General features: G+C 50.3%; 65 protein-coding genes across 65 annotated transcripts; 35 read left to right on the top strand and 30 right to left on the bottom strand.

Moving 5' to 3' along the window:
• Positions 1 to 6,542: 6,542 nt before the first annotated feature.
• Positions 6,543 to 8,377, top strand: KD926_007677 (Zn(II)2Cys6 transcription factor; the record flags this gene model as incomplete). Its single annotated transcript, XM_053100553.1, has 3 exons — positions 6,543 to 6,941; positions 6,992 to 7,417; positions 7,472 to 8,377. 3 exons carry the CDS (start codon positions 6,543 to 6,545, stop codon positions 8,375 to 8,377), a joined length of 1,731 nt encoding a protein of 576 aa, XP_052955850.1.
• A 626-nt stretch (positions 8,378 to 9,003) lies between these two features.
• KD926_007676 (NAD(P)/FAD-dependent oxidoreductase) lies at positions 9,004 to 10,397 on the top strand (the record flags this gene model as incomplete). Its single annotated transcript, XM_053100552.1, has 3 exons — positions 9,004 to 9,648; positions 9,711 to 10,146; positions 10,258 to 10,397. The coding sequence occupies 3 exons, from the start codon at positions 9,004 to 9,006 to the stop codon at positions 10,395 to 10,397; spliced, it is 1,221 nt and encodes a 406-aa protein (XP_052955849.1).
• A 3,023-nt stretch (positions 10,398 to 13,420) lies between these two features.
• On the top strand, positions 13,421 to 14,871 carry KD926_007675 (putative cytochrome P450; the record flags this gene model as incomplete). The annotated part of the gene is made up of 2 exons (XM_053100551.1): positions 13,421 to 13,529; positions 13,592 to 14,871. The coding sequence occupies 2 exons, from the start codon at positions 13,421 to 13,423 to the stop codon at positions 14,869 to 14,871; spliced, it is 1,389 nt and encodes a 462-aa protein (XP_052955848.1).
• A 796-nt stretch (positions 14,872 to 15,667) lies between these two features.
• Positions 15,668 to 20,413, bottom strand: KD926_007674 (MCT family MFS transporter; the record flags this gene model as incomplete). Its single annotated transcript, XM_053100550.1, has 7 exons — positions 15,668 to 16,026; positions 16,445 to 16,901; positions 16,950 to 17,406; positions 17,790 to 17,935; positions 18,773 to 19,671; positions 19,933 to 20,025; positions 20,092 to 20,413. 7 exons carry the CDS (start codon positions 20,411 to 20,413, stop codon positions 15,668 to 15,670), a joined length of 2,733 nt encoding a protein of 910 aa, XP_052955847.1.
• Positions 20,414 to 22,037: 1,624 nt separating this feature from the next.
• On the top strand, positions 22,038 to 23,643 carry KD926_007673 (RCC1-like domain-containing protein; the record flags this gene model as incomplete). Its single annotated transcript, XM_053100549.1, has 2 exons — positions 22,038 to 22,748; positions 22,801 to 23,643. The coding sequence occupies 2 exons, from the start codon at positions 22,038 to 22,040 to the stop codon at positions 23,641 to 23,643; spliced, it is 1,554 nt and encodes a 517-aa protein (XP_052955846.1).
• A 2,793-nt stretch (positions 23,644 to 26,436) lies between these two features.
• On the top strand, positions 26,437 to 27,916 carry KD926_007672 (uncharacterized protein; the record flags this gene model as incomplete). The annotated part of the gene is made up of 2 exons (XM_053100548.1): positions 26,437 to 27,403; positions 27,486 to 27,916. The coding sequence occupies 2 exons, from the start codon at positions 26,437 to 26,439 to the stop codon at positions 27,914 to 27,916; spliced, it is 1,398 nt and encodes a 465-aa protein (XP_052955845.1).
• A 1,606-nt stretch (positions 27,917 to 29,522) lies between these two features.
• KD926_007671 (uncharacterized protein) lies at positions 29,523 to 30,911 on the top strand (the record flags this gene model as incomplete). Its single annotated transcript, XM_053100547.1, has 1 exon — positions 29,523 to 30,911. The coding sequence occupies one exon, from the start codon at positions 29,523 to 29,525 to the stop codon at positions 30,909 to 30,911; it is 1,389 nt and encodes a 462-aa protein (XP_052955844.1).
• Positions 30,912 to 31,050: 139 nt separating this feature from the next.
• Positions 31,051 to 32,635, bottom strand: KD926_007670 (uncharacterized protein; the record flags this gene model as incomplete). The annotated part of the gene is made up of 2 exons (XM_053100545.1): positions 31,051 to 32,118; positions 32,471 to 32,635. 2 exons carry the CDS (start codon positions 32,633 to 32,635, stop codon positions 31,051 to 31,053), a joined length of 1,233 nt encoding a protein of 410 aa, XP_052955843.1.
• A 3,834-nt stretch (positions 32,636 to 36,469) lies between these two features.
• On the bottom strand, positions 36,470 to 37,378 carry KD926_007669 (SDR family NAD(P)-dependent oxidoreductase; the record flags this gene model as incomplete). The annotated part of the gene is made up of 1 exon (XM_053100544.1): positions 36,470 to 37,378. One exon carries the CDS (start codon positions 37,376 to 37,378, stop codon positions 36,470 to 36,472), a length of 909 nt encoding a protein of 302 aa, XP_052955842.1.
• A 1,388-nt stretch (positions 37,379 to 38,766) lies between these two features.
• Positions 38,767 to 39,551, top strand: KD926_007668 (uncharacterized protein; the record flags this gene model as incomplete). The annotated part of the gene is made up of 2 exons (XM_053100543.1): positions 38,767 to 38,814; positions 38,883 to 39,551. 2 exons carry the CDS (start codon positions 38,767 to 38,769, stop codon positions 39,549 to 39,551), a joined length of 717 nt encoding a protein of 238 aa, XP_052955841.1.
• Positions 39,552 to 39,749: 198 nt separating this feature from the next.
• Positions 39,750 to 42,942, bottom strand: KD926_007667 (L30e-like protein; the record flags this gene model as incomplete). The annotated part of the gene is made up of 3 exons (XM_053100542.1): positions 39,750 to 40,454; positions 41,664 to 42,031; positions 42,240 to 42,942. 3 exons carry the CDS (start codon positions 42,940 to 42,942, stop codon positions 39,750 to 39,752), a joined length of 1,776 nt encoding a protein of 591 aa, XP_052955840.1.
• An 89-nt stretch (positions 42,943 to 43,031) lies between these two features.
• KD926_007666 (coiled-coil domain-containing protein MAD1) lies at positions 43,032 to 45,342 on the top strand (the record flags this gene model as incomplete). The annotated part of the gene is made up of 3 exons (XM_053100541.1): positions 43,032 to 43,158; positions 43,219 to 43,370; positions 43,432 to 45,342. 3 exons carry the CDS (start codon positions 43,032 to 43,034, stop codon positions 45,340 to 45,342), a joined length of 2,190 nt encoding a protein of 729 aa, XP_052955839.1.
• A 1,025-nt stretch (positions 45,343 to 46,367) lies between these two features.
• On the bottom strand, positions 46,368 to 49,500 carry KD926_007665 (uncharacterized protein; the record flags this gene model as incomplete). The annotated part of the gene is made up of 8 exons (XM_053100540.1): positions 46,368 to 47,522; positions 47,577 to 47,682; positions 47,738 to 47,820; positions 47,872 to 48,281; positions 48,345 to 49,009; positions 49,087 to 49,172; positions 49,243 to 49,335; positions 49,465 to 49,500. The coding sequence occupies 8 exons, from the start codon at positions 49,498 to 49,500 to the stop codon at positions 46,368 to 46,370; spliced, it is 2,634 nt and encodes an 877-aa protein (XP_052955838.1).
• A 346-nt stretch (positions 49,501 to 49,846) lies between these two features.
• Positions 49,847 to 51,317, top strand: KD926_007664 (putative cell division protein kinase (Ctk1); the record flags this gene model as incomplete). The annotated part of the gene is made up of 5 exons (XM_053100539.1): positions 49,847 to 49,908; positions 50,006 to 50,108; positions 50,165 to 50,992; positions 51,065 to 51,220; positions 51,285 to 51,317. 5 exons carry the CDS (start codon positions 49,847 to 49,849, stop codon positions 51,315 to 51,317), a joined length of 1,182 nt encoding a protein of 393 aa, XP_052955837.1.
• Positions 51,318 to 54,442: 3,125 nt separating this feature from the next.
• Positions 54,443 to 56,533, top strand: KD926_007663 (SH3 domain protein; the record flags this gene model as incomplete). The annotated part of the gene is made up of 1 exon (XM_053100538.1): positions 54,443 to 56,533. The coding sequence occupies one exon, from the start codon at positions 54,443 to 54,445 to the stop codon at positions 56,531 to 56,533; it is 2,091 nt and encodes a 696-aa protein (XP_052955836.1).
• A 1,320-nt stretch (positions 56,534 to 57,853) lies between these two features.
• Positions 57,854 to 60,260, bottom strand: KD926_007662 (OPT family oligopeptide transporter; the record flags this gene model as incomplete). The annotated part of the gene is made up of 2 exons (XM_053100537.1): positions 57,854 to 59,401; positions 59,454 to 60,260. The coding sequence occupies 2 exons, from the start codon at positions 60,258 to 60,260 to the stop codon at positions 57,854 to 57,856; spliced, it is 2,355 nt and encodes a 784-aa protein (XP_052955835.1).
• Positions 60,261 to 61,895: 1,635 nt separating this feature from the next.
• KD926_007661 (D-isomer specific 2-hydroxyacid dehydrogenase family protein) lies at positions 61,896 to 62,988 on the bottom strand (the record flags this gene model as incomplete). The annotated part of the gene is made up of 2 exons (XM_053100536.1): positions 61,896 to 62,404; positions 62,487 to 62,988. 2 exons carry the CDS (start codon positions 62,986 to 62,988, stop codon positions 61,896 to 61,898), a joined length of 1,011 nt encoding a protein of 336 aa, XP_052955834.1.
• Positions 62,989 to 64,166: 1,178 nt separating this feature from the next.
• ccpA lies at positions 64,167 to 64,665 on the top strand (the record flags this gene model as incomplete). The annotated part of the gene is made up of 2 exons (XM_053100533.1): positions 64,167 to 64,181; positions 64,267 to 64,665. 2 exons carry the CDS (start codon positions 64,167 to 64,169, stop codon positions 64,663 to 64,665), a joined length of 414 nt encoding a protein of 137 aa, XP_052955833.1.
• A 1,319-nt stretch (positions 64,666 to 65,984) lies between these two features.
• Positions 65,985 to 66,790, top strand: KD926_007659 (uncharacterized protein; the record flags this gene model as incomplete). The annotated part of the gene is made up of 2 exons (XM_053100532.1): positions 65,985 to 65,999; positions 66,059 to 66,790. The coding sequence occupies 2 exons, from the start codon at positions 65,985 to 65,987 to the stop codon at positions 66,788 to 66,790; spliced, it is 747 nt and encodes a 248-aa protein (XP_052955832.1).
• Positions 66,791 to 67,140: 350 nt separating this feature from the next.
• Positions 67,141 to 75,415, bottom strand: KD926_007658 (regulator of (H+)-ATPase in vacuolar membrane; the record flags this gene model as incomplete). The annotated part of the gene is made up of 9 exons (XM_053100531.1): positions 67,141 to 67,641; positions 67,699 to 67,949; positions 68,015 to 68,261; positions 68,319 to 68,762; positions 68,812 to 71,091; positions 71,209 to 71,397; positions 71,491 to 71,614; positions 72,128 to 75,260; positions 75,352 to 75,415. The coding sequence occupies 9 exons, from the start codon at positions 75,413 to 75,415 to the stop codon at positions 67,141 to 67,143; spliced, it is 7,233 nt and encodes a 2,410-aa protein (XP_052955831.1).
• A 984-nt stretch (positions 75,416 to 76,399) lies between these two features.
• Positions 76,400 to 79,751, bottom strand: KD926_007657 (isoleucine--tRNA ligase ILS1; the record flags this gene model as incomplete). The annotated part of the gene is made up of 2 exons (XM_053100530.1): positions 76,400 to 79,204; positions 79,323 to 79,751. 2 exons carry the CDS (start codon positions 79,749 to 79,751, stop codon positions 76,400 to 76,402), a joined length of 3,234 nt encoding a protein of 1,077 aa, XP_052955830.1.
• A 559-nt stretch (positions 79,752 to 80,310) lies between these two features.
• Positions 80,311 to 84,134, bottom strand: KD926_007656 (putative intracellular protein transport protein (UsoA); the record flags this gene model as incomplete). The annotated part of the gene is made up of 6 exons (XM_053100529.1): positions 80,311 to 80,388; positions 80,446 to 82,917; positions 82,970 to 83,433; positions 83,505 to 83,700; positions 83,750 to 83,800; positions 83,859 to 84,134. The coding sequence occupies 6 exons, from the start codon at positions 84,132 to 84,134 to the stop codon at positions 80,311 to 80,313; spliced, it is 3,537 nt and encodes a 1,178-aa protein (XP_052955829.1).
• Positions 84,135 to 84,736: 602 nt separating this feature from the next.
• Positions 84,737 to 88,086, top strand: rat1 (5'->3' exoribonculease Dhp1; the record flags this gene model as incomplete). Its single annotated transcript, XM_053100528.1, has 5 exons — positions 84,737 to 85,043; positions 85,113 to 85,390; positions 85,442 to 85,567; positions 85,633 to 87,413; positions 87,489 to 88,086. The coding sequence occupies 5 exons, from the start codon at positions 84,737 to 84,739 to the stop codon at positions 88,084 to 88,086; spliced, it is 3,090 nt and encodes a 1,029-aa protein (XP_052955828.1).
• A 965-nt stretch (positions 88,087 to 89,051) lies between these two features.
• Positions 89,052 to 93,876, top strand: KD926_007654 (pentafunctional protein ARO1; the record flags this gene model as incomplete). The annotated part of the gene is made up of 2 exons (XM_053100527.1): positions 89,052 to 93,728; positions 93,808 to 93,876. The coding sequence occupies 2 exons, from the start codon at positions 89,052 to 89,054 to the stop codon at positions 93,874 to 93,876; spliced, it is 4,746 nt and encodes a 1,581-aa protein (XP_052955827.1).
• Positions 93,877 to 101,713: 7,837 nt separating this feature from the next.
• Positions 101,714 to 103,945, top strand: KD926_007653 (stress-regulated transcription factor RPN4; the record flags this gene model as incomplete). Its single annotated transcript, XM_053100526.1, has 1 exon — positions 101,714 to 103,945. The coding sequence occupies one exon, from the start codon at positions 101,714 to 101,716 to the stop codon at positions 103,943 to 103,945; it is 2,232 nt and encodes a 743-aa protein (XP_052955826.1).
• A 4,449-nt stretch (positions 103,946 to 108,394) lies between these two features.
• Positions 108,395 to 109,937, bottom strand: KD926_007652 (DNA glycosylase; the record flags this gene model as incomplete). The annotated part of the gene is made up of 2 exons (XM_053100525.1): positions 108,395 to 108,678; positions 109,544 to 109,937. 2 exons carry the CDS (start codon positions 109,935 to 109,937, stop codon positions 108,395 to 108,397), a joined length of 678 nt encoding a protein of 225 aa, XP_052955825.1.
• A 1,058-nt stretch (positions 109,938 to 110,995) lies between these two features.
• On the top strand, positions 110,996 to 112,381 carry KD926_007651 (SDR family oxidoreductase; the record flags this gene model as incomplete). The annotated part of the gene is made up of 4 exons (XM_053100524.1): positions 110,996 to 111,111; positions 111,175 to 111,454; positions 111,564 to 111,753; positions 111,807 to 112,381. 4 exons carry the CDS (start codon positions 110,996 to 110,998, stop codon positions 112,379 to 112,381), a joined length of 1,161 nt encoding a protein of 386 aa, XP_052955824.1.
• Positions 112,382 to 114,348: 1,967 nt separating this feature from the next.
• KD926_007650 (histone H4) lies at positions 114,349 to 114,817 on the bottom strand (the record flags this gene model as incomplete). The annotated part of the gene is made up of 3 exons (XM_053100522.1): positions 114,349 to 114,374; positions 114,430 to 114,705; positions 114,808 to 114,817. The coding sequence occupies 3 exons, from the start codon at positions 114,815 to 114,817 to the stop codon at positions 114,349 to 114,351; spliced, it is 312 nt and encodes a 103-aa protein (XP_052955823.1).
• An 822-nt stretch (positions 114,818 to 115,639) lies between these two features.
• Positions 115,640 to 116,229, top strand: hhtA (histone H3; the record flags this gene model as incomplete). The annotated part of the gene is made up of 3 exons (XM_053100521.1): positions 115,640 to 115,664; positions 115,784 to 115,891; positions 115,952 to 116,229. The coding sequence occupies 3 exons, from the start codon at positions 115,640 to 115,642 to the stop codon at positions 116,227 to 116,229; spliced, it is 411 nt and encodes a 136-aa protein (XP_052955822.1).
• Positions 116,230 to 120,387: 4,158 nt separating this feature from the next.
• On the top strand, positions 120,388 to 122,327 carry KD926_007648 (MFS transporter; the record flags this gene model as incomplete). The annotated part of the gene is made up of 3 exons (XM_053100520.1): positions 120,388 to 120,748; positions 120,807 to 121,061; positions 121,126 to 122,327. The coding sequence occupies 3 exons, from the start codon at positions 120,388 to 120,390 to the stop codon at positions 122,325 to 122,327; spliced, it is 1,818 nt and encodes a 605-aa protein (XP_052955821.1).
• A 674-nt stretch (positions 122,328 to 123,001) lies between these two features.
• KD926_007647 (Mpv17/PMP22 family protein) lies at positions 123,002 to 123,978 on the top strand (the record flags this gene model as incomplete). The annotated part of the gene is made up of 2 exons (XM_053100519.1): positions 123,002 to 123,507; positions 123,567 to 123,978. 2 exons carry the CDS (start codon positions 123,002 to 123,004, stop codon positions 123,976 to 123,978), a joined length of 918 nt encoding a protein of 305 aa, XP_052955820.1.
• A 381-nt stretch (positions 123,979 to 124,359) lies between these two features.
• KD926_007646 (exonuclease V) lies at positions 124,360 to 126,527 on the top strand (the record flags this gene model as incomplete). The annotated part of the gene is made up of 2 exons (XM_053100518.1): positions 124,360 to 124,774; positions 124,954 to 126,527. 2 exons carry the CDS (start codon positions 124,360 to 124,362, stop codon positions 126,525 to 126,527), a joined length of 1,989 nt encoding a protein of 662 aa, XP_052955819.1.
• Positions 126,528 to 126,693: 166 nt separating this feature from the next.
• Positions 126,694 to 128,275, bottom strand: KD926_007645 (heme-dependent oxidative N-demethylase family protein; the record flags this gene model as incomplete). The annotated part of the gene is made up of 5 exons (XM_053100517.1): positions 126,694 to 127,456; positions 127,608 to 127,731; positions 127,797 to 127,849; positions 127,908 to 128,010; positions 128,092 to 128,275. 5 exons carry the CDS (start codon positions 128,273 to 128,275, stop codon positions 126,694 to 126,696), a joined length of 1,227 nt encoding a protein of 408 aa, XP_052955818.1.
• Positions 128,276 to 128,630: 355 nt separating this feature from the next.
• Positions 128,631 to 130,596, bottom strand: KD926_007644 (dolichyl-P-Man:Man(6)GlcNAc(2)-PP-dolichol alpha-1,2-mannosyltransferase; the record flags this gene model as incomplete). Its single annotated transcript, XM_053100516.1, has 4 exons — positions 128,631 to 128,888; positions 128,941 to 129,735; positions 129,790 to 130,462; positions 130,523 to 130,596. The coding sequence occupies 4 exons, from the start codon at positions 130,594 to 130,596 to the stop codon at positions 128,631 to 128,633; spliced, it is 1,800 nt and encodes a 599-aa protein (XP_052955817.1).
• A 256-nt stretch (positions 130,597 to 130,852) lies between these two features.
• On the top strand, positions 130,853 to 132,922 carry KD926_007643 (RNA-binding snoRNP assembly protein NAF1; the record flags this gene model as incomplete). Its single annotated transcript, XM_053100515.1, has 1 exon — positions 130,853 to 132,922. The coding sequence occupies one exon, from the start codon at positions 130,853 to 130,855 to the stop codon at positions 132,920 to 132,922; it is 2,070 nt and encodes a 689-aa protein (XP_052955816.1).
• Positions 132,923 to 133,218: 296 nt separating this feature from the next.
• KD926_007642 (U4/U6-U5 snRNP complex subunit PRP3) lies at positions 133,219 to 134,985 on the bottom strand (the record flags this gene model as incomplete). Its single annotated transcript, XM_053100514.1, has 1 exon — positions 133,219 to 134,985. The coding sequence occupies one exon, from the start codon at positions 134,983 to 134,985 to the stop codon at positions 133,219 to 133,221; it is 1,767 nt and encodes a 588-aa protein (XP_052955815.1).
• A 368-nt stretch (positions 134,986 to 135,353) lies between these two features.
• On the top strand, positions 135,354 to 140,626 carry KD926_007641 (DNA-directed RNA polymerase I core subunit RPA190; the record flags this gene model as incomplete). Its single annotated transcript, XM_053100513.1, has 4 exons — positions 135,354 to 135,538; positions 135,632 to 136,117; positions 136,194 to 138,969; positions 139,031 to 140,626. 4 exons carry the CDS (start codon positions 135,354 to 135,356, stop codon positions 140,624 to 140,626), a joined length of 5,043 nt encoding a protein of 1,680 aa, XP_052955814.1.
• A 550-nt stretch (positions 140,627 to 141,176) lies between these two features.
• KD926_007640 (TFIIH/NER complex ATP-dependent 5'-3' DNA helicase subunit RAD3) lies at positions 141,177 to 143,867 on the bottom strand (the record flags this gene model as incomplete). The annotated part of the gene is made up of 4 exons (XM_053100511.1): positions 141,177 to 142,973; positions 143,034 to 143,150; positions 143,208 to 143,664; positions 143,746 to 143,867. The coding sequence occupies 4 exons, from the start codon at positions 143,865 to 143,867 to the stop codon at positions 141,177 to 141,179; spliced, it is 2,493 nt and encodes an 830-aa protein (XP_052955813.1).
• A 262-nt stretch (positions 143,868 to 144,129) lies between these two features.
• KD926_007639 (ubiquitin-protein ligase RKR1) lies at positions 144,130 to 150,941 on the top strand (the record flags this gene model as incomplete). Its single annotated transcript, XM_053100510.1, has 10 exons — positions 144,130 to 144,429; positions 144,496 to 144,839; positions 145,085 to 146,686; positions 146,737 to 147,560; positions 147,608 to 148,024; positions 148,074 to 148,447; positions 148,506 to 148,805; positions 148,861 to 149,304; positions 149,503 to 149,842; positions 149,926 to 150,941. The coding sequence occupies 10 exons, from the start codon at positions 144,130 to 144,132 to the stop codon at positions 150,939 to 150,941; spliced, it is 5,961 nt and encodes a 1,986-aa protein (XP_052955812.1).
• Positions 150,942 to 152,124: 1,183 nt separating this feature from the next.
• KD926_007638 (SUN domain-containing protein) lies at positions 152,125 to 153,752 on the top strand (the record flags this gene model as incomplete). The annotated part of the gene is made up of 3 exons (XM_053100509.1): positions 152,125 to 152,457; positions 152,509 to 152,744; positions 152,801 to 153,752. The coding sequence occupies 3 exons, from the start codon at positions 152,125 to 152,127 to the stop codon at positions 153,750 to 153,752; spliced, it is 1,521 nt and encodes a 506-aa protein (XP_052955811.1).
• Positions 153,753 to 154,753: 1,001 nt separating this feature from the next.
• On the bottom strand, positions 154,754 to 158,048 carry KD926_007637 (uncharacterized protein; the record flags this gene model as incomplete). The annotated part of the gene is made up of 6 exons (XM_053100508.1): positions 154,754 to 155,212; positions 155,289 to 155,461; positions 155,710 to 156,399; positions 156,754 to 157,366; positions 157,415 to 157,555; positions 157,617 to 158,048. The coding sequence occupies 6 exons, from the start codon at positions 158,046 to 158,048 to the stop codon at positions 154,754 to 154,756; spliced, it is 2,508 nt and encodes an 835-aa protein (XP_052955810.1).
• A 791-nt stretch (positions 158,049 to 158,839) lies between these two features.
• On the top strand, positions 158,840 to 159,668 carry KD926_007636 (cysteine hydrolase family protein; the record flags this gene model as incomplete). The annotated part of the gene is made up of 4 exons (XM_053100507.1): positions 158,840 to 159,186; positions 159,261 to 159,380; positions 159,448 to 159,468; positions 159,539 to 159,668. The coding sequence occupies 4 exons, from the start codon at positions 158,840 to 158,842 to the stop codon at positions 159,666 to 159,668; spliced, it is 618 nt and encodes a 205-aa protein (XP_052955809.1).
• A 580-nt stretch (positions 159,669 to 160,248) lies between these two features.
• Positions 160,249 to 161,325, bottom strand: KD926_007635 (uncharacterized protein; the record flags this gene model as incomplete). The annotated part of the gene is made up of 4 exons (XM_053100506.1): positions 160,249 to 160,575; positions 160,646 to 160,766; positions 160,823 to 161,208; positions 161,263 to 161,325. 4 exons carry the CDS (start codon positions 161,323 to 161,325, stop codon positions 160,249 to 160,251), a joined length of 897 nt encoding a protein of 298 aa, XP_052955808.1.
• Positions 161,326 to 162,274: 949 nt separating this feature from the next.
• KD926_007634 (alkene reductase) lies at positions 162,275 to 163,817 on the bottom strand (the record flags this gene model as incomplete). Its single annotated transcript, XM_053100505.1, has 5 exons — positions 162,275 to 162,934; positions 162,986 to 163,204; positions 163,262 to 163,324; positions 163,459 to 163,512; positions 163,605 to 163,817. The coding sequence occupies 5 exons, from the start codon at positions 163,815 to 163,817 to the stop codon at positions 162,275 to 162,277; spliced, it is 1,209 nt and encodes a 402-aa protein (XP_052955807.1).
• A 590-nt stretch (positions 163,818 to 164,407) lies between these two features.
• KD926_007633 (NmrA/HSCARG family protein) lies at positions 164,408 to 168,750 on the top strand (the record flags this gene model as incomplete). Its single annotated transcript, XM_053100504.1, has 14 exons — positions 164,408 to 164,452; positions 164,514 to 165,053; positions 165,131 to 165,212; positions 165,272 to 165,528; positions 165,579 to 165,646; positions 166,616 to 166,700; positions 167,080 to 167,321; positions 167,380 to 167,479; positions 167,528 to 167,602; positions 167,660 to 167,670; positions 167,966 to 168,186; positions 168,243 to 168,435; positions 168,500 to 168,660; positions 168,728 to 168,750. The coding sequence occupies 14 exons, from the start codon at positions 164,408 to 164,410 to the stop codon at positions 168,748 to 168,750; spliced, it is 2,103 nt and encodes a 700-aa protein (XP_052955806.1).
• A 1,319-nt stretch (positions 168,751 to 170,069) lies between these two features.
• On the bottom strand, positions 170,070 to 171,653 carry KD926_007632 (uncharacterized protein; the record flags this gene model as incomplete). Its single annotated transcript, XM_053100503.1, has 5 exons — positions 170,070 to 170,468; positions 170,537 to 170,663; positions 170,787 to 171,006; positions 171,068 to 171,203; positions 171,330 to 171,653. 5 exons carry the CDS (start codon positions 171,651 to 171,653, stop codon positions 170,070 to 170,072), a joined length of 1,206 nt encoding a protein of 401 aa, XP_052955805.1.
• Positions 171,654 to 172,516: 863 nt separating this feature from the next.
• KD926_007631 (DUF292 domain protein) lies at positions 172,517 to 173,917 on the top strand (the record flags this gene model as incomplete). The annotated part of the gene is made up of 2 exons (XM_053100502.1): positions 172,517 to 172,537; positions 172,688 to 173,917. 2 exons carry the CDS (start codon positions 172,517 to 172,519, stop codon positions 173,915 to 173,917), a joined length of 1,251 nt encoding a protein of 416 aa, XP_052955804.1.
• A 247-nt stretch (positions 173,918 to 174,164) lies between these two features.
• Positions 174,165 to 174,836, bottom strand: KD926_007630 (uncharacterized protein; the record flags this gene model as incomplete). The annotated part of the gene is made up of 2 exons (XM_053100500.1): positions 174,165 to 174,646; positions 174,752 to 174,836. 2 exons carry the CDS (start codon positions 174,834 to 174,836, stop codon positions 174,165 to 174,167), a joined length of 567 nt encoding a protein of 188 aa, XP_052955803.1.
• Positions 174,837 to 175,785: 949 nt separating this feature from the next.
• On the bottom strand, positions 175,786 to 177,991 carry KD926_007629 (putative MFS transporter; the record flags this gene model as incomplete). Its single annotated transcript, XM_053100499.1, has 4 exons — positions 175,786 to 176,446; positions 176,499 to 176,797; positions 176,861 to 177,042; positions 177,103 to 177,991. 4 exons carry the CDS (start codon positions 177,989 to 177,991, stop codon positions 175,786 to 175,788), a joined length of 2,031 nt encoding a protein of 676 aa, XP_052955802.1.
• Positions 177,992 to 179,043: 1,052 nt separating this feature from the next.
• Positions 179,044 to 181,408, bottom strand: KD926_007628 (arylsulfotransferase family protein; the record flags this gene model as incomplete). Its single annotated transcript, XM_053100498.1, has 4 exons — positions 179,044 to 179,315; positions 179,484 to 180,993; positions 181,053 to 181,181; positions 181,283 to 181,408. 4 exons carry the CDS (start codon positions 181,406 to 181,408, stop codon positions 179,044 to 179,046), a joined length of 2,037 nt encoding a protein of 678 aa, XP_052955801.1.
• A 2,704-nt stretch (positions 181,409 to 184,112) lies between these two features.
• On the bottom strand, positions 184,113 to 185,081 carry KD926_007627 (sulfotransferase family protein; the record flags this gene model as incomplete). Its single annotated transcript, XM_053100497.1, has 3 exons — positions 184,113 to 184,548; positions 184,607 to 184,710; positions 184,764 to 185,081. 3 exons carry the CDS (start codon positions 185,079 to 185,081, stop codon positions 184,113 to 184,115), a joined length of 858 nt encoding a protein of 285 aa, XP_052955800.1.
• A 3,285-nt stretch (positions 185,082 to 188,366) lies between these two features.
• On the bottom strand, positions 188,367 to 189,192 carry KD926_007626 (AP-2 complex subunit sigma; the record flags this gene model as incomplete). Its single annotated transcript, XM_053100496.1, has 5 exons — positions 188,367 to 188,468; positions 188,609 to 188,839; positions 188,965 to 188,994; positions 189,057 to 189,096; positions 189,158 to 189,192. 5 exons carry the CDS (start codon positions 189,190 to 189,192, stop codon positions 188,367 to 188,369), a joined length of 438 nt encoding a protein of 145 aa, XP_052955799.1.
• A 504-nt stretch (positions 189,193 to 189,696) lies between these two features.
• KD926_007625 (uncharacterized protein) lies at positions 189,697 to 190,394 on the top strand (the record flags this gene model as incomplete). Its single annotated transcript, XM_053100495.1, has 2 exons — positions 189,697 to 190,278; positions 190,356 to 190,394. 2 exons carry the CDS (start codon positions 189,697 to 189,699, stop codon positions 190,392 to 190,394), a joined length of 621 nt encoding a protein of 206 aa, XP_052955798.1.
• Positions 190,395 to 190,559: 165 nt separating this feature from the next.
• dph5 (diphthine synthase) lies at positions 190,560 to 191,571 on the bottom strand (the record flags this gene model as incomplete). The annotated part of the gene is made up of 3 exons (XM_053100494.1): positions 190,560 to 191,160; positions 191,231 to 191,355; positions 191,437 to 191,571. The coding sequence occupies 3 exons, from the start codon at positions 191,569 to 191,571 to the stop codon at positions 190,560 to 190,562; spliced, it is 861 nt and encodes a 286-aa protein (XP_052955797.1).
• A 732-nt stretch (positions 191,572 to 192,303) lies between these two features.
• KD926_007623 (transcriptional regulator SPT3) lies at positions 192,304 to 193,673 on the top strand (the record flags this gene model as incomplete). Its single annotated transcript, XM_053100493.1, has 3 exons — positions 192,304 to 192,717; positions 192,774 to 193,616; positions 193,668 to 193,673. The coding sequence occupies 3 exons, from the start codon at positions 192,304 to 192,306 to the stop codon at positions 193,671 to 193,673; spliced, it is 1,263 nt and encodes a 420-aa protein (XP_052955796.1).
• A 271-nt stretch (positions 193,674 to 193,944) lies between these two features.
• Positions 193,945 to 194,691, bottom strand: KD926_007622 (blue light-inducible protein Bli-3; the record flags this gene model as incomplete). Its single annotated transcript, XM_053100492.1, has 3 exons — positions 193,945 to 193,967; positions 194,038 to 194,446; positions 194,509 to 194,691. The coding sequence occupies 3 exons, from the start codon at positions 194,689 to 194,691 to the stop codon at positions 193,945 to 193,947; spliced, it is 615 nt and encodes a 204-aa protein (XP_052955795.1).
• A 1,280-nt stretch (positions 194,692 to 195,971) lies between these two features.
• On the top strand, positions 195,972 to 197,027 carry KD926_007621 (uncharacterized protein; the record flags this gene model as incomplete). Its single annotated transcript, XM_053100491.1, has 3 exons — positions 195,972 to 196,332; positions 196,386 to 196,964; positions 197,023 to 197,027. 3 exons carry the CDS (start codon positions 195,972 to 195,974, stop codon positions 197,025 to 197,027), a joined length of 945 nt encoding a protein of 314 aa, XP_052955794.1.
• A 305-nt stretch (positions 197,028 to 197,332) lies between these two features.
• KD926_007620 (arginase) lies at positions 197,333 to 197,992 on the bottom strand (the record flags this gene model as incomplete). The annotated part of the gene is made up of 1 exon (XM_053100489.1): positions 197,333 to 197,992. The coding sequence occupies one exon, from the start codon at positions 197,990 to 197,992 to the stop codon at positions 197,333 to 197,335; it is 660 nt and encodes a 219-aa protein (XP_052955793.1).
• A 1,402-nt stretch (positions 197,993 to 199,394) lies between these two features.
• On the top strand, positions 199,395 to 201,234 carry KD926_007619 (uncharacterized protein; the record flags this gene model as incomplete). Its single annotated transcript, XM_053100488.1, has 4 exons — positions 199,395 to 200,028; positions 200,342 to 200,772; positions 200,830 to 200,945; positions 201,021 to 201,234. The coding sequence occupies 4 exons, from the start codon at positions 199,395 to 199,397 to the stop codon at positions 201,232 to 201,234; spliced, it is 1,395 nt and encodes a 464-aa protein (XP_052955792.1).
• A 310-nt stretch (positions 201,235 to 201,544) lies between these two features.
• KD926_007618 (putative carboxylesterase hlo) lies at positions 201,545 to 204,454 on the bottom strand (the record flags this gene model as incomplete). The annotated part of the gene is made up of 3 exons (XM_053100487.1): positions 201,545 to 202,562; positions 202,617 to 203,195; positions 204,042 to 204,454. 3 exons carry the CDS (start codon positions 204,452 to 204,454, stop codon positions 201,545 to 201,547), a joined length of 2,010 nt encoding a protein of 669 aa, XP_052955791.1.
• Positions 204,455 to 206,581: 2,127 nt separating this feature from the next.
• On the top strand, positions 206,582 to 207,559 carry KD926_007617 (NAD(P)-binding protein; the record flags this gene model as incomplete). Its single annotated transcript, XM_053100486.1, has 1 exon — positions 206,582 to 207,559. One exon carries the CDS (start codon positions 206,582 to 206,584, stop codon positions 207,557 to 207,559), a length of 978 nt encoding a protein of 325 aa, XP_052955790.1.
• Positions 207,560 to 209,734: 2,175 nt separating this feature from the next.
• KD926_007616 (tetratricopeptide repeat protein) lies at positions 209,735 to 210,295 on the top strand (the record flags this gene model as incomplete). Its single annotated transcript, XM_053100485.1, has 1 exon — positions 209,735 to 210,295. One exon carries the CDS (start codon positions 209,735 to 209,737, stop codon positions 210,293 to 210,295), a length of 561 nt encoding a protein of 186 aa, XP_052955789.1.
• Positions 210,296 to 211,497: 1,202 nt separating this feature from the next.
• On the top strand, positions 211,498 to 212,394 carry KD926_007615 (DUF1115 domain protein; the record flags this gene model as incomplete). Its single annotated transcript, XM_053100484.1, has 1 exon — positions 211,498 to 212,394. One exon carries the CDS (start codon positions 211,498 to 211,500, stop codon positions 212,392 to 212,394), a length of 897 nt encoding a protein of 298 aa, XP_052955788.1.
• A 1,544-nt stretch (positions 212,395 to 213,938) lies between these two features.
• On the top strand, positions 213,939 to 214,776 carry KD926_007614 (MFS general substrate transporter; the record flags this gene model as incomplete). The annotated part of the gene is made up of 2 exons (XM_053100483.1): positions 213,939 to 214,065; positions 214,154 to 214,776. 2 exons carry the CDS (start codon positions 213,939 to 213,941, stop codon positions 214,774 to 214,776), a joined length of 750 nt encoding a protein of 249 aa, XP_052955787.1.
• Positions 214,777 to 215,237: 461 nt separating this feature from the next.
• On the bottom strand, positions 215,238 to 219,956 carry KD926_007613 (serine/threonine-protein phosphatase 6 regulatory ankyrin repeat subunit A; the record flags this gene model as incomplete). Its single annotated transcript, XM_053100482.1, has 5 exons — positions 215,238 to 215,644; positions 215,720 to 216,459; positions 217,006 to 217,429; positions 218,754 to 219,028; positions 219,553 to 219,956. 5 exons carry the CDS (start codon positions 219,954 to 219,956, stop codon positions 215,238 to 215,240), a joined length of 2,250 nt encoding a protein of 749 aa, XP_052955786.1.
• Positions 219,957 to 220,473: the final 517 nt, after the last annotated feature.

Below are 220,473 nucleotides of genomic sequence, written 5' to 3'. Positions count from 1 at the left end.
CGAGCCCCTAGGGCTATGACAGACCGTGTGTCGTCGGCCTGAGGCTAGGCCTCAGGCCCTTATCAGTTCCTAGGGCTATTCCCTCGTTTTAATTACATTCTGTTCCTTTTCCTCGTCCCATATCGCCTTCTTGCGCAGGGCCTTTGAGCATGTTTGCTCTCCTTGGGATTCTAGCAGGGTGGGTGACGCCTAGGTGTGATCAGGCCACCCTTCCTGTTAGCCTTCTCCGGTCCGTTCAGCTTCCTCTAGAGTTTCTAGGCCTCTTTCATTGTCTCTCTCTGCTCTGTGGTGGTCCTTCTGGTGTTGTTCTCCAGAAAGAGCCACACCTGTATTAGCTATGAAGTCCAGTAGGGCTTTAGTAGCTTTAGGCTCCTTGAAGAGCCTGCTTTCTGGGTAGGTTTCTTGTACGGAAGGTCTCGCCATTCCCGCTCTATCTAGAGCTGTATATAGTACCTCTCGTTCTCGTCGCCATTGTCTGCAGCTGACCAGTATATGAGAAACTGTCTCCCTAGGAGCTTGGCAATTTTGGCAGGTTGCTCTTTCCCGAGATTTTATGCGGCATAGATATGATCCGATAGCTGCATGTCCTACCTTCATCTGAAAATATCGGCTAGCTAGGCCCTTAGTGGCTGTTGCCGTTACAGGATCCAATTGCCAGCCTCTTCCAGATTTATAGGTTCTCTGTGTCGATTGTGATCTCCTGTTAAGACTATTCTCTAGCCAGTGTTGTCTGTTTGTTCTTAACTGTCAACCGTATGTGACCGCTAGTCACATAGGAGACCTTCCTATTCCGAATATCGGTATTGGTAACTACCGATTCCCGAAGATTATGCAGATTTTTCTGTCATTTCCATGGTTCAAAAGTTATATCTCTTCTAGTTGCCTTTTTCAGGCTAGATTGCTTATTAATTTTTCATGTATTTAAACTACCGTGTGCAGCTAGATTGAAAGAATCAGACCTTCATTATTCGATATTCCTATGGGTAACATTACTAGCAATTACGCCTAGAGAAACGGCCAACAGTTATGAGCCCGGTCCTCTATTAACCTTCTATTTGATAATTTTCCTCTGAAGCTATCACGTTATCTAGACGTTGAATTGCTGAATCATCGAACGAAAATTCTGATATGTTGGAACGCCACTCCGCCGCGAAGGTCTCAGTCACCTTGAGAACAAGGGATGACTGGCAGAGTTGGATTGAAGACATAAAATCGATTGCCTTATTAGGCAAAGTATGGGGATATATTAATCCTAGCAAGGCAGAGGCTAAGCTAGAACAAATCCCTAAGGAACTGCAGATTCCTACAGATACAGTAATATCTGCAGAAATCAAGGTATTTAAGATCAAATATAACCGATACTAACGAATTGAACGTAGAGTTGCTGCAATCAGCGAAACTATCTACAATTCAATAAATGTTTTACTGAAGCACTTTTATATCAACAACCGGGAGTTACCGTACAAGGTTTTAAATGCTTTAAAAAAGCAATTTGCTCCCAATGACGATAAGCTCAAGATGATAGCTATTCGACGTTATCAGCGAGCTAGATCGACGCTAATTAAACAGTTAAATCCTGAAAATTGACTTACCGAATTCGAAAGCGCTTATTATGGAATGAAATACCATGATCTTTCCGAAACGCAGGATATGTATATAATCAGAGACTTCCTAGGTACAGTTATAAAAACATCAAAAGAATAGGTTATGATCAGACGAAACCTATTGCACCAGCCAGAATATAAGAGCCAGACGATTACAGATACGATAGCGGCTTACCGAGAGTATCTATCAGATGAGATACTCTATCAAGATACCAGTCTAAATGTTGCATTCGTTACCAATCTAACGTTTTAAGGAACCGGGATTCCGGATCAGTTAAATTAATCAAATCAATCGAACCAGTTAAATACAACAAAATTTGTGCCGAATTGCGCATGTAGTAAGAAACACTTCTTCAAAGAATGTCTATACGTGATTAAATTATTGCGAAAGGCAGATTTTGTGGAAGATCCAGAAATTAGAGCAAAATTCGATAATATCCTGAGGACCTCGGGTAAAAGAAACAACATATTAAAGAAGGCAATAGAACTGAATAAGCAAATTAAAGAGGAATATATTATAGCTGCTATACCGGTAAAATTCTCTGCAACGGAGATTTCGCTAAAGGATAGTTTTATCCTAGATTCGGGTGCCTCAGTGCATATTTGCAATAACAAAGCAAGGTTCAAACAATTAAAGCAGAAATTAGAGAGCTATTTACGTGCTAGTAACACTACCGTACCAATTGAGGGTACTGGAGTAGTTAAAATATTATCAAACTGCAAAGGAACCGAGAATGTTTTGATATCTCTGCATGAGGTTACCTATATACCAGATTTTTATACTAATATCGTTTCAGCAAGTCGCATGAAGCGGGCAGGCTATATATAGGACTTTACGAGAGATAAAGTATTGAAAAACAGCAGAAAAATCTTTAGGCTTGCAGAATATCAAGGACTTTAGGTCATAAAGCAAAACAGAAAAAATCAGAATTCTGAATTAACCAATAAGAATACTTATTCAGTAAGATTAAATCCCTATGTTAAGCACTCCGCTAAACCTTTGAAATTAGCAGGAAATGCAGATAGGTGGCACAAGCGATACAGTTACCTAAATTATAAAGCTATTCGATATCTGCCGAAAGCTGTTAAGAGTATTCAAATCGATAATTTTGAAGCACCTAAGGACTGCGAAACATGCAGATATTCAAACGCTCTACGTTAGATTTCTCGAAGACCAGCAACCCGAGCAATTCGACCATTTGAGAGAGTTCATTTTGACCTTATCGAATATAATTTGGCATGGAACGGAGACCGTTGGTATACGCATTTTTATAACGAATTTACCTATATGCATTTTGCATATACGCATTCAAAGAAAAATGATTGTGTAAATGCTGCAATGCATCTAGTCTCTTTAATTGAATGCCAGTTCAAAATAAAAGTGCATTTTTACAAGTCGAATAATGAGCAGACCCTTAAAAAAGATTTTTGTACTTTTATTAACTTGGAAAGTATTATCTATAAGATATCTGTAGTTGTAATACCCGAGCAGAACGGCCCTGCAGAATGCTCAAGAGATATTTTAATCTCGCGAGTAAGGCATATAACGATCGAGACAAGATTACCGCTTGATATGTAGCCAGTTTCAGTGAACGCAACGGCATATATACTAAATCGAATGCCGATAAAGACATTAGAATGAAGAATGCCGTTCGAGAAGGCTACCGGGAAACGTCCGAATATAACAAACCTATATACGTTTGGCTGCAGAGCCTACGTACGAGATCAGTTATTGAATCAGAAAAACAAAACACTAAAAACGAAATCGCGAGCGCTAGGGAGTTACTTAGTCGGATATAAAACCTTAAACATATAGCTTATCTGGATCCCAAACAAGCAACGAATCGAAGCAGCGAGAGATGTTATATTTAATAAATCAAAGCTTTATGATCCGAATTAACCATTCTTGGAGGATAAGATTGCGGAAGAATCGCCATTTCCACCAATTGAAATGACCGAAATCAACTGACATAATGAATGGGAACCGTTAGAGGTTAGAGATAAAGTTGAAATGATACCCGAGAGGGTAGCCAATAATTCTGCCGTAGAGAGCGGTCAGATTTCAGCTAATCAAAATGCTCAGAGCTGTTAGAATAAGGTTAGGTTACCTGGCCAAGTCCTACAGCCTTATTTTATCCCGGAATCAATTCCAGCTTCAATGCCAGGATCATAGGATTTCGACACTATAACAAACCGAACAGATCAGATAGATCATGCAGGTCAAACAGAACAGACAGATCGAATAGATTCACTAAGCCAGTGATTACTTCAATCGCTCGAAGAAACTACGCAAGCAGCTACGGAAGGAGATATTGATCGCGATATTATTCCGACGCCAGTATTACGCTCAGGGAATAGAATTCAGGAATCTTAACCTTTTGAAGCAGCTGTACAGCCAATCAAAAGACGAAATCGAGAAGGATTAGATCAATTATTAATTATTGAAAACAAACGTGAACGTCGACCAAATCGAGATTCGAACTATAAATATAGAAGCTTTGTACAAGCTATCAAATTGCTTAAAGTATCAGAAAATGCTCTTTACGCAACATTTACTGCAGTCTTAAATAGATAAATTTATCGATCTGAATTACTTTTACTACCGCGAAATTGGAACGAATTGCTTAAGCATCTATTGAAAGATGATTTTATCCTTGCTGCAAGCAAGGAACATGTAGGATTAAAGCAGAAAGATACCTTTAAGGTTATTAATATCAGTGAAGCTGCAGATTACGAGATTCTGCCAGTTATATAGGTATTTACCTATAAATTCGACGAAAATGGTAACTATCTTAAGGCTAAGGCACGAATTTGTGTACAAGGAAATCTTCAAGCACAATCAATAGAGGAAAATCGTGCAGGGACAGCTTCTGCGAGAATCTTCAGAACTTTAATAGCTTTAGTTACTGCATTTGATCTTGATACAGACTAAAAAGATGCCGTTAATGCATTCTTAAATGCTTTTTTGGATCAGGTGGTATATACAAGGATACCAAAAGGATTCAAACAATCAGGAAAGATCTGGAAGGTCTTAAGAGCACTATATGGCCTTCGAAAATTACCTCGACTATGGCAGAAAGAGCTATCCGCAATACTTCAAGAATATGGACTTAAATCTATCCCTGAGAAAGAGTGTCTCTTTATAAGTGCCAACTTACTAGTCCTTTTTTACGTAGATGATATTATTATTATCAATCAGCCTACTCCAGAAGCCCGCGCAGAAGCAAAACGATTCAAAATTGCCCTAGCGGCTCGCTATGAGCTAAAACATATGGGAGAAATTGCATGATTTCTAAACATTTGAGTTATTCGAGATCGACCGAATAAGAAGCTATAGCTTTGCCAAGATGCTTACATAGAGCAAATAGCTGCGAGATTTTACCTTAACGACTTGACTAGATGGCCTGAAACGCCTCTACGTACGAATATCGAACTACTTCCCAATGAAGAGCAAGTTATACCAGGTTGAATCCATAAATATCAGCAGAAAACTGGTTCCGCTCTATTTCTAACCATTATTATTAGGCCTGATGCAGCCCTAGCAGTCAACGAACTATCGAGATTTTCAAAGAACCCTTCGCCAAGTCATATAGAGGCAATTAATCGAGTTATTGCTTATCTCTATGATACCCGCTATCTAGCACTTGAGTTTAGCGCCAGCGAGCATGCAGACGAAATCTATATCGCTGCAAGTGATACTTCATTTGCTAATAATAAAGATAGGAAGAGTACTGAAGGATATCTCTGCAAACTATTTAGAGATCCAATTGAATAGAAATCAAGCAAACAACGCGCAGTCACTACGTTAACTACTGAAACAGAATATGTGACACTTGCAGAAGCTGCTAAAGCAACATATTAATGGTATAGAGTCTTTAAATCATTAAAGTTTGATCCAGATCATTCGTTTGCTATCTATTGTAACAACAGACAGACTATTAATCTGCTTACCAAGGATACTGTCTAACGGAACAAGTTACGCCATATTAATATTAACAGATTATAACTTCGACAAGAGGTTCAAGAAGGGAGACTTCAAGTCAAATAGATTTTTACTAATCAGATGACTGCAGATGGGTTCACGAAGGCTCTCTCAGTTCAAAAATACCGAGAATTTGTGAAAATGCTCAATTTGGTTAACATCAAGGATCTTATTTATAACTAAATGGGTATATGTAGCGTTCAATTTCAACATTAACCGCTGAGAGGGTATGTCAACCGTATGTAACCGCTAGTTACATAAGAGACCTTCCTATTCCGAATATCGGTATTAGTAACTACCGATTCCTGAAGATTATGTAGATTTTTCTGTCATTTCTATAGTTCAAAAGTTATATTTCTTCTAGTTGCCTTTTTTAGGCTAGATTGCTTATTAATTTTTCATGTATTTAAACCACCGTGTGCAGCTAGATTGAAAGAATCAGACCTTCATTATTCGATATTCCTATGGGTAACATTACTAGCAATTACGCCTAGAGAAACGGCCAACATTAACGCCTCTGTACGGGTTCTGCGAGTAAATGGCGCGGAATTGAGCCTTTGAGGGCCATCGGGCTAGGTAGGTAGCGGCTTTTGCAATCACACATAATTGAGGATTCTAGAGTAATCTAATAATCTTAAAAATGTCTATTAGCACTTTAGTACTAGATAAAAGCCAGAGATCAATTAATCCCGAGTCCTGACACTGCACCAACTGTATATCCCCGTACCGGGATTGCCATCCTGATCAATCCGGCTGACTAAAAGCTCCGCCACCAACGCGCCTGGCTTTGTCCCCTCAAGCTTACACTTAGCTTCACCCTCAAATGCCGAACATGTCCATGCGGACATATTATTACTGACCCCTCTAGCCCCAACACACACTCTTTGCAACGATCCACATACATTGCACCGCTAGAACTCTATCGAACCCGCCGATAGATTCTCCAACCAGTCACCATGAAAGCTCTACTCCGCAATAAGCAGGGCTGTTGGACGTGTCGCCTGCGTAAGAAGAAATGCGACGAGGGCCGGCCCTACTGCTCGACTTGTGATTCGCTTTCCATCCCATGCTACGGATATGGCCCCAAGCCCGAGTGGATGGATCACGGCGACCAGGAGCGCGCCGTCGCCAATGACCTCAAGCAAACGGTCAAGCGCACGTCCCGGCGCAAGGTTCCGGCGGTGTTCCCGAGGCGATCTGGTGCGGTCGCTAATATCGCGCCGAAGCCGTTGGATGGCTCGGGGGAGAGTTCCTCATCTAGTCCTGCCTCCAATGGCACACACGTCGTGAATCCTCCCTCGGATAATGGCTCTCCGCAGGGCGAGGCAGCTCACGTGCTATTAAATGCATTGGATGTAAGTGTGACATTCAGTATATTGTAAACTCTCTGATATGTTTTTCATAGAGCTCTCCGGCGTCCCAGGCTGCGCAGGACGAATCTATAGCAGATTCTATATTCCCATCATCGGCGACCGAGTCGGTTCTGTTGATGCATTTCCTAGACAATGTGTTCCCACTACAGCATCCGATGTACAAACCCAGCCCATTTGAGGGAGGACGAGGCTGGTTACTGGCTCTACTACTTCGGACCAAACCTCTATATCATGCCACTCTCGCGGTCAGTTCTTACCATCGCCGGAAGATGGTATTTAACGTCCACCACCCGTGTCAAGTGGCTGGTTTAGTGGAGCAGGAGAAGCATCTAGAGATCTGTTTGAAGGAGTTTCAACAGGCATTGAAAGCTGCTAGTCTGTCTCTGCAGATGCTGTCTCCGGATAAAAGTAAGGGGTTGGGTATGGCAGCCTCGGTCGTCCAGCTGGTGTTCTTTGAGGTATTTTTTCTTTACTTTTTACAAGTTGTGAGATTCTACTGACCATCTGCAAAGTTATTCACGGGACAAGGGAATGTATGGAAGGTCCATCTCCGCGCAGCGACGAATATGGTCTCAGCGGCCCATGGCCACCACTTCAGTTGTTTTGGTATGGAGGGAAAGTCCAGGCATATTTTAGACGACGACCTTCCTCTACCGGAAGGGGAGCCTGTAGTGACAGAACAGGTTGTCTCGTTCAGATTTCTGACGGGCACGATACTTTGGCTAGACATCCTGTCTTCTATCACGGCAGGCACCGCACCGGAGTTGCTGTCCTGCCATGCTACTGTGATCGGACCGGATGCGCAGATCCAATTAGAGGGTATCACGGGCTGTAAAAACTGGGCCATGCTTCAGATCGGTCGCATTTCTGCGCTGTATGCGCATAAAATGCAGGCCTTGCAGCATGGCAATGCTATGTGCTCGGAATTTGAGCAGACTATCGGCGATATCCAGCGGGAGATCCAGTGTGGCCTGGCCCAAGGAGGCTTGGAAGGGTTCAGTCTTTCAGACGGGACCTCGAAGATGTTCAGTGCGATCTTGGACCCGTGCACGCTCGTTACCCACGTGTTCGCTTGCATGGCATCGGTTTACCTCCATCTTGTCACGCACGATTTTCATGCACTGGATCTATTAGATCCGACGATTTCAGAGGCCATGCGGATCCTCCAGACCCAGGTCCCACCCAATGTGTTACCCAGTTTAGTCGCGCCGCTGTATGTAATCGGCACCGTCGCCCGACCAGGAGACGAGCAGTTCTTTCAGAGCGTTTTCTCGTCGCCGATATTGCTGGATCCGTTGCTGGAGCATCGAGGAAAGGTCTTACCCATTCTGGAAGAGATTTGGAGGAAAAGAAGGGCCCCCCTTAGCCTCACGTGGGCAAGCACTCTGGAACTAACCCACAACCTTCTGCTTCATTGAGTCTTGTGTAACCGTCGATCGGCCCAAATTGGGCATCATAGAGAATCAGGGGTTCCAAGACATCACGAAATTCCTAGAAATGGGCTGACAAATGGATTGAAAGGGGTGAATAACTAAACATTTCATAATGTCCTGAGTAATATTCCAGTTCCGTTCTTGGGGTAGAAGAATGATTTATCATCGCCACCTATTGTTGCCAAGCGCACATCAATTGCGCCAGCGTGCTTGTCCTTGACACTATCGACCACCAGGCTGTCAACTATTGGGCACGAGCGCGTTTCGCAGCGCCATTAGTGGTGAAACAAGGACTCGGGGCAAGAGTTCTGTGGATGCAGGAAGACTTTTCGGCGCCTCTCGTTGTTTTCGGATTCCTTAGGTTCAGGTCTCGGCGCTCCGGCCTGTCATTGGTTTATGACAGCGGCAGATGTGTGCGCGCTCAGACCGCTGATTGGCTGCAACCAGCGTCACGGGCTGTGATTGGTGCCCGATCCTTCAGGCTGCCACTTTTAGCCTCAGGCACTGCGGATCTAGATAGGCCGATAGGCCATTTGTTTTGTTTGACAGGACTTATAACTGACTTCCTCTCCTGACGTTTGTCACCCTTCATCTCTCCTGCCGTCTTCATCATGGTATATATTCTCCGTCTCCTCGCCGGCGTCGTGCAACAAGGCCTCACTACTGTTTTTCACTTTCTCACTATCAACTATTTCGCTGAGCTTCCTCCTCCACCGGGACCAATGAAGAAGATAGTGATCCTGGGTGGCTCCTTCGCGGGAATCAGCACTGCCCATCGCATTCTCAAGAAGTCTGCAAAAACCGGTCCAGTCAAGATCACTCTCGTATCGCCAAACACTCACTTCTACTGGAACGTCGCCGCCCCGCGAGCGATCCTCCCCGGTCAAATCGACGACGAGAAGGTGTTCCTGCCTATCGTGGAGGGGTTCAAACAGTATAAGGATAGCGAATATGAGATCATTACCGGGCGCGCCCAGAGCCTTGACTTTGAAACCAAGACGGTCGAGATCATAAACGAATCCGGCGAGCGAACACTCGATTACGACTACCTGATTCTTGCGACTGGGTCGCGCACTGTCGGCGAAATCCCGTTTAAAACTCTCGACACCACCGAGAATACCAAAGAGGCTCTGCACGACTACCAAGAACAAGTGAAGAAGGCCAAGACGATCGTTATCGGCGGTGCCGGACCCACGGGCGTCGAAACGGCTGGTGAGTTGGCGTTCGAGTATGGGAAACAAAAGCGAACCATCCTGGTATACTCCCCTCTCTCCCAACACACAATCACGTCCTTCGCTAACTCTAGCAAACATTTCAGATCACACCCGCCACTCGAGTTCTCGACTCCGCCATCCCCAGCGTCTCCAAAGTCGCAAGCGACATCCTTCATAAACTCACTGTCGAAGTGAAACTCTCCACGAAAGTCACCTCATCATCACCCACTTCCTCCGGTCAGCTCGAACTCACCCTCTCATCCGGCGAAAAGATCCTCACGGACATGTACATCCCTACCTACGGCGTGGTGCCGAACAGCTCCTACATCCCCGCCTCATACCTTGACGACAAGGGTTTCGTGAAAGTGGATCAGCAGTTCCGCGTGAGCGGACAATCCAACGTCTTTGCCATTGGGGATGTGTCGAATCTCGAACCCCCGCAGCTCATGTTCGTCGATAAGCAGTCAACTCATCTGGCGAAGAATATCGTCCTGGTGCTGGGTGGGAAGCAGTCGGTGGAGTACAAATTGGGTCCGAAGGGTATGTCCCTCATCTTTAATTCAATTCCTCGCCTTGTCTACCCATCACATCCTCTGCATCTTGAAAGTTCCCTGATTTAAAGGACTGATCAACTAATATAATGTACCATAGGCCTCGGTCTTCAAATCGGCCGCAAAACAGGGACCGGACACTTGGGGAACTTCAAGATTCCAGGCTTCCTGGTACACATGCTGCGCAAGAACTTGTTCTTGGATAAGGTGGCGCCGCTAGTTGATGGGTCTGCCTTTTAATCGTGTTCTTCTTCCTAGGATTTCTTTTTGGCGTCAGTATTGATACCTTTTTTCGTTCAATTTCATTTTACAATGTGGGTCGCTTGTTAGACCTAGCTCGCTGTTTAGTTCATTGAAAGGGAGGAGAGACAGGGGAGATAGATTAATAATATTAATCAACGTTCAGATCACCGGCTCTGTTGTTAATCTCTCACTCTTCGATATAAGTAGATTGAGCATTCAATATTCGCTAATATCTGCAATAAGTCCTCAAGACTTTTTGATCAGCCAGCTAGCCAACAAGGTTTCCACTCGAAAAGCCCGCAAAGAAAGCTTTCTGGAGTTTGCTACAAATACCTTGCACGCTACATCTAAATCTCCGGAGCTCAATCTAACAGATTCAGTCGGGTTCAGTACATGCTTGATGGCTATTCCGACTATCCAACAGCTTCCAGCCTTACTCCCATTGCTCAATACATTATCCACCACCAGAACTTCAGAATTGGTCTAGGACTTCCGATTGTTCACCTCCTTAATCCTCATATTGCCGACCTCCATTGGCATCAGTCGCATGAGAATCAAATCGTAGTATTGTGCGGTAAAATCGGCCGTTATGCTGGACGAGGTCGCCCGTCCCGGCAGTTTTTCACCAGTTCAAGAGATCCTCCGGGCTCTTGTCGATCTTGATAACCCCCGATGGCCTTTTTGGTCCCTTATATCGCTCGATCGCAGTCCTCCATTGAACGAGCTAACGCATTTGATGAAAATCTTTGGAGTTGGATTTTAAAGTGCATATAAATAAAACTCATTTATTTGCAAGCGTGAGGGATCTATAGTTACTGTCTACATAAGAACCAAGGACTTCAATGAATCGAAAGGTTCAAAATTCTGCAAATAAAATCTGTCCAGCTCTAACATGACACTAGGAGGGGTATTCAAGAAACAGGAATCCACGCCATATCAAATATCAAGCTAAAAGAAGAGACCCGGTATCAAAGCAAGGATACCGGTCTGGGTATAAGCAAACATCTATCTGATAATTCCTCGGTAGTCTAGATTCCACACATCCAGTATCTCTGCGAGGTCTCCCATAATCCTTTTTCACCGTTTGAGCTCGTCTTTAGCAGCGGAGCCCATGGCACCGGAAGAGAGCCAGCGCCGGTGTAATGAATGGAGAACATTCTGTGAAGATATTAATTATCTCCCGGCAGCAGAATAATCAAAGTAGAATATTAGAAGGCATGATACCTTGGAAAGAAACTTGGATCTCTGGTCTTGGTGGTTGAATGAATTAAAGCGTAGTTTGGTATTAGTGTGAAGAAGTTTGGGAGATTGTTTGACTCTACTCTTATATAGCCAATAAAAACCTAATAATGTCATAGTATTGAGCCCATCAGGAGGAGGATGATCGCCTATAACCCAGGGTTCAACTTGAACGCGGCATGGGGATTTACAATACCTTCATACTGGCAACACCTAATCCAGAGCTAAAGCAGCGAGTAGCTTCTTGTACACTATCTCTTTAATTGCCAAAAAGTACGGCCTAGGCTACATACATCATTACGATCTTTTCGTGTTCCCCTTTACTAAAGAGGGAAATGCACAAGATTTTCCAGTCCATGGATCGAATAAATTTAGATTTCCGGTAAGTCTCCCATCCACATGTTCCTAGACATGGTATAAGGACAATATTAAATATATGAATATCCCTAACCAAAATAGGGGACGCACACAATATATCCAAGAAGAAAAATAAATAAACTTAACGATGTCTCAAGTGACTACTTGATTGTCCTCATTATGATCATCCACCGACATGTTCATACCAATCGCTGCACGTATGATATATGATATCTCGTAGGAGGTGCCGATGCAGATGACATCATAATTAACCAAGGGAGGGTAGCCCCGCTGGGAGGCAGCTGGCATGTGTCGTTATCTTCTAATAACAACGATTCTATTGGAGAGAAGGATGCTTTCAGTGCGGAGTCCTCTGCCAGGCCAGCGCATGAGACATGTCTGGGGGGGAAGGAGATACGAACAAGTCTGTGTAGGGGCCTGGGGCTCTCTTGCGGTCTGCTCTGTGCTTTTCGAGACTTTGGCTGTGCTGTCCCGCTACTGCTTTGGGGTCCTCTCTGGTTCTCGAGAGCATTAACTGCAATTAAGAAGATACACTCCGTGAGAATGGCGGTCACGGGCGGCTTATCTAATCTTGGTTCTTTCCTTGAGGCACAGTGCACTCATTTCCTTCTCCTCTCGAAGCCGACTTCAGAGTTGATGGGTTTCGATTCCATTAATTCCATCATCGAGCCAAAGCGTCATATCCCCTCTCGATCGGCTAATCTTCCTTCCCTGAAGATTACGGCAAGCCCACCTTGACAACTCCACTCACTGGGGACGCCATCTTCAGCCATCGGTGGGGTGTTGATTCTCGTCCTCGAATTAAATTCCACTGGCCAGCCCGGATCAATCAAAATCAAAACATTTCACCGCCAGGCCCCCCTTTTTCCCTTTCACACCCAAGTCGCGACTCGCGATGCTGACAATCGATCCACTCTGAATGGCATTGGTCAGGCCCACCGCAAGCAAGGAAGCTCCCACTCTCCAGATGAACCATGATCTGTGCGATGATCGGAGCCTCCTTTGGGACCAGTGAGAGTCACCAAGTGGATCCCCCAAGGGAGCCAGATGGCCCGACTATCGAAATGATCATCGCTTGAATCGGCGCGATTCAGCTGAGCCGAGATCTGCAGCCACAAAGGGAGCGCCCTTAGCACAAATCAAAATTGTTGCGGAGCTGATGGGTGGTTGCACGGGCAAGAGAAATGGGGATTCATGCATGACGAAAGACAACTAGCAGCAAGCAGCAAGCAGCAGCATGTTGCTGATGTGGGAATTTAAATTTGTCTGGTCTCGCTGTTTGCTCTCCGTCTTTTTCCCTTGATCCCTCTTTCCCTTCCCCCTTTCTCTCTTGGTTCCTTTCGTTGCTTACGGCTTTGATTTAACTTTGCTCTGATTTGTCTTTTTATCCTGCCCCGAGCATTATGCCGACCCCGATTCCCAAACCCAAAGGTCTGCCCATCCTAGGCAACCTTTTTGATCTCGATGGCAACAACCCTTGGGGCTCGTTCAATAAATTGTCGACCAATTATCGTAAGTCATTCGGTGATGGATCCCCCTCCCGTCGGATGGCTAAATCCTTGTTCTCTCGTTAGGTCCCATCTTCAAAATCACCATCCTTGGTAAAGACATTGTCTTCGTGACGGGCGCTGCCCTGCTGGAGGAGATCTGTGACGAGAAGCGCTTCCAAAAATGTGTGAACGGCCCGATTGTCGAGATTCGCGCTGCTGTTCATGACAGTCTTTTCACCGCGTTCCATGATGAGGAGAGTTGGGGGATTGCGCACCGAATCATGGCCCCGCTCGTCTCGCCGGAGGCTGTCGCCAACGTCTTCTCGGGCATGCAGGAGACGTCCAAGGATCTGGTCAAGAAATGGACCGCCAACCCTCGACAGCGCATCAACGTGACAAACGATTTGGACCGTGTGAACCATGCGGCTAATATGCTCTGCTTCTTCGACCAACGAGTACATTGCATGGAAGGCACGGAACCATCTCTCATCAAGGCCATGGATAGCGCCACGAGGGAGTCGATGAAGCGTGTCGCCCGCCCGAAGTTCCTCACCTGGCTCTTCCACCAGAGCAAGTGGGACAACGACATCAAGACTATGCGCGATTACTGCGCCAGCATCGTCGCGACCCGGCAAGAGAACCCCACCGATAAAAAGGACATGCTCTACGCCCTGCTGCACGGCAAGGATGCCCAGACCGGCAAATCCCTGACGGAGAGCCAGGTCCTGGATGAAATCATCAACATCTTCATCGGCAGCGCCACCGCCCCCAACCTCATCGCCTTCACCATGTACTACCTGATGAAGAACCCAGACGAAATCACCAAGGCTCGCGAGGAGATCGACAACGTCGTCGGCGGGCCCTCCGGCGAGCTCCAACACGAACACCTCGCCCGCTTGCCCTACTGCGAAGCCATTCTGCGCGAGTCTTTCCGTCTCTCCGGCGTCGCTCCAGGGTTCAACATCGAACCCCTCCCCACTGGCGAAGGTCCCGTATTCCTCGCCGGCGGTGAATACGAAGTTCCCCGCAAACAACCCCTCATCGCCATCCTATCCGCCGTGAACCGCGACCCCGCCGTCTTCGAGAACCCCGAGGCCTTCAAGCCCGAGCGCATGTTTGGCGAGAAATACGAGCGGCTGCCGGCAGGCGTGAAGAAAGGTTTCGGCAACGGCAAGCGCCAGTGCTTCGGCACCCAGTACGCCTGGGAATGGTCGTTCATGGCTCTCGTCACCATCCTGAAGGACGTGGAGTTCGAGTTTGCCGACACCGAGTATACCATGGCGAACGGCGGCATCAACTACAACGGGGCGTTCAGTGTGAGGCCGCAGGAATTCTTCGCCGTGACGGGACCAAGGGCTGGCTAGACGAATAGGTACCGTTTACTTATTCGGACTGGGGATATGTAAAACCTGCGTTATATTATACCTGTTATTGACATGAGATATGGGATACCTAAACTGTAACGGATTTGTTATTTTTGTGTTAGTTATCAGAGCCTTGTCTGCCTAATTGATTTTATCATCTATAAAATATTATTCTCCCTTTAAACAAACCAATCCTTTAAACCAGCCTGCCAAGACTTCAAAGTCATTTGGGAAGCTATCCACACCGTAGTGTATTCATCCCTCTGTCATCCACCAAGATTTCAAAAGAAAACAGAAACATTCGTCAACGAAAGAATAGCCCAAGCACTGGAGTTTGAATGGCTATGATTGTGTAATCTGCGAAGGAATTACACCTGCGGTGTTGGTGAAAATTTCGTTGGCGTTCTCGACTAGGTTTCTTTTCCTGACTCGCGGCTTGGAATTCATGTTCTTCTCGTTCGGTGCTCGCTTCACCGCATGGGGACACAAACTCGCCGATGGTCAGGAGCAATCTTGTCTACCAAGCTCTGGACACCGAAGAATTCGCCAAAGTCAAAGCTGCCACCGGCAATGGAAAGCATTTTATCCTCAAACGATCCGGAAAGATTCTATGGTAGTCCGGACAGCCTTGTTTTTCAGTATCCAGCCGTTCATTCTGCCGATGACTAGACGGAACTGAACACCATCAGAAAGCTTTCGTAAAGACTTAAAGCAGAACTCAGATTAGAGTAAGTGAGTATGCGGTGTTTGGTGGCCAGATTCAGATTGGAAAAGGAATTGATTGCATATCGGAGATTCATGCACTCTGCTGATTCGCGTCAAAGCATCCTCCTGTCACCGCGCGGATTTCACTGCATATACTGAATAAACCCTTTACTGAGAAGGGCTGGCTCTTCTTAATGAATTGGAATAGCTGCCACACCTCAATATCGTTCTCTTTCTTTCCAGACACGTAAAGTCCTTTGAGATTCTCGGCGAAGGCGATCTCCATGCCACTCAGTTTTGAGATATTTGAGAGAATGCCGTGAGGTTTAATTGAAAAGTATCCCGCGCTACCGTTATGTAAAGCCCAGGTCTTGGTGAGCCGAGAGTGAGGAACCAGTTCCTCATCCTGAGAGGGACCAAGAGCCAAGAGGGTTTCCGATACTAGTATTGCTAGATAATAACGGATGTAATTAGCGCGCGAGACTTAACAGGAGCATCGCCGCTGGGAAGGATCAGTGGCATACTAGTTACATTTTGAAACAAAACGAATTCCCGTGTCGACCAAAATCTCTGATAATAAAGGAGCAATACCAGGATCGTGTTCTTCCGCCCAACCTTTTTCACGAGCTCATTTATGGTGACAAGTAAGTCATTGTGGATGTCGGTTTTTAATCCATCAAGGCTGCTTTCAACGATGAAGAAATAGTGGATAGTTGGTCAGAGAGGAAAAAAATAGGAAGTCGGAACGAAATGAAGAAAAGGACAGGTACGTAGATACCCGTAGCTTCTTTATCCAGCGTAGTCTATTCGGTAAGATCTCAGAAGTGAGGGATATCTGTATACCATTTCATTCACCAAATAGACGGACCAAAGTCTGCCTTGGCTGAATCCCATAGCCCGGCTGCGTACATAGTTTGCTCATACATATTATCCTCAGTCCACTCAGAGGAGCCATCTGTGTTAGCTGGCAGACGAAGTGTATGTATTTCCCCCGAAACCCCTTTATCACGCCAGCATCCGAATATGTAATTCTGTCCTCCGCGACTGAATGTTTGGTAGTTTTTCAACGGCGGCTCCCACTCAGAAACTTTGATATGTAGCTCTATGAGCGGTGGCACTGGGGATATAGCAGCGTCATTTGTGGCCTCCTTCTGATCTGAGACCCAATTAAATATCTGCTCAGCTATGGATGTATTAATCCATGGACCGAGGCGCCCAATGAGCCTTTGATAGTGAGATTGAGTAAAGGGGATTTTGAAAGGCTTATTGAGCTCCAGGTATTTAAGACTTGCGAAAGAGGCTATACTGCTGGGGACTTTGTAAGGCTTTGACGATTAGTATTGATTCTTGCGAAATTGCGGGGCTGCATTTACTAGATTGAACTCAAAGTAGAGGTCGATACCTAGTCTCTCGACAAGAGGGAACTCGAGAGATAAGGCTTTTAGTTCTTCGGGAGTAAATAAACTTTGAAAATCCTGGGAGAACCCAGGGAGTCGTATATTCCTGGTCCGCCGAAATCGAAGCTGGCGGATATGGTGGCCGTGATGAACTGCGACCGAGCGAAGAAACTCTTTTGAAAGGTCATAGGCCGTGAAGGCCCGCAGCTCCGTGATCTGGTGGAAAAAACCATCAGGAATCGTGAGCATTGGAGGGTTGGAAAGAGGATCCGTGGCCACAGGTACCCGCACCGCAAAAGATTTCAAACTCGAAACGCAGCCAGAAATATGAGCGATCAATCTGTTCGTATCGGGGATACCGTCCAAGCTCAAATAATGTAAGTCCAGACTCTGAAGCCATTCTGCCCACTCGGCCGCTTGCTCGTTGGTGAAGCTAAAGTTTGTGATCGAAAGGGTTTGGAGGGCGGTAATATGCTTCCACGAGGCAGGTCGAATATGGGCTTCACGCCATCAACCTTACGACGACGAAAGTTTAATATTAGCCGCTTCAGGCAAGGAAATGATGTGATAACATCTCCAACTGCGTTGACATCTTACTGGCGAGCCGACAAGGAAGTATAGGTTATACTGAGGGATATGATGTAGGGCGCGCCTTTGATTAAATCATGGCCGAGAAGCTCATCCGACCTGCCTTCGTAGTAAAATCGCGGAGTTGACTTTCTGGCTTTGAGAATTTTGAATAGATCTCGGGGGAAAGGGATTCCCCGCCATCTGCCTGCGTTAGAATAAGGAATCATCTGGCTGTCCGAACAGTACCTGATAATCTCCAAATTGTGTAGATTCTTCACTAGGCGGTAGACTGCATCATCATACTCAGTCTCGTATGAGAACGTATCGGATAGGATGAGGATTCGAACGTAAGAGCATATCTTCATGTCCTGCTCAAGGAGCGTAAATAGTTTCTGATCATCAGGGCATCGCCAGCAAAAGATGCGAAGAGTCCTGAATAACCCAGGCGATACAATGCGACGAAAATAGCGACACGATATATTTAGCGAGGGAAGTGACTCCCAGGAGTCCCAGCGAAGCTTTCATACCAAGCACGACATTCAGTAACGCCGTATAATTGCGAGATGACAGTGGAGAGAACTTACATATTCGAGTACAAGGCTCCATATTTCAACAGGGAGTAGCCCTACAAGGACATGGCTCTTTTCTGGATCCATAGACTGGGATGAATTTTGATGTGAAGATAGGTTAGGCTGAGATGGCAAGATGCAGGCAAGACTTGGGTCGCGTGAGGTTTCGCGGGGTTATCTGGCATGCAAAGCTTCAACAAGCACTGGTCAAAATAGAGACAGTAGTCCGGGGACCCTATTTTTGCCTCTGACTCAGGAGCCCAGTGGGGCTATATCGCCTGGTTGTTGTAGTTTGGAGTGAGGGCGAGAGCCTGAGAAGCAAAGCGGCATGCAACGGAGAAAAGGCGGGTGACTTGACAGACAATCTCACTTCTTGCCTACGCTCATTCCGAGGGACTAACTAGCTGTGTTTAGGGCTTACGACTCTAACTCTGTGAAGGCAGTCTAAAAATAAAGAAATTGGATTCACGAGCGCTAATTAATCGGTTATATGGGCGTTTATCTCACTAGCTGTTCTGAACCCAGGCGAACCCCCATTGAGAACTGACATTCGGGCATAGTGTATTTCCCTTTCTCTTTATTTCTTTCTTGCTTTCTTTTCCTCAATCTATCATCTACTTCGTTCTTCCGTCAGAATACACGAGTAATGCTCCAACCCACGCTGATGATTTTAGTGACGACCAAGAGCACAGTCGACGTGGCATACGCAGCTCCACAGAACATCACCAGACCCGAATAATCAGTTTCCTCTCCCGACTTCCCAGGGTTCTGCGCTCCCAGAATCTCCCCGGCAATCGGGATGGACACCAAAATCGCCAGGCCGAAGATCGCCGTCGTCGTTCCATATCGTTTGCCATAATCCTCGGTCCGCGAGATCTGCGCGATACACACCGGCGACAAACCCACTGCCGGACTGCTCCAGAACCCAAAAAACGCCGCAAAGGTCACAATCGCCGCGGTATCCTCTCCCGCTTTCATCCACAACGCAAGGACCAAGAGCATGCTCACACTGCCAGTGACGATCATGACGTTGTAGCGACCCCAGTGGTCAGCTACCAGGCCCGGAATGACTCGTCCAAGGATCAGTGTGGCGCTGAAGATGGACATGAGATTGTATGACAGGGAGCCGGTGACCCCATGAGAGGAAGCGTAGGAGGGAAGATAAGTGATCACGACCATCATACCCACCTCTGCGAAGCTGACCGCTACAGAGGCCACTGTGAAGACTGGTTCCCGGAGACATCGCAAATCCATCGTGCTACCGGACTTCTTGTTGGGAGGAAGTCGGGTTCGAACAAGGACCAGGCCGACGGCGAAGAAGAGAATGGAGATAAATCCAAGAACTCGTATCGTCCACGGAAACCCGATCTTTTTGAGAAGCTCCCCCATCAACGCAGAAAAAAGGATACTTCCGATACCACCGGAGGTAGTCGCTATCCCTGTGGCGAGTCCTCGGCGCTTCAGATACCAGTGGTTGATCGATCCGAGACTTGGGGTTAAGATGGCTGACGAGGAAAGCCCACCCAGGATACTAAAGCCAAGTATGAATTGGTAATACTCTTGGTGTTGTCAGCCTACTTTGTCTCAAGTTTGTGTCTTTGTGTATTTTGTGCATGTTGATCAGTCGATTTCGAGATACTCAAAGCCCTGAGAGCTGCGACTTGCTGAGATACACAGGAAACATTCTGCATATGGGGCAATTTGGGACATTCCGTCTGCTATTCAATTTCCGCATGTTGGGCTATTGTGTATACTATTGTGTATCTTGTGCAGTGGGGCTTTTGGGGGGTTGGGGGGCGTTGGGGCATATAGACCAGTACCTTCTGAGACGCTCAAAGCCATTATAGCTGCGCACATGCCGACACATCCCGGAACAAATGTATACTTCAGTCCGTAGGAGTCAAATATTGGTCCTGCCGGTAATCATTAGATGCTTGGCCCGGAGAGTTGTAGCGAACGGATTGGATTGGCATTCGCACCTACTTGGATACCGCCGAGCCAAAACAGACAGTTGTATAGGCTGAAAATCCACGACACCGAGGCCGTGGAGCGATCCTTCAATTGGTTGTCTTCTAACCATTCTTGCAAGATTCCGGTGATATTCATTATCGCAAAGGTGGGAAAAAGCGCACACCACACGCCAAACACCACCAGCCATGCGTGTTTTCCTCCATCGGGATAGTCCGATAAGTCCTCGGCATATTCAATCGGCTCATCAATTGTCCCAAGTTCATAGTTCGGTCCCCGCGCATGCTCAGACACCGTTGATACCGTGACCTGGGTGCCACTGGTTGAATGCATAGTGATAAATAGGCAAAATTGTAATAACAAAGTGTGCGGGAAATGATTCTCAATGGGGTCCAGGGGAGGAGGTTTATCATAAAATTTCCCTGGCGGAGGAAGTAAAAGAATGGGCCAAAGAAAGATGGACAATAGTCCCTGGCCGATCACTAAGCTATTGCTGTTTACCTGCTCAATTGAATGCCGGCATCCCTTGCGCCGATCGGATCTGCTTGATGTACTTACATACATTCCAGTTCTCCTATATTACGCAGCCCTGTTTCAAATCTAGAAAGAATTTTGTGAAACTAGACGGAGCCAATGCTCGACGCAGCGGGTCTGACTCCGTACAACCGCAGCTTCTCTATGCCTACGTTGTGGGAAGGCATTCGATGATGGGAACTGATACATGTCGATCATTGGCAATATCACATTACAATGTCACATTGGAACTGACGGGCAAAACATAATTGTTCTGACATCCCTATTAGAAGTCAGACTTAGAAAAAGCAACGAAGGGAGAAATGTAGGGGATGCTTATTTCAACCAACTCTACCAATGCCGAACTATCGATATCACACAGCCTTGCTTTTTCCCCTTCCTATAGCACCCTCCGGTCTTTCCCGTGTACCCATGAGACTGATACAGAGATGCTTGGTTGCTTTCGCCTTATTCTCCGTCTCCTGTCGTCCGGTCGATATTCTGCGGTGCTTCTAAAGTAAGAAACAAAGGAGCATTTCTGCAGAGCCATCTACTAGTGGATAATCAACTGCCTCCGACATGGAAACGCCGCAGAAGTCTGCATAGTCACTCTGCGGCCAGTCCCAACAAATCAAACTTCTGTGGGTCAAGGATCTTTTAATATCACGGTGAATACTGCGAGTACATGTGCGCAAGGCGCAGCTGGGATCATGCAATCTTTCGGGGACCTTCATAGAAACAGGTGACAATTATCTTAGACATATCACGATTTGGAAATTAAGGAAGTTAGTACTCTGGTGTGTACTGTACATTATATTCACTGCTTTTAACGAATTGTACGAAGTATGGCGGAAGATTGAGTTCACTTCGCTTTTCTGTACCTCTCGTGTGATTCATTTGGATGTCAAATGAATCCAGACAAAGATATGAGATTATTCTACTGATGTATATATACTTGTGTCCGGCAGAGGCCTATCAAGTTCTAAGTCTATCTTCTAGATACTTCAAGACCAAAATCAAATGAGAATTCGATAGTTTAATGGGGACACCGGTTTCCGCAAATCTGGAAGGCCTATGATTCACTGTAGATCACCCGTGTTTGGGATATCTCCGTCATAATTGAGCATTTCGAAGTGAAGTGAAGAGTAAAGCCTCAAGAGGTGTTGCACATATCATTCACTGCGCAAGTGTGGTAAGATTCATTGTTGAGTCTTTTGCCTGTCAGGTGATCTCTGACGTGGGCTCCTTCTCTTTGTTTTCCTTCCCTGACAACTGCCCTCTTCCTTTCTTACTCTCTCACCTTCTTCCACAATCACAACACAAAGCATTTCCATCACTGCAAACATCTTTGTCTTTGTGAAAACTGCCCTTTTTAAAACCCCAAACTCAAACTCTCTTCAAAAACAAACCTTTTCCCTATCAACCATCTCCACCCACCATCAACATGGCGAGACGCGCCTCACTGCGCAAGAAAAGCGCCCCCAACCCTCCACCAGCCCCCAAATCCACCACCAAAAACGCCGCGATTGGCCGAAAGAGAAAGGCTCCAGCGGGAGCGGCGCCCGCCTCTGAAACCTCTGCAAGGGGCCCGAAGCGCCAGAAAGATCAGTTCCCGCATGATCTCATCGGCGTAGATCCGACTGAGCTGAGCTGTCTGACTAATGGTGATACAGCGTCTTCTACCATTTTCAACGTCGTGCCTTCCCAGAAGCTCGACGTCTATGCCTGTGGAACCAACTGCTACGGCGAGCTTGGACTCGGCAACCTGTGGCGCAAGTCTGAGTTCGCGCGTCCAATTTTGAACGGCAACCTGGCTGCCGAGACTGTCGGTGTCGTTCAGCTCACTGTCGGGGGGATCCACTCGGCAGCTTTGACTTGTGATAACAAAATTTTGACTTGGGGAGTGAACGATGATGCCACTCTTGGAAGAGATACCAAGGATGATGCAAAGGATGAAGTCATGGTTGAAGCAAAGCCTGAAGACAGCGACAGCGACGATGATGATGTTACTTTGAACATGAAAGAGGCTACCCCCCTTCCCGTTGATTCTTCCCTCTTTCCGAAGGGAACTATCTTTGCGCAGCTTTCTGCGACAGACAGTGCTACCTATGCCCTGACCACCGACGGCTTGGTGTATGGATGGGGCACATTCAGAGTACGTATCGCGCCCTTTTAGTGAGAAATTGGCATACTAACTGAAAATACAGGGCATCAACGGAGAGATCGGATTCTCATCCTACAACCAGTCCAAGCAGGTGACTCCCCTTTTGATCCCGGGGCTGAAGAACGTCACCAAGCTCGCCGCAGGAGCGCAGCACATGTTGGCCTTGACCTCAGCCGGCACTGTGTACAGCTGGGGCTGCAACGAACAGTACCAGCTCGGACGCCGCCGAACCGGTCGTTCGCGTGACGTCCACCCTCTTATCCCCGACCAGTGCGCCTTGCCTGCCGGCGCAGTCGACATCGGTGCCGGTATGTACCACTCCTTCGCTGTCCACAAGACCGGCGCCGTCTACGGCTGGGGCTCCAACAACTTCGGCCAGGTCGGCATCGCGTCCAACGCCGGCGAAAATGACGCCATCATACCCTATCCCACCCGCGTCAAGAGTCTCGCCAAAACTCCCAAGATCGTCCAGATCCACGGCGGCAAGGACCACAGCATCGCTGTCGATCAGAAAGGCCGGTGCTTGACCTGGGGTCGCATTGAGAACAAGGCCCTGGGATACAACCCCGAAATCCTCTCGGAGGACAAGATCATCTATGATTCTCGCGATAGACCTCGCATCTCTGTGCAGCCGCAGGCTATCCCCACTTGGGAAAACATCGTCTACGCCACCGCCGGCACCGATCACTCTTTTGCGATTTCCGCGGACGGAAACGCTTACTCTTGGGGCTTCAATGCCCAGTGCCAGGCTGGAAAACCATCGTCTACCGATGAAATAATCTTACCTACACTTCTTGACGGCAAGCATATTGCCGGCAAGAAGTTGGTCTCCGCCTCGGCGGGAGGCCAGTTCAGTGTTGTGCTCGGAGAACATGTCAGCGAATGAGTTTATGAGGAACCCATGAGACGAAGAAACGGTTATGGTCAGCGAATGAGTTTTTGAAAAATCTGTTATTGTAAGAGTCCACTGTTGGTCGGCGCTTTTGTTTTTGGATTTGTTGTTCTTGTTTGTCTTGTTTTTTTTTTTTTTTTCTCTTTTCTTTTTTCCTCTTGTTTCTCTCTCCTTTTTTCCTTGAACGTGTACAGAGTAAAGGGGTGTACATATCCTTAGAATGAGAAAAGTCCAGTCAACAGTCTCTTTCGACGTGTAGAGCGAGCTCATGGGGTTGTCAGTCATATGAGTCAGAAAATAGAGTATTTTAAGCTAAGGGCAAGACATTCGAATCCGCTCCACCTGATCTTAGCGTGCAGAACAACTGCCTATGGAGTAGTTGAGGGGTTGTTTTTGCATTTTACTCGATCCTGCGATGCACTTGTCTCACCATTCTTGACCGGTGCTGGAAAAGGAACGAGGATTGACAACGGAGGTGCCTAACAAACCACTCCGTCTGAGACATCTATCTAATAGAGTTCTAGCAGACTACGGAGTAGGTAATAGTATAAATATTTCACCCAGTACGGAGTACTTGCCTCAGCAATCAGCACCGAATTGAAGATTGAAGACGGAAGTAACATCATACGGACCACCCAATGTGCGACATGTCTTAAGTCTGGATCCATAATTCATTATCTATTGACCTAGTTTACGGAGTAACTGCCTACTAAGCAGGTGTATCTATAGTTAATGTGAACGGGATTGAACTGAGTAGGGAGGGAGTTCAGGCCTCGTCAGCTGGCTGCACTAGGTAGGCGGTTATTGGCGCCACAGTTTACATACCTACAGGACTCCGTGCATTCTGCATCGGAAGCCGTTTATGACAGCTCTAGATTCCGACCTTCTTTGTTTCTCCTTTCAGGGGAGGGAGTGCCAGCGGTTTTTCTTTCTCTCTGCGAACTGGTCGGGTTTCCTTCCTTTTTTGGTCTACTTGATTTGAGTTACTACTGTAGGTGCAAGTATGTATGAAGAACTGTGGCTGGATGTGAAACGAGAATCGAACGGGCGGGAAATGCAACCTCGGGCTCAAAGTATATACCGAGAAAGAAGCAAGAGTGGATGGAAACTGGAATGTGGTGGAGTTTAACTGTCAAGCTAGTTCATCCATCCGGTCGGGGCGAAACTGGCAGTTGACAGTTGATAGCAGTGTTGTGTAACCAGGACATTTATATTCATCGCAGGTGGAAATATGATTTCAATTTGGGAGTTCCTCAAGGATTACAGGGCGGTGGCTGTGTGTGCAGGTGTCCGAACTAAGGATTGAAGACGAAGAGACTAGACCTGATTCAGGGGCGACGGTCACGGGATGAGGCCATTTGCGGACAAAGAAGAGTTTGGATCCTTTGATCTTTTGATCTGAGCAACCCACGAATGTAACGCTGCCGGCTGCATCGACAAAGCTTGTTTCTTTCTACGGAGTAGTTCTCTTTCTTTCCTTTTTCACTGCTGCCTAGTCCTCTCATTAATCATGATTCATTAGGCAGAATTAACCGAGCGAGCGTCCCATCCAGTTCACCAGAGTCCAGTTCGTTCTCACCAAGAAGCCAGCCGCCGAAAGTTCAGCGAGATTTCTCCAAGAGGAAAAGAATCTGAATCCTTGGTCACTCTTGACGGGGGGACAAATCAATTGCGTGGACCCTGAGAACGCGGCTGCAAATCATTCTTAAAAAAAGAAGACCAACTCTTGGCAGGTGGGTCGAGCGAAAACACTTAGCGCTTGGCCCCCCAATCTTTACGTCAAGGGCCGATGATCTTGGGGCGCGGATTCGAGGGGGAAAACTTGGAAGACACTGTGCGAGAGACATTGTTGGTTTGGTCACAAATCACAAGAGTGAGGAAGAAACTCCCTGGTCTGACAATCTGACAACAGACCAGGATAGTATTCCGTCAGTTCAGACGGAAGGATTCAGTTTCCGACCGGGGGACCCTTGTTTCAGGACTCGGGTACCTGGCGCCGGTTAGCATGGCGTCTATTTCGCCTGCCAACGCTTGATTCCTGGGATATTTGGGGATGCGGGCATAGAACTGGTGTATATTGTGTGTGCGAGAAGTAGGATGACGATAAAAATGAAGGTGAATAGGATCAGGCGAACAATTGATTGCCTCCTCTCCCGACCGATCAGGCAGGATCTACCGCGATCAGACCGGGCAACGCGTTAATATTCAGATCATCGGGGAAAACCTGGCAGTTCAAATTGGACCCTTTGAAGGTGGGACTGCAGGCCCGTCCAGGAGTGGCTGAGCCTGAAGAGGGCTAAAAGGGATGGGATTGGAGATGGGATTGGAGATGGCCATCTCCCTAGAACCATAATGACAGAGAGACTGGAAACCAGAAAATAGAATCGGAATCAAAGCCAGTTAAATGAGGTGAGAAGAATGGAAGGAACCGAATTAACACGACCGAGGCGGGAAATTGCGCCGCGCCAACACTTAATTTGAGTTTGGCGGTACACCAAAGCTTGAACGGCGGTAGGACGTTTCAGTTTCACTCTCCTTTGCGCAGTTGATCGCCGCGCCATTGCAGCCCCAGGCAGGCACCCCTGACCGTTTGAAGCCGGTCTGGTCTGCGATAGCTCTTAGCTACCGTCCCCACCCTTGTGTGCCACTCGCTCTCTTTCCCCTCCTTTCTTTTCCTTTTTTTCTTTCTCTCTCTCTCTTCTCTTCTTTCCCCTCCTTTCCTTTCCAACCTACGATGCAATCAATCCCCTTCCGGATTGACGTGCCCTCGGCCCTCCTTTCTGCTTCATGGCGCTCCCCAGCTGCTCTCGTTGGCGCCTGCGACAAGGTTACTTCCTGTACCTCTTCTACGTCATCGGTATCCTCAGCACGTTTTGCATCGTTGCCATCTGGTATGGCGTCAATTCCGATCGCGACTACATCCATCCCCTCTTGACTCAACTCATCCCCGCCGGCCACTGCGCGTGCCAAACCTCGACCACCTTCCAATGCTCCAGCTGTCTCTCCTGCTCGCAGCCCACGGCACTACCTCAACCCCCGTCATCCCTCTGGGAATTCCAAGTCGTTCGCGATGGTAACAACGAATCCCTGGATCGCAACCAATGCCAGGCCGCATTCCCCGGCCTGTTCGAGGACACCGCCCGCGCCGTGAGATACTGGCGATCGCACGGCGCGCTGTCGACCGAGGAGTTGGACCTGATTCGACTCGAATGGGGCATGGCACGGGCCTTCATCCACCGCGGCGAATTACATGTGGTGGCCGCGCGTGCCAAAGCGGAGGATCATCGGCGCAAAATCCTCGCCGTCCTGAGTTCCATCCATCGCGCGCTGGTCGCCGACGCCGATCGTGCCACGCGCCCGGACATCGAGTTCGTCTTCTCCGTTGAGGACAAGGTTGACGACGTCACCGACTCGGAGAACCCGGTCTGGGTGCTGGCGCGCTCCGCCTCCGAGGAGGCTGTTTGGCTGATGCCTGACTTCGGCTACTGGGCGTGGGAGAATATCCAGAACTCGATTGGACCGTTTGACCAGGTCGTGGAGCGCGTCAAGCGAGCCGACCTCTCGTGGCCCGAAAAGAAGCGCCAGCTGGTGTGGCGTGGAAAACCCAGTTTTGCCCCCAAGTTGCGTCGCGCCCTGATGGAGGCGGCGCGGGATAAGCCGTGGGGCGACGTCAAGCAGGTGGACTGGGACGACCGCACCAACATCCTGCGTATGGAAGATCATTGCCAATATATGTTCATAGCGCATGTAGAAGGTACGTTCCACCCTTCCCCTCTCCTCACGCCCAGCTTCAGCAAAACCGGGAAATTGTACTGACCGCATCTACCATAACACAGGTCGCTCATATTCCGGTTCTCTCAAATATCGCCAAGCCTGCAACTCGGTTATCGTGGCCCACAAACTGCAATACATTCAGCACCACCACTATCTGCTCGTTCCCGACGGCCCCAACCAAAATTACGTCGAAGTGGAGCGCGACTTTAGCGACTTGTCCGACAAGATGAGTCCGCTCTTGAACGACTCCAGCCGGGCCGAACGCATCGCCGCCAACAGCGTGCGCACCTTTCGCGACCGATATTTGACCAAGGCCGCCGAGGCCTGCTACTGGCGCAGCCTCTTCGACGGGTACTCCAGCGTCTGGAACAGCACCGTGCCCGTGTGGTCGGGGATCTACCAACGCGAACGGGGGCTACGATACGAGTCGTTCATTCTGCTGGATAGCCACATGATGTTCGAATTTAAAGCCACGGGTGGTCACACACCTTGAACGAATTACCTTACTGCATTACACATTACATCTAAGTGAACTAATCATATGGACGGAGGGAGACAACATCATCATGCATAGTACCGGAGTTGGAGTTGGGAGTCTAAGCGCATATCTACACGGGACAGGTGTACAAAGCTCTTGCATACCCTTTGCTTTTATTTTATTTTATTTTTTATTTTTTTTCTTTTGGACGGTCTGTTATTTCCCTGGAGATACCTGATGAGCGTGGTTTTCTTTCGCTGTTATTTCATCCCTCTTGACCGCCATCTACCTGTCCGTATCTTTGTACGGAAAGGATTGTCCGTATACCTACCGCTTGATCGCATACTTTTTGCGAGAAATATATACATCTGAGATCTATACCAATTTAATCTTATCTACACGTAGACCCAAAATTTATACTGTTTAGGGATTACCCCGCAAACAGCAATAACATGGTAACCGTGGATGAGTACCTCCACGTCATATGACTCGGGCGGATTTAGTTTCCGTAGACCTGGCCGGTTCCTACTCCCGATTCAACACCTTGGAGCATCGCCTCCATCCATCCGGCTTTCTAGTGATTGCTCGATCTAAACAATTTCATCCGGGCTTCGTACTCTTCTTTTCGGGTTCTTCATATCGCTTATTCTGTCTATATCTCATTCGCAGACACTGTCGCCTCTACGGAACCGCCATTCACCATAAAAGACTCAAAGCACAAAACCCGCGAGCACATCATTAGCTACATCCCAGTTCTTCTCAATGACTGTGCATCGAAAATTGCTGATTCGACATCAATTCGAATACTCGGCGATATTTCGAACTCCATTCTTGATTCCGAAGATTATCAAGTGTCTATATCTCCATTTGTCTCAACGATCCAGGATTGTCTTCGCGAGCATCAGCCCGACAAGCCGACCCGCTTTCTTGCCGTGAACATATATCCTGGAAAGCACTCTTATTTCGTAGTCGACTATGACTACGCAACCGCCCATGAGAATACAACACCAATCCCCGTCTACGTGCTTCGCCTATCGAAGAGAACGCACAATGTACAGGAAAGAGACTCTAGATCAAACAATTGCCCGAGAACTTGCAGCAATGCACAACGGCCATGGCCAGAGCCCTCTGCCTTTGGTTAACGATTATAATAATAATATTCTTCGATACCCCAACCCTCGCAGTCTTCAGCGTTGATGCCTTTCTTTACTCTCTTTCTTTATTTCCTCATCTTTCCTCTCAAACGTTTCTTTCTCCACACGATCCATGAGGACAGAAACAAACTTTTCTCTTAGGCTAGAATAAAAGAAGGTGTGGTTTTTTAATTCTGGATCTCGCACCTCCGATTAGGAATACGTATGTTCTAAGTAATTAGTCTATTCCAGCAAATTAGTGATTGGGCAACTAGGTATCGCATTCCCATTTGGGAATACGAAGTCCCAATTTAGTTAGGCGAGTTCCCCATCTCGGCGATCGACGCCGATAGCGAACGACTACTAGTTTGTATTTAAAGAGCCTGTAGTTTTCGCATCTTCTCATTCATGGAGGAATTTCTCCCACACCCTATATCTCCATCTCACTCTGTTCATCGATCCATCCAGACACAAATCTGCTCGACGCAATGGCATTCCCTGTGGAACTCGACATCTTGGGACAGCACCCTATGCTCAGATTGATGTACACAAATCTAAGCTATATCTTCCGTTTAAATGAGAGTCCACATGATTCTGCCACGGAACCTGTCATCCAGACCCTCACCACCGGCCTACAGTGTTTTTCTGAATACTTCCCATGGATAGCTGGACAGGTTGCAGGCACGAGGGCTGGGGAAGGCGGCTCCGAAGTTCCCAAAATCATACCGTTCGAAGAGACACCTATACTTCAGAGAGTATATCGGCCAGAATTTACGATTCATGCCTTTAGAGAGGCAAATTGGTCTATGCGAATGCTCGATCCAGACGTGTTTGCACCGCGCCTGATTCCTCTCGGCCAGGCTCCCAGCCCATCTGATCCGGCGCCGGTATTCCTCCTACGGGTAACATTCATCACAGGCGCTGTCGTGGTTACATTTGCGGCAAACCATAGCGCCATGGATATGACGGGACAGACTACAATGATACGACTATTGAGTAAGGCTTGCCATGGTATCGCATTCACAGAAGAAGAGCTGCGTCTGGGAAACAGGAAAATGGATGTCGACCTTGGTTTACTGGGGAACAAAGATGATCAGGAACTCAGAGCAGAGATATCCTGTCAACTCAGCAGAAAGATAGATCTCCAGACAGCCGATCCAGCCACCTCGACGCCAAACCCTGGAGATGATGGTTCTAGCGAGCCGGCGAAGGTTACTTGGGCATATTTTCAGGCAGTTCCGTCGTCTCTGGCGAACCTCAAAATGAAAACGACAGAATCAGTCCCTAATTCCCATTTCGTGTCGACAGACGACGTTCTTACTGCATTGATCTGGCAAGCAATCTCTCGTGCGCGCAGCTCTCATCTCCACGTTTCCACGAGGTTGTTATTGGCAAGAGCAGTGGATGTGAGGAAGGCGATGGGCGTCGCAGACATGTACCCGGGCATGATGCAGAACATGGCATTCAATAACATGACTGTCGAGGAGGTCTTAGACATGTCTCTTGGCACAATCGCGACTAGATTGCGAGACAAGTTGGGCATTTACGACCTTGGACATGCGATGCGAGTGATAATGACGTTGATGAACCGCCACCCGCACGAGTCACCTATTCTGAAGTATCTCAAGCCATCTCACGATGTCATGATCACTTCCTGGGCGAAGATGGACTGTTATAGCGATACCTTCAATCTGGGGTTGGGAGGGCCGGAGAATGTGCTACGCCCGCGTTTACCGCCTATAGGAGAAGGATGGGTAAACTTGATGCCGAAGTCGGAAGAAAGGGGGATTTTGTTTGGAGTTTGTTTGAAGGAGACAGACATGAACTTGTTGAGGGCTGACGAACAATTTGGGGAATATGTGCATTATATCGACTGATCTCGGATAGCTAGCTTGGCTTATATTCGTATTTCAAAGAATGTTGTGCTGTGATATGAGGCTGGTGTAGATTAGGAACCGAGCCACACCATCGGAAATAATTTCCGATGCGCCTGTACAAAGAACCAAGCAAACAATCCTAGATGTACAGACAGAAATTGACGCCACGACAATTAAGTTCTTTTATGATCAGCTCCTCCATCAAGCAGCTCCTGCCATGTGCCCACCAGCATCTGTTTGATGGCAGAAGCCGGCCCACCGCTTGATAAAACTGAAGGATAACAACGAGAGCTCGCGAGTCTTCTTCGAAAATTAACTTGGCAAATGGTCCACAGCAGAGAATTGGAAATCCAAACAAAAGCTGCTCAATGTCCGATTGCCGCGCTACACCCGAGTACCCCCCCGCATTTGATGTGGACGTCGTAAGAGATGCACAGCACAAGAGAGGCGACAAACGACGTATGATGTATGTAAACAATGAGCGAGGTGAGTTCGAAGGCACAATTGTCGTACCTCGGGAGTCTTCCGAGGAATACTTGATACAAATCCTTGTGACGACATCTTTCACATGCATCAATATTCTTTCATCATGGATTTCCGATACTGAAGCCGACGGGGGTTGGGGGCATTCTTTATGCGATGGAGTTTCCTTTTCCAAGCCAGAAAGGAATCCCCAAGCACCGAATGTAGGTCCATTATTGGCTATTACGGGAGTCCCTAAGTTCGAAGGCTGGTCGGGTATATCTCCCAAAATTTCTATGAATGGCTCCACGAAATGCTCTGGGTCCACACCACGTTGCCTTAGAGCTTCCTCGATATAGAGCCTTGGGTGGTGAAATATCATCTCTGTAAAAATGCTTCCTTTGTCGATGAAGATGGGAATAGCCTGAAACCATAGTTGAACAATGCACGGGCTAAGAAAGAATAGCTGGTCCTGGCTGATGTTGAGTTTCACTGTGGGGTGGGCATTTGGCGAAGTATCCAGGAAGCCAAGGTCAAACCAGGATATGTAGTTAATCAAAAGCGCCGTTCCCATGAGTGCCTCGCAGTTTTCTTCTGTGAGGGGATGCGATAAGCTTTTGCGAAAGAGGTTAATTGCTCGGGACATCAGCTGCGTTGAATAGCGCGCATATTTAGCGCTCTCCGGCTTAAGAGTTGTGAGGTGCATAGCGGCAATGCATAGAATAGCGGACATAATAGACTGGTCCTATATTGAGTAAGCGAAGGCGCAATTTATCTGAAAAGGGAAGGCGGGTATACATCAAAAGAGCGTTGCATAATACCTGGCCAGACTTGTGGAAACAAGAGGGTCGACCGGGTTTCCTTGTCCCAGTGATAGAATAGCTCCAAATGCAGCAGGCTAATCTGAGGATGAAGATCTACTTCGAGATATGGGCTTGGTTTGGAGAGAACCGGGGCAACGATACGACCATAGGGAGAAGATTGACATTGAATATTGCGTTTGACGCATCTGGAGCACGGGAGGCTCTCATCACACTGAAAAATGAGCCTAAATTTTCAGAGACAGATGATGGAAGAGCAAAGGTATCGAGACGTACCTTGACTTTCCGAAGTTTGCATGCGATACAACCTCGCCTACTCTTGGTGTGGGCGCGCTTCTTGCGCGGCTCATTCGTATTTCCGATGGTGTGTATTCTGGGGAATTCGCCCACCGTGGAGGGTAGCAGAATCGTATTTGTAAAGGAGGCGGGGATTGAGGTCATGGCGTTTGAAGGGCTGGCGAATGAACATGGGAGGATAGAAGCAAACCTTTCTCTTGGGCATGAAGAATCTCGCACCTCCGATTAGGAATACGCATGTTCTAAATACCTAAATCTGTTCCAGCAAAGTGGCGACTAGGCAACTACCGCATTCCCATTTGGGAATACGGAGTCCCAATTCAGTTAGGCGAGTTCCAGATGATGAGCCAAGGTCGGTGGATCGATACAAACGACTTTTTGCAGATCCTGCATTCATTCGTTACCACCTTTACGTGTGAAGTCGGCAGGTATCTTATGCAAAAATTACAAAAATCTAGACTTCTTATCTTACCTTCATCCCGGCCCCCTCGCGCTTCTCATCCTTTCCGGTGTCTCCGAGACTTATATCTGCTCAATATGCAACCCGATGAGCTTCCATATAGTGGCTGTTGTCACTGCGGTTTATTCAAATACATCGCGTTAACCTCAATGCCATCAGAGACCGCAAGTCCTGCCTTAGTTTCGCCTTCGCAGCCCCACTTCTACAAATGCAATTGTTCGATGTGTCACAAATCGAGTTTTTTTTCATATGCGTCTGCCAGATGCCGCCAATCAATCTTTTATCCTTTCGCTGCTTGATACAGATGTTCTTGTTAAGTACCAATGCAATAAACGGCTGGTAAACTGGCTCTTTTGTCCCAGGTGTGGTGTTCGATGCATGGGTGCCGCAGCACGTTGGAAGAAAGACTATATGGACCTGACAGCCCTCGGGTCGGCGTCATCGAGCTCATTTGGAACGGGCACAGCAACTGCTGGCCAAACTACGGGTAACGGGCTCTCTGTCTGGCGAATAGAGCCGGACGGTTATAGAGAAAACGAGACTGGGTATTTGACTGTGAATGCGCTCACAATCGACCAAGACCAGCCTCATGGGCTGAATCTCGATTTACGCAAACTTGCTGATCTGAAGAGGCTAGAGTATTTGGATTGCAAGGACCGAAAATCAGTTCTCAGATATGATTATCAGCAGGATGGAGGTGCTTGGTAAGGACCAGCCGAACTGTTATCTAGAAAACAAGATTTATGCTGTATACCCTCCATAGTGGGGCCCCCACACTGCGGAGTGTACGGAGTAAAATAATAGACAGAAAGGAATTCAGGGTGTCCACGGAAGACGTTGCGAGTTCATAGAAGGCACTATATGCCTATAAAAGACGTCGTGTACGCATAGAATAAATGGTACGCTCTAATTAAGTTGCGGGATTATCTGTCTCACACCTGTTCCACAACGTCCGATTTTAACCGAAAAATAGATGTGGCGGTCGATGATTCCGTTACCCTGACTCAAATCTTGACAAAGATCGGTTCATTAAGCATTCCAGTACGGCGTGCAACATTCCTTTGAACATTGCCCTGTTTCCAGCTTTTGCCGTTTCCCAGATCTCTGGAGGAATTCATCCATCAGATACACTGACAAGCAAGCTTGACAAATCACGCTTCAAGTTCTGGGCCGCTTCAAAACATCTGTATTCCTTCTGATGCAAATCTATCGCTTCTGGACTTGGCAAGGAAAATGGACACGAGCCGGAAAATCCGAGTGCTTCCCAGTCTTTCGAGGTCTCAATAAGCTCATACCGAAAAGCAACTGCGCCATCTTTCCATGTTCTGTGGCAGTACCTAAAAGGTCGAAATAGGCCCTCGTTCATCAACCGAGGGTGAGCGAGCCTCGGGGTAAGAAATTGAGTACAAATTTCGTAGGCTTTTGTACATAAATCGTCGTCATCTACCCTTTGAGCAGATGATCCCGAAGATGAACAAGTCGCGAAGTCCGGATTCTCATCTGCATACCAGAAGGCTGGTTTTATGCTGGATGATTGCCAATCAATGACACCGGTTATTATTGAAGGATCATCATCTGAAACAAATATGTTTCTTTTATGTAGATCGGGATGAAACAAGGTCGGCACAGCTGCATCATGCACCCCGCTATCTGTAGAAATTGCATTTAGAACCGTTCGACCATTTTCGAGAAGCTCCAAATGAGTTTGAACCGAGCCATGATAAAATGGCCTATTTGAGAGCTGAGAATCTCTTGGTGGGATTCTTGACAGGTCTGCGTCGACAAGGCCGTCAGCAAATGCGCTTATCGTTAACCCTGTATCTCAAGTCTTAGCCCTCATCTTCTCAAGTATTAATGTTAGAACGTACTCACACGGGCCATGATTGGGAATCCCATGCTTGTAATAGCTGCGGTCTCCGCAGTTCCAGTACCTTGTTCCGCAGTGGGGTCCAAGGCAAAAGTCGCCTTGTATTGGCAGTGTGGAGAAAGATCCCAACAACGAAGTAGAAAAATATAAGCTTCCATAGGCCGGAAAGTCGATGTCGGCGACCTCTTTAAGCTTTCTGTAGATGGCGTCTATACATTTAACTTTCTGATCTCCTGACATATAGGACCATTTCTGGTGTAGCTGAATACCGGCCACATGCTCCATGACGATGTATTCACTTCCAACACAGTTCATCGCATCGTCGCTCCAGTCAAGAATTTTAGGTATCAAAATAATAGTATTTCGTTGTACTATATTCGTCCAGGGTGAAAATTAACACCCTGTTGCAACCACCTTCTTTTTTTCTGCAATTCTTGATACATTTTGCTCCATCGAATAAGCCTAATATCTTCCGGCAGAGTTCGTCAAAGTCGAAGTCAATCCGGCGTAAATGGCGTTCACGATTGTCGTTCCGGAGCAATCGACCACTTGTGTATGATTGAGGATCAACCCTTAGAATCATATCATTATAAACAAACGTACACTACACAATCATCGATCGGGCTTACCGTGTACCGTTGCTTGGTCCATTGCACGCCCCGAGAAAAACTGCACGCGGCCGAGTTTGGAGAAGGGGGTTTCGGAAGTGATGTTGCGAATGACGGAAGGTCGAATGTAACAAGGCGGTTGAGGATAAAAGTCAATGGTAAAGTCACTCGTGATATCCAGGATGCCTTTGTGTGGCTCTGGGCTCATCGTGTGGAAGGATTGGAGTGCAGTGATGCTTCTTAAATCGTTTGCTGTTTAGGCTTGACGTTTGCCAAGACCGGACCGACGAATGTCACAGTACGTAGTTAACTACTTGTCGCCGCGTATATACACTAGAAAAACCCTTACTACTAAGGGTTGACCCTTTTTAGTGTAGCGGTATTTTTCTGCCACACTACTGTTAGGGTGGCCTTGTCCACTTCAGGTTTAGTAGTCAGCTGTAGTAGCCCCAAGACAGTCCCCACACCGCTCTATATTAGGAGCCCTCTCACGACTATCCGTACCTGATGGCAGCCGACGCTCTCGCTATTGAGTAAGGATAACTACATAATCTATTAGCTAGCGAGTAATTACGACCCTTCTCTCATTACCCGCATATAGACAGAACGTATAGTAACGAGACGAAAATCGGAAGATGAAAGATCTCATTTACACCCCTAGTCTTCCCACATTATTCCAGCTTCTGCTTGCCCTTTTGCACCAACTCGTTCACCACCCGGTTATATTCCGCGGTTTTGTCCTCAGTCGTGGTGGCACCATGGCTTGGGGTTACAAAATTTGTTCCAGCAGGATGAATGGTGAGCATTTAGATCTCGCTCGAGAGTAGCATATGTTTAAAGACTCCATAGGCTTCCTCGGGTAATAGAAGCACTTTGAACCCAAAAATTTCATGTGCAATGATATGTATGGCTCACAGGCTTGATCAGTTTGTTAAATAAACATTTGTACTGTAGCTTCCAGGTGTTTAGTCGGATGGAAAATATTCCTTGCCAGTACCGCTCTGTAAACAGAGTGCCGCAAGGCCTAGGGATCACGAGTGAGCTCAGAACAACATCTTAAGTTTGAGCTTGTCCAGTTTAACGATCTCGTCTTTCATCTCCACAAGCTCCTTCATGTCCCATGGGCAGCTCACGTATCTCCCGCCCAGCCACTCTCGGCGCTCAGCTGCTAACCACGCAATCGTATCACCTGCAATCTCTGGCCGATCAGGGAATAAGTCTCTGACCTGCTCCGGCATGTCCTCAGAAATCTTTGTTTTAATCGCACCGGGATTCACACAAAAAGCCAAAAGCCCTTTATCGCCGTACTCTAACTGTAAAGATTCTGTCCATCTCAATATCGCAAGCTTTGAGCTTCGATAACTTCCGCCTCCTGGGCGGGCGGTCAGAGCTCCTGAGGAAGATACATTGATCATTATGCATAAACCATCAGCATTGGCACAAGTCGACAGTTGCATAGGGAGGAATATGCGTGACATGTTGAAGAGTCCATGAACATTGACTTCCCATGTCCTCCAATACACATCCGGATCTGAGTCGAGGATTGGCTTGTAGGGTTCCATATGGGCCGCGTTGTTAATGACAATGTCTAGGCGGCCATCAAAGACTCGCGCCACGATGTCATGCATTGCTTGAACACTTTCTTGGCTTGCAATATCAACAGTGCAGCTTAGCACCACAGGTTCGGGGCGACCGGCTAGCGTTGCCACCAACTTCAACTTCTCAGCAAGGTCGGCCGATACGCCGTGGAGGTCTGCTATCGCTATCGCAGCGGCCCCCGCACGCGCAAAAGCTGTGGCCGTGGCATACCCTACTCCGTCCTCCCAAGCAGCACCCGTGATCAGAACATGTTTTCCGGCAAGGTCCAGCCTTAAGGGAGAAATATAGTCGTATGTTGTAGAATGACGGGTCGTTGTGAAACGGCCACCAGAGAAATCTTTGATCGCAGACATTGTGTAGTAGCAGGAGACCGTAATGCCACAAAGGTTAGGGACGGAAAAGAAAGGGAAGCGCTACAGACACACCCCCCTCCGCTCCTGACACACCCCCACGTGACTAGGTGCCTTAACGTAATTCCTAGGCGAGTGGGCCACACTACCGAGCGGGCCACCACTGTATTCCATATAAAATGGCAACTTTTTATGCTCTAATATCTCAACGACAAGTAGGTTCAGAGGTATAGTGTAAATTATTTAAGGTATATATACTTTTAGGATAACAAATATTTCTTGTTTTTTATTATATAGTCTTATATTTAGCTTCTAATTCTAGAATGTTATATAATACCAAAAATACAGCTGTTTTTTATGTTACCTAAAGATCTACTTAGTTTGGTGGGCTGAAACTTGAGATAGTTAATATAGACTATATTAATAGACTATACATTTGACCCTATACCTCTGAACCTACTTGTCGTTGAGATATTAGAGCATAAAAAGTTGCCATTTTATATGGAATACAGAGGTGGCCCGCTCGGTAGTGTGGCCCACTCGGTGGTGAAATACGTTAACTAAGTTAACTAACTAGTTAACGAGTTGTGCACTGAGCACGTGACCAAGCCATTTTAGGTCTTCATCCCGTCAAAATAGAGTTGTCTCTGCCATCACTTCAGCCCAAAATCCAACTATGAGCCCAGACCACCGACAATTCACATGCTTCAGGTTTGTCGGGCATATCGAATTGCGTACAAGAGCCAGCTCCTGCACAATGATCGAGACGACAAGATAATCCATATTTGCCCTTGGATGACTGGGAATGACGTCAATCCTTCCCTGTATCTGCAATCCTGCACCCGGGTACCAACGATGATGGCAACAAACCGAGAATCATAACGCAATTGAGCATACCGTGGGAGACCCGAATTTCATAATCCGGATGAGGTAACAGCGGCGGATTTAGGGTTGAACAGGCCTCTATGATGTTGGCGATCGTCAATCTTCGGTGGTGCAGCCCCTCAGATCAGATTCTGGAACGCAGAGTCCCTGGAAGAAAGTGGACTCAACTTTCTTGTCTCAGGCCAATCTGTGCCACCAAGGGGTTCTCGAAGGCCTGGGAATCGCGTTTCGTTGACGTACCAAATGCTGGTCACTGCAGGTCACTGCGATATGGGTGGTTCTGGGAACGGTGGACTGGCGCCGTCAGCATGACATCACCTAGTGTGTTGCAGCGTCGAAAAGTCGTCGACAGCGACATTGCAAAGCTATATAGCTATGCCATTGCACCGAGAATTCCAATCTGTTTCAAGTCATTCTACATCAATCCTCGGGACTCCTAATCCTATATCAACCGCAAATCTTTCATCCTAATACCTTTTCTCCAAACCACCAAACTCTATATCAAAATGGATCTTCAAGGACAGCCCATCCCCCGCGGTCCTACCACCACTAAGGTATGTTGCCAAAAGGCATCTGGCTTCCCAGCAAATTAGGTTTTTTGAGATTACTAACATGATTCCAGGTCACTACCGACCCCGAGGCTTATCGCAACCCCATCCACGAATCGGCTGGACCGGTTCCCGGTGACTCTCTTGCCGCCGAGTCTGCCACCAAGGGCGGTGCCTTCTCTGAGAACCGCAATGCTCAGCCTGATGCTGCCGGCTCGCGGGCCGCCAACACTTCCGGCGCCACTGAGCTGCCTTCCGCCCATGTCGGCGCTGCCCGTGAGAACCTAGAGCGCCAGGAGAAGTACCCCGAGGCCCTGGGTGGCCAGGGCGACTTCCCCGGCCCTCACATGCCTAAGTCTGGCTACGTTGGTGGCCCTACCGGCGCCAAGCAGGAACTTGGCATCGGACAGACCCAGGCCAGCGGCAGTGGCTACAGTCAGTACAACGGTGGCCAGGCCCCCACTTACGCAGCCGATGTTACCGGCCAGTATGCTGACGCTGCTCAATACGGCAAGGCCAAGCCTAAGGGTGTAAACATCTCTGAGGGCGGCTTCGACCAGAACCAGCCCAACGCCAGCTTCACTACCGACATTGGCTCCGAGAACGACCCTGGCCGTGCTGCCGAGCACAAGTTCCAGCGTTATGCTGCCGAGAGCGGTCCCGATGCCGCTGGTGGTCCTCGCCAGAAGAATGTTGACAACCAGACTCCTTGGGAGCACCTGCAGGCCGACCAGCGTGCTTAAATGGAGTTCGTTTGTTTTTTTTTGACGATTATGGGTTTACGAAGCTTTTGAGCGGGTTCTCATTGAATGTTTCTTTTTACTTTCAAGCCTCTCGGATGCAGAACATGTATTATATATGAATATCAACATTTTTAAAATATCTTCACCTTCCTTGATACCATCGTAGCGTTTCACAGAAGATATCTCCCTCCGGATACTTCACATCTTCTTCAACATTTTATACCTATCTCCCTCATCCTCCTGGTCTTGCCCATCCCCATCCTCATCATCATCCACCGGCACCGCCTCGATAACCACCTCATCCAAAACCCCCCCTCCATCAAACAAGACCGTCTCATGATGTATTCCCCAGCCAGCAACACCACCACCACCAAAACGTCCCTGTCTTTGCCTCCTTCCCTTCATCACTACCCTCCTCCAACAAACCCCCACACACTCAACCACCCCCATCGCCACGACCGCTAACCACGACATAGTGAACAAGATCGCCACAGGCGCCCATACCCGATCCGTGCGTCGTAGATGTCGCATCAAGGCGTAGATTGTCGAGGGTCGGCTTTGGGTGAGGTCAGGTGTAGGCGTGTCCTTCGCTCCCTCCTGGTTCTTTTTGTTAGGGAGCCATCCGGAGGATTTGATAGTTGAGTGTTGTTGGATTTGAGGGGAGGTGGGCGAGGAGGATGGACATCCTTCTTCTTTTTCTTGTTGGAGGTGGCGGGCGTGGTTGATGAATATGCCGTATTTGGGTACCACTTTTGGTTGTTGGTGTTGTGTGGTAGGGGGGTTAGGTTTGGGGTTTGGGTTTGGGTTGGTGAGGAAGGATGGCGAGATGAAGTGAGAGGAGTGAGTATTGGGATGCTGATGTTGATTGGGATTGGGATTGTTGTTGGTGTTGGTGATGTGGATCTGTGAGGGAGAGAGGGTTAGTATATTCACGCCATTGGTATAGTTTAGATATAGGGATTTTGATTCTGGAGAAGGTCGAACCTTTTGAAACTTTCCATGATTCCTGAATGTAGGATTCGATGATGATGAGAATGATGATGTCCACAACGAACTCGCATCTTGAGGTTGTTTCCCAGAAGCAGGAGTAACAGGCGTCCCTTGTACAAGACACACCGACCCGACGAAGAGATACATCGAATAATAAAGAAGTAACATGACGGGCACCTTTTTTTGCGACTGATTTGGGACCCCTTTTTATCTTGCTCAGTCGTGAGGAGTTGAGCTCGAGATGGCACCAGACTCAAATTCAACTACTGACCGAGATATGTATGTATGTTTGCTTTCTTCGGGGAGGATGGCGTTGAAGGACGTATTTATACCACCTCCTGTGTGTACATACTATCCGTACATGTGTTTTTTACACCGTAGAAGCCAAATCACAATGCGCCCAAGCTGTAGGATGAATCTGACATGAGTTGAATGACGTCCAATCTCCTTGCGTGAAATGACATTTTCGTATTCTGCGTCCTGGTGGTGCAGATCAATGGAATGGTTCGTGGTGGATCGTCGATTATTCCTGCATCCCTTGCTGCGGCTACTTGGAGTACTATTGATCGTTATACATGGAGGTGTACATGTAGGTATCAGGATAGGGCCGGATGCTGGGTAATGGATGTGGTCTTGCGCTATCAGGGAACTATATCTACTTTAATTAAGGTCCTGATCTTTCAATAGGGGAAGGGGGAGGGCGGATATAGATCCAGACTGGGCAGATGCGCAGGGGCCCAGTTGTCAGAATAAATCGTGCGCCCAAATCCCTACGTTCGCGTCCTGTCGACAATCCACAATTGACGTCCGTCTACGTAGAATGGAATCCAATGAACTTGATGGTTTAAATTCCACACTTTCCTGCCTGTTTTTTCGTACACCGATGTGAGAACGCCAAATTTTGCAACGGACATATCATAAAAGATCAACCCATGAACACGTCCCAAAGGCCCGAAACCCCTCGAAGACATGTCCTGTCTTGTCAGACAACACGAAGTGGAACTGTACAGCCATACCAAGACAAGAAAAGCAAAACAAGAGGGGGAAAAAACAAAGACCTTGAAATTAAAGATAAAGAAACAATCGCGGACCCTAAAAAGTCCGACACTCTTAAACACCAACCCGCTTGGCCTCCTTCTGGGCGAGTTTGGCCAATTCCTCATACACGCTGCTGAAGTCCTCATCATCGTCCTCGTCCTTCTTCTTGCCCTTGGCGGCCGACTTGGGCACGACCATGGTAACACTGGTGGGACGCTTGGTGGCCGCCGAGTTACCGAGCTCAGCTCGGGATGTGACGAAGACGTAGGGGATTCCGTGGTCCTCACAGAGCACGGGAATGTGAGAGATGACGTCCATGGGCGAGATGTCGGCGGCGAGGATGACGACGCCGTTGGGGATAGAGACGGGGGCGTTGGGGGCAGGGACGGGCGATTTGCGGAGGGCCTTGACGACTTCCTTGACACCTCGCTTGAGGCACTTGTTGGCGGCGGCTGTTGGAGGAAGTAATGAGTTAGTATATGTTGAGTTTTGAAGCTAGTTTTGATCTCTGATAAAGGTGGAACGATGGAATGAAAAATCGAGTGTGACGGAAGGGAGCTTCCATCGATACTCTCGACGGAAGTAACGCAGATAAAAGAGACGAATGCGCTTGTCCTCTCCAAGTGGAGCTTTAGGTAGAGAGAGAGGGGAAAAGCTTACCCTTCTTGACACTCTTCAGCACCTTCTTCGCCGACTTGTCTTCGACGAGAGGGCTGGCGAACGGAACGACGGCGCCAACGGGACGAACGTCAATGTCCATCTCAGCCTTAACGACGCCCTCGACGGGAGCATCTTCGACGGCCTGGTCAATGCCTTCCAGAACCTTGGTGGTGAGTTCCTGCTCAACGGCGTCGGCGAGCGCGGTCTTGTCCTTCTTTTCCTTCTTGTCCTTCTTGCCGGCCTTGTGGACACCGTCCTTCTCCGAGCGCTTCTCCTTCTTCTCGCGCTTGTCCTTCTTCTCAGACTTGTCCTTGCCCATCTTGACTGCTGGTCTCACGGCGAGAGGAATTGATCGGGGTGGAGAGCGAGGGGGGTGTGGAGGGCGAGTAGAGGTTGTCGTCGGAGTCTCGTCGAAAAACCCGCAAAATTTCGAAATCTTCAAAATTTTGGCGCTAGTCCCGATCAGGGCGACCTTCGACCGCGGGCGGTGAAAGGTCGCTGACTCAGCCGTTGCCCAGCCGTTTTGAGCTTCGCCGGAAAACAAAGCAGAGGCGCATCTCCATTGCTGCTGCTTGTTGCATCCCGTTCTTCCTTGTCTGCGGTTGCTGGGCTTGGATATCTCTGGGAAGGAGTGCTGGCGTATTTTTACCCCTTCTCGTCGGTATTTATGAGCTTTTTCCCCATCAAAGGTTGCGGACTTCATTCATGGTGTTGTATGGCTAGTTATGCTGCAAGGTAGGCTTCTCTCTCCAATTCGGCTGTATCAGGATCGCAGCAACTAACTCGCATCAGATGAACTCGAGTAGGAATTCTCGTCTATCTTTCGGGTCGCACCCCGGGGACTCGCCTCTGTCGATTCCCAGAGCCCCGAGTATCCTGCGACAGTCCACCCGTCGTCCCCCTCAACCTCCAGCGCACGGTAAGCTCATGCCACGCGCTCAAGTGCCAGTCGTTTCGCGAAATTGACATATCCTATTAGATACGGAGAAAGATGAGCTGCGGGTGCAGTGCAGTACCTTCAAATACGAATTGGAGAACATCAAGCAAGAGAGAGATCTCATGGTGTTGCGCCATGAAAAGGAGCTGCGGGATCTACAATCAAAGCGAGATGCGGACTTTCGAAAAGCTCAGGTTTGTCCATATCAGCTGATACGTTGAGCCGACGATAGACTGATGACTTTTGCTGTAAAAGGCTGCGGATACCTCCAGCCATCGGGCCAACCACAAGTACGAATCGCTCGCGAAGGAAATGAAGGAGTATCAAGAACAGGCGCTCAACGATAAAGTCAGCCTGGAGCGGAAGATCAGAACGCTTCAGGACCAGAACCAAAGTCTCCAGGAAGATGTCGAAGATAACAAAGCGCAATCGCTTGACCACGAGAGACAATACAAGTATCAGCTCAACGAACTCGAAACAATTCGGTCCTCTCTTCAGAAAACCGTCGAAGAATTACAGAACGATCTCCAGAATGTGAGGAACGAAATGCAATCTACACAAGAACGGCTCCGTGAGAGAGATGCCGAATTCGTCAACTTGGAAACCGAGAATATCCGCTTGAAAGCCGAGGGGAGCGATGCAGAGACCCTGGCCGTTCTTAAAAGGGAGCTCTCAGAGCAGGTCAACCATATCAGGAACCTGGAAACGTCAAATCGCGACCAAACGGCGGAGTTGCGGCAACTTCGTAAATCCCACAAGAACGTTGAGGTTGTCGAAGAACAGAAGAAATCGCTGGAAAACCAATTGCAGTTGATGAAGGGGTTGGAATCAGAACTGGGAACTTTGCAAATTCAGAAGCAACTCCTAGAGGATGAGAGGAATTCCTGGGCCAGCCTTTTACAGGACAGCGATCAGTCCGAAGAGTTTAAATCCCCAGAAGATGTTGCGAAGGCTTTGCTACGAGAACGCCTCGAAAAAGCCTCGTTAGTTGACAAACTAGGTAGCATCGAGGCACAATTCTTGGAGAAGGATGAGACGATCAAAGGCTTAGAAACCGAGAGGTCCAACTTGCGACAGGAGCTTGAAAAGCTTCGAAACGCAGGAGCTGCCCCCGGGGGCGCGATGGCGGACAGTCGGGTCAAGGCCCGACTTGAACGTCAGCGAACACTCGCTGTGAAGGAAGTGGAGTATCTTCGTGAGCAGTTGAAAACTTTCGATGCGGAGGAAGCGACCATGAACGAGCAGAGTCAATTTGATGAGCAGAAATCCGAACAAATCGCCAATCTCCAGAAACTTATCGACCAATATAGGAAGGAGTTGGAGCAGGCCCATGAGGAGCTCTTCAAACGAGAATCGGTTCCGCAAGAAGATGCGCAACCGCGCGGCATCAAACGCCCACTTTCCCCTGCTGAAAGCGAGGCCGAGAACGAGCGCGTCTCAGCCCTCTCTCGCAAGAACCGAACCCTTCAAGAATCGCTGTCCAAATCCGAGCAAGCGGCCGCCCTACTACGTAAAGAGTTTGAGGCCGCCAGATCCCAACTCAAGTCTCTCAAAGCCAAGTCTCGCACGCGCGTTCTCGAGCTGCGCGACAACCCCACGGCAGAGGCCGAAAAGATCAAGCTCTCCACCCTGGCCACGCTCAAGGCGGAAAACCAGGATCTGCTCGCTCAGCTGCGCGGTGGCCAGGGAGATGCCAACGTCGTCCCAATCAGCACCCTGGAAAGCATGAAGCTTGAGATCCAAGACATGGAGCGCACGGTCGCCGACAAAGAAAAGCGTATGCGCCGCCTGAAGGAAATTTGGACCGCCAAATCCTCCGAGTTCCGCGAAGCCGTTGCCTCCCTGCTCGGCTATAAGCTCGACTTCCTTCCGAACGGCCGCGTCCGCGTGACCTCCATGTTCCATCTGTCGCCGGCCTACCGACACGGTGATGGCTCTGCGGACTCCGCCGGACCGGGCAGCATGGGCAATGGCGAGGAAAACTCCATCATCTTCGACGGTGAAAACGGAACGATGAAGATCTCTGGTGGGCCCAACAGTCTCTTCGCCATGGAGATCAAACCCCTGATCAAATTCTGGGTCGAGGAACGCAAAGACATCCCGTGCTTCCTTGCTGCCATGACGTTGGATTTCTTTGATAAGACCACACGGGCTGCACGCATGTGATCTCATTCACCTTCTCTTTCTTCCTTTTTTTTGGTCTCAATATCTTCTTGTGTAAAATAATATACAGATAGGATTTTCCCCTGTGTGGTCCCATTCTTTGGGCTATTGTTATGGATTACGATTCCCCGGCGCAGGCAGGATTGTGCCATGTTCCATTTCCCTTGCATCTATTTTACCTTTCCTTTTTCCCTTATTTAGTTTCCTTCTACTTTGTGTATTTGTCCCGTCGCTCTATTCACTCCACAGACGGCAGTGTAACATTGATTATGTGCATTCATGTAGTCACCAATCATAGCTTAGCTCATGTGGGAAAGGGAAACTTTTACGAAGTGGCTCGTTCCATTTCTCCCTGGTCAATTTGATAATGAAGTGATGCATTTGTTAAATTTGGTACGCTACCGATCTATCATTTTCGTAGTGTGCTGAGAGGACAAAAAAAAAAAAAAGACAAAGACAACGAACGACATAATTCAGAAACAAAGTAGAATTTGTGACATCAAATCACGCACACACAAAAGGGTGAAAATAGAATACACCAACAATCCGAGGTATACAATAACGCAGGAAGCCTGTTAACAGACAGACAAAACGTATTTACAAAACATCGGTTGTCATACGAGCTGAGCTGGTTCGATCGGAAAGAAACAGGAAGGAATGCGAGATTATGGGACCAAGGACAGACACAGAAGAACTTTGCACAAGAAGAGAAGAATCAATCAACTAGGGGAATAAGATAAGACAAGAACCAAAAAAAAAAAAAAAAATACAGCAAAATTAACAGAAGAGTAGACAGGAAATGCGCCGTTACAAACAGATGGAACTAATTTATGTACTGGAGTAGTTCGGGGATAATGTTGGCTGGCTATGGGATCGCTGAGTCAACTTTTTTGGAAGAGCAAGACGTTCCAAGAAAGAAGAGAAGTAGGCAACAAGCCGGTAGGAGGGCATTGTATCGAATGTTGCCATTAAACGCTCTGTGGGTATTGAGATTGCATTGGATTGCATTGGTGAAACGGATCTCCACATTAAGACGACACATACTTGCCTCCGACCAGCTTGCGGGCTGTCGGCACCTCGTTCCACGTCAATGACTCAGTATCGGCAGCCGGTGCAGAATCCTCGTCTGCGAAAGGATCCGGCGCAGCCTCTCCACCTGGAGACGCAGCGCTGATTCCCAGGCGCGAGCCGGCATGGGTCGAGCGAATCTCAAACTTGGCCTCAACCTTGCCCTTGCGCGGCCAACTGTTTGCCGTTGAAAACCGGACCAGGAGCTTGCCATCAGAATTGGGCTTGACCTCTAATTCGGGCAACTTCCAGGTCACCGCGGAATGCTTGCGACGGAAAGATGCACCCGTGTTGGGGTACATGACGGCATTGGTTGCATGGACTACTTCGCGACCTTCCTCCGGGGTGGTATCGAGGTTCACCGTCAGAACTAAGTTTTTGAGCACCAGTGATTCGGTCGGTATCGATGAAGCGAAAGAAGGATTGATCGAGTAGAACACGATCACGCTAGCTTGATATTCCTCCATGTTCCAAGCCGGTTTGAAGATGACCGGACAGTAGGCGGAAGTGTCCGAGGGATCAATGTGGAGCTGGTATTTGAAGGCCACCGATGGCGAGGACCGAGCTATGTTAGAGAAAGAGATAGTGTATTGACCCCTCTTCTCCTCGGATTGATCTTTGTCCTTCTCTTCGCTCACAAAGTGGGGGTTAGCGGCGACCTTTTCTAGCACCTGGAAATTCTCCAGACGAACAAGGCTGTTATCGGACGATACATCCGGGGCCGGATTGTAAGCCAGTGCAAGCTCTCCAACGACGAAAGACTTAGTCACCGCACCATCGGAGAACCACGCATTGACGGTTTCGATGATGGAAGCGTTCAAGCCAGGCTCGTGTAGTTCCGGGTGAGTTACCGGGCCAGACGTGCTGTGCAAGGTATGTCCCGAGCGAACAGAGGTCGTATCAGAGAGTGTGTGCTCATCAGTGGCATTACTGGGGGAAAGCGCATGCCTCGGCGGCATTGACGGTGAGGTCGGGGTCGGTCCGTTCGCCCCCGATGGAGTAACTGGGAGTTCGTTGCTCGGTGGAGGGTTGGGGATGAAGACGGTGTTACGAACATCGCGCCGACCGCGCAAAGTGCCGGCATTTCGCCTAATGCCTCCACTTTGTTGGGCCCGCTGTAGAGCATGTAAGTACACCATTGAAGAGAGGTTGCTTCCGGAAACACTCACAATTCTTAGCTGGCTAGCCATGTCATCCATGGCTTGCTTCGCTTGGTCCTCATCCTCGAATATCGGCTGGTCTCGAATGGTGAGGTTCATTCCTGATTCTTCAATACTGCGGATATCATTAGTGATCGTGTCATTATCAAGGGTCTTAGAGATTCAATTACCCCATAGCCTCTCTTTGGGCTCTTGTGATTTCATCAATGGTTTGCGGTCGCTCGGTAAATCCTTCCGAGTCTACTCGCGGCTCCTACTTGAAATCAGTTCACTATTCTAGATGTTTGTCCACAAAAAGTCTTACCTCATTGATGGTCGCACTCGTCAGACCCGTGTCTGCAGTAATTTCTGGAGCAGTCCCGTTTGCCGTTCCAGGCGCCGACTGAGGCTCCGGGCTAGAGGGACCTGGGCCGGCACCGTCGCGGTCACTAGGTTCACTAGCGGTACGAGCAGCATCACGCGTTTCGCGCGGGCTTTCCTGTGTAGTCAAAGCCGTGGCCGGGCGATCCGCTGTCGATGGAGGTGACTCGGGAATCTGCGTGTCACGAGCAGAATCTCCTCGCATGAAAGAAGCGAAGGGGCTGCGATGCTTTTTCTCCCCAAAGAATGGTCCACCGGATGGCTGCACCATGCTCTTACGTCGGTTCATAACAGTTCCTAGTCGCTTGAGGCCGCCGAGGGGCGTATTATGACGAGGTTCTGGGGCTGGTAGGGCTCAAAGAGTTAGCTCAGTGTCGCGAGAGAGACAGGTGAATCAGTAGGCACATAGCTACGTACCAGTAGGAGCCCTGGCCGGGGCCGGCGCAGCGGACGTCTCGGAGCGTTGACTGGCCGCATCATCGGGAATGCGCGGCAGAGGCGGCAGAGGCGCGGCCGGAGGAGGCGACGCAGCTTGCTCTCTAGATTGCTCCCTCGTTTGCTCTCTCGGAATAACCGGTCGTCCACCATTCATCTTTGCAGCGAAGGTCTTAATCTCATCTGCTGTTTCAACGTTCAAGAGCACATTCAAACAGCTCTCGGCCGCCTGACGACAACGTTCGACCTGGTCCGTCTCGTGGGTCTCAAGCTGAGTTAGAACGTCTCGTAGGTGGTTCAGTCGGCTTTCGTCCGCGGCTTGAAGCTGTTCGAACACAAAAGGTGCCCTCGAGTCCCATTGCTGACGAACTTCCTCTGCTGCGGCAATGGCACCTGCCAGTTTATCCGCGCCTTTCGGGCCCTTTTCCCTTGCTTTATCCACCTTCTTTGAGGAAGCTTCCAAGTTTTTCGCAAGCCCCGCGATATCATTCTGGATACCTGGCATCGAAGCCAGTTCCCGGTTCTTCGTGTTGAATTCCTTCAGGGGACGTTCCACGTCGTCTTCAATCTTCTGCGCAAAGACCTCGTGCGAAGAAGCCACTATCTCGGCGGCGTTGATGATACGTTGCCATGGTATTTGGAAGATGCTGGTTTACGCAATGGCGTCACTGTTAGCGACACGGTGTTCCCAAGCCAGGGACTAGCTAGAGCGACTCATTCATACCCCAGTGCAGCGCCGTTATCCAGCTGTGGCCTCGTCGCAAGTTTCCGTAGGCCTTGGGCATACGCCTCTTCGACACGACGACGTTCCTGAAGTAAACGTTGCAATTAGATCGTGAAGAGCTACGAGCAATTGGAAGAGGGGGGTGGGAAGTCATACCTGTAGCCAATCCGCAATATCCGTATTGACTCGGTTGATGATGCGAACGCGATCGTTTAACACGTTTGTAGCTTGGCTGGGCTGCAAAGAGGCCTGGAAAGGAAGATCACGATGATGTCATTAAAACATATTCAGGTGGTATAAATATGGAATTGTCAGGTCGACGAATTGACCGATTGCTATCGAGGGTGGAGATGGGGGGTTAATTGGGTCGGGGCCTACCAGCAAGGCTGGATACTCCTGCCGTGAGAGGTCCATTGCTCAATACTCATAGATCACAGCTGCGGAAAGAAGGGCTGGGGAGGCGCATAATAAGGTAGACAGGCAACGAGAGAGGGGGGATGGAGGAGCGGCGGGGATTGTGGGCAGAGAAACGAGCGATTGCGACGGGGAGGTCGGAGTAGTGACGGAAGATGGTGGATGATGGCTGATGACGATGCCCCCGTTGCAACCCCGGAAGAACTTGCCCCGAGCCGCCGGTGTCACATGGCCCACCTCGAGTATTTATGGAGTATTCACTGGCTGTTTATCTTCCACGGAGTAGCTTAATTCTCTACAATTGCCTCCTTGGTACACACAACTACGCTTGGCTGAATTCCAAATAATGGCGTCGGATTGGAAAAAAGCATTGGGCTTCACCGATCGCCTGACAGCCATCCAATCTCTGTAAGTATCGCATGCGTCGAAGAATATTTCTACGAGCGCCCACCCCGTCCCATTGCCTGATGTATCCGATTATTCCCATCCTTATGGCCTTTTACAGGACCATTGCCTACCAGGATGTGTCGTCATCAGATGCTTTTGCGGAGGCACAATCCCAGGCCAAGAAATTCGAGAGCGAGACTTATGAGCGGGCCACCTCCAAGGTGCGAAGCTAGATTCCAATGCCCGCAAGCCCACATTCTCACGACGTAATGCGTAGGAAGAATATGAACAACTCTGTCAGCAGGCAATTGATGCCGCCGAGTCTGAGTCAGTAGCTCCCGGGATTGGTGGGCCCGATCCAGGGCATAATGAACTCGACGAGGAATCTTTGGGCGTTGGTGAGACCATCGGGCCATATCGGGCCTGTACGCACCATTTCGATGGACTTCATTCCACCATATATAAGTCAAGACGCGAGGATGGGGCCCTAGTGGCCGTCAAGGTGACCGTGCCTCACCTCTTGACGGCACCTCACGACGCTCAGCGTGAGATCGAACTTCTGCGAGAGGCTGCCAATGTTCATATAATCCCTTTGATAGAGACTTTGAAGCTCGAGGGAGGGAGACTCGTTCTGTTGTTCCCCTTTGTGAGATATGACTTCGAGCAGCTGCTCCGCCGAGGGATGGTTACGGCCGGTCAAACGAGGTCCCATTTGCGCGATATGTTCAACGCGTTGGCACACGTACATGAATTGGGGATACTACACCGCGACATAAAGCCGTCCAATATTTTGATGGATTCGCCCGATGGACCGGCCTACCTCGCTGACTTTGGCATTGCCTGGAAAGAAGGACAGAAGTCTTCCGAGCCGGCCGACCAGAAGCTCACGGATGTTGGGACCACCTGCTACCGACCTCCGGAGATACTGTTCGGCTTCAAGGAGTATGGGACTGCTCTTGATCTTTGGGCAGCCGGATGTGTCGTTGCAGAGGCAGTATCCGTCGGGCACAAGCAGTTGTTTGACTCGGGGCCCCTGGGGAGCGATCTCTCCCTCATTCAGTCTATCTTTACAACTCTGGGCACTCCAGACCAAGATACTTGGCCGGTACGTGATGAAATAGCGGCACACATTCCGCGACGCCAATCAGTCCGGGTTATGCTGACATAAAGGGCACAGGAGACTCAGAAGCTTCCCGACTGGGACAAAGTCCAATTCTATAAATATCCAGCCCAGGCATGGGACAGCATTCTCAAAGGGGCTTCTTCGAAAGGCCGTGACCTTGTGAGCCAATTAGTGCGTTACGAAAGTAGCCAACGTATACCTGCCACCGAGGTAAGTCGGAGGACTGTGTACTGATCCAGGGCCGGAGGAGCAAAATGCATGCTAACATTGGCAGGCTCTGAAACACCCCTATTTTTCGGCCGCATAATTAATAATGCCTTCGGTTGAAGCATTGTTCATGTGAACAATGCCGACCACAAATGAGAACAATCAATTTTCTCCTACACTCCGTATTCCACGGTAGTATGGATCACTTACTGTATTCAGTTTAGTGAGCGGGCATCACATTTAATCATCTGGAGTCGGTTAGATGGTTGAGGGTCCACCGGCCTCCACCGGTCGTTTCAGTCGTCCGACGGTTGGAAATAGTGGAGAACGGTGGTGAGCCCTGTCGGTGACAGACAACTGGGGCGCAGTCGAGCTACCTACTAGTTCGTCTTACGCCTTGAAGATGATGGCCATCCAATTGAATGTGATTAGCACCAACATGAGGATGCAGCGTTCCAATAGAGTCCAAAATGTCACAATTTGGCGTCGTTGCTGTCTGGCCTCCTGAGACTCCGACTGCATCAACAAGATCTTGGGCCTTTCGCGATCGAGCAAAATCCAGAGTATCTTCAACCACGCTCACTTTTCTGACGTTGTAGCAAAATACCTATTATTCTTTGTTAGTACGATCTTGAAAGCTTAGACTTCTATCTGCATTGGAAATTGATTGGCTGTGTCATTATAACTACTAAGCATTAAGCCCTGCGCCCTCTTCATACTTGCCAGGTAACCCTCTCTGTATTCTTGTAAAAGATCGACACACGTACCCTAAGTCGAGAAGAAAGCCATCACTACTCTCCATTCGGCCAACCGAAAGATACGACTTTGGAAGACTTTCATGGTTCGGAATACGAAGTGAAGGCGATAGCCACAGAGTAGGTGGTTCATTCGCAAACCCTATTATATTGACACCATGCAATTGATCTGCATGAATAGGAAGCCGGGGACTCAAGTCCAAACCGGCTATCCTCTCTTGAGATTGCTCGGTATCGACATGTTTGACGATCGCGATGGTCGAATTTTCAGCAGCCTAATAAGAGCTGAATGAAGACCTTGTCGGTTTCATGTCTGGTGGAACAGCGCCGGGGTTCCAAGTTGCTTTATGGTTCCGACATCCTGGTTGGCATCGCTGAACCCACGATTGCGACGCCAGTTTCTGACCCCGTCTCAAGTTCGAAAGTAAATTTCAAGACCCTGTTTCGCCCCATGGCTGCTACACACCAACGCCTCGATCATAACCACGGGGTATTGTGGACCCATGATTATTGTGGCATGGCGTGATCGCCTCACTCCATATTGACATTTGTGGACGGCAGCGTTGACACCCCTGGAACACTGAGGAACGAGGGGTTTTCGACCACCAAAAAAAAAGTCTTGCAGACGGGTATAAACGAGTATACCAAACTCTGAAGAGCGGGACTTTGGACCAATTTCATGCGAAGATGGATGAGATTTGCTGTAGATTAATGAAGAGGTAACTTATTACCCCGACCCCCTTGCCGGCGCTTGCAGGAGTCTGTGTAGTTCTCGACTTGACGCAGCTAAGCCCCATCGATCAGTGCCTTTTCTGCGAACCCTGACTGGCGTGGCAACCATGACTCGTTATTTGTTTTCTTCTGCAATCAGCCGCAGCCCGATCCCGTTACCAGGAGGGTGTCTGGTAGTTAGTTAGCCCTCAAGCTGCAACGACGAAAAATGCCGACGGAATAGAAGTGAGGGTGGGCCATTGATGAAAATAATTGAAACAATTGTTGTGTGAAGACAGACTGTTTTGCACTCTTCTGTTGACAATCGTGATGATCGTAGGGTGTTCTCGGTAGATCATGCGATGATGTCAACATTCATGGTGTGAGTCGAGGTGGGCCAATCGCCAGGTTAGGAGGTCCCATATTTGAGCCCTGTAGACCTGTGAACCCATCCGGAGAAGAAATGGGTCGAAATTCGAATGTTGGTACACCGCATACAATGGTTAAAGAGAATAACTGGTGCACCGGGCAGGTGCTGGCATCGCGGTGTGAGAGGAGATTTAGTCTGAGGGGGCTGCTTGAAGGGAGAGAGAGAGTACTGTAGTAGGTATCCATCTAGTGATCTAGTCACTAAGTAGTAAGTGTTCCGGCACGCCTCCAAGGGGCCCGACAAGGTTGACTCGCCTCGGTGGCTGAAATGAGAGCCAAGAGTTGGCGAGACGGGACGCAGATGAAGAGAAAAAAAAAAGGCGCCAGTCCAGGCCGAGTTAGACCGAGTCATCATATGAATTGTAATCTGCACAAGCTGCACGTGTGTGCACAGGAACAACGGGATTCTCAAAAACTCGACGAGAAAAAACAGGAAAAGGGGCCGATGGAGCACCCCCATACTTTGACTTTGGAGCATACATATTACATCAATACCAGGGACTGGCCGAGGCGGGTGTGCCGGATGGCTCGTGTTACCCTGGGTGCGCTGCAACCGTCACAAAACCAGGCACCGTAACTAGGGCAGACCAATCGGGGCCCCAGACCGCCCACGAACAGCGGGGCCGGTGCGACCATCTCTGCCACGTTGGGTTAGCGCTGTATGGTGTCTACCCGAGCGTACTGTGTGCTCATTGGCCAGCAGCCCCTCAGCGGAGGGCTCAGGCTCCATTGATCTCATCTCGTTTACGGGTCCGTAATTACCGGTATGGCTGCCTCGTGCTCCTCTTCGCTTCTCTCTCTCCCCTTCGCTTTCGCTTCTTTTTTTCTTTTTCCCTTTCTTCATCTCAGCCTCGACAGATATCACGCTCGATCTGGTGATCTTTCTTTCTTTCTTCCCAATTCCCGGGAGCTCGGGCTCCTTCCTTTCGTTTCTTGCGCGGCCTGGACGCTCGTGGTCATTCTTTTGAACGACTTGGCCGGCCTCTCCAGCCTGGTCCAACTATACCGCATACTTTCCATTCTTTGCCAGCCCACATTCCTTGACGACGCGCCTAGGTACCCTCTTGCGCTCCGGAACGCGAAGCCATTAAACACCCCTGGGCATCTTCGTGCAAGCTCTTTTTGCTTTCTTTCTTGTTTGGGGTTTTTTTTCCTGTCTTCAACCTTCTTTCTACGACTTTCGTTAACCAATCCACTGGCAATTCTCCCGGGTTCTTTTCGACAACCCCGCCGGCATCTCCACGACTGATTCCTGACCATATATGTTCCTGTAACCCGTCTCTCTTTAACGCGCGACTAAGCTCAATTGCCCTTTTGGCAGCTAGCGACCATGGTACACGGACATGCGCATCACAAACATGGCGACGTTCCCCAGAAACGAAGCCCCGACGACGGTGTCACCGTCGTTTACGTGACGGCCCCAGCTGATTTCGACGGCCCCGTCGCGGGTTACGTGACCGGCGAAAAGCCTGCCGCCACGAAAGCCAACGTTGGTGTAGGAGCGCCCGTAGGAGCGACGAGGGCGGCAACCAAGGACGACGATGATGACAAGCCGACGAAGACCGCGGAGGCAGAGACGAAGAAGACGGCCGAGGTAGAGACTCAGAAAACGGCAGAGCCCAACACGCAAAAGACTGTCAAGGAGGAACCGAAAACCACCGAGGAAAAGACGCAACCGACTGCGACTCGCAACACCAAGCCGCAGACCACCCAGGTGCAGGAGACTCATACGCAGCAACAGCCAACTCGAGTATCTGCCACCCAGGAGGAGAAGACGACCGCCGTTCAAACAACGTTGTCAACCTCCACGTCTTCCAAATCGCCTTTGTCCGGCACTGGCCTGGAGAACGCGGCCGCCACCAATTCATCTTCGCTGGACAAGTCGACCGCCTCGCCCTCCGCCGTGGCCGCGAGTTCGGGTGGTATGTCGGACGGCGCAAAGGCGGGTATCGCCATCGGTGTCATCTTGGCCGTCGGCCTGGTTGCTGGTCTGATCTTCTTTTGCCTGCGCAAGAAGAAGCGGGGCGAGAAACTGGACGATGCGGCATCCGAAAACGAAAAGGTCTTCGTATCCAACGACGTTGTACCCCCAGGACCTCCGCCTAAGATCGAACCCGTGGCTCCATCCAATCCCCCGCAGCTCAACGTCCGACCCGTCACCCAATTCGCTCCTGATCTTACCCCTAGTAACAGTATTGCGGCTCTCTCTGTTGGCGGTGTCGAAGACAGTCTCACGCCCGCTGCTGCTGCTGCCGCCGCCGCACCGCGTAATCTAACCGGAGACAGCTCGCCTCACACTCCAACGTCGAGTTCTGGCAGCAACACGAACCCTTTCAATGACCCTGTCAATCCCTTTGCTGGCCAGGCTGAGGCCTCCTCTCCGGCCAACGCGGCACACTCGGTCAGTCCATCTGCCGCTTCCGCCGCGACCCCTGCCGGCTCCGAGGCAGCTTCTCCGGCGGATGGGGCTCCTCCGTCGGCCGTCGGGGCTGCGGGTGTCGCGTCGGCCGCGGCGGTCGGTGCCGTTGCAGGTGCCGCAGCGTCTTCATCCTCAGAGGGATCCGGCAAGGACCTGCCTGACCGTCCCGGAACTGCAGCATCTCAAACCCCTTCGGACTTTAGTCGGACTGCAGCCAGCCCAGATAGCGCAGTTGCCGCCGTTCCGGCATTCGGGCCTGCGGGACACGCTCCGGCTCCGTCCAACGTGCATCGCGTGCAGATGGATTTCAATCCCTCGATGGAAGATGAGCTGGAACTTCATGCCGGCCAGCTCGTGAGGCTCTTGCACGAGTATGACGACGGGTGGGCTCTTTGCGTCCAACTCGACCGTTCCCAGCAGGGAGTGGCCCCGCGCTCCTGTCTCTCTTCTCGCCCCGTGAAACCTCGTTCCCGGCCACCCCCCGGAGCAGGACCCGGCCCTCGGGGTCCCCCGATGATGGCACCCAACGGCCCTGTCCCAGGACCTCAGCCGACCCGTTTCTATCCCCAGGATGGTCGGTCCATGTCCCCAGTCTCCTCCCGTCCCATGTCGCCCGCCCAACGTCCCATGTCCCCGGCTCATCCCGGCTATGCCGGACCTCCCCAGCCACGCCCGCATGGGCAGCGGCCTATGTCCCCCGCCCAGTTTCCCCTCGTTCCCCGGTCTTACTCGCCGGGACCGGGACAGCGCCCCGCGCCGCCTCGCTCGATGAGTCCCGGACCCTACGGACCGCCCGGTATGCAAAGGCCGGACATGCCGGCGGCGCAGCGACAACGCAGCAACAGTGCGGGCGGACCGATTCCACGCACGACCGCGTCTCCGGGACCGAGTCCTCTTGCGGCCCCCATGCCTCCCCCCACCGGTGCTCTCCCCGCCCTTCCCACCGCAGCTCTGACGTCCGTCGAGAAGCCCAGTCCAGACCATGAGGCTCAGCCCCAGTAGAATCTACGATTGTTGATGCTAAATGGGACAAAAATTGATTGATACCGGGAACAAATGGATTGCCATCGCCGCTGGACGGTACGAACTTGATATGATATTATACACGTCTGCGATGAATGGCTCATTCCTGCTTTTTCCATGTCAATCTCATTCACCGGTTCCGCCCTATCTTCTTTCTTCTCTTGTTTTATTCATCATGTTCTGATTTTGGGGGGCCTATCAAATGGTCCTCTCCTTTTTACTTATTTTCTTCTCTCTTGTCAGCAGCAGCGCCAATAAACGGGGAAACCACATCATCCTTGGATCCGTTGGATATCGATATACCCCTACTGCTGAATTTGCTCTGCCGTGTTCACACTGGCAGGTTATACCCACGATTTTTGTAAGATTTACTGAAACATGAAATCTCATGTCTTTTGAGTATTGATATATTCTTTTACGACTCCCATTTACCCTCTTCTTCTTTCCTTTCTTCTCTTTCCGTGCTTCTTCTGAGATCTATCTCGACACTTTGGATCACAAAATCATTCTTCATCGATACTCTCATGGCTTCAATTCCTCTTTTTGCCATCTACCTCAAGCCAACCAACCTCAGGATATTCAGAAAGGTGGTAAAGTGCAAGAAGCCCACGAGAATGAAGGAAAGACCAATATCAAGATGAGAAGAACCCGGAAAGATCACTTTTTATTCTATTTATTTATTTTTTTTTTTTTACTACTTGCTTGATGAATCTGTTTTGGTCTTTGGACGCCTGTTTCTTTGTCTGGTCTGCTCTGTGCAACTGTGTCTGCTTGTATCAAATTTCTTGGTCAAGGAAGCGTGTGCGTTTCTATGTATAGTATATGTAGGAGCACGTGGGTGGATGTTACCTTTTATTAGATTAGATGAAAAATTGACAAAAAATATTCATATATCTTATAAAATAAAGACACTTCAAATACATCGCTCCCTCGCTCTCTTGTCTATTAAGTAGGTGCTCTGCAGTGCCATATCCAGGGGGTCATCGTCGTGATCAACAAATAAAGACGGTCTTATCAATTGCCTGAGGTGCATGTATATGTATCTACCTATGTACTGTATAGACCTAGACAAAGCTTAGAACTTAGACGCTTCAATTAGAATCAAATGGATAGTAAAAATTCGCTAATACAGGCAGGATTGAGTATTCATCTACCCTCGCTTTTATGTTCAAAACCAAGTAAACCAAATACCAACCGAGCAACAATCGTGACAACAAGGTCGTTTCAAATGGCTTAAACGATAGCATATGCAGACAATAAATCAACCAATAAACCAAAATGATGTGGTCCAATGCGTCTTTACAGGTGGGGTACTCTTGCGCTGGCAAGAAGGAGATTAACGATACTAATGATCCCTTCTCCCAAGATCAACCCCGACGCTAGGACCACGACGGTGGAGGACGCAACGTCGGCGTCCTTGGGCTGTTCGGATGGCCGTCTGGTGCCGGGGCCGTCGGGAGTCTCGTCGTCGTCGCCGTCAGCAGCCCGTTGAGTCGGAGGTGCGAGCTCAGAAGATTCGGTGCCCTTGGCGTGACGTCGAGACCACCACCAGGCAATTGCGCCGCCGATGGCTCGGGCGAGAGTGAACGATGGAACGTTGAATATGCCGACGGCGACGGCGATGCCTCCGGGGACCCATGCGCGCCAGGGAGCGGTGACGCCGCGTTGGCCGCCGTTCGCGATAGGAGAGGCGGCGACGATGCGGACGATGGTGACGGCAACGAAAGCTATGCCGGCCAGCAAGGATGCTTGCCAGGCCATGGGGGGTAGGCCCTGGCCGGTGACGAGGCGGGCCGTGAAGATCCAGACGTACGCGGTAGGAGTCTGGAACATGGGGCCCGGCACCTCGTAGACATTCACGTACATCTTGTAAACGGCGGTGGAAAGCACAGCGCCCACTACACTGCCGATCATTTGGCCGTAGAACTGGGCCTTGGGGCTGGCGCCGAGTAGATGTCCCGTCTTCAAATCCTGCATCATGTCGCCGGCCTGCAGCGCACCGGATTCGGAGACCGCACCCGCAAGGAGGTTCGTAACGAGTGCCGTCCGCCGTGAAAAGTGCGAGGCCGGGGTCGCGAGGGAGAACAGTAGTTGGGTCAGTTTACTGATCCCCGAGACTGGGTTCAGATCGGTCTCGCCGAGAGCGCGAACACCCATGATCGAAAGCAGGACAGCAAGCAATGTGGCAAGGCTGGAAAGCAGCGGAGACATAACATCCCCGAAGACAAAGTGCATGCAGACAACATTGAGGATCAATGTAAGGGGAAGCAAGATGATGACGGTTCGTGTGGAAATGAGTTGGGAAGGGGGTGCATCCTCGTCATCATCATTAGCGTCGCTACGTCTCCCAGTAGACAATGCGGACTGACTTTGAATAAATGAAGGCTCCTCGGAGATCGGGCTCAAATTCGAATAACTGACATAAGGATGGCGAACTGAGGTGGCCGGCGTTTTTGACGCGACCCAACGGCCAATGTCGCTCGAGAGTAATTTCGCCGTTAGGGTGGGCGCGCGTGCAATGAGAGGCTTGAGGACCAGCCAGCCTAGACTAACAATAGAGTCCGCGAGCATAATGGCCAAGGAGACCCAGACAATCCATGCTTTGCTCCCATCCTCCCAGCTATCAACCGGTCCAGGGGCCCAGCCGCGGGCTTTCGCCAGAGGAGAAAGAACACCCCAGCCTAGCACAGCGCCAAAGAGCATGTGCATACACGTTGAAGGGCCCATGATAATACCTTGTCCAACATAGGCCGGAGACGGGTTGAGGGTCCACAGCCAATTTTGGGCGAGAGTAAGCCCAAAGATGGGAATATCACGCACTTGCGGGACAAAATAAGAGAACAGCGTCTGCAAATGTTAGCGGTCAATCTTTGGAGGTGCCTGAACAGTTGAGACCCACGTAAACACCAGAAATAGCGAAAGCTCCGACGAGTAGGCGCATCTTTGATCTCCAATCCTTTTTCTCGTCGCTTTGATCTTCGGGATCATCCTGTTTCAGCAGTGTCCCAACCTCGTCAGAATCCCGCGAAACCAGCGGTTCTTCCTCCTCGTCTCGTTGGGGTCTCTCGGATCGGCGGGAGCCAGTCTTCGTTTTCTCCTCACTCTGGCCATTTCCGTGGAGAACTCTCAGCATCAGTGCAGAGGCCGTTCCGCTCGGAAACTTGAGTTTCTCTCGGACAATCACCTCTTTCCGCAGTGGAACGGCAAAGACAACACCAAACAAACACACGCCCAAACTCCAAAGGACCAGCTTCCCAAAGTTTAATTTTAATGGTCCTCCCTCTCCCGTACCTCCATCACCAGACGGACCATCCTCTCCGTCCCTCAACAGGAATTCCAACGCGGGTATCACACCGACGAACCCACAACCCAACGGCATTGTCCCGACCGCGCCTGCCACCGTTTGAATGAGGACGTTTTCGATAGGAGTGAATGGATACGACAAGTATTTGGACAGGACTTTGAAGACGGAGAATCCGATCAGCGCAGATGGCATGGCCATTGTACTGATCCATCCTGTCTGCAAACCGAAGTAGGTGTTGGAGAAAGTGATCAGGGCACCGATGATCAGGCCTACTAGGAGAGACCGCGGGGTAAAGCTCTGCGGCGCGGGGGCTGATAGCGAGAATCCGCCATCGTTGCAATCGGATTCCGGTCGATGTCGTTCATCGGAGGATCTCAAAGAAGACCTATCTGTGGGGTCCATGTTTGAGGAATGAGGGCCACTGGCGGCATTTCCCGGCATGTTGATAGACTGGTAATTCATCGGACCTTCAGCAACACGGCGATTCTTCTCAACCCTGCATCCCAGGAACAGCTACCAGACAAGAGCTTTGGAGAGGCGGATTTCAGGGTGCCATGATTCTAGAGAAAGCGAGATTGAACGGCAGTGGGCGCAAGGAGATGCAGGAGAAGGAGTTGGAGTCAAACGACGGCGATCAACCCCAGCCGCATTACTAAGCCACGATAACTAACTAACTAAAAAAGTTAACTAACTAACACTTAACTAGTTAACTAACTACCTAGTTAACAAGATAAGCTCGGTGACGTAATCAATCGCGTCTGTTTGTTTTGTTTGTTTTGTCTGCTTTGGATCTACGGAGTACCCTCTTCGTCTGTTGAACACCAGATGGACTTCATCCTTCATCCTTCATCTTCGGTCCGTGGGAGCCTTCAATTACCCTTGGTAGCCCAGGTGCTATTTAGAATAATAAGAATGTATACCCAAGATGGCCTCATCTCCGCAGAGTTTCTTCCAAGTTACCACGCCTTGTAATCAAGGATTAGTACCAGTCTTTGCTAAACCATCAAGACGTGGATTTTACAGCGTTAAACAAACAGTCCACCATGAAAAAGACGGAATTGAAGATATCGCCTCTCTTTCAGAGACGGTGTTTGCTTCCTTGAAGAGATACCAAACACTTGGAAAGGATACAGATCGTCTTGACACTCTGGAGCAGCTGGGCCACTTGACTAGAGCGTTAAGGAAACCGGCTGACACCGTATACCAGCTCTTTTTGTCGGTGGGATTTCATTATAGCACCATACTCTTCCAATTCCTGACTAATCGTTTCTGAACACTAGTTAAGCCTACAATCCTCATGGCCATCAAAATTGCCTACGATATTGGAGTCTTTGAAGTGCTCACTAAGACAACATCGTTTGTTACAAGTAGTGAGATCGCTGCCTAGAAACAAGTGGACAAACTTCTTCTTGGTAGGGTATGGGATACCTTGTTGCTCGCCATGACTTCTCAACTCACCCTCGATAGAGCGGATAATGCGAGCCGTCGTCATAGGCGGCTTCGCAGGCGAACATGGCCCTGGTCAATATTTTCCAACGTAGCTATCGAAACAGATGACTCTAAAAACATATAGTAGAACTCCAGAATGCCTGTATGTTAAAATTCAAGCCACCAAACCATGATTCGCATTTGCCTATCTGTTTGACTCCTAGGTTTACGGATTTTCTGACTACGATCCATAACACCCCGATGTTTCTAAAAGAAAACCACTACCAGAACCCACTCGATCCTTCCAATGCGCACTCGGTCGATGTGAACGGAGCTCCTGGAGTCAAACGGACTTACCATTAATATGATCTGGACTCCGATGGAAGACGGGCTAAGCGTGATTGAAGCCGAAATAGCCGATGATGCACCGATGAATGGGAGCGTATAAGAGTTCTTCTGCTGGTTGCAATCGGGACTGAAGGCTGTGATGATTCTTGTTCCAAGAGTTATGGGTCAAAAGGGTTTCTCCTTTGGAATTTTTTCTGGGTTGTGTTTCATAAAATTGGATAAATCATTTCTATATTCGTTCATTTCACTCTATACAACTCTCTACAGAACCACATTGCAGCGTGCCCCGGAGACCCATCCTTCGAGGGCCTCTTTGAGCATTCGCGACTGGTTATCCACCGTCTTCTGAGCCAACCAAGCCAGATGCGGCGTTACCAGCAGATTAAGATTCTGAGTGTCTGGCCTCAACAGTGGAGAATTATTGGGCCCTGCCGGTTCCTCGCTGAAGACATCAGTGGCTGCTCCTGCGATCTGGCCTTCCTTGAGGGCTTTGACAAGAGCTTCTTCGTTAACAACTCCTCCGCGAGAAACATTGATGATCAACGTGCGGTGTGACATGGCTCCTAGTTCTTCTGTCGATATAAGATCCCGAGTCGACTCGGTCAGTGGAACTGCGAGAAAGATCACGGTGCTTTGCTTGATCACCGTTTCGAAAGAGGTTCTTTCTATGCCACCGACTCCATTTACCGAGGTATGATTGCCGGGATCTTTGCGCCCTGAGATCAAAACTTTCATGCCCAGGCCTCGTGCCAGCTCGGCAAGCCTTTTCCCTGCTTTCTGTCAGAATCACCGGGGACAAACTTCACAGGCGTGGTAAATGATGCAAAGAGATATGTGTACGAAGTTACTTACCCACAGTTCCGTTACCGATTAGACCCACCACCTCCTCCTGACACGTCAATGGCGGCGCCCCGTCGCGATCCAGAGCCTGATACATGAGCGTCGACTGTTGAGGCCATTGCCCATCGCGCGTCAACGAATGCAAAGGCAGCATTTTGCGCCTCGTGGCGAAATACATCCCAATCGCATGTTCCGATACGGCTTCGAAATTCGCCGACGGACAATTGCTCACAGCAATGCCCCTTTTTTTGCACGCCTCGAGGTCTAAGCAGTCGGTCCCCGTGGCCACGACGACAATTAATTTGAGATGTGGCGTTACCTCCGGGGACAGCGAAATCGCATTGATGTGAAGTCTCGAGAAGGCCAGGATCGTGGCGTCGTGGATGCGCGCGTTGAGATCAGCGGGCGAAGTTTGGGGATAGATCGCCTGGGTGTAGGTATTGGGGGCCGCGAGTTCATACTCGGGAACGTCGATGAAATCGGCCTGAAGGTATACGATGTGATGGTTCGTCATGACGAATTCTGTGCGATCGGATTGTTGGTCTTTGAGAATTGGATCGGAAGATGCGACCAGCGAGTGCTTTAAATCGAAGCGACCGTTATCGATCTACTTCTCCAAACAACTCCACATCCCCCACGCCTTTTGAACGACAGCAGTGGGTCTGTCATCATTCGCCGCGAATCGATGGTCAGAACGAGTCTACTCTCCCTCTCTTGCGGTCTTACATGCAGCCCGGATCGCATCGTTGCAAGTTCATTGGAGCTGGGCCTTGTTGCTATCTGACGCCTCAATTGACCACCTTCGCCACATTTGTAGCTTCGTGTTAATTTGCTTAGGACTGCAATTCGTTGGAGCAGTACCTTCTGGCTCGCTTAAAGTTTCACTTGAACATATTTTTGCCAGGGTCTGGTGAGTTTAATTCATGCCATGTCGAAGCTACTGCCATTTTCATAGGCCCGACAAAACACTCCTGACAGCGGTCTTTCCTTTAATAGTCAAGTGCAATGCATATCCAGATAATGAATAGACATCAAATACCCCCAAGCCCTCCGACTCGCCTGGAACCCGCTTAGCAAGAAAAAGATCGGGGCGAGTGGATATCCAGGGAGATGTCTCCGGTCCCTGTTTTAATGAGAGAGGCTGGTCCTTAATTCCCCGGAATTCACCAAAGCATTTCAGGAACAAGGTCACCATTGAAGCAATGAGGGCGAGAGCATCCCAAACGCCCCGTGTTGGGCCTTTCGGGGAAAAGGATTCCAGAGCGCGTGCCCTCCTTGCATACGGCATCGCATGCCCCTTGGTCGCACATCTACTCCGTACGAGCCAGACGAGTCAACCGCCAAGGCCAAATTGGTACCTGGATACTCATTTGCCGATCAATTCCTGATTGTTTTTGCAAGCTCTCGGCCTCACATTCCAGTATCACCCGCCCATTGTTGCCAAAATTGAGGATGCCTCAGATGCGCTCCTACATTCCATGCGCCGCGGAGCTGTTGATCTGGGGCACGCGAAAGGCATTGAGTCGAGAAACGCGTCGATGGGCTCCATAGCCCGGACATAAAAGGCTCGCGCCATCGGTGCGTTGAGTAGCGTTTGACTCTTTCCTCTCAGCAACCACATCCACTCAGCAACCACTCCCGACCTTTACGAGCCCGGCCAAAAGACCTCCATTCCTTAATTCACTCATCAACATGCGTTTCACCAGCGTGAGTTCCTCCAGTTCCTCCCTTTCTTTCAGTCTCGCCATCCTCGACAAGACAAGAAGATCGTTCGCAAACTAACCATCCCCAGCTCATCGCCACTGCTCTGGCCCTCGCTCCTTCAGCCGTGTACAGCTACGGCGTGTTCACCGCACACTTGAGTGAACATGAGGGCTGCCACCCCGGCGACTGGCCCAACGGGCCCCTGGACAAGCCCGAGGCCACGGCCCTGACGCCAGACACCTGTACCAAGGTGTCCACGAAACACAGCTTCGCGATTGACGCGTACTCGCTCTCCGTCGAAGCCATCACCAAGGATGCCACATGGGACTGCCACGGTGTGGGCATCTTCAGCAACGACGAGTGTGTCGGCTACCCTGACATGATCGTGCCCATCCACCCTAAAGACCACCACATTCAGACTCCGTGCTTCTCGGATGTGCACTACGAGCGACACCTCTCGATCAAGCTTTACTGTGAAAAGGATTAGAGGATCTTGTTACCAGGGGCTGGAGTTGGGAGGAGGGATGCTGTAATGGGTGGGGAGGTGGTTGCGAGATTGTATTCATACCATGTTTCTTAATTTCTACATCTTTATTTTACGATACTATGTTTTGGAAATCATACTCTATTTTGTTATGAACATGTCTTTATCGTGTGTCCAAGTATAAACCTTAGAACAAGTCAATGACATTAAACCACCATGGTCGGTATACTCCCAGTGCCAGGAAGGAGTTATTCAACATATATGGGAGAACTATGGAGCAAAGTTTTCATTCGTGTCCCTCCCCTCCGCTGTCTATATTGAGCGTAGTAAGGGATTCTTATGTATTTTTTTTCTCAATTTTCCCCATAGGTCTTTATACCTATGCTAAGGTCACAATCTGGAAACGGTACACAGTATAGAATTGTGATATCTTTGGAAGTTCTACATGAGGGCGTAAGGGCGTATCGCCTGTATCTATAGTCTGGTCACTCTAGCGTGGCCCTGCAATAAATGGGAGCCGAAATAGAGGATAATGGAATGACACAGAATAAATCATCATGAACAGACAAGCTCTCTGCCGAGCTACAATCCCTCAGCACCGGAAATAATTCTAGGTAGTCTGAGCAATCAAGCCCCAAGCCCCCAAACAACCCAAAAAGCCTCACATACCAGACCCTTCACCAAGCTTTGCCCCAAATACCTAACCACCAAACAACACGCCCCAGACCATACAAAACGAAAGAAACACCACCCCAAAAGCGCCATCTTCCATAGAAAGATTTAAAAAAACGCCCAAAAATTCACCACCCGACGCGCCCACCCAGTCCTCCAAAGCCATCACGGTCGCCACGTCCTCAACAATCACCACACACGAACATCCAACGCGACATCTCTACTTAATATGGTGCCTCTGGAATGCCATGGCTGTCGATCGTTACCGCCGCCCGCCTAGCCCAAGAATGTCGGCTCTGGGTGCTAGGTGACGATCAGCTTCTTTTTTGGAAGCTTCGCGGTTTGTATAGCGGATTAGGGGATTCTTGCTTGGGGATGGGTGGATGGGGAAGGGAGATTGAGAAGTCTTAGGAAATTAATTGGATGGCTGGTTATGGTGTATAAATATGGGATGATGGTCTCTGAGTTGTATACCAATTCAACTTTATCGACATATTCAACACACTACTCGCCTGTTCTTTCCTTCTTGTCTTGTCTTTCCGACTGACTTGATTCTTGATATCGTGCATATTCCGTTGAATTCATCTTCATATCATCCTCCACATACAAACACAACCAACACCAGAAATTCCATCAACACCGGTCCCAAAATGCTTCAACCAAAGGTACACTACCACCCTCAATACTACACCCAACCAAACCACCCAACTAACAAACCCACCAGCAACTCCTCTCTCTCTCAATCCTGCTCCCCCTCGCCGCCTCCGCCCCAGCAGCAGCAGCATCCGACCTCCAATTCCACACAACGGCGCTCCTAACGGCAACCTTCTCCCCAAACTGTCCCGCGGACACCGACGACCGCAGCAACAGCGCCCTCCAGTACGACCCCTCACCCAGCCTCTCGTTCTCCCACGACAGTAAATCCCAAAGTCTTGACTTCACGCCGCACCTCGATATCAGCAGCACCGCGCCGCTTCGACCAGGCGCGTGCGTCGGTCTCCCCGTGCCCCTCGAGTACTCGTCCCTGCTTGTGGATCATCTCTCTGTGTCGGCGAGTATTCAGCATACGCATCCTCGTCCTTTGAGGGGGGCGAAGGCCAAGAAGAGGGAAGGGAAGGAGCAGTGCAAGATTACGGTTCATGAGTTGCCTGGGTGTGAACAGGAACCAATCCTGGATGTGGAGATTGATGAGGGGGAGAGGAGCGTGGAGAGTGGGTGTGTCAGGAGGAAGTTTTTGGCGTTTGAGTTGGTGTGGGCGAAGTTGAGTTGTGAATTTGAGGAGGACGAGGACGATGATGAAGACGATGAGGATGACGATGACAGCGATGATGAAGATGATGAGAAGCCCTGGACGAACGACAAGCATGGGGGTTTGGCGAACTCGACTGTGCCGGCGACGAATTCGACGGGCAGGTTGAGTGTAGGGAAGAGGAGGACGAAGTTGCCGATCTTCTAGAGCAGGGATTTGGGGGTTTGAATGTTTGATTGGGGGGGGAAATTCAGGTTTATTGGATCTCGGTTTTTGGGACCTTGCTTGTGCTTGTGCTTGGTTTGATGTTATATTTGAATGTCCTTGAGCAGTTGAAAAGTATACCGAACTTGATCAATTAATTAATAAGAATCAATCAATCAATCAATCAATTGGCCTCTCCATGATCAGATGCTCGTAGTATACAGCTAACTATATGCAATATAAAACCACCTAGATAGAAAGAACATGGTCAACTGAACAAAGAGCACGAGAGAAAAAAAAAAAATTTTCAAAACAGCCTGCCTTGAGAGAACATGCTCGCAATCTCAATCCGCCTAAAATCCAAAACTGTCGAGAAGCGAGTTGGCATCGGGTTCGTGGAAAGTCGTCGGAGGTGGCTTGGGCTTCGGTTTCTGCGGACTTTCTGGAGCCTGCGTGAGCCCGGGCTTGATGGGCATGTCCGCCACCACAAGGCTGCTTCGTCGGCGAAGCATCTTGCGGTAATCCACTGCGTTCTCCTGCAGGTCCAGCGCACTTTGCTTGGGTGCCGGGGGAGTGGGCTCGCCCAAGAACTCCCAATGGCGGACGAGATCAAGGGCGAGAAGGTCACATCCCATGCGGTCGTAGAGGCGAGCGTTGCGCAGAATGAACTCCCACTCGGACCGAGCAGAGACTTTGGACGCGCCTTTGAGGGTTTGAAGCGTTTTGTCTCGGAGTTGGGTATATAACACCACCAACGCGGGATCGTTAGAAAGGTATGATTTCGCTTGCAAGGGAATCAATCCGGGGCTGCCGGGAGAGGCAGGCGTTGAAGGGAGAAGAGCCTCAACGGGTGACTGGTTTTTTTCTCATTAGTCTGGTGCTCCTCACAGCACAAAGGTCCGGAATCTTACAATAAGCGAACGCACGGCCATATCCCGACGACCGAGCATCCAGAAAGCCCACGAGGCCATCCATCGGTTTCCGTCCGAAGCAGCTTCGGGAAGCACTCGCTCTTCCAGGATCTCTTTCAGGACGGGCCCGTCGTCACCTTCGTAGGCGCGTATGATCGCTATGGCGAGCTGCAGATCGCCAACCTGGTTGATACAGACCTGAGCTGCATCACGCAGGTGGTCTGCAAGAAGGAACCACGCGGCGGCATATTCTAAAGCAAGTGTTAGACCAGACCAGGAAGACCAACAAACAGTTGAAGTTAATAGCACGACCTACCAAACCTTCGTTTGCCTAGTAAAGCGTACGCGTTCTTCAAAGCCGACGTCTTCCATCGAGGGTCCTGGAAATCGTTCGCCAGCAGCCGCTGCGTAGCGCCTTGTTCTCGGTTCCAAGAAGCCATGCGCCAGAGACCTTGAAGAATGTTCTTCTTCTTCAGTGCGAGGTAGAACAGCGAACAGTTGATGGGGTTCTTCTCTTCCGTTTTCGTATATTCATTGCGAGCTACAATTTCGAGTTGTGTGCGCTAGTCATCAAGTCAGATCATGAATTCAAGCTGCAGGGGATTTCCAAAACTTCTTACAATGGCTGTAGGGTCCGACAACCACATGAAAATCCCGCTTTCTCTGGCCGATTTCCAGAGGACCTTGCCGCCAAACTGTCTGGACACAAGGTCGAGAAGAATATCCTGGCTGCCGCTATGGAAAGCCCAGACAATTTCTCGCCATGATACCGTGCCCTTGTTGGCGACACCCTGCGTCCTGCGCAGCATGTGCTGCCGGAAAAATAGTAAAAAGCGCGCGGCATTATCATCCATGGAACGCCGGTGCTTTTCGACCGTGGCTACGCACTCAATGGTGTCTGCCAGGCGGAACTGCTCCTGACTGGTAAGCTGCGGCAGAGCATACCGAACCAGGTTTTCATTAAGCAACGTTGCGGTATTCTCATCAATGACCGAGGCTTCATCCTCTAGACTGAGGTCCGCATATGCGGAGTGTAGCTCCTTCGATGATGCATTCTGCGGTGTCTGCGCTAATGTTAGCGGTTGTCCTCAACCCTCCGGCATCCCTACTCACATCATGTTCCCGGTAGAAATTCTCCAGAGGCATTTCTAGGAAACTGTCAATACCATCGCCTTCCGTGTAGAACTTCAGTTTTCGGTGAAGGTTCAATAAGATAGAATGTACAAGGTTGCTCTTTCCGCTGAGAATACATTGTGCCAGAAACTGGGGGTGAAAAACCGGCAGAGGACCATTCAAGCGGCTCACCACCTCGAACAAATCGACTGAGGAGAGGCCCCGTGAAGGTATACGGAGCTGGATTACCACTCGATCGGAGACATCAATGTCGTTGTCGTACACAAATAGTTGATTTCCTGCCCCGATCACCAGATGGCCATTGCTGAGCCAGCATGAATCGCCGATTGGATGGGGTGTGAGATCCCGTATCCAAATCTCTCGTATTTGAGTCCAGGACGGTCGCGCGTCCAGGTAGTCGTAGCGAAGCTGTGATAGCAGCACGACCTTATGGGGGAAACCCACGGCAAGAACGGACTGCATATCGGGGGTAGAAGTCCAGTCAAGATCCCGAATGACATCCTGGGAGGAGAAATGCTCCTCGAACTCTAGCTGGGCGCCATTCGTGTCCCAGATGGTCAGGCGAGTGCGATCTTCGTCTACAAGCGCGGCTTTCCTGATGGAGCTTCCACTAGCAAGAGACGGGTTTGCAATCCCTGTTTCAACCGTCGATGTAAGCAGCCAATCGACTTGCTTCTTTTGCTTGTCAACCTTGGCAGTCCAAGTGTGAAGAACACCAGTGCTGGTGTATGACAGCGCAATGTCCGGTGAGAAAAGATCAAAAAAACCGGATCGCTCGGCCTTTGGACCTGCTGGGTCGACAGGCAAAATATAAGATACATCCTCGTTGAGCCCCAAATCAAAGTTACAGAACTTTCTCAGAGAGCTTTGGGGATCGTGCGTGTCGCCGTTCACTTGCGATTTCGAGGTAGGAAGTCGAATTTCCCAAGCGATTCCTTTCATGTCCGCTCCGATTGTTGCGATATACACTACGTCGGAGCCGTTCTGCGCGGCGGGAATCGAGAGAACACAAAGCGGTTTGCTAGAGAGCTCGAATGCCGATGACGCCAGTTTCTCGGCGTGGAAGGAGCGAATGTCCCAGACCGAGATCCCCTTATGATGGAGATTCACCAAGAAATCTCCGTCTTCGAGCACGCAGCTGCGATGGATGTGCTCGTCTGAAAACAACGAGCTCCGGCGGACAAGGGTCGATCCACTCTCCCTCCGCTTCTGCCGCCAGATCATAGCTTTGTTGTCATCGGTGCGCGAAACAAGAGTGTTTCCGATTGCATTGCGGACAATCTTCTTAATCGATCCATTGTGTCCAGTCCAGGATGATTTCTTGCTCACGCGATTTTTGCGCGGAGCCGGATCAAATAATACATCCACATGGGAGTCAAACCACTCAATCCGACCGTCAAAGTGATGAACAAGCACGGATATTGAGTCGCTTGAAGGTACGCTCTGGAAGGCACACATCTGGACATAATCCTCTTCCGCAGAAAGCCCGTTCATAAACGAGAAATCCAAGCCTTCCACGTGGAGGATGTTGAAGCTTTCCAAATCCGACTTGACTTTGGACCCTACGTCTTCCAAAGCCCACGCAGACATATGACCCTCTCCATCGATCACCACGCAGATCTCCGGGCTCTTGTTTGCGACCTCAATGATGTGCTCCAGCGCGTGGTTCCCCTTGTTCCCTGTACTTCGCTGCACTGCACGTTCGGTAGCGACACAAAAGTCCCGACTATCAACCACGAATCCATAGCGACGGACCGGCCCCTTCTCATCCGTTGCGTGTCGCGGTTGAACCGAAACCCCCATGTCAATCTGGGTCCATAGCTGTAATGCAGACGGAGCATGGTGGTCCACAGCCGCCCATACCCTGATCTTGTTGTCCGCGCACCACGTATAGAACGCATTATCCATAGATTGTTCTCGATGATACGGTTTGCGCCAATGCATTCCCGTCACAACCGCAGGATGCGGCAGATATGACACCTCGAAGCGGACATCGTAAGCCCCAAACGAAAGCCTCCGCCACACCTTGACCAGTCGGTCGTAATGACCCGTCGTCACGACAAGGGTCGCGTCGGGCGAGAATTGCGCAAATTTGGCCGGTGTCGCCAGTTTCTGCTTCCACACCTCGCGCGGCGTGTCATTCAGGAACCAAAGCGTGAGGTGGGAATTCCCGAGGAGCAACTCGTCGGGAGAGCCCCACGATAGCGTACGGATCGGTTCGTCGTCATCGTCGGAGCGAAAGGTATGAACGAGAGACCACTAGAGTATATATATCCCTCATCAGCACCGTTGTTCTCCAGTCTCGACCCGCGATTCGGTCTTTCCCGCAGATCATTATCCCATCCCCTTTCTAAGTCCCATGGAAGACACACGGACCTTTAGCGTTTCGTCCAGGATTCCATACGGCTGATAAATGAAGACATCGCGTCCCCCACACACTGCAACCTTGCCGGAAGTCTCATCGATCGTCACTGCCTCCAGGGCGTCGGTGTCGTCAACGTAGATTGTTTGGAGGAGCTTGTGCGGGCCGCCGAGGATAACCAGCGCATGGCCGGAAATGTACACCTGGATGGAACAGAAGGTACCGGGTTAGCCATGTCGGAAATAGACGATACTGGCGAGAAAAAGACGGAAATAATTGTTGGAAAACAACCATACCACGACGCGAAGACCATCCCACAGCGCGGTGCTGAAAGACTGGAGCTTCGTCGGGGGTCTCCCCGGCAGTACCGCTCGCATAGAGACGGTGGTTTCTGGTCGCTGACGTCGGACGCTGGCTGCGCTAAAGATGGTGTTACACCATTGCCAGGCACAGAGAAATAAAACAGGCGAAACAAAAGATTAATGTAGCAAAAAGCGAATGGAAAGAATCGGCTGCGCCACGAGTGACGTGGGAGTTCAGGAGTGCGAATCTTTGAGTTGGGGAAGTTCGGAGGTGTTCAGATTGATTACGTTGTGGCCGCCGCGCCGCCTTCCGTCGTGACTGCGGCATGCGATCATCGGCCCCCGGACTAAGAAATAAGAATATAGATTGCAGGATTAAGAATAACGTCTTATATACACAAGAAGGTCATGACTGGGATAACAGAACAGAACATAAACACCAGTTTACACTGCTGCAGAATACAGGTCGTTGGAACAACGCGAAAGGGTATCACAATACGCCCATCCCAAGTCTAAAGCTAGAAGATACAGAATGGCATTCACACGTGTCGAAAATATTAAAATATGTCACATCCGTCGTCCGGACGATCTCCTACCGTCCGTGGGTGATTCCGGTTCCTCGTCGACGAACCGGACGCTGGTCGCTAGGGAGCTGGCCCGGCCGTTGCGAGGTCGTTTGCTCGAGGCGGTCTTGGGGACCGCTGAATTCGTCCTGGCACGTAGGAGTCGACTCGCAAACGGCGTCTGCAACGGGGTGGCAGGCGTGGTGGACACCTGGGCTAGTACCCTTGCGCGCGCAGCCCGCTTCGAGGGAGAAGTCATATAGTTGGGAGTAGCCAACGGGTTGGGAGAAGGAGCCGGAGAGCCGCCGACAAAGTCACCGAGCTTGAACGGTGTCTCAGACTGGTACCAAGGATCGAATATTGCTTGATCTGTTCGACCGGCTCCGTCAAAGGTTTTTGAAGGGCTCATAAGGGGCCCAGGAGAATCGCGAGCTTCGATATTCAATCGGGTCTTATCAAGCCAGTGACGGAACATACCTCTTGAATGTCTCCTTAGACTTCGCTCTCTCATGGCGCCCGCAGTCTCGACAGAGCTCTTAATCTGGAAAACGCGCAGGCTGAGCTTCCGAAGATGGACGTTGGCCTGGGCCAGGACATGCAGGTGATACACGCTATCCGCCTGTTCTCCTAGGCGATGCCATTCTATCAGGACCTCAGCTAACCGTATCAAATGATTGTAGGCGATGCGTCGGAAATAGTAGGTGTCGGCACTTGCTGTATCCTTTATTTGTTTCTGACTTTTCTCGTGCCACTGGCCTAAAAACCCAGATGCCAGCTTCAACGACTTTCTTCGGCTGAATTGCAGGGCCTGCTGCTCCAAGTCAGAAACATGCTGGGCTTTGATACTCCATGAATTCAAGACTCTGGAAGCGAGGTTGATCTTGATCTTTCTTCGGGTTTGCGCGTAGGCATCTTGTCGGCGCCGCTTTGCAGCTTCCACCGTTGCTACTCGCCACTTTTTCAGCGCCCTTGTTGAACCGAAATAGAATTGTGCATCGCGGGCCCATCCGTCAAGCTTCGCTACGTTGTCAAGCTTCGATCGCCATGCCACGAGTGACTCCTGCGCCAACCGGGGTGCGTAAAACTCAACTGCAACGACGTCACGCTGATGTTGGAGGGAGAGCTGGTTGCGCCACAAGGTAAATTTTGACCGGAGAAGGTCTTCGTTTCGATGGTCCTCGTGTCGTTCTGCTTTGTCGAGTAGTCGAGAGTACGTCCTTCGCACGTTGGTAACGAATGTGGAAAATACATCGCGTGTTATCCGTTGCTCTCGAATGCGCTGCATTAGCCGGTACCGTTCCGCCAGTATCCATTTGTACATGGTTTCCATCTTTAGACGTTCCTCGATTCGCGCACTAAGAGCCTGGCATCGGAGCAGATCATTCCACGAAGTCCACGAATTGCGCACGAGTCTTTGTCGATTCATTTCCCTTGCTTGTGTTACCATCTGGGCTCGTTTCACCCATTGTCCGAAAGCCGTTTTAACGATGCGATTGTCAACCATGCCCGCAACACGAGACGCGGCTGGAGCAAGTTGACACTGGGTCCTCCATTCCCCCAAACTATCTTCCAAAAGCTGCCGGCGCTCTCGGGAGACTGTTTCCTGCTGGCCAGCGGCGATGGCCTTTGATCGCTGAGCCCAAGTTTGCCATGTCAAAGCGAGCGCGTTGTGTTTATTCTTCAGCTCAATCTCATGAATTCGCTCTCTGTTGTTTCGAAATTTCCGTAACCAGTATAACAGCGACCGCCTCTTTAAACAGTTATCGTACCACTGCGGAGCTCGCCGTTCGCAGAAACACCAAAACCATTGCCAATAAACATTATGCGTAGATTGTTGGTTACACCTTACCACTGCCTTTTGCTCTGCCTCTTTGACCTGATGAAGTTTCTTCTTCCAAACATTGAAGGGCCTTCGCAATGCGAACCTCTGCGCCTTGAGTTCGTTGACCGCGGTTATATCTCGCCACGCATTAAAGTATTTAACACCGAGAACATGTTGTCGCACCGCGGACGTCCTCGCAATTTCTTCGGAAGACACTTGAGCCCAATGGGTGAAAGCTTTGGTCATGAGATAGAGGTCCCTAGCCCTTCCAGCACGCTCTTCTATATGCTTGAAGAACATTTCCGTCCGCTCTACTTGGCGCTTTCTCTGAATAATCGTGTGCCACGTATCGAAAGCCTGGCGAACAAGAGTAAGACGGTCTCGATTGACAGCAACCACTTCCATATTTTGATGGCTCTGTCGCGTCTGGATCGCCTTTTTCAGCCATTGGGTGATGATGCGGCGATTGATGGCTCTCTGACGGTACATATTGAATGTCGATGCATCTCGTAGTAGATCTGATAGTGACGGCCGATATAGCATCTCGAGCGGAACCTCGGGTCGGCCAACGGTCTCACTTGGGTCATCCGAGGCCGATGACTCTTCCACATCTTCATCGGAATCCCTTGGGCTCGGCGAGCGCCGCCGACGTCGTGATTGTGAGACTTCTGCGATTCTCTTTGAGCGGTCTTCGTCAACTGCAGACCTAGCTTCGACACCATTAGAGGGTGGCTTTTGATTCTTTTCCGGGTCCAAGAGATCTATCCTGCTCATCAAGCGACGTCCCACATCAATAAACTGTGCCATCAGTTGGGTTCTATCTGGGGAATTCGGTTGTTTCTTGGTCCCCGCGTTTCTTGGTGGTGATTGCCGGGGTTCTATGAAAGCAGGCTTCTCCAGAGGTAGACGAGATAGCGACGAGCGCGAGCTTGGCCGATTGAGCAGGCTCCGTTGCGTGGGGTCGTCGCCAACATCATACATCGAATTGAATGAAGCTCGTCTTCGTTGAACTGTTTGCGTGGTGTCATCCCTAGGCGTATTGTCGCGGTCCACTCTCGCTCGGAGTCGACCATCCACCACCGGCGCGCTATCTTCATAAGTTTCGTTTTCTTCATCATTATCATCATTACCCCCGCCGAATTCTATTACTATTCCGTTCTGTTCCAGCAGATTCTCAAACTTGTCAAAAAGCGTATCGCCTACGATGTTCTTCTTGCCCATCTTGAGCAAGAATCGCATGCAAGCATAGCCCGGGTCCGCGTCCACGCCATGTTCTGCAATGACCTCGTCGTACGCTTGGAAGAGAACTCTGAAAGGAAGGCGCTCGACTTCCGGGCTCCGCTCGGCGCGGGTGATAACCTGAAAGAGAAGGCCGACATCTATGGAACAGGCATTGTTAGTCTCCTGCTGGTAGCCCTGGAGGGACAAAGTTCAGGGGACATAAGCAATGTAAACAGCGCGATCACACACCTTCGTCAGAAAGCGATGGGTCTTCGTAGGACAGAGGTCTACGCTGACGGGAAACGGGAGGCATCGAAATATCCACGACCTAAGGCGTGTTTTTCGCAAGTAGGTCATGGAGGCGGGAAAGGAAATCAACCATTGCGAGGCGAAGCGCGGGCGGCAAGTCGCAAAAGTGGAAGCGTGCGATTCCTCCGGGCCGCGATTCCAGGAGCGAATTCAAAGACGCAAATCGATAGCAGCGCAGGAAACAATGGTCGGAGCAGCCTCGATGGATTTGTTTTGCTCGTGTCGCGCCGGACCAAAGACAGCATCGGCATGTGCGGGTCAGGTGATGTGCTTAGGTAACACCGCCGGGGGAGGCCATTTCTGAGCGTCGTAGTATTGCATCACTTCCTACTCCGTTGGAGCGATCAATCAGCGTGAAAATGGCGTCGACACGAACGAGACCGATTGAAAAATTCGCAAAGGCCACCTCGAAGTGCTCTACCGAGGTATGCTCCGTTCTCCACTGACCTGCCTTGCTTCAGAGGATGCATGCTGACTTGACTTCCAGGCGGCTGCATATGGCAACTGCATTGTTGCCGACTACAAATCGGTGCATAAAGACATGTGTGCTAAAGAGTTCATGAAGCTGAAAGACTGTTTCCTGGTAAGGGATTGTAATATGTGGTTGCGTGTCCGGGTTTCATGCTAATCAAGACTTGCTTGCTCAGGCTGCGGCGAAGAAGGGTTAAAAAAAGGTGGAACGGGCAGATGCATGTATACCTATTGAAACTCTGGAGTCAAGTCGGTTGTATCGGTCAGGTGCCTCGGTGATTTCTTTCTTTCTTTTTCACCTCTATTTCCCTTTTATTTTCTTCCTCTTTAAACGTACTTTGATTCAAGAACCTGCAACAGGTAGTACTACATAATTACGATGCAATGATAAGGTCATAGAAGATGATAAGCTCTAGATTTTATAGATGTAATGCTTTCTCTTGAGAAATGTATAAGAAAATGAAAATGGCAAAAAAAGAACTATTTCACGTCGCACATTCAAACATAAACCGAAAGTCTAAAGCTTAAGCAGCTTCAACAAAAACGTCGCTTTTTGAACTTCCTGCTCTTCCTGCATGATCACGCGGTCATCATCACCGCCGGGGGCCTTGCCGTCAACGGGCGTTTGTCGGTCGAGCGGTCTACGCAGAACCTTCTCAATAGCGCCAGACTGCGAGTCAAAAGCATCGTTGAGACCGATGTTCTCAGGGTCCGAAAGAACCGTGTAAGCCATGACCACGTCATCGGTGGGGACCAGACCAGCCTTCTTACGAAGACGCTGCACACGGTTGATGATCTCGCGGCCCAATCCTTGATGCGCCAATTCCGGGTAAAGGTTGACATCCAGGATAGTCATAACGTCCACATCGTTGTTAGGCTCCATGCCCTGGGAGGATGGGTCTTCCTTGATACCGCGCTTCACCACCAGGTCACCCTCGAAAAGCTCAATGCCGTCAACGACAATCTTCTTGTCGGCCACGTACTTCTTAACGTCCTCACTAGTGAAAGAGGGGAGCGCCTTCTTAACCTTCTGGACGTCCTTCTTCAGTTTCTTTCCAAGAGTAGGCCAGTCAGCAGTAACACTGTACTGGACGTTGTACTTCTCCTCATCTGTAGACAAGACTACTTCAAGAACGTTCAGTTCCTCAAGTATATAGCCCTCGAGGGATTTGACGTCGTCCAGATACTGCTGGTCCTGGTGGATCACAACGAGGGACTTCAGAGGAGTCTTCAATCCGACCATGCGACGCTCTCGGGAGGTACGTCCCATCTCAATAACTCTCTGCATCCGGGACACTCTCCGCTCGACAACCTCGTCGAAGAGCTCCTCACGCACCTCGGGGAAAGGAAGGAAGTGGACACTTCGGCTATCTTCGCCGCGGAGCGCTTCAGGGATGTGGGGAAGGAGTCGCAGGTAGATGGTATCGGTGATGAAAGGTGTGAAAGGTGCGAGCCCTCTGACCAGGGTGTAAAGAACTTCGAACAAGGTGTTCAAGGCGTGCAGGGTATCGTTAACGCCGTTCTCACCCTTGAGACGTCTCCGGTTGAACCGGATGTACCAGTTGGTGGTGTTCTCGATAAGTCCAAGCAGGCGAGGAACGACAGTGTACAGGCGATAGCCTGCCATCTCCTCATTCACAAACTTGAGAAGACTTTGGCAACTTGCCAGGATCCAGCGATCCATAACATTAGTGTTCGTGGCCTCCGCCTTGGGGTCGAACTCGTAGTCGATGTTCTCGGTCTTCTTAAGAAGGGCGACCTGGCCTTCGAAGAATTTGTAGCTGTTCCACAGAGGAAGAAGAACCTTGGCAACCACCTCCTTGACACCCGTTTCCTTGAAACGGAGGGGCTCTGCGCGGACGACGGGAGAGTTGATCAAATACAGTCGAAGAGCATCCGAGCCATACCGATCCATGATCAAAGAGGGATCGGGGTAGTTCTTCAATCTCTTGGACATCTTCTTTCCATCCTCAGCAAGGACAATTCCGTTGACGACACAGTTCTTGAACGGCAATTTGCCAAAGAGATGGGTACCCAGGACAGTCAAAGTGTAGAACCATCCACGGGTCTGGTCCAGTCCCTCAGCGATGAAGTCACCGGGGAAGCTCTGCTCAAATTGCTCCTTGTTTTCGAAGGGGTAGTGTTGCGAGGCGTACGGCATGCTACCCGATTCGAACCAGCAATCAAAAACTTCAGGAACACGACGAAGTTCGCCCTTGCCCTGCTTGCTCGGGATGGTGATGTTGTCCACCTTGTCACGGTGAAGGTCGGTGAGCTCGCCTTGGTAGCCGCTCAGTTCCTTGAGCTGCTCAGCGCTGCCAACAGCCACAACCTCCTTGAAATCGTCACTAACCCACAGAGGGAGCGGGGTACCCCAGAATCTGTTTCTAGAGACGTTCCAGTCTCGGGCGTTTTGAATCCAGCTGGCGAACCGCTTCTCCTTGACGAAAGAGGGCACCCAGTGAGAGCCCTCAATGCCCTCGAGCATTTGGGGGATGATCTGAGGGATCTTGATGAACCAGGCAGGGACGGCCCGGTAGATCAACGGGGTATCCGAACGCCAACAGAATGGGTAACTGTGAGTGATCTGGCTATCAACGATCAGGCGGCCAGTTCCCTTCAAGTGCTTAATGATGGCTTTGTCGGCAGCCTTGACATGCTGACCGGCGAAATCCCGGACCTCGGCCGTGTAAATACCACGTTCATCGACGGGGTTAGGAGGATTACGCTTCTCGTCGATAACGCCGGACTCCATGGCGACCCTGTAATCGTCCTCACCAAAGGCAGGGGACTGGTGGACAACACCAGTACCGTCATCAGCCGTGACGTATTCGGCATTCAAGACGCGGAACCCGTAGTCCTTAAATTCCTCATAGAAGTAGTCGAAGAGAGGAACGTACTTCCAGTCCTTCATCGCCGATCCCTTAAGCCGATCAACGATCTTGAACTTGGCCTTCTTGGGGTCCTTGTAGAGGGTCCGGAGCAGCGATTCAAGGAGGATGTAATGCTTTCCAGAAGCTTCATCAAGGATCTTGACGTATTCGAAGTTGGGATTGACCGAGAGACCGGTGTTCGAAGGGAGTGTCCAAGGAGTGGTGGTCCATGCGAGCAAGCAAGTCTCGGGGTCGTTCACCAAGGGAAAAGATACGACAACTGCAGGATCTTGCACATCCTTGTAATTTTGTTGGGCTTCAAAGTTGGAGAGAGGGGTGTTGAGAGCGGTGGAGTAGGGCATGACACGGTATCCTCTATAGACAAGGTCCTTATCAAACAATTGCTTGAAAACCCACCAAACGGACTCCATGAACTCCGTGTTCATAGTCTATGCAGATGGAGAAGATGTATTTTAGCATATGTTCAAACATCGTGGAACCGAGGGGGAGGTATCTCTTGGCCGGTGCCAACCACAACATAAATAAGGAACGGGAGGGGAAACCAACCTTGTAGTCATTGTCGAAATCAATCCAACGACCCAGTCTATCGATAGTCTCACGCCATTCCGAAGCATATCTCATGACAATGGCGCGGCACTCCTCGTTGTATTTTTCAATTCCGAGTTTTTCAACGGCCTCCAGACCCGACATGCCCAACTTCTTGTCGATCTCATATTCAATGGGCACACCGTGGGTATCCCAACCGAATCGACGTTCGACATAGTGGCCCTTCATAGACCAATATCTGGGGATAATATCCTTGATAGTGGAGGCCAGCAAGTGACCATAGTGAGGCATGCCGGTCGCGAACGGAGGGCCATCGTAGAAGGTATAAGGTTTGCGGCCCTGAGAAAGCTCAACCTGCCTTCTGAAGGCATTGATCTCCCTCCACCTGGTGAGGATGTTCACCTCCTCGGCAGGGAAATCGATAGACATGACGGGCGGGGGAGCTGTCGTCAAACTGCACTCGTTGGCGATCTTCAAAGAAGGGAGAGAATCGCGGGGTAGATAAAAAAGAAATCGGCAAGTGAGTCACCCCGCGCCGGACTGCCCACTTGGTCGCTGCGCCGTCCCGTAGCAGTCCACGCCCTTTCGACCGCCACAGGGCGTAAGGCGCATGCTCTCATACTTCCTTACTCCCAATGGAATGTGGTTACGGCAGGTTGGATTGTTACAATTGTGAGGCAGAGGTGAAAGACCACAAATATCATCCCTACGTGGACTTCAATGAAGTAAGACTAGTCATAATCGTCCTGGTTTGGTTGTATGTCAGAAGCAACAAAGGCAGATAGAAGTAGATCCTATCCGGCGATGCAGGAAGGAGTAAATAGTGCCTGAGATTAATGAGAATGTCTATGAATAGAACAAAGGAGCTTGCCTCAGCTGACCATAAGTCTCGAATCAGGAATCTCTGCATGAGAGTAAATAATAATTCTAAGTCAATCGAAATCAAAGATGTATGTATATTCAAGAGAACTAATCAAATTCGTCCACGCTAATCTTCATCCTCATCCTCATCCTCGTCGTCGTCGTCTTCATCCGAGACTTCCTGTCCGAGATCCTTGAGGCGTTTCTAGTAAATGAGGTTAGCCAACGGTATATGTTGTCGCGCGTATTCGGGCTAACTCACCTTATCATCACTTCTCTTAGTCTCCAGGTCACCAAATACAATAAGTAGATCCTCAAGTTCAGTCTGTGCTGCATTGCGGGCTTCTTCCTTTTCTTTAGCTTCCGATTTGGCTTTCTCGAGGGCATTTTGGGCCTCTTTGAGTGTCTCGGCAGATTTACGTGCATCGTCTTCGGTCTTCTTTGCTTTCTTTTCTGCCTCTTCCGCCCGTTTCTCTAAAGCAGAGATCTTGGAGGAGTAGTCGTCATGCACAGCTTGTGTATCCTGTGTAGAAGCCTTCTTGGCTGCGTCAAGTTCGGACAGCAATAACTCATTTGTAGACTTGAGACCTGCGATCTCGGACTCATTCTCCTTTTTGATAGCATCAAGCTCTTTTTGCAAGGACTCGTTCCGAGACTTGAGGTCCGCAGCTCCACTCTCATGCTGTTGCTTCCCAGAGTCAAGCTCCGATTGCAAAGACTTGTTTTTAGACTGGAGATCCGAAAGCTGCGCATCATACTGCTGTTTCCCAGAGTCAAGCTCTGATTGTAACGATTTGTTTTTAGACTGGAGGTCCGTGAGCTGAGCATCGTACTTCTTTTCCCCAGAATCAAGCTCTGATTGTAAAGATTCGTTCTTAGATTGAAGATCCGCAAGCTGCGCGTCGTATTGCTGTTTTCCAGAATCAACAATCGATTGCAGCGATTCATTCGTAGATTTGAGCTCCGTGACCTGGGTTTCATATTGTTGTTTTACTGAGTCAAGCTCGGTCTGGAGAGAGGTATTTGTCGATTTAAGCTCTGCAAGCTCGGTTTCATGCTGCTGTTTAGCCGAATCAACCTCTGTCTGCAAACTCTGTATCTTCTCATTCAGGTTCGAGACTTCAGCCGTGTGTTGCTTGTTGTTCTCGTCAATGTTGGATTCGAGCAGTTGAATCGTTTCATTTAAGTCCGATATTTCAGCGGCATGTCGCTCCTTCAGTTTGCTGGCATCAGACATCAGTCTTTCAATGGTTGTCTTGAGATCAGCCACCTCGCCCGAATATTGGTCCCCGGCGCGCGTGAATTCCGATTCTAGTGATCGGATCCGTTTCTGTAACTCGGCAACTTCGGCCTCGTGGTGTTCTTTCATCTTCTGACTTTTCCTTTCATGTTCATTCGAGGCAACCCTGAGTTGATTGTCAATTGCGCGGAGCTGATCGCCATGTTGTCTCATGAGCTCATTCATCTCCCGCTGATGCTCTTGCTTCAATGCTGACAGCTCCTGTTCGTGATTCCTCTGCAGTGAATCGTTAATTTGTTTGATCTTGGAAGCCTCCATCGTGCTCGTCTCTTTGGATTTCCTGTGATCAAGCTGTTCATGCTCCAGTTTATTTTGCAAAGCAATAAGGTCGGATTCTAGCTTTTGTATCGATTGGGTCCGGTCCTCAAGCTCCCCCTTGAGAGAATCGACCAGTTCACGCGAAACCCCTCTCTCAACGCCGTTGGTGATAACTGAAACCTCAAGGCCAGGCTCACGGTCAATTGAGCGAGTCAGACGGCCAAAATTGTCTTTGCAAAAGTCAATGAACGTGCGATCGAAATAGATCTCGAGAAGGCCTCCTTCGAGTTGTCCGGCCACTGTCTGTGGTAGGACTTCAAAGTCGCGAACCGCGGGAGACTCCCTAAATCGCGTGATCTTATCGATAAACTGGTCTCGCCCTAACTGCTCGATCAACAGCTTGTGCAATGTTTGCCGAGGAATCGGGGAGTCTTTCGATGAGAACTCATAGATAATTCCGAGCAAAACGGTGCAAAGGCCGGTCAAAAGTACGTATGGAGCCCCGCGATGTTTGATTTCTTGTAGCAAAGTTTGGATGCTACTCCCTTCTCCAAGGAAGTCATTCACGGCATCAGGCTCCTCAAAGAGCCACCCACAGAGCAACATGAGATACCCAAGAGTGATTCGTTCGTCATCCCCCCTTTGTATGCCAGTGATCAGGTTGCCAACTATGGTCTGAATGCAGGTGATGACTTCTTCGCCACTTTCGGCATCACCCTCCGTTACCTCCATAGCAATCGCCTTGGCTTCGGCATTTTCAAACAGCAGATGGAACATCAGAACAGAAGCCATCCACGTCTGATACGGATCGGCATTGCCTCGGAGTTCTGGCGGGGTAAGCAAGACAGACAAGATGTTAGGAATCTCATCCTGCCCGCTGACATGCCCATCGATGGCTCTTCGCAGAACATGAACGCGAATTCCAGTGTGGTGGGTGAAAAATGCTTTGACGCATTCACAGGCGGCAAGACGTGCGTCGAGAAGTTGAATAGTGGCAGGCTCGAGTGTGAGTTTGAGCAGAGCCTCCATCACATTGATGCGTTGGAATTCTTTGCCCGCTGCATCGCCGTTCACAGCGCCCTCGGTCGGTTTGACGCCCCAGAAGACCTCCACGTCGCCGAACCTTTCTTGCAGAGGTGGGTTTCCTCTGATCAGATCCGCAATGGTAGCCAGCGCCTATAAGCAATCAGCATTGAATCTCCAAGCCATAAGAGCCTGTCCCACAAACCTTAGACGTGACATTGACGCTGAATCTTTGGCTAAAAGCAGCACTTAACGCTTGCTCCATCACACCGTTATTCCAGAATGCCATTTGGTTGGCCGGTGTATTGATTCCACCGCGAACTAAAAACAGTTGAATTATAACCAGCAAGCCCCAGATATTCTTATCGCGATGAGCGAGCGTCCACTGGGGAGCAGGTTCACCAGAGTTCTGTTCTTGGTTCACGTCGGCGAGAAGCTTCGCTACTCTCTTGACGCAGCCCGTTTCCCTGAAGTATGACTGGTTGGAGATGTTGAGTCTTAGGAGATTGGCGAGCAAAGAGAGACAGTCTTCGACGACTTCCGATCCATGCGTCAAGGCACCCTCGGTTTCGATGAGGGAGAATACAAGATCGAATGCATTCTCGAATGCGACAAGCTTCTGGAATTCCTCGGATGCCGGGGTAAGCGCGATGAGGAGCAACAAGGCTTCTGTAAATCCACGACAATTGTCAGCGAATCTATTGTCGTGAAGACCTCTTATATCCGCACGAGTATCATACCATTCCGGACTGGTTCTCGAGCATCACCCAAAGCAGTGACGAGCCTCGGGATTCCCAGCGGTGCCGTCAATATACATTCCTGCGTTCTCTCCGGTCGCGCGCTCGAGATCTGGAACATCAATTGCAAGGAATATAGGCGAGAGTAGAATTCTCTGGTATCGAGTAGGTCGAGGAGGGCGGTGATGTTGTCTTGTCGCTTTCGCCCCGTTAGCGAGGCCAGTATTTCATATGCGGAGGAAGCATACCTGCGTGAACTCGTCGGCCAGCCAAAGAGCAATCTCATCAGAGGCTTCGGGCTAGACAATCCAAATCAGTACAAACTGTCCATGTAGTTAGCGATCGAAAGCAACTAACACTATTCTCATCCGGCGAAAACAGGTTCAACAAGGTCTCCAGGACCACCTTAATCGTGTCCACATCTTCTCGGTCATTTGTAAGACCGCTAATCAACGGTCGCAGCGCACCAGAGGCGACGGAGGCAGGATAGAGCTTCGCGAAGCTCCTCAGTCCCTGGATAGCTGCCCGACGGTCTTCCAACAGTGTAGCACTCTGCAGTCTACTGCTCAGAGTATTGATCGTATCCGTGGCGGTTTGTTTGGCCGGGGCCTGCGATTCGAGTATGCGAAACATTGCGACCGGTAGCTCGTAGTATCATGGTCACCGCTGGCGGCGGACGTAGCAATTTATAAACATCGGACAGGCTCCAGCCAGAAACAGAAAACCAAAATGCAACGCTCCAATGCTGAGTTGTTCAGTTGCGGAGCAGCTGCGATGCAGAGGACTCGGCATGTCAGAACAACAATAATAATAATTAGGTGGTGTCTCCGACGGAAATGCCAAGCAGCCGCTAAGGCGGAACCGCGACAAAGCAGAGAGCCGAAAACCCCGTTTATCTATCCGGGTCATTCATCCATTCATTCAACGGGCCCTGAAGAAACTTCCAGGTCTCGCTGTTTGACCCGCCCTCCAGTCAAAGAATAAAGGGCTTTGATACCTGCAATTTCCCTTGTCCTCAGTCTCCTCGGGATAGGTTTCTTTCTTTATCAACCCTCTTCCTTGCTCATCGTAAAGCTCGGTGCAATTTGCGATTCTTAAGTCAGGCGGTCCAGGAAAACTATTCGATGGAACGCATCGCCAACTGCATTTAGAATATCAGAGTTTATTTGCGCCCTTGAGATTTTAGTCATTACCATCTTGATAATCTCTTCACTTACTCGCCTTATTGTATCATCATGGGTGTCCCAGCGCTGTTCCGATGGCTCTCCAACAAGTACCCCAAGATCATCTCGCCGGTGATCGAGGAGCGTCCTTACGAGGTCAATGGGGAAGAAGTTCCGGTTGATACGACCCGTCCCAACCCCAATGGAGACGAAATGGATAATCTCTACCTGGATATGAACGGTATCGTCCACCCGTGTACCCATCCGGAGGGAAAGCCCCCGCCGGCGAACGAGCAGGAGATGATGCTGGAGATTTTCAACTATACCGATCGCGTGGTGAACATGGTTCGTCCCAGGAAGCTGCTGATGATCGCCGTTGGTATGTTATAGCTCTTTGATTATTTTTTACTACGAGCGATTACTGACCGGAGGTCCCGAACTTCTTTAGATGGCGTGGCACCGCGAGCCAAGATGAACCAACAGCGCGCACGACGTTTCCGCTCTGCCCAGGAGGCTAGAGAAAACGACGAGAAGAAGGAGGAGTTCCGAAAGATGCTGGCGAAGAAGAGTGGTAACAAGGCCGATCAGGATATTCAGGAAGAAGTCATTGAGAAGACTTGGGATAGCAACGTGATTACTCCGGGTACTCCGTTCATGGACATTCTTGCTGCTGCGCTGCGCTACTGGATTTCGTATAAGCTCAACACTGATCCGGCTTGGGAAAAGGTTTGACACCCAACTCGTGGTTTCTGATGTTCTCCGTTCTGACTTGCGCAGCTCAAAATCATCATTTCCGATGCGACCGTCCCAGGAGAGGGAGAGCATAAGATCATGGAATTCGTTCGATCGCAGCGAGCGTCGCCGGAGCACGACCCCAATACTCGTCATGTCATCTACGGTTTGGTATGTGGTGAGAGGAAAGAAATTGATTCGTTGAGATACACTGCTGACATTAAATGGTTCTTTAGGATGCCGATTTGATCATGCTGGGACTTGCGACACATGAACCCTATTTCCGAGTTCTCCGAGAAGATGTGTTCTTCCAAGAATCAAAGGCACGGACCTGTAGGCTATGTGGTCAACCCGGCCACAAGGCAGAGGAATGCAGAGGCCAAGCCAAGGAGAAGAACGGTGAATTCGATGAAAAGGGCAAGGGTTCCTCGCTCAAGCCATTCATCTGGCTTAACGTCTCCATCCTGCGGGAATACCTTGCTGTCGAGCTCTGGGTTCCCGGGCAGCCATTCGCTTTCGATTTGGAGCGGGCCTTGGACGACTGGGTGTTTATGTGTTTTTTCGTAGGAAACGATTTCCTTCCGCACTTACCATCGCTAGACATTCGTGAGAATGGTATCGATACCCTCATTGCGATCTGGCGCGACAATATCCCCGCCATGGGTGGATATCTAACGCAAGATGGACATGTGGACTTCAAAAGGGCCCAGCTCATTTTGCAGGGTCTAGCCAAGCAGGAGGACGCCATTTTCCGTCGACGGAGACAAGTCGAGGAGAGAAAGGCTGCGAATGAGAGAAGACGCAAGCAAGAGGACAAGGCTCGAGAGGAGCGTGCCAGCAAGCGAAGGAGAAGTTCGCCCAGCTATGATACGTACGAGCCCGCCGCACCCGCGAGCAACCGAGCTCGCGGTGGTGGCGACAATGCCGCGCCCTCCTCGATGCCGATGGAGCTCATCACTCCCGGACGAGGACATTTATCTAAAGAGTCCAGAGAGTTGACCCACAGCATGGTGGTTAATCGCGGCAATGTCTACAGGGCCAATATGGCCAACAAAAGCGCCGCCGCCGTCCTCAAAGATAAGCTCATGAAAGGTTCGCAAGGCGACCAAGACTCTGAGGAGCCTACAGCCGAGAGCGAGGAGCCATCGGGCGATCAACCGGAGCAGACCTCGCCCTCCGTTCTCGGAAAAAGAAAGGCAGAGGGAGAAGAAAACGGAGGCAGCGCTCAGAACAACGAGTCGAAACCCCAACAGGATGACAATGATATGCCCCCCGACAACGTGCGTCTTTGGGAGGAAGGATATGCCGACCGATACTACGAGCAAAAATTCGGCGTCGACCCAGCCGACAAAGAGTTCCGACACAAGGTCGCCCGCGCATATGCGGAAGGTCTCGCCTGGGTTCTATTATATTATTTCCAGGGGTGTCCCTCGTGGACCTGGTATTATCCTTACCATTACGCGCCATTTGCTGCAGACTTCGTGGACATTGGTGACATGGAACTATCATTCGACAAAGGCACCCCGTTCAAGCCATTTGAACAGCTGATGGGTGTCCTCCCGGCCTCTTCTAACCACGCTATCCCCGAAATTTTCCACGACCTAATGAGCGACCCGAAGAGTGAGATCATTGACTTCTACCCGGAGGATTTCCCGCTGGATCTGAACGGCAAGAAATTTGCCTGGCAGGGAGTCGTTTTGCTGCCGTTCATTGACGAGAAGCGACTCTTGACTGCCATGGAAAAGAAATACCCTTTTCTTTCAGACGAGGAGAAACTTCGCAATGCCATGGGTAAGGAGGTGTTGTTGATCTCGGATAGTCACCCATTGTATCAAGATCTGGTCGCCAATTTCTACTCCAAGAAGCAAGGTGCCCCCGAGGTCAAATTGAACCAGCGTGTGAGTGAAGGATTGGCCGGCAAGGTGGAACGCAACGACACGTATATTCCACACAGCTCTTTGGTATCGACGCTCGAACAATATGGCATGCCGAGCTTGGATGAAGACCGCTCTTTGACGTAAGTTGATCATTTCCCCCTCCCCCCCATACTGATTAATTCTTGATCCAATTGGTTAATATCCGATGCATACAGGGTCAACTACGAGATCCCCAAGTCTTCCCACATCCACAAATCCATGCTGTTGCGCGGCGTTAAATTCCCCGAGCCGGCTTTGGACTACGGCGACATCATGGCCGTCAAGAACAAAGCGCAGAACTCCGGTCGGTCGTTTGGAGGAGCTCCGTTCCGTGGCGGCGGAGGTCGCGGCGGTCGCGGCGGTCGTGGTGGTCACGGTGGTCACGGTGGTCACGACGGTCACATCAACTACGCCAGCCAGGAGCGTCCCAACCCCTTCGCGGCGCATTTGGATCCCAACTTTAAGCCCGCCGGCAACAATGCACCTTCAGGCTGGGTTCCTCCGCAGCCCGGATCCACGGGATACTCCCGAGGACCGCCCCCTCCTCCCCGTGGAGGCATGCAGGGTTACTCTGATGGTCGTCAGCAGTACCAAAACCGCGGCCCCTATGGCGGACCGCCTCCCCGACAGAACTACGGACGAGACGATTACTATGGCCAGGGCCAGCCGCAGGGATCCAACTGGCGCGGCCGGGGCGGAGGATATTCCCGAGGAGGTCACTCAGGTCGGGATTCCTATGGATCGAGAAATCAGGGTGGATACGGGCGCTACTAGAAGGGAAAGGTGTGGGTTTGTTAGATCTATAGTTTGTTTCCGATGTCGATCTGTTTCTTGGATCGTGCGTGTTTTGCCGAAGTCAATTTTTGTTTATTTTTCTTTTTTCTTTTCTCTGTGTTTTGTTTTTCTTGGTTCTCCTTTTCTTCTGTGATTCTTTACCTCCTGCTTCGGGAATTGAGCAGCAAGATGACATGTCATATACTACTTGGGATGGGAGTTTGCGCGTTGTCCTTTTGGCTTCGTTACTTTGGGTGTGATGGTTCTACGAGGAGGAAGTTTGTATGAAAAGAAAAGGAATGCTACGACGCCCGGGGATGTACCGGCTAATCCATACTATCTTTTTCCTGCGGACTACCTGGAAACTAGTAAAGTAAATCTCTAACATGAGAGTTCAGACCTCACCGACTGGAATCAATTCTGTATTCACAAATAAATCGGTGGATCACCGGCAGAGGCACGGCCAATGCCGAGGCGACATCGGAGCGGGCAAAAAGTGAGTCAATCGAGGAAATGAACTTCTCCGGTGGATCTTTTCCCTCTTCACCACCACTCTGCCTTTCCCTAACCGAGCAATCATCGTCAGTTCCATTCCCATCGTGCTCGGGTCTGCTCCTTTCTCGCCGCCCCTGTTACCAATTGCCAATTGAATGACTTGAATTCCCCCTTGCGGTCGTGTTCATCATTCCCCTTTGGGCTCAGCTGAGAAAGCCCCGCTCCAGTTTTCTCTCCGACGCCAACTCTCTCCTCCAACTTTCTTTCTTTCCTTATTCTTTCCTGGATTTCTCTCCTGTGTCGTCTCGTATTCGAGTCTGTACTCGCTATTGAGACGCTTTGGACGAACTCCTGGGGTACTGTTTGCTACCAGTCACAGCATGAATTAACTTGAGACTGGTTATTCCTCCCATAGTTGCGAATCGCCCGTCTCCCTTGCTTGTCGTTTACCACCCCTCCTCCATTCGATCATGACCGAACCCACGAAGATTAGCATTCTGGGTCGGGAGAGCATCGTCTCGGATTTCGGTCTTTGGCGTAACTACGTCGCTAAGGATCTGGTCCGGGACTGCCCCTCGACCACCTACGTTCTTATCACCGACACGAATATCGGTTCGATCTATACCCCCTCCTTCCAGAAGACCTTCGAAGATGCCACCGCCCACCTCGCGTCGTCGCCTCGCCTACTGGTGTACCATGCACCCCCGGGTGAGGTCTCCAAGTCCCGACAGACCAAAGCCGACATTGAGGATTGGATGTTGAGCCAGAGCCCCCCGTGTGGTCGCGATACGGTGGTGATTGCGCTAGGCGGAGGAGTCATCGGAGACCTGACTGGTTTCGTCGCCGCGACCTACATGCGTGGAGTCCGGTATGTTCAGGTTCCGACGACGCTTCTGGCCATGGTAGACTCCTCCATCGGAGGAAAGACCGCCATTGACACTCCGTTGGGCAAGAACCTTATCGGTGCCATCTGGCAGCCCACCAAGATCTACATTGACCTGGAATTCCTCGAGACCCTCCCCGTGCGGGAGTTCATCAACGGTATGGCGGAGGTCATCAAGACCGCTGCCATCTCGAGTGAAGAAGAATTCGCTGCTCTGGAAGAGCATGCCGACACCATCCTGACGGCTGTTCGTCGTCAGGTGAACCCCGGTCAGCACCGGTTTGAGGGCATTGAGGATATCCTCAAGGCCAGAATCCTGGCCTCTGCCCGCCACAAGGCCTACGTTGTCTCCGCGGACGAGCGTGAGGGTGGCTTGCGAAACCTTCTCAACTGGGGTCACTCCATCGGTCACGCCATTGAGGCGATCCTGACTCCTCAGATCCTCCATGGAGAATGTGTCGCGATCGGCATGGTCAAAGAGGCCGAGCTCGCCCGCCATCTCGGACTCCTCAAGGGCGTTGCTGTTTCCCGTATTGTCAAGTGCATTTCTGCTTACGGCCTGCCTACCTCCTTGAAGGATTCGCGGATCAGAAAGATGACCGCCGGAAAGCACTGCCCCGTGGACCAGCTGCTGTTCAACATGGCTCTCGACAAGAAGAACGACGGCCCCAAGAAGAAGATCGTGCTCCTGTCGGCCATCGGCCGCACCTACGAGCCAAGGGCCAGCGTCGTCCCCAACGAGGACATCAGCGTGGTGCTTGCCCCCAGCATCGAGGTTCAGCCCGGTGTCGCCGCCGAGTCGAACGTTACCTGCGCTCCCCCGGGATCAAAGAGTATCTCCAACCGAGCTCTGGTCCTGGCCGCTCTTGGGTCGGGTACCTGCCGCGTCAAGAACCTGTTGCATTCGGATGACACCGAGGTCATGTTGAACGCCTTGGAGAAACTTGGCGCCGCCACCTTCTCCTGGGAAGAGGAGGGTGAAGTGCTCGTTGTGAACGGCAAGGGTGGAAACATTCAAGCGCACCCTTCGCCTCTTTACCTTGGCAATGCCGGCACTGCGTCGCGTTTCCTCACTACCGTCGCGACCCTCGCGACCCCAAGCACCGTGGACTCCAGCGTCCTTACCGGTAACAACCGTATGAAGCAGCGGCCGATCGGTGATTTGGTTGATGCTCTGACCACGAACGGTGCATCCATTGAATACGTCGAGAAGAAGGGCAGTCTCCCTCTCAATATCACTGCCTCCGGCGGATTTGCCGGTGGTCAAATCAACCTCGCCGCCAAGGTGTCTTCGCAATATGTTTCCTCGCTGTTGATGTGTGCTCCCTACGCCAAGGAGCCCGTTACTTTGAAGCTGGTGGGCGGAAAGCCCATCTCGCAACCGTACATTGACATGACCACGGCGATGATGAGATCCTTCGGCATCGATGTGAAGAAGTCCACTACGGAGGAACACACTTACCACATCCCTCAGGGTCGCTATGTCAACCCTGCTGAGTATGTCGTCGAGAGCGACGCCAGCTCTGCAACCTACCCCTTAGCCATTGCCGCTATCACCGGCACCACTTGCACCGTCCCGAACATTGGATCGAAATCCCTTCAGGGCGATGCTCGCTTTGCTGTTGATGTTCTGGGCCCCATGGGATGCTCCGTCAAGCAGACCGATACCTCGACTACCGTCGTTGGTCCGGCGAACGGTCAACTGCGACCTCTCACCAATGTGGACATGGAGCCGATGACCGATGCGTTCCTGACTGCATCCGTGCTTGCCGCTGTGGCCCGTGGCGATGGTGACAACCACACCACTCGCATCTACGGAATTGCCAACCAGCGTGTGAAGGAGTGCAACCGAATCAAGGCCATGAAGGACGAGCTTGCCAAATTCGGCGTTGTCTGCCGGGAGCACGATGACGGCCTTGAGATCGATGGCATTGACCGCAAGACTCTTCGCCAGCCAGCCGGTGGTATCTACTGCTACGATGACCACCGTGTCGCCTTCAGCTTCAGCGTTTTGTCGCTTGTGACCCCTCAGTCGACTCTGATCTTGGAGAAGGAGTGTGTCGGCAAGACGTGGCCTGGCTGGTGGGATACTCTCAGACAGATGTTCTCCGTCCGTCTGGAGGGTAAAGAGCTGGCGGAGGACGAGTCTTCTGTCCTCACCCGTGCTGAGAAGAGCAGCGCCTCCGTGTTCCTCATCGGCATGCGGGGCGCTGGCAAGAGCACCACCGGACACTGGGTTGCGAAGACACTGAACCGGACTTTCGTCGACCTTGACACCGAACTCGAGCAAAATGAGGGCAAGACTATTCCCGACATCATCAAGGAGCGCGGCTGGCAAGGTTTCCGCGATGCCGAGCTTAACCTCCTGCAGCGCACTGTGAAGGAGCGTTCAACCGGCTACGTCTTCGCTTGCGGCGGAGGCGTGGTTGAAATGCCCGAAGCCAGAAAGCTGCTCGTTGATTACCACAAGACCAAGGGAAATGTTATGCTCATCATGCGCGATATCAAGAAGGTCATGGATTTCCTTTCGATCGACAAGACCCGCCCAGCCTATGTTGAGGACATGATGGGTGTCTGGCTACGACGAAAGCCGTGGTTCCAGGAATGCAGCAATATCCAATACTACGGCCAGCAAGTGAGCTCGGGCGGTCTGGCTCGGGCATTCGAGGATTTCAGCCGATTCGTAAAGGTCGTCACCGGACAGACGGACAACCTCAGCATCATCCGACGCAAGCCTCAGTCTTTCTTCGTTTCTTTGACGCTGCCTGACCTTCGGCAAGCCAGTGACATCCTGGGAGAAGCGTGCGTGGGATCTGATGCGGTGGAACTACGAGTCGATCTGTTGAAGGACCCCGCTTCGGACAGTGAAATTCCCTCTGTGGACTACGTGGCAGAACAAATGTCGTTCCTGCGCAGTCGCGTTTCGCTTCCTCTAATCTTCACCATCCGAACCAAGAGCCAAGGTGGCCGTTTCCCTGACGATGCTCACGAGGCGGCGATGGATCTGTACCGACTTGCCGTGCGGTCTGGCAGCGAGTTCGTCGACCTGGAAATCGCTTTCCCCGATGACATGCTCCGTGCTGTCACGGAGATCAAGGGCCATTCGAAGATCATTGCCTCCCACCACGACCCCAAGGGCGAGCTGTCGTGGGCCAACATGTCCTGGATGAAGTACTACAACCGGGCGCTTGAGTACGGCGATGTGATCAAGCTCGTGGGAATTGCCAAGGATCTGGATGACAACGCGGCGCTCCGGAAGTTCAAGAACTGGGCCGAGGAGGCTCACGATGTCCCAGTCATCGCCATCAACATGGGCGATAACGGACAGCTCAGCCGCATCCTGAACGGCTTCATGACCCCCGTGTCCCACCCCAGCCTTCCGTTCAAGGCTGCGCCGGGTCAGCTCTCTGCTAGCGAGATCCGCCGGGGATTGTCCCTGATGGGTGAGATCAAGCAGAAGAAGTTTACCATCTTCGGCAGCCCCGTGTCAGCCTCGCGCTCGCCTGCCCTCCACAACACCCTCTTCGGACAGGCCGGTCTGCCCCACGAGTACAGCCGTTCGGAGACGACCAACGCCCAGGATGCGAAGGAGTTCATTCGCTCCCCCGATTTCGGCGGTGCCTCGGTCACGATTCCGCTGAAACTGGACATCATGCCCCTGTTGGATGAGGTGGCCCAGGAAGCCGAGATCATCGGAGCGGTGAACACCATTGTTCCCGTGAGTCAGGGCACCGATGCCCCGGCGCGCTTGGTGGGTTACAATACCGACTGGCAGGGAATGATCCTCTCCCTGCGCAACGCCGGTGTTTACGGAGCCAGCGGTGACGCCAGCGCTGTCGTCGTCGGCGGTGGTGGAACCGCCCGCGCGGCCATCTTTGCCCTCCACAGCATGGGATACTCCCCCATCTACGTCGTCGGACGGTCCGCCGGCAAGCTGGAGAGCATGGTTTCGACCTTCCCCACGAGCTACAACATCCGCATTGTGGGACCCGAGGAGAAGATCGATTCGGTCCCCAGCGTGGCCATCGGCACCATCCCCGCCGATCGTCCCATTGATCCCGCCATGCGCGAGACGCTCTGCCACATGTTCGAGCGCGCGCAGGAGGCCGATGCGGAGATCGTCAAGACCGGGGACAAGGCCCCGCGGGTACTTCTGGAGATGGCCTACAAGCCGGCAGTAACCGCCTTGATGCAGCTGGCCTCTGATGCGGGATGGCAAACCATTCCCGGTCTGGAGGTCCTGGTCGGACAGGGATGGTACCAGGTAAGAACCGACACCCTCCCCAATCTGGGGTCGACGTCGACTACGATAAGCGAGCAATGAGCACTAACTTGGGATCTAGTTCAAACACTGGACTGGCATTTCGCCCCTCTACGAAGATGCCCGGGCGGCTGTCATCGGCTCCGAGTAATTGGAAAGGCTTGGTTTGGAGGCTCAGCTATATGATGCCGGGCTTTAATTCAACACAAAGCGCCAAGGATGAGAACATTTCGGTCATTCGGGTTTCGCACCCCAGTCTTTCAGCTTTAATCTAAAATCAATTTATTATTCCACTTCATATCTATGGATCGCCTTGGATTACCCCAGGAACAGGATCGCGATGGAGTCACTGGCGTGACTCGCGTAGGCTCACGGCAACAGTCACGAGACCCGATCAGTCACGCTGCCTCCCAACCCATGGGACGCTAACTAGTAAGTATGAGTCGATGGATCCATCTCATTCTGACTACCTATCTGTAGTCTATAGTATGCAGTCTGCAGTCCGTACTCCTAGTCCGTAGTCCGTGAGATGGCACGGAGTCAGAAAATAGTCTGTACCACTCCGTATGGTAGGTATCGAGTCGGTACGGCCTGTATCGCCGGTGTAGACAGACACAGAGTCGCTAGGTAGCTAGCGAACCACCGGAACCGAGTCAGGTGAGACCTGACTCCCAACGCTATCACATATCACGACTCACGATTCCGAAGCGATGGTCTGGTTATCGCGAGGAAGGAATCTAAGAATAGAATCCCCCGACCGCGAATGTTTCACATGACCAAGGCATGTGACCTCCGACCGTCTCATCGCATCGCATCACTTCGCTTCGAGATCAATTCTCAATATCAACTCAATCCCATGGAGAAAACAATTCAGGCAGAGAAATAAATTTGAAATTTTTGATAACCAACTAACTAGCCTCACCAGGATTCTTGATATGTCGAGATTAATGTTCTGGACTCCGACCGGCCAAAGTCCATCAGATCCAGGCCCTCGGCGGGCAGTGCAGACGCTTGAAGCGAGTAGCGACCGAGAGTCCAGAACGCCTGAACCCCGTCAGCGTAGGTGCTTACGCTGCAGGACATGCATTAACTACTGGTCAAGTCCTACGGAGTACCTGCCATTTGATCCGTAGGGAATTCCGAGTTCTAGATCTAGTTCTTAGTCTTGTCGTGTGTTGGATTTTAGAGGGGGGGGGGGAGGGAAATTTTTTTTCAATCTAGATCCTAACAGGAATGCAAGTTGCAGTGCAGATCGCATCTTGGACTACCTGAGTATGAGAATCTGGATCAGTCCATGGATGATAGATTCCATGTTGGGTAAGAATTTCGAGGTAAGAAAAAAAAAAAAAGAAGCGGATGGGGTGGGTGGGATCAAAGGATTGATTGATTCATGATTGTCAGTTGTGATTTGATGCTCAGTCATGGATGGGATGGATGATCATGGAGAATGGAGACCCTCTCTTCCCTCCCCCCCCCAATTCAGGTCTCCACTGCGCGCGTATCTGATGGAGTGACATTTGGCCAATGCCCGCGCAGACCACACAGATTTCCATACCTATTGGCTATAATCATATTGCATGGGATATTCAGTTTCCTTTCAGAGGAAGCATTATGGAGTCCACCTACGTACGCAGCACGGCATCTCCAGATCATTCCATTCGCAGCAACACTCCTCCGGCGATATCATATGAAACCTCTTTCCGACTTCGACACGCAATTTACTATTAATAAACTCATCCAGCCTACAGTCCAGTCCACACACGCCGTTGTGGTAGTCGTAAAACAACCCCATACCGAGGGACTCGTAAGTGATACACACCAGAAACAACCCATGTCTCAACCGCTCATCATTTCGAGCCAAATTTATGTGCTCAGTAAGCGACGGTGTTTAACAGTCCCACAATCAACACAAACAAGAAGACACTAAAGCAGGAAAAAGTGAGACACATCTTGTCCTCGTGGCACGCAAACTCAGACTAAAACTCCAACGGCCGCCCGACCGGTCGCTCGGTCGCGAACCGATCATGACTACTAGATTACAATATTCAGCCCTGGAAGGAGTGCCGGCTCATGGTTGGGCAGAAATGGAAATCAAAACCAAAATAAACGCAGAAATTTCTGAAATCCCCCTCTAGTCCCTCACTAGTTCAAACTTGCAGGGTAGCCAACCCGACCTAACACGCGGGAGGGCAACTCGGCTCTGATAGCCGGGGGAGTGTGGCTGAGTCCGTCAGTCTGGCACTTTGCGCCGATCTTGTTGATCGACCGGGCCGAGGGAGAAAAACAAAAAAGCAAAGAAAAATTGAGAACGACCCAGCCTGCGACCTGTTTTTGGTTTTTGGCTTTGTTTTTTTGGGGCGGACTCGAGTCAGGACTTGATTTGGTCTGCGGGGAGCAGGCCGAAATAGTGGGCATGACAGGTATCGATATCAATATCAATATTCAATATCGATCAGTGTCAACCATTCACTCTCTCAGTTTCGGGCAATATCCAAAACACTTCTATGTACTCTGTAGCTGGTATATCTCGCATTTACTATTGGCTATTTGGCACTGTCCTCCGACCGGATAAAAAGTTCCGGGATGCTCTACTCCGTTCCTACTAGAGTACCTAGCACATCCTGACTAGGGAGTATGTACTCCGAGGGAGTAGGGCAGAGACATCCCAGCTGAACGGTCGCATTGAACGGGGCAAAGCAGGACAGGGCAGGGCAGAGCAGGACTGTCCCAGCTGAAGGTAGTAAATCCTACGGTAGTGTCGTAGATGTTTCCCAAAGTCGACTAGCGATAGGATCTAAACGACCATAGAGATCCCTACAGTGCACGGAGAGAGAGATACGGAGTACGACTACGGATACACGGACTCGAACGGAGTAAGTGACAAACAAATCAAGGCCGATAGGATCAGACGAGCAGTGAAGAATTTTCCTAGTCGCCAGGACCTGCACGACTCCTTCCTGAAAGCAGGATAGTCCCGACATCTGGCGATATCCGGACAAGGGAGAGAGAGACTGAGAATGATGGATTGATGCGTCCATCATGCATCCCAACAGAAATTTCTCGAGACGCACAGACAGCACTATCCCCGAAGTGGCTAGAGCATCGAAAACGACCCAAAATTAGAAGGCTTCTAGAAAAAGTCTACGCGCGGAACCGCCGATGCCAAGGCGTTGGAGCGATTTCACCCTACAGGATGTGATTCGACGCGGGTTTTCTTTTTTAAAAATTTAACCCTACAACTAAAATCGTCGTACTGCATATACAACTGTACAATTTCTGTATTGTACGTAATTACGAAGATACTCAATTCCGGCATCCCTGCCGTACAGCCGTCGTAATGCACATCATCTCCCAATTCCCTAAATCGACCTACCCAAACAGGCCGCATCACAGAATTAAAAAAAGAAAACATGTTATTTTTGAACCTCGGAATTACCCTCCCAGGCCAAAAGCCAAGCCAAAAATACACCCACCCACACACCTACCCTTGCTTGAAGGATCCACTTTCTTCTTGCATTTTACTTTTTTCGATTCCCTCCTTCATGAACTGCTCAACTGCCTGCTGCAGACGCAGTGTTGCTACACAAGGTGTGGCTGTGCCCCCCGCCTCACCAATCAGACCCCTCCACGCCCTCGTCGCCCTACCAGTCTAACAGTCTAACCCGGTCTTGCATGAAGCCATGAAAAAGCCATGAAGACGCTAGAAGAATTTTCTGCCCTTCCAAGGCTTCCATGCATAACGCCATACGCCATACACCCATGTTTATTTTTTTCTCGGTCGCTGGACATGTGGCAGGGCGCGTGGGATTTTGTTCCCCGTGCGACTGCAACGCCGTTTAAGGTGCTTATCGGTTTTCTTTTAAGCCCTGCTAATTAACTACACGGTAGGATTTGATGTTGTATGGATGGATGGTCCCCGTAGTTACTTTGTCTTTCTAATTGAATGCTACGTCGACTTCGATTGAAAATATTTTAATAATAATAAGAATAATAATAATAACAATAGTGTAATAATCAACACCAAAAATAAAATACTCTTTTCGTTTCCCTCCGCAGTAGAACACTAATACATACCATACCACAAACCTACTCAAGTAAAACCCGTCCTCACTTTTCAGCCTTGTTTTACTTTTTTTAACCCAGAGTCTCAACTCCAGTTGAATCTCGGTACTCGAAACCCGAGGGATCGGAATCTCTAGCATGGATCGAACCTAAAAAAAAGTCATGATGTAGTGTAACCCCTACTTACTACTCTGGACCTTACAACAAAGAAAAGACAAAAAGAAAGTATTCGCATCCGATCTAACCCAATCTTAAACCCAATGGGCTCACAAAAGCACGATACCTACTACCTTCCACCACCAACACCAGCACCGACATAATGATCGTAACTGTATCGGTGCCAATGATCTCATGTAAATAAGCTATGCGTGGCTTTTTTTGTGTTTAATGTTTAATGTTTGGTGTCCTCGGGAGGATCAAACTTGGAAATCCGAAGATCTGTACCAGTTCCCATCTGGAGTTGGATTTCCACTCAACTCTAGTATGTACCATTATCGGCCCCGCACGCGAGAGTACAAGACAAGACATGAAAGAAAGTCAATGAATGACATTGACCATCTGAAAACCCACAGATCGACCAGATCAAACTCTCCTAGATACCGGGATGAGAAGAACAAGGCTAGTTTAGATAGTGGCTTTAGAGCCAAATTCAATCTATCAATCCCTTTCATTCCCTGGTCTTGTATTGGAATGGAGGCCTGTCTATCCGTCTGTCCGTCCGTCCTCCCCAAGCGATCATCTCGAGTGGTTACGCGCACGACTGCGCAACATGGGAGCCACGAAGCATGGCGTCCTGCGAGCTTATTGAATCAAGAAAGAAAGAAAAACATGGGCAAAGTAAGACGAGAACCATGCATTAGCACCGGCTGAATGGAACGAATCATCATCTCTATCTCTATTCCCTCGTTTGGCGGATGCAGGCTAGTACGGGGTACAGTGTAGCGTCGTAGGGTGGAAGTTGAAGTCCGGGGCAAATGGCTGGAAAAAGTCGCCACTCGATTCAGCTGTCGTCTCTTTTGAAATGATGCGCAGTGGGCCCGGGCTGAGACAGGTAGAAATAATCCGGGGCTGGGGATTGGCTGTGTGTTTTTTAACTGCCCAGACACGGACTGGGGATTGAGGCTGTAAGTGGGGATTCTGCCTTGGTCGTGAGTCTTGATCCTTGACTCCGTACATTGCATTGGCCGATGGGGGTATGTTGTACAGTATAACGAATCATCAGCTGTCATTGAGCATGCCCTGCCTACCTGTCGTCTTGCATTACTCCATCTGTCGCACTATTATCTCCAGGGCCAAGGCAGTGGCCATTTGGAAAATGTTCCGGCTTAGAAGATGGGGAATACACGTTGACTCGGTCAGAACTAATTGAACTGCTATTTTCTTCTATCCTATTCTAACCAGTCTACTGGGTCCTGACTGACTCATTTGCATGTGAAAGCCACCAGGTAGGCAGACAAAAAGACGTATGTAGTTAGTAGTGAGTAACACTAGTCCCCTATACGGAATCAAACAGTCATATCATGTCAAGAGGCAAATCAAAGAGGCAAGATCCCCGACGCTCAGCCTGCACGAGGCGATTCGCCGTCAAGGCAGAATAGATAAAACGCAAAGCTGGAATCCCCTTCCCTTCCCCTCTCCTCCCTAGTCGAGTCAAGGAAAGAATCTTCCCGCCCTCGTCGTCCGCGCATACCCTGTCCCCCCAGTCGTCCAATCTATGACTCAAGGGCCCAGGCACGTCCAGTCAGATGCTCTCATGACTGGGAGTGAGTCGATGGCGTGCATTAGGGGGGAGGGAGTTGGTTCACGCAATCCCATCCCCAAGGGTAGGTAGACATGGAGGTATGGGGTCAGGCCACGGACATGGCCAGAGACGGCTATCAGCTGACCTCCCCCCCTTTTCTTGCATTTCCAAGGAAATGCAAGCTACTTAGCGTTGAATTGGAAATCCAAACGCGAGCAAGTCAACGAGTCACCAGACAGACAGACAGACAGAGTCATTGCCGGCCGAGAAGGTCGAGAGCTCAACAAACCCGACTGCGTTAGTAGTGGTATACCTCAACTACTACTCCGGCCGTTCGGCACCGTCGTGCCGCCAAAGCAGACTAGTCGGGCTAGACTAGCCGGAGTCGGGTCTTGGCGCCGACCCGGGCAGTCCGGCCGCAGCACGATGTCTCCTAACGACGAGCCGGAGCGCGACACGGCCGAAAAATCGGAAATCCAAATACGCCGGTGGAATGCGATCGGACATGCCAGAATTGTCGACGGAAGTTTGACCTTGCGTAGGGCCCTAACATGATGAAATCCGACCGGCCATCTCCGTGGAACCTCGGTCGCTAGTGCAGTAGTACTCCGTAGTTAGTTAAGAATCATAGCTGACAAATGGAGTGGATTAGTTATGCAGCGCGCAGTGCCTAACGAGCCACAGTTAGAAATGTGTGGCGCAGCTAGCGTCAGTGGCTGATGGGGAACCTAACGAATGATCTACCCGCGTCCAGCTGGCAAGGGACAGTGATACAGAGTACACCGGGCTATGGAGTACTCCGTTGCAGTCCACCGAAAACTCAGTCGAACACAAACGCAGTTCTGCAACTGCTGATCGTCGCGTAAAATCACCCCAACCATTCGGACGGACCTGTCACCTGTAAGGGTCCCTGCCTGCGGTGGTCCGATCAAAGGAAACACGAGATCGATCTCTCATGGCCCGGGTGGCTTAGCCCCGGAGGAGTCGGTGTGATTGGCTGCCCTAGCACCCCTCCCCCCCCCCCGCGGGAGGAAACAAAGAAATTTATTGGTTTCGGTGGTTCCTCGGCACCATTTTCTTTCTTTCTTTTATTTAATTTATGATTCATTTGATTTAGATTTAATTCCCTAAGTATTATTAACAATTCTAACATTCTGCGTCAGAAGGTGAATCAGAGTTAGTCACCTCCGACACATGATTAATGAAAGCATATCGGACCGTCCGGCAGGGGAAAGGACAGAGAGTGTACTGGCTGTGGCTCAGAAGTCAGAACAATGGAGAAGCCACAGGAATCATCGGGAGATGCAAGGAGATAAAACCGGGGGATGGGAATGGAGGGACCGAGACCAGCCAGGACCCACCGCGTAGACCCCAGACACGCTGCAGTAGTGTTAGGCACTAGTACCGAATACAACCATACTGCAGATCCGTTCGGCGCCGTAATGACAATACGGCTTGAGTCAGCGCCGTGTTATTTCCATTTCTCATCCTTCGGCGTTTACCGTGCTGCGCGCTGCAGTAGGAACCAGTACGGCCGGCGCCCAGACGTCATAAATCCATAAAAAGCCCTTCCCCCGGGCAGAAGCTGACCACACCCTCCCTCTCTCAGAACACAGACATCATTCCATCCATCTTATTTATTATTCTTCCCCCCTCCAACTATCTCCAATTTCCTCTTTCACTTATTCAGATCTTTGATTCTTTGATTATCAATCCATTCTCCCTTCCCCTTCCTCCCCCATTACCCTCTCTCTATTCTATACCATAACACTACTAGTAAGTATGCCTCCTACTCGGTCCACTCTCTGCAGACCCCTCCTCCCTCTCGGTTTCCTTGGATGATTCTACGATCATCCAGCCTGTCTTTTGGGACATCCTGATCCATGAACCAGTTTTCGGGTTTAGCTTTCGTCATTGAGTCATCCTGCTAACCAGCCGCTCGATTAAGTTTAGAGCCGACTGCTCTTCCCAAGGTTACCTCGGACCTTTCCAGACTCTTCGATCCCAGCCCTTGATTTACAATTTGTCTTTTAACGCCGAGTCAAACCCTCTTTCCTCGATCTTTTGTTCGGTCGCAATCATTTGCCCAACGGCCGTCGGGCCAAACTACTATCTCAACCCTCCCACCCCCAAGTGGCAAACTCTCTTGACCCACTGAAACGCCCAATCGCGACAGAGCTACATTATGTACATGCAGCCCTCTGTACGTAAAGGTCTCATCACCGAACCAACGTCGGCTCCTTTCGTCAACTACCAAGATTCCGTTTGCATACAAGACGGCCTGCTCTTCCCGGATCTCTCCCAGGAGGCGTCGCTGCAGTACCTCGACCAGCAGCACCAGCAGCAGACTCGTCTGCAGTCCCCCTTCCAGTACCACCAGCAGAACTTCCAGTTTGTCTCTCCGCCGTCTTCCGCGCCCTCCTCACCTTCCTCCTCTCCCGCCTCCTCCATCTCTCACTACCCGGCGTCCTCGGCAGTCCCCGCGGACTACACGCTCGAGGCTCCTTCGATGACACCTGCATCCTCCTACAACCCTACATATCATTTCCAAGGCCCGGCATCACCACAGTCCGTTCAACCCTACCTTCACCAATATCCCCAGCAGTTTCTCTTTGACAACTCCTCAATGTTGGCCCAACAACCCGTCACAAGTGTCCACGGTTGGGAGGGAAACCCGCAGCTTTTGAGCCCCGCTCGCATCCAGAAGAACCCGCAACACAGGACGTCACCCAGTTCTTCCTCATCGAGCAGGTCTGCCCCGGCGAGCAACTCCTACCAGAGGAGCTCCAACGGATCCGCTGCTTCCAAGCCTCTGCCTACTCCCGTTCAAACGCCCGTCCAGAACAACTTCCTGGCGACTCCCTATCAGAACTTTGACCCCTCGTCGCACGATGGTAGTCAAGTCGATGTGGAGATTGCTATGAGACGGGCTGTGATGGAGCAGCGACAGAAGCAGCAGCAACAGCAGCAGCAGCAACAGCAACAGCAACAGCAACAGTCTAGCGAATACTCTCTGGCGCCTTCGGTGTCCAGTGTGAGTCACAACTCGCCTGTCACGCCTCAGACGAGCTTCGAGGACCCCGACGACGCATCGAAGGCCATGGTCAATGGTGAGAAATTTCCTGGTATCGATCGGTGGATGGATGATTACTTACACGCCGATGCGTTTGCAGATTACGGCGTCCAGAACGGAAACGGTATGTCGATTGGCATCCCTAAGCTCAATCGCACCATCTCCGATATCTATCAGGACGAGCTCTACAACCCCGCTCTCATGGCGACTCCCCAGGTTCCCAAGCCGTCGACAAACAACAACAACCAGCAAGCTCTTCTGACTCCCTATCGCAATGTCTTTGCCGATCGACTACAGGCCGCCAACCAGGGCCATATGTCGGCTCGCTCCCAGTCGCCCACGTCGGGCATCAAGCGGGAACGGTCTCCCTTCCGGCAGAATTCTCCCTTGGCCGCGGAATTCAGCCATACCGGCCTCCAGCAGCCCCAGATGGCCACCAGCATGCCCATGTCCCAGACCATGATCAACTCCCAGCAGCAGCAGCAGCAGCAGCAGCAACAGAGCCAGGGTGAACCGAATACGATGTCCCCCAAGGATGCGTTGCTGGACTTCCACGAAGGCGATGACAGCGGTCTACCGTTGTTCCCGTCCAATCAGCCCGACTTCAACCTGGGCGACACCCTGGGACTGCGCCGGGAAAGCAGCGGCTCGTTCCCTCAGTCGCAGAATTTCACCTCGATGGATTCGTTCCCCGGTCAATATGCTACGATCGATCAGCAATTCCCGTTCGGGCAGCAGCCGCCCCGACAGTCATCGCAGCAAGACGGCAGCAACAACCTCTTGCAGCAGACGCCGAACTTCCCCCCGTCTCTGCCCACCTTCGAGTCAACGAGCAGCGATGTGGCGCTCCCCACCACTGAGATGACCTCCCCTCAGGCAGCTCAGCCGAAATTGGCGGCTCACCCCGTCAACGAGGAAATTACGCGGCCGGGAAATACTTCCGCGGACAGCGGGACCTACACTTGCACCTATCACGGCTGCACTCTACGATTCGAGACCCCCGCCCGGCTCCAAAAGCACAAGCGCGAGGCCCACCGTCAGACGACCCCTGGAGGCCACCTTGTCGGCCGGGACACAACGTCGCGTAACTCTCAGGCCGGCCCCCACCGGTGTGAGCGAATCAATCCTTCCACGGGCAAGCCCTGCAATTCGATTTTCTCGCGGCCCTACGATCTGACCCGACATGAGGATACGATCCACAACGCTCGCAAGCAGAAGGTCCGGTGTCATCTGTGCACGGAAGAGAAGACCTTCTCACGCAATGATGCGCTCACCCGGCACATGCGAGTGGTCCATCCCGAAGTTGATTGGCCGGGCAAGCAGCGACGGAAGGGCAGGGAGTAAATGCGACGGGAGAACCAGGGGGGGGTGTGGGCAGCCTGACCCTCCTCTCTCACTCTCATTCATTCTCCCTACCTCTTCTCTCTGGATGGACAGGGTAATTTCGAATACGGCCTTATTCCCTTGGGTTCCACCGGCGATGCTGTTGACCCTTTCGGCCTGAGTCAGGATGACGAGAGAAAGCCTCCGACGTCATAGGCCTTACCCAAATAGGAAAGGACTCGCTAACTCTTCCGGATCGCCGGTCAGTCTTGCCTTTTCGGGCGATGGTCTTAATGGCCTTGCAGCCTGAATCAGCAATGATGACATCACCGCAGCTCCGTCGGGACAATGACGTATTCCCGACGCGAAGGTTTCTGTTTCCATCCATCTTCTGCCTCCTTTGCATCACCATCCATCCGGATGTTCTTATGACGCATACGCTGTTTGCTCTGACTATTACTATTTGTTTTGGTTTTTCTTCTTGGCAACGGGTGTTTATGAATTCAGAAAGCAGGCTCTTTTCCATGGATTTGATTGGTTTGTTTTTTTCTTTGTGGCATTTCTCGAGTGGGTCATAGATTTCGATTGTGTTTTGGGTGGGTTTTTGTTTTTTTTTGTTTTTTGGCTTTCTCTTTTTTACACTGGTTGCATCAAAAGAAGCAAATTCCGTTCATGTCCTGTCTTTTTTGTTTTCGAGCCGATGACGATTGACTATTACTATTACGTGGAGGGGATCTTCGCTGTTTGTCGAATCCTTCCGTCACGATGTATTATACTTACTACTTCTGTATGATTACTTGTCTATGATGTTGAGCATATTTCCGGTCTTGTTTGCTGTTCGCGGTGATTTGCATTGGTTTGGCATGGGTCTTGGTTTGGGTGGGGTGTACAAATTGTTGGACGAGGTACAAATTGTTTGTATTACTATATATTACTTATGATTGTACATTATCAATATATCCTAATGCACAAATCATCCATCACCTACAGTACACAGTACAGTAGTAGCTTCTAGTTATAGTTATAGACTCCGAGACAAGAATAAGCCTCGCTGACTGACTGCCTGACACCTGCACCAGCACCGCTAACGACGGAGTACAGCTACCTTATTCCGCAGGTAGGAGATGGAGGGATCAACCATCTACCCATCGCATGCACCCTTAATCTGAAAGGAAGGACATTATGCGTGTCGACAAAATTGTGGTTTTTTAAAAAAAAATTAAGACGGTAGAAAAATTAAAAAGCATCCCCATACATACAGAAAGTAAAAAAGCAAAAGACAAAACGGAAAAAGCAAAAGGACGATCTCTCTCCTCGGGCGCACACCAGATCCCAACGGTCCTTTATTCGCCAATTGGTCCATCGAGCTTGGGAGTGTCTGTTCTTGCTTTTTGGTTTTTAGTTTGAACTTTGAAGGAAACGCGGGAGTTGGGTGCTTTTTGTGGGGATTTTGCTTGTTTGATTGATTGCTTACTGTGGGTGAATTTGTACTGTGGGTGGGCAAAAGTACAGTTTTGACTTTGGGGGACTTGTTAACGGTGACTGGCTACCTAGCTACTTACGAAGTAGACATACGCAGTCGATTATCCTAGTATGGAGGTCTACGGTGTATGGTGTCAGAAGTCCGTCAGAAGGTCAGAAGATCAGAAGTCAGTAGTCAGAAGTCAGAAGGGAAGTAGATAGGCGATGAGCTTTTCCTGACGGAAGATTGAGATCATTAGATCGGGTCTGAGGGAATCCCTCCAACTACTCAGATGCTGTACAATAACTACTCGGGATTATGTATGGATGATATTAATGATACTTCTGTCTTGCGTACTCCGATGTGCATCCCCAGGATGAGCATCCATGTCCCATGAATCTCTAACTCGTGTTCATCGTAATCTGTTCCGTCCTATGGATCCATGCTTTCCCCGCTCATGCCATGCCATTGCTGATGTGGACTTTCCTACCGTAGTCAAGACGGAGCGAGCACTAACCACCAACTCCGTAAGGGCAATACGAAGATGGACTCAAAGCTACCGGCTATCGAGGATATCTGCAGATTTGCAGAACGGCGGGACCCTTTCCCCTCCCTTTGATCCCCGTTTACAGAGTCCCTGTGCATTAGTTAGGTTAGGTTAGGTAGGTGTTGTCCACTTGTCCCGGCCACCCACCTACCGGGTTGCGTACGAGGATTGTCTATTGACTATTGGATGGACCAGGCGGAATCATCAGCCTGCTAATGAGATGGCCCTGTCAGACTCGGTTCTCCTCCCTACGGACGGAGACCTACGCAGTGCCTAGTGTAGTTGGGACCCACTGGATGGGGCTGGCTGCTCGGTGCTCCACTCCCAATAATCAGTTCACAATCACAATCACAGCGAATACTGAGTCCTGACACTCTATCCCTAAACTAGTGGTTGATAGATATCCGCTGGTATCAGTTCTACCGAGGATAGGTGGTAAGACAGAAATTAAAGGAGGGGACGTACAGCCAAAGTGATGGATGTGGCTTGAAGAAAGTGGATGCGTTCTCTGATAGTTGGACGGTGATTTGTTCTGGCGCATGCAGTGTACTCGGTACCTACAGTCCTTCCTTTAGGTAGAGGTATAGGTATGGATTTAAATGAGAGGGTGGACGATTCTGCCCGATAGAAGAGGAGGCTGGACGAAGTAAATTTAATTAAATGAAATATCCCATTCCTTACAGAATAGAACACCAGGCATAAAAATGAAATTGAAATGAACCCCTGTGTCTGTCACACCCACTTGTCGATCATGACACCATCGCGCATACCACCGCATCCACTGAGCGTGAAGAATTGAGGGAGCTTTTCCCTAGCTCGGCCCGTAGCTTCCCAGCTTCCTCCGTCTCGGTTCTTTGTTCTCATCCCCCCATCCACTTCCTTATCCACTCCACATACCCCCCTGCCCCTGTCTAGGGTAATGGAGTATGTGACATGATGAATGATGATATTATATGTGCGTATGTATGACTTATCCCCCTCCTCCCTTCTCCCCGGGGTTGGTTAGTAGATTTGCTCTCCGTACCAAGGATAGAAACTACCTTACATTTCAACAATGCTCGCAATTACGGGATACACGCGATTCAGGTCCCCTGCAATTGCAATTTCCATCTCTTTTTCATCCGTATAGGTGGATCGGTTTCATCCGTTCCAAACCTAACGTTTGTTTCATCTTTTACTTACCCTTGAACCTACTCCGTACTATACAACCACCGGTATCCACTAGGGGTAAGAGGGGCATTTCACCCAACCGACCGGATAATGATTGATCAGATAGATAGAGCTTTAATCTTTATTGAGAAATTCAGATCTTTGGGTCTTGTACATAGTTAGAGGCCCACTTTGATCGGGTGATTCGGTTTCTGCCTTCGGGTCTAACGGTGTACTTTTTTTGTCTGTTGGATGTCTGGTAGGTACTGTACACTGTAGATGGTCATGTGCTTGGTTTGGGGGTTTGATGTGTGTTATGTCGACTCTTTGCTGTCTTATTGTTTCACTAGTTATCTAACGAGGGAGATTGCATATAGTTAGCGTAGATAGACAGATGAATAAACCCCTACTGCGTACTTTGTATACCGTAAAAAGTAACTACTAGTGTCACCAACGGGACTCGTAATTGAGGGGCTTCCCCTCAATCCTCAACGCTCTAGATAATGGGATTAATGTTTAAAGACTGAAAATAAAGCAATCGGCCGAACGATCCCGTGAGCTGATGGGGCTGCTAATGCGTACAGCTGTGGAGAATGGAGATGGAGATGAGGGGACAGTATGGAGCAGATGGATACCTACTGGTTGGTCCCTGGGGCGCCTGGATAGGAAGATTGTGGAGTCTGTTCCTTCCGTCTTTTCTTCTTCCTACGGTCTACAGAGTACTCAGTACTCACTCAATCTTCTCCAGTCAATGGTGTTATCGTTCTCCTCTCTGGTTGCTTTCTTTTGGCAATGATCGAGTCAGATGATCCACTACTCTGCTTCGCTACCACCTATGGCATGATCTTTCCCTTCATACAGAGTACACAGTACTGAATATACTCGGGACAGGGTGGTTTATTTCCACGGATACGGGTCGTATGGGGCTTCCTTCGGGAGATTTAGGCTGGGTTGGGTTGTGTTTGGGGGTGGGTTTCACTTTCTCTTCACTTTTCATTTTCAACGTGTAACGGGCAACGGTTAGGGATGGTGGTGGCTGAATGGCCGATCAACGATTGATTGCCTTCTTCTCTACGGAGGACATTCTCGAGGGATTCCTCGGGTTTCGTAACTAACCATGTAATTATCAATTATTAATTACTAAATAAACAGTCAGACTGTCATGACTAGATAGTTACTGTTCGTTAGTCTGTTACACAATCATCTACGATCACCTCGAATTTGGCCGGTGTTGTTCGCCGGCAATTCCCGCGCTTCCGGCTCATGCAACGCCCCGTCATGCTGCAGTTGCAGCGGGTGGCATGCTCTCTGCCTACATTTCCGCCCTAACACCGTATCGCTGCGCCAGGTGGTTTCTGGCGATACGCTGGTCTTTGATCCTTGATCCCTGATATGCTGCTCGCCTTGTCTGTGCTGTGCTGGGTGTCGTTACCGTTCTAAGGCAGGAAGCAAGACCGGGCGAAGACAGGGCGGAAGCCGTGATGGAGTCAACTGCTGCGCTTGCGACGGCGTCTTGAGGAGTTGGGGTTGGGATAGAGGTGGATGGGGGTGTGAAATTGTGGTTGTTTGTGGGTTGGGGGAGGGGGATATTGGCATCTCAGTGGTGTCAGAATCGTTCTTGGGACATTCATGTTGGCAGTTCCATGCACGCTGGCCACTCGTTAACTTAGTGTTTGGGCAGTTATGATCGGTGCTGGGTAAAGAAGGACTTTAGATCGCTCGCCGCAAATCACGGTGTATACTGTGTTGGTAATTCGATGCGCCGACGCATGGACATCATACACTCTGTCCAGTTCGACGACGATGATCAGGACATGAAGGTCGTGACTCCCGTCCTGTCCTAATATCTCAAGCCGACAAACAATCGATCACTGTTGCTGGATCTTCGACAGTGAGCAGCTGTCGGTGCGTAACCAGGCGACAGAGATGGCTGGTCGAGATCAGTCGCTCCGGTATAGGACGTAGATATGGATGGGGCGTAGATCTTGTCGCAGTCTCGTTGGCACCTCTCTGCCTCCGTACATAGGCATGATGGGTCGAACCGTCCTTCACCGACGCTGCTACTCGGCAGAAACCCGTTCGTCCATTGGGGATATCTCCGATTTGATGGCTCCCAACGCGACTGAGGCCATGACTGAGGCAAAGAATCTCCAGCGAAGGCGTCTAACTACGCCGACCAGATCCCCGAGACCACTTAAAAGGAAGCATAGTCTTGGATGTTCCGTCCGATTAACATTTTGCGGGTAAAGCTAAAGGTACTGAGAAGAAGATAAATGCAATCACTAAGAAGCAGTGAATTCATGGCGGATATTTTACATCCTCGCCCCCTTCGCTGACATTGAGTGTCGGCTTATGGTCTCTGATGGACCGTTGAAGCTTGCAATCATGCTCCATTCCCCCACTTGCGCGACACTGTAGACATTCCCCACCATGCGTAATAAGGAGCAAGTGGAGGGCCTACTTGTGCTGATCGGGAATTTCATATTCAAGATGAGCGCGAGCTTGTTCTGCGTAGCCTCCTTTGGCCGCCATCCCAAGATACCAGTAATGCGATGAATGTGCGTGTCGACAACAAATCTGCTGCGGTGGAGTGTCAGGGCTAATATACAGCTAGCGGTCTTGGGTCCGACCCCGTTGTATGATAGGAGCTCCTTCGTGGCATCGTCGTCCTCTACATGGAGCAGATGGTTGAGACTGTAGGTGCCATGCGCGGCCTTGACTTGGTGTAGGATTTTCATGACCATTTGGGACTTTCGGACATGTGAGCCACCGCATTGCAGTGCTTGCTGAAGTGTAAAACCCCCATTCTGAACAATAGCGTCATAGTTGGTCCAGTCCCCGTACGCGTGCTTCATGCTGTTCACTTGTCGGATGGCGTTGTTTAAACTGTCCGGTGCAAGAGAAAAGCCAAGAATGCACTGCAGAAAAAGAAGATGAAGGCATAACATTGAATAAGTCTCCTCAGGGATGGTAGATATTAAATATCCTTCAAAGGCATGGCATCACCCGCAGAAACCTCCCGATCGATCCATTTCAGCGTTTCCGAAGTACACGGTTATGGCTGGTAAGTGGTGTGAGCCCACATTTCAGTAGAAGGATAGACATGACCAGACGTGTCTGCATCGGTGAGCTAATGAGCAATGCCAAGATAGTCCATCCTGAGGTTTGGTGAGGAAAGAGCCGGCCTAGGTGGGAATGTGCCCATCCATCAATCGCATAGAGTCCACTTCTGACGGATGCAGCCGACCTCGAAGGGCCGGTGAAAGAGTGCGGCGCTGACAAAAGCGCCCTCGAGAGACGTGATCCAGGCGCTGATATCGGAGTCTCCGGATATACGGCACGACGAGCGTCTTCAGGCCGTCTTCAATTGGTTGTCCCAGGGACTAGACCATGCAGGCTTTCATCTCCAGAGACATCACAAAGCAAGACAAAGAACCGGCCAGATTCACGGAACACCGGACATAACAGAGCGCGTAGTGATCTGGCGGACCGATCGATCTCCTTTTCCTAGTTACGGACTCTGTCCGGCGGGGGCAGTGAGACACATGATTTTGATGAAGGCGTAGGGCATCGTGTGGTCATTGGACAAGCAGTAGTGGAGGATGAGAAGCGTCGAGATGAAGTTAGGCTTGGCGGTGATCATTTCCGCTCTCTACACCGCGGTTTGTTTTGTTTGCTTTGCATCCCAGGCTTGGCCTGATATAGAGGGAATATTCTGAGCATCGGGGCCTCTGAGTATCGAGGACGCAGTGTGCTATAAAAGAATGATGTTTGTACCCCTCAGATGATGGATGGTATCATTCTTCAGTTCTCTCACTGCAGTCAATTTGGGTAGGTACCGCATTCCGGCGCCCTAGACTCAGCAGCTGACTGTATACTACCAGGTAGGTAGTACTAGGCTCAACAAATCATCATGAACAACACGCTCTTCGTTCCTCCATCTCCTCGGGTTGCCTTTGTCACCGGTGCCAATGGAATCACGGGCCATGCGATCATTGAGCATTTGATTCGTACACCCCAACATGAGTGGTTTGTCTATCCATAGCTCTCGCTCTGCGGAGAACCTCGCCGTTTGCTCATGGCGTCCATCAGGTCCCAAATCATTATCACGTCGCGCAAGCCTCCTTCTACCCACTGGGTTGATCCTCGCGTCAAGTTCATTGCACTTGACTTTCTTGAGCCCACAGAGGCGATCGTGAGCAACATCGACGTCTGCAAGGATGTTACTCATGCATTTTTCACCTCGTATGTCCATGACAGTGAGCTCAGCAAACTTCCGGAGAAGAATTGCCCGCTGTTCCGCAACTTCTTGGAGGCTATTGATTTGGCTTGTCCGAACCTGCAACGCGTGGTTCTTCAGACGGGCGGCAAGGTATAAGTCCCATCACTGCGCTCTTGTCCCAGAAGAAAAAAAGAAGAAAAGAAGAAAAGAAAAGAAAAAGTAAAGGAAAGGAAAAGTGCAACTCGCTGACACATGGTAGCACTATGGCATACAATTTCAGGGGTTCAGCACCCCCTGTTATGAAAGCCTCCCACGCTATGATGGCCCGGGTAAAGAAACGCTGTTCTATTACGAACAAGAGGACAGTTTGTTTGCCATCCAGAAGCGGCGTAAGACTTGGCACTATAATATCATTCGGCCCTTCGGCATTGTCGGGTTCACACCGCAGTGTAGGTTCTTGTTGTTCTTTTGCATGGTACATGGTGATTAATCTTCTTCGCAGTCCTGGGTATGAATGAAGCCCTGCCTATCGCGCAGTACTTCCTCATTTGCCACGAACTGGGCGAGAGCCCAAAATGGCCAGGGAACTTCAATGGCTATCACCAGGTTGAGGGCCAGTGCTACGCCCCCAGTATTGCGGACATGCACGTCTGGGCTGCGACGCAGGACAACTGCAGGGATCAGGCATTCAATCACGGAAATGGCGACGCTGTGGTTTGGAGGTTCCTCTGGGCGCTGTTTGGCGAATACTTTGGCAATCCTATGGACCCATCCGAGGCCCCGGCCGAGAATGGGCCTCGTCAGCTGAGCCTGGTTGAATGGGCTCAGGACAAACGGCCCGTGTGGAGGACCATCGTGGCACGGTGTGGTGGCAACGTCGACTCGTTCCAGGAGCACGGTTTCGTCATGCTGGACTGGCTCTTCTCCCCTCGCACCCCTGGTGCGGCATTCATGACCAGTGTGCAGAAGGCACGAAAGTTCGGCTGGAATCGTATCGATGATTCCTACGAGGCCTGGATCAGCACTTTCCGCTCCTATGAGAACGCCGGCATTCTTCCCTCCCGAGACAGGTTTTGAGAGATCATCCGGGGTAGCTTTGTGGTATGGCCTCGATGCCGTGGCTCGCCAGTGGCCAGCGTTTGACAGTAAATACGGGTTCGCGTGAGGGAGGCTTGAAACTCGGCCGATGCTGATATATATTTGGCAACGTTAGAATAGGCTTATTTTGTCGAGTTCATTGCTTACCACCGGGCAACCCAGGCTCTGCTGAATAAACACAAGGAATACCGTGAAGCACCAACATGGTTCCAATGTAGACGTACTGGGTGCACGTAGGGCTATTCGTGACGGTCCAAATGGGTGAATGCGATCAGTTGAGATAATCATAAGGATGGTTGTTGATGCACCTCGGGCATCCAGTCTTCCATGCACTCGACAGGGAGATTGAGGATGTGGAATAACAGGTATACTGTACCACTTTGAGCGTCCTTTCCGCTGCAGAAGGACCATGGTCAGTCCAACACGGTCTTCGCGACCGGAGAAGCCCACGGTGGTGTTACCTCCGTCACGCTGGGATCCTCAGGCTACCGAGTGGCCCGTGCCCGTCAGACAACCGCTAATCCCGATCTGGGCGAGTTGAACCCCTGGAATCCGATAAGGTTGAACCCCCAAATGGAGTAATGGGGTTCAACTGCCCATTTGGCTGCAGCGACGATTATTCTTTTGATCTGGGGACTTCTGTGGAGTGTAGGAGATGGGTTTACCGTCTGGTGCTATTCCTTGGTATTCTGTACGGCATTTATGTGGCCAAGTAGGTATTGTAGGCAGTATATGTGCTACATTTCCGCTCTTTTCCTACCGGTTGTCGCATATACGGGAACCGCGATGGGATGTGTGACAGCGACAGCGGCTTGTGTCTGTCACGTTTTCGCGATTTCTGCGGCAGTATATTGGTATCTCTCTGTGTATATTTTCTTACTGTGACTTGGTATGTCCTAGTTTGTCTTGTATTCACCTGGTTCAATCCCTGGGGTGTAGGTTTAGTATGATCTAGTATTGATGTAGTTGTATATATATAGTGCACTATATCTCATATGATAACTATTACCCCCTACAACACAACCCTGCCAAAAAACAGGGAATCCACCCAAAAAGACACCAAAACAAAGAGGAACCCCAAGAATGAAGAGCCCGATTAAAAATTATATTTTAACCCCTGACCAAAACGCAAATATCAAGTACGTAACAGCACCGATGCCATAGCGCACGGTATACCGAAACATCGAGTACATAGGCCCAAGACGACACGTAGAACACGGCAAAAAAAAAAAAAAAAAAAAAAAAAAAAAAAACCAATACAGACGAAGCGCATTACCGTAGAGTCGACATGATTAATCTACACAGCCTGATTCAAGGCAAGTCCTACAGTGCACATTTTCCAACTACATTTTCCAACTAATGGATTATACTAGAGAGCATCATGATCCAGCACCGTAGAGAAAAGCCTAGCACTACCAGCGAACTGCCGAATCTGAAGTTGGTCGTTGTCACGCCTGCCTAGCGTCGTGCGCGAGCATCGACTCTGGGTGTGGAGCACCGCCTCGACGCGCTCTCGGATACGCGTCGATAAACAAAGACCACACGGAGACACAAAACCACACAGAAAAGTTACAAGAGAGCAAAATCCTTTTAAGCGTTTGTATTCATACCCGATCGCGCGATAGTAGGACGCGATACTTTCTAGGCGTGGCACCAGCCAGAAGCATAAAGGCCGCTTATGATACAGAAAAATCAAGCACGAACACTAGCAGACCAGTAGTGGACGTGGAATAGTAAAGTAAGATACGTAAAAAAGAAAAAAGCAGAAACCCAGAGACCCATGACACTTGTAAGAAAAGATCAAGAACACCCCAACGTCCCAGTCATACCATGAACCAACCCGAAAAAGCAACCCGTCGCGTCACTGCTGCGGAAGGACAAACTGACGCGCCGACCGCGCAGGATGGCTAAAGAAAAAGAAGCACGAAAGAAGAAAGAGAAAGCATTTAGCCACCGAAACCGTACAGGGTACCTAGGAGGGATGTTAGACACGGATCGAGGATCGAGCAGACAAGAGGAATACTCACGGCCCTGGCGCTTCAGAGCGTAGACAACGTCGAGCGAAGTGACGGTCTTTCTCTTGGCGTGCTCAGTGTAGGTGACGGCATCACGGATGACACCCTCGAGGAAGGTCTTGAGGACACCACGGGTCTCCTCGTAGATCATGGCAGAGATACGCTTGACACCACCACGACGCGCGAGACGACGGATAGCGGGCTTGGTGATACCCTGGATGTTGTCACGCAAAATCTTACGGTGACGCTTGGCACCACCCTTGCCGAGACCCTTTCCACCTTTGCCACCTATTGAAGAGACGCGTCAGTTGGGATGTTCTTGAACCGACCAGACCAGATGGAATCCAGAAGGATGATCGATGTTGTGTGGAGAAGAGAATATAAACTTACGTCCAGTCATTGTGAAGGTTGATTAGAAGTTAAGAGGGAAAAGAAGATAGAGTTGTTTTAGAGATTGTGGAGAGAGAGATGGATGACGGATGAGAATGATGGAAAAGGAAAGATGGGAGAAGCGTGCTTGGGACGGGAGATATTTGTATAAGGCGCTGAGCGAACGGAGGATCGCGGGGAGCGCGTTGGAATCACACTGCACCTGGCGGATCAGCCAATCAGCGCGCAGGATCCGTCCGGCGGAAGTGATCTGGTGGTCCCGTGACCTGGCGGCGGTGATCCGCCGGTCGCCAGGTGATCTTGCCAGGACGGCACCCAACCATGAGAATCAGCATGGCGGGAATGATGGGAGCATTCCGGTGAGTGAGTAGAATGTGTCTGATCGAGTGAATTGCGCGACATTCCAGCTCTGGGGTTGGGATCAAGATGTGGCAGGGAGGTATTCTAGATGCGTGATCCTGGACTCCCATTGGCCGAAGCGGACGGTCTCGCTTAGCGCAGCGCAGGGGCCAACGTGACTTGCCCCTTTCACCCTTTGATTCTCAGGCCAAAGTGACGGCCGGAAATCAGAGCTTACCGACTGCTGCTTTCCGAGCGTTTTTTTGATCAAACCCAACCGGCGCTAAGGCCACCCAACTTTGCAGGCAGCCACTCCCAGATCAACCACCCACCCTCTCGCTTGCTACAAATACCTTCCCCCACCCGCCCCCTCCATCCTTCTTCCATCTCCTCCATCCGTCGACAATCTCATCGTCTCTCCATCGACTTTCTATCCTCAACGTCATTTTTCCATCTTCAACTCGACTGTTTCCATCAAAGAGTATCCACTACAATGGCTCGCACTAAGCAGACTGCCCGTAAGTCCTTACCTCACTGTCCCTTCTCTTGGTGTCGCTGTTTCGCGTCACGGTCGCGTCTCTTGGCCGACCTCCCGTGCCCTACTATCAACCCTTACTGACCTATCTTCCCTCAACAGGTAAGTCCACTGGTGGCAAGGCTCCCCGTAAGCAGCTCGCTTCCAAGGCTGCCCGCAAGGCCGCTCCCTCCACCGGAGGTGTCAAGAAGCCTCACCGCTACAAGCCCGGTAAGTTATCATCTGTCTTATGTGGCAAACCGTGAATATCCTGCTGACTGATCACCAAAGGTACCGTCGCTCTCCGTGAGATCCGTCGCTACCAGAAGTCCACTGAGCTTCTGATCCGCAAGCTGCCCTTCCAGCGTCTGGTCCGTGAAATTGCTCAGGACTTCAAGTCGGATCTCCGCTTCCAGTCCTCTGCCATCGGTGCTCTTCAGGAGTCCGTCGAGGCTTACCTCGTCTCCCTCTTTGAGGACACCAACCTGTGCGCCATCCACGCCAAGCGTGTCACCATCCAGTCCAAGGACATCCAGCTTGCCCGCCGTCTCCGTGGTGAGCGCTCTTAGATTTATGTCTAATGAGTCGATTCTTTCTTCTGGTTGGCTCCTGGGAAGGCGATAATGGGGTTTTGTTTGCTTTTTCTTTCATGACTACTGGCGATACATGACGGGTTTCTTTTTTCGAATATCAATGGGTTCCGGCTATGGGTTTCAAGTTTTTTATTTCTTGCTGCGCAACAAATAGTAGGCTGTCTAGTCAGCGGCTGGGTGGATTGGGTTTCACGGATGCATCCGAACATGTACATTAATTGAGATTTGACTCAGGGCGTCTCCGATCTTATGTCGAGATAGCCAACGGATGGCATAGACGCGCAATGCAGTCTCTATGACGAAATACTCAATCCAAGTGTTGTCCCAAAATCATTTCGTCTTGTAGATGAGGCTTTGTCGGCTGCGACCACCACGGTCGCATCTGCCTGACTGGTTTCTCCATACAGAGAAAACTAGGATCGCTTGTATGTCGTAGAGACCGTCAGAGATCCCAAGACCCAAATCGCCACCGAGAATACGACACGTCGCTACGGAGTACAGATTACGAAGTGCTTCAAGAGCAACTCTCTTCTACGAACAGTCGAAAACCCTCATGTGCGACCGCAAATCCTTCAGAAGAAGCCAATGTAACGTCGTCCCATCCTTGCTGTGTGGATGACGCACCCCGGGTGATTCCGTCCGACCTGCATTCGGAGATCGGGGACTGGTTCTTAGTTCGTTATCTGCAGTAACTAACTACCTTAGTGGGGATCACTTCCTCCATGGTGTTGGTTTTAAATTGTAGATGCTATTTTCGATGTCTCGTAAGACTGAATGGATGGATGGATGGATTCTGTTGTCGATGCCGGATGCTGAAGAAGGGATGGGGTTCTGTTCCTCGGACGGATGGAGTTTGCCTAACTACGTGGTCTTACAGTTTGACGGGGTTACTTTCGTGGAAAGGGAGGAGTGTATTAAATCTACTATCGGACAAAATGATTTGAAATCTCAGAAAGAAGAGGGAGAGGCTCAAAGGGATGGGAATGTCCGAATCTTCGTATTCGATTGTCCCGGCCAAGACAATCTTCGCGGTGGGGTGTGCTGTCTTTGTCCTCTGTGGGTTTGGGTGGCGACTGGGCTGTTGTGTTGGTGGTACGGGGTACGGTAGTTGGATACATCTACATGGATTTTTGCCTAAGTAGAGCAAAGCATATCTCTTATAAAATTTCCTGAATGGTCGTGACACTTTGATTATGGTGCTCTTGTGGATAAAATATAGTATTTACGGTGAAGCTAGTTATCTCAAACGACATCCCCTCCGGGAGAATCTATATATAAATCGTGTCGAGACTCGACCTAGAGTGCTGATATCTTCAGACACAGCGAACGAATGTGCCAAGCAGCGACATTGAATCCATGCGAGTCCAACCAGAAAAGCCAGAAAGGACCATAGAGATCCAGACCTGGCAGTTATCTCGGGGTTCTCGACAGACCGACTTATTCGCCTCAGCTCGAATTGTGGAGATGGACAACGGTATCTTGAATGCGAACCCTTTGCTGCATGTTCACCCGGATGATCGCATAGGTCGCGACTCTGTGCAAAGCTGGAATAGCAGTCATTGTTAGCCACCGAACAAACGAGCCCCAATCGAAGAAGAATGAAGGAATGAAAAGCGCGGTAAAAGGAAAGGAACGTAAGTTAGCGATTTCCTTGGCTGCTCGCCTAACTACGCGACTTGGCATTTGGAGGTGAGTGTTTCGGGTTGCCGAGTGATCTCGGGACAGAAAGCGCTCTCGAGAAAAAGAATCTTTGATATAGAATAGGTTCGATCTGAAAGAGAAAGACATGCGGATAGAATGGCAAGGTATGGTCGAACTCGGGTAATAGTCTCGTAGTGTCCTTGGTATCTGGGGTAGGTAGCCCAATGATCGTACTGAGCGGTAGGACTTGTTCACATTATGATCCTAAACGATTGAGTCTGCTTCAATTTTGGCGGGAATATAGTACTCCGTAGTCAGTTGGCTTCAAATCCAACGACTGGAGTTGGTCTGGAGTTCAAGACCAACACCAGCTTCGAGATGGTCTGGCACTTTGGCTAGAACGACGGGGAGGAATCTTCCACGGGGATTCCATCGTGCCGGACTCCATCGGGCTAAGCTATATTTAGCCGGCAGATCAAAGGCAACACTCTTTACGATGATTCAATATTAAAACTACCCAGTTCTCCCAGCTTCTGTCCACGATTATATTCTCTCATGGCTTGCTTAACAATCTGCAGGCAACGACAATTCATTAAAAATAAAGGCCATCGGGTAGATCAGTAATCAGGCCAGCATCAGCCGAGGTAAAAAACACCCCCCACGATAGATTAATTCTCAGTATCCAGGGAACAAGCCTGGTGAATTCCCTATTCGTCAATCTCAAACAGAAGACAAACCCACAGTCCAGAGGATCCTTCATTTAATTTCCCGATAATAAGATTGAGCATAAGCAATAAAATTATCGAGCCCACTCCGTCGGCGCTAGGAGTAGGAAGGACGCAGCAGCCCGATCCGGCCCCGATGGTTTTCGGCTTCGTCCCTGGTTCGGAGTGGTGCCGACCGAGGTTGTTCTGGAGGAGGAGATATATATCTCTGGATTAAGCTGGATGCTTTATAGTCTATACGCGTAAGCTAAGGTACATGCGAACCGCGAAATACAGTCGGTGGGTGTAGGACAAAGGTTGCATTCTTTAATTCGATTAAGTCCACTCAATCAACACTTGCTCTTCAAACCCCGGGTGTACAAATACTGGAGTACAACTCGAGTTCGTCAACACTGACAACACTGAATCAGCGGCGCTGAATCAGTGTTCAGCGCTCAGACATGAGTCAGATGGCCTGGACGGGCTATATCTTATCGGGACAAAAGCCCAACAGTTAGTGGGTCTAACACGGACACCCCGACAGATCATGGAGGTCAGGTCGTGGTCAAGGTGACATATCATTCTAATCATACAGCGTTCATTATCCAAGTAGATATCAACTTATCCAGGGTAAATAGATCATGCGGCGAGATCAAATGACGATGATGCATGACTGACGACGGCAGACCGCCAAGTATGCAAAGCATCTATCAGATCACTTGGCAGTCGGGTAGGAGTAGAACATACGGTGTACTGTTTACTACGTCGAAACCGGTAGATTGTAGATACAAGATAGATACTCTAGTGTCCGATCTGGATGGTTCGTAATCTACCAGAGCCTCTCCGTCTCCGGAAATCCCAAAACCCCTGTTGGTGTTATCATGTTATGTGCACAAAGCGAGTGTGGCTGAAGTCGGAACTGGTGGAGATGCCGTTCCAGCCGGATACCACTCGCACTAAACCCCATGCGGGAGCCGCTCCTGCGCCGTTGACCGATGAGTAATCAGCATTCTCCCCGAGATCATTTTGCATATTTGCATATCCATGAGGGAAACGGACAAGTGCTTCCGCTGAGACGAACCAGTCTTCCTCGACATACCGTGAGGGATCAACCGATCTGAAGATACTGCACCGCCAGACGGTCGACCAGCTGGAAATCCCCCAATCCTTTGAAAAATTTGATCCGCGGCAGCGCCACGAGGAACGGACAAAAGGCCCACATCGGCCGAATCCGACCAGTCTCGACAGCTGCGACCCGCCGTGAATAGGCCTAATGCGTTGCATAAGCCCGGGTTAATGTCTGGTTTTCGGCTGATGGTCCCCTTTTCTTACCCCCTTGGGTAGTTGGTCCTTTCGGGCCCCTCTGTCGTCCTGTCCCTGACCCGGTTTAGATCCGAGGCTCAGAGCTTGACGGAGTCAGTCCATCACTCGATGTCTTAATGAAAAATTTCGGCCTGGACTCCGCTAGAGGGCCGCCTGGTATATAAACCGTTCGGCTGCCCCCCCTCTTGCATACAGTTTAGCCCTGTTTGATCTTCATCTATAATTCTGATTCCCCTCTGCTTTCCTACCACTTACATTCTTTTCCTAACCGACTAGCTCTACGGAGTACTACCTAATCCTGAGCGGCTCCACTGACTCTATTTACCTCATTCTCACCATCGACTGCTCTATTCGACCGTTGCTACGCTATCTAATATCACCAACTAATATCTAACTCCAACTGTCGTCTACCTCACCCACCTTGACTCTCTCTGATCTACCTCGTCAATCGCTGCCCCGCTTCACCATGTCCGAGAAGGGGCCCTCCGCTATCGAGGCGCCTGTGACGCGCCATATCCCATACTGGCGCATTGTCTCCGACCAGGGCGCTGTGACGCAAGATGTCATCGATCACCCATACCCTGGCTCGGGAACGGAGGAGGACCCGTACTCCATCACCTGGATCCCCGACGACCCGCGCAATCCCATGCAATTCAGCCCGATGAAGAAGTGGTCTATCACGATGATGGTGGCTATCGCAACCCTGGCCGTTGCCTTGGTGTCGTCCGCCTATACAGGCGGTGTTGCGGAAATCGAAAAGGAGTTCGGCATTGGCAGTGAGGTCGCGACCCTCGGTGTCTCTCTTTTCGTCTTGGGTTTCGCAGTTGGTATGTTCGGACTGCTGGCCACGTTTACCGGGAATGATATCACTAACCTGGCTGCTAGGTCCCCTGCTCTGGGCTCCTCTTAGTGAAATGTTCGGCCGACAGGTCGTCTTCTTCGGTACCTATTTGGCCCTGACTGCCTTCAACTCTGGCAGCGCTGGTGCCCAGAACATCTGGACTCTGATCATTCTTCGTTTCTTCGCCGGTTCTTTCGGTGCCTCGCCCTTCACTAACGCGGGTGGTGTCATCGCCGATATGTTCTCTGCTAAGGAGCGCGGTGTTGCCATGAGTTTGTTCGCGGCTGCTCCTTTCCTCGGTACGTCTTTCTCCATCGTCAATATTTTCTATTGCTCTTCCGAAGCTAATTGATTCTCTCGCAGGCCCCGTCCTCGGTCCGATTATCGGTGGATTCCTCGGAATGAACGCTGGATGGCGCTGGGTGATGGGTTTCCTGGGTGCCTTTTCCGGCTTCGTTTGGATCCTCGGATCTCTTCTGGTTCCCGAAACCTACGCCCCGGTGCTTCTGCGTCGCCGTGCCGAAAGGCTTTCCGAGCTCACCGGTAAAGTGTACAAGAGCAAGCTCGACATCGACCAGGGCAGAACCACTCTCGGGGCGGCCTTCAAGACTGCTCTGTCGCGTCCCTGGGTTCTGCTGTTCAAGGAGCCCATCGTTTTCCTGCTCAGTCTGTACATGGCCATCGTGTACGGCACACTTTACATGCTGTTTGCCGCCTACCCCATCGTTTTCCAGGTGTACCGTGGCTGGAACCAGGGCATCGGAAGTCTGCCGTTCTTGGGCATCATGATTGGTATGATGGCTGCGGTGGCCTATAGTATTATGGACAACAAGCGTTACGTCAAGACTGAAGCGAACCACGGCGGATTTGCTCCCCCGGAGGCTCGTTTGCCGCCGTGCTTGATCGCGTCCATTGCTATTCCTGTGGGTCTGTTCTGGTTCGCCTGGACCAACTATCCTTCTATCCACTGGATGGCCAGTATTGCCGCCGGTGCTCCGTTCGGATTTGGCATGGTGCTGGTGTTCTTGAGCATCATGAGTTACCTGATCGACACCTACACCATCTTCGCCGCCTCGGTTCTGGCCGCCAACTCCGTGCTGCGTTCGGTCTTCGGCGCCGTCTTCCCTCTTTTCACCACCTACATGTACCAGGATCTGGGTATCCACTGGGCCTCGTCTATCCCGGCTTTCCTGGCCCTTGCCTGCGTGCCGTTCCCCTTCTTGTTCTACAAGTACGGCCCCGCTATCCGAACTCGCTGCAAGTATGCCGCCGAGTCGGACGCGTTTATGCGCAAGATGCTGCAGCAGGTCAAGCAGGACCCCGAGCCCGAGACCGAGACCGAAGCGCTGAAGGACGAAGAGGCCTACGATCGCCGGGAGGCGCCCGCCCTCGATGTTTCCGACGACAGCGAATCCGACTCCCACGTTGATGATCTTCCCAATATCCACCAGACCCGCAGCAGGGCGTCGACCGTCCGCACGGTTGCCTCTCAGACCAACAAGTCGATCTACGAGGCGAACCCCTACGATGTTGACCGGGTCAACACTCGGGAATCTTTCAAATAGAATTCTTTATTCGATTTCACCGATACATACGCACACCCTTACTCCGCACTACTATCGCGGATAATATTTAGTATCTATTGACTCTTTCTGCCAACCACCGATGGTTAGACACGCGACGTGTCCACGTGAGATGTGATTGATGGAAGAGAAGAAAAAAAGTTGTTTTTTGAATTGTTCATATCATTGTTTTCGGCATATTTTGGCCAAACCTGCATCCAGCCCTGATCGGCTTCTACACGACTTGTTCCATGTTGATATACCCAGTGTTATTGCGTTGTTTTGATTCTAGCATGATAGACGGAGTCATCGTTATAGACCGCATATTTAGTTAGCATTCTCCACAATATCAGATTATTAATGACTCGACTGCCTGTTCCTCTCGGAGTTAAGATTGCGGCGATTTCGCGCCGACCGGAAACTGCCGACCTCGGCTTTGGCCTGCCTGAGGCGGTGCCGCCGATTGCGACTTTTTGTCTTCCTCGCTCACCTTTTTTTATTCTTCTCGTTTGTAATCCTCCATTCTCCTACTCTCACCCGATCCGATCACCTGCTGTCTCTCGTTTGGACGGTCTTGTCTCGCCGGCGCTGGTCTGCAGCGTTTCTGCTTTCTTTTCCACCTTTGTTGTTGATCTCCCTAAGACGGAGGCCCAACTACCACCGCCAGCGCATGCGAAATGAGGCACACGCTGGTCCAGTTCACGGGACGAGCAACCCTCTCTCCACGATCCTCGCTCCCCTCTCGTCTGCGATCGCGAAGATATCAGTCCTCCGGATCGCCGCAAAAACAAGAACCGATCTCCGACAAGAATAAACTCTCCCCGTCGAACGCCCAGAACTCTCCATCTCCCTCCGCCCCCGCCGTCCCGGGCCCGCGATCGCTGCGACAGATCATCTCCGACGGTCCCTTAGGCAGACTGGGCCGGTCATACTCGCGCGTTCAAGAACGGCGACCGTATGCCACGCAACTATGGAGTTCGGTTATCGTGTACCTGTGTGGCGACTTGAGCGCGCAGTTTCTCTTCCCGTCGCAGAATACGTCGGTCCAGAACAAAGATAGCCAGGGGTCGCAATCAGCAGAGAAAGACGGAGATGCGGCGACCAGCCAGGGTAGCTATGACCCGTGGCGAACCTTGCGACACCTGGTTGTCGGCTCGGGATCGAGTATTCCCTCGTATACCTGGTAAGTTCCTCTTGTTCGGAGAAGATTTTGCATGCGCCGTGCTGACTGAGTCATTGAAGGTTCATGTTCCTCCACCACAACTTTAACTTTGCGTCCAAATTCCTCTCCATCCTCACCAAGGTCGTCGTGCAGCAGGCCGTGTTCACCCCCGTCTTCAATACCTACTTCTTCAGCGTGCACTCTCTCCTGTCCGGCGCCTCGCTGGAGGAGACGTGGGAACGACTGAAGAAGGCGCTCCCCGTCAGCATCACGAACAGCGCGAAGCTGTGGCCCGCCGTCACGGCCTTCAGCTTCATGTACGTGCCGCCGCAGTTCCGGAACATCTTCTCGGGGGTGATTGCGGTCGGCTGGCAGACGTATCTCAGCTGGTTGAACCAGAAGGCTGCTCGGGAGGTTGAGGCGGCCGAGTTGGCCGAGGCTGAGATCTCGCGGGTTGGACTTGATACGTCGGGGGCTACGATGAAGGCATAGCAGGTTTTCATTCGCTTCATTCATTATTTTTCTTATGTTCATTTTCCAAGACCTCAGGTACATAGATGGGGGGCATTTGGGGGTTGGGCTCAGGATAGATTATAGATTAGCGCGTCTTTCAGCATACATGTACATGCAATACCCTAGATAGAGTTGAACAGACCATCAATATATATACATAGAAATATATTAAACAAACCAAGACAGAAAAAGAGACCTGAATACAAACAAATTAACCTGTCGAATGTAACGTCAGCGACCCGAAGACCCGCCCATCCGACCGCCGACGAAAGGATGAACACCACAACTTCGTCATCACCTCTCTCTTCCTCCACATACCAGCGCATGAGATGACATGATCTCCCCCTTCGAGTTGCAGGCATGTCCTGCCCACCACCTTCGCAAACAATAAACCCCGACGCTGATAGCAGCGACTACGGCTCTGACTTCACCCCGGACGAAGAGGCCTTGCTGAACGAGCTCCTCGACAAAGTCGCCCCTCCCGCGACTTCATCGTTCCCCGCCGTCGCCACTGCTGCTGCCACGACTACGACTACTGCTGCTCCCCTTTATCCCCCGCCCGTTCCTCCGCGTTCGCCCTCGCAGCAGACATTTACGAGTACCACTGCCGTCCTCGGAGACATCGAGGATTATTATGGGGATCCGGCGTCTGGGCGCGTTCCTCGCGTCCTGGGACGTCAGATGCCCCCGTGGCAGGTTGCGAAGACGAGGAATATCAACAGACCTACCACTACAGGCACAAGGACAACTGCTCCTGTCTGGTTCGGGGCAGGGGGTAGGGTCAATCCAAACCCAACTCAGAACCCACGCTACGGTTACGGCCACGGGAACGCCGCGTTTGGTAATATTCCCTGATTGCTTTTTTTCTTTCCCAGTTGCTTTGGTCATCTCGTAATCAGGACCCTTCCGAGACATAGACATGATGGGCTGACATCTCACCAACGAAGCGATTAGTTGAGCATCCGGATTCCACCGAAGGGCGGACGCGCGACCGCGAGCGCGAGGCGGCGCGTCACCAGGACCAACAAGTAGGACAAGGACAAGGACAAGGGCAGGGCGAGAATAATTATGTCGACACGTCGATCGGACCCGGTGCTCGATCCCCGCTGGAACGGTTCCGTCGGCCGCCGAACAAGGCCTTCTCGGTGACGGATCTGATCTCGCCGGCGTGGTGCGAGCTGCAGTATTGGTATACGTTGACGAAGTTCGGGCGGAAGCGGCGCACGCCAGCGATGAAGACGGGAACCTCGATCCATAAGACGCTGGAGGATGAAGTCTACACTACTGTGGCGGTGGAGATTACCACGAGGGAGGACGCGCTGGCGCTGCGGATCTGGAATGTTATTCAGGGATTGCGCACGCTGCGGGAGTATGGGCTCACTCGGGAGTTGGAGGTTTGGGGCGTGGTGGATGGTCAGCTGGTGAATGGGGTGATTGATGAGCTCTCGTATGAGTGTCCGGACTCGGAGCTGGAGTTCACCGCGGCGGAACATTATGCGGACGTCGAGGCTTCCAGGGCCGTTTTGCCGGAGTATCAGATGTCGTTGACGGATTATCTACTGTCGCCGTCGCAGGGGGGTCGGCGGCTATCGGATATGCACTGGCGAGGGGAGGAGGAGGAGGAGCCGGCGCAGGGGTCGGAAGACTCGTTCAGTATGGAGAGTCAGTCGACAGCGGAGATGCTGCATCTCCCGCGCGTGTACATGACCGATATCAAGACGCGCGGGGGCAGTGGCTCGCTGCCTACCGTCAAGAGCACGGCGTTTCGGCCCACATCGCTGCAGCTGCAGATGTACTATCATATGTTGAATCGGCTGGTCACCAGCGACGACGTCACGATCGAGTTGCTGGCGGCACGGTACGGTCTGGACGCGCAGCGTCCGTTCACCGACGCCTTCATCTCGGAAGTCGGCGGGCTGAACGACCAGTTCTTCGACGCTCCGTCGTCCCCCGAATTCGACCCCGACTTCATCCCCACCCCGGAGGACGCGAGCACGACACGGACCTCCCCGTCGCCGGATATCAGCTTCAGCTTCGGCACCGACTCCGCTCCCTCCACCAGCCAGGACTCCATCAGCGTGCTCCTCACCCACAACAACCTCACCAGCCTCTGGAATCTCATGAAAGAGCAGTTCCGCCTCACCTTCCTCCCTCCCCCGCACTCGTCGACCGTCTCCGTCGCGCCCTCCATTCCGTCGGAATTCCAACCGTCCCTGCTCGAGCCCTATCCGACCGTGCTCTCCCCGCTTCTCACAGCGCGCTACATCTCCTCCACGCCGGCCGAGGACTCGTCCCGGCGCGAGCTCGGCAGTCGCTCATTCCTCTTCGACCCTACCACTCTGACGTCGTATCTGGGCGACCAGATGGAGTGGTGGCGCGGGGAACGCAACCCGCGCGGCGTCGAGGTCATGGAGGCGTGGAAGTGCCGGATCTGTGAGTTTAATGATGAGTGCTCGTGGCGACAAGAGCGGGAGTGGGCGTATGCCCGTCGGAAGAGGGGGAGAAGAGGGTCGACTGCTGCTGTTTAATATACATAATGGTTTGTATACCTACGATATTTGTATGATGTTGAAGAGGTTGATAGATGTATGTATGTAATTGACAGACAAGAACGCGAGTAAGAAGGTTAACCCATCCACCATCTACCTAATATATGACACTTCCATGGCTCCTGAAATGAAACAACACCCATGATCAAAAAGGATACTTCCTCTTCTCCTCCCCCTCGACATCCAACCCATTCTTAACTTGCTCCTCATGCATCCGATCCAAATACTCCAACAACACCTCTCCATACCTCTCCCTCCCCTTATAAACAGCAACATCATCCCCCCAACTCCGTACCGCACTCGCCAACCTCCCCGGCACATAATCCTCCTTCGCGACCTCCACCACAGGCTCAAAATACGTCCGTATCGTAAAAACCACCCCCCCGGACCTCGGCAACCGCCGTAGCGACTGCCTCTCCGACCTAAAGAAATGATTCTCTATCGCCTTGTTCTTCTCCGCCGTATTCCACCCCACGCCATCGCTATCCTCGTCGCCGATACTACTCGACCAAGGCAGGTGTTCATCGACCTGGATGAAATAGTTATTCCTCACCACCGGGTCGGACGGTTTCAGGCGCCGGAAGAAATTCATCATCCCCTTTTCGAGCTTGGTTTTGTAGCCCGGCACGTTGCCGGTCGTGTGGATTTCGGACAAACGCAGACCGTATTTGTCTTCGAGGCGCCAGAAGCCGGCGAGGAGGACTGCGCCGGCGAGGAGGTAGTAGTCTCCGTCGGGGCGCTCGATCATGATTGCGATGTCGTCTTGGATGAGGCGCGCGCAGATCGTCATCGGGTCTTCGGGGAGGGGAAGCGTTGTGGTGTTGAAGGTTTCGTGGGTGAGGAGGTTGGTGAGGCCGGTGGGCGTGCGGTGGAAGAGGGTTGGGTAGCGTTCGGGGAGGTAGTTTGTTCTGTATTTTGAGTGATGGGTTAGTTGGTTTGTTTGTTTGTGGTGACTATGCTATGATGTGCTGTGTAGGGTCGGCTGTAGAGGGGGAGCGATGGATCTAGATCTAGATGCTGTGCACGAATAGATAGGAGGATAACAGGAAAAAGACGTACAATTCCTCCAACAGCTCAATCGCCGCATCCATGGCCTCGGGCGCGGTCCGACAGCACTTCGAGCCTCGACCTTTAATGCGCTGGGCTTTATCGGCGTGGTAGCGAATGTAGTGATTATCGAGTTCTAGATCCATTTCGTCCATCCATTAGACACGATGTAATTTGTATAGAGGGTGATGGGTGGTATACCGATCCACTCGTCCCAGTTCATGCTTCGGAGTCCCATGGTGATGAAGTATTTCCTACAGTGATTGTTAAAACATGAGAGATGGGAGAATGCGGGCCTGGTCGTAAACTCACGGCCCGTATCGAAAAGGCCGATATGGGATCGGTTTGGTGGTGTGCACGTCCCAGTCTGGGTACGGTGATGCAGGGGGTCGTTTGAAGTCGGAGGGGATCCATTCTAGATTGTATGATATGGTTAGTTCGATGGTACAGTATATTCAGGTGGCCATGTGTATGGATCAGAGGGAGGTGGACATACCTCCTGGTTTCCTCTCGGACGATTTATGCTCGAGATTCGTCGTCGATGATCGAGTAGATAATTGTAATCTCTTTTGGATGAAGCGTACGATGAGAGAGGTGACGAGGACCGAGAGGAGGAGAATGGCGGTGATGTCTTGGATACGATAAGAGCCGATGCGGAGATGGAGGAGGTCAAAGGGCATGATTCTTTGTGGGCGGAGTATTTGGATGATTGACAGATGGTATGCTATACGAGCCGTGCGATGAAGATGACTGACTACATGATGCTTTTCTACCACAACCGGAGTCACCGCTGAGAGTGTTCAAGTGAATGACATGGGATCGATACGGGACCAGATAGGCATGCACATCCGATCTGCAGATGCGAGAATCGACGCGAAGTCATGGGGAAAGGCAGAAGCTTATCTCTGGGATTTCTTATCTTATTTAGGAAATCCCCGCATGCCGCCCAGAGCTGGACATGCGAGGGCGCATCGGGCCTACAAACAGGGACATCCTGCCATGATTCTATTCGATGAATATACATAAATTGACTTATCAGGCCGCGGTATCCTGACTTCTGCGCCGGAGCAGACAGTATTGGCCCCATTGGCGACGGAATTGATCCGGGATGATAGGGAGGTCCGGGATCCAAACCAGCCGCCCCAGCAGTCCGGTCTGTGACGTATCTAGGAATCCCTTGCAGGAGAGTTGCTCCCACTGCGATTCGTCGTGCACGTAGTCGGGCTCGCGCTCCGTGGTTGCCTGTCCGGGGAAGGACGAGTCGACGAGGAACGAGCATTGCGAGATGTCCACCTAGCAGCCGATTAGTTTGGAATAATAGTAGAACGAAAATGACAAAGCTTACATATTTGTTAACATCCTCCTCGTTAATATCGTTCATGCCCTCGGGAATCCGCGACGTTCCCTCGAGTAGCGAAGGCACACTCGCTGCGTCAGGAAACTCGCCCGGAAGCAACCCGCGAAACTCGCTGCGGATGAATTTGGCGCGCATCCCTTCAGGCAAGAAAAAGGACGAGGGGGATCGATACCATTCCTTGCCAAAACACACCGTATCACCCGCCTGAGCAACACCGGGCTGCTCCAATGGGGCAAACACCTTCAAAGGCGCGTTGTAAGCGGTGATCATACCGACGGTTCGCAACAGGCCGGCGTTGACGGCGGCCAGAACCACGGCCATGACGGCTGCCAGCTTCAATTTGGCGGGAATCCGTCCCATGAGTTCTCGAGGGTTGCCGGACCCGACGTAGGAGAGAATCATGTGGAAGGAGATGGACGCATTGAGCGCGAGGAAAGGATACGCGGGGTACATGAATCGTTCTTCCTTGTGCGGCTGTAGGGTGAAGATGGCAAACCACATGTAGAACGGCGTGATGAGGGTGACGGTGCGCCAGAGAGTCTCCTTGCTGGTCGTCTGCTGTCGGAAGGCGGCCTGGAAAAAGAGAAGAGGCGCCGCCGAGATAGCGAAGACAAACCAGATGTTGAAGTTGAGCAACAAGTTCCGGATGTAGAACGTCCACGGCTCAGTTCCAAAGATTTCCGGGCCCCGGCCTTCACCTCCAAAGATATTGTATGCGACAATGTTCCAGGGCACGATGGCAAACTTTCGGAGGAAAGCGAAGTCGACGCCGATTTCCACAGCCTGGATTGATTAGCATGGGCTGAAGAGTTCTAGAACGAGCGCATGAGAGCGTACCAAAATTACCAGGCATCTCAGGGCTCCATCGAGAACACCTGCAAACACCGCGCGCAATGACCCGGAAATAAAACCAATGACGATTTCCTCCAGCAGAAGAGGTACGATCAACGCTCCGGCAAACGGCCAACCCACGATCGCGCCCAGTCCAAACCACATGATGCCCTGAGCCGTCTTCTGACCGGATCTCCAATCCAAAAACGCCGCCAGACCGAGCATGGACATGTACATGGTGAAGCTGGACGGAAGAAAAGAGGCCGACGCGTGGAACATGCCCGGGCTGAATGAGATCACCATGAGAAAGAGCAGGCCGATGCGGGGGCTCAACGTCCGACAGATGGCCGAGTATAACCTCGTCTGACAGGCAGCGCAGAAGAGGGCCAGGAAGACTCGGATGGCGTAGAATTCAGCCCTCTTAGAACCGACAACGAAGGAGCCGAGTTTACCGACGAAGGCATGGATGGTGATGTAGAGCCAGCTGCGGATCGAGTATACGGGCGAGTACTCCCACGTCTGCAGCCCGTATCCATGATCAAGGTAGTGCGTGGGTTCCCAAAAATTGAACACTTCGTCGCAGTCCTGAATCGGTGCAAGGAAAGCTGCAATTCCATTCGAGATGAGACACACGTAGAGAGTGATGTTTAAGGGAATGTAGAACGGCGACGGAGGGGGACTGCGGCGGGCGATTGTTAGTTAGCTGGGCGGCCAAATCTGAGCTCTGAGAAGTCTCTACCGTTGCTTGGTGCGAGGAGGAGCCCGTCCAGCGGGAACTGGGGGAACCTCGACGTTCCTACCGGCAGAAACCATTGTCAGAGTATAGAATGGAGTTCTTGTCGAGAGAAGAGACGAGAGTGAAGCTTCGAACACCTCACGACTATCGATGGAGCTGCTCCGGTGACCGCCACGGCAACTTTGGCACTTCCGGCAGAAAAAAAAAAGTCTCTGGTCGCTTTCTTCTTCTACATTCAAGCGACAACCCACTTCCTTACATTTTTTTTCTCTTCTTCTTCTTTGAAACCCTGGAGTCTGACCGCACCCTCTCCGAAACTCTGGGAATTCGACAATGAGTGATCAACAACCCCCTGTCCCTCAGGACATCCAGAATGAGGGTCCGCCTGTGAAACGAGCTTGCATGAACGATACGCCGCCGATCGCATTGACGCCGGCGGATGATGGAAGCGATTTCTACAATACTCCTTTGGCGATAGGGACGCCGGTGACTAATAATGAGAATCAACAAACCTCTGCTCCGACTCAACCTAGCGAACCTGCCCCGGCTACCTCTGCGCCGCTTATCCCCGGGTTGAATCTGGTCAACAATAGCCTCAAGGACCTGCAGTCGGTAACGAGCGAGTCGAATACTGCCTGGAGCTCTCCCAACCCCGAGAGTGTTACGATAACGCAGGACCAGAATGCCTCCCAGTCATCCATTTCGCAGGACCAGCCAGAGACGACCGCAGAAGTGACCAAAGAGACTGGGCTCCAAAATCATGATGCGATGGAGGTGGAACCGACCGGACAACAGCACAACCAGACCGAGACCTCGAATTATAAGCCCGAGGAGACTGTCACCAATGGCGAGAACACCAATGAACCCAGTAGCGCCGCCGTCGCAGGCCCTACCGAACATGCGCAAGCCGAGGGGGAGGAGGGAGAAGAAGAACACCCTGAATGGGAAGTTGATTCCTCTCCCTACGAGTCCTCGTCCGATAGCTCCGATTCGTCCGATGACAGCTCCTCTGAAGACGAAGATTATCCGATTCTCAGCCCCGAAGAACAAGCGCGCATCCTGATGCAGGCCGAACTCGGCTCCGACGACGAAGGAGATGGCAAAGGCAAATCGGGTGGTCACATTCGGACGGCAAACGAGGTTATGGAGGAGGCTCCTGCTCTCCCCGAAGTTACCATCACCCCGGATATGAAAATCGTGCTGTTGGGTAATGTGCAGGCTATCGTTGAGAACACCGTTCTGATTTCGGCGAATACCACCGGAGAATACCAGGTGCTTGAGGGCGGCTCCCTGCTTTGTTTCGAAGATAGGAGCATTGCTGGCGTAGTTGCTGAGACATTGGGACGGGTTGAGAACCCGTTGTACACGGTGCGATACCCTGACGCCGCTACTATCGAGGCGCGCGGCCTCACCAAGGACAAGCCGATCTACTACGTCGAAAGCCAATCGACATTCGTCTTCACCCAACCCCTCCAAGGAATGAAGGGAAGCGATGCGTCAAACTTCCACGACGAAGAAATTGCTGAGGACGAGGTTGAGTTCTCTGACGACGAAGCCGAAGCTGAATACAAGCGGAAGTTGAAGCAGAAGCGCCAGGAGAAGAAGGAAGCTAAACATGGCGATGGCTCGAGGGCCAAACGAGGACCGCCTGGTCCCTCCAAGCTTAACCAGAGCGAGCTCAACTATGATGATAATACCGGCGAAGATGGTTACACGCCACTGGCGCGCCCTAAGAACCTGCATGAAATGATGGGCCGACAGGAGGCGCCGGTGGAGAGTGACGACCCCCATTCCAGGAGCGCTGGCTTCCACGGTGGCCGCGGTCGAGGCCGAGGCTCTGACCGTGGACGAGGAGGCCGTGGACGGGGAGGCCCCAGACCTCAGCATCATGACCGCCAACCCTATCACCAGCAGCAGGGTCCCGAGTCACAGCCCCAGGCTCAGCCCCAGGCTTCTCACTTCAACCCTCAAGCCTACCAACAAAATCAGCAGCCTGCCTACAATATGCCTCAGCAGATGCCGTCTTACCCTGGCTTCCAGCCCCAGATGCAGCAGCAACAGCCGCAGCAACAGCCATTCCCTCAGGGCATGTTGCCTTTCAACTTCCAAATGCCGTTCCAACAGGCCTACCAGCAACCCAACCCGTACCAGCAACTCCCCTCCAACGCCCACATCAACCCCTTATTCTTTGCGGCTTTGCAACAGCATCAACAGCAACAGCAACAGCAACAACAGCAGCAGCAGTATCAGCCACAACAGCAGCAACAGTATCAGCAACAACAGCAAGTTCCTGGTCAGCAGCAGATGCAAAACCCTTCGATGAACTTTGACCAGGTCAAAGCGCAATTGGATCTACTACGACACCTCAGTAACAACCAGAACCAGGGGCCACCTCCTTCCTAGAACCGTAATCACTTGATACGTTCATCTTTCCTCCCTTTTGGTTCTTCATTCTTGGTCTACGGTAAGGTTCTGGATCTGAGCCATTATGTGGGATGGGGTTTGCATTTGTATGGAGTCGGACATTTCTTTTGGATGGGTTTGGACAAAAACAAAAGTTTTATGTGTCGCGGTTGGGGTCATCTCATGGTTTTTTTTATAGAACATCACTATGCTATTTTGGAATGCTATGGAATATTATTGATTATTGTACATGACGCATTTTGATTGTGATAGCAGATTTGATATTGGGTGTGTTATCATGATTCGGCTTGCTTTGAGCTCTTGGCTAAAGCCCAGAAATTATCCATCTTTGCTCGAGCTAGGACGTCCTTGGCTTGAGAGTCGGTCTCGCAGATTCGAGCACCTAGCCACTTGCGGAAGGCTCGGGCCTTAGCTTGTCCTTCCCACAGAAGAGTGCAGGAGTTCGAACCGAGATCCTTCAGATCACCCGTCTTCTCGTCCTCGGCGGACAGCCAAGACACTTGAGCTTCGCGATTGCCCTCACGCACAGCGTTGGGCCCTGCATTCTCCGTCCAGTCAATGCGGTTCATCATGAGTTTTCTGTAGTTGTTGATTGAGTGTGCACCCCCTTCCACAATCACCAGGTTGAATCGAGGATGCATGACGCAGACACCGGTCAAAGCGTTCTGCTCCGCGTTCTTGCTGATCTTGAAGCGGTTGCGCCCGTTGGCCAGACTGTCAATCTTATACACCGTCATATGGATACCCTTGTCGGCATCTTTCTCCTGTTGCTGAGCAAGTTTTTCCCGACGCTCCTCCTTGGTCAGTTTACGTTCCTCATTGGCAGCTTCGTGGTTAGCACGGCGCTCTGCGATTTCGCGCGTCACGCGTGCCTCGACGGCCGTAGGATCCTTAACGGCCTGTTCGCCCAGAACCCGCATAAGGTTGGACTTCTTGACCTTTGGCGGGGGCGCTGGCTCCAATCCGAGACGGATCTTCGCCTGTTGCTCTTTGAGATCAGCCATTCGCCGCTGTCGACGAATCTTTGCCTGCTCTTTGGGCGTGAGATACATGGGCTTCTGTTCGGATAGATGCTTGTCCTGAGGAGGATCGAGAAGAACGGGGTGCTGGACGTAGACCGTCACTATAGAGTCGGGGGTGTCAATCTTGAGATTCTTCTCATCATCAACACCCGAGTAGTCTTCCCCGTTCACCAAACCTTCGTCCCACCATTCAATCGCCGGCGGGGCGGGGACAAGGAACGCTTTTTCAACGTCCAAGTCTTCATCAATACCTGCTTGTCGTGCCCTCTGCGCGATGCGCTTCTTCATGGCCTCCAGCTGCGCCTGCCGACGCAGAGCAGCGGCCTGCTGAATGTATTTGCCCTTTTGGTTGAAAAGTAACTGGCGCGTTTGTCGCGGCCTGGCGATCGTCGCCTTGGGCCCCAGACTCGGATCATAGTACGGATTGTTCTTGATTTCCTCCAAAGAAGGTCCGGAGAGATCCAGCCCCGCGCGATCTGATCTTCCGCCCGTAAAAGGAGACTCGGTGCGACGTTTGGACTGTGCCGAGTGTCGTCCCTTGCCACCTCGAAACTCGACCGTATCCGAAAGAAGCGCCGGATGCAGACCGACATCCAAACCACCTCGGGCTCGTGATGGGCCATCGTCAGGTTCGCCAAAGGGAGGCGGAGGGGGCTGAGGGATCGGTGCCGGCGCCGGGGGCCGTTCCTGGGCTGCGGCGTTGGCTCGTCCAGTGGCCGCTGCCACTCGCGCCTTCATCTGTTCCAGTTTCGACATAGCCGGGCTCGCTGCGGTTGGAGGGGTCGGGCTTGCGCTCGCAGGGGAGGGCGCGGTCGAAGATCCTCCTCTTGCGGCCTGAAGTCGAGCGCGGACGGCTTCTGCCTTTGCTCTCGCTTCGGCTACCATTTTCTCAATGTCGACCTTGCCCGTAGCAGGCGCCCCTTGGCCCGGTAGTGGCGAGCCATTGTTGGAGCGAGATCTTTTCTGTGCATTATCGGTTTCTTCCTCGGGATGAGGTCGCTTCAGCCCTGACCCGTCCATGGTTTATTTTTTTGGAGAGATGGAAAGAACACTCCACTCACCCGCTGGGACCAGCAGAGCAGCTCACAGCTGGTGATAGGATGTAAGCAGGGGTAAACCCAAGGATCAAGGCAGAGGACGAGGGATCGCAAGAACAGGCACTGAGATGAAAGACAAAGAGATGAGAGTTGCAGCGGGAATCACGGGGCGGCCCAGTGTGGATCGGGCGGGCGGCATCGCACGGCAGAAAAAAAGTTGGGTGAACTTTTTTCGCAGCGTCGAGACCGTCGAATCCCGCCGTTTCCTCTCCAAGGCCAGCAGCCCCAGCAAGGACCACCACAGTTCAAAGCGTCGCTCGTTGCTCGTCGCTCACGGAGCTGCAGGAAATCATGGCGACCTTCGCACGTCCTGTGGCCTCCGCCGTCTCGGGGGTTGACTTTGGGGTCTACAACGATGCGGATATCAAAGCTATCTCTGTAAAGCGAATCCACAATACGCCGACGTTGGATTCCTTCAACAACCCGGTTCCTGGTGGATTGTACGATCCGGCTATGGGAGCGTGGGGTGATCATGTGTAAGTTCATTATAGTCGTTCTTTTCTCGGAGAATTCTTGGAGGGGCTTGCTTTTTTTTATTGGGCGGGAGGACAAAAACTGACCAGATGTAGCTGTACGACTTGTCGCTTGAACTCATGGTCTTGTACTGGTCATCCTGGACATGTCGAACTTCCGGTTCATGTTTACAATGTTACGCATTTCGACCAATTGTATCGTCTACTCCGAGCGCAGTGTGCTTACTGCCATCGATTCCAAATGTCCCGAACCCAACTTAATGTCTACACCTGCAAATTGCGACTGTTGCAACATGGATTGGTTGACGAGGCCGCCGTCATCGATTCTTTGAGTAAGAAGAAGGACAAGAAGCAGGGGAAGGATGCCGACGGTTCCAGCAGCGAGGACGAAGATGAGGAGGATCTGATCGCGAAAAGAAACAACTACGTTCAAAGAACCATCCGGGAGGCCAAGGCCGCGGGTAAACTGGCCAACCTCATGGCTGGCATCAAGAACCCCATTGCCTCGGAAGAGAGACGTACCTTGGTCAAGGACTTCTTTAAAGATCTTGTCAGCATCAAGAAGTGTGCCAGCTGTAAAGGGTATGTATTGCAACAGCCCGAGCACCCCGCATGATTTTTCTTCATGCTTGTCAGCAGCTACTGACACACAGTCAAGAGTTTCTCCAGGATTCCGAAGAGACCGGTACTCGAAAATCTTCCGAAAAGCCTTGCCCGAGAAGACGAAACTTGCTATGGTACAGGGTGGTTTCCAGGCGCCAAACTCCCTTGTCCTCGTTCAACAGGCCAAAAGGTCCAACCTAAAAGAGAAGCAGGCCCTTGCGAACGGGGTCTCGGATACTGCCAGCGTTGTTTCAGAGACCCATGGAGCAGAGGAAGAAGTTGCTCGTGGCAATGCCGTCATCTCCGAGGAGGAAAGCCAGAGACAGACCGGTGACGGTGGGCAATACATGCCCTCTCCCGAGGTCCATGCCGCGATCACCCTGCTCTTTGAGAAAGAGGCGGAGATCCTTAGTCTCCTTTATAACTCTCGACCTCTATCGAAGAAAGAGTCACAAGTCAGCGCAGACATGTTTTTCATCAAGAGCATATTGGTGCCGCCAAACAAGTATCGTCCGGCTGCTCCTCAGGGACCCGGCGAGATTATGGAGGCCCAGCAGAACCAACCTTTCAGCCAAATCTTGAAACACTGCGACTTCATCAATCAGATCAGCAAGGAGCGACAGACATCGAGCGGCAGCTCTTACACCCGTGCCCGCGATTATCGTGATCTGCTTGCTGCCATCGTGCAGCTTCAGGATACGGTTAACGGTCTGATTGACCGTGATAGAAGCGGGCTTTCGGGAGCGGCAGCCCTCGCGGCTCCGAACGGTATCAAACAAATCCTGGAAAAGAAGGAGGGCTTGTTCCGAAAGAACATGATGGGAAAGCGTGTCAACTTTGCTGCCCGAAGTGTTATCTCTCCTGACCCTAACATCGAAACTAATGAGATCGGTGTGCCGCTGGTCTTTGCGAAGAAGCTGACCTACCCGGAACCGGTGACAAACCACAACTTCTGGGAGATGAAGCAGGCAGTTATCAACGGCCCCGACAAATACCCGGGTGCCATGGCAATCGAGAACGAGGTGGGACAGGTCACGAACCTCAAGTTCAAGAGTTTGGATGAGCGAACCGCCCTGGCCAACCAGCTGCTGGCACCGTCGAACTGGCGCATCAAGGGATCCCGCAACAAGAAGGTCTACCGCCATTTGACCACCGGCGATGTTGTCCTGATGAACCGTCAGCCCACGCTCCATAAGCCCTCTATCATGGGTCACAAGGCGCGTGTGCTCCCTAACGAGAAGGTCATCCGCATGCACTACGCCAACTGTAATACTTACAACGCCGATTTCGATGGTGACGAGATGAACATGCATTTCCCGCAGAACGAGCTTGCGCGGTCCGAGGCTATGATGCTTGCAGACGCGGACCACCAGTATCTCGTTGCGACATCTGGAAAACCCTTGCGTGGTTTGATTCAGGATCATATTTCAATGGGAACATGGTTCACTTGCCGAGACAGCTTCTTTGACGAGGACGACTACCACCAGCTGCTCTACAATTGCTTGAGACCGGAGAATTCGCATACCATCACGGAGCGCATCCAGCTGGTTGACCCAACCATCATTCGCCCGAAGCCTCTTTGGACAGGAAAGCAGATCATTACAACCATCCTTAAGAACATCATGCCTCCTGGAAGAGCTGGTTTGAACATGACGAGTAAGTCTTCGACGCCCGGTGACCGATGGGGCGAAGGCAACGAAGAAGGAAACGTCATCTTCAAGGATGGCGAGTTCCTCATTGGTATTCTCGACAAGAAACAGCTTGGACCTACTGCTGGTGGTCTCATTGACTCTATTCACGAAATCTACGGTCACACCATCGCTGGAAGACTAATTAGTATCCTTGGACGTCTCCTGACGAGATTCCTGAACATGCGAGCATTTACTTGCGGTATCGACGATCTCCGCCTGACCAAGGAAGGCGATCGCACTCGTAAGGAAGTCCTCAAGAAGGCTGATGGTATTGGTCGCGAAGTTGCGCTGAAGTACGTGACTCTCGACAATGCCAACGTGCCCGACGAGGACGCTGAACTGCGACGACGTTTGGAGGACGTGCTTCGAGACGAAGAGAAACAGGCTGGTTTGGATAGCGTTTCGAACGCTCGCACTGCCACGCTGTCTACCGAGATCACCAAGTCCTGTCTTCCGGGCGGATTGGCCAAGCCTTTCCCGTGGAACCAAATGCAATCGATGACCATCTCCGGTGCCAAGGGTTCCGGTGTTAACGCGAACCTGATTTCCTGCAACCTGGGTCAACAGGTTTTGGAAGGTCGCCGTGTTCCTGTCATGATCAGTGGTAAGACCCTGCCGTCGTTCAGGGCTTTCGACACGAACCCTATGGCTGGTGGTTATGTCTGCGGTCGTTTCTTGACTGGTATCAAGCCCCAAGAGTACTACTTCCACGCCATGGCCGGTCGTGAGGGTCTTATCGATACCGCCGTCAAGACCTCTAGATCTGGTTACTTGCAGCGTTGCTTGATCAAGGGTATGGAAGGTCTGAGGGCCGAATATGACACCTCCGTCCGAGAAGTATCCGATGGATCCATCGTGCAGTTCCTGTACGGTGAGGATGGTCTGGATATCACGAAGCAGGTTCATCTTAAGAATTTCGATTTCTTGGCATCCAACCACAAGTCCATCATGTCTCAAGTCAACCTGACCAACGACTTCCAGAACCTGGCGAAGGATGAAGTCACCAACTGGCACAAGGACGCTATGAAGGCAGTGCGCAAGACCGGAAAGGTTGACGCTATGGACCCCGTACTTTCTCTTTACCACCCCGGTGGTAACCTGGGCAGTACGTCAGAATTATTCTCCCAGGCGCTCAAGAAGGTATGTGAACGAATGATAAACCTCGCCCCAACACACAGGCGACTAACTAATTTCTTTACAGTACGAGGATAGCAATACCAACGAGCTCTTGAAGGACAAGAAGAAGGGCATCGAGGGTAAAATTAGCAAGAAGTCATTCGACACTTTGATGAACATGAAGTATTTGAAATCCGTCATCGACCCTGGTGAGGCGGTCGGAATTATGGCTGGTCAATCTATCGGAGAACCTTCAACTCAGATGACTCTGAACACTTTCCATTTGGCTGGTCACTCGGCGAAGAACGTGACGCTGGGTATTCCTCGACTACGTGAAATCGTCATGACTGCTAGCGCCGCAATCATGACGCCGACCATGACCCTGGAACTGATCGAGGAATTGTCCAAGGAGGAATCCGAAAGGTTTGCCAAGGGAATCAGCAAGCTCAGTATTGCGGAGGTCGTCGACAAAGTGACCGTTTCGGAGAAAATCTCCACCGGCAGCACGAAATCCAAGGTCTACGACGTTGAAGTCTCCTTCTTCCCAGCAGAGGAATATAAGGCGGAGTATGCTATCACGACCAAGGATATCCAAAACACGCTGCAGAATAAGTTCATCCCCAAACTTGTGCGACTCACCCGAGGTGCTCTCAAGAAGCGGGTTGATGAGAAGACGGTGAAGAACTACTCGACTGCTCAGCCTGAGATTGGTGCCTCCGTCGGCACCGTCCAGGAGGCTTCTGGTGTCGCCGATGCGGAAATTGACGCAGATGATGATGACGAGGAGGACGGTGACGATGCCAAGCGCTCCAAGGGTGCCCAGAACCGCTCGAACCAGATCTCTTACGAGGACGCTGAGGACGAGGAGGTCGACATGATCCAACGACTCGACGACCAGGATGGCAGCGAGGATGAGGACGAGGACAGCGCTGCAACAAAGAACAAGACGGGCGATGTTGAGATGGCCGATGCCGACGACTCCGACTCGGACGACGAGGAAGCAAAGGACAGCAAATTGCGGGAAGACGATATCCGGGGCCGGTTCGCGGAAGTCACCAAGTTCAAGTTTAACCCCAAGAAGGGCAACTCGTGTACCGTCCAGCTGCAATACGACATTGCCACCCCCAAGCTTCTTATCCTGCCTCTGGTCGAGGAGGCCGCCCACAGCGCCGTCATCCAGTCCATCCCCGGCCTCGCTAACTGCACGTATGTCGAGGCCGATCCGATCAAGGGCGAGCCCGCCACCGTCATCACCGATGGTGTCAACCTGCTTGCCATGCGCGATTACCAGGACTGCATCAAGCCTCACTCGCTCTACACCAACTCGATCTACCACATGCTGGCCCTGTACGGTGTTGAGGCTGCTCGCGCCACCATCGTCCGCGAGATGTCCGAGGTCTTCGAGGGTCACAGTATCTCCGTTGACAACCGTCACCTGAACCTAATCGGTGACGTGATGACCCAGTCCGGCAGCTTCCGCGGTTTCAACCGTAACGGCCTGGTCAAGGACAGCTCTTCGCCCCTGTCCAAGATGAGCTTCGAAACCACCGTCGGCTACCTCAAGGAGGCTGTCGTCGAGAGAGACTTCGATAACCTGAAGAGTCCCAGTAGTCGCATCGTTGCCGGTCGTCCTGGAATCGTGGGAACCGGTGCTTTCGACGTCCTTGCTCCTGTGGCTTAAAAGCACCTAAATTAATTCCCACGATCGGTGTGGATAAGTGCGTTATGTGGGTTGTTGTAGCCTGCCTGTATCATTTTTTCTATTATTATCCTTTTCCTTTTGTTGTATATGTTCGTCAGTTTCAGTGAGTGAATGTGATGTTGTATGTGTGTGTATTTATCTATGCATTTTCTTTTATGATTTTTTCCTTGTGTGATTTTGATGTGTCCAATGACCTCTGGAGTTCAGTCTCAGCGGAATTAAGAAAAAGCCTTGTTTTGTTTTCTTATTTCTAGATAGCATTTTCATACTATACTACAAGCAGAACAAAATTAGTTTATTTCGTTTTGGATTCCCTTTCTTTTGGTAGAGATGTTTGAATTCGAGTCAGAATTTTTCTTTTATAATAAAAACACCATATAGAACCACCGTGGTATCATCATGTTGGGCGGACTTATTTCCAGTAAGTAAAAAGCAGATACAGATCGCGGAAGAAGACAGAAAGTATAGCCAAAAAGTAGAAAATCTATTTTAACAAGGGGAAGAGGAATGATATTAAGTTGGTGTTTTTTCACTGCGCATCCAGCATCATGAGGTCTTCGTCAATATTGTCGTCAAATTCATCCGCATCATCGGGCACGCCATTATGATAGACGCCGTTCGCCCCATGGCCGTTGGCCAACTCTTCGCGCCGGACTCGGTCCTCTTCCTGCATTTGCTTCTCGCGATGTTTTTCCAAATCAGCGAGACTCCACGTGGAGATTCCCTCCTGGTCCTTAGCCTTGAAGGGCTGGGCCATGGTGCGCAGGAAGTTCTTGGCCGTGGCGACCGCCATGTCGGTGCTGAGGTTCGTTTCGCTTTCCAGCATGGCCTGACTGATCCACTTGGGGAGTTGGTTGCGCTTTTTCTGGAATCGTCGGTCGGCGAGAACCATGACTCCGTAGTCGTCTTTGCCACGGAGGACACGGCCCAGACACTGGGCGGCGTGACGCATGGCGTCGAAGGACAGGAAGTCGTTTTCGCGGATGCGGTAATTCTCGCGGAGGAACTCGAGACGGGCCTTCAAGATGCGGGATTCGGTGTACTGGAAGGGAACGCCGATGCACAGCACGGCGCGTCCGTAGTGGTGGTCGAAATCGATACCTTCGGAGACTTTGCCTCGTGCGACAGAGAATAGAATGGCGCCTCGGCCGTTGCAGCAGGCGGTTCGGTAGGTCTCTAGCGCGAGGGACGATTCCTGCGCATCGGGGGTTTCGACCAGGATTAATTTGTAGTTCCATATCGAGTCCAGGATACCCATGCCCTGCCACATGCTGATGATGGACTCCATGTACAGATAGGACGGGAAGAAAACGACGACACCATCGGGGGTGATGCGGGCGAAGTCGAGGACAATGTTTCCGTAGTTGCGGACAACACCGGGGTCATTTCGAATCTGGAATCCCGAAGAGACCTGCGCTTGATCGGATCCTCGGGTCACAATCATCGGAAGGAAGGAACGACGTGCAAGTGTCATACTGTACGATTCTTGCATGACGGTGGTGAAGTCCAGCATCTTTGGATACATCTCCAGGGGCGACAGAGTTCCCGAAGTGATGATAACGGAGCTAAATCTGTCAAAGACGGGTTTGATGGCGATCGCAGCATCAAGGCAAGTGAAGTGTAGGATGGGGTTCGGCACGGTGGCCGCCTCTGACTCGAACGGCTCGAGAATCAGAAGGAATCCTTTATCATAAGTTGCGACCAGAGTCGCGAATGTCGCCACCTCTTGAAGGGGCTGGTAGTCTTCTATATTAATAAGTTCTAGCGTTCGCACGAGGGACGTTAGTCGTTCGGCGCAAAAGCGAAGGGGTTTTCGTTCGATAAACGTCAGGTCCTTTACGTGGGTCAAGAACGAAGGGGGCGTTTCGGAAACGGTATGCGTGACTTTCATTCGGGTCTTGAGGTATTCGATGAATCGTTTGAGGAAGGTGACAAAATGCTCCGCACGACGGATGTTGCCCGGCACGGCCTCCTTCAACAGATCATCCGGAAGGACGGGATTCGAAATGAATTGCTCTTCTTCGCGCGCCTGTTCTGCTTCCCTTAGTCCCTCGACAAGCTTTGAATATTCGTTCTGCAGCTTCTCGGCATCCGAGCTCTTCATCTCGTGGATTTTCCGTTCCAAGTTATTTGCTCCCCTTGTGGCCTTGCGCAACGAATCTTCTGTGATATCGATACTGAGAGATTCGATGCAGACGTTGTCGATATTGTGTGCTTCGTCGAAGACCACTATACAGTCTTTTGAAAACTCCTTTGAGACCCGCTCCGCGATTTTCGGGTCCAATAGGTAGTGGTATGAGTAGATTATAACGTTGCAAAATGGCATCTGTTTGAAGCGGATTAGTATAACTGAAGCCGAAAGCTAGCGAAGCTCAAGGATATTCACCATGCGTCGTGCCGAAAAGTAGGGACATTGTTTGTGTTCCTCGCCGTATTTGAGTAGACCGTCGAGAGTGAAAACGCCAGGAGGAATGAGGTTATGCGGCTCGAGTAGATCCAGGTTCTATTTGACGCATCAGCTTTCAGTTCGAGGGAACACGGCCGGCCTCGTTATCCGTACCTCATGATATGTGCATAGCTCAACATCCTCCCCGCGTTCTTTCTTTTCCTTGACAAAACCCGCCGTTAAGCTCCGACACCTCGCATCGACGACCGTGCCACTTTTCTCCTTCTTGACGGACGGATGCAGACACAAATTCTTTCGACTGGTCAAACCGAGCGCTCGAAAGTCCTCTGTGTATCCAAGTTGGTCCGTTCGAAACTTCATCAACGCCTTCAGCTCGGCCAACGCCTTTTCGATCTCTGACATGGTACGAGAGCAGTAGATGAGCTTGCGGTGTTCCGGATAATGTAGCTGGTAGGCGATAATCAACGACAGCAGCGAGACTGTTTTCCCGGTACCCGAGGGCATCTCCAGGACACAGTTGCCCCCGGCATCGAGGGTCTTTTTGAGGTCGCACATGTAGGCATATTGCTCGGGATATATACGAGGGTACGGGAAGAGGACGGGCAGGTCACTGGTGAGAGAGAGAAGAGAGAAGAGAGAAGGGAACAGTTAGAACTGTGCATGAGCTGCAGGAGGAGGAACAGAAACTTACTCAATGAAGAACTTCATTGTGACGGGCCAGCGCGATGCTCCGGACGGGGCAGCAGAAGCAGCAGAAGCTCTCACCTTCCGGACTTTCCCAAAGGTCAAAGAAGACCCACGCGTTTGGGCCATCGATGACACCAGCCCACGTGACCGTCCCGATAGAGACGCCGATGGCCCGCCGTCATCCTTTCTGCCCTCAGACATCTTCTTCTCGTCCCTCGACTTCTTCTTGTCTGGGATGAACGACCCTCCCTTCTGTGTTGCTTCTCTGCTTGAACTTCTTTCTACCGATCATTGACTTTGGTTTCTAGAGGATTTCTGTGAAAACCGCCCCTCGTTCATTTGATCGCAGTCGCATCTATCCATCCATCCCACTTTACCCCACATTATTATGAGCAAAAAGTTCAAGTCCCAAGCGTCGAGTAGCCGGGCCGCGGCCGGAGCCTTTGGTTCTTTTGGGAGTTTCTCAGGTGCCTTTTCGACCCAGGGAAGGGAGCCGTCTTCCTTGACCTACGTCGCCGAGCCCCCGGACTTGTCGCGCATATCGGAGCCACAGTTGGCAATCGCATTCAAGAATTTTCTGAAAAAGGACGAGGTTACAAGGACGCGAGCATTAGATGAGCTGAGGGATTTTGTTTCGGGTGTAGAAAGCAGCGGTGGCACTCTCGATGACGGATTCCTGGAAGCCTGGGTAAGCGATTACAGTGGATTGTATAGGTTGGAGTAATGACAAGAACCCAACTTACGGTGTGAACAGGTAAAAATATACCCCCGGGCGTCGATCGATCTCTCTCGTAGAGTGAGGCAAACGGCGTATACTATTCAAGGATCGGTGTCATCGTTGGTAGGGAAAAGAATCGCCCGATTTTTACCCAAAGTAGTCGGCGCATGGCTTGCAGGCCTGTATGATAATGACAAGCCAGTCCATCGCTCTGCTCTAGAATCCTTTACGCGGGTTTTCTCCACGGATGAAAAGCGAAAAGGCGTGTGGAAGGTCTATCAGACTTCCATCCTGGATTTTGTAGATGATGTCATTCTTCAACAAACTCCGCAGACTTTGAGCGACGAGCGCACCGTCAAGCCCGACGACGCGGAAGCGAAGTATGCGCGCGTGGTAGGAACTGCAATTCTACTATTTAATCGAATTATAGGTAAGATAATCCATTGTATATCGTTGAGCGCTTTCTCTTCTCTCTCTCTCTCTCTTTTTTGTCCTCTTTTCTCACCATCAACTCAGGCAACTCAACCCACGAAGAACTTGAAAAGGATCTTCCAACTGTACAAAACCTCCTTACAAGTAAATCGTTATGGGCTTTATGCTACCACGATGACCCATTCGTCCGCAGGTCCATCTATACGCTCGTGCGCTCGGCAGTGGCCAAGGAGCCTGAAGAGCTCGATTGGAAACTCGTCAGCGCAGCCTTGATCGGCAAATCACTACACGCCTCTCAATTAGGATCGTCCTCAGATTTGTCCGAATCCCTACTTCAGGCCACATCTGCAAGGCCTCAATTATGGACGGACGATTATTCCGGCAAATCTTCTGCAACGAAGAGGCTGCTTCAATACATGCAAAAGGGTTCTCAAGGCGGCGCGGGCTCCTTCTGGCCAAACCTACACCAGCTACTTCTGATAATTCCGGTACAGACATTGGCAAACGGCGAATCGCAGATTGGGTTTACAGGGGCAATTGCCTTAACCGAGGCATTCCAAGAAGGGCTGACATCGAGAGACGAGCCCCGACAAAACCACGCCGTTGCCTGGAAGGCTTACGTTGATACCGGGATGTGGCTTGTAGAGCGACTACCTGCTGAGGAGAAGACAAAGTTCCTGCAAGAACGATTGTCTCCTCTATTGGCGCAATATGCCAAGCCTGAACTAGATCGGTCGAAGTGGTCACTTCCAGCTTTGTCCGCTAAGAACATCACCATTGATTATCTTGAAGGACTGCTGGCTCACGGCCAGGCTGGTGAAGTGGAAAGGGTGTGGACTGAACTGACAGATGGCCTACTTGAGGCCGTCAAGCTATCTTCCCCGGAGCAATCGAAGGACTTCAACGTGTCGCAGGACGAAGTGTGTTCTCAGGCCGAACGTCTTTTAGTTCTAGAGGCGTTGGTGCTTTCGCGGGTAGCCGGAACGGATGGCGAGACTCAAATGCTAGGTATATTCGAGAAGACGAATTCGCCGTTACTTGAAAGCTGCATCCAGGTCCTTCAGACCCGCAACGGCAAGCCCTACGGAGCGGCCGCGGTGGTTGAAGGCATGGTCAATAACGTCGCGCAGATCGCTCAACGTTCTCAAGCTTTGGTAGAATTCGTCAAGAATGACGCCCCGGAGCTTCTGTCGTCGCCATCTGCCGATCGTCTGATTTCCATAATCTTGACTTGTCGGTTTTGGGACGGCTTTGGCGAGAGCTTCGGCAAGATCATTGAGCAAGTGGCGAAGTCCGAACCGGAGTCGTCCAACGCACACGCTGTTCAGAAATTGCTCTCCACCCTCAATTTCAAAGAGGTGGACGGGAAAAGTGTGCTTGGTTCATTGATCATGCGAGCCCTAGACCAAGCCTGTAAGGGTAGCAGCCTGCATTGGTCGATTGTTATCGCTGTTCTACAGAACCAGTCTTCTCATGGAGAACTTACGGACTCAATCTTCTTATCGCTTATCGATGCCCTATCCGATGAGAACAAAGCTTTGGATACACTTCACGGTCTCTCCCAAATTGCTACTTCCGTCCCGACTGCTCTTCGGGGCTTCCAAAGTGGCTCGCATGGCTCCAAATTGACCGGAAAACTGCACTTCCTCGCTGAATCGCCGTCGGAAGAAGTTGCGGATGTTTCAGAATCTTTGATCAAGACGTTGAAAAAGACAGTAGTCGGCGAAACAAGCGCCCGGTCAAGCGTCGAGATTCTCCAGCACAATTTTGAACTTGTCAATGCTGAGTCGCTTTCGTAAGTTTTGCCGTGGCAGGTCCCAACGCAATGTTACTAACTGTGAAAAGGATTGAATCTCTCTTGAGTATAGCTGAAGAGCTACTACACAGTACCAAACCCGAGGATATTGGTTCCGTGGCAAAGGAGATTTTACCAGGACGTGAGACCTGGGAAAAGGCTCTTGGCCCCTTCCTTGAGCTTCCCCCCCGGTCATCGACTGCTATCACTAGCCCCCTTGGCGGCACGGTCCATCTCATTAACCGACAACTGGCCGCTGATTTCGGGGAGCGTTATGAAGCTGTCCCGCGCGACTCGAGCCACTGTTCGTCCGCATTTAGATTGGCCTATTTCACCACCAAAGTACTCTCCTTATTTGACCTCGCCGGGCATCTCGGCACGGATGAGCTTGAAACCCTTTTCCATAATCTCCCCCTCGCAGTGCAGTTAGTTGATGATGATCTCAGCATTGAGAACTCCAATGGCATAACGGGCCTTACGCTTCCCGAGCAGCGAGAGGAGTACATGGAGGTTGTCAATGATGGCCGAAAGGTAATCAGCGGGTGGGTCCACTCTAAAGACACTCTTGCCACAACGATCACCTCTTTCTGGGAAAGGAAGCTTGAGGGGCTCCAAAGTACTTCTCCGTCGGACTACCGGATCGGAGAATCTTTCGTGAAAATTCTGGGCAGTGTGGATTCGTCGAACAAATCCAAGACTCCGGAAGAACTTACAGAACTATGTAAAAGCGTTCGGACAGCCAACGCCGTTCGTACTGCATCGTGGATGTCTCTGTTACGTCAATCGATTCTCTCTATGCCGGCCGGGACACGACTCTGCAATGAACTCGTTGCGGACTCTACAGGCCTAAAGCCCGAAGACGAGAAGAAGGACGGTAGGTTTCCCAAATTCGATTCTGATATAACCGCTAATTATGACTAGGCCTGCGGAAACTGTCGTTGCTCAACCTTCTCCTGGCAGGTGATGAGAGCGTAGCTGCATCCATCCCAACGCAGAGGTTGATGTTCCTCCTCAAGCATCTCATTCAGTGTCTTCAGTCTGAGAGTGCGCCTCTGAGCGTCAAGGCCGAGATTTTGCAGAGTTTGACATACGTCTTGCCTTGCATTCACGAGATGTATGGTTCTCACTGGGAGGAAAGCATGGATGTCCTCAGCGCGATTTGGCAAGACATCAGTGGCGGTGATGAAGCCTTGCCGTTGCTCCTGGCCTCTTTCCGACTACTTGCTTCTTTGAAATCAATTGTGGATAATGAAGAGAGTAATGATGACGTAAAGGATGCTTGGGCGGATCGCAAGGCAGTGTTATTCAACCGATTAACTTCAACGCTGCACAAATTTGGTGAGTTCTTACCGTACTCCATACACAAGGTATACTTCTGACAGACCAGATTCTTCGACTACTTTCTATCAACCTCGCGATGTCGCCGTCGACCGCCTCAGCCGCCTGCTCAATGTTCTTCCTACCGACAGTCTTGAGGATGTGAGCAAAGTTTTCCCGCTTTTGACCGCGCATAGTGGCACCGTCCAGCGGGCCGCCTACACCATTCTCCACCGGTATATCCCGAGCGTTCAAGAACAAATTTCCTTTGACGTGGCGTTATCCAAGACGACCGTCAGACTTCCCGACGAACTCATGTCTCTGCTACTCGAAGCTCCCACGATGGCATCTGTCAATCTTGCCTATGGCGATGACCGGACTTGGGCTGATATACGGTCATATCTTCTGAGCTGGAAGGTTGTGTTTGACCATTTTACCAATGCAGTATGTTACCCACGCTCAGAGAGAAAGATAATTGCGGTTAACGCTAACGATAAAATAGTCTCTCACTGTCCAAGAAAACTACGTGACTAGCATCAAGGAAAACGACACGCTGGCGCCGTTGCTGGAATTCATGTTTGACTTCCTCCAGGGCTCCCACGGAAAGATGCTAGATGCGTCTAAGTTTGACATTCGGTCCTTCAAGCTGGATCAGTCGGAGACCTACGAGAGAGAAACCCAGTGGCTTCTTGTCCATCTGTACTTCTTGTGTCTGAGGCACGTGGCTAACATGACCAAGAATTGGTGGATTGACACGAAGAAGCGCATCAAGGGGCCGGTGGAGGCGTGGACCGAGAAACATGTAAGCCGCATGTTTTTTTCAATACCAATATGCACAAGCTAATCTAGCCCGACAGGTCTCGCCCCTGGTCATCGTAGATGCACTTCAGGGCATCACGGATTGGATGTCGACGCAGGACCCCAACGAAGAGCGCGCACTGGCGGTTAAGATTTCTCCCAAGACAGCCGAGATCATTGCCAGCATTCCGGTCGACGAAGAGTCGCCTCCCGTCTCCCTGTCTATCTCGCTTCCTCCGGCTTACCCCCTGCAGCCCGCCGTGGTTGTGGGTCGCAGCCGCGTGCTGGTCGACGAGAAGAAGTGGAAGAACTGGCTTCTGACGATCCAGGGAGTGATCATGTTTGCGAACGGCAGCCTGGTGGATGGGCTGTTGGCGTTCCGCAAGAACGTGCAGGGCGCATTGAAGGGACAGAGCGAGTGTGCGATTTGCTACTCGGTGATTTCGACGGACATGCAGACGCCGAACAAGCGATGCGCGACCTGCAAGAACACGTTCCACTCGGTGTGTCTGTTCCGCTGGTTCAAGAGCAGCAACCAGAGTACGTGTCCGCTGTGCCGGAACAATTTTGTCTATGTATAGAGTGATAGAGAGGGGGACAATAGATACCTAGATGGCGCGTGTATAGTATAGCGTATAGCGTATAGCGTACAGCATAACGAGGAATGAAACAAAGCATGCAAACTGACGCAATCCATCCAGCCCGACAGGTGGGGTAACGTGACCCCACTTGTCCAGCAACCATCCCGCCGCGTCTCGCTTGCTTTCTCGGAGCTTCCTCTCGTAAACATGTCGGCCTCGCAGATCCCCAATCTCAACACTCTCCGAAGAGGCGGCGGACGGGGTCGTTTACGCGGTCGAGGCGGTCTCGCTGGCGGCCCTCCTTCTCGCGGGAGCAAAGATCGAGTGGTTCAAGGCACCGACCATGATGCCAGCGTCTCCCGGCTGAGCGCCGTGGGATTAGGATACCTGGAAGATCCATTTGCTAGGGCATTAACGCCCCCCGATTTAAAGACACGACGGCTGCCCATTATTAACAGAGGTGACTCCATTCCCCCCTACTCACCCCATCCCATGCCATTGGCTCTCGCACCCAACTAACGCCATAACCCTCGCCTGAAACAGGCACCTACGTCCGCACCGCCGCGATCGACCAACTTGTCCATCGATTCCTCACTCAACCATCTACCCCTCACCAGAAGAGTAAAAAACAGATCATTTCGCTCGGAGCCGGCTCCGACACGCGTGCCTTTCGACTCCTACCCTCACACCCAGACCTGATCTATCACGAGATCGACTTCGCCGTCAACACAGCCGCCAAGATCCGGCTGATTCGCGCGGCGCCTCACCTCCAGCGCGCAGTGGGGATAATCGGGCGGTCGGCGCCGGAAAGCGCGAAGGTCGAGATCTCGGAAAGCGGGGATGCGCTGCATACGGAGACGTATCACTTGCATGCGTTGGACTTGCGGTGGTTGAGGCCCCAGGCGAAATCGAACCCCAACCCAAACACAACCACAGCCACAAACCTACCAGGGCAGGAAGACCGCGGGGATAATGGCACCGACGACCCACGGGCCTTGTTACGCGACGTCGATCCCACGCTCCCTACGCTTCTCATCTCCGAATGCTGTCTCATCTACCTCACACCCAGCGAGGCTACAGACGTAGTCAACTTCTTCACGCAGACGCTGTTCCCGGCAGCGACAGGTGACCAGGACGGCGGTGCCCCTCTTGGCCTCATCCTGTACGAGCCAATCCGACCGCACGACGCCTTCGGACGTACGATGGTCTCCAACCTGGCGACGCGCGCCATCCAGCTGCAGACGCTGCACCAGTACGCGACGTTAGAATCGCAGCGGCAACGGCTGCGCGACCAGGGGTTCGCGCACGGGCAGGCGGCGGCGGATGTGCATTTCATCTGGGAGCGGTGGGTAGACGAGACGGAGAAGGAACGGGTGGCGGGCCTGGAGATGCTGGACGAGATGGAGGAGTGGAATCTGCTGGCGCAGCATTATTGCGTCGCTTGGGGTTGGCGGGACGGAGTGGTCGGTGGGGGAGGGTTTGAGGGGTGGAAGGATTTTGACAGCCAGCAGGAGGGACTTGGCAGGGCAGGGCAACCAGTTAAGCCAGTCAGCAGTTAGCACCGAGGCTCGTCATCCTCCATAAATATACCTTGTAAGATGTTTCTTTGTTTCTCTGGGTTTCGAGTTCCCTATGGTGCAGGTATAAGCCACCGGCAATCTTTTTATAGTGTCCAATGCCTACCTGCAGGCACTGTAGGCATACATTTTGTTGTATAGCAGCCACGAAGTATAGAGTGAGACCGACTCCAGCCGGTAGGTGGTCTACGACCGACTAAGCCCCAAGCAGTAAACCGGTCTCGGCAGTTCCTCCCCCAAGGCCCCGAGCGTCTTGGGTCGTGTCGAGGACTCTAGGCAAACAGAGTTTGGTCTCCCAGCCCACTATTTGCCCCCTATCTTGTACTACACGAGCAGGAGCAAACAGGGTGGACCACCATCAATGATAATAAATAATAATAATAATTGACAGCTGACAAGGACAGTGCCGATCGTGGCTGAATGATGGGCATTATTGAAGCTACTCCGACTCGAGGGAGGGTGAAGCGGGTTAAGAGGGTTACACGCAGCGACTTAAAGAGGTATAAACCAGCTGCAGGACGGCAAAAGGAGTCGAACCCTGCACGGCCCCTCCACCAATGGCGGGAGCTGGGGTGGGGCCCTCCTCATGAACCCCCGGGGCGCTGGGGGCCCTGATTGGCGCGACCCCTGAATAGTCCCCGGCGAGGCTTCCCAAAGGGGGAAAGATCGGCTCAATAGCCTCGAGATGGTTCGGCCTTGGGAGTCGAAAACTTGGCGGGGAGCTGGTCTGAGCTGGTGGGAAGATCGTTAGAGTAGAGACTAGCCAGCGGAGGGTATTTCCTCGCCCTCGCGCCGTTTTTCGCTCCTCTTTCTCTCTTCCTTTCTTCTTCTTCGAGGCCGTCGTGATTCCGTTGCGTGTTTTCTGGGTCGTTGATTCTTGATCCCCCTCCGTTCCTTCGTTCTTCTTGTCGCTCTCTTCAGTCGTTCTTTTGGGGATCGCCCTTCTGACCCTAGTCTTTCGTTATCCTCCATTCTGGAATCAATCGCCGTATCACGTCTATCCGAATCTTCGCGATTCAGCCATTCGTTTTGATATCACGATCACTATTACTATCAATCCCAGTATAACGCTGTATATACGAACCGCATTCCTTGTCCGGTTTCATACATATCTGTACATTCAACAAGCTTACCCTGTATATTCCTATTCGAATCCACCAGCAACATGAAGTTCACCACCGCAACCGCCGTGCTCGCCTTCCTCGCGACGGCCCAAGCAGCTCAGCACGGCCACCACCATGACCGCCGCCACCCGCATTCCGCCGCGGATGTCGGAGTCGAAACTGAAGCGCCGTTGAAGAAACGCGGAGGACAGTGCGAGTTCCCCTCCGATGCTGGTCTGGTTTCCGTCACGCCCAAGATGAAGAACGGCGGATGGGCCATGAGCCCCGATCAGCCCTGCAAGCCCGGCAATTACTGTCCCTACGCGTGCCCCCCGGGACAGGTGTCTATGCAGTGGGATCCTGAGGCGACCTCGTATAGCTACCCCCTGTCGATGGTGAGTAACCTTTCATATTGGTGATGGACGTGGGTGTACTGACTAGCATAGAATGGTGGACTGTACTGTGACGAGGACGGCCAGATCCAGAAGCCGTTCCCCAACAAGCCCTACTGCAAGGACGGCACGGGGTCCGTGGGCGTGCACAACAAATGCAAGGGCGGAGACGTCTCCGTCTGTCAGACCGTTTTGCCCGGTAATGAGGCCATGCTGATCCCCACGCTGGTGCAGGAGTTGGCGACCCTTGCGGTGCCGGACTCCTCTTACTGGTGTGAGACCGCTGCACAGTATGTTTGGACTCACTCGCTCCAATCTTTCTTAATGGTCATGCTGACGATATTAGCTTCTATATCAACCCGCCTGGATACGGCCCCGAGACCGCCTGCGTCTGGGGTACCTCGTCCAACCCGTACGGAAACTGGTCGCCCTACGTGGCCGGTGCGAACACCGACTCCGACGGCAGCACTTTCCTGAAGATCGGTTGGAACCCGATCTATCTGGAGCCGACGACCCCGTTCCGCAACGAGGTGCCCGAGTTCGGTGTCGAGATCGAGTGCGAAGGAGACGGGTGCAACGGTCTGCCCTGCCGGATCGATCCCGCCGTGAACAGCGTCAACGAGATGACCGGCAGCTCGGAGGATGGTGCCGGAGGCGCTGCGTTCTGCGTGGTGACCGTGAACAAGGGCGAGAAGGCTCATATCGTCGTGTTCGACAAGGGCGGGAGCAGCAGCGGTGGCGATGACGAATCGTCCTCGTCCTCGTCGTCTGTCTCTTCCACGCCGGCGTCCACAAGCACGGTCGAGAGCACTACCAGCATCAGCACCAGTTCCATTGTCAGCACTACTTCCAGCAGCACCAGCACTATAATCAGCACCACCTCCACGACTAGCAGCACCTACATCCCCCCGACCACCACTTCCACTACCCCGACCCCGACGTCGACTTCAACTTCGTCTTCGACCTCGACCTCGACTTCCAGCACGCCCCCACCTACCTCAACTTCAACCTTCCTTCCCACCTCCACTCCCCCGCCAACCTTCACCCCGTCTTCGTCCAGCCGCACCCCCAGCTCCGGCTTCGTGTCCACCCACAGCCCCTCCGGATGGGCAGGCTACACCGTCAAGCCCGCCGTGTTGGTTGAGACGCAAGCCACCGCATACGCCGACTCCACGGAGCAGCCCACCACGACGCCCGTGCCGACGAACTCGGACTCGGAAAGTAGCGCATCTGGCCTGAAGCTGGACATGTCGAAGCTGGGGCTGATCGTTGCGGTGGGAGCAGCAATGTTGCTGTAGATTATTCATTCATTCATTGCCTTGGATGATTAACTCGATGTTGGGTTGATGTCATCATTTCATAACCTTTTCGGACTTCATGCCATTTCTCTTCCCTTCTTATTTCTTTCTTGGTGATTTGGACATTTTGACTCTGATATATATTTTATTTTTTTATTTCTTGTTCGGGATACCATACTCGATTTTTTTGACGATTGATGGATTATTCTATTATGATTTATTTTTTTCTTTTGGATTCTTTGTACGATGATGGTGGATATCTTCTATTTTTTCTTTTTTCTTTCTGATATACTTTTTCTATCATTTATCAGTGACTAGTCTATAATTTTCTTTATTGGTTAATATTGGGAGGAATGCATAATCTTTACATATTACACTTGATTTCCGTAACGCATGCTTGGACAAGTCCTACCGACACCGTGATCGAGGCCTATTGCAGCTGCTGATTGTCATTCCCAAGTCTTTCCGTCTCTGGACCTGTTCTTCAAGGCTGCATAAGCTTGAATCTTCTGATTTGAATAACAGTTTATATAAAGTTCACATATTAGCCTATCAGGTACAGTAATTAGACTATTATTTCATTTATGCTATAGATTTATCTTCTTTTGATTTGTTTACTCTTTGATTTCTGATAGTATACCCTCATTGTAACCTAGACAATAGGGGTGAGTTAACCTAGTTAAGTGCTTCAAAGGCTTTGGTGCCTTGGCTCTGTTGAATTACACGATGTCGTAGGTCAATCCAAAAAGGAAACCTTAAGCTAGATACTATCTAGCCAGGAGCAGCGGTATATATATATATTTAGATTAACAGAGTAGTATGCCTATGCCACTGAACGTAACTAGTTATCGAAAAGAATCACAAAGTCTGTTCTAAATTGGAGGAAATCTATGCTGATTCTAGATTCAGTTACTTCGCTATTGTACAAGGTCACCCTCGGAGATAGAATGGGAACCCACCCAGCTTTCGAAACATCCATGAAACTAGAACCTCTGTTCCTATTAACAGCCCCCTGTTTCTTGCGTAACAAAGCCCGGCCACGCTGTCATATATTTAAGGTACGGCTCGGACAAGCCAACCTCTTTCAGATGGCTCGCAGGAACCGGCAGACTCGGAAGCCTATAGTCATGGTTTTTCTGAATATCATTTGGGAAATTCGGATTCAGAATGGCCGCTCTACCAACCATCACAAAGTCCAACCCAGCGTCCAGAACAGTGGCCGCATGCTGCGGACTTCGACCCTCGAACGGCGGCTCATCCGCCGATCTGGCGTAGTCGTCCAATGCCAGATCCAGATAGTCGAGGGCGTCGTCCATCAGCGCACGCGCCGACACCATCCGATACTCCGCTAGGGGAATACCGTAGCGCTTGGCTAGCGACAGTCTCATGCCTATCTGAAAGTCCGGACGGCACACCTCGCGCACATCGTGAATGACCTCGAAGAGCAGCCGGGATCGGTTCTCGAACGACCCGCTACCGTTGGTTGATCTCCGGCGAGAGGAACTGCATCAGAATCCACCCGAAGGCACCGTGTACCTCGACGCCATCATGCCCGGCTTTCTGCGCGCGCAGAGCGGCAGTCACGAATTCCTTGCGCAGCTGAGAGATCTCGTCGAGACGGAGGCCCTGCGCCTGGTACTTGACGGAATCGGACGGGCCCAGGGTAGGTCCTCCGCGTGATTTTCTTGAGTCCTTCCAGTTGATCATCGCTGCATATACCTAGTTGTCCGGGGGACGTCTATCCAATAGGGATCATGAATACATGCAGGTGAAACCCTGGAAAGAGCCCGTCAATACGAAAGAACAAGAAAAATAACGGAGCTGTTGGCCTAGGTAGAAGCTATGGCTCCGGAATCCTTTATGCATGGCACATTTGCTACGTCTTGCTATTGAGTGAAAGCGATGATCTTATGCATGAGCCCATCAACCAAGTGAAAATGTACACGTATCATTTTACCAAGGTCACGGTTTGCTTTTGTTTCGCAGTGCCATTTCTCGACATCTCCGATAGGTTTTTGGGTAGCGAAAGCTCTCCATTTAATGCAAATTCCTTCCTTATACGCGTGGGATCTAGCAAAGCGCTTGCTTAGATACACCAAGCGTTCGTACGGAGTCTCATACTCCAGTACAACGTCTCGCAAGGATGCGTCTAGGTAGGTGATGATATACTCATTCACCTCATCCAGACCCTTCCGCTGATTTTCCCAGCGGTTCGCCTTGATCTTGTAGACCTCAAGAAGGTCTCTCCATTCTTTCTTTTCTTCCTGATCTCCCGATTGAGGGTATTCAGGCTCAATTGGCTCCGATAAAGGTATCGGATGTGATGCTGTATCTGGGTTACAGAGATCCCAGACTGTTCTTTGCACTGCGAATGCCTTCACTCGCTTATGCCAGGCTCGCCATTGGGACGAGTCTTTCAATTTATCGCTTCTCAGGGCGGAGAGTATCGATGCTGACTCCATTGCTGCTTCCTCTTCGCAGTTCGGTCTGACACATTTCCCCGTACCGAGGAATTCCTCATGCCCGGTGAGCCCATTAACATTATGCTCCGCGCGTAGAGTTTCTTCGAGAAGAAACCCGGTTTCTAGGTCCCTCCTTCGGCTCTCTAATTTGATACCCTGTCGAAGAATGCCTTCCCTTCTTCGTGCTGTGCTCAGCAATCCCTCAATATTGTAAGGGATTGTTATATGATGAAATTGAATTACGGTGTTTGAAAATATGGGTAGTTTGAGTGTTCCTATACATGGTCCTAGTAAATAGCCCTACGCTCTGTGTTTGTATGAGAAGAGTTTTTATCAACTTCTTTTTCCGAAGCCTTTCTTATCATGGTATAAAAGGAGACTGAGCATATCTCATGATACACAACTTTATGTTCATAGAGGCTGGGAATGAGATACCCGTTTCACGCACTAATGCTAGTTGACGGTGAAGTCTTGCTCTAAAGCTCCCATCTCAAAGTATCTCGTTATAGTTCGAAGCGCTGCCTTTGAAGCCACTGCACCCTCAAAACAACATGTAAGGTATGGTGTGGTTTGCAGAATCAGACAAGCTGTTTCTTCCGCCATGGCCAGGTTCTGTTCCAACGATTCAACCTGTGTGCCGAGTAAACTTCGCTGGAGTTTGATCATTCCCATAAGAAGTTCCAGACGAAAGGACCAGAAGGTAGCAGCAATTCCTGCCTTTTGGGTATTTTGGAAGCGGACCTGGTATGTTTGATCTGGGAATGAAGGTATGCAAACTGAGTCGACGTCGATCACCTTGCTGGATATTGGGATACCAGAATGCCAATACAGGGGGCCTTGTTCGGAAGCTTTCCAGTTGTTTTGCCACTCTTCCATTTGATCAAAGACCGCCCAGTAATCTTTTAAAAGCGAGAGAGCGGTTTCTATATTTTGCTTCGGAGAGTCCGAGGTTTCTCGGCGGTTGGGATCGTTGGAAGCATAATTCTCAAGCCCATCAAACCATCGATCTGTTTGGTAAAAGAGCCATGGTATCTGCAACGTAATATCATGAAGAAGCTCCATTCTGGTCTTCCGAACATTCAGAAATGGGAGGCGTATCCAATCTGAATCCGCTAGGAAGGTTGGATTATGTTTGCTAAGTCTAACTGAAAGCTGTAGGATCGTTAGCAGAAGCATGAGCAGTGAATACTGAAGGCGTACAAAGATCCCCCTAAATCCACTAAAAGCTTGTCGCATATGTGGGGAAGAGAAGTTGTGCGGCCTATAGAGCTCTAAGATGCTTAATACACCACCGATGTGGGCCAAGAGGGCTGCTTCTGAGTATTCATTTTCGTTCACGAACTAGAAACAGCGGTCAGGAAAGGAAGTGAAACTTCTTTTTCATTTACGGACTGATTCTCACCTCAAATGCCAGAAAGGCTATAGCTAGTAGCAAGATCAATTCAAGGTTGGCCTTTGGATGAGTACCGGGTTGACCATTCCCTATGACCTTCTGGATATGTGGATGCGACTTTTTCAAGGCGGACGTGTACGATGACTGTGCGAGTTGTGCTAGCTTTGTGTCAATTTTCAAGTTTCCCATATAAGTCGTGAGGAGACTGAAGATAGACAAATTGAGCGAGTCAATCCGTAAAGATGTGAGCGGCAGTAAAGCTCGAATGCACAAGGCTGCGCTCGAATAAATGGGGTCGTCTCGCGATATTCTATCGCCACTGAAGATACCCCCCAGGGAAACAGGTTTAAAGTCTTCAATTAAAGCCAAGAATGTCAAGCGCCAAGGAATATCAACGGAAATTATATCAGAGGGTGGACTTGGCTCAGCGGCAGCTAGCATGGTTCTTCGGGATGGAGAATCATCCGAGCTACGTGAGCTCTCAAAGTCGGCGGCGGTTAACTTCGAATTTCTTCTATTTTGTAGTGCGTAGACTAGCGCTTTTTTATCAGTCTGTTGGGCCAGATTTGCAGCGTTCCGATTGATAAACGTCCGTGAATCTTTCGGGCCGCTACATTTGATACCAGCTTTGCAGCACCGAAGACATTCAGGTTTATTAAGATCACACTTAGTATTTCCAGCATTAATACAGAGTCCAAGCGTATCACTCTAGGAACGGAACAATATCCATACCTTCTTGCGGCGTCGGCGGCATTCATCGCATCCTTGAGAAGCTCCCGGGTAAAGCGGCATGGCGCAACCTGGCGGCTAGCAGACAACCTGAGAGTCTCCGATATGGGCCATTTACTTTCGACCGGGCGCTCAGTGACTGCCAAATATGTATTGGAAGTAGATTTCAAGAAGCAATAGACCACATAGAAATATTATGAGCTAGGTTGTCTACGGCTACCCGAAGATTCCGCCCGTTCGCCACACTAGTCCTAAATTGGAAGTCACAGCGCCCAAAGATCGATATTTCCGACGTTTCCTTTATACAACTCATACGTAATTTGGGGAATCTTCCTTTTCGTTGAATAATCATTTCCGATGAATCTTGATGACCAAATACCCGAACACCGATGCTCTTATAAATCAACCATTGAGGGATAGAATATAAGAGTGTAGACTAGGTATAGTGGTTTAACTTGCTTTGCACCAAACATACCTATTATATTACTCAATCATTTGCAATCATGAGCCCTTGTACTGCTGTCGTTCTCATTGATCCGCTCAATGACTTTCTCCACCCCGATGGAAAGTTTCATCCTCTTATCAAGGCTAGCTTAGAGTCGTCCAACTCTCTCGAACATATGAAGGAGCTGGTTGCCGGTGCAAGAGAAGCCCGCATTCCTATCTTCTATGGTCTTCACCAAATGACCAAGGATGGAACTTACTCAGGCTGGAACCACATGAATTTGTCGCAGATTCGAATCAAAGAGAGTGCGGCATTTTCCGAAAAATTTGGTGGCCAGATTCTGAAAGAACTGGAACCTCAGCCTAGCAATGGCGATGTAGTTGTCTCTCGACACTGGAACAGCAGGTGAGTATTAGAAGACCGATCCTATTTGAGTCCTTCTATTATATAGAGGACGATCCTAACGCACATAACGCTAGTTCCTTTTCGAACACCGACCTAGAGTATCAACTCCGGCAGCATGACATTACGCATATTGTGTTAGCAGGTTTAACCACTAACACATGTGTGGAGTCTACTGCGCGTGCTGCTCGTGAAATGTGAGCATCTTTACCTACCCGACCTTTTGATTGGACACTTTACTAATAATACCTTCTGTTTGAATAGTGGCTTCCATGTCACTTTGATGTGAGTTTCAACCTACTTCCGATATCAAAGACTGAAGGTCTTGTGACGAGATTGCTAAGTTTTGAATCAGTACCGATGCAACTGCGGCAATGTCGATTGAGTTGGAAAAGGCAGCAGTCAATCTGGTTTGGCCCGTAATCGCAGACCAGCTTATGACGGTTAATCAGTGGGTATCTTCCTTCTCAAAGGGGCGTACTTGAGTGTGGAAATTTCAATTACGGATCCAGTGTAGATGGACCCACGTTAGTCTATATTCTGCTCCAGTACCCAAGTTTCTGTCTTTATTAGCTTCACCACAAGTTAAATCAAAATTTGGTTAGCATGTCCTTTATTCCCTGGTATACCTGTGGATATCTTTCAAGCCCGGCTTAGAGTCACCTTTTGTATTTGACATGAAAAACAGAGAAAATGTCAAATTTTCCTACCTCAACGGAGCCATATAAGCTTAATTGTGGCTATTTCCATGCTTTATAGACAGTATGTGTCTGAGGATTTCTAATGGTATAGTGATACACATTCTCTAAATTTTAGACCATGTATATGAAAGATTATAAGTGAAGGTAACTAAGGTTGCCAGGACCTACAGATCCATGTTTCTAAGAGGCAAAACTGCGAAATATTAAGCACGCAAATAATGTAATAGGCAAAAGAGAAGTATGGATTAAAAAGTAAAAACCAAATATCCAATCTAAAGCAAAGGGGATTTTTGACAATAACAGAGCTAAGTAACCAAAAACAACATCTTCTGCTGTTCTTCTAGGCAAACTTCTTCAAACAGAACTATTTTTCGGCATTCTCCATCTCTATAAAAGCGTGACCCATATCCAAGAAGGTCTCGTCAAAGGACCGAAACTCGATGCCAAAAACGCTCCTAGCCCGGGAACAGTCGATCTCGTAGTGCTCACCAACGCTTGGCTTCCCTGGACTTCCGACAGGCACCCGACTCTTCAGTTCGGGAATCTGATCTCGGAGCAGATCACAGACCTTCTGCTTGTCGAAGTCGCCTGCGGAAATAAGGAATCTCTGTGGCTGGTCTGTCTCGAATGCCAGAAGGTGGGCTCTCGCAACATCCCTAACATCCAAAGGCAGGCAACATAGTTGGTGGAACTTCAGTCAGAGATGCGTCCATTACCGCATATATATCTGACATAGATTGGCCCAGGTGCTTAAGACTTACTGATCCAGGGAACGCTGGGCCGTATACCATGGTCGGATTGATGGTTGCGAGAGAGAAATTCACGCCGGGCGAGGTTTCCACGAACTGCCAAGCTGCTTCTTCCGCGAGCTTTTTACTACCTCTGTTGAATTTGTTAGCAAATGGCCAGTAATTTTGTAGACAGGAAATTTGACTTACGCATAGGCAAGACCTATCTTGTTATCTTTCGTCGCCTGGTAGGTCAGAGGACTCCACTGCGATTCCTCATACACATGTCCCGGTCGTAGACCCTTCGAAAAGTCGGCAATTGAGGCAAACGAAGAAGTCAAAACAACTCGCTTCACGTTCGGCGCAAAGGAAATCGTGCTTCGTAAGATCTCTTTTGTACCATTAATGGCTGGTATGATCAAATCTTTTTCGTTGTCGGTGATCTTGTCCGTGAATGGAGAGGCCATATGCACAATTCCATCAACGTCTTTAACGGCCGTATCAAAGGCCCCGGGTCTTGTGATATCAGCGACGATCTGCGTTTCCAGCGAATCCCGGTGTCTCCAATGGATAGAGAGTAGACTGTCACAGGTATCCTGGTTTCGTACTGTCGCTCAAACTCTATACCCGTTCGAGAGGAATTCTGAAACTGTGTGGTTTCCGATATAACCGGTTCCACCCGTGATCAAGATGAGCTTGCGGGCATTCGACATGTTGGTCTGCTTTCGGATTGATGGGAATAAATCGAAGATATCGCGGAGTGTACGGTTTCATTTTCACCTGCGACCTATCTGCCTTCCTTTTATATATTGTAGTTCGGATCACCTCATCCTCCGACAATGAGAGTTTGAGAGTAGAATAAAGTAAGTGCATTCAGAGTTATCGGGTCTACGCATTTTTTGCCCCGAATGCGAGATACTAGCTAGTCATGGAAAGTCGTGGCCTATTGCTTCCTAATCGGAAGACATGAATGGGGGTAACTATATTTCGTTTGCGCGCTCTCACTTCCACAATAGACTAGTGCGAGAGCGATTTATAATTCAAGTGTATACTGCGTACCGGAGATGCCTAATTGACCTGGTGGACCTCGAGAAGATACCTAGGGCGCAGTGACTACCCTTTGCGGGATAGTCCCATGGAAATGTCAAGGTCTATCTCCACTTCAATTGTGGTTCCTACCCGCCCGGGGCACGGCATAATAATTGCGCCACGACTTGCGCCACAAAACCTTCAAATACGAGGCTTATTGACGCTACAGTAAGTAATCTACCAATGGATCTTCCAATGCGGCACCGCTTCGGATGATCTTTGCGCTAAAATCAGCTAAGATTGTCCGTATGAACAATGCATAGGCGGATGTCTAGGCGGTAAGGATCTCTCGACATCACCCAAATACACGAATGTAGAGCAACTTTTTGTTTTGCAGACCCAGTCCTTCTTGAAAGTTCAACCTTTTTGTTATATTTCAGAAAAAGATCGCATAATTTCTTCGGATTGATGAAGTATACGCCGTAGCGGTGATTTACAGAAGGAAAAGCTAATGGGGCCAATCGAAACCTATCGCTCGATTCGAGGAAATTCGTAGACTATGCTCCTTCTAATTACGAATCTCCATACTTCTAATTTCGCCACCCAAGCAGGAAAGCAATGGACAGCAGCATTTCAGTTCGCTGCCTCCTCTTCCTCAACTTCTCCGAAAGGATAATCCGTATACCCCTCACTCTCACTCCCAGCCACAACCACACCCGCATAAACCGTGTCCATATTCCACTTGGTCAGTCTCTTCCCTAGCCTAAGCTTCTCTACCAGATCCGGGTTACTGATAAACCACCTCGCAAACGTGATCCCATCTACCTCATTTCTTTTCACCTCCTCAAAGCAATTCTCGCCATTGTAATTCCCGTTAGTCAATACTGGTGTTGTCTTCAGCACCTCTAAGAAGTGCCTGAGATGGAGATCCTCGACCGTAGCAGCCACTTTCTCCTCCCTGATAGCTGCGTACATGTTTTCGGTCTTAGTCTTCTCTTCGAGTAGAAGATCGGCCCGCGGCTGAGTGAGGCATACGTATGCGACTCCTCGCTTCTCGACTTCGCTCAGCGCATACCGGAAGTTCGCGATAGGATCCGTATCTAATGGCAACCAAACAGTTCCCCATGGGCTCATTCGGATTGATACTCTAGATGCCCCGACAGCGGCGATCACCGCATCGAGGATTTGGAGCGTGAGTCGAGCTCGGTTCTCTTTATTGCCGCCGTAATTATCGGTACGGAGGTTAGTGTTAGTATTGAGAAATTGATCAAGCAGATATCCATTGCCCGACGCCTTTGTCAATCAGCTCCCAATCTTATTTTTTAAAGGGAGACCGTTACCTACAATCTCGACACAATCGAACCCGGCCTCGATCGCGCATTTCGCAGCATGCACATGATCATCAACTGTATCCTTGATATCCTGCAATGTCATCGGCTTGGCTGTCTCATGAGGATATTTGATACCTCCGCGCGTGTTCCTGTTATAATAGCCAATATTTGTTGCGGAAGAGCTCAATGGCTGGCGGTCGCCTAGCGAGACTGAGACTGCAAATCGCCCAACCTGATGTAATCTGAGATCAATAGCTGAAGCTTGAGATGATCACTGGGTGGAACTCACATGCCACAATTGACACGCCATAAATGCACCCTTGGCATGGACAGCATCCGTTACCTTCTTCCACTATAACATAATTAGCACTGATCTCCGTAAAAATTGAAAAGCTGAAACACGATCCCAGGAGTTCTATCAATAGACATGACTCATGATAAAACCGTCCCGAGAAATCGAGGAAATAGCTTGGGAGCTGCACATACAGCCCTCACGTGCTCAGGCGCAAACATGCCTGGTACGCCGTAAAACCCTCCACCCTGCGCCAATGTCAGCCTTCATGCTCCCACATCTATTACAAACTGCTGTTTTCTAAGTGGATTACACGTTCGGGACAGTGGGAATGACAAACCATCAAACTCGGGTGCATGCCTTCAGTGATAAGCAGTCCTCCCTTCGTCGCTCTCTGTGTATAATACTCCGTGACGCTCGGAGTCGGCACACTACCAGGACAGCGCAGGCGCGTCATCGGCGACATGATGACTCGATGTTCGAGATTCATTTCTCCGAGACGGAGTGGCGAGAAGAGCTTGCTGCTCTCGCGGGGTGGTGAGGTAGAATCCATCGTGCTGGATGAAGTGTGCTGTACGATTTGTCGCAGCCGGATTACTACTGAGTCCTAAGTCTCAAGACTTGTAAATGTTGGAGAAGATAATGAAATGTCTATCCTATTCTCTGACTTCGTAGCAGGGGGCTCCCGGGATTTTAAATATCATTCCAAAGCTCCGAGTCGCAGCCGCTTCCCACCCCCACTGCCCGATGATCCCAAAAAACCACGATTAGTGATCCCGAAATTATGGAGATTAGTGATGGGGGTGAGGAACGGAGCGGACGCCAGTTCTGGCTACCCTTTTTACCAATCAAGCCTTTACAACAATGCTGCACGATGGAACCGGCCACTTCACAAAAAATGCCGCAGTCGGCCCGGTGCTGAATAGTAATCATACCAAACAGTACAAAAGAACGGACCGGGAGCGGCGCAACCTTTTACACCGTCCTCGTTATGAGAGAATTTCCCACTATTACTAAGTAACTAGTAGAGAGTGTAGTTAGTAACCTATATGATGTCTTCCACTTCTCCCCTCCAGCAGAACAAAGAATTTGAAAGCCAAGCTCATTCAAATCTCATTCAAATCTCATCCATTGCCAAGGAAGATGGCGAAGAAGATCATCACTATTGTGGGATTGACGGGTAGTCAGGTACGCATAGACTTATACTAAGAAAGAGCTTACCAGCATTGGGGAAACTAATCAATGAAAGGGTGCCTCCATTGCCGATATCTATACCAAGGAGCAAGGCTGGCATGTCCGCGGCCTCACCCGTGATCCAAGCAAGCCATCAAGCCAAAGTTGGGCTGACAAGGGGGTTGAACTTGTGAAGGCCAACCTCAATGACGTCGCCACATTGAGAACAGCGTTCGCCGGGTCTAACGTTATCTTCGGCGTCACCGACTTCTGGGGAGTTGTGTGGGATCCTAAAGAACAGGCGCTGGCAGAGTCAACCGGCCAACCCATAACCGAATTCGCATACAAGACTGAGGTCCAACAGGCCCGCAACATCATAGATGCCGCAAACTCCACGATTGGCACCTTAGACCGACTCGTGTTTTCAACTCTCTCGCACACCAAGAAGTGGAGCCAGGGAAAGTATATCCACAACCTACACTTCGATGCGAAGTGGATGGGTGTTGACTATTTGAAGTCCACTTATCCAGCACTGGATAGGAAGACTTCGTATCTACAGGTCGGGCTTTATGTGACCAACTGGAAGAAGGGCCTACACATGGCCCGGCCGACTAAGGTAAGCCGAAAGCTCTATGGAATTACTTGAGCAGCTTACGTCTACTTCGATGAAGGATAATGTTAACAGAGAGACAGCAATCTGACGGCTCTTTTGTGATGAGCGTTCCTATAGACGGTGATGCCCCGGTTCCTATGGTGGAGCCGCGTCAGGATACGGGTAAGTATGCTGTCCTGTGTAAATTAAAGGGAACTTGTGGCTAAGATTGAACGCTGGAGGCAAATTTGTCAAGGCGCTTGTACAGGTCGAGCCAGGCAAAAATCTGCTCGGCTACGGAAGCTTCATTAGCTGGAACGAATTTGCGGCTCTGTGGGGGAAAATCCATGGCTTGAAGTGTCGTTTCGAAAGAGTCCACCGCGAAGTACTTGAAAAGGCCGTCCCTGGAGGCGTTGGCGAGGAACTTGCTGATATGTTTGAGTACATCGGGGAATTTGGGTACGATGGTCATGATCCAAGCATTGTTCATCCTCAAAGTGTAAGTGTTTCCCCGTCTATAACTAGAGCTCTTTCTCACAAGCATACCAGCTTGGCGTCGATATCCCTGTATACACTGCGGAGGAGTATATCAAGGAGGAAGACTGGCCTGAAGTACAGTAAGCTCCATGCTTAGTTGACGTGCAAACAGCAAAACATGCCCTGATTGCCCTTCTTTGTCAGACCTGTCTCCTTTGTCACTAGTTCTTTCATTGGCTAGTCTATAAAGACGGCCTTTTTCTAGTTAGTGAATGGATCATCCTTTTCAATATGTCTTTTTGATCCAGTATTAGTAAATGGGGCATTATATAAGTATTGGTACCAATGAAAATAAAGTTTAAACAAAGACAACGTTATTCCTCCGCATTTGATAGGTGTGGAAGACGTGTCTGTTCTGGTGAAGAGTTTGAAAGTGCACAAGTGCTAGTAGTAAAATGCTTCATTATCATAAAGTATACAATCACTATCGGAATAAAAACAAAAAGACCGCTTCTCTCATAGAACACGTAAGCACTTTGTATCTCCTGACTCTGTTTGCAACAATTGTCTCTTTACTCGTGGTCGCTTTGGAGCTGGCCAACATTTCAATTTAGAGCGGTGAAAGTCGATAATCAACGCCCTCCCGGACTGTTCATTCCAAAGCGCATTTTGAGGCCGATGATTTCCTTATCCGACTTGTGGATATTTTTGAGAAGCCCCAGCGTCAGCTTCATAGTTGCTGTGAGATCGCCTCCCCCCCCAAAATCCCCCTCCAGCCCATGACGAGCATGTGACGAATCTCCAGCCCGATGAAGAGAATAATTCCTTTGCCAAGTCGATTGTACTAAGGAAATCAGGGACAAAAGATGCTTGAGCCTTACGCAGGATTTGATATACGTGCGCTTCGCGGGAGACTTCTTTTGTTGAAACATACGATATCTCCTAGTAGAAGATGAACGAAGCATGCAAATAGGCTTCCGCATAACCCAACTTGGGTCGAAGGTCTCGACCCAAAACCCAACCCGGACCCAATCCGATCCAATTTTGCATAAATCTTGGTCTTGGCATCCATAAATCTGCTAAATAATCACAATGATGCACATAATTAGCATGTTTGCATTGTTTATGACCCAAGTTGGGGCCCCGGACCCAGGCTGGGTCGAGGACTTCGACCCAAAACCCAACTCAGTCCGGGTTGGGTCCGGGTTGGGTCCGAATTATGTTGGGTTCTGCGGAAGTCTACATGCAAACAGTCTATTCCAGAGAGGTGTCTAAGTCTGGTCTCTTTCTCATTGAGAAAGAGACCTTATTTAAATGAAAGGATTTCCCCTGAAGTATACTCATTTTGAGGAAGGATTCAAGCTGACTGATGTCAAGAATACCTTACGAATACTGCAAGTGACCGGATCTAGTATTGATCCGATGCATTTGATTATGTAACTAAATTGAAGCATAAATAGCGTGAACTAGGGGTAATTGAAATACAGAGTCATTGATATCTCCAATGGGTTGGGTACTATACGAGAATTGACATTGTCACAGATTCCACCGCTACACTAACTAAATCCCACAGATTCAATATTCTTATGCCCAATCTGGTCAATCGTCGCAGGTGTATAATACCTTCCTCGACTGCGTGACGACCAAGCGAAGATACCATTGTACTGGCATTAAGCACTGCATTTACGCACCTGAAACAATCACCAAAATGAGCCACTATACGGCAGATCCAGCATTACATCAGCGAGTTGTTGCTGAAAAGACGAGAATTGAAGGTCTTCATGTTATTACGCCGGCGCAAAGAGAGAGCGCTGGGTAAGTAAAATTACAAAAAGACGAGGCCTATCAAGTTTCTGTTAACAAAATAATGCAGAATATACTACGGGGCACTACATCTTTTTCAGAAGTTTAAGGCATGCCCAGGTCTTCAAGATGAGTCCTGCCACGTTACCTTTGGGCGCTACCCTTTAGCAGTAAGTGTGCGTCCATCTATAAATTGTTCTAAATTAACTATATTTTAGAACACTAATGGCATCAACTTCCCATACCTTGCATGCTCTAAGAAACAACGGGGCCATTGGCATAAGAATCTCACTGTCGGTTGACTTGGTCATTGCCCTAAGCAGATATACTATCGATTCAACGGAATGTAGGTATATGCTCGGTAGGTAAAAGTGAAGTTTTATTCTAAACTACTAGCTTCGTCGAAGATATAATAGCTGCCCATGCCAAGGAGTCATATGACTTAGGCATGTCAGCTGAATAATGGTTCCAAACCTCACACATAAGTCAGCCCATTTTGACGAGGCCTTTTTAGAGAGCCTAGTAGCTACTGGCAGCTCTCCATATTTTGAAATATGCACTGGCATAAAAGGAATAAGCTCCCGCCGGCCTCATTGCGGTAGGTTTTATGTAGTTTTTACGTTTGAAAACTAGATTAAAACTAACATTCTTATAAGATTCACGCATCCACAGGATAGAGAGAAGCCAAACAAGATGCCATGTGCAGTGCTATTTCATACATTCATCCCAATCGACTACAATAAGCACCCGTACGCTATCTTCTACTCGCGAGGACGCCATTCGCATACGCCCCCACCACCAGAAAAGCTGCCGCAAGACATGATTTCGGGCCTACTTGATCTCATCACGAGAAGTATGAGCCATGAGCTTACCGCAAGTAAGGGTTTAAGCTAGGCGAAATCTAGAGCATCGATGGGCTAACTAGATTTTCAGCTAAGTTCAACTCTAGTCCTGAGTTAAAAGAGTTTTGCCGTCAGTTTCGCGGTAAATCGCTGTCCCAGATCCACGCGAGCTTTGCAAACCAAGACCGTTTAAAGACGCTTATCGCAAAGCAAAGAGCTTTAGCGTATCCTCTTGGACGAGACTTGAAAGGTGTCGTTTACGAATGTGAGACAAAACAAGTAGGGTACGTGAAACTGGATATATGATGCATTAAAATACTAACTATAGTAATAGAGATACATCCGCAGGATCTATGTTGAATATGGTGTCCAGATCATCTGTGCATTTAACGAGCAGCTTAAGATCCTAGCCTCTCTAGATTCATTTGAGCTTGATGTGTCCTATAAGCGCGTGAAAGGCGAGTTCAACGAGCTAGTATTTGCGGCATTTTTAAAATCTCATGGCAAAGGTAAGTATTGAATACTGAAGAGGGGAGCCCATAAGGGAAACCTGACCATTCCCTGTCTGCGAACCAGGTCCTGGCCACGAGGGGCAGTAGGAGATGTAAGAGAGGAGAGCACGTAGAGGTGGCAGAAGAAGAGAAGTGTGTCTGAATTGCCATCTTGCGAACAGGGAAGTCTTATGTATCACATAGTGCTGATACACCGCTACTTCACGTGGCTTCATGCAGTCAGCAATTCCCCCACTACTATATATATATTTTAACATCACAAATGTGCTACATGCTCTATACCTTAAGAACAAGCATTTCAATTTTCAATTTTTCGACATAGCCCTAGAACATGATAGTATAATTGTTAGGAATAATGAATAGTAACATGATTTATTTTAGGAGGATTATAAAGAATTATTATACATTGGTAAATGGTTGAACTTTAGATATTTGTTTCGAATATAGGGGACTTCGTCGCTCATTTTCCACTAGATTTGGGGGGGATTGAACCCAGCGAAAAAAAACGAGGGCGAATTGGCGATATGAGGGCCGCCCTCCAAAAAAAGCGGCCCTCATAATCTAACTAATCGGAAGGGGGATCTCGCCTCTTTGGATTTCATTTCTCTATATTGAACGGGACCCGCTGCTTCAACCGGCCCTAATGTAGGCGAACAACGTTGATGGTGGGTGTGTCTACGCACCGAGAGAAGTACATAATAACTTTTCTGCTAACATACCTAACTAAATGCATTTGGTAAACAGTTGTGTTTGAGTCGAGCTAGTTGATCAAAACACACGGTGAGGTTCTGCCGGCGGATCTCAACGACTATCGCACTGACAAACTGGTAATTTCATGAGCCGGTTGGACTCTGCTGGTTCACGAGCAAGGGTTGCATTCCTCTCAGTTCGCAAAATAGAAAGACACTAGGTTATGGACAAGCGCCTTCTCGCTCCTACTGCACCGACGCAATAGCCTCTCTGTAGAGCGCGATCACGTACGAATATTCGCTTAGTTGAATGCCCCAAGTCTTTGAACTCGAAGATTGGAGCATCTTCGCGTGTGCCAAACACCCACTCCGTTCGATCGATTAGAGCACCGATTTGGCTATCGGCGTTCTTGTTGGGATGGCGGCAGATTAGCAGGCTGCGGACACTTCTCCTCGAGACACCCACCGAGTAATACATAGAAGAAGCGCACCACTAGGATGAATAAACGACCCTCAAACTTGACTATGACTGCATCTCCCCTTGGCATGCAGCCTTGCACGCCGCCGAGAGAACCTGGCCCATGTTCTGATTGAACCGACCTTGTACACCGGTTTCATTACTTACGACTACCTGTTCACGGCTGATAAAATGCCGCATGAGCCCCCGTGGTTCATGCGCCACGACTGACTGATTGCCAGCCCAATTGGTGATATGAGTCACTTCGGGATGTCTTGCTCGAAATTCGCCCAAGGGGAAAGCTCTGCGACAAAGTCAATCCTGTCGCATTTGTGGCGGCCTTCTCCTCGGCCTCCTCGCCGGGGTTCCCCATTCCGAGTAAAGCCATCCATCCACCAAAGAGCCCTTTCCGTTTGTGTGGTTGGATTGGTGGTAATTATTTCTGCTGGAGCGTCAATGTCGTTTATGATCAAGCCAGCCATCTGAGCACTCTCTTGTATCTGAATCTGACTTTCATCCATGAATGGCCTAACGATCGGTTTAACCTCGATCAGAGCGTATGGGTTGCTATTGCCGTCATCGAGATACTTATCGGTCCGAGATTCGAATCCAGCTTCTACCAGGATGTCTGGCAGCTTGGTGTAGCGTGGAGCTAGGTGCTTGAATTGGGGATCTCGGTCACTCGGGGCCGCATGCGGCCATTGGTTGTAGTGTTCCTACTCCTTACTATATTCCAAGCCTGGAGACCAACGGAGTTCGTTCTGGGTGGCTGAAAATGCCGCCCTTGTCGCGTTACAAGAGCTCTCACATTCTTGCGAGGAGCCTCGACCAGGCGTCTGATCCAGATAGGGCCACTGTGTAAGGAGCTCTGTCATGAAACTGCCCCATGCCGCGGAACCGATGAATTTGAATTTCCTCTCTTCCATGGCGGCTGCCCTGGACCAAAGCTGGCAGTAGTATACTCAATAACCCCTTACTGGTTGATATCTTTGGTATCGACACCTGCGGCAGGGCTTCCATAAGAGCAGAATGCGCAAATCTTTGCCTCTGATATGCCTTCCTGAGACCTTTGCTTCTTGACCACGTTGTTCCAAAACAAAGAGCACTTATATGACGTCTGAGCTTCGTCAATAATCATCACGGCGCCGTCAGGATTTGAGTCAAATGTCTCATCAAATGAAGGATAAATCTCTGGCCCTGCGATTCCAACCACGGTCATGCCGAATGGCATCACTATCCATGGAGACGTTCAACCTACAGCACGCCTGCAAGAGGTAGTCGCCAGCAGTGACATTGGGCGCTACCGGATGGCAGTAATATCGGCGTGGCGAATATCCCGGAGGAGCAGTGGTCGACCAGACCTCCGAACCAGATGCTATTCCAAGAGGACCATGCTTTGATACCTCCATTACCTCCAATGAGCCAAGTCCGCATATCGTTGATCAATCTTGGCTTTGTTTCCGACCAACCTACCTCGATCACAACAGTTGGACGAATATAGCCGTCATTGCTTGACTCACATTCTGCTGGAATCGTCCTTGGACACCAGTCTCATCTCTGCAGATCGCTTGTTGGACCTGGAAGTTCTCCATCAAAACGCCGCACAAATATCGGCGGCTCAAAGGATCGTCTGGTGTCTTGTGAGCCCGCTTGTATTTCTCAACACCATCAGGAAACGAGCTATAGGGATAAGACATTGTCTTGCACGCAGGATTCGCACACTTTGACATCGACTTGGCTCCCGCGTTGTGGAACCCTTGATGCAAGGGCCACGCCGCATTCTTCCCACGCCATGATACGGATGGAAGGCCCAGTTCCTTCTGGTACCTGGTTGTTCCAGCCATGGAGACGACAGGGTCCACAAGTGAAACGATTCGTGAATGTAGCTTGGCATGGCTCTGATGCAGAGCTCTGTCAGCATGGAATTAAATCCAATTCTGTAATAGTAGTTAGTACAATAGGCCGTTGATTCTGATATTCTTTCTTACCTTGCCTTGGATTGGTGAGCCTCGTCTAGCCGCTTGAGGGCTAGGTTCTTTAAACCCCCAAAGCGCCGAATCTCGATATCTTATTTCGGTATCGTGGCGCCATCCGAATGGCCTATCAGCCAGGAAGCGTCACGTTTTAATTTGTTCTGGGCCCAGTAGAGACAGTCTTCTTGAAAGCCCCCTTGCTTTTTGGTAAGCGTTCTTCCGTCGAATGTAAACAGTAGCATGGAACAACCGTACACAGAGCGGAAAATCGCCCCTCCAAGAAGGGCTTGGAAAGATTTCATGTACTGAATGGAGACATGCTAGGTGTCAGGAGCTTGGCTTGGCTCTTGAAAGGAAAAGGATGAGAAGGGAATATGGGGCGAGAGGTTCTATATACTGAAGTCAAAGTCGGGAGAACAGTTCATTTGACGGAGTGACTAGAGGCTACTCATAAGGTGAGTCGTCCTGTCACTGTCTGATCTGTTGTGTTTTTAATTAACTGAATACCGCGTTAATTATTTAACTAATGATTAAATATTTTTTGATGTGTCTGCCTGGCATGGAAAATGGAGGATGCCGCTATACTCCGGAGTACCAGCCAAGACCCGCCATGTGATCGTGACATAACATAATTCAACCACCTCCAACTTCCTTAAACTTCCTCCCCATCCAACTCTCTCGCCATCCTCCTCAATCAACAATCCTCCAAACGCGAAAAGGATATTCTGATTGAAATGCCCCCCTCACCACAAACCGTACGTCCGCCCTTCCCATATCGAATACTCCATTTTCGTCCTCCCGTCATTCTTACCCCGCCATCCCCAATTCTAATCCCACCCCAATCCCAACGCCCTCCTCCCCTCTTCTACTCCTGCCAAAACAAACTAACAACCAAAACCCAACAGACAAAACTAATATCCACCCTCCACCTCCTCATCCCGCGTCTCCGCCTTCTGCAAAAGAAATCCACCGCCTCCTCCGTCGTCCAGCGCCGCGAGCTCTCCCACCTCCTCTCCGAAGGCCGCGAGGCGTCCGCGCGCATTCGCGTCGAAAATGTCATCGCCACAGACATCTCCATCGAGGTGCTCGAGATGGTCGAGCTATACTGCGAGCTGATCCTGGCGCGCGCCAACGTCGTCGATCAGGCCGCGTTCGGGGAGAAGGGGGTTCTGGCGAGGAATCGCGCGAAGGAGGTGTGGGGGAGTTTGAGGCATGCGCAGGGCCAGGGACAACATACTTCCGGGGGAGGGAATGCTGGGGGATATCAGAAGTCGGCTTCTTCCGGGTTTAGCTTTTGGAATCCGTTTGGGGGGTCGAGCAAGTCCGTTGCGGCTGGCGGGGCGGAATCGTCGAAGCCTGAAGACTCGGATGCTGGGCGCGCTGCTAGGGATGAGGACTTCGAAGGGGAGGGAGATGACGAGGAGGTGCTGGAGAGCAAATATATCGATCCTGCGCTGGACGAGGCCGCCGCGGCTATCTTCTACGCTTTTCCCCGCTTCCCGCATGATGTGCGCGAGCTGACGATTCTGCGGACTTTGCTGGCCGACCGCTGGGGAAAGGATTTCATGGCGCTGGCGGCTGATAATAAGTTCCCGCGCGGCGAGGGCGTGAAGGTCCCGGCGCGACTAGTCAAGGGGTTGCGCGCGAAGCCGCCCAGCATGGAGCTGGTGGAGAGCTACCTGTTGGAGATTGCGCGCGCGTATGGAGTCAACTGGGGCGCACACTTGCAGGGCCATACAGAAGAAGAATTAGGGGAGGCGCCGGGGGAGTTTGAGGACCGTGATGATGCAGTCGAGTCCAAGGATGGGCCTGGGGGCGGAGATGATGCCGGACCTGGCGATCTCCCATCCACGCCGGCCAAACCGCAACGTCGTCAGTCAGACACCGCGGAACTCAACCGCGTGACGCCGCCGCGGGGTCTGCAGGCAGGAAAAAGCCCCGTCAGTGTTGCGCCGCCAGGACCGAGATCAGATAATCCCAACCCGCGCGTCAAAGTCCCGGATAGCAACGCTGGAAAGGCGACGGACAAGGCGACGGACGGTGCGCCGGAGACTCAGACGCCGAGTAAGAGCAAGAGCGGAGGCATTCCGGAGCTGGACGAGTTAACGAAACGGTTTGCTGCGCTGCGGCGGTAGTCTCTTCTACCACTGTATGTATCTGTAGATGTGACGGGGTATTTATTATTATTATGACTTATGACGATCATCTTCCATCTTCTGTGAAGGTTCACGAAATTTTTTCATGCATTTTCTACTAGTTCACCCTGAGTAGCTAAGTAGTTCATCCGTGAATATGGAAAGCAAGACCTTCAGTGATTAACCCAGACACTGAAACAGACTCATCGAGTTGCACCCTGCCAACATATTGAACCCGTTGATTTGACTACTCGCCGTCTGGCACCAGACCGATATTAAACATCCCCAAATCCGAGATTTCCCTCAACAGCTCGACGTGCAAATCTACCATCTCCTCTAGATCTCTGCCGGGGAAGGCCTTCGGCCCAAACAGCACTCTCCGGCTGATCTCCAGACGCTGCCCTTCTTGCTGCTGCTTGTTGGTCGGCCAGAGCTGTACCTGCTGCTGACGAACCGGCACATCCTGCCCATCTCGCACGTAGAAGTCGACTTCGCCCTTCGCGAACTCCGAGTAATCCTTGTCCCCGTGCCCAACCAGTGTCCACGTTAATAGAATCACGACCTGGACGCGTGGTCCAGCCCCTACACCCCGGAGCCACAAATTCATGTCTTCCATCATGCGCTCTCTGGATTCTGACCAGGCAGATTCGACCACCACACTCGGCTGGCACATTGTGTTTGGGTGGATCGCGTAGTCGGGTTCCTGTATGGATCCTGCGTACTTGATCCCTGTTATTTATAGCACAGCACAGCATCTCGTCAGCAAGGGGATAGACATATTCTACGTGGGAACGCAGATAGACGACGATAAATAAGTCTAGTCTTCTTACTTACTCGGTGCTTCCAGCGTATCAAGACAGTCGGATTCGTCCTGCGCGAGGACCTCATCTGCGATCCATCTCGCGAATAGGTCTTCCATCCACCAATTGTGGCAATCAGGTAGATCGTTTTTTCTCCCGACGCGAATGCAAAGTTTCCGCGTGAGGGCATTGTAGCCGATTCTGTGTGTACATACTCCCGTCGTTAACATATACCTTACCTAGTCCATATGTATTGTACATATTTAGCACCCTATGGGTTGGGTTGTGTTCCAGCATGCATACATACATACATACCATGCTGATTGAGACTCAAGGTCCCTTTGTACTTGGTGTAGGACACCTTTAATCTGTCTGGGAGGTAACTCGGTATTGGTGATTTCGACGCTTTTCCAGGGGCCTTTTTGCATTTCTTCGATGATATGTAGGCCTAAGGCTCTGGTTGAGGGGGGGAACTTGGGGCGTTGAAAACGGACATGTTCAGTCGTTCGGACATGGTTTCGGTGTTCGTTAGTAAATAAGTAAGTAGTTAGTTAGTGGAAAACGAATATCAGTATTATTTTGTGGAAGTGTGTTGAATTTCATGAAGCTGACTATTTGCAAGGTGCAGTCCCTCTACTGGGGTGAGAGTCATGGGTGATTGAATTGTGGCGTCATTTTTGCTGGTCTATCAGAGTCCCTGGAACTTGATTCCGCGGCTTGGAAGTATAGCAGGATATTCTTATTTTCTTTGAATACTGATGTTACATGGGCATTGATATATAGTTAATAGCATACTGTTGGCCCGTTTGCTAGTTATTCAGGAAGCAGGTTGACATAGAATAGATTATGAAACCAACAAATTAACTTCTAAATTCCAGTATGTACTGGGAATAATCTCCTTCCATAGCGTCAAAGAGAAACAGATTCTCCAGTATGATTATATACTAACATATCTCTCTAAAAAAAATACCACCAAAAAAAAATACTGCCTGCCTTCAATATATACATACAATCCAAACAAACCACACCACACCACAAATAAAAGATAATAATTTTTAAAAAAAAGATTCAATCCCGATACTCCTCTTCACCAGGAAGAAGAATCTCATGACCGGAACCCTCATAAACGAAAATAGCCGCGACGCACCCAAACACCGAGACCAAGGCGATCAACCACCACGCGAACCCGACCATCCCGATATCCAGACCGTAGCCGTACCACGAGCCTGAGAAGATGGGACCCACGGTGCGGAAGGCCGACGAGACGGATTGGCCGATGCCGTGGATGGTGCCGAGCACGGAGGGGTGCGGGGAGCAGTTGTTGAGCAGGATGATGGACGTGGGGAGGGTGAAGGTTCGCGCGGTGACTTGCAGGAAGAGCACGACGATGATGGAGAACCAGACCCATGAGCCGTTGGCCTGGCCTGGGGGCGGGGTGCTGGAGGGTGCGAGGGCGATGTAGGGCGCGAAGGCGTAGGCTAGGGGGAAGAGGGTGAGGAAGTATTGGTAGCTTTTGGCAGTGCCGAGACGGTTGTTGATGGCTGGGTAGATGGTGAATTGGAGGAGCATGCCAATGATGCCGAGGATGGCGGTGGCGAAGCCGACGCTTTGAGGGAGCATGCCGAGACCACCGGTGAAGATGAAGGGGAGCTTTTGCTGGGGGCTAGCGGGGTCGTTGGAGTCGTAGCGGGGGGTAGAGAGGAAGAGCAGCCAGAGGTTGTTGAAGGCGCTGGAGATCGTCAGTATTTGAGTCTATAGGCTACGACGAGAGTGAAACATACCCCATCTGGAAATCGAAAAAGGCCTGCGCCAGCAGCGTACACAACACATTCTTAGTCCACAATTGGCGGAAAGGCAAGCTGTGAACGAGTCGCGCAGGCTTCGCTGCCTTCTCTTCGAGTTCGTAGCCTTCCGTCCGGTCGCGAGACTGATGTAGAAGAGGGCCATCCTCGTCGTAGTCGGCGAAAGGCAGTCGCTGATAAAGGCCGGAAGATGACGGGACGACGGTTTTTACGCCGCGAGAGAATATCCGCATGGTGAAAGTACCCAAGCCGGGCTTTCCCTTGCATGCATCCAAAGTCTGAATTGAACCCATTAGCGCTACCCAGAGCAGGACCTCCAAAGCAATACACTCGAGACATACCTCTTCTAAACCCATGGCCACGCAGACCGCAGCGAAAGTCAGAAAGATCCCATTGGCCAACATTGGCAACGCATACGGATACGTGACCAGCCACTGGACGCCCGTCTGGCCGCCAAACGAAGAGTCCGGACCAAACAATCGCGGATAACTCCTGACCGGATCGGCCAGCATACCACCCATAACTAGTACTCATTAGCCCGCGTCCTTCCTGTCCCCTACTGGAATGATGCAAGAATACTCACCCGGCCCAAACAATGATGCAACATTAAACCCAATCGGCAAGATCAAGAACGCGCGAGAATGATACTTCTTCTCCTTGACATTCTCCGCAATCATCGTCCGAATGATCCCGACGGTGCCGTTAATCGCACCACCAAACGAACGCCAAAACACGGCCTGCGCGAATGACGTCGAAAAGGCAACCCCGAGACACGAGGCCGCCGTGCCCAGTAACCCGACCAGCAGAACGAACTTGCGACCTCCCCACTCGGCATCGGCCACGCGACCCCAGGGGATCGCAGTTGCGAACTGCGCCGCGGTGAAGGCGCCCTGCAGGATACCGGCCTGCGTCGACACGTCCGAGTCGGACAGGTTCTCGTCGAACGACTTGAGCTGGTAGAACATGTAGGCCTGCAGGGAGGCTATCTGCAGGAAATCGAAGACGCGACACAGCCCGAGCAACGCCAGTTGTTTCTTCTGCGGCAGAGACATCCATGTCACCGGGCCGGGCCGGGGTGCGGGCGGCGCTCCTGCCGGCGCACCGGCGAAGGGCTCCGATGGTGTTAGGAGGGCGGATTGCGGTTGGCTTTGTGAGCGACTGCGGGCATGGCCGGGGTAATCGAGGGAGGTGTTTCTGAGGGCCATGCTGGCAGTGGCGGGATCGTGCTCTGGGGACTGGTTGGAGGAACCCTCGGAGACGTCGTCGAGGGAGACGTTGGACTCGCGACGACGGCGCTGGGTGGAATCGGCGTTCTGGTCGTGACCGGTTGTCCAGGAAGTGGTGCGGGTGTGGCGGGCATTCCGGTTCTTGTGGTTGTTCAGATGGGACGAAGGGGTGGCGGAGGGAGGAAAGCCGGGAGATAAAGGCGAGGCGCTTCCCGCGAATGACCGACGACCGGTTCCTTGGGACATCGAGGGCGCAAGAGAAGGTCTAAGAGTACGCGTGGGAATAGCGCCAGGCTAGCAGGGCGACGTCAGTCGGAGGGACGAATGAGAGGGAAAGTGGAAGTCTAAACGAGGAGACGAGGAAAAAAAAATGTCCGAGCGAATCAAAGGAATGAACGAATGAGCAGAAAGACACCGCCAGAAACACGCAAAAGAAAAGAACGGAAGAAGCAAAGAGAGAGCGACGGGATGGACGGAGATGTAGTTCGGGAAGAACGAAAGATGAAGCGAGAGGGCGAAAGAAGATGGAGTGGAGTCCGACGGGGTCACGGACGATACGCGACGATACGGGCCGGCGGGACGGTGTACGGTACGGATGACGGTACGGAATACAGCACATTAAATATTTAATCTGAAGATTTAAAGTCCAACTAGACCGAGTGGCTTGCGACGCCGTCTCCACCCCGGAAGTCTTGGCAGCTGCGCTTTTCTTTGCCGACGTTAATAATTAATTATATTTGGCACTCCGGAGGGTGGATTCCCCCATTACCTCATTCGCCTGACTCGAGGCTTTAGGCTTTACACTTCATCCATCTCCGGAGATTGAAGCCGAACCTGAAGATACTAAAAACAAGAATAGAAACAACACAAATAAACATTATCACACCTGCAACCACCGATATGCATACGCACCTCTCGTCAGCAGTCAGCATATAAATAGTTCAATATGTACTGCGTACGTCTCGTAGTCTACGTGGTCATGACTCCATCCCAGCCACAACCACAACCCGACCACGGAGCTCCTCCACAACCACCAGACTAAAAGACAGCACTAAAGCATGCTAAGCTGCTAACCTAAACGAATACGCAACTCCGCGTTTCCACTTGGTTGTAAATTGTAAGTTTAGCAGAAGAAAATAAAATCAAAAGAGCTGCCGTCTATCCGTGCGTCTGCCGTTCGCCGAGCACTTCTTATTATTTACGCGGTTTCATCAATGTTTACTGTGCAGACAGTAGAGAGTAAATATCAGGCACATTGAAAAGAGAGAAAATATGTATACATTTTAGAACTACAAAATCTACCGCGACGTCCCCGGGTCCGGCTCCCTCAGTGGGAAATAATGTGCCGGTTCCTGTCCCCCTATCCACCGTCGCCAATGCCACCACGGCCAGTCTCCGATGGCAATCATGGCCCTACTACGCTCTTGATCCAGCATCTCCGAGGACTCTCGCTCCTTGGTAGTGTATGACTGAGAGAGCGACCGTCGCCGTCGATATATCCGCAACGTGACAAACACCCCCACCACGATGATCCCAACAAACAAGGCGGGGCCTGCCCATCCCAGACGATCTAGTGCGGTTAGCTTGGGTTCCTTCAAGTCTGGAAGTTGAAGCGTTGTCTGAAACGCGACTGAAACGGTTTCAACCAAAGGGGGGGGAAGGGACGGTAACTAGACCCAGCCAAGGGGGAGGGAGGTCCAAAAAAGGAAAGCGAGAAAAAAATAGAAAATCAACTTACGGTAGGTTTGCTTCAAGATCGCCGACGCTCCGTCTGGGGATGTCTCGGATGATATTAATCCTGATGATGATTGCTGATCGCCGTTGTCAGCGTGCGGATTCACGGGATCAACCCAAGGGACCGTGTTGATCCCTGCCGGCGGCACGTATGCCACGGCGGCGTCCTCGCCGGGCACTCCGTATGACGCAGCGTTGTCACAGAGCTCCTCGCCGCAGTAGTTCTGCAGTTCCGGCGACGGTGTGAAGGTGAAGTGCGGCGGTGACCGTCCCAGTACTTCGCCCTGCAGATCCACCGCCTCGGCGTAGCTCCACTGGTAGAAGTGCGGTTCACTGTACACCGTCTCGAACCCGGTTTTGGCGACCTGTTTTAGGGGCGTGTAGGGCCCCGTGCGGTTCATGGAGCCGTAGAAGCGCCAGGACCGGATTCGCGTGGCGCCGTTCCAGCTGACATACAAGGTCGTCGCCGCGAAGGCGTCCGTCGAGTGCGAGTAGGCCCACAGCGCCGGCACGTCGGTGGGCATACCGTCCCATTGGAACTTCTGCGCGCGGTAGTTCATGATGTGCTTCTCCGCGTCCAGGTACCCCCAGAGCAGCAGGTCGCCGGCCTCGCTGTGCTCCGAGATGTAGGCGTTGTTGCCCCAGCCCATGAAGACGTTGCCGTTGGGCAGCGTCTGCATGTTACCCTGGCTGGAGCTGAGCATGTCTCGACCGGGAGGTGCGTAGTCGCGCAGCTGCTCGGCCGTGTTGTTGACGTGGTTGATCAGGATCGTCATGCCCGACGAGTAGGTGTGAGTTTGGTTAAACCCGTTATAGCCGTTGTTATAGAGTGACAGTAGCGTGTGCGTGCCATTCTCGCCGAGCCAGCGGGCATCGTGTTGCTGCGAGAAGCCGAAGTTGAGGTTCTGGAAGGATGGGTTCGCTCCGTGCAGCTGCCAAACGATGGAGCCGTCCCTGCCTGAGATTTTGTAGATGGCACACGTGTGGCGAGACGAGATCAGGTAGTCCCCATCTTTGTTCTTATCGACGGAGTTGATGTGGAAGTAATCCCACGGTGAGCGCGGCTCGAATCCGGTGCCCGAAGTGTCGGTGGCGCCGGGGTAAGTGTAGCTGGCGGAGGGATCGACGTGATCGAGCGATTTCCACTCGAATAATACCTTGTTGGCTTCGACGTCCACCTCTTGGAAAATGCTCTCCATCAACCATCCCATGCCCGTCTTGACGTTCCACAGGCTCATGTCAAACTGTCGCTGCTGGTATACGGTCAACAGGGCGGTTTTGCCGTCATTGATGGGTTTGAATTCGTGCATGTCGCTGGACGCGATTCCGCCTCCGGGAGTCACCGTCTTCACGATGCGATACTGGTTATCCATGATGACGCCATGGCCTCGACAGTAGCCATTCTGTTGAATGCCCTGAAAGAAGCAGAGGTGGTCCTTTCCTTTGTATTGACAAACGTGCATGCCGTGGGCATTTCCGGGGCCGGAATTCCCCCAACCGCTCCATACTAGATTCTAGATCCCAAGTGATCAGCATGTGCAGACACACAAACATGTTCAAGATAGACACATACCCCCTCGTTATCATAGATATAAGGTCCCGAGTTGTCCGCTTCATAAGGACCAACAAATATATAGCCGGGGCTGAGTTTATGAGAGACATGATGCTCCAAAGTCAAGACCGGGGAATAGAGATCAGGTCTCTGCAATGGAGTTCAAATATTAGCTTGCCATCGCAGACAGATGAGGCGTTATTGATTGGACGCCTTCGCAGCACGCATTCAAGGGGTGAGCAGAAACATACAGATCTGAAGACGGCGTCCACCTCGGCGACGGCCCGCGGCAGGCCGCATAGCAACAGCAGCAACGACACGATGATCGTGCGCCGAAGGATTGAGGATGGAGTAGCTCCCCCCGAAGCGAAGTGCATTGAGAAGACGGACATGGATTCTTCACATTACTCACACAGTCTCTTACTTTTCTTCTGCCAGAGAAGAAGCCAGACACTGGATGAGAAACAGAAGTGCGACAAGAGCAGCACCCCGGTAAGTAAACGTGCTCGAAGCAAGGGGGTAGAATGTTCAGGAGCAAGAATGTAGGAAAAGATCAGCGGCAAGCTATGACGGCACATGGAACGCAAACATGCGAAGCTTCAGACCATGGAGACATGAAACCCACTTGGCCGTGCTAAATCGACTCCGAGCAGAGTCTAGCTGCCTGAAAATCCGGTCGATGCATGATATCCACAATGGTGATTGGTGCATGAAACGACGAGGAGAGCGGGGCTCTCGATGGATGGTTGCTTGGTAATAGTGATCATAATCAAAAGACGACGTTTGATGGTGGCTTTGCTTGTAGATCGGATTCTACCGGAGTAGAGTTAACTATAGCGGCCGATCAAGCTTTCTGCCCCCGTGAATCAGAAGTCAATGCTTATCTGGCAGTCTGATCATCAACACATGTCCCACGAAGAACTCAGAGAGAGAGAGAGAGAGAGAGAGAGAGAATGTACTCCGTATGTGTGTCATGACTGACGCAGCCTTTCTCATGGTATCTGCTATCATGCCTCCGGTGGTTCGACACGATCTTAGCGCCTCCACACGCCAGCTAGTCTTAATGCATCGGGGCCATGATTTTTTGCGATAGCAGCAGTTCAAATGTAGCTGCCTAACCCATCTACCGGATCGAACCACCATCACGGCGAGAAAAGCGAGAGCACCATGCTCATGCATGGAGCGCGTACGTAGCGGACTACGTAGGCCGGCGCCAGTGATACGTATGCGGAGGTGAACTTAGCCGGGGCCAATTCCCCAAAGCTGTCAGCGCCGATATGATATTGACCGGGCCGGTGGGGTATCCTGGATGAGATTCAATGCTGGGAGATGGAGCGACTGTCATCAACTGAGCTCCAGAGTGTCAAGGCATGAGAGGATGGAAGGAGCGAGTCAGCCAGTTGCATACCTAATTACTCTGTATGGAGTAGGTCGCAGTTACCACAAGAAGGAACGTGATCCGCGTAAATTACTCGGTTCGGTACTGAAGATACCAAAAGGACAATACGGTAACGCCGAGGACCCGCTTTAAGCCCGAGGCCGCTAGTACCGATCTGGTTGAAGTCCAGGGGGGAGCCACGTCATGGCAGTGATTATGTCATCGGCGAGGAAGAGTCCGTTCATTCTGATTGACCCGCGAAGACTTGAAGCCCGGAATATGGAGTGAGTGTCTCCACTCGCTTGCAGAATCCCCCCATTGGATCTCTGCATTCTTCGCAGGATCCTCCCCCTGGTTCCAATATGCACTTCCAGAATTCTCATGGCGGTGCACAACGGTCTGATCTGAAGATCCTTATTACTTGACTCCCCGCGGAGAATACATGCGCTGTTGTTGCAGTCAGATGGGTATTCGGTTGTTCCTTCACACTATATATGTATTCTACGGGGTATTGTACTACCTAGAATTCAATATGAATTGCAATGTTATACTACATACCATTCATTCCACCTGTTCTCCTCAAGTATGCGCAGCTCCATTGGTAGGTATGGTGTACTCCGTACACCGTAGATAGGGATGAAACTCCAGTCAAACAACGTAGCGATATCTCCGACACACGAGACAGTTACTGTCAATGGCTACATCTATATTCAGATATGACATGGAACAAAGAATACGGATACATATTATATCATATCGACCAACTGTCTCCCTGCCTTCGCGTATCCCTCCCTCCCTGTCAGCCACATGCATGTAGCATGTTTCTGTGTACAACAGACTCAACCCAATGCACCCAGCTTACATCGAACTCCCAATTCCTACCAGAAAAACCTGATTCCCACCCCTCTCTCTCCAAGACGCTATACGTTCGTCCCAAGAACGGGCCAAGAAAATAGACTTGTTACCCCCCACCCCTGTTCCCAATAATCAAATACCCGTAACCCAACTCTCCAAGCCACTTCCGCCCACAATTCGACAAACCGGCGGCTAAACAGGCAAGGACCAGCTAGCTTGCATGCATGATTGCGCACGCCTACCGTGCGACTCTGTATTACACAGATTAGCTTATGTATGGGTTGTGATTGATGATTGATGACAGGGCTGGGCGGGTGGAACAGTGATAGGAAAAGACAGGCACCAGCGATTGGGCCAATTTTGTACTCCACGATGGGGAATGTAGGTGGATGGGTTTGTGCGTTGCTCTGACAATTCACGGTTAGGAGGGAAGGTTGGACAAGACCAGAGTTGAATTGCAAAGGGTCAAGGGGCTTGTCACGAACGTATTGTCTAACAGTGTCCTGCCTGTCCTGCCTGTCTGCCTGAGAATACGAAGAGTGAATTGATCCAGATATGTTTCAATATTGTGCATTGATGTGGGATATTATATATTTCGTCCCTTGACAATAATCAATAAAAAAGGGATGAGACGCTATTTAAATACTGTTGTAGGATATGATAGGCAGGTAGCAAACCTTGCCTTAAACATGAGCAAAGAACAAGATCAAAAACCATTAGAGATGTAAAAAAAAAGAAAAAAACCATGCATGGCGCCCAGCGCACAATATACTCCGTAAACTCGAAAACCCAACCAAATCCCCAGGAAAACCAAAACCGCCCCCTTTTTATTTCATGGCATGCCCCGCTCACCGAGCGAATCGCTTAAACGCCATGGTCGCAGCCAAGCCAGTGGCCAAGAGGGCGCTGCCCATGGTGACGGCCTGCAAGGCGGCGTTGAGCATCTGGTGCCTGTTGCGGGTGCGGCAGCGCTTGAAGAAGTCGGCCATGTCGTTGCCGCGGGGGAAGGGAGTGTCGGGAACTTCTTCGCCCAGGAACTCGCACAGCGGACCCCAGCCGTCGCCGATCTGGTACTCCAGCAGACGCTCGGGGGGCACCATGCTGCGGATCTCGGCAACGTGGTCCTCGTACACCTGCTTGCCCTTGTTGGGGAAGTCGCCGCGGAAGAAGGTCTGGAAGAACTTGTTCAACATGGGGTAGTACATGCCGGCGGCCCAGCTGAAGTTGGAAACGAAGCTGTGCTCCGGGTCGGAGACACGCCACCAGACGGTTTTCATGACGGAACTGGAAGGGAGGAATGTTAAATTGATGGACGAGATGATCCGTGAACGAGAAGACTTACGCATGCCACGAGTTCACCTCCCGAGTAGTCAGGATGACCTTCGCGTTGGGGTAGGCTTCGATGAGCTCTTTGGCGAAAGCGCAAGCAGGCCAGTCACAGACAGCCTGGAACCAAATAATTAGTTTTGTACCGTTTGGATTGTCGGATGAGTATTTACCTGGCACTCTCCCAGCAGCTGGTCCCATTCCTTTCTTCCGAACTCGCCCACGCCGTCGTATTTGGCAGCCAGAGCGTCGTGCCACATCAAGCAGTCCGGCGGGTTCTCAACGCTGGCGGACATCATGTGGTAGCACTTCAAGTATCCCAGACGCTCCAGGGCGATCCGGAGAGAGGCAGTTCCCGTTCTTCCCACACCCAGGGCCAGCACCTTCATGGGTACCGTGCGGTGACATTGCCGGCGGTCGATGCAGGTGTCGCCGGTAAAGATGTCGGTCATGGGCTGGGGAGCCAGGTTATCGGAATGAATCAACGACATATTGTGGTATTAAGGTAGGGTATCAAATAGAAAGTAATATAATTCAAGTTCCAGTTTATTATATGAGGAGTATATGAAAGACCGGCGTTCAATAACCGACCGACCGAGAACCGACCGAGGAAGGGATAAAGCCAAAGTAGATACGGACGAGAAGAAAAAAGAGAGAAAGAGACGCGAAGCCAGTGAAGAATGAAAGACGAGGCGAAGAATCCACAGCAATTAAGATGGAAGGGCGACTGGGAGAGCAGTCATTTAAAGACAGGACGTCTTCTAATGGGATAGTCCGAGCCAGACCCAAAGTGGCAAGTCAGATGGACGGAGTGGAATCTTCGACTCGATTGGTAAATTGTTAAATTGTAAATTGTTTAATTGTTAGAAAATATTAGAAGATAAAAAGAAGAAAAAAATGTCAAGAATAGCAGCAATCACCCAACCTAGCTTTTTTATTTTATTTTATTTTATTTTTTATTTTAATTCTTTTCTTTTTCTGGTGTCAATTTTCTCTCTTGTCACTGGAAAATTCATTAATTCTGGTATTCACTCCTGTCCCCCTTGGCGGGTCTTCCGCCCACGTTGGGGGAGTCTGGACGGTGGACATGGACCAGCCCGAGCTCGAACGACGTCACTGGCTGACGCTCGCCGCGATAGTCAGGGGGGCGGGTAGATTAGTACACTGCTTTCTCCACGGGCGATAGCACTTCGCAGAGACGCCGGGGCCAGCGGCCATGACGACGCTCAACGAGCAGTGCTCCGTAGCGAGGAGTACTCTGAAAGATGAATGGAACTGGTGCAGACGTGCCAAGACCTTTGGATCGCCTGAGGCTTCCAGACCGACCGAGCGAACTGTGCCTGGCGGGGCGCTGATTGGCGGCAGTCCGGGCGACGCGTACCTTTCTCCGTTTCGGCTCTTCCATTGAAACGAAGGGATCCACCATCCTCAACCTTGGGACTTGCGAATCTCCTGGCGTTTCCTTTTTTTCGACGTCCGTTGCCCGTTACTGTTAGTCAGTGCTTGGTGCTTGGTGGTTGGTAGTACACTTTTTTTTTCGGCCTCCTGGAAAATGTGCTGGTGGAAAATCATGTATCAGATTGATCGCTGCCACGCTTGGGTTGCATCAGAAACCGGTTGACAAGGACCGCTGCTCATTTGTTTCGAGTTGCAGATATCGACCGTCGGTGAGCGCTCCGTTTTCCATCCAGCGTGGTGAACTGTCTGTCGACTGTTGGCTGTCGAGTGTCGACACGCGCTTCTCGCATACCTCTCTGGTCCATGGTCGTAGACCTCCTCCGGCTGGATGCCTCCCGGGGGTTAGCTATATTTGCTTTAGCATACCAGTAGTCAATAGTTTAACACGAGTCAAGTGGACGACAGGTGGACTCTGGGCCTGTGGTGTTGGAGTCTGGTGCTCATGTCGGGCTCCATTCAAATTCAGAAACCAGAATGGCCCCCGCAAGAGAACACTCCTGGGACTCTGGGACTGGGAGTCGAATCCAGATGAACGGGCCAATTGTGCCGTCCATACTACGGAGTATGGATCGACGGACGGTGAACGTATCCCAATTCCCAAACACACCTGCCCACCCAGCTCCCCCTCCATCAGTTTGTTATCTTCGCGTCCCCTCCCAGTTTGTCCGGAACAGAGTTTGATACTCGTTTCGGGATGGTCGACCGGAGCCGCTGGGGTTGCGGGTGAACATTCCCGCCAGCCCTGAAGGCTATCAATCAATCCATCCATCCACGGAAGCGCCCAAGATCAACGAAGGCTGGTGGCGAATGGTGGAATTTCACTGCTGGGTCTCCGCTTTCGTGCATGTCCCGTCCAGCCTCTCGTAGCCTCGTAAGGGGGGGATAGATAGACAGGGAACAAGGAACTGACTGGGAAGCCAAAAATGCCGCGCCGTTTATCGGGGGAGCGCCGAGCGGTAGACAATCAACTCCCAACACTCGTTAGTGGCCGCCCGTCGGGGATCGACTCGTCGCCCGGAGGACTCGATGCCGCTGACAAGTACACCTACACAAGTCACAAAGTCCTCCCTGCCAAGACGGCCCATCACGGACGTGGGACCGTGAATAAAAAAGGTCTCGTCCGATGTGGTAATAATTCTCAGACGGTTATGACGATCTTCCTGGTGCTTCCGCTTTTCGCTACGGAGCACGAGTGCTCTCCATCGTCCGACTCTCTCAGAGCAAGTCTGGCGGCGGGCACGAGGGATTGATTGTCCCGGTGGATGGGGCTGGCATGGATACGTCGAGGTATTCGTATGTATCTGTCAGAATGGACGTGTATTGGGATTGAAAGAGACAGTCTGGCCTTCTGGCCTTAAGCCCTTCTGTTTTCGAAGGCCGAGGTTATGCATGGCCTAGTTGGTTAGAGCTCAGTGAGGGCTGGTCAGATCAGGTGAGAGGCCGACATGGGTGTGGTAGTCCCGTGACGAGGGCATCCCCGATCACGAAGGATTTTGGTGGTAGAACATGGAAAATGACAGGGAAAACAGAGAGAAAAAAAGTCAAGAATCATGAAAGACCAGCTCGCGCGACCAGCGGCGTCGTCCCCTTTTAAAGCCATCTGCCGCCAAGATATGTTGTCAGAATCATAATATAACTCGCAATCGGTGCCTGCGATCACATCACCCAGCCAGCTCGAAATGCGGGTAAACCCTCCACCACGTCCGTCCGCGGCCCCCGACTGAGCCCTATAGGGTAAGACAAGAGCGCCGATGAACGTTGGCATGACCATCTGAGCTTAAATTCTACCCCAAAAGAGCAATGCCAAGGGCCATGAGTGGTCCGCTGGTAAGGGTTTCAAGTCGGCATGCTCCGCCCAGGGTCTTGTCGACGCTGCCGGCAGTCAGGGTCGGTTGTTGCAAGGCTCTAGGCATCCCTATTCTCGCGCCGTGTCTGGTCAGTTGATGTGACCCTCGACGAAGATGGTGGATGGTGGGACTACTCGTGTTGGTCGATCGTTATTCCAATTCCAATTGCCAACTGGGATTATGCCATGTTATCGCGAACTAATTCCTGATTCCTACTTTCTTCGGCCCGAACGCGAGCTATTAACAGGTTGGGGATAATATAAAACTATAATGGAAAAGGCCCTCGAATCAATATCAACATCCCAAGCCTAGCTCAGATCGCAAGCATGGTTCCCCAAATATACAATAACAGCCATTGAAACCTTTAAACTCCGTGCGACGACCATATCCCGTGGTCGCTCAATGCAATGAATGATATCAGCCCGCTTCCTGATCTCCGTAGTCGGGTATACTCCGTCCGCCCTCGACACCTCACTCCAGTTTGTCCAAGTGCTCCAACCTCGTCAGCACCACTTGTTTGCTCGTCTCTTCGATCTCGCCCGCGAGGAACACCTCGTCTAGAATTGCATAGACCTGCGATAATCCATCAGCCATGCTTTCCCGAAACAATCGCATCGTAGACAGTTCGACATCCTCCCTCCCCTTTCCTCAACGATGTACCGTCCATAATTCCAACCCGACAAAAGTCTAGAAAAACGCCAGGAGCAACGAACCTTGTAAAAGTTAAACACGAGATCCAGCTCACACACATTCCCGAAGAACTGGTCCAGCACCTCCACGAAGAAATGCACCGCCTCCAGATACGCTAGCACATTGTCGGTGGCATCGACACACACGCAGAAGAATAGCCCGGCGTATCGCCGATATACGATCTTCGTACTGCGCTTGAACTCGACGAAATTCGACTGATATTTCTGATCTCTCGGGGCGACGAGGCGGTGGACCTATACGAGCAAGAAGAACCGGATCAGTTCATCATCCGCCTTGATTGATTCTGATAGTAAAGGGGCGCAGGGAGGGGGGCCGGGGGAATCGATTATCGCCGACGGAAGGACTTCGCATGACGCACCTCGCCCTTGAGCTTCACTTTCTCCTCATCCTGTAGATAACCAGTGTCAGTCTATCGTATCGCCGCGGGGTTAGAGTGGGAAGATGACTTACGCTGTAAGGCGCATACCATTTCGCAAGGCGCGTCTTACCCCTTGAATTCATGAATTAGCGACAGGACCACCACAAGAACAACTCGGGGAAAAGCCACTCACTGGCGATTCTGAACCAGAATGAAAGAAAGAACCATCCCGTCTCAAGTGTACCTGCGACCGACGCAGATCAGATTCACTTAGACTCCAGATTGTCGATGTCGAATCCCTCCGTGGTTCTCCGCCTCGGTGGTCTTCGAGCCCCGATTCTGCCGATCTCCACCGCCCGGAGATGGCGTCTTCTAAGATATAGTCTAGACTGGCAAAGCAATTCAAAGGAGGGGGTATAAAATAAATAAACTATATTTAGAATGAAGTGTGATGGGGAATATTGTACCCAGAGCTTGTGTCACTGCCCAGACAAGTGACGGGGCGGTCGCACCGAGATTCGCGCCGAGATTCCCTTTTTCCCTCTTGCTCGTGGTTACATTATGCGCCTAGCAATCACGCCGCATAGAATTCACCTCTATTTAATATGACAGCTTGTCTTGCGCCATCCGTCCTCACTCCTTTCGCCTGGCACTGAATGCATCTCTAGATACGACAGCTACTCCTCGATAGACCCGGACGCTATATTCTTTCGATCCCGATCCCCCGGCAATATGCCCGTCTACTTACTCTACGGCTTCCGGTGGCCGCGCGCCGGCTTCACGGGAATCCGAGTCTACATCGTACTACATAACCTGGAAGACGCGACGGCGGAATACCTCCAACAACCGCTCACAACGGAGCTATTGCTTGACTCGTTCAAGAAGACGGAGCCGGGCATCGTCTCGCGGCTGCCGGACATGCGGTTCATCGAGCAATACGACCCCGAGGATACCAGCGAGGAGGCGGTTAGCAAGACGCACGCATTCGTCGCGGGGAAGGTGATTACGATGCCGGAGGTCGGGAGTCCAGGGGCGTGTCTGAGCTTTGATGCGGAGGAATTGGTTAAGAGTTCGGCGCTGGAGCCGGATGCGATGGACGCGTTGACCGAGATGCGGGATAAGTATGCCGCTGGGGAGAAGATCGGTTGGTATATTGTTTACAACGGGGATCCGGATCGGTATTTCCCGCCGGATGAGGAGGATGAAGAGGATTATAGCTTCGATGAGGAGGACGAGGACGAGCAGGAGGATGTGCAGATGAATGGGGTTGAGAATGGGAATGGAGCGGCGTCGCGACCGCCATCGACTCCTACGGTAAGTTTTGTTCTTGTTCAGGTTGTTATGGTTGAAGTGATTTGCATGGAGGCTAATATTTTATCTGTATCGTCTAGTCGCTCCTGACTCGATTCTTCACGAAAAAAGCCGCTTGAGATGGCTACATGATTTACGCGAGACACAATGGGATGGTTCAAAACGTTACATGGGGATATGGTTTATCGGTGCGGGAGTATTAGTCTTATGCATTAGCAATATACGGCGTCTTGGTCTGAACATATCATTCGTCTAATTTTTTGCGAAGGCGGAGGCTCTATACATCAGTGGGTGGCTCCGTATCCTCCCTTCTGCCAGTTCGCATCGAACGTGGCCGCATCCACAGCGAACTGTCGGATGTAATCCTTCTCCAGATCGTGCGCTCTTCGGCCTAGCAGCACGAGACTGTGGAGAGGCTGTCCCATTTCAACGGTGCTCAATTCCTTCAGGGTACCCGCGACTAGCTTCTGGTCGGGCGCACCCACGCGCGCAGCTCCGACAGCCAGGCTATCGGGCCCGAACGCACCTTCCTGGCGCTCCTCCTCGGTCTCCAGCATCTGGCTGGCGCACTGCGCAACGGTCATGTAGCGCGGGGGCTCATAGATCATGCGTCCGCGGGCCATGTTCTCGTACGACGGTTCCTTCACCTTGATATCCAGCAGCACCAGCGTGTGCAGACCTATTTGAACGTTCTCTTTGACGCGGTCGTAGTAGGACGACGGTTTCCAGTTCTCGGTGAAGAAGACCATGCTGACGGTCTGGCCGAAGTTGTAAAGCTGCAGACCCGTGCAGCCGATGCCCGACATGATCGATGCGTTGGGGATAACCTTGGATTCGATGCCCATCTCCCGGGCGCGCAGGACAATATCGGAATGCGTCGTGGCGCTGTGTCGTCGTAAGTTTCCTCTGCACAGCACCCAGAGACAATCGAGTCGTATCTTGCAAGGACACCTACCCAAACGGATCTCCCACCACTAGGAAGGCAACGTCGGCCTTGTCGGCTCCGGCAAGGATGTCATCGCTACCGGTCTCGACTAATTCGCGATCTGCCTCGATAACAGGACGTCCATAGAAAGCTTCCTACTGAACCAATCCATCCATAGTTAAAAAAAAACCAGTCCAATATTATACAAGACCAATGTGATCGCGAAAGACACTCACTAGCTTCTCTTTATCCACGAGCAAGATACTCGTATAGGCCTCCAGGTAGACGCGTTCGGCGTTCTTGACCACCTCCAGGCCCCGGACAGTAATGTCCCTCTCATCAGCGAGACCCAGTCCCACAAGGTAAAACATGACGGCGTGCGAGGGTGAAAATAGCAACTCAATGGGAGCGTTGAGGCGATGATGGCAGCCAAAAAGTTTCCGTTATCACCCCACCAAATGCGGGCGGGCGTCGGGATGCCGGAGAAACTGTCGATCCGTGCAGTTATCGCGCCCCCGATCACGGGATGGGGTCCCTTCCATTAACTTCACGTCATGTCTTTGTTCCCTCATTCTTAGCGCGACTTTCCGTTCCGCAGGCACCGTTGTGCGTATATATACGATAATTCTTGAGCTCTGTGGGAGCTGGGTCTTGGTGGAATGTGAGGTTATTGACTTATAGTGCGCCAAAATGTCGAGTGATCGTACCCCTAAATATCGGCAGGAAATCCAGCAGGTAAGCACTTGGATGTTGTTGAGAGAGTTGTTCTGTTTGCCTCTTTGGTCTTTGTTTCTGTGCGATTTGGAGTTCTCGCCTTTTTTCTGAGATTGGTTGCTTGGAGGGATGGGGCATGTTTCATTTCCATGCGCATGGCTGTATGGCTGTACGCAGGGAAGGGTCCATGACTGGACCAACGATGTCGTTGTTTTTTTGGGGACACGTCTTTTACATGTCTACCGGATTTACGTATTTTGACGTGCGGACGGTTCTTTCACCTCCCAGCGATCTCTCACTTGTTGATCCATCCTCGCTCTTCTTTCCTCCCCACATGATCCCAGTCACTTTGACGTGCCTCTCCTTGTCTTATCAAAGACAGAGACGCCATGTCGTCTGATATCAGTGAGGACTCAGAGTCGCTCTGCTTTGATTTCTCAGACTGTGAGACTGTCTCTTCCCAGTCAGAGGTGGAATCCGTCAGTGATGACGATGATGCTACCTTGACTGACTGCAGCTGCTGCAACGAAGAAGACCTGGTGGTTGACTGGGAATCACTCTATCCGGGCGGCTTTATCGGCATCGAAAGATACATGAAGGGAATTTCGCAGGCGGTGGGAACCCAAGTGACCAAGGACATGGCGGGAGGCAGCGATGAACCTCTGGAGACAAAAGCGGAGTTCAAGGACAACCTTGCTAATCGATTGCATCAGATGATGTTCGTCTCTGGAGAGACTGCCGAACCGTCTGTGGAAACTACCACTTTGATTGAGGAGATCGTGCGTCAGCAGGTCGTCGAAATTGTATGCTCTCCCACCCCCGCCAACTACGTTGCAGTCCGCTAACTCAATCCTCGCAGCTCGTTCGCAGCACTGCGTTGGCTACCCGTCGAGGAGTCCGCTCTATCTCGACTGATGACCTGATTTTTCTGATCCGTCATGACAAAGCCAAGGTGTCTCGCCTGAAGACCTTCCTTTCTTGGAAAGACGTCCGCAAGAACGTCAAGGACTCCGACGACAAAGGTGGCGGTGCTGATGCTGCAGACTTCGCCGGTGCCGACGACCCTATCGCTGGCGGCGTCGCCGCTGGTCCGCAAGATGTCGCCGCCAAACCCAAGAACAAGAGGGCTCGAGTCGGTCTGGTTTGGGATGTCAACAGCTTCTACTCCGTGCAGGTTCCCGAGAGAGACGATGAAGAAGACGAAGAGGAAGAGGAGCAGAACTATGCAACTCTGCAGCGTCTGGCTGCCGCCGATGAGCGCACTAAGCACATGACCAAGGAGGAATACGTCTTCTGGTCCGAATGTCGTCAAGCATCGTTCACCTACCGCAAGAGCAAGCGTTTCAGGGAGTGGGCCGGCTTTGGCATCGTGACCGAGTCGAAACCCAACGACGACATTGTTGATATCCTTGGTTTCCTCACCTTTGAGATCGTGCAGACCTTGACCGAAGAAGCTCTCAAGGTGAAAGAACGCGAAGAACGCGAAAAGAACCGCCGTGGAGGAGCCGAGAACGGAACCGGCGAGAGCACCAAGAAGCGCAAGCGCGAGACCGGCCTCTTCGATCCTCCCGAGGAAGGTTGCACCCCCGTGGAACCCAAACATATTCGCGAGGCCTACCGCAAGCTCCAGGCGACTCCCAGCAAGAACATCGCGATGCTTTTGCATGACGGCAAGATCCCTTCGCGCATGCCTTTGAGACTGGTAAGTTGGCTAGCCCATAATCGTTCCAAGAACCTATCCTAACATCTACAGATCTAATGGGCCACCACCATCCACATGTACAACACAATTGGGGTTTTTTTTCCTACGAGACTATGCATTACGATTTGTACGATACTGGTTTTTTTTTTTTTTGCAGGAACACCTTGTTTCCGGCCATTTCAGCGCTCTTGGCGTTCAGGTTTCAAATTTGGACTGTTCAACAGCACCGAGCATAATACCAGGTTTAATTGAGAATACATTAGCTGGATAAAAGAATAATTCCGAAGTTCCGTGACCTCATAACCATTGCGTAAAAATAGTCCTTTCATTAGGCCTTGTGCGTCCGACGCCCTACAAATACCGAATCAGCATCTCTCACAATCGAAAAGAAAAGTAATAGGGGAAAAACAAAAGAACTTACACTCCTCCAACTCCTCCTTCGTAAACTCCCTCAGACTATTAATCGCCGGCACATCGCCCGTCGCAGCGCCCTTGAGCGTCGTGACCGTCCGACCCAACAATCCCTTCCGCGCCGCCATATGCGTCACCGTCTTCGCCTCCAGCCGGATGACCCCAATGCGCGGATCGTTCGGGCTGCCGTCATGCACGCCGTCGCCCAGATCACCGAGCCAGGCGGGCAGGGTAGGCGAGTAGTACTTCTTGACGACGGCGGGGTCGGCGATGATCGAGGCGGTGCCGGAGATGGAGGCCCAGGAGCCGCTGACGGGGTCGAGGAAGGACATGTTGGTTTCTTGCGGGTGGATGGATAGGTCGAGCGTCTTGCCCGAGAAGAGGTTCGTGTGGAAGATTAGGTCGATGCCGCCGTGTTCCTGGTAGGGTTTGTTAGTTATACTGTATCTGAGGATGGGGATTGTGGGTGTGAGGGGCGTACCTTTCCAGCGAGGGCCATGCATCGCGATGTCAGCAGATCCGAATCCGAGGCTTTGGTCGTAAGCATGCCGAACTTCGTCTCGGAGATGAAGTCAACGAGATCCTCGATCTTCTGGACGAGAGGGGGGTCTTCCAGGCTCTTCTCCTTGTAGGGGTCTGCGGACTGGATGTTGGAAGAGGCCATTGTGGAGAGAGTTAGATGCGAATATAGTACTAGAGGGTAGATAGGTAGAATGTGTTCAGATAAATTAGCAATTGAGAGATTCAGCAGACATTGATGGAGCAGCACAGCACTTGGAGCGGAGATGTTATATAGTTGTAGCCCTCTGCCAAGACTGGCGTAGCGGTGACGTCAGGAGCGAACATCCCTCCCACTGCGTTTTCCGGTTCGGCAGGTGATATCATTGGGGTGCTTTGGGACGTGATCGATCGATCGATCGATGGGCCATTGGGTCTGTATCGGATTCTTGTTCCTGAGACAGGGCTTGGTCTTTCGGCATTTACTTGGCTGGGATTGAGGCTATTGGTGGTTATTTATATAATGGGGCCTTAGGTATTAGTGGTGTCACGATGAGTTTTGGTGTTTGCTCATGCTGTTTGAAGAGTTTCTCAGGCTGAATTTTCTTGGTAGAGGATTAAATCGGCTTGATTCTATATCAAATGTCTCCTTTGAGACCCTGACGAATGACAACCACAGTCCCCTTCTTGAAGATCTCCATGGCCTAGCTACATGACCACGAGGAGATCGTTGTCCGAAATACTACTGTACAATTGGAATTGATCCTGAAGACAAAGAAATGAATTGGCCAAATGTCCCTAGGCATGTTCACGTCCCACATTCATGCAAGCCCAACCCCTACAAACGGAGTATAGCAGTGATTGCTTCCTATGCCGTGCTCAGCCACCAAAGGAAACGTCTTTTATTCAGTATCTACAGTCCCTCAGTCAGAAGCTGAATTCACACCCAAGAATGGATCACTGGAACAACACGCCAAACGTAGCAACTTGTTTGCAAGACACCACGGCCTGGATTTGGGTCTTTGTTGGAATACCCCGTCAGCTGGGCTGCTTATGTTGATAGATAGACATGTTGCCTTTGAATATAAATGTGTCAGTTGTTATGGAATTGCATTTGAACAATCTCAAAATATCCTCTATATCATCGTTCAACCCTATCGTCATATCGACATCAAGGCAACAAACCTCGAAAATTGCCCAGACATCTTTCAATCACAAAAGAACTGTGGAAACACGGCATGTGCAACTACTATGCGAACATTTACCACTATTCCGACTGCAAAGACCTATATGATCACTGCATTCATATCTCCTCGCAAGGCGATCCTGAAGAGAGATGCAACACCGGCCCGCATAATCGATATGTCCGGATTTCTGCACCGTGCTATCAATGCAATCCCGTAAGTATCTCATGTAATTCCAGACTCCATTTGAGTGTTCTAGCGAATGACGATCGTGATCAAGAAGCAATACTATACGTCTGAGAGACGATCAACTGACGACACGCCCGAGCTACAATCACCGGAGTCGAGCGAGTCAGAGCCGGACGAGCCAGAGTGTGATGAATCTGACGGCTTGTATGGGGACGCATGTTGCGAATTCGACATCGCATGGAATCTGCCAGCCGCGCTCGACGGTGAGGACGACAAGAAAATCTTCCTTTCAGAAACACAAACCTTAACGAGGACCAAAGATAGGGTGAAGGTTATGATGTGTCAAGACTACATCCTGGAAGAGCATGGGGATATGGGGCTCGTGCTTCTGGAAAACATTTTCAGCGCACTACAAAGCCCTAACAACTCTTATGGTGATCTTTAAACGTTTATAAAAATAGCAAAGAGTGTTCTAACAGCATCTTAGAGGACAACTCGATGGAAATCCGCGCCTCCTACGAGATGATTTATGTTTTGCTTCCCAGACATCTGTGCTATCTCATGGATATGCTTCTCTGGCTCTGCCTGTCCTTCGTGAAAGCAGACCCCGGATCAGTATATATCTCAACAGCGGCAATAAGCGAAGAATCCCTCACCCTGATGCCCCTGCAGCCAATCGAGGAGACGGACCAACATGCCAGCAAAGAATACTGGCATGCCATGTTTGACGGTGTTGTCATAGCCCAAGATCCTCGCCTCGAAACCCAGCCGTGTCTCTGGCTAGAGTTGGACTTTAAGCTGCTGGAGCAGCTATCGAGAGTGACGGACACTGGTGTGTACGACGGTGGCCTCCTTCTGACAGGCCCATCCTCGACACTGACTCCGCTTCAGGAGTTAGATAACTATATCGTTTGGAAATTCGATATTGTGAACGTTTTTGAGCATGGTGGTCTGGGGTTGCAGACACCGTGGATGCGAACTCGTTCATTGCATCAATTACGATCAAAGAAAGCGCTGGTGAGCTGGTATCCCCAGCTGAGGGGAATGTTACTGCAGACAGAGCACGGTTCGTGGGTCTTACAAGGAAATCATTTGCTATACTGGAATGCTTACGTGAAATACAGATTGAGTCATATTAAGGAACTTCCAGATCCTTAGGGTTTTTAATGGGGTGGTTAGGGCGGATTGAGTGATGAGGGGGACAGGTGAAGGGGAGACACGGCGTGGGAAAAGATGGAAAGAAAAACAGAAAGGAAAAATGATGGGTCTAAGTTTTGAAGAGGAATATGGTGATCTTGAGCGACTATAAACATATGGAACATAGAAACACCCCAGATGGAAATATAATGAATTGGAGAAAGCTTATGGGAGAAGTTAGTGGTTCGATGCATTACAACACAACAAATTCGTAGACACATACGGAGGTCGAGGAAATCAACCGATATCGAACACAACCGAGATAATTATATCCATTGAATCATTCGAAACGCCCAGAGCATTACTGATAACCGAACATCTAGAATCCACCGTGACAGAGAGCTTATCTGACTTTACCTGCGGGCTGATCTCGACCAAATCCATCGCAACCAAGTTTTCTGTCTGATGGAGCCGCTTTGCAATATATCTGCTTTCCTCAAGAGACAGCCCTGGAGCAACTGGAAACTTCAAAGCCTTAATCCCGTATTTCTCGATCGTCTCTTTCTCTGCCTCATCGACATTCCTTAACCCGATATAAACAAACCTCTTCAAATTGATCATATGCTCATTTTCAATCCATCCAAATGCTTCATACTCTCTACCAGTTACCTCAACTAGTTTAAATAATCCAGAGACAAAAGCAACTGGCATGCCATGAATCCGTCCACTTAGACTAGTCTCGGGGGTATTAATATCGGCATGTGCATCGATCAAAAAGACCGCCATCTCGGAGCCCGAGAATCGCTCGCGAATAGCCTTCGCAGTACCAGAAACAGTGCCGATACCGATGGAATGGTTTCTGCCGAGGGTTAACACAAAGGAACCCTGTCGAGTATGCTCGTACAATTTCTGGTTGATATGTTGAGCGGCGGTGCTGACGGCGCGAGGACGTTTCATGTGATCGATATCTGGGGGAGATGACGGGACAGGTCCTCTCTATGTGTTCCACGATGACAGGCTGGGGCTTCTTGGATTGGATTTTGTCGAAGATGCCGGTGTTGATTATTGCGGAGGGATCATGTTGGGCGCCGTCTCGGGGCTGGCTTTTGTGTCGAGAATCTTTCTTTTATAATAGGAGTTCATATATCACATGGATAAAAGAGCTCTAAGACATGATCGCTTCAAACAGCCAAACTCCAGAAACCAAATGAATGCAATCGACAAATGAATCCATAGTCACATCAACAACCGGCCTGACCTTCCTCTCTCCATCGCGAGACCCTAGCCTGGAGATATTTTGACACAGCAGCGGCCACGATAAAGCCATTAATCAGAACTCCGACTGCACCTCGAAGAATACCCTCATAATGTCGACAAGAATTGACTTCATATAAGCACCGACAGCCTACCACGAACCCAAGTAGGTAAATTATGAGGTAAATGACAATGGTCTAGCATGTTAATTAGATTTGTAGCGGAGAATGAGGGCGACAGAAGGACGTACTTGACATAATGGTTATCGATAAATCGAATAACTGGTCGCAAAAAGGGTGAGTGATCGTCCAGGTTGACATTTGCGAGGCGAGGACGAGACATGAGTCATCGTGACGCTGTATGGAAGTTTGAAAGGGGACAGATTCGCTATTAAGAAAGGTCTTGGGGGCGAGAAATGGGCCGGTGCTAATTTTGTTCGGGTCCACCACCGATCCAGGCGATCTGGAACTAGTCCCAGAATTTGGGACATCTTAAGCGTTCGGAAGATATCATCCTTCTATAATTCTATACGACAAGATCAACAATTGCATAGAGTGATGAGTTTCTGACGCCAAACCGGACCTTCAAATGTATCTATTATCTGAATAACAAGGTAAAATGTAAACAGCAAACCATTGATAAGACATTAATGAAGCATAGATCTATATGGGCTTTTTTTATTGGACGTTGTTGTATTCCCTCTCATCAGGGGGAATGACAACGGATTTCATGGGGTTTCTCGGCCATTTCGTGAAATCTCCCGCTTCGTACAGAGATCTCCGGAACTTGCCTTTATCGGAATTGTTGATGGCTCTGGTTTCCCTGCTGTTAAATGGCGAATGTAATCAGCTGGATGCGTCAGAAAGTTCATTACCAGTTGATTGATGAGTAAATAATTACCTCGCTCTACCACTCTTTTCGTAGCGAAAAGAAAGCTTCTCTCTACAACCACTGACCCATACTCATTAATCCTCTCCTCAGCCCCCGGCAAGTCATCTTTGAGCATATAGACCCAAGTCAAGCTACACACCGTTCCCAGAATCACTCAAAATGGCTCTTAGAGACAATCCGTTGATCCTTCCCATTTCCCCTATCGAGGTAGCATATGCCTCTGCCAGACCTAGAGTTTTGCAGGTTCATCCCATTGTCTTACCACCATCCTTTCCGACAAAGTCGCGGATTACAAGGTATTTCAGAGCTCACATCCGACGTCAGGAAAATCTGCCATGAGGAACAGGTGAAAATGCTGGAGGTCAGCTTCTACGATCGACGGACTAGGAATAGAGAAACCGAGAAATGGGGTTATGGCCCAGTTAGTGAGGATGAAGAGGACGATGTGACTCTTACCTGTATTGTTTTCGCCCAAAAGTCAAACGTCGATAAGAAATGGATCAATATTGCACGCAAAGCGTACCGATTTCTGGAGGAAAAAGGATTGAATAATTTCCGTGTTGAGATTATCGATCTAGGACTATCAAAGATCCACGTATACCCGAGCCCGTGCAGCCCTCAAGATGCTATCTACAGTCAATGGGGTGAGATTTGCCGCGAATTCTTGAAGAAGATTTCGCTAGAAGGGATCAAAGCTGTCGGCTGCTACCGCCTTGGAGCCGGTTATGATGTGTCAAATTACGCCCCAAATGTCATCGTGGACGTTCATCCCAACGAGACGAGGGATTGGAAAGTTGTTCGAGAGGAGATTTTACAAATCCTCATTCGGCATGGTATCAACATGGTGGGTGTGTTCATACGAAAGGCCACCGGCTTTACTAGATGGTTCAGTCCTCCCAAAATCGAGAAGCTCAGGCCAGATAGAGCAGCTCATATCGGACAGAGCTTAAGTCCTAATAAATTAACTCTTCAAAGGGAACCCTGGGGGGATATATCCAGCTGAGAAACCCCATCCGCGGAGACTGGGATACTTTTGCTCTCACCTGTTGCCGTTGCGTTTTACCAACGAAGGAACAGATTTCACCGAAAGAGGCACGGCGTAAGTTTTCATCTTTGACTTTTTTTTTTTTTTGGAGGATGAAGATACTGAGCTTTCTATAGTTTTTGACAAATGGAGGGACTTTGGAGTTCAGGTTACTGACAAAGATGCTGGCGCCATTTTGCTTGTTGATAGTCCTTCTCAGGAAGAGCTGACAACCAAGATCAAGGGGCTGGAGAGATGTGCTAATGATTATCAAAAATCGATTAATCGTCTACAGGCTCGGACCGACGAAGACGTCGTCGATGGTGACGATTCGCGGGATGAAGAATGCAAACAGATGCAAGAGTCGATCTCCTTGCTGCACCAGGAATGTGACGATTTCAGAAGCCTGTACAAGAAAGAGTCATGTGTTCTGGGTGCAGTTTTTGCAGCCTCTGGCTTGGTGCAGAAGCCTCTCGCAACCATTCACAATATGGATCCGACAGCATCTCTATCCATGATCGATTGGGCACTTATTAAGATAGAGAAACGTGCTCCCGGAACAAACAGCGTAAGAAGTCCCCTGTTTTTGAGATTGTTAAAGGCGCTCTAACAGAAGAACTACTAGTCTCCCAATCTCCCTGAATTTCACCAGAAGCTATCATGTCTCGCAAGAGATGGCTATATTCAGCTCGGTAAGCGGCTAGGGAAATTTGGCCATGCGACTGGTCACACTATGGGCACGTACGGCGGGCTTGTAGAAGCACACATCGCTAAAGATCACAAATCCGGGAAATAAACAATCACTTACGAGCATAGTATCCGGAGCCTCGATACTATTAGAGATCTCTTTGCCCCTGGTGATGAGGGCACCCTTGTGTATGATCATATTGGACAGGTTCATGGCACGTGCCGGGGCGGAAATCTCAACGGAGACATTGCGTACTTTACGCATATCGCCGATTTGACCGCCGATATCAGACAGGAGATACCAGGATTGCAAAATATACGAGTGCTTGGGTCTGAATTTTGATTCAGATGCTCACAGATTGATGATACAGCAGATAGTTGTTGGTCTTGGATCTCGATAGGGCTTTATACTAACCTGGCAGCTTACAATTAAAGCAGCCGCGGAGGCCAATCAATCAATCAATCTTTAATTTGCTTAATGATACCTAGCTATTCATGGTTGCAACTATATGGGTCTTTTATCCATCTAAAACAAAAACATAGGCCTGCATAGAACCTCTAAAATGACCTGGAAACGTCGGAAAAAAAAGAATAAATAAAATAAAATAAGCTCATGCCATGTAATGTACAATTTCAAGCACACTTGGCTCAGATCATCCATATATCGGCTCATAAAGGTGACATCTCCGATTCATATCCTTCGAGCTAACCGCCCTCAAAGCCTTCTTTCCCTCTTCATTCATGCCCTCTTTCACGCCATCCCCAAACACCCCGACCGTGGGAACCCCCTTCCATCCTGGCCCTCCAAATGGGTCTTTGGCAAAGTCCGCCCATGCCTTCTGCATAGCCTGACTGACTTTAGCTTGGAATTCGGTGGCCCCATTCTTCTCATAAGTGCCAAAAACCAGGGGAATTTCAGCCATGTGGTATGCCCCGCTACCAGGGAATAGTTCGTTATTAGGAAAGCTAGCGTTGAAGAAATACCTCCAAGCGGGGATATCTACTTCCAGATTGTCATCGGCGTAGAACTTCATCGGGCAGTGCACACCCAGGTCGTTGGCGATGAGATTAAGCCGGTCATTCTCAGTGTGCGTACCGGGTTGCCCGAGAGGATACGCTTTGATCAGCGTGTCTGCGAACTTACCCAGCCCGAATCCTTCGAGGGTCTTGCGAGTGTCGTTAGCTCCGATGAGATAGGGCTTTGCCTCATCTGCGTTGTTGCCGAACAAAACCGGGACTCGCGCGATAGTCGAGCTACCCTCGCTGGAATGGAGTCTGTCTTGTCGCGGCGTGTTCGACATCGTGACGCCCACATCAGGAAGAGGTCCAAATGGCAGATCGGCCGTTTCAAGAATCCTTTTGATCTTCTGAGCAGGGAGTTTGCGAAGACATTCGATAGCGCCATCCGCAGAGCAGTGCGTCAGGTTGAGGAGTTTCTTCCATGACTGGCGGTATGATCCTGCCTTATCGTCTAGAGGGGCTACAATTGACCCCTGATTCGATTCTATGATTGCTGCACGGAAAGAGAGTGGATTGGGGGGCGATGTGATAAGTGTATCGACGCTGCCTCCGCCAGCGCTCTCGCCAAAGATAGTCACTTGGAATGGGTTGCCTCCGAAGCCGGCAATATTACGTTGCACCCAGTCTAGGGCGAGACGTTGATCCAGAAATCTAAATCAAGAGTCAATACTGAGCCGGTGCAAGTAATTAGGGATGCCCCCCTACCCCAGATTCTTTTCTTCTTCGGGAACACCACTCCCGGGGAATCCAAACACATTCGTCCGATAGTTAAATGTCACTACCACGACGTCCTGGTTGGCAACAAGACTCGTAGCATCATAGATCGGCAGAGCGGAGCCCCCGTTAATAAAACCGCCGCCATAGATCCAAACCAGCACAGGCTTAGACCCTGCCGACGCGTCCGCCGGAGTAAAGACATTGAGGTTTAGACAGTCCTCGCTCTCCCCGCCTAAGGGGTCCCCAATGCCAACCATGTCGTAATAGTCTTTCGATTCTTGATTCATCATTTGAATGCAGACTGGTCCCCACGTGGTTGCGTTGCGCATTCCGGGCCATGGAGCCACAGGCTTGGGGGGACTGAATCGGACCGGCGGCGCAGCGAACGGAACGCCCAAGTATTGTCTCACAACGGCTGTCGAATAGGGCAGGGAAGTCGTTGTTCCAACGATGGCGCCTGAATCGATAATAGCAGTAGGCAGTGACTCGGCGCCCGGTGTAGCCAAGCCTGCAGCGAGGCTGGCGACACTGAGAAAGTGAAGTGAGCGCATTTCAATGTCAAACGGACTGGGTAGGACTCAGTTGGAAATCAGTGGAATTAAAATCACCGACGAGATGCGTCGATCGAGCATCTTATATCTCTGCCATCAGCCATGAGCTATTACTAACTACCAGTAAGGCTGCTGCCTAACTGCACTCTTGAGTCGCCTACATCCGTGTGGCTCAGCCTTGCAGCCCCTCCGCCAAGGTAACTGGGTCCTGGCAGATTCAGTCCAACGTAAGAATGAATGATGCATCTTGCAGAGCAAAGCACGGAAAGGATCGTCGTATCTTTGGAGCCTGATCAACCTGGCATCTGAGCTAGCCGCTTTGGGATAGACGCTTGGCCAAGAAGGGAATCAGGCATCCAATAGGCATGGAATTACTGCCTGACCATCCATCAGTATGCACAACTTATGGTATTCATAACAACAAAACGTGACAAAATTGATGGTAATTAGCTTGGAGTTGCTTGGGGGAAACAATTGTTTCTACATAAATGGTTTGAATGAGCTCAATAAATAAAACGCATCTACGAATACTGTTAAATTCCAATATCCCGGACAAACAAGCAGATGCCTTCTAGGGTTACTCGACATTAATCTATTAACTTTTCTGTGCCACGATATCTTGTAGTTTTCTTAGAGAAGGGCTATACATAATGAAATGATGACTATAAAATTCAACATTTGCTCCTTCGCAGCACTCCCGGAATAAGTACAAAATCCCGGGGATTGCAGGTTTATATATTTTAGTCATCTGCCAATAGGTTGCTATTCATATACTTGAGCCCGGTATCACACGCCACAGTGACCACCTTCTTCCCTGGCCCCAAACGCTTCGCGAGATCCACTGCCGCGACAACATTCATACCGGTAGAAGTGCTCACTAGGAGCCCTTCTTCCTTTGCAAGACGACGGCACATCAGCCTCCGGAACAGCGCGGGCTTCATCGTAGAGGCTATCATCGAGATGAGGGGGGCGGAACCCAATTCCAATCCCCTCGACGCCATGCGTCCCCGTCCGACGCTCCGTGATAACCGGCGACGAAGCCGGTTCGAGGACAACGACATGAACATGAGGCCACTTCGACTTTAGAACCTTCGAAGAACCCATGACCATGCCCGCGCCGCTAACGGTCCCGCAGAAGGCGTCAATCCCCGAGGGAATCTGCTCTAATAACTCCCGGCCTATAGCTTCGTACCCGACAAGGGCATCACGGTTATTGAACTGCGCCGTGGAATAGTAGCCAGGGTCTTTGGCAGTCTCCTTAGCCTGCTCAACCATCGAGGGGATTAGATCGGGCGTGATTTTCCCCGACGATTTAGACGAGCTTCATAGACCGGTCCTTGTTTCCGGAAGGCGTGGGTCTCCTGAATACATGCAGATATCATGACAAGTTTTAAGTCAGAGGTCGCCCGCCAGCACGGGTGAATACAACCCGGTTCTTCACAGCCAGCAAATCGTTCTGAATAGATCACGCAAAAGCCGTAATTTTCATTGTCGTTTAGGATATTGATGTACTAACGGCCGTCCTAAGCGCCCGAATAATCCAATTGAGTAGGTTTGCCGCAATTATAGACGGACTCTAAGGAGAACGAGCAGATCACAGCTTACATTTTATACGATATACCTCGGCTCTGCCTATCATGCCTGAGCAGTTAAGGTCATCATTGTGTTTTTGGCCCTTGACAAAGGAACTCTTGGGTGTGGTCATACTTTGATGAGATAATTGCAGGCTAACTAACAATGTTTGTGCGCCAACAGTTGAATATAACACGTCGTCCTGTATTGTAACATGCTACGAACTTGATTGCGGGGAAACATTGATAAGACCATATATTTTCAGCATCGCATTTATAGCCAGCCTGGCTAGCTCAATCGGTAGAGCGTGTGACTCTTAATCACAAGGCTGCGGGTTCGAGCCCCGCGTTGGGCTTTACTTTTTGCTTTTTGGCTCAAATGAATTTGAGTAATTCTTTGGGTGCGAGTGGAGAATTTCCACGGACCGGGGAAGCAATAAAAAAAGCAGCTGCGTGAGCGTTATCTATTTGTTGCACGGGTCATGACCGGGGGCGTAGCAATTTGGATCAAGACCGTTGTATTCTGTTCAGTGATGGCCTATTTTGTCTTCAGATGCTTAATGTAACCCTCAGAGATATAATAAGCCTTACGCCAATGTCAACAACCCTGATCGCAAGGATCATCAAGAAGTTGACCTGAAATCATCCCCACCACACTTAGAAGAGCTCCCAGATAGTATTATAGAAGCAACGGCTTTCTTTGCATAGCCACCATAAGCTGATAGAACAATGACAATTAGCCTTGGGCTCTTAGATCTCACTATGAATGCCTTGTTTAATTGCTTACGCCGCAGACCGCGTGATTGCTAGGAGTTCCAAAAATGAGGTGGCTCATTTTTTGTATCTACTCTTTTCGTCGTCAGGGTTGATCAGTCTGAAAACCTCTCTGCAGGGGCAATTGTCGAGTCATGCAATGATTCAGGTGAGCGCTTGATGTTACCTTGCCAACTATCCATATACAACCTGTTTCTGGATTGGTCCATGCTGTTTGTGACAATTTCAAATTTGGTGGTTGAGCGAGGCTGTTTTCTAGAGGACATGCACGGGACTTGTGAAGCCCTAGTTGATGTGATGCACTATACAATGTGCTGGCTAAGGATATGCTAGGAATTATACCGGGAGCAGCAAATGTCATGGTAACAAGGTATACAATTGATTATAAAAGTTAGGTCTAGCGAGATCCACGGCTCCCCTTTGTTATTAATTCCCTGCTTTTCTTCCCCCACCGGATGTTTCGATGGGATAATGCAGTGTAATAAAACAGTCTGTCAACCTTAGCCAGAAGCTAGTAGTGGATTGCTCGTGGCAACAGAAATCTCTCATTAATCTTACCCCATTCAAGTGTGGAATCAACCGTTCGGGCATAATCTATCGACGCGATCGGCCGCCGGGTAGGTGGAGACGAACGGGGTGCGGGCCTTGAGACCCCCCCCCCCCCCGACCAATAGTACGAACTACGAACAGCATTCCTGTTGGGCTGTGGTGGCATAAGGCTAGAAATTAGGAAGAGCTGGGATAGAGTTGTGATCAAGAGCGAAGGAAGGCGAGTGGGACCTCTGATTCATTATGATCGGAGTTAAAGATCGGAAATTAAGGCTTCATTTGTAATGTCCTCATTTGTAATCATTGCTGTTTTTAATTTACTTTCTAGTTGGATGGGATGCGTATCCTTGTCATTTTAGAGACTGTTATTATATAGGATGGCCGTTAATCTATGTAGTATTCTCAATCGGTTTTAATTTTCAATAAATTCACTTTAGAGCCTATACCTCAATTCCGCTTGTCTCCCTCCCTTCCCAAAAACAAGCGGCTGTCTGTATCAATTGCCATCATGGTTGTTTTCGACGCAACTGCGAGCAGTGAGGAAGTCACCAGTGCTTTTTCCCACGAGATCAAGGGTCGCACATTTCTGATCACCGGAGCCGGCCAGCCCAGCATTGGCAGTAAGATGGCCACTTCTCTGGCCAAGTTTGGCCCGGCACATATCCTCATCGCCTCACGAACAGCCAAGAAAGTGGAGCCGGTGCTCGAGGAAATCAATTCCTTCGACTCGTCCGTGAAAACTACCTTCGTGCAGGTCGATCTGTCCGACCATGACTCCGTGCGTCACGCCGCCAAAGAGATCCTGGCCGCGGCGCCCAAGATCAACGTCCTCATCAACAGTGCGGGGAACATGGCACTGAAGGAATTCACTGTCGACAAACAGGGCATTGAGCTGCAGTTGTCAGGAAATCATGTCGGTCATTTTCTTCTCACGAACTTGCTCGTTCCCGCTCTGGTCGCAGGAGCGGCCGAGGCCGGTAATGCTCGCGTCGTAAATCTCACGAGCTCGGGATATCTGATCAGTCCGGTACGTTTCGAGGACTGGAACTACTCTGGCGGCATGGATTATGATCCTTGGACTGGATATGGGCAGGCAAAGTCCGCGAATATCTTGTTTGCGTACGGCCTGACCAAGAAGCTTAGGGCTCGCGGCATCACGGCGGCAGCAGCGCACCCTGGCTACAACGGTGACACGGAGCTGGGTGCCCACCTAACATGGGACGACTATGTCGGGATATTCCCAGCCACGAAAAAGAACACCGGGCGGGACTTCGAGTTTGAGGAGCCTCGATTCAAAAACTATACACAGATTGCCGCTACCCCCCTGATCGCTGCGCTCGACCCCGAGCTACCTGCCAAATCTCCTGTTTATTTGCAAAACAGCCAGGCCACAGAGCCAGGGGCAGACTACGTCCGAGATGATGAGAGCATTGAAAAGCTCTGGAAACTCAGCGAGCAACTTGTTGGCGAGAAATTTGAGTATTGAGCACTATCTACCAGGAGATAGTTTTTCAACGCCAGTAGAACAGAGTCATTGTTAGATGTGTGGAGAGTCCGAGAGGTTAAACAACAATTTCCCCATCTCTATAAAGCCATTTTGCTAGTGTGACTTGAAGAATCATCCTGTCTGTTTAGCTGTTTGGTTCGAATATACAAAGTGATTTTATCAAAGCAATTGTTTTCTCCGATCACATGATAACTTCCAATTGACTAGATGACTAGCAATGAGACAGGGGTCAAGCCCACATTGTGGCAAGTGTCTAGTATTGATTTGGAATGGCGTACTGCGCAGGTATAAGCGCCAATGGCTGAGATTGCCAAGAGGAGTGAGAGGCGTGAGCCTCTCAGCCTCGTTTGTTTGCGACCACATTTCACCGATAATCAAAGTATTGCAAACCGTAGTTCTCGATCCTGGAGAGCTTATCAAACCTAATGAGCGACTCTAAACCGAGCGTTCAGTTCTACGATGATCATTTTAGTCACGGAATACTTGAGATAGAATCAAGTAGGCCAGGGGGGCCTTTACGGCGACGCAAAAGGGAGCAAAAATGGACTAGAGGAAAGCGCCTCGGTCGAGGCTCCTTTGGGGATGTTTGGCTGTATAAATGCAATGAGTTCTCTAGGGCGAGACTACAGGCCGTCAAAATAATTCCTAGACTGTCTCACTCGACTCAGGCTATTGATTACACGCGAGAGCTGGAAGCCATTTCAAGTTCTCACATCGGAAGGTCAGCTAGCTTTTGCCATCCACACATCGAAAAGAACCGAGAATGATGATTGATTATAGTATGAGGGTCTATTTGTGGAATCATTCGGGTGGTTTGAAAACTTACATTCCGTGTTTGTGGTAATGGAGTATATCGAGCTGGGAGACCTACAGCAGCATCTTGAGCAGCCGTTGAGAGAGATAGAATCTCAGCAGATCTCATTTCAATTTCTCGAAGGACTAGAGCACATACATAGCAATGGGTTCGCGCATCGTGATCTGAAGCCAGCAGTGAGTCATTTACAATATAGCAAACTGAAGCAGAACTAATTGCGCAGAATGTCTTTGTTATGCAGAAAAATCCACATTAGTGGGTGAAAATTGGCAATTTTGGCGTTAGCAAGCACACAAGAGAAAGCGATTCAGCATTCTAGACCCTAACGGGGATACCGGAATTCTGGGCCCCCCGAGGTTAACATGGCTCTTGGGAGAGGTAATGCTCAGTATACTCAGACGGTGGACATTTGGACATTTGGGGTCATGTTGCACTATATACTTACAGGAATTTTACCGTTTAGCAAACACATTAAACTACAGCGGTATATTCAAGACGGCCAATTCCCTACCACAGCCTTGAGCACCCACCATGCCAGCTCTGATTGTCAAAAGCTTATACAAGCATTGGTGGTCATAGATCCTGCTGCACGTTTATCCGCAAGAGACGCGTTACAGCATGCGTGGATCCAAAGTTTTTCGCAATAGTCTTATGTCGACGCTCGAGGGCCATAGATAGGTAAGCATTTCGCGTTTTGAATCAGATATTTGGGCTGATGGGGAATAGAAGGGAACCGCCAAGACAGTCGACAAGGTACCGATGAATATACCTCCTGGCTGACGCGGTCTTATGAGCTTTCAAGCAGCCGTAATGACACCGCAAGCCCTATTGGGAAGGATTCCAGTTCAAAAACCATGACAGTGGCATCGAAGAAAAGCGAAAGCGAGGAAATCATTCCACGTCCTCAAGAGGACTATTCTTATCTTTTCTCCAGGGGCGAAGCAGCTTTGCGAAGGACGTGATATAGCAAGGCCCAAAGAATATTCCGCGATGTGTTCTATAAACGCCAAGCAACATGGGAATCGGTCACCTGCTGACTCTTGATTCTATTCATTGTTTGGGCGTCTCTCTCTTCGAAGAGATTGGGACAAATGAGGAGGCCGAAAAAATGTTTCGCCAGGCCTATGAAGGGCGAAAGGCCAAGTTAGGCACTCTTCATGAAGACATTCTCCGGTCACTGTGTTTTATAGGCAAGACTTTATTGTCACGAGAGCTTTATAAAGACGCCCAAGACCCTCGATGGACGGCATACATAGGACTAGATAAGGTACTTGGATCAAGAGTCTCGCGAGACTCTTGATTGTGTCGACAGCCTGGGATCTTGCCTAGACAAGGAAGTGATGAGGTTACTTGGAAAACTCTATAATGGTAACAAGAAGAGATATCCCATCGGTACAATTTCAGGTTATGCCAACGTCCCTCCCATTGCGGAGACACTTGCATGGTCTTTGAAACAGGTGGAGAGATACGACGAAGCAGCAGATGTCTATCGCGAGGTAGCAGAATACCACACTCAGAAAGCCTACACCCAAACAGTGAAATTTAGTCTTCCAATCGCCAGCATGTACAGGTTAAAGTCTCTTCATAACAGGGCCAATTGTCTTCTCGCCGGAAAACAGTTCAAGCAGGCAGAAATTCTATTTTTTGATGTTCACAAGCAGGAAGACAAAGAATACGGCTCTGATGGTTATTACGTTGGTGACTCTGCGCATGGCCTGGGAGCATCATTGCAAGGGCAAGGGGAGATGAAAAAATCCGAGAAGATGTTTCGCAAAGCATACAAAAGCCGACGAATAGTTCTAGGGAACGACCGTGAGCTTACGCTCAAATCATGGCGGTGCATGAACGAAACAGTATCCGGTCTCAGGAAGTTTATGAATCGTCTTTCCAAAAACTCTTGAATTAAATAGTTCCAGTTTCGATTGTTCCTTGATTTTATTTCTTCTGAGATATTCGAAGGCCGTCATTTCTTGACTCGCCATGTCATATAGTACCAACACGTATGAATTTTTCTTTCTTCGGGGCATTACGTACACACAGGTATCGATGTGAACCCAAATTGGTAGGTAGTCAGAATAGCCAATAATAATTGAGAAATTGGCCGTCTACCCCACAGCGCTAGGCTCCATTGGGATTAGACTTTAGGGCCTGAGGCATCAACTATGAAAGTGTAGAATAGGAGCTATCAATTGGCCTGGATATATACGAGATAATATTATTTTAACAGAGTTATGCAGACATACACTGTCACACTGTCGGGGAATTGAACAATAGAAGCGTTGATTGTTTGTACTGTGTACTGTACCCAATAGTAATCAAGCTCTGTACATCGAATCAAGAGGAAAACGATAGCTTTTTCCTACAGAATTTTAATATTAAGGAAGAATAGAATCTGCGAGCGTTACATCGACCACTGAATTCTACTCTATCCAATTCTAGCACTACTTCAGGTGTAATTCAAGAATTTAATTCCAGATATACCCAAATCGTGAGCACGAAAATATATAAGGTTACGCATAACATGCACGCTGCGTATATTCAAACTGCGTACTCCGAGTATAGTTTTAATCGGAGAACAGTGGAAGGATCCACGGGGCTCATTCCTCTTGTTCCATGCCAGGAACTTATCATACTGAATACTGCAGATAGCTGGTTGTGCTAAACAATTGCGCGTTGTTGGTAGCCATTCTCGCAGAAGTGGAAGAAAGAGCGGAGGCATGCAGGTAAGAAAGAATGTGCCTTCACCACATCAGGGAAAGGGGTAGATAAAGTGGGCCACAGTGCCAATGGGCAGGACTGAGGAATTGGGCCAATCAAATCGAACAGAAAGCACCCATCTCACGTAGTTTATGGAGAATTAATGTTCCGAGGTCTCGGTTCAGCGATCCACAAATTCCCTCTCCTAACAACCAGTGTCCTTGGGCTGGTGAGCGTGTGCCCATTGAATCATAAAAATTGTCTATACACTTTGATAAGCATTGCCCTGCGCTTTAAGGGAGACCAAAACAAATTTAGCACGATTTTCTGTTTCTAGAGCTCTATTCTATTTGCCATAATATTTTCTTATCGTTCAACTTGCTGCACATGGGCATATCTATTCACAATGGCACAAGAACAGCACTACATTCTTCCACCGGACATGCTCCAGTCCCAAATTTCCATGGTCGACTTGTTAACCGCCATGTTCCCGTCTCCGGGAGAGGTTGAAATTCCCGAATCAACATCTCAATGTGTGGAGAAACTGCGGCAATGGTGCGAAGATCCCACGTTACCACTGCCCACAGGGATTTCTGCCAGCATATACCTGACAGTCTGTTTACCAATTGCAGATGGAGAGAAGTCCGTCCAAGTAAATCTGTCTATCCCTCTCCAAGCAAAGGATACGGATGATCTGGACCAACCGCCACCAGCAAATTACTCAGTGCGTCAGCCGGATTGGATATCCAAGGCCGAACTAGCACAATTGACGGCAAAGATGCCGCAAGATGATGCGCTTGAAACATTCGAGTACGTGCAAGAGAAGCTCAACCGTTTCTTACAGATGCAGAAACAACAAGAAGCGCGGGCCGTGTCAGAAAGCAATGCTGGCTCTGGCCGGGGAGGGCCGATAGTACGGGTCTGGTTCTATTTCCCGTCTCTATCAACGAAAAAGAAGAGAGATGACATGGTCAATAATGCGCCGGCATATTCTCTCACTGGATTCGTCCTGGCAGGGAAACCGGGTGTGCTATGTCTAGAGGGAGAATCAACCGATATTGATTCTTACATGAGCTTCATCAAGACACATTCCTGGGGAGATATACCCAGCCACCAAAAGAAGGTTAGCGAGAGATTCCGTGAGAAGGATGACGTGGAGAGAGTGTTTGATGGTATGGAGGAGATCACAGACTCGCTGGGTGAGCGCGGTGGCCAGAGGGCCAATCGTGGGGATATGCAGGCTTTGGAGGCGTGGTTGGGTGCACGAGGGTTACAAGAGGCATTTGAGAAAGTCATATTTTGAATTCTTCGTGGGATTTTAAAATAAAATCAAAGAGGAGCCCTGGTGGCTCAACAAACCAGGCAGTAGTTTCGGTGCCTTGAATCTTTTATTTCGCCACCTGACAGGTTTATTTACTAGAACCAACGGCAGGATGAATTCGACATATATAAGGCTTATAAATAGTGGATCCTAAGATATGCAGGTCTTGCATTGTTGAATTCATGCCAAAGTCCACGGGACTGCTTGGCCGAACCGTATCATTGTCAGAGCTAAAACTTCCAAGCTTGACATTTGACGTAGTCTTTCCGCTCTCAGCAGCCAGCAAACCATTGCGGTCCATGAAAACTCTGATAACAGTGGTTGGTCTAATTACATTATCATGCAATTCTTGCGAAAGCGCTGGGTTAAACATATGATGCAAGTGAAAGTTCAAGAACGGAGAACACAAACATTCCTAAATGCTGAATATCTGTTGGCGTTCGTGCTTAGAGTTCCGCACCCGTTTCAACTTCCAAAAGCTCCATATCGAGATGAATTAGCTATCTTCTGATTTGAGTTAAAACTACCATAAAGTCAGAGCATGTCGCCCGTTAACGTGCTCATCTGACATAGAATAACAGGAAGCAACTCCTTGACCAAGATAAAAATAGTTCATTTTAAAGTTTACTCAGACGAAATGGGGTTCCAATCGTATCGCGATTCATGAAAAGCAATAAGAATGAATGTTCCAATATTTTTCCGTGTTATAATTTTAGATAGAGCCATGAATAAGTTTTAACAAAGACGAAGCAAAGACGGTGTTATATATCTCTCTCGAAGAGATCTAATTTTTCTTTAAGATATGTGTTTCTATTAGCAAATAATGCCGGAAATAGGAACCTCGTCATCTTATCACCCCCAAGGTACCATGAATCCAACCAGCGGGCGGCCAAGGTCCTTACGGGCAAACATACAATAAAGCGACATATTCTTGCAGAGTTTCAGTAAGATAAAATGTATGTGACGATATATGAGGGAACATGGACGCTAAGAATTCTACCACTTGTCAATCCAGCGAAAATGACTCTGTTTCATATGCAGATTCACGCATCCGAAAAACGTGAGTCCTTATTCAACCGTCGTCGCCTTGGCACTGACAGCCTACTGACGATCAAAAAGCGCTGATTTCCGAGTCCTTCCACTCCTCGTCATATGTTTTGCAACATATCAGCTGGAACGGACGAATATCGCCAGTGCGTTGACTGGAGGACTCGCAGACACGATCTCTGTGAACCAAAACACAATAAACCTTGGTAATCAGTTGATGTTTTTGGGAGTAGTTATATTGGAGATTCCTTCAAACCTTATACTTCAGCGAGTCAGTGTGATCTGATTTAAATATGAAGTTTCAATGCAAATAATCTGACTTGGAGAGTAAGTAGGTCGGGCCAAGAAGATGGATAAGTGCCCAAGTATTTATCTTTGGGGCCGTGGCTGTATTGCAGGTTTTTGTTAAGGATAAAACTGGCTTCCTTCTGACAAGAGCGCTCCTGGGGCTAGCTGAATCTGGGTTCATTCCCGGTGCAATGTATACTTTATCCACATGGTATACGAAAGAGCAGCTAACCAAGCGGATTGCTATATTCTTCTTCGGGATGTTTGGAGGAAATGCCGTCGCACCCCTCTTGGGAGCAGGGTTGTTAAGACTTGACGGTAAACGCAGGCTGGCTGGATGGCAGTGGATATTTCTAGGTATAACCAGAGAAAGCTCACTCAGACGATTTATTCTGACATTATATAGTGGAAGGAATAATGTCGATGGTTGCGGCTATTGCTCTGTTTTTCCTTCTTCCTGAAAAGCCAAATGAACAAATGATGAAGAACAATTTTAACGATGGCACCGACGAGAGAAGTAGCGCCAATATCTATGCGCACAATAAACCCATATCTTACCAGGATATTTGGAAGACATTGGGTAACATTCGAAAATGGCCACACTTCATCGCCACCGCCTGTGTGTTCTCAACCTGGAGCCCCTTGACAACATACACACCCAGCATCATCATGTCATTAGGCTTTTCGCGTATCGAATCGAACGCCATTTCCGCAATTGGAAATTTTGCGACACTGCCTGTCATTCTCTTCTTTGCGTGGCTGAGTGACAAGACTAAAAGACACGGGTTGATCGTCACGGTGGCAATTGCCGCATACCTCATAGCGCTGATCCTGTTACGAATTGTCCAGCCTCATGTTGGGCAATGGAGTCGAATTGGCCTCTGGACAACAGTTAATGGGCTAGCTGTGGGCTATCATCCTATTCATAATGCATGGATCCAAATTAACTGCAATACTGCGGCTGAGAGAAGTATTAGCGTTGCGTATGTTCAGTTTTTGACACATCTGCACTTTTACGATATAAACTGACCTGGTATTATGAATAGGATGTGTAAGATATAGAAATTTTGAGACCTAATGCAGGACATGCTGCTAACTTTGTCGTAGTCGTAATGACTGCCACTACCGGACTTATGGCGGGCACGCAGATCTTTCGGGACGACGAGTCCTTAGCACAGTATGCCTTCCAATACTCTTTTATTGCTACGGAGACCTCGTTATTAATTGTTTTATATTATCACAGTTATCCTAGAGGAATCGTGATCATGATTTCTCTTGTCATATCAGGTCTTGCTTTGACGGGATTACAGCAACTAATATATTTTACCAGGGATAGACAAGCTAGGGACTGTGTTGAGCCGACCTGAAAACATATGAAATAACACTCACTGGTTCTCACTGGTCCTAGGGCTATGAAGGAAAAGGGACAACTTGCTAGCGATCATAGAGGCGACCGAAAGGCAAACCCGCAGGAAAACAAACAATGCGCCTCATTCAAGGTCTTTAGAACCCGAAACTGAGCGGGAGAGCTCCTTAGAAGGTGAACCGAACGTTGAGGGACTTGTAAATTTGCTAGAAGTGCCAATTCCGCCATAAATCAATAGGTCGGCGACTGCTTCGTGACCATTTGTAGTAGCCAGCGAAAACGCCGTCTGGCCATGTCGGTCCTTTAATTCTTCCAACTTTCTTAGCAGAGGCAGTGGTAATGCTTGAAGCAAGAGCTCGACAACATTTGCTTGCCCAGCACGAGCGGCAATGTGAAGAGGCGTGACTCCGTTAACGTTCTGTATAGCTACCTTTGCTCCAGACATTAGGAGCGTTTGAGCAATGTTCATCAAGCCCAGAATCCCTGCGAAATGAAGGGGCGTGTCCCCCTCATCATTTGAAAGATTAGGATCTGCTCCATTTGTCAATAGCAGCTAGACAATGTCGCTCCGAGCATATTCAACTGCAAAGTGTAAAGCACTCATACTTCTGTCGTCTAAGGCATTAGGGTCTGGTGATGGCCCAGATGATTTCGTTATTATCAACTGTGCCATTCGATATTTCCCAGTGGCGCAAGCCCAATGAAGCGAAGTTCGGCCCACACTGTCACGATTGTGAAGCGAGCAACCAGCGCTAAGTATTGTATAGAGAAGGTCTTCTCCCCAATAAGGCCAGTCGTCAAAAGCCATTTTGTGCAAAACGTTTCGCCTATTATAGTCCTTCGCATTCAAGTCAGCATCTCGTGCGATAAGCACCTCAACAGCATTCTGAAAACCCTCCAATGAAGCTGTCATCAGCAGGGTATTGCCACCTGCGCATCTTATGTTCAGCGATGCCCCAAAGTCTAGAAGCATAAGTAAAATGCCATCATGATTGGTTTTTATGGCCCGCAGAAGCGCGGCATGCACAATTCTGGGAGATGACATGCTAAGGAGATACTGCGTTGCGCTCATGTTCACCCCTGTGGCACTTTCAATCAGGCACGCTCGTAAAGTGGTTTTCTCAATATATCCCGTAACATGGGCATGGCTCAAGGTACGTCTCAGTGAATTTAAATCGTCACCTTCGGTGGCACGCAGTAGCTCAAGCTCGATAGACCGAAGGTTCGACCCAGTCTTAGCCTTTTCTGCTAGCACATCTGCTATTAACTCGTGATGATTCAATGCAGCCCATGACTGCGGAGTGCGACCAAGATCATAATTTTGAGATGCTGGATCTGCCCCTTCGCTGCATAGCAATTCTACAGCCTGTGAATTCCCACTACCCGCGGCTCAGGATAGCGGTATTCGACTGCTGGCATCGTCTGATTCAACATCCGCTCCGCGATCAATAAGGAGTTGAACTACAGCTTCTGACCCTTCCTCTGCAGCCCACGATAATGGTGTCCGCCTAAATTCATCTTTGGCTTCAAATTAAGTACCTTGATCGAGTAATGTCCAAATCACAGACATATCTAAAACGCGAACGGCCCATGATAAAGCAGTGCAACCGGCATACTAATCTTTGGGCTCTATATTTGCGCCCTTCGAGAGCAAATATCTTACGATAGACTCGTGGCCTTGTATTGCCGCTCGTAATGGCGCTGTATATCCGTCCATATCTTTGATCTCTAAGGGTGTTGCAAAATTGCAGAGCTTTTGCACAGCCATTTCGTAGCCCTTGTTCGCGGCCTAAATCAGCAGTCTGTCTGCGCCATCATCGATGACTGATGGATCAGCGCCTTCTTCGAGCAAGAGTTTTATCATTATATCGTTTCTATTCTTTGATACCCACATTAAAGGGTTTGTTCTTGAAAGGTCTCTTGTATCGATTTTTGCGCCTCTTCTAATCAAGATCTCGGCTGTTGAGCAGTGGCCATTCTTCGTAGCCTGCAAGAGTGGCGTACTATGACTCGTAAGGTCTTTTGCCTCAATGTATTCGTTGTTTTGTCGAAGCAGCGACATAATATGATCGTGACCGTTGGTCACTGCTAGCCATAGGGGAGTGCATTTCAACTTGGAAAGACGGGGACTTCTCGCCCCCTTAGCTGTAATAAGCAATTTTGAAGCTTCTCTATGTTCTTTGCTTGCTGCATGATGCAACGCCAGGTAGCCATCAACGTCTTGCAAGTTAACATCGCAGTATTGCAGCAGGACTTGGACAACGTCGTGATACCCTAGCTTTGATGCAACGTGGAGCGCAGGGATACGATCTTCAACTAGAGGCAGGTCACAAATCGCCTCTAAGTCATCGAACGCGGAAAAAACAATAGACAGAAGTGAGATATGTCTTTCCTTTACTGCCTATCCAAATAGGCCGTGGAGATACGAACGTGCAGAACGACCACTAGGGACCCAGGGGTGAAAATTCCAAGACACTGAATCTCAAAGCAAGCTGCTGAAATGCTTCCTAAACAGGAGAAGTATGCGTGATAGCTATTGTTTGCAGGCCCCAGTTCAGAACTGTATAGCTGAAAAAGGCATATCGGGAACGGTCGGGTGGTGTGGCGCGCAGAGTTTGAATCTGCCTAAAGGCAAAACCTGTTTTGTTTCTCCAGGAGCGAGGTAACAGCTTTTCAATCAATGGTAAAAGGGACTGATGCACCAAAGAGACTGGGCTGGGCAGAGAAACTGCAACTTCTTTGCTTTGTTTCGTGATCTGCAGGCTAAAATCTTTTAAGCACAAGTAGTTTACACAAAGCTTTCCGCATTCTAGTTTTCCTTGTTCTGAAGTTTCAGGATACTCTGGTATCGAATAGCTCTCTTTTTTAAAGTACTGTTTCACGGAGTGCGTAAATCGGGCGCAGTTGTCAACTGGATCAATAACAACGAGATTGGCGCACCCGTTTAGCACAGAACTCGTCCGGGGTATCTTTGAAGCATCCCATTCGGTATTCTGGATCTCTAGGGTAACGGCCTTCTTGAGCTCTTCGATATGCAGTGGTCTACTTGCAAATCTGACCCATTTGAAAACCTTTAAAGCTCGGCGATCTCGCAGATTCATTCTTTGCAAGCATCGGCTGTAAGTTTCTTCTAGTCCCTTCGGCAAATTGCTGAGCGCTAATCGTATTTCAGCATCTGTGTCTCAAGTGTCCCCAAGAATCTCTAGCTGGAGATGTACCCAAAGAAACCTGTATTTCGCATGTCAGCACAGCTACGTGTAAAGGTGAGCTAATTAATGTGTTCAAATTAGGGTCCAAAAGGGTTTCTACATTTCTGACTTTTCTATCAGATCATGCTTTATCCTTTCCAGTAAAACTGAGTCATTCGTAAGTTCATGGACATGAGCCCTTTTATCCATTATAGTAGACTCGATATAGAGTTCAATGTCCGGCATAACATTAGAGTTCGTTGAGATTTGACGAAGGCTTGGTATCGCTTTGGTTATTTGCATTCGCCCAGGAAGGTGCTCCCTGCTGATCAGGAGTAGACGTAACGGATTTAAGAGCGTCAAACTGCTAAACAATGACCGGCACAGTTTCAAGACTTCAGTCACATCATTTACGCTTAATGTATCAAGCCCATCAATAATGTAAATTGTACTAGGGACACGGTCAAAAAGGCGAACAAAAATATTCTTGAGATTTTCAAAGTCGGGTTTCACTCGTTTAGGTCCGTAGAATCTTTCAATATCAGCGGCAACATTTCCCGGAAGTTCCTGAGAGATACAGAGTAGAAATTTGCACAATTGCTTGATAAGACTAGCCATGATGTGACCTGCCTCAAGAAGTTCGGGCCGATCGATTTCACAGTAGAAAAAGGCAGTCGGAACTCTATCACCTGATAATCGATACTTGGCAGCCTCAACAACAGATGTTCTGTCGCAATCGTTAGGCGAAAATGGCTGGAGGAGAAACATGGGTATTTAGAACCGTCATAACTCACCCTATTGTCGTCTTCCCCGAGCCAATTGTTCATTGTTACATTTAGTCTCTAGTCAGCGCAAATAGGCGGAATCATCCTTACTTCGTCTATGGCACCACAGTGTTTGGAATCGGGACTCAACAAACCACTCTTTGAAAACCAAATGGTTCAAAAACCACGTTGTGGTTGGTACCTGGCAGGCGTTTATCAGAAAGACGATAGTGAGTCTTTTCATGATCACATATTGACAACGAGTCTAGAAGTCTTTTATCAACTTAGCAATCAAGGAGAGTTAGTGACTGGGCTTTAATCTCAGGCGGGATTCGGTTTTTCGTATGCCCACTTACAGTGTTCGTCGGACTTCAAATGATATAAATGATACTCATTATCTGGAAGTCTGTGTTGTGGACGATACGATGTCAATTCACTTGGGATAAACGTCATTGGCGTGTCAACAACTTGTGTCAGAACAACGAACAAAAGCAACTCTTTTGCATATGCTGCAGCAGTCGTGGCTGCGTACTCCTGCCACTGTTTGTTCTTGTGGGAGTCTGCATAATCACAAATTCCTCGGATCACAAGACAGGGCAATATATCCATCAAGCCAGCGGCCTCCATCTCAAAACAGATAATTCTCAGTTTTTGAGCCCAGTGATCCCTCATAGCGCTATCCTTCATGACTTGATTACCTGACGCGATCAAACCGTAATGAACGACAGGGTCCGGTGTACCTCGTGCTAGTCTTCCTTTCAACTTTCCCATGTCGTAACGCTCGCATGTATCCTCCGATGCTTCATTCTTATAGCCTGCTTCAAACAGCCGATCCTGATCCTCGCCAAGATAAGTGAACTTCTCCCTCATAAGAGGGCGTTTAACGACCATCTCGCAAAGTAAGTCCGGGATTCGGCTCCCAGCCACCAGATGATTTGCTTGCAACGTAGACAAAGCTGTTAGAAGCACCGGAGGCGGTTTATTCAATGAGCCAGTTCTTATAAAGTGCCCTTGGCTGACTGTTTTGCCTATATCAAATTGTACTACCCCTCCAAACACCCCCGTCGGCTTGCTAACAACCACATCGATAAGCCTTATATCAGCTGCTTGGCTAGGTGCACCGCCCCCAATTCCTACTATGAGTCCAAATCTGACTGATGGAAACGTGCCCCTTATCTGGCTCGCGACAGTCGCTGCTGAAGTCGTACCATATATCTCTAACGGAAGACATGCAATGACTACATTGTGCATACCTATACTCCCAAGGATGTAAGTGTTCTGATCGTGCCGGGGTATGGGCAAGTCACTGTGCCGCTCGTCCAATACCGTAGTTGATCACCTGACGCCCGTCCCCACCTGACGCCCGAAAACCTCAATTTCACCGACTTTTTCGTCATCTTCAAACTGC

The sequence above is a fragment of the Aspergillus affinis genome (genome assembly GCF_023601865.1).
Source record: "Aspergillus affinis strain CMG 70 chromosome Unknown NODE_46_length_220473_cov_87_121971, whole genome shotgun sequence".
Classification (NCBI taxonomy): Eukaryota; Fungi; Ascomycota; class Eurotiomycetes; order Eurotiales; family Aspergillaceae; genus Aspergillus; species Aspergillus affinis.
Note: the sequence above shows the minus strand (reverse complement) of the source record. Positions and strands in the feature narration are given on the sequence as shown.